The sequence below is a fragment of the Heterodontus francisci genome, chromosome 24 (assembly GCF_036365525.1).
Source record: "Heterodontus francisci isolate sHetFra1 chromosome 24, sHetFra1.hap1, whole genome shotgun sequence".
Taxonomy (NCBI): Eukaryota; Metazoa; Chordata; class Chondrichthyes; order Heterodontiformes; family Heterodontidae; genus Heterodontus; species Heterodontus francisci.
The window spans coordinates 65,217,520-65,488,805 of record NC_090394.1 but is presented as its reverse complement, the minus strand read 5'-3'; the positions used below and the strand labels follow the sequence as shown (position 1 = coordinate 65,488,805).

General features: G+C 41.7%; 8 protein-coding genes across 20 annotated transcripts; 5 read left to right on the top strand and 3 right to left on the bottom strand.

Moving 5' to 3' along the window:
- Window positions 1-409: 409 nt before the first annotated feature.
- Window positions 410-3,889, top strand: LOC137383697 (uncharacterized). The gene is made up of 2 exons (XM_068056871.1): window positions 410-450; window positions 1,853-3,889. Exons 1-2 carry the CDS (start codon window positions 446-448, stop codon window positions 2,619-2,621), a joined length of 774 nt encoding a protein of 257 aa, XP_067912972.1. The 5' UTR covers window positions 410-445; the 3' UTR covers window positions 2,622-3,889.
- A 10,344-nt stretch (window positions 3,890-14,233) lies between these two features.
- On the top strand, window positions 14,234-48,949 carry antkmt (adenine nucleotide translocase lysine methyltransferase). 3 transcript variants are annotated; one of them, XM_068056447.1, is made up of 6 exons: window positions 14,234-14,509; window positions 40,641-40,801; window positions 42,469-42,573; window positions 44,352-44,492; window positions 45,961-46,011; window positions 48,582-48,949. In XM_068056447.1, exons 2-6 carry the CDS (start codon window positions 40,643-40,645, stop codon window positions 48,774-48,776), a joined length of 651 nt encoding a protein of 216 aa, XP_067912548.1. In that variant the 5' UTR covers window positions 14,234-14,509; window positions 40,641-40,642; the 3' UTR covers window positions 48,777-48,949. The 3 variants fall into 3 exon arrangements, with proteins under 3 accessions (XP_067912548.1, XP_067912549.1, XP_067912547.1); XM_068056448.1 differs by lacking the exon at window positions 14,234-14,509 and adding an exon at window positions 16,985-17,005; XM_068056446.1 differs by lacking the exon at window positions 14,234-14,509 and adding an exon at window positions 36,602-36,681.
- Window positions 48,950-58,305: 9,356 nt separating this feature from the next.
- ccdc78 (coiled-coil domain containing 78) lies at window positions 58,306-110,851 on the bottom strand. Of its 6 annotated transcripts, none has more exons than XM_068056441.1 (22): window positions 110,763-110,851; window positions 108,333-108,463; window positions 105,718-105,920; window positions 104,248-104,411; window positions 102,021-102,164; window positions 100,454-100,650; window positions 99,615-99,789; window positions 91,068-91,199; window positions 87,174-87,305; window positions 85,907-85,993; window positions 81,467-81,646; window positions 76,210-76,383; window positions 73,454-73,504; window positions 72,191-72,279; window positions 71,410-71,488; window positions 70,180-70,305; window positions 69,822-70,033; window positions 67,587-67,761; window positions 67,006-67,049; window positions 66,114-66,195; window positions 62,503-62,603; window positions 58,306-58,780 (listed from the first exon to the last, which is right to left on the bottom strand). In XM_068056441.1, exons 2-22 carry the CDS (start codon window positions 108,452-108,454, stop codon window positions 58,696-58,698), a joined length of 2,754 nt encoding a protein of 917 aa, XP_067912542.1. In that variant the 5' UTR covers window positions 108,455-108,463; window positions 110,763-110,851; the 3' UTR covers window positions 58,306-58,695. The 6 variants fall into 6 exon arrangements, with proteins under 6 accessions (XP_067912542.1, XP_067912540.1, XP_067912539.1 ...); XM_068056439.1 differs by having other exon boundaries at window positions 110,684-110,771; XM_068056438.1 differs by lacking the exon at window positions 110,763-110,851 and adding an exon at window positions 110,154-110,256.
- LOC137383476 (WW domain-binding protein 2-like) lies at window positions 109,338-156,331 on the top strand. 2 transcript variants are annotated; one of them, XM_068056445.1, is made up of 10 exons: window positions 109,338-109,621; window positions 128,896-129,004; window positions 129,100-129,238; window positions 136,737-136,829; window positions 138,523-138,681; window positions 141,356-141,466; window positions 145,305-145,358; window positions 146,277-146,378; window positions 154,483-154,587; window positions 156,012-156,331. In XM_068056445.1, the coding sequence occupies exons 1-10, from the start codon at window positions 109,539-109,541 to the stop codon at window positions 156,032-156,034; spliced, it is 978 nt and encodes a 325-aa protein (XP_067912546.1). In that variant the 5' UTR covers window positions 109,338-109,538; the 3' UTR covers window positions 156,035-156,331. The 2 variants fall into 2 exon arrangements, with proteins under 2 accessions (XP_067912546.1, XP_067912545.1); XM_068056444.1 differs by having other exon boundaries at window positions 155,109-156,331.
- Window positions 156,332-170,907: 14,576 nt separating this feature from the next.
- igfals (insulin-like growth factor binding protein, acid labile subunit) lies at window positions 170,908-181,237 on the top strand. Its single transcript, XM_068056433.1, has 2 exons — window positions 170,908-171,150; window positions 173,071-181,237. The coding sequence occupies exons 1-2, from the start codon at window positions 171,135-171,137 to the stop codon at window positions 174,882-174,884; spliced, it is 1,830 nt and encodes a 609-aa protein (XP_067912534.1). The 5' UTR covers window positions 170,908-171,134; the 3' UTR covers window positions 174,885-181,237.
- On the bottom strand, window positions 180,875-205,595 carry nubp2 (nucleotide binding protein 2 (MinD homolog, E. coli)). Of its 3 annotated transcripts, XR_010977412.1 has the most exons (8): window positions 205,489-205,595; window positions 197,458-197,570; window positions 195,670-195,868; window positions 191,283-191,437; window positions 183,073-183,183; window positions 182,474-182,543; window positions 182,027-182,200; window positions 181,151-181,235 (listed from the first exon to the last, which is right to left on the bottom strand). XR_010977412.1 is itself a non-coding variant. In XM_068056436.1 (7 exons), the coding sequence occupies exons 1-7, from the start codon at window positions 205,502-205,504 to the stop codon at window positions 181,081-181,083; spliced, it is 819 nt and encodes a 272-aa protein (XP_067912537.1). In that variant the 5' UTR covers window positions 205,505-205,595; the 3' UTR covers window positions 180,875-181,080. The 3 variants fall into 3 exon arrangements, 2 of the variants coding, with proteins under 2 accessions (XP_067912537.1, XP_067912538.1); XM_068056436.1 differs by lacking the exon at window positions 182,027-182,200 and having other exon boundaries at window positions 180,875-181,235; XM_068056437.1 differs by lacking the exons at window positions 182,027-182,200; window positions 205,489-205,595 and adding an exon at window positions 205,355-205,480 and having other exon boundaries at window positions 180,875-181,235.
- Window positions 205,596-205,835: 240 nt separating this feature from the next.
- Window positions 205,836-226,107, top strand: LOC137383473 (SPRY domain-containing SOCS box protein 3-like). Its single transcript, XM_068056434.1, has 7 exons — window positions 205,836-205,928; window positions 214,881-215,026; window positions 220,339-220,513; window positions 221,525-221,712; window positions 223,342-223,444; window positions 224,200-224,325; window positions 225,412-226,107. Exons 2-7 carry the CDS (start codon window positions 214,895-214,897, stop codon window positions 225,759-225,761), a joined length of 1,074 nt encoding a protein of 357 aa, XP_067912535.1. The 5' UTR covers window positions 205,836-205,928; window positions 214,881-214,894; the 3' UTR covers window positions 225,762-226,107.
- An 11,728-nt stretch (window positions 226,108-237,835) lies between these two features.
- Window positions 237,836-268,074, bottom strand: LOC137383470 (probable crossover junction endonuclease EME2). 3 transcript variants are annotated; one of them, XM_068056430.1, is made up of 8 exons: window positions 267,205-268,074; window positions 266,471-266,619; window positions 261,233-261,325; window positions 258,695-258,819; window positions 255,218-255,335; window positions 252,975-253,090; window positions 246,996-247,185; window positions 237,836-241,031 (listed from the first exon to the last, which is right to left on the bottom strand). In XM_068056430.1, the coding sequence occupies exons 1-8, from the start codon at window positions 267,635-267,637 to the stop codon at window positions 240,861-240,863; spliced, it is 1,395 nt and encodes a 464-aa protein (XP_067912531.1). In that variant the 5' UTR covers window positions 267,638-268,074; the 3' UTR covers window positions 237,836-240,860. The 3 variants fall into 3 exon arrangements, with proteins under 3 accessions (XP_067912531.1, XP_067912532.1, XP_067912533.1); XM_068056431.1 differs by lacking the exon at window positions 246,996-247,185; XM_068056432.1 differs by lacking the exons at window positions 237,836-241,031; window positions 246,996-247,185 and adding an exon at window positions 248,036-248,810.
- Window positions 268,075-271,286: the final 3,212 nt, after the last annotated feature.

Here is a 271,286-nt window from a genome sequence, read left to right as displayed (position 1 = left end):
CGTTTGCGCAACGCCTAGCTGTTCTTTGTGCAGTACTTCTGGCTGCTTTAAGTGCTGCGGATGTTAAATCGCTGGGGGCTTTCTTGTAGTTCAACAGTGCAATGCGCTTTGCGGCTATGACAGGTTCCAGCTCTTCATTATGAGATTGAAACCAGTCTGCATTTCTCTTCGCACTTTTGCCATAGGTGGTCAAAGCTGACTCATAGATGGCGTCTCTGATGTGGGCCCACTTGGTCTCAGCATCCCCTGCGGGAGTGTTTTGAAGGGCTGTTACAAGTAAATTTAGAAATTTTTGTAACAGCTGTGGGTGAGAAATTCTGCTCGTGTTGATGCGCGGGTGGCCCTTCTGCTTGGAATGATGCAACTTCTTTGGTCTGAGTCTAACCTTGCTGCACACCAGGGAGTGGTCGGTGTCGCAGTCCGCAGTACTATTCACTCCAAGATAATGTGGTGAGTTGAAGGATTTGCTGTTTAGTGAATGCATGGACATTATAAAGTAGTGCATAGTGCATTATTCTGTTACTGGAATGGAGCGATGTGTAATCTGTCTATTCCTATAAAGCCACAAGGCACACCCTGAGATCATTAGAGGCTAATTTCCTGAGGTTAACCAAAGAATAGTTTAGTTGTTCCTCTGTAGATTAGCAGTTGCTTTGAAAACCCCTGGCTCTTTGTAGATTAGTAGTTGTTTCGTAATGCCTGGCCCATTGTCAATTAGCAGCCGCACTGAAACTCCTGGCTCTTCCCCAAGGTCAAACAAGCCCCGAAGAAAATGACAGACTTTCTTTCACTTTTAATACTAATTTTTTGTTAATAACCTTGTTTTGCATCTGTAACAAAATATGACACTGAAGTGTGGTGTGTTATGTGCATATTAGATGATTTGATGTGAGCTTTATATAGAAATATTTACACACACACATTAGTAAATCTCTTCCGTTGTTATTCAGAATGAATTGGAAGCCATAATGGTGTTGAGAAAGGAAGGAAGAGTGTTGGGCAATGAGAATGAAGAATACTTTTGCTTTGTTATTAATACAGGATATATAGATATTTGAAAAAATTATAGGAATATTCAGGAATTGTTTAGATTTACTCGTCTGTAATACTCATCACATTTTTAAAGAAAGTAGTCATCCCTCATGGTAATGCTTCCCATTGTAATGTCAGATCCTCAACTACTGCCAACAAAGTGGCTAAATGATTTAATGCATTTGTCTCTTTACACTGCTGCCCTTGATGTCCACCATCTGCTAACAGGCTATGAAAAGAAATATCAACATTTTCCCCTCTATATCACCAGTGAACCCATTGAGTGTCTTCTAAAAAAAAAGCATGAATTGTTTTATATAATACATTATGGTGCATCCTGGGAGCACGTCCATATCATTTTGTTAACTAAATCAACAGTTTTGGTACAAGTGCATTTGCTGCGAATTAGTAAATAAGCCCCCCAAAAATGCAAAGCTCTGGCACAGTTTCAGCTATCAGAGGGAGCTGGGCACACTGTAATCCTCAATACTCTGCTTAAAACCCAGGATTGTTAGATTTATAAAGAATATTTTCTTTGATCTCTAATGGAATTGTACACAGAGAGTCCAGTCTCCAGGATTTGAAAGCAGGTGACAATTAGGCCAGGGCACACACATGTAATTCAAGCGCCATTTTAAAGTCCAAAGAATCCTTTGCAACAACAAAGAAGACACTCAGGCCTTGGGTGACAAAATGAAGAGACTAATATCCTCCAGATTCCGAGATCATCCAGGTGCCATTTTGGAGGGTTTGTAGGATATTTGGGATTCCCTCTCCTAATGATTAAGAGATATTAATAATTTCATATGGTCTTTTTCAGGACCACCAATCACAACCTCTGCATCACCAACTCGTTATTTCATACTAAACCCTGTCACCAGGTTTCATGGAGGCACCCAAGGTCACGTCGTTGGCACCAGCTGGACCTCATCGTCGCAAGGCGAGCCTCTATAAGCAGTGTCCAAATCACACGCAGCTTCCACAGTGCGGACTGCGACACCGACCACTCCCTGGTGTGCAGCAAAGTTAGACTCAAACCAAAGAAGTTACATCACTCCAAGCAGAAGGGCCGCCCGCGCATCAACACTAACAGAATTTCTTATCCACAGCTGTTACATAAGTTTCTAAATTCACTTGAAAAAGCCCTTCAAAACACTCCTACAGGGGATGCAGAGACCAAGTGGGCCCACGTCAGAGACGCCATCTATGACTCAGCAATGACCACCTATGGCAAACGTGAGAAACAGAATGCAGACTGGTTTCAATCTCACTTTGAAGAGCTGGAAGCCGCTAAGCGCATTGCACTGTTGAACTACAAGAAAGCCTCTAGCGAGTTAACATCCGTAGCACTTAAAGTAGCCAGGCGAACAGAACAAAGAACAGCCAGGCGCTGTGCAAACGACTACTGGCAACACCTATGCAGTCGTAGTCAGCTGGCCTCAGACACCAGAGACATCAGAGGAATGTATGATGGCATTAAGAGAGCTTTTGGACCAACTGTCAAGAAGGTCGTCCCCCTCAAGTCTAAATCAGGGGACACAATCACTGACCAACGCAAGCAATGGACCGGTGGGTGGAGCACTAACTAGAACTGTACTCCAGGGAAAATGTTGTCACTGAGACCGCCCTCAATGCAGCCCAGTCTCTGCCAGTCATGGATGAGCTGGACGAACAGCCAACAAAATCAGAACTCAGTGATGCCATTGATTCTCTAGCCAGCGGAAAAGCCCCTGGGAAGGACGGCATTACCCCTGAAATAATCAAGAGTGCCAAGCCTGCTATACTCTCAGCACTACATGAACTGCTTTGCCAGTTCTGGGATGAGGGAGTAGTATCGCAGGACATGCATGATGCCAATATCATCACTCTCTATAAGAACAAGGGTGACCGCGGTGACTGCAACAACTACCGTGGAATCTCCTGCTCAGCATAGTGGGGAAAGTCTTCACTCGAGTCGTTTTAAACAGACTCCAGAAGCTGGCTGAGAGTGTCTACCCTGAGGCACAGTGCGGCTTTCGAGCAGAGATACACATCATTGACATGTTGTTCTCCCTTCGCCAGCTACAGGACAAATGTCGCGAACAACAGATGCCCCTCTATGTTAAATTCATAGATCTCACCAAAGCCTTTGACCTCGTCAGCAGACGTGGTCTCTTCAGACTACTAGCAAAGATCAGATGTCCACCAAAGCTGCGAAGTATCATCACCTCATTCCATGACAATATGAAAGGCACAATTCAGCATAGCGGTGCCTCATCAGACCCCTTTCCTATCCTGAGTGGTATGAAACAGGGCTTTCTCGCACCTACACTGTTTGGGATCTTCTTCTCACTGCTGCTCTCACATGCCTTCAAGTCTTCAGAAGAAGGAATTTTCCTCCACACATGATCAGGTGGCAGGTTGTTCAACTTTGCCCGTCTTAGAGCAAAGACCAAAATATGGAAAGTCCTCATCAGCGAACTCCTCTTTGCTGACGATGCTGCATTAACATCCCACACAGAAGAGTGTCTGCAGAGACTCATTGACAGGATTGCGGCAGCCTGCAATGAATTTGGCCTAACTATCAGCCTCAAGAAAACAAACATCATGGGCCAGGACGTCAGAAATGCTCCATCCATCAATATTGGTGACCACGCTCTGGAAGTGGTTCGAGAGTTCACCTACCTAGGCTCAACTAGCACCAGTAACCTGTCTCTAGATGCAGAAATCAACAAGCGCATGGGAAAGGCGTCCACTGCTATGTCCAGACTGGCCAAGAAAGTGTGGGAAAATGGCACACTGACAAGGAACACAAAAGTCCGAGTCTATCAAGCCTGTGTCCTCAGTACCTTGCTCTACGGCAGCAAGGCCTGGACAATGTATGTCAGCCAAGAGCGACGTCTCAATTCATTCCATCTTCACTGCCTCCGGAGAATCCTTGGCATCAGGTGGCAGGACCATATCTCCAAGGCAGAAGTCCTTGAGGTGGCCAACATCCCCAACATATACACCCTACTGAGCCAGCAGCGCTTGAGATAGCTTGGCCATGTGAGCCACATGGAAGATGGCAGGATCCCCAAGGACACATTATCCAGTGAGTGCGCCACTGGTATCAGACCCACTGTCCGTCCATGTCTCCGTTTTAAAGACGTCCGCAAACGCAACATGAAGTCCTGTGAAATTGACCACAAGTCATGGGAGTCAGTTGTCAGTGATCGCCAGAGCTGGCAGACTGCCATAAAGGCGGGGCTAAAGAGTGGCGAGTTGAAGAGACTTAGCTGTTGGCAGGCAAAAAGACAGAAGCGCAAGGAGAGAGCCAACTGTATAACAGCCCTGACAACCAATTTTATCTGCAGCACCTGTGGAAGAGTCTGTCACTCTAGAATTGGCCTTTATCGCCACTCCAGGTGCTGCTTCACAAACCACTGACCACCTCCAGACGCTTACCCATTGTCTCTCGAGACAAGGAGGTCAAAGAAAGAAAAAAAGAAAGAAATGATTTCATATGGTCTTTTTCAGGACTATTTATTTGTTGCACACTGAAAAGAACATAAGAACATAAGAAATAGGAGCAGGAGTAGGCCATTCGGCCCCTCAAGCCTGCCCCACCATTCAATAAGATCATGGCTGATCTGCCCCAGACCTCAACTCCTCTTTCGTGCCAGCTCCTCATAGCCCTCAACTCCCCGATATTTCAAAACTCTATCTACCTCCTCTTTAAATACTTCCAGTGATCTAGCCTCCACAACTCTCTGGGGTGGAGAATTCCAGACATTCATTACCCTCTGAGACAAGAAATTCCTTTGCATCTCAGTTTTAAATGAGTGTCCCCTTATTCTGTACCTATGTCCCCTAGTTCAAGATTCCCCTACTAGTGGAAACTTCTTCTCAACATCCACCCTGTAAAGCCCCCTCAGAATCTTGTACGTTTCAATAAGATCACCCGTCATTCTTCCAAACTCTAATGAATAAAGGACTAACCTGTTTAGTCATTCTTGATAAGTCAACCCCTTTATCCCAGGAATCAGCCTAGTGAATCTCTTTTGAACTGCCTCCAATGCCAGTATATCCTTTTTTAAAATATGGGGACCAAAACTGTACTCCAGGTGCGGCCTCACCAACACTCTTTACAGTTGTAACAAGACTTCCCTATTTTTAAACTCCAACCCCCCCGCAATAAATGCAAAAATTCCATTTGCCTCCTTAATTACTTGCTGCACCTGCAAGTTAACTTTTTGTGCTTCATGCACAAGAACACCCAGATCCCTCTGTGCTGCACTTTTTGGAGTCTCTCTCCATTTAAATAATAGTCTGCCTTTTGATTCGTCCTACCAAAGTGCATGACCTCACACTTTCCTTCATCAACTCCATTTGCCAAGTTTTGCCCACTCACTCAATCTATATCCCCTTGCAGATTCCTTATGTCCTCATCACAACATGCCCTCCCACCTATTTTTGTATCGTCAGCAAATTTGGATATATTACACTCTGCCCCCTCCTCCAAGCCAATAATATAGATAGTAAATAATTGAGGTCCAAGGACTGATCCTTGTGGCACTCCACTAAGTACGTCTTTCCAACCTGAAAAAGACCCATTAGTCCCGACTCTCCGTCTTCTGTGAATTAATCGATCCTCCATCCATGCTAATACATTACCCCCAATAGTTCCAATCATGTGCAATCATCTTTTATGTGGCACCTTACCGAATGCCTTCTGGAAATCCAAATACACGACATCTACCGGTTCCCCTTTATCAACTCTGCTTGTTATATCCTCAAAGAACTCTAGCGAATTTGTCAAACATAATTTCCCTTTCACAAAACCATGTTGACTCTGTTTGACTGCATTAAGCTTTTCTAAAAGCCCTGCTATTTCTTCCTTAATAACGGACCTGAGCATTTTCCCAACGACCGATGTTAGGCTGACTGGCCTATAGTTTTCTGCTTTTTGTCTCCCTCCCTTCTTGAACAGGGGCGTCACATTAGCGGTTTTCCAATCCGCTGGGACCCTCCCGGAATCCAGTGAGTTCTGGAATATTTCGAACAATGCTTCCACTATTGCTGCAGCCACTTCTTTTAAAATCCTTGGATGCAGGCCATCAGGTCCTGGTGACTTGTCTGCCTTTAGACCCATTAGTTTGTCAAATACTTTGTCCCTCATGATAAAGACTGTTACAAGATCTTTCCTCCCATTAGCTCCTTGCTTATCTGATATCTGTGGGATGTTTAGAGTGTCCTCCACCGTGAAGACCGATGCAAAATATTGGTTTAAATTATCTGCCATTTCCCTGTTCCCCATCATCAATTCTCCAGTCACATCCTCCAAGGGTTCCATGCTCACTTTACTCTCTTTTTATATATCCGTAGAAGCACTTGCTGTTTGTTTTTAAATTTCTTGCCAATTTACTTTCATAATCAATTTTCTCCCTCTTTAATAGCTTTTCAGTCACCCGCTGCTGGTTCCTAAAAAATTCCCAATTCTCTGGCCTACCACTAGTTCTTGCCACTTTGTATGCCTTATTTCTTGATTGAATACTATCCTTGACCGCCTTTGTTAACCACGGGTGGTTCATCCTTCTCATCGAATCCTTCTTTTTGACCGGGATACATTTTTGCTGAGCGTTATGAAGTATCTACTTAAATGTCTGCCACTGCTCATCCACTGACCTTCCCCTTAGTCTATTTTCTCAGCCCGCTTTAGACAACTCTTTCTTCATACCTCTGTAATTGCCCTTGTTTAAGTTGAGGACACTGGTTTGAGACCCCAGTTGCTCACCCTCAAACTGAATTTGAAATTCTACCAGGTTGTGATCGCTATCCCCTTCTTTTGGGCCTCCTTATCTCGAGAGACAATGGATACGCGCCTGGAGGTGGTCAGTGGTTTGTGAAGCAGCGCCTGGAGTGGCTATAAAGGCCAATTCTGGAGTGACAGGCTCTTCCACAGGTGCTGCAGAGAAATTTGTTTGTTGGGGCTGTTGCACAGTTGGCTCTCCCCTTGCGCCTCTGTCTTTTTTCCTGCCAACTACTAAGTCTCTTCGACTCGCCACAATTTAGCCCTGTCTTTATGGCTGCCCGCCAGCTCTGGCGAATGCTGGCAACTGACTCCCACGACTTGTGATCAATGTCACACGATTTCATGTCGCGTTTGCAGACGTCTTTATAACGGAGACATGGACGGCCGGTGGGTCTGATACCAGTGGCGAGCTCGCTGTACAATGTGTCTTTGGGGATCCTGCCATCTTCCATGCGGCTCACATGGCCAAGCCATCTCAAGCGCCGCTGACTCAGTAGTGTGTATAAGCTGGGGATGTTGGCCGCTTCAAGGACTTCTGTGTTGGAGATATAGTCCTGCCACCTGATGCCAAGTATTCTCCGAAGGCAGCGAAGATGGAATGAATTGAGACGTCGCTCTTGGCTGGCATACGCTATCCCCTAGAGGATCATTAACTACAATATCTATTATTAATTCTACTTCATTATACATTACTAAATCTAAAATAACCTGTTCCCAGGTAGGTTCTGCAATGTATTGTTCTAAATAACAATCCCTGATGCACTCTACAAATTCGTCTTCCATATTACCTCTGCCAATCTGATTTCTCCAGTCAATACGCAGATTAAAATCACCCATGATAATTGTAGCACCCTTCTTACACGCCTCCATTATTTCCCGATTTATACTTTGTCCTACAGTGAGGCAACTCTTCGGGGGCCCATAGATGATTCCCACCCGTGACTTCTTCCCCTTGCTATTCCTTATTTCCACACAAACTGATTCCACATCACGACCTGCTGCACCTATATCACTTCTCACCATCACACTGATACCTTCCTTTATTAACAAAGCTACCCCACCTCCTTTTCCTGTTTGCCTATTTTTCTGGAACGTCTAATACCCTTGAATATTGAGTTCCCAGTCTTGGTCACCCTACAACCATGTCTCTGTGATAGCTATCAAACCATATTCATTTATTTCTATTTGTGCCGTCAGCTCATCTATCTTGTTGCAAATGCTGCGTGCATTCAGATAAAGAGCCTTAAGCTTTGACTTTTTACCATTATTACTCATTCTGGTTCTAATTTCTGCTGCACTCTTCTGCTTATATTTTCTGCCCCTTCCTGTCACACTTTGATTACCGTTCACCTCTTCACTACCCTGCACCTCTAATCTCCCTCTTCTTTTTGATTTTTTAAACTTCCCTTCAATTGAACCCTCCCCCCCACTAATTAGTTTAAAGTCCTATCCACAACCCTAGTTATACAATTCACCAGGAATCGTGTATCTGGTTCCAGCATGGTTCAAATGAAGCCCGTCCCAATGGAACAGCTCTCTCCTTCCCTAGTACTGGTGCCAGTGCCACATGAATCGGAACCCATTTCTCCCACACCAATCTTTGAGCCATGTGTTTACCTCTCTAATCTTATTTACCCTACGCCAATTTGCACGTGGCTCAGGTAGTAATCTGGAGATTATTACCTTTGAGGTTCTGCTTTTTAATTTTTAAGCAGAAACTCTTCCCTAGTCGTTCCTATGTCATTGGTACCTGCGTGGACCACGACAACTGAATCCTTCCCCTCCCACTCCAAGTTCCTCTCCAGCCCAGAGCTATGTCCTTAACCTTGGCACCAGGTAGACAACGCAGCCTTCTTTGTCTTTGCTGCAGAAAACAGTATCTATTCCCCTAACTCTGCTATCCCCTATTACTACTACATTTCTCTTTTCTCCCCCCACTTGAAAGGCGTTCTGAATCACGGTGCTGTGGTTAGTTCACTCATCCTCCCTGCAGTCTGTGCCCTCGTCCACACCGGGAGCAAGAACCTCATACCTATCAGATAAGGGCACTGGCTGAGGTTCCTCCAAGGCTAAATTCTGGACCCCCATGCCTGCCTCACTCACAGTCAAACCCTCCTGTCCCTGACCATGGTCCAAATTTGATGTAATTAATCTAAGGGGTGTGACTATCTCCAGAAACAGTGTCCAGGTAACTCTCCCCCTCCCTGATGTGTCGCAGTGTCTGCAGCTCGGACTCCAACTCATCAACTCTGAGCCGAAGGTCCTCAAGCAGCCAACACTTGCTGCAGATGTGGCTGTGGATCGCACTGGCGTCCACCAGCTCCCCCATACTACAGCTGCAACACATTGCCTGCCCAGCCATCTCTATTCTATTTAATTAATTAATTTGGATGTTAAAATATTTGGATGTTTGATGCTATGTTTGATTTAAATTAAATTAAAAGTACCTGTTTAAACAATCAATTGTAATTAATACTTCTAGTCCTGCTCTGTGTTTGTACTCTTATTATAACACTGTTACACTACCACGATTGAAAATAATTTAATTACTCAGTTCCTAATTTGAACCAATACCCTCCCTGCTGGTCCCTCTCTCTCTCTCTCTCTATATATATGTGGGGCGGCACAGTGGCGCAGTGGTTAGCACCGCAGCCTCACAGCTCCAGCGACCCGGGTTCAATTCTGGGTACTGCCTGTGTGGAGTTTGCAAGTTCTCCCTGTGTCTGCGTGGGTTTCCTCCAGGTGCTCCGGTTTCCTCCCACATGCCAAAGACTTGCAGGTTGATAGGTTAATTGGCTATTATAAATTGCCCCTAGTATAGGTAGGTGGTAGGGAAATATAGGGACAGGTGGGGATGTGGTAGGAATATGGAATTAGTGTAGGATTAGTATAAATGGGTGGTTGATGGTCGGCACAGACTCGGTGGGCCGAAGGGCCTGTTTCAGTGCTGTATCTCTAAAAACTAAAATATATATATATATAAAATCCGCCTTAGTTTTTATACTACTGAATTGATCAAGTCTTATTTTATATTTGATTAACTTAGATTAAATTAAAAGCTCACCGGTATACTCACCCCCACCACCCCCCTCCCCCCGACCTGCTTTCTGTTTCCCCACGCTCTCTGTTGATTTCAGCTTTCAATTTTCAAGCTTCTTGCATGCAGAATGTTTCAGACATTTCTGAAATGGAATATTTTAATGATACAAAATCTCAAACTTAAAAAGTCATTGCAACCTTTGTTTTGGTGCAGACCTGTTATTTCAGTCCTCAAATAGTTGAAGAACTAAAACTGCTGAAATTGTTTTTTGGAAGCTTTGTCCACGTTTGGGCAAATCCATGACTCAAGGCAAAAAAAGCAAGACAGTTTTTATAATTACTGCCTTAAGGTGTCAAGAAGACCTTGAAAATTTCCATTTTAAGCGTCAAACATACTCTTTATTTTGATTTTAGTAAACAATCAATTAGATCGAAATGAAATATAATTTGCATTCTCAAAGAGTTTCAGGTTATACATTACAGAAGTAACTGAAGCATTGAGGGAGCAAGTCATGAAAGAGCATTTCATTTGTGTTGTCATATGTGAATAGAGCTCAAGCTAGCCCACTCCCTCTCTTCAATTATCTATCCATTACCAGGTTTTGGAAAAGAACATCTTTATTTCATCATATGTTAAAATTGCTGTACCTATTAAATATTGGCCAGGACACCAGGGATAACTCCTCTGCTCTTCTTCAAAATAGTGCAATGGGATTTTTAACATCATCCACCCGAGCAGGCGGATGGGGCCTCACCTGAAAGATGGTGCCACCACAGCACTGCACTGCACTGGAGTGTCCGGGTAGATTGTTCTGCTCCTGGGCATGTTGAATTATCTCAGTATTGTGTGATTGCCTTTAAGAGTGATGTCCCTTTAAGATCTTAGTATGCTAATGATCCAAGTGACAGGATGCAGGCATGTGACTGCATGCCAGATTCACTCTGTAACTGTAACTCCAAGAGGCATTCTGTAAATTGTTAGCTCTGTGCTGTATAGAGGAAAATGGGGCAGGGTGAATCACTTACCCTTAAGGAGCCCAGCCAACATTCGTTCTGTAATGGACTGATTAAAGGAAGACTTGCATTTATATAGCACCTTTCATAACCACCAGACCTCTCAAAGCGCTTTACAGCTGATGATGTGCTTTTGAAGTTAATCACTGTTGTCATGTAGGAAACACAGCAGCCAATTTGTACACAGCAAACTCCTACAAACAGCAATGTGATAATGATCAGATAATTTGTTTTTTGTGCTGTTGATTGAGGGATAAATATTGGCCTGGACACCAGTGATAACTCCCCTGCACTTCTTCAAAATACTGCAATGGGATCTTTAACATCATCCACCTGAGCAGGCGGATGGAGCCTCAGTTTAACGTCTCTCCCGAAAGGCGGCACCACCAACAGTACTGCACTGGAGTGTCAGCCTTGATTTTTGTGCTCAAGCCCTGGAGTAGGACTTGAACTTGGAACCTTGTGACATGCTCCCTGACAAGCAACATCCCTCCCCCACCATTTTCTCTCTGTGAATTGCACCCAGGCAACCAATAAGTGCAAAAACAAGAAAATCCATCCCATCCACTACATACCATCTTCAAGGTGCTTGTTGGCATTGCTCCTCCATGACTATTCTCCCCTTTGTTATGACCGAGGCGGGAGGAATGCATTGATTTTTCAGTTCCACTTCTTCACAGATCACAATATATAATTAAATGTTTACCTAGTTACCGATATAGTCAATCATATACTCTATTTTTTTAAGTCCAGAACAAAATACACCAACCAGGTTTCTTTCATAAACAACAAAATTATCAGTTTATAATAAAACAAGATTTAACCGGTAATGAAGCAAAGCATTGATACACTGATTATAAAGTATGAAAGTTCCCTTTTTAAAAATTCTCCAACTACGATCACACAAACACTGGAAAAATACCGAAATTCACCCTGCAGAGGTCTGTTACAAAAACATTTTTTTAAAAAACTACTTTGGCCAAATCCTTGCTAATTCTTGACAAAAAAAAAGAAGATATGGAAGGAAGTCAGTTGTCCCTTTTTTTGGTCTGGCATCCTGGTATATGGAGACGGGTCACTAGGATCGATTCAGAAGCAGTCCATTCTGGAGATGTTGAGAATTATTCTAGTAAGCTTTCTAGGAGAAATGTGGCATCAAGGTTTTTCCGCCAGCGCACACTTGAATCACAGGATTTTCTTTAGCTCCTCAGGAACTATACGGCACCAGGGATTTTTTTTTCCCACACTGGATCTTGGCAGGATTTCTTCAAAAAGGTGAAGAAGGAGGTGAGCTGGGTGATTTCTTTTTTCCTTGGCAGGAAAACACCAACTGTCTTCAAAAAGTTCACACCCCAACTAAACTGAAAACAATGTCCAAACCCCAAACAGTGAGTCGACCTCCTGACCTCCACAAATCTTGACATGTGGCTTCTCTGTAACCATTTTCCCCCAGCTCACCAAGGGGTCTGCTGTTTTCTAAGCCCAAATCACAGGTGACTTCCAGCACAGGTGGCTTTCAAACCACATCTCAAGTCCTGTCAGTGAACTTGGTAAAAAAAACACATCCATGACAAAATGACATCCATGGAATCTTTTCAGTTTTAACACAAGTCCTCAAAAAAAATAAAATATTAAAAAATGAAAGCTTTTGTAACACCTTTCCTTCTTCTGAAGTCATGGATTTGCACTGGTGTAAAGCACTTCAGGCAGCAGCCCGCTGGTACGCTCTGCCCAAATTGCCCTACTGCTGAAGGTCAATGATTATAAGAATTTGTGCAAGGTACCAGTAGGCCATTTACCACAAGTGATCACAGCAAAGCCTGGTCGTGTCCTCACTTAACATCCACCCTTCCTGCAAAGCTTAGTGATCAATAACTCTGATTTCTCTCTCCCCACAAACCACTGAAACAGCACAGTTCAGTCCAGGAATTGAATCAATAACCCTCTTGTTCTGTTGCTACGTTCAACTGGTAGAAAAAGTAATAGCGTCTGCATTTTAGTATCATTTTATGGTGACAACATTTTCTCATATTAAAACAGAAGGCTACAAGCATTCACATTTAGGAGGGGTACAAGCAATCAAGAAACTAAACTCTTAAACTATGCGTTGAGGATATCTAATGTACCTTGCTCTGCACTTTCTGAAAACCCTTAAAGCACTTGAACAGAATATGCTGTTTATTCAGCAGGATGAAGGTTAAAAGCAATTTAAGATGGATAGGGCATGAGAAAGTCACCTGGTTGATGATGTTCAGCTAAGAGTTTTCCTGCTGCTGTTGAGTCAGTATCAGTTGAAGTATTGGTTTCTGTAAAGTGTTCTGTAAGGGCAGTTGTAATCAGGATGAACAGTAAAACAAGTTTCATTCACAAAGTGACGTAAATTCCATCACTTTAGGTTAATTTGCTGAAATTAAACAGTAAATCTGTGTCACCCAAGGCTTAAATTCAAGCCAAATACAACTTATATTCAAAATCTTCCAGCCTTTCATACCATTTTCAATATAAATGCTAAAAAGCAGTGCTACAAATCGATAAGCGATCGTATTTCTTTGATGTTTTCCAATTCATAAATTTTGCTACAATTTTCTTGGAAGATTTTCAATAACAGAAAAGATGAGAATCACATTAGTAAAGGTTGGCAAAATTCTCAAGTTTACTGTGGAAGTAACAGTTACAGCCTTCAAGATACTTATAACATTGCACATAAGTACTATCCAATACATATACCTATATAAACACAAGATTTCAACGAAGAATGCAAATCGATTGTTCTCTAGACAAAATACACAAAGCTAAGTACTTATTGGGGGCTAATTTCCTCTACGTGTTAGAGCTCAGTAACTTTGGGGTTGGTCTTGACTTTATGCCACAGTGTAAACTGAGCTGCTGGCTCACTATCACTGTTATACACTATCGCACAAAGTCAAGATCTACCCTTCTGTGTGTTAGCATTAAGAAAGGTCACCAATTTTTGCCAACATTCCTAAAGTGCTCTTGGGTGTAAATGGGCTTAAAACACGAATGCACAGAGCTGATGTTAAAGGGAATTGTTTTTTCTATTGCTTGTTACACAGTTGTTGATGAACAGTTAATGGAAAATCTGTTCAGGAATTTCTTAATTCTTAATTCTTATGACAGATTAACTTTCCACAATGAAAGCTGACACCAAATGCTGAAAAAACCCACCAGTGTTTGACCAGTAAGCAGAGCAGAAAATAATCAGGGATCTTTCCATCAACTCAGCAGCTTGGTTGCTAGGCACACTGGAGGAGGAGCTGCAATGACAGCATATGACATGGACCACCAGGACTAATGCCTATTTAATGAAGCATGACTACCCTGTATGTGCCAGCTCGTTAGACTCTAGTGAGTTCCTGCGTGTACAGAGGCCGTGCCTCAGCAGTAACATAATTAATGGCCTGTGTCTTCCCTTTCTCGATCTTACTAACAGGAGACATCAAGAGCATCTACGACTTGGATTTTGTGATCAGCGATGAAGCAACAGCACTCACTACTGACCGCGAAGAAAGCTTCCTTCAAAGATCTAGCTTTCTGTGTGGCGTGGATTTCCCCTTTCTCAATGGCAGTTTAAATCTGATGCCAAGTCAAGGAGATGTCTTGCCGTGCAGCAGCAGTGATGCCAGCAAGCAGGTAAGCAGCCAATCACATTGAAGTATTCTCACAGGCAGCAAACCAGGACGTTAAAGGCACTTAATATCCTTCACTTTTAATTTAAATTTTCAGATGTCAAAATAAATTTTTATGATTGGATTAAATTTCTAAATTATGGATTTTTTAATCCTTTTTGAGAACATTGACATTCCCCAATGTTACAAGTGTTTCCATTTTTGTTGTGAAATGTTGAGGACTTGTGTTCTAAAACTGAAAAAAGGATTCCATAGATGCTGGACTTTGTGTTTTTTTAAGAAAAGAGATCATCGGGAGGTCTTTTGGAATTGTTTGCAAATAACAAGTACTGGAAGTCACCTATCTTCAGATAAATACCCAGAAGGGGCTTTTTACCTGGAGAAGATGTTTACAGAGAAGTGACAAGTCAAGATTTACAGGGATCAGGAGGCTTGATTCTTGAGATTGTTTTTGGTTTCACTTTGCACAGTCAGTTGGAGTTTAAAAAATCAGCCTGAAGGACAAAACCCCAACTCAGCCTTTCCCATCTCTTTGAAAAATCTGCCAGATTTTCCATCTCTTTGAGAAGCCCTTAGAAACAAGTGTAAGAAATACAGAAATTGATGATGCATTCCTCCCAAAAGGCCTGCTTGAAACCCCGGTTGCAGCATTTCTCTTGAAATGCTGGAAAAACCTGCTGGATAAATCTTCAATGCCGCCTGACCAAATTGGTCCAGAGAAGAATCCCAGTGACAGCTGTCTGTGCAAATTTGGGTCACCAAACTTAAAAAAAGGACAACTGACATGTTGATGTGATGTACATAGAATTCCAAAAAGTATTTGATAAAGTGCCACACAACAGATTTGTGAGCAACGTTATTGCTCATGGAATAAAAGGGACAGTAGCAACATGGGTATGAAATTGGCTGAGTGACAGGAAACAGAGAGTAGTGGTTAATGGATGTTTTTCAGACTGGAGGAAAGTCTGTAGTGGAGTTCCCCAATGGGTCAGTGTTAGGACCCTTGCTGTTCCTGATATATATTAACGACCTAGACCTTGGTGTACAGGGAACCATTTAAAAATTTGCAGATGACATGAAACTTGGAAACATTATGAACTGGATAGTGTAGAACTTCAAAAGGATATAGACAGGTTGGTGGAAAGGCGACAAGTGTCAGATGAAATTTAATGCAGAGAAGTATGAAATGATTCATTTTGGTAGGAAGAACCCGGAAATAAAATACAAAATAAAGGGTGAAATTCTAAAGGAGGTGCAGGAGCCTGGGTGTACATGTGCACAAATCATTGAAGGTGGCAGGACAGGTTGAGAGAGCAATTAATAGAGCATAAAACATCCTAGGCTTTATTAATAGGGCATAGAGTGCAAAAGCAAGGAAGTTATGTTAAACTTGGATAGAACACTGGTTCAGGCTCAACTGGAGTATTGCGTTCAGTTCTGTGTGCCATACTTTAGGAAAGATGTGAAGGCATTAGAGAGAGTACAGAAAAGATTCACAGGCATCATTTCAGGGATGAGGAACTTCAGTTACGTGGATAGATTGGAAAAGTTGGAGGTATTCAAAATCATGAGGGGTCTGGTCAGAGTAGATGGGGAAAAACTGTTCCCATTGGTGGAAGGATCGAGAATGAAAGGGCACAGATTTAAGTTAATTGGTAAAAGAAGCAATGGCAATGAGGAAAAACTTTTTCACACAGCGAATGGTTAGGATCTGGAATGCACTGCCTGAGAGTGTGGTGGAGGCAGGTTCAATCGAGGCATTCAAGAGGGAATTGGATTGTTATCTGAAAAGGAAGAATGTGCAGGGCTACAGGGAGAAGGTGGGGGAATGGCAATAGGTAAAATGCTGTTTCGGAGAGTCAGCGCAGAAACAATGGGCAGAATGGCCTCCTTCTGTGCTGTAACAATTCTGTGAAGGGAAGAAAATGTTGAAACACAAGGTACATATTGTCATGGTCCTGTAGTTTTTTTTTGGAATATGCGGTTTGCCTTTAAGGCTTGCAAGGGATCAGTATTGCTTTAAGAGCCGGCAAGCCTTAGGAGTTATAGGAAGGTGCATTTTCGTTGCCTTAGAAACAGCCATTTGGAGACTGCGAGTCAAAGGGTGCATTCTCGTTACCATAGATATAGCCACTGGGAGTGAGCCTGATGCGATACATTTGTTACAATTCAGTTTTGAACTGGCTTATGAGTTGAAGACAATTTGTTCTCACAGAAGACACAGACAGCTGTGGTATTTAGCACACCTGAAAAAGAGCTCTCAACCATTATTATCTCTCAAAATTCTAAAACATCAAGCCAAAACAGAGATCTCAGATAATTTAAATTGAAGAAAGGGAAGTTAGATTGTGACAATCTTTTATCCCTCAAAAACTCTAAAGTCAGATTGATTCTGTTGATGTTTGCAAGTCGTTAATTGTTGAAATTCACTGGAGAAGGAAAGGAACATTCTGTGAGGAGTTCGAGCAACATCCTGTGAGGACTTCAAGCAACATTGACGGTAAATTTGCAAGGACTCTAATTTTTTCTATTTTAAATGTTGTTTATATTTTCATAGTGTTTAAGAATTTAGCTCTTTTTATTTAGAGATACAGCACTGAAACAGGCCCTTCGGCCCACCGAGTCTGTGCCGACCAACAACCACCCATTTATACTAACCGTACAGTAATCCCATATTCCCTACCACCTACCTACACTAGGGGCAATTTACAATGGCCAATTTACCTATCACCTGCAAGTCTTTGGCTGTGGGAGGAAACCAAAGCACCCGGTGAAAACCCACGCGATCACAGGGAGAACTTGCAAACTCCGCACAGGCAGTACCCAGAATCAAACCCGGGTCCCTGGAGCTGTGAGGCTGCAGTGCTAACCACTGCACCACTGTGCCACCTCTAATTAATTCTTCTAATTAAAGAGTTAATTTGTTGATTTAAAGACACCTGGTTAGGTTAGCCTCATTCAGGGGTTAAAAGATAGTACAATTTGGCTGGGTGTTTCTTTAATTTGGGAAGTTTTAAATGATATGTTAGGCAATCTGTGGAGCGACGAGATTGAATTATCAGTGCGTCTCTCCCACCACAATCAGAATCGTATATTTTGATTGGGGGCTTTGACAGGAGCGGTCGGTCGTAATAATATTACTAGGCTACCATGTTATCTAAACTTAAAAGGTAGATGTATGCCTTTGTACGGTTAGTATCACCCTTGTGCTGACTGACTTACATTGGCTGCTGGTTGAGCAATGCCTCGATTTTAAAATTCGCAACCTTGTTTTCAAATCCCTCCATTGCTTCACCCCTTCCTATCTCTGTAATATCCTCCAGCCCCCCAAGCCTCCAAGATCTCTGCAGTTCTACAATCCTGGCCTCTAACTAACTACGGTTTTCATCACCATTGGCACCTGTGCCTTCAGCTGCCTATACCCTAAGTTTTAGAATTCCCTTCCTAAACCTCTCTGCCTCTCATTCCTCTTAAACCTACCTGTTTGTCATCTGCCCAAATATCTCCTTATGTAGCTCGGTGTAAAATTTTGTTTGATAATGCTCCTCTGAAACACCTTAGCTGTTTTACAAGGTTAAAGGCATTATATAAATTCAATGACATTCAATGGCATTATGATCACTGAATCCCCCAATATCAACATCCTTGGGGTTACCAATGACCAGAAACTGAACTGGAGTAGTCATATAAATACAGTGGCTAGAAGAGCAGGTCAGAGGCTAGGAATCCTGTGGCGAATAACTCACCTCCTGACTCCCCAAAGCCTGTCCACCATCTAAAAGGCACAAGTCAGGAGTGTGATGGAATACTCTCCACTTGCCTGGATGGGTGCAGTTCCAACAACACTCAAGAAGCTCAACACCATCCAGGACAAAGCAACCCGCTTGATTGGCACCCCATCCACAAACATTCACTCCCTCCACCACCGATGCACAGTGGCAGCAGTGTGTACCATCTACAAGATGCACTGCAGCAGTGCACCAAGGCTCCTTAGATAACATCTTCTAAACCTGCGACGTCTACTACCTAGAAGGACGAGGGCAGCAGATGCATGGGAACACCACCACCTGCAAGTTCCCCTCCAAGCCACACACCATCCTTACTTGGAACTATTTCACCGTTCCTTCACTGTTGCTGGGTCAAAAGCCTGGAACTCCCTTCCTAACAGCACTGAGGGTGTACCTACCCCACATGGACTGCAGTGGTACAAGAAGGCAGCTCACCACCACCTTCTTAAGGGCAATTAGGGATGGGCAATAAATGCTGCACTAGCCAGCGATGCCCACATCCCAGCTATTCACAATCTATATCAGTGATTTGGATGTGGAAACCAACTGTAACATTTCCAAGTTTGCTAATGACACAAAACTCGGTGGGAATGTGAGTTTTGAGGAGGATGCAAAGAGGCTTCAAGGGGATTTAGACAGGTTAAGTGAGTGTGCAACAACAAGACAGATGGAATATAATGTATAAGTTATCCACTTTGGGCGGAAAAACAGAAATGCAGAGTATTTCTTAAATGGTGCGAAATTGGGAAGTGCTGATGTCCAAAGTGACCTTGGTGTGCTTGTTCATAAGTCACTGAAAGCTAATATGCAGGTGCAGTAAGCAATCAGGAAGGCAAATGGTATGTTGGCCTTTATTGCAAGAGGATTTGAGTACAGGAGTAAAGAAATCTTGCTGCAATTGTACAGAGCCTTGGTGAGACCACACCCGGAGTATTGTGTACAGTTTTGGTCTTCTTACCTAAGGAACGATATACTAGCCATAGAGGGAATGCAACGAAGGTTCACCAGGCTGATTCCTGGGATGGCGGGATTATCCTATTAGGAGAGATTGAGGAGACTGGTCCTGTATTCACTAGAGTTTAGAAGGATGACAGATGATCTCATTGAAGCACACAAAATTCTTACAGGGCTCAACAGGGTTGATGCAGGAAGGATATTTCCCCTGGCTGGGGAGTAGCGGGGGCGGTGGGGGGCGGGTTCTAAAACCAGGGTCACAGTCTCAGAATAAGAGGTAGGCCATTTAGGACTGAGATGAAGAGGAATTTATTCATTCAGAAGGTAGTGAATCTTTGGAATTCTCTACCCCAGAGGGCTGTGGATGCTCAGTCATTGTGTATGTTCAAGACAAAGACCGATAGATTTCTAGATATTAAAGATATCAAGGGATATGGGGATAGTGCGGGAAAATGGCGTTGAGGTAGAAGATCAGCCATGATTTAATTGAATGGCAGAGCAGGCTCGAGGGGCCGAATGGTCTACTCCTGCTCCTATTTCCTATGTTCCTGTATCTCAATAAGACCACCTCTCATTCTTCTAAACTCCAACGGGTATAGGTGTTCTTTGAACACTTATTTGTTTATTCTTCATAGAAAAAATTGGAAATGGGGAAAAAGACCATTTGAGATTCAAGAATCATCCAATCAGATAATGATGCGTCTGTTCACTTCCCAATTATTGTGGGAAGGCGGGGCACCATGAGGATGGACATGTTGAGAAACCAATGGTGGGGTTGGGGCAGTTGGAGATGGGAGGCCATGTGATGAAACCTCCAGGAATATGTCCAAACAGAGTTGGCAACTCTACTTACAGGGAAACTGAGAAAAAGAATTCACAAGTGGAGAAAGGAATTCACATATGGAGGCACAGGTAGAAAATGTCCAATTAAGCTTGGAGCCATAGCCTGTGATAAACCTGTTGAGAAAAGAAATTGAAATCTAAGAGGCTAAATGATGGGTCAGTTATTTTTCCGCACTCAGTTATGGAGAAGCTTGTAAGAGCACATCAGAGATAATGGTGGTTTAGTTGGTGTCTAATTACAGGGAAAGCTGAAGGCATAAAATCAACCAACGGGAAAAAAAAACTGATCTTCATCAAGATGTTTGCAATGTAACAGTTACAGTTTAAGACACATGCAGTTAACTGGCACCTTGGCAAGGATCCCTGTGACAGAGATAGTCATCTTTGGCCTGGCAATTAAGACTTAGCCTCAGAAGGGAACTCGAGTTTATGTTATATAAAATCATGCTTTTCCCTTCTCAAAAAAAAAACAAAGTGAAAAACACGTGAGCAGAGAAGGGAAGAAAGGCAGAAGAAAGAAAGGAGCAGGGAGGGAAAGAGAAATGAGAAGACATATCGGAACTGAGAGAAAGGCAGAAAGATTAGGAAACAGCAAAAGTTTTAGAGAAGCTTTTTGAGTGAATTTGCAAGATTGTGAAATGCCAAAAGCTTAGATAGACAGAAATAAACTGGGACTGTGCATTACAGTGACATGTAATAGCTCATGTCTTTGCACAAAGTGTGAGAGTATATTGAGAGTATAACAATTCCAAGAATTATGTTTGTGCAAGGGTTGACTCTGCCAGAATGAGAACAAGACAACCAAAGAAAGAAAATGATGGCCACAGATGGTAACCCATTGCAGGCATTCTCAGTGGTGAAGCACTGCATGCCAAGGAGGCAAAACAGCTTGTGCCACAATGCTAATGTACCAGTGGGGACAAAATGTATGTTCATTTCACCCCACAATGAAAGGAAAGAAAGAAAGACTTGCATTTACATATAGCATTTTTCATGCCCTCAGGATGTCCTAAAGCACTTTACAGCTAATGAAGTACTTTTGAAGTGTTGTAATGCAGGAAACACAGCAGATAATTTCTATTAGTTTAGAGATACAGCATTGAAACAGGCCCTTCGGCCCACCGAGTCTGTGCCGACCATCAACCACCCATTTATACTAATCCTACACTAATTCCATATTCCTACCACATCCCGACTTGTCCCTATATTTCCCTACCACCTACCTATACTAGGGGCAATTGCTAACGGCCAATTTACCTATCAACCTGCAAGTCTTTGGCATGTGGGAGGAAACCGGAGCACCCGGAGGAAACCCACGCAGACACAGGGAGAACTTGCAAACTCCACACAGGCAGTACCCAGAATTGAACCTGGGTTGCTGGAGCTGTAAGGCTGCGGTGCTAACCACTGCGCCACTGTGCCACCCATAATTTACACAGAGAAAGCTCCCAGAAACAACAATCAGATAATGACCGGAGAATTTATTTTTTGTGGTGTTGGTTGAGCAATAAATATTGACCAAGACACCAGGAAGAACTACACTGCTCATCTTCGAAATAGTGCTATGGGATCTTTTAATTTCACCTGAGAGGGCAGAGGGGGCCTCAGTTGAATGTCTCATCTGAAAGACAGCACCTGCAATGGTGCAGCACTTGCTCACTGCTGCACTGGAATGTCAGCCTAGATTTTTGAGATAGGTTGCTTTTCAAAGTAAATAACGCATCAGTGACACACTGAATATGAACTTTAAACTCAGCATTGCTAAGCAGTACTGTCCACCCTAGGCATTGAACATTATTTTGTCATACCATAATCAGGAGAATCTAATTACAGCTAAAATGTATGCAACGATTTAAGCTGTCAGTTAAGAACCTCTATCTGAGTGCCTTTTGTAATTCTCAGTGTTTAACCTTATAATGGTAGTAGATGTGTTTGCTTAGTGATAGTGACTAAAGTAGTATTAGTTAATTCATCTCTGATGTGTGACTTTGTTTTTGATGCCTCTGTCAAGAAGGGGTTAACTCATTCCACTCAGGGTTGTACTCTAATTTCCTGGTGATTGGCTCAGGGCATCTTGTCTTATCTACCTGTCCTTTTATTGCCTCATATAAATAGGTTTGCCATTACACCATGTATGTGCTCATGATGCATTTCTTCTTCCTTTGCTTCTTGGTTGATAGATTCTCGAGAGCACTGGGATTTCTTTCCCTAGCTTGTGCTAAAAGCCATATTTTTCATAATTATGAAATGCCTTACTGAACCTTCCCGTCACTGTGTTATGCATTTTACTGTCATCATGTGTCAGGTTGAATGATGCAAGCATATTATCTGCTTTATCATCCGTGCAGTGAACCTTTGATGTCAACTTTCACTGCTTTCGTCTGGTATTAACTGGGCAATAATGACCACAAAAGGGTGGGGGGGGAGGTTGGAAGATTTAATTTAACACTTGGGAGACTGACTGGATTGGGTGCAATGCTGGCGTCACACCCTACATGATTTTATTCTCACTGAAGTCAGTGGAGAGTGATCTTGGGCGGGGTATAAAACTAGCATTCCAACTGATCTGTGGATTCCCAGCCCAGTTACATTACAATTACCCAACCCCTCCCCACCACCCCGCAGCACCTTGTAAAGTTTAGGGATCTATAGATACAAAGGTTTCCACTGACAAAAGCTGCCAGGGTTTACCATAGGAAAACTAGTAGATCAATAACAGGTAAAGCTTATGAATTATGAAGAACAGACTGAAGCACATTCAACGCACAGGTCTTAGAGAACAGTTTGACCATCACTTTGGGGAGGGTGGAGACCATGTGGGCAAGAGCTGGTGAGGAGCCCTCGACTGCAAAATAGCAGGGTATATGCCACACAGTATTCATCTTTCTATTACAGCAATTACTTGTTCGGAGAGCAATTGTGTCGGCGACTCTGAGCTCTTTTTCTTCATAACTTAATCTTTGCCACTATGCACAAGCAGGGGAATAAAAATCAGTGAACTCTTGTGGATCATTTGCATCCATTCAAGGGGAGATTGTTCTTCATAGAGCAGAGAAGGGGAGGCTTGATAGAAGTGTTCAAAATGATGAGGCGTTTTGTTAGAGTAGGTGGGGAGAAATTGTTTCCACTGATAGAAGGGTCAGTAAGCAGAAGGCACAGATTTAAGATAATTGGCAAAGAAAACCCAGAGGTGACCTGAGGTGAATTTTTGTTTGACGCAGCGAGTTGTTATGATCTGGAATGCACTGCCTAAAAAGGTGGTGGAAGCAGATTCAATGGTAAATTTCAAAAGATAATTGGACAAATGCTTTCAAGGGAAAGGTTTGCAAGGCTTTAGGGAAAGAGCAGGGGAGTGAGACTAATTGGAAATCTCTTTCAAAGAGTCAGCACAGACGGGATGAGCTGAATTTTATCAGCCCTCTAGGTGCGGGCAGGGAGGCGGAGGGAGCCCATAAATAATGAGGGAAGGCAAGGGGTGGCATGCCCATTGTCTTCCCAATGCCATTCAATTCAGTCAGAGGCAGGGAAGGCCCGAGGGCAGCCTTCCTGCCCTACCCTGCCTCACCGCCTTCAACAGCTACCCTTCTCCCACCCCTCGCCAGGGGCCTGCCTGACTGGCCCTGGCAAGTCCACCCCACTTACCTCCTCTCCTGGTCCTGGGCCTACTGCAGTTCCAGCAGTGGCCACTGCTCCCAATGGCACTGTTGGGATTGCTGAGCTGCCGGACCTCTGATTGGCCAGCAGCTCTTGGAGGTGGGAACCCCATTGCTAATTGCCACCACGATCCCGCCATCCACCCGCGTGGGCTTGGAACCTGCATTTGGTCCTGGCAGCTGGACCCATGGCATGCTGGTATTCCAGTCTATAACTCTAAAAATGTATTAATAAATGGATTTAGCAGTAGCTCCCCACCGCAGTCTGTGCTATGTGGCATTATCCTCTCACAGGATAGCCAACTGATAAACAAGGCACCTGTAAGTGATGTACTTCAATTCTTAGCAATGGTATCCTTGACTATATTTCCAAAAATGAACAAAATCAATTAAAGCACTTACGACCTTAACAATTAAAACGACAAAGCTTCCTTGAAGGGAATGAATGGATAATTAGTGAAGAAACAGGCTGTTTTATTTAAATTAACAATTCATTATGGTGCCCTGAAGAGCCAGAACCTACTCAAGAACTTTTCTTGCTGATACTAAACCCTGAATCTGAAATATTAATGTTGTTTAATTTATCGATGGGATGCATTGGGCCCCCTCATCTGACCTGCAAAACCAAATAAGGAACATCAAGTGATATTGGAAACATGTTAAATGAATACCATATCAAGAATGGTCCATGTCACTGCCTGTATTTATGTTGACATGGCCAAGCTTGAATACAGACCTCTTTAGAAGCACGGCTGTCAAGGTCTTACTTCACGAGGGCTGTGACCATTTTCAGCCGAGCCAATGACAACAAGCCAATGAGCAAAATATTGTTCTGTTGACCTTGGAGTAGGTGGAAATATAGCAGTAAGTGGGATAAAATTAAGGATTAAATCCGAATGTTTAAATAACAGATTTAAGGTTTTGCGCAAAAGATGCAGGGGGGCTGTGCGGAAGAGGTGGCGTAGTGGTAATGTCACTAGCCTAATAGAAACCATTGTCAATTGTTGTAAAAACCCATCTGGTTCACTAATGTCCTTTAGGGAAGGAAATCTGCTGTCTTTACCTGGTCTGGCTTACATGTGACTCCAGTCCCACAGCAACATGGTTGACTCTTAAATGCCCTCTGAAATGGCCCAGCAAGCCACTCGGTTGTATCAAATTGCTACAAAGCCTAAGAAAAGAAATAACTCCCTTCCTAACAGCACTGCTGGTGTACCTACATCCCAAGGACTGCAGTGGTTCAAAAAGGCAGCTCACCGCCACCTTCTCAAGGGCAATTAGGGGTGGGCAATAAATGCTGACCTAGCAAGCGATGCCCACATTCCACAAACAATAAAAAAAAACCTTTTTACTGAGAGAATGACCTGGAACTCGCTGACTATGAGAGTGGTGCAAATGGAGGCGATCAATGATTTTGAAAGGAAATTGGACGGGCACTTGAGGGAAATAAACTTGTAGGGCTATGAGGACGGAATGTGGGAATGGGACTGACTGGATTGCACGGCAGAGAGTCGATGGGCCTCCTTCTGTGCTGTGGCCTCTTTCTGTGCGGTACAGGAATGAGCTGTACTAGTCAAGCATCCATTAATATATACAGTGCTACATTCTGCCACCAGGCCAGGCAACACTGATTTTTGAAAGGCTCAGCAGCGCCATCAGCAGGAATGTGATGATTGTACAAACCTTGTTCCATTTTGTAGAATTACATACGGCTGCAAATTCACTTCAATTCTCAGTTTGAAATACAACGGATGCAAAATGTAAAAAGGAACAATGTGCGAAAGCACTTAATGGTGGGAACAGAAAAGCAGTCAGGAACTAAGGACATAGCTTTCTACAAATGATTTATCTCACCTTTTACTTTGTGTCCTTTTTCTTTATCGAATAGCAAGTCTGTTGTTGATACAGCTAGTGTAACTGAATACTAAGAACTGTAACATAAAACCATTGCAGATTAGTAAAGGAATCAACAACAGAGATTACTTGCAGAATCATTAGGGATTAGTTGCAAATATAATCAGTATATTATTACACAGAGACTCGTAGATGCCTGGGATGGATTACAAAGCATTAATCAGATCAAAGGGGTTCAAATATCATCAACTACCACCGCAATATTCAGAAGATTATATATTAGGTATCTCAAATTGTCTTGAAATACTGAAAGGATGTATGTTTGTGTTGTAAAAACAAGAAATGCTGGAACCACTCAGCAGGTCTGGCAGCATCTGTGGAAAGAGAAGCAGAGTTAACGTTTCGGGTCAGTGACCCTTCATCAGATGTTCCGATGAAGGGTCACTGACCCGAAACGTTAACTCTGCTTCTCTTTACACAGATGCTGCCAGACCTGCTGAGTGGTTCCAGCATTTCTTGTTTTTATTTCAGATTTCCAGCATCCGCAGTATTTTGTTTTTATTTTTATGTTTGTGTTGTGATGTCCAAGTGTGATATCATTCGCTTATTGAGTCTGTTTTTGCCAAATACTAATGTTATGATGTGTGTCGGACAGAGCACTTGGTATTCTTAATATCTCATGATCTCCTCACTGAAGGATTCGCACTATTATGTAATCACTTCAAGTCTACCGAAAGATACTAAACAGCTGATGGTTGGAAAATAACAGAGCTGGTTTTTATCAGAACTGGTGCAAAAATAACAGGTATATACTTGTGCTAAATGATAGAGAAACATAAGCAATAGACAGACAAAGCGACCCCACAGCCAACAGATCAGATCAAAGCTCTGCCATCCTGCCATATCCAGTGGTGAATGGTGGTGGATAATAAAACAACTGGAGGAGGAGGCTCCACAAACATCCCCATCCTCAATGATGGGGGAGCCCAGCACGTTAGTGCAAAAGTCAAGGCTGTAGCATTTTCAGCTATCTTCAGCCAGAAGTGCCGAGTGGATGATCCATCACAGTCTCCTCCTGTGGTCCCCAGCTTCACAGATGCCAACCTTCAGCCAATTCCATCCACTCCACGTGATATCCAGAAACGGCTGAAGGCACTGGATACAGCAAAGGCTCTGGGCCCTGAAAACATCCTGGCAGTAGTACTGAAGACTTGGGCTCTCATCTTTGTTTTCAATGGCCTCACCCCTCCCTATCTGTGTAGTCTCATCCAGCTCCACAACTCTCCAATTCTGGCCTCTTGAGGGTCCCCAATTTTAATTGCTCCACCATTGGTGGCCATGGCTTCAGCTCACTAGGCTCTAAGTTCTGAAATTCCCTCCCCAAACCTCTCTATCTCTCTTTCCTCCTTTAAGACACTCCTTAAAACCTACCTGGTTGACCATGCTTTTGGCCCCTAGTATCTCTTACATGGCTCAGTGTCAAATGTTGTTTTATAATGCTCTTATGAAGCATCTTGGGTTGTTTTATTACATAAATACAAGTTGTTATTGTGAATCATTGGTCTGTATAACTCAGTGTCACAATGAACAGTGCCTTTAAAAATTAGGCATCAGAGGAGCTCTTATTATTTTGTAAAATAAACAATAACTGTAGATCTCAGTAATATCCATTAGCTTAAGCTGAGCTGTATATTTCAATCTTTATATACATATAAATAAATATATATATATATATCGATCGGAATGATACTGCAGTGTCAATGTAGCAGTTACGTGCTGGTCTGTCTCAATGTACTATTTAATGGGCATCTGAGATTGGTTTGCTTTTTTCTCCCAATGTTGGTAACTGTCTAACCTTGATAGACAAGTTATTTTGTAAAGCAACAATGAGTGATGAGTTATGTGAAGTCTGGGGCTGGAGATGTGTGGGTTACTACTGCTGCTTTTGCACAAGCTATCCAGTACAGTAATGTTCCAATTAGTTTCAATACTGTCATTAGGTCACTCATATCATTCAATGATATGTAAGTAAAAATCAACAGAGGTTTTGACATTTTGTAAAATGTCTAAACCACAGGTGGGGCAGCAGGTTGGAGCTCAATTCTGAGCGCCCTTCCATCAAAAGATGAATAAAGCACCAGAAATAGATGTTACGACAGCGGCGGGAGCAATGCACTGTCAATTCAGTCCCGTCACTCCACAGGTCGCAGCATATTATTAAACTTTCACATGCAATCGGAAAACAGCCAAATTAAACTCTCTAGTAACCCCCAGAATGAAACAGACCAAACCAGGTATCTTTAGACAACAACAAATTAATTTTTTATTTAATAAACTAAATCTTAAACACTATCAAGATAAACCTATGTCTAAAGACCTTATAACTTCATAATTTAATCTAACTCCCCCATTCACACACATACATTCACAAATAACAGTAGTTAAACGGTTTTTTAAAGTGAAGTTTTTAAAATTAGCTGTCTCTTCAGAATAAAATAAAATAAATCTTTGTAGGTTACATTCCTGATGGATGAGGTCTTCTAATGTGAAAATAATTAAATGTTACTCGAAGTCTTCTTGTGAATTTGATGAAAATAGTCCTTCAGTAGATAGGCTTTCAACTATTTGGCTGCATTAGGTATTAAACAGTTCTTTGAATGATGAGCACAGCAATACAAAAGGATTCTTGAAAAAGAAAGCTTTTCTTCTTTACTCAGGGAATTAGCTTGGCTTGTAGCTCCTTGTAGAATTTTTGCTGAGAGGAAATAGACAGCTTTCTTCTCTTCAATACGCTTTGCTGGAAAGTCTCTCAAAATTAACTGGTTTCAGCTGGTTTCTACCAGTTTTACATGCAGCCAAGTGGAAACATTACCAAGTGACCTCTCTCTCCTGCTGTTGCCCAGGGTAACAAAAATGCCACTGTGGCATACTGTGTCTCCAGAACTTTCTCGCCCTTAAAGATATACAGTTTTTAACAGAGTCTTAAAGGCATACACACTGTTTTTAATCCGAGGAGAAAAAAAAGTCTATGACAGAAATCAGAGATAAGCAAATAGGACTGTTCTAGAATTAAATTCAGTTGAACACCAAGCACATCATTCATTTTGTTCTCATGGAAAGAAAGAAAGAATTGCATTTATATAGCACCTTTAAGAACTTCAGGACATCCCAAAGCACTTTACAGCCAATTTAGTACTTTTGAGGTGTAGCCACTGTTGTAATATAGGAAAACACAGCAGCCAAATTTCACACAGCAAGGTCCAATAAACAACAATGAGGTAATGACCAGATAATCTGTTCAGTGCTGTTGGTTGACTCCCCTAAACTACTTCAAAATAATGTCATTAGATCTTTTACATCTGCCTGTGAAGGCAGAAGAGACCTCGATTTAACGTCTCACCCAAAAGATGCCGTCTCTGACAGTGCGACATTCCCCTCGGTACTGCACTAAAGTAATTAAGATGGAGAGAGAAGGCATAATCCAAGACTTGAGAGTGCCAAAAACGTCAGATAATGTGAATGTAACCTATTTAATTTAATCTGATCACAGTAGAGAACAAACTGTGAAACTCAACCCAGTGCTAACATTTGACATTTCCCCTCTATTGACAAAAAATAAATAAAATATACAGGAAGAACAAATTTATTTGTATATCCATTTTGATTTGCTTTCTTTTTCACTAGAATTGAGCCTCGCTCCTTCGCACAGTGCCCTTTTCCTGGCAGAAAGGTGCTCACATCTGTCCCAGTCTCACTTAAACTGACCATTAGGAAGTTACAATCAAAATCTGTAGCTTCTTTCTCCAGTTTTTCTCCTCCCTGCCTGCAGGGCGACATCTGGCCGATACTCAATAGCTGTCTCACAAAGACACAGCAGGGGATGGTATCCCAGCAAGTGGAAGATGTAGGTGCGAACCCCATCTTATAATTCCACGGCAGCATGTGCTCGTGTTTCCCCAGTGTTAGTGATTTTTATTCCAAGGACTCATCATAGAACTCTAAAGGAACAATTAAAGGGATGATCCAGAGAAGGTTCAAAAAAATCAATTCTGTAAGCCTACCCTGTATAATTTGAGCTCATAAATGGTTGTCGTCTACACCAGGTCTTAGCTTGTTCCGAGTGTAGCAATTAAATATGACGCAGACATTGAGTGGCAGGTTCACACTCCCTTGACATCAGCCACGATCGGGATATGAAAAACCCTTAGCATCCTGCCTTCCCGACAATCATTGTTTTTCTTTTCATGAGAAGTAGAAAAAGTACAAGCCGCTGTATAATATTGTTATTTCAAGTCGGTGCTGAAGACGTTTGGGACTTTGTGCTCAGCATACAGAATATTCTTGTTTTGATGCAGCACTATTTCTGGCCTGGTTCTTCTCCCTCTGCCGCCAATGCAGTGTGTCATGCTGCAGCTTGGCTCCACAAGAACCACGCATCCTCAGTAAGTTGCCCAAGTGTCCATTGTTCTTGTGTCAGTTTTGGTGGGCTGACTGTTAGAGGCATGACAAGAGCTGGATGCCACCTTCACTCCACCTGTGTACAGGAATCTTCCAGCAGGATCACTCAATAGCAAGAACAAGAGCTTATCATTACATTTTTTTTTAGCTCACTAGACAAGGCAAAAACAGTCACAGTAAAGTTTCCCATTCCTTGTTTTGAAAGTGCCAAGTGAATAAAGTTTTTTTTTATTCATTCATGGGATGTGGGTGTCGCTGGCAAGGCAGCATTTATTGCCCGTCTCTAATTGTCCTTGAGAAGGTGATGGTGAGCTGCCTTCTTGAACTGCTGCAGTCTATGTAATCTTGGTACACTCACAGTTCTGTTAGGGAGGGAGTTCCAGCTTTTGACCCAGTGACAGTGAAGGAATGGCAATAAGATTCAAGTCAGGATGGTAAATTCGAACCAAACCAGCAAACAAAAAAGAGAAATGATTGAAGGTCAGGGAGGAGCTGTGGCAGTATATTCTGCTGACAGGACTGGGTGCTATTCCTTTCATCCTAGGCACAAACATAATGAAAATGGTTAATGATCCTTTATCTCGAGGGGGTTGGAATTCAAAAGTGAGAAAGTCATGCTTCAGTTGTACAGAGCCTTGGTCAGACTCCATCTGGAGTACTGCATTCAGTTTTGGGCACTCAGGAAGGGTGTGTTGGCTGAGGAGGGGTTACAGTGCTAATTCATCAGAATATTGGGGCTTAAAGGGTTAAGTAATGAGAATCGGTTGCATAAATTGATTTGTATTCCCTTGACTGTGGCAATCTAATGGAGGTGTTTATAAATGATTGAGGGACTCGATGGGGTAGATACAGGGAAATTATTTCCTCTGGTGGGGATACCCAGATCAAGAGGGCATAATCTTAAAATTAGAACCAGGTCATTTAGGGGTAAAATTAAGAAGCACTTTTTCACACAAAAGGGGAGTGGAAATCTAGAACATGCTCTCCAAAGGCTTGGATGCTGAGTCAAATGACACTTTCAATAATGAGATCAGTAGATTTTTGTTATGTAGGAGTATCAAGGGATATGGACCGAAGTGGAGAGGAGGTACGAACATATGAATTAGGAGCAGGAGTAGGCCACTCTGCCCCTCGAGCCTGCTCCGCCATTCAATAAGTTCATGGATGAACTGATTACTCCACATTTCCACCTACCCCCGATAATCTTCCACTCCCTTACTTATCAAGAATCTATCTATCTCTGCCTTAAAAATATTCAAAGACTCTGCTTCCACCGCCTTTTGAGGAAGAGAATTCCAAAGACACACGACCCTCTGAGAGAATTTTTTTCCCCTCATATCTTTCTTCAATTGACGACCCCTTATTTTTAAACAGTCATAGAGTCATAGAGTCATACAGTGACCCCTAATTCTAGATTCTCCCACAAGGGAAACATCCTTTCCACATCCACCCTGTCAAGACCCGTCAGGATCTTATATGTTTCAATCAAGTTGCCTCTTACTCTTCTAAATTCCAGCGGATACAAGTCCAGCCTGTCCAATCTTTCCTCGTAAGACAGCCCACCCATTCCGAGTAAACCTTCTCTGTACTGCCTCCAATGCATTTACATCCTTCATTAAATAAGGAGACCAGTACTGTACACAGTACTCCAGATGTGGTCTCACCAATGCCCTGTATACCTGAAGCATAACCTCCCTACCTTTGTATTCAATTCCCCTCGCGATAAATGATAACATTCTATTAGCTTTCCTAATTACGTGCTGTACCTGCACACTAACCTTTTGCGATTCATGCACTAGGATACCTGGATCCCTCTGCATCTCAGAGCTCTGTAATCTCTGACCATTTAGATAATATGCTTCTTTTTTATTCTTCATGCCAAAGTGGACAATTTCCCACTTTCCCACATTATACTCCATTTGCCAGGTCTTTGCCAATCACTTAACCTATCTATAACTCTTTGTAGCCCCCTTACGTCCTGTTCACAAGTTACTTTCCTATCTATCATTGTGTCATCAGCAAATTTAGAACCCAAATTTTCGATCCCTTCATCTAAGTCATTTATATAAATTGTAAAAAGTTGAGGCCCCAGCACAGATCCCTGTGGCACACCACTCGTTACATCTTGCCAACCAGAAAATGACCCATTTATGTCTTTTGTTATGCTTTCCTGGGATGTGGGTATCACTGGCCAGGCCAGCATTTGTTGCCCATCCCGAATTACCCTTGAACTGAGTGGCTTGGTAGGTCATTTCAGAGGGCAGTTAAGAGTCAACCACATTACTGTGGGTCTGGAGTCACATGTAGGCCAGACCAGGTAAGGATGGCAGATTTCTTTCCCTAAAGAACATTAGTAAACTAGATAGGTTTTTACAACAATGGTTTCATGGTCACCATTAGACTAGCTTTTAATTCCAGATTTATCACTGGAGTTCAAATTTCACCATCTGCCATGGTGGGATTTGAACCTATGTTCCAGAGCATTAGCCTGGAGGAGGGGGATTCTGGATTCCTAGTCCATTGACACTACCACTGCACCACAGCCTACTCTCTGTTTCCTGTTAGCTAGCCAATCTTCTATCCATGCCAATATGTTACCCCCTACGCCATGAGCTTTTATTTTCTGCAATAACCTTTGATGTGGCACCTTATCAAATGCCTTCTGGAAATCTAAGTACAATACATCCACCAGTTCCCCTTTATTCACAGCACATGTAACTCCCTCAAAGTACTCCAATAAATTGGTTAAACATGATTTCCCTCTCACAAAACCATGTTGACTCTGCCTGATTACCTTGAATTTTTCTAAATTCCCTGCTATAACGTCTTTAATAATAGCTCCTAACATTTTCCCTAAGACAGATGTTAAGCTAATTGGCCTGTAGTTTCCTGCTTTCTGTCTCCTTCCCTTTTCCATTCTAACGGATCCTTCCCCGAATCTAGGGAATTTTGGAAAATTAAAACTAACGCATCAACTATCTCACTAGCCACTTCTTTTCACACCCTAGGATGATGTCCGTCAGGACCCTGGGACTTGTCAGCCCGCAGCTCCAACAATTTGTTCAGTACCTCTTCCCTGGTGATTGTAATTTTCTTGAGTTCCTCCCTCCCTTCCATTTCCTGACTTACAGCTAATACTGGGATGTTACTTGTATTCTCAATAGTGAAGACCGATGCAAAATATCTGTTCAATTCATCTGCCATCTCCTTATTATCCATTATTAATTCCCCAGACTCACTTTTTATAGCATTCTCTCGTACTCTAATGTTACCATCCTTATCAATCTTTTAGTCATTCTTTGCTGTTTTTTATATTCTGTCCAATCTTTTGACCTGCCTCCCATCTTTGCACAATTATAAGCTTTTTCTTTAAGTTTGAGACTATCTTTAACTGTTTTAGTTAAGCATGGATGGCAGGTCCCACCCTTGAAATTTTTCTTTCTCGTTGAAATGTATCTATTCTGTGTATTCTGAAATATCCCCTTAAATGTCTGCCACTGCATCTCTATTAACCTATCCCTTAACCTGATTTGCCAGTTCACTTTAGCTAGCTCTGCTTTCATGCTCTCATAATTGCCCTTATTTAAGTTTAAAATACTAGTCTTGGACCCACTCTTCTCTCCCTCAAATGAATGTAAAATTCAATCATATTATGATCGTTGCTACCTAGGGGCACCTTAACTATGAGGTCATTAATTAATCCTATCTCGTTGCACAATACCAGGTCTAGTATAGCCTGCTCTCTGGTTGGCTCCAGAACGTATTGTTCCAAGAAATTATCCTGAAAACATTCTATGTACTCCTCATCTAGGCTACCTCTGCCCATCTGATTTTTCAGTCTATATGTCGGTTAAAATCCCCCATAATTATTGCTGTACCTTTCTGACAAGCTGCCATTATTTCTTTCTTTAAATCCTGTCCTACAGTGTGGTTAATGTTAGGTGACCTGTACACCACTCCCACAAGTGACTCCTTGCTTTTATGATTTCTCATCTCTACCCAAACTGCTTCTACATCCTGGTCTCCTGAGCTTAGGTCATCCCTCTCTATTGCGCTAATACCATCATTAATTAACAGAGCTACCCCTCCAGATACAGATCAACCACAATCTAATTAATCTAGGGACTGAATGGCCCACTCATGTTCCGATGATCCCACATCTCAATATCTCCTTCTCCATTGTGCTTATTAACCTCAGGTTTAGTTTTTAGCATGAGCATGTCAGAACACAATGTTTAAAATTACTAGAATATAATCTACCTTTACAATCTGCATCAGAAATAAAATTTTGTCTTGGTTTATGTAACTATATTGTAAATTGCTTTTCTTCAAAGTTTCACTTGTGCAATATTTTTATCACTCTGGGAGAACCAGTGTTTGTCTATTATATTTTAATATAAATATTACACAGAAACAGCAGTCCAGTCAGTTTGTGGTACCACTGGTCACAGGCTTCCAATCGCAATAACAACCCTCGACCATCAGCCTCTGCCTCCTGCCACTAAGCCAATTTTGGATCCAATTTGCCAAATTGCCCTGGTTGATGTAAAATCCAAGGTCTAAAATGCAATGAAACAATCTGATTCATCCTTCAGGAGTTAAGTTACTGTATATTGTAAATATCTTTAGCATTAGGGGAACTGTTGCCAAAACAGAAGTGCTGATATGTGGGTTAAGTTGCAGTTCTGCAGTGCTATCGGTGTTTCGTTGCAGACTATTGTAATACTAAAGCTCAGTTGAGCGTCCCAAAGCAACCTCCTACCTTTGTATATTTTGCTGTGAAATGTACATCTGCTTCCAAATATCAGCTGCTAGGGAAGGACTGTCACAATCAGAATTGAGTCAGCCATGACATGGTGATAACTTGTCTCTGTCTGTCTCTGAACCAGCAGGTTGTGAGTTCAAATCCCACTCGAGGGACATGAGCGGATTATCTTAGGCTGACACTTCAATGCAGTACAGAGGGAGTGCTATGTCAGAGGTGATGTCTGCCCTCTCAGATGGATATAAAAGATCCTATGGCATGATATGAATTTGTACAGTGCTTTCTTCCCAGTGTGTTGGCTAATATTTATCCAATATATAGTATATTCAAAAAACATCACAAAAAGATTATAGGTAGGAGAGGCAATAAGGAGTCTGCAAAGGGATATAGATAGGTTAGGTGACTGGCATAACATTTGGCAGATGGAGTATAATGTTGGAAAATGTGAATGTGTCCACTTTGGCAGGAATAGAGGAGTATATTATTTAAAAGGAGAGAGATTGCAGAATTCTGCAGTACAGAGGGATCGGGGTGTCCTGGTGCATGATTCATGAAAAGTTAGGATGCAGGTACTGCAAGTGAATAAATGGAACATTGTCATTTACTGCAAAGGGAATGGAATATAAAAGTAGGGAAGTTTTGCTACAGTTGTACAGGGCGTTGGTGAGACCACATCTGGAGTACTGTGTACAGTTTTGGTCTCCTTATTTAAGAAAGGATATCATTGTGTTAGAAGCAGTTCAGAGAAGGTTTACTCGACTGATTCCTGGGATGAAGGGGTTATCTTGTGAGGAAAGGTTGAACCGGTTGGGCCTGTATTCATTGAAGTTTAGAAGAATGAGAGTTGATCTTATTGAAACATATAAGATCCTGAGGGGACTTGACAGGGTGGATGTTTCCCCTTATGGGAAAGATTACAAGTAGGGGACACAGTTTAAAAATTAGGAGTTTCCCATTTAAGACGGAGATGAGATTTTTTTTATCTCAGTGGGTTGTTAGTCTGTGGAATTTTCTTTCCCAGAGAGCAGTGGCAGCAGGATCATTGAATATTTTCAAGGCTGGGTCAGATAGACTCTTGACTGACAGAGAGTCAAAGGTTATAGCAGGTAGACAGGAAAGTGGAGTTGAGGCCACAATCAGATCAGCCATGATCTTATCAAATGGCAGAACAGGCTTAAGGGGCCGAATGGCCTACTCCTGCTCCTAATTCATATGTCCGTATATTTGTTCATATCTGATCATTATCTGTTTGCCAGACCATGCTGTGGGTAAATTAGCTGCTGTGTTTCCTACATTATAACAGTGACTACTCTTCGTAAGTACTTCACAGGCTGTAAAACTGGGACATCCTGAGGTTGTGAAGGTGTTATGTAAATGCAAGTTCGTTTCTTTGAGGCATGTTTTGACAAGCAGATAAGCCTCGATGTAGAAAGGTAGATGTTCAATTTGGAAGAGTCTGCCCTCTTCGAACAAACCATCTCCACGGTTTGTTGTGATAGTTTGTGCCCAATCCACCAGCAGGGCCTTGTGTGTTGTCAGCAACCAAAAGCAAAGCGGGAGGGATGGCAACCGTCTGTCACTCGAACTGGTTTTGCGTTCATTTTAATTCTGAATCATTTCCCGAGCTCTTAGGGGAAGGAAATCAATGAGAGCCGGCAGCCGATCACTGAAAGCGGCCTCACCTCTCGGCCTGATGGTGCTCCCATACTCTCTCTGCCCGGAACCAAAAGCCCGGACCTGTGAGGGCCGGGGTGGGAGTGGTTTGAGGTGGTGCATTTCCGTTCCGCCGCCGTGAAGGGGAGGATCCGGTGTGGTCGGAGTCAGTGCTGGAGGCTGCGTTAGTCCCCGGGGCAGAGCCAGGGTTTGTACTGAGGCGATCCCGGGTTTGTACTGAGGCGATCCCGGGTGTGTCCGGGAACCGGCCCCAATCTTCCCTTCTTCCACAAGCCGCTTTAATCCAGGCTCCTGAGGCCGTTACTGGGCCTGGTTATCCAGAGCCCTTAAACCTGAATTAATAATCCAGCATTTAGTGAAATCTACTTCCAGTGTGGCCGCCTGAGAATTTAAGTTCGGTTTAAAGAAAAATCTGTTAATAAGATCGGTTAAAGTGACCCTGAAGGCGTTGAATTGGGATCAAAACCCAACTGATTCACTAATGCCCATTAGAAAAGAAAGGTTTGCATTGAAAGAGTTTTTCATGACCTCAGGAAGACCCAAAGTGAAGTACTTTTCGAAGTGTAGTCACTGTTGTAGGAAACGCAGCAGCCAATATGCACACAGCAAGCTCCAACAAACAGCAATGTGATAATGACCAGATAAATCTGTTTTAGTGATATTGATTGGGGGATAAATATTGGCCAGGAGATTGGGGAGAATTGCCCCACTCTTCAAAATATTGCTGGGGATCTTTCACGTCCACTTGAGAGGACTGACGGGGCCTCGAGCTCTCCCTTAGTATTGCACTGGAGTCTTGGTTTTTATTTTGTGCTCTAGTCCCATAACCTTCTGACTCCGAGGCAAGAGAGCTACCAGCTGACACATACCTAGAGCCCTGAAAGATGGAATAATAATCCAGCATTTGTTGAAATCAAATTCCACTAGGGCAGTCTGAAAGTTTAAATTTGGTTGAAAGAAAAATCTGGGAATAAGAAGCTGGGATCAGTTAAAAGTTACTATGAAGCTGTTGAATTGTCATCAAAATGTAACTGATTCACTAATGCCCTTCAGGGAAGGAAATCTGCTGCCTTTACCTTGTCTGGCAAGATGTGACTCCAGTCCCATCCCATTGTAATTCATCTCTGACATGACTAGCAAATCATTCAGTTATGGCATCACCTTCTAATGGGCAACTGTAAATCATCCCCAGTACCAATAACCCTGATATTGCTGCCATTCAAACCGTGAGTTTATCGCTGTTAAAAGGGTGACCGTCGGGCAACTGATTCGCATTGTTCACTTCTTCCTCGTCCACTTTAATTTGGGATGTCTCAGTTGTATCATTGCCTTTTCCAGGCAGTTGGGGCTCACTTGCCAGCGATGCCCACGTTCCCATGAATGGGAACAAAAGGCTCTAATTTTAAACTAAGCAAGTCAGGGGGAAGGAACTACTGCTTGTCGGACCAGTTGGTTATCTGCCCACCTGTAAATCCCTCACCGTTAGACGGATGGAGAGAGACAAAACGTGCAAATCAGAGAGTGCTTTGCAGATGCAACACTTCTGGGAGATTGAGATGATTTTAATAAACTGCTTTAGAGTGGTTATTGTACCCATGGTCGCTTCCTCTGTCCTAGCCGATACACTCTATATAATGGAGTTAGTGAGATGATACTGTTTGTTGACTGACGGATATGTGCACTCATGCCAAAAGTACACTTCAAAAGTATCTCGGAGTTTCTCCTTTTCCATTTACCTGCACTCATTTGGGGACATTGCTCATCATTTTTCCATCCAGCTGGAGACACAGAAACAGGAGGAAGCCATTTAGTGCCTCGAGCCTGTATTCCCATTCACTGAGAGCATAGCTGATCTGTGACCGAACTACATTTACCTGCTTTTGCCCCATAATCGCTTAATGCATTTGGTTAAGAAAAATCTAACAATCTCACATTTAAAATTAACAATTGATCAAACATTAATTGCGATCTGTGGAGAGAATTTCAAACTTTTACCACCCTTTGTGTGCAGAAATATTGCCTAATTTCACTCCTGAAAGGTCTGGCTCTAATTTTTAGATTATTCTCCATTGTCCTAGCCTCCCCAACCAGCAGAAATAGTTTCTCTCTATCTACCCTATCAGTTCCCCTTAATATCTTGAAACTTTGATCAAATCGCCCCTTAAGCTCTAAATTCCAAGGAATACAACCCTAGTTTGTGTAATCTCTCCTAATTTAACTCTTGCAGTCCATTCTGGTAAATCTACATTGCATTCCCTCCAAGGCCACTATATCCTTCCTAAAGTGTGGTGCCCAGAACTATACTCAATACTCCTGGTGTGGTCTAACCAGGGCTTAGTATAGCTGAAGCATGATATCTATCCCCTTGTATTCTAGTCCTCTGGATATAAAGGTCAGCATTCCATTAGTCTTTTTGATTATTTTCTGTGTCATGACATTTTAATAACCTGTATATCTGGACCCCCAAGTCTCTGAACCTCCACTGTTTCTAGATTTTCACCATTTAGAAAGTAACCTGTTCTATCCTTCTTAGGTTCAAAGTGGACAACCTCACATTTGCCTACATTGAAATCTATTTGTCACAGTTTTACCCATTCACTTCATCAATATCTCTTTGTAATATTACACTTCCATCTACACTGCTTACAATACCACCTATCATTGTGTCATTGGCAAATTTAGGTATGTGGCTTTCTATCCCTTCATCTAATTCATTAATAAATGCAGTGAATAGTTGAGGCCCCATCACAGATACTTGTGGAACACCACTAATAGCATTCTGCCAAGTAGAGTACCTGCCCATTATCCCTATTCTCTGTCTCCTGCCGCTCAGCCAATTTCCTAACAAGGTCAATAATTTGCCTTCAATTCCATTCCCACTATGCAGCACCATTGTGTCACCGTGTAAACCTTTAATGTCCATTAGGTCACATCTAAAACCTGTATTTAATCACACGTGGATGGTGCAGATTACGTTCTACTCCAGTGAGCACCAGGGAGTAACCTTTGATCCAAAAGATTTGCACATTTAATTTTCTCTTTACATGTTTACCCTGACTTCTCACATCTAAATTTGTACAGGTCCCTCACTTTACTACATGGGGATTGTATTTCACATAGAATGTATAACACTGTTTTCAGCCAGCAGTAAATGTTAACTTTCAATACTTTGGTATTAAACTTGACACGTAGAGACTTAAATTCCTTGTAATCTTGATGAGTTTTTAAAGGAAAAAGACTTGCATTTATATAGTGCCTTTCACAGCCTCCAGACGTCCCAAAGTGCTTTACAGCTAATGAAGTACTTTTGAAGCATAGTCACTGTCGTAATGTAAAAAAATGCAGCAACCATTTCGCACACAGCAAGGTCCCACAAACAGCAATGTGGCAATGACCAGATGATCTGTTTATGTGATGGTGACTGAGGGATAAATATTGGCCAGGACACCAGGGATAACTCCCCTGTTCTTCAAATAGCGCCATGGAGCATTTTACGTCCACCAGAGAGACCAGACGGGGCCTCGGTTTAATGTCTCATCTGAAAGACTTTTGTGTACAAGATGACCACAAGCCTTTGAACAATAACTTTGAGTTTGTTTTACAAATTTAGCAAGAATGAGAGTGTTGCTGAAAGTAATTTTAAAAATATGCCAGATTGAATAAAGAAATGCACTTACTTCTCTGATGGCTCAAAGGGTGAAGGCAATGGGTAGATTAGGTGTACAGACATGGAAGCTCCAGGTTTGACTTTGGTGTGTACAGCGTAAGCTGATCACTGGGTTAGGTAGCTAACTGATTACCATCGAAACATGACATGATATCAGTGTCTCCACAAGGGAGAGGGAAAATGGGCACCAACAGGAGGGAAAACTAATTGTCATTTCTGCATATGGTTAGGAGTTTCGTTTTTTCTGAAGCTCTCATGATAAAGAACCTTATAGGTGTGGAACTAAGCACGATTGCATGATCAAAGTGCCAGCATGGTCACAATGGGTCGAATGGCCTCTTGAGCTATAAGTTGCTTCGATTCTAACCTTGCCACTTGGTGCAATACAGTGACGCCTGATCCGTGATCTTCTGTTTGAGGCTTATATTCCCACATGCACACAACTATACATTTACAACCCATTTTTGTGTGTTTTTTAGGAATGGACCAGGATGACAGTGAAGAGGAAGCTGAGCTCAGGAAGCAGTCAATTGGCGGCTGGGGTTTACTGCAGATCGCTGGGTGCACAGGATTAACTGCATATATAATATGGGCAGGGCTGCTGATGCCTGGCTTCAGGAGGGTCCCTCTAAGGTTACAGGTGGGAGAAGCACAACTTACTACAAAGTGTTTTATCTGTATACCATGCCTTGCTTCATGTCAGACGGCCTTTCTTCAGGTGGCCATATGAAAGTGAATGTGCAGTAAATTTCTCTGGCTGTTAACAGAAAACTAGTATCAGCTTGAGGATAAAGTATATTCATGTCAAGTGCCTCAGTATCTCAAACACCTGTACTCCTGTTCTAAGTTCCTGTCATTGTGTAGATCACAACACCAGTGTTATCAGTCAAAAAGAGGTAACAAAGGCACCCCCTACAACAGGAGCACAAACGGTCTACACCCCAAATCATTTAAAAAAAGGAAACTTATCAAATTAAATAAATTATTATAAGGTGCTATTTTCAGAGGGAGAAGGAGGTTTTAGGTCTGACCTCATGTCTAAACATGGGGTCAGGAGCAACTAGCTTTCAGGAACCTCGGGGTCAGAGCCGACAATAAGGTGACTGGCAAAAGAACCAGATGTGACATGAGGAAAAACTCTTTTACGCAACGAGTGGTTAGGGTTTGGAATGCACTGCCTGATAGGGTGGTGGAAACAGATTCAAATAGTAGCCTTCAAAAGGAAATTGGATAAATACTTGAAGGAGATAAAGTTTGCAGGCATATGGGGAAAGAAGGAGGACTTGAGACTAAGTAGGTTGCCCTTTGAAAAAGCCGGCAAAGACTTGATGGGCAAAATGGCCTCCTGTATTTTATTAATCTTTGTCCCTTTCAATGATCATGAACTGAGAATGTTGTCCACAAATCTGACCGAATTTATGTCAGTAAACAGGAAATTTCTGATGACGCTGAAGGAGAATTCCGATTGCTCCCCAATCAGGTGACTACAGTGACCACAAACAACGAGTCACGCTTAACTTGGCAAGTGTTGGCTATCGTGCTGCACCCATTGAACCAGTGAATTTTTAACTCAATCAGAAAAACATGTCTGGTCTTTAGAATTGGTTTACATAGGTGAACTGCAGATTGTGTGCTTTTCAGTTCTGAGGAAAGCGGAAGCTTGGGCAGGATTTTGTGTTTTGGGTCGGGACCCCGACGTCAGGGTCAAATGGGGGTCCCAACGCCGCACTGTATTCAGAGCAGTCATCTGACATTAATTTTCCCTGAATTGGCCAATTAGAGGCCAGAGGCCGCACTCGCCATCCAATTAAGGATGGCCGACAGGCTCCCGAAGCTGGAGAGTCAATAGGAAGCCTTTCAGCACGGAAGGAGCTTCAGCCTGCCATTGCAGGTAAGGGAGAGAGAGGGGGCCTCTTGGGGCGTTCTCTCAACAACCTGACCTCAAAGATAACCTGGAGCCCTAACCTCCAGGTCTACCACCAGGGGGCGCCTACAGGCGCTGCCGATGCGGCAGGGGGCCCTCAGGTCGACCAGACTTGTCAAGTCGGCCTGTGATCATTGGCCTTCTAAAGACCTTAACTACTATCAGCTGTTTGCGAGTAGGTGGCCATTCTACCCCTGACCCAGCCTTCCCCAAATGGCTCGGGGGAGGGATGGTGCCGGTAAACTGGCACGCCGGCTGGTAGTACGCAATTACACGCCTGCCTGCCTCCGTTCCTGCCCCCGTATCCGGGCAAAAATCCTGCCCCTTGTCTTGGTAACAGGCCAAGTTAAGCACAATAAAGAGGTGTGATTATCTTTTACCAGGTACCGTACATACCCGCAAGCCGCAAGCAGGTGCAGAATGTGATGACCTTACTGGAAGGCCGGTCTGGCAAGGTGGTGGACTTGGGATCAGGTGATGGCAGAATTGTATGTAAACACTTGGACTAAAATCTAATGTACTTAATCCAGATTCTGCAGGCAGAACTATGAGCAACTGTTACGATTTAACTTGGATTTCAGTGCATACTTAACACCAACAGCACTATAAAGACTAATTTTTTAAAAAATTAATTACAGATCCCCAGAACTCAGTGGCAGAATTCCCCTCAATTTGTGAAATCTATTTAACTATCTTGTCTGTTTAATTTTTTTTTTAAATTGAGAGTTTTGCTATGCTTTCTTATGGTTTACCATTCCGAGTTGGTAAACAGCCTATCTTAGCTTCTGGCAATTTTGCTCTGAAACTTCCCCCCAAGGAGGTGCATGAGAGGGGAGTGGACTGATTTCCTTCCGCCCTGTCCTGTTTGAAAGCAGGTTTCTGAGCTGATTAAGAAGAGGCACCAAGAACATTCAAAGGCCGTCTGCAGCCTAATGCTCCCCCAAACCAGGCAAGCTTTGGTATTTATACTGTAATGACTATGTTAACTCCGCCTCGCTCCCTACTGACAATATTTTTAAAATACTAGAATAATTTGACACAGCGGTTGTATGTAGTTTTTCTGTGATATGGTGTGTTTTACCTCAGAGCCCTGAGTGTAGGCCCACACACTAATCCTCCCAGTGCCTTGCCACATTGGCACGGCTGAGTGGTTCACTGTGTGTCCATGCACCATTGCACCTGTTTAAATATCTCTTCCTGTCAGCTCCCCCATGTATACATGACATGCCCCTCATGCATGATTCTCCAGTTCAGAGAGGGGGAAGGAGATCTAACCTATTCCTAGGATATTACCATTACTCAGAACTCAAATTTCTGGGTAATTGCTGCATGATTGGTTGGCTGGCCGGAAATGCATACCAAGGGAGAACTAAATTGTTCTTTGATCTTTCTTTTCTCCTCTAAAGGAAGTGTCTGGGCCTCCCAAACAAGGGAGTGTTAAACCCATGTCCTACCACTCTGCAATTCTTGCTGAGCTGATTCCATAAGTTTGAAGGAAAAGTGGAGTCATTCTTGAGGACGTCCTAGCTACCAAACAGCACAGGCAGGGGTCTGGTATCTGGTCACCTGTCTAATATTTCAATCATGGAGTGATGCTGAGGGAGTTGTGGGAAGGGAATAGAATAACATATTGAGGTAGTTGGTAGTGTACCATCATCAGTAGTTATCACTATCACAACACTGCAACAGGCCTGTTCAAAAAAAATACTTGAAGAAAATACTGATGTTTGTAGAATAGGATAGAATTTAACAGCACAGAAAGAGGCCATTCAACCCATTGTGCCTGGGTGGCTCTTTGAAAGAGTTGTCTAATTCAGTACCACACCCATCTTTTTCCCTGTAAGCCAATAAATTAGTTCTCTTCAAGATATTGAAAAACCTACTGTCCAGTCACCTTGCTTGAAGTGGTAAATTATCGGTGAAAGTTACCATTCAGAGCAAGTTGTACCTGAGGCTTGGAAACAGCTCCACTAGGGTGATTCACTCCCTCTGTCCCTGTCCTCACTGAGAGGACAGACCAATGAACTGTAATACAACAGTTAAAAGTAGGGTGGGTAGAAGGTTCATGTGGAGCATAAACACTGGCATAGGCTGAATGGCCTGTTTCGGTGCTGTAACTTCTAAGTCATAAGTAAGAAAAATTGGTTTCATTTTCTTGTTGTCACATGACCACCATCCCATTGACGTTGTTTTCAACGTCACACAATCTGTTGTAACTAAGCTTTTCGTTGCAATATTAAGTACCAGGATCCGTGTTGCTTCACAGGTTTTAGAAGCCAGTAAGCGTGGCTTCAATCCAGCAGTTGGCTATGAACTGAACCCGTGGCTCATCAGGCTGTCAAAATTCTACGCATGGAGAGCAGGCTGTCATGGGAAGGTTTCTTACATGAAACAAGATCTGTGGAAGGTAGAAATACCTTAATTTTGAGTTAATGTACAAAGGAGGGGAGAGGGCTTCATCATTTGATATTAAAGGGTGTTGTTCACAAGCTTTCTCAGTCTTAAATATGTGCTTTTTGAAAAATTACATCTATTTAAATATTGATTTTTCTTCGCAGTCAAATTCCAATAAAATATAGACTTCTACAATCTATGTGATTGGTATCAACCAGTAACTAACCATTATTTTCTAGCCTTGTGAATGTGAATATAGCAATATCTGGTCCGTTTCTATTCAGTTTTCTGAACTACCTTCACATTTTTTTTTAGATTAGAGATACAGCACTGAAACAGGCCCTTCGGCCCACCGAGTCTGTGCCGAACATCAACCACCCATTTATACTAATCCTACACTAATCCCATATTCCTACCAATCATCCCCACCTGTCCCTATATTTCCCTACCACCTACCTATACTAGTGACAATTTATAATGGCCAATTTACCTATCAACCTGCAAGTCTTTTGGCTTGTGGGAGGAAACCGGGGAACCCAGAGAAAACCCACGCAGACACAGGGAGAACTTGCAAACTCCACACAGTCAGTACCCGGAATCGAACCCAGGTCCCTGGAGCTGTGAGGCTGCGGTGCTAACCACTGCGCCGCCCTAAGAAGTGAACAGATTTGTTTAAGAAGTGAACAGATTTCATAGGGAGAGATGAATTTAAGGGATTGCCTTCTCTATAAAAGGGCAACAGTTGATAAGTAGCCTAGTTGATCTGATTGTATCACACAAGAGGAGGTAATAACATAGTACAAGTGCTTTCCCAGGATATAATGTTGAAACTTTCCATTAAGAACAGTTCTGATCTGAAACTATGTAAAGTGTACAGACCAAATTAAAATTGTTGATTCAAAGCTGTTGTCTAGAATTTTAACAAAGATGACCCATTACAGGTAAAGCAAGGAGCAGCTCAGTGGCATGATGGATTGATGTGTCAGTGCAGAGTTTAACATAGATTCCTCAACTTTCACAATTCCTGCAAAGTGTCAATCTCAGATAAGCAGTCAGGAGAAGCAGCAGTGCATTGTGTGGAGCAAAAATCATGTTACTACAACAAATTGCATTTATATATCGCCTTTAATGTAGTAAAACGTCCCAGGTTGCTTCACCGGAGTGCCAAAGGCCAGTGTTGCGCATATGCTAGTGTCCAATCTCTGAGCAACATTGGCAAGGGCCTGGAACAGAACTTTTCCATCATCTTAGCTGGGGGAATGTTGCTGGGGAGAGCGGTCTTGAGAGATGGGAAAATTCCAGACAAAACACAGACTATCAGAAACCAAGGCCTCATGTTCAGAATTGCTGTATATGCTCTTATACAGTGATTTAAAATCTGTGCATACCTACTGTGTAAATTACGGTCTATACAAATGTAATACACAGAAGCAGGCTGTTGAAATGTTGATAAATGGATTTCCTTTTTATCATTATTTTAGGTTGATTTGAGAGACTGTTCCAATGTCACAGTTTTCCTGGCTCCCAGTGTGGTAAGTGATAGGTGATCCTTTTCACTCTCTCTCCCTCACATGCACACACACATCTGTCTCATACATATATATACCTATCTTATCTATGTGTTCTCAGTATTTCTACAGTCATTGCTGTCTGGTTCCTTCCAGTCTCCAAATATACCTGTGATATTTGGGTTTAAAAGCTAGATATTTCTTCGGGCTCAGTGTCACTGGTGACTCCCTAAGCAGCCCTCATGTCCCCTTTGATTCAATGTATAACATGTCCAATATCTAGGTAAATGTAGTGAGACCCAAGGTTTGAATAGAGAACCCTCGTCACTGCACTCTGGCTTACTGGAGTATGTCACATGCCACATAACTGCTTGTCTTTGGTAGGCAGAACAATAACCCTCCATCAGATTCTATAAACCATTAAGACAACTTTATTGGACATTACACAGGTTAATAAACAGTATTGAACACAGTAAGAGTTACAGTAAATACAAGCCTGTGGTATTCCCTTCAGAATCAAAGTAGGAAAAGCACTTCCCTTGCGCTCTCAAAATAAGACTGATCTTTGAAACTTTTTACAAAGCTAATCACTACCATGGAGATCTTGTCTCCTAATCACATTAGACTGATTGATCAAATCGAATCCCACAATCAGAAGCCACTGGTTACAGAGCTGCCTGTTAACAGGACTACAACAAATAATGGCTCTGCCTGTCCTACAGAGTTGACTCCTGTCTTCACCTCAGATATGGCTGCTAATACTTAAAAAAAAAGATTTTTTTGTTCGTTCATGGGATGTGAGCATCGCTGGCACTGCCAGAATTTGTTGTCCATCCCTAATTGCCCTTGAGAAGGTGATGGTGAGCCACCTTCTTGAACTGCTGCAGTCCACGTGCTGTAGGTACACCCACAGTGCTGTTAGGGAGGGAGTTCTAGGATTTTGACACAGCGACAGTGAGGCAATGGCGATATAGTTCTAAATCAGGATGGTGTGTGATTAGGAGGGGGATTTGCAGGTGGTGGTGTTCCCATGCGTTTGCTGCCCTTGTTCTTCTGGGTCAGGGTTGTGCAACCTTTTCGCATGGGGGAGGGCCACATTCCAATTCTTGTCTTACATAGGGAGCCAGTGAGACAATTTTGGAAAGATAAAGGCATAAAAAATATATCTTACTAATAATCAAAACAGCAACAAATGTACATTTTTGTGAAGAAGCTTTAAATGAGAAGACTAATTTATTGATTTACTTTCTCTTCACTATGTTGGACACAGATACCTGGCATTGTTTTGCATGCACAAGTCGTCAATGTTTCCCCTTCTCTCTGTCTCTGTCCCCCCCCCCTCTCTGTCTCTGTCCCCCTCCTCCCTCTCTGTCCCCCTCCCTCTCCTCCCTCTCTGTCCCCCTCCCTCTGCCCCCCTCTCTCTCTCTCTGTCCCCATCCCTGTCCCCCCTTTCTGTCTCCCCTCCTCTCTCTGTCTCGCTCCCTCTTTGTCTCCCCCCCCCCCCCCGTCCTCAACCCCCGTCACCCCCTCTCTGTTCCCCCTCCCTCTCTCTCTCCTTCTGTCCCCCCCTTTCTCTCTCGTGGTAGAGGTCACATGTTTGGAAGGTGCTGTTGAAGGAGCCTTGGCAAGTTGCTGCAGTGCATCTTGTAGTTGGTACACACTGCTGCCACTGTGTGTTGGTGGTCCATTACACAGAATGTTTGAATTGAATGGAATAGCTTAACTCATTGATCTGTGCCAATGACCTGTTAGAAGGATCCCATCCAAGTACAAGGGGAGCAGTTGAACCACAGCAGCCTGCAGCCACCATGCATGCCTTTGTTTTTGTCTTGTCTTGAGATGTGACTATCATCTAGACATTCATTCTGTGCACCTTGAAAAATCAGCTCATAGTTGTTACCCTAAACTCTCAGTCCACTGTGGCCAGCAGGAAAGAATTAAATAAATATTACAGAGACAATACAGAGAGCTTGTATTGAAATTGAGCCCCATTCCACACTGTTTCCTACTCTTAATCATTCCTTCCCAGGACTTCAAAACAGTGGAATTCCATCCTCCTTCAGTCCTCCCTTCTGTTCAGTACTTTGTGAACTGACTCATCTTCTATGCTTCTTCTATGGCTTCCTGGATTGTGGGATTTGGCCCTTCACCATAATACAATTAGTTAACTGTGAAAGAGCTACACAGCAAGGCTTGGTAAAGGTAAAATTAAACTCGTAGTGCTATTTACAGCTGTTCGTACAAGCAAATCATTTGTCAGTCAGTCAGTCACAAGTGAATTGTAATAATTGTAGATTCATAATTTGTTGCTAAAATGTTTGTGTTCCCAAAGTAGCCTTTCATGGGATAAAGATTCTCAATATTCCCTCCCATTGTTATCTGATTAATTTTGTAAATTGAGTAGTTTTGGGGAGATGTACAATATAAGTGATGTAATTTAGGATGTCGAATGGTCCCTGTATTTCCTACCACTTGCCTTCCCCTTCCTTGTAGTTTTGCAAGCATAATGGATGCAAGAAATATAATAGTGAGTTAAATGATGTTACAATAGATTAGTCGACAAAAGACATTAAAACACAGCTCTTTCTGTGCAGCTTTCTTTACTACAAGTCAAGTTGTTAGCTGAACTTCCAGAAGATGCCTGGATTGTTGCTGGTCGATTCCCTTTTCCGAGCTGGAAGCCGTGCTGCATTGTTGGGGATGGGGTGGATAGAGCCTGGCGTTACAGTGCCAAAAGACTACGACAAGAAAATGAATCCCAAATCACACAGGAAGGAACAGCAGTATAACATCAGTTGCCAAAATTTAATTGCAGATATATAACTTTCAAGAGGAGATGGCGAAATTATTTGTTTTTTTTAAAGCTGCAAACCACAAATTGAAGATGTTTTTAACAACTAAGGAGGTTTTTTTTAAGGATAAAGATTCCTCTTACAAATTAAACAAGGAATTATCTCTTTTTCTCTTTGTAATTAACACTTCAGCTTCAAATGTGCAATTTCCTAGAGCTGACAATCTCCTATTTTTCATTGAAAGAGGGATTTCACACTTTAACGCAGCATAACAAATTTTAGATACCAGGCAGGTTGAACTTTCAAAAGTTCTCAAACCCAAAGATCTTCTACCTGCATGTAAATAGTAAGCAAGTAGTAGGAGGAGGAGTGGGGCCTATTAGGGACAGAGAGGGTAATATATGCTTAGAGGCGTAGGGCAAGGCTGAAATACTTAATGAGCACTTTGCTTCAGTGTTCACTAAGGAAATGGAGGCTGACAAAATATCAGTAGAAGCAGAGAGAGTAGAGGCAATGGATAGGATAAAAATTGAGAGGGGAGGAGGTACTAAATGGGTTGGCTATGCTCAGGGTTGATAAGTCACCTGGGCTTGCATCCCAGGTTGCTAAAGGAAGTGGGGATGGAGATAGCGGAAGGGCTTGCCATAATCTTCCAATCTTGCCTGGTTATGTGGGAGGTGCCAGAGGATTGGAGTGTGGCAAATGTGACACCCTTATTCAAGAAGGGTGTAAGGACAGTCTAGCAACTATAAGCCAGTTAGTTTAACATCAGTGGTGGGTAAGGTTTTGGAAACAATAATCAGGGAAAATATTAACAGACACTTAGATTGGTTCGAGTTAATTAAGGATAGCCAGCATGGATTTGTAAAAGCAGATCATGCTTTACTAATCTAATTGAATTCTATGATGAAGTAACAGAGAAGGGCGGCGCAATGATTAGCACCGCAGCCTCACAGCTCCAGCAACCCGGGTTCAGTTCTGGGTACTGCCTGTGTGGAGTTTGCAAGTTCTCCCTGTTTCCGCCGGGTGCTCCGGTTTCCTCCCACAGCCAAAGACTTGCATGTTGATAGGTAAATTGGCCATTGTAAATTGCCCCTAGTGTAGGTAGGTGGTGGGGATGTAGTAGGGAATATGGGATTAATGTAGGATTAGTATAAATGGGTGGTTGTTGGTCAGCACCGATTCGGTGGGCCGAAGGGCCTGTTTCAGTGCTGTATCTCTACATAAATAAAATAAAGGTTGATGAAGGGAGTACGATGGATGTTGTTTATATGGATTTTAAGAAAGCATTTGATAAGGTACCACATAAAAGGCTGGTTAACAAAATTGAGGCTCATGGAATAGGAGGGTCAGTGTCCAATTGCCTAAATAATTGACTTAAGGACAGAATACAGAAGTCGTGATAAATGGTTGCTTTTCAGACGAGGATGGTGGACAGTGGTGTTTCCCACTGAAACCACTGCTTTTGTTTTACCTCCTTATAAATAACTTGGATCTTGGAATATAGAGTAGATTCTCAGAATTTGCTGACAACACCAAACTTGGAGGGAAGGCAAACAGTGAGGATGATATAAACCACCTGCAACAGGACATAGATAGGATAGCAGAATGGGCAGAGAGGTGGTAGATGGAATATAATACTGACAAGTGTGAGGTGATGAATTTTGTCAGAAGGAATAGGGAGAGGCAATATATACTTAATGGCACAGTGCTAAAGAGTGTGCAGGAACAGGGACCTGGGGGTGCATGTGCATCGATCTTTGAAGGTGGTGGGAAATATTGAGAGAGTGGTTAGTAAAGCATATGGGATCTGGGGCTTTATAAATAGAGGCATTGAGTACAAAAGGAGGGAAGTTATGCTGAACCTTTATAAAGCTCTTGTTAGGCCCCAACTGGAGTATTGCGTCCAGTTCTGGTCACACACTTTAGGAAGGATGTAAGGTCCCTTGAGAGAGTGCAGAAGAGATTAACCAGAATGGTTCCAGGGCTGTGAGTACAGAGGAACATAGGAGCAGGAATAGGCTATTGAGCCTGCTCCGTCATTCAATACGATCATGGCTGATCATCTACTTCAATGCCTTTTTCCCACGCTATCCCCATATCCCTTTATGTCATTTGTATTTAGAAATCTGTCAATCTCTGCTTTAAACATACTCAATGACTGAACTTCCACAGCCTCTGGGGTAGAGAATTCCAAAGATTCACAACCCTCTGAGTAAAGAAATTTCTCCTCATCTCGATCCTGAGTGGCTTCTCCCTTATTTTGAAATTGTGTCCCCTGGTTCTAGACTCCCCAACCAGAAACATCTTACCTGCATCTACCCTGTCTATCGCTTTAAGTATTTTGTAGGTTTCAATGAGATCACCTCTCATTATTCAAAACTCTAGCCAATACAGGCCCAGTTTCTCCAATCTCTCTTCATAAGACCTCTATGGCAATAATATCCTTCCAAAGTAAGGGGACCAAAATTGCACACACTATCCCAGGTGCGGTCTAACCTAAGTTCTGTACAATTGAAGCAAGACTTCACTACTCCTGTACTTAAATCCTCTTGCAATAAAGGCTAACATACCGTTATCCTTCCTAATTGTTTGCTGCACCTGCATGTTAGTTTTCAGTGACTTATTGATGAGGACACCCAGGTCCCTTTGTACATCTCCACTTTCTAATCTCTTACCATATAAGAAGTACTCTGCACGTCTATTCCTCCTACCAGAATGGATAACCTTGCATTTTTCCACATTATATTCCATCTGCCACATCCTTGCCCATTCACCAAGTCTGTCTAAATCCCCTTGAAGCCGCTTTGCATCTTCCTCACAACACACATTCCCACCTAGTTTTGTGTCATTCGCAAACTTGGAAATATTGCATTTGGTCTCCACATCCAAATCATTTATATATGTTGTGAACAGCTGGGACCCAAGAACTGATCCTTTTGGTACCCCACTAGTTGGAGCCTGCCAACGCAAGAATGACCCGTTTATTCCTACTCTCTGTTTTCTGCCTGTTAACCAATCCTTAATTCATGCCAGTATATTACCTCCTATCCCATGTGCTTTAATTTTGCTAACCAACCTCCTGTGGAGGACTTTATCAAAAGCCTTCTGAAAATCCAAGTGTACCACGTCCACCAACTCTCCTTTATCAATTCTGTTAGTGACATCCTCAAAAAGCTTCAAGAGGTTCGTCAAACATGGTTTCCCATTCATAAATTCATGTTGACTATGCCCAAGCAGATCATTATTATCCAAGTGTCCATTTATCACATCCTTTCAAATAAATTCTAGCATTTTCCCTATGACTGATGTAAGGCTAACAGGTCTGTAGTTCCCTGTTTTCTCTTTCCCTCCCTTAAATAGTGGGGTGACATTTGCTACCTTCCACTCTTCAGGAACTGTTCCAGAATCTATAGAATTTTGCAAGATGATCACCAATGCATCCACTATCTCCATAGCTACCTCTTTCAACACTCTAGGATGTAGAATATCAGGTTCCAGGCACTTATCAACTTTAAGCCCCATTAATGTCTCCAATACAACCTTCTTACTAATACTAATTTCTTTCAATTCCTCATTCTCCCCAGTCCCTTGGATCTCTAATTTTGGGAGATTTCTTGTATATTCCTCAGTGAAGACAGGCACAAAGTAATCGTTTAGCTGCTCTGCCATTTCTCTATTCCCCATTATAAATTCTCCTGACTCTGCCTGTAATAGACCCACATTTGTCTTAGCCAAACGTACCTATAGAAGCATTTACAATCTGTTTATGCTTTTTGCTAGTTTACATTTATATTTTATTCTCCCTTTATCAGTTTCTTGGTCCTCCTTTGCTGTATTCTAAAATCCTCCCAATCCTCAGGTTTACTACTATTTCTGGCAACTTTTTATGCCTTTTCCTTTAATCTTATACAATCCTTAACTTCCGTTGTTAGCCACGGTTGACTGCCTTTACATTTGGGGTTTTTGTGCCTTGAAAGAATGTATAGTTGCTGTAAACTATGTAATATTTATTTAAAGACTATCCATTGTCTATGTACTGTCATACCTTTTAATGTATTTTCCCAATCCACCTCAGCCAATTTGCCCCTCATACCTTCATAATTTCCTTTGTTCAAATTTAACACCCTGGCTTCAGATTGAACTACCTCACTTTCAAACATAATGTAAAATTCTATCATATTATGGTCACTCTTCCCTCAAGGTTCTTTTTCAACAAGATTATTAATTAGCCCTTTCTCATTACATAATACTAGATCTTAAATAGCCTGTTCTCTAGTTGGTTTCTCGACATACTGCTCTAGAAAACCATCCCTCACACACTCCAGAAACTTGTCCTCCACAGTATTAGTGCTCATTAGGTATACCCAGTCTATGTGAAGATTGTCGTCACCCATGATTACTGTATTACCCATGTTACATGCTTCTCTCATCTCCTGACTAATACCATGCCCCACGCTACCACTACTATTTGGCGGCCTAAAAAGAACTACAAATGTTTGCTGCCCCTTGCTGTTTCTCAGCTCCACCCAAATATATTCCACATTTTGTTCTTCTGATCTGAGACCCTCCCTTACAGTTACAGATCCCATCCCTTATTATCAGCGCAACACCACCTCCTTTTCCTTTTTGCTTGTCCTTTCTAAATGTCGAATATCCTCGAATAGTCAGTTCCCAATCTTGGTCACTCTGTAGCCACATTTCCGTAATGGCAATTAGATCATACCTATTTACCTCTATTTGTGCCTTTAAATCATCTACCTTGTTGCGAATGCTGCATGCATTCAAGTAGAGTGCCCTTAACCTTGTCTTCTTGACATTATTCTGCATTCTAAACCTAGTTGATGCTTGCCTTTGTTTCGACTGCCTTCTAATGTCGCTTGCTACTTTTCTACCTCCTGTTACCAGCTTCACTTCCTTCCAATTTGAGCTACCCCTAAGCTTCCCATCCCCCTGACAAGCTATTTTAACCCTCTCCGACAGCACTAGCAAGTCCCCCTATGAGCAGATTGGTTCCGGTCCTGTTAGGGTGTAGCCCATCCATCTTGTACAGGTCCCACTTGCCTCAGAACCAGTTCCAATGCCTCAGAAATCTGAAGCCCTCCCTCCTGCACTAATTCTTCAGCCACGTATTCAATCAATCAATCCTCCTATTCCTATGCTCACTAGCATATGGCACTGGGAGTAACACTGAGATTACTGCTCGAGGTCCTGCTTTTTCATTTCCTTCCTAACTCCCTAAAATCTGCTTTTAGGACCTCATCCCTCGTCCTACCTATGTCATTGATACCAATGTGGACGACGATCTCTGGCTGTTCACCCTCCCCCAGAAGGATGGTCCTGCAGCTGCTCCATGAGATCCTTGACCCTGGCACCAGGGAGGCAACACACCATCCTGGAATCACACTTACTGCCGCAAAAACGCCTGTCTGATCCCCTGACTATCGAATCTCCCATCACTATTACTCTTCTACTTTTCTTCCTCCCCTCCTGTGCAGCTGAGCCACTCTTGGCGCCACAGAATTTGTTCTGGCTGCACTCCCCATCGCCCTCACCAGTATCCAAAATGGAAAAACGATTAGCAAGCAAGATAGACTCAGGGCACAGCTGCTTGGTTCTCTTAGACTGCCTGGCGATCACCCATTCCCTCTCTGCCTGCATGCTCCTAACCTGCAGTGTGACCACCTCCCTAAACGTGCTATCCACATAGTCCTCTGGATGCACAACAATGACTCCAGCCACCGCTCGAGTTCTGAAACCCGGAACAGTTCGTCTAGGACACGTGCATCCATGACTTCCCACATACCGCAGGATGTACACTCCACTTATCCGAGCTGACCTGCCATACCGTAACTTTAAAAATTATTTATTACAATTAGAAGTAGAATAACTTACCAGTTACTCACCAATCAGATTCTTCCCTTTTACTGAAGAGAGAGGCAGCTACTGAAGGCTGAAAAAAGGGAGAAAAAAGAAAGGAGCCCCTCCTTCACTGAACTCCCTCACGCACCAAACTCCCACTTTATACTCTGTGCCCTCAAAGTAGCTCTCAGTGCAGACAAATTTTTTCTTAACTAATTTTCAGTTCCCCTCCTTACCGAACTCCCTCACTTACCAAACTCCCTTCTTTACACTCTGCGCTCTCCAGCAGTACTCAATGTAGATAGGCAGCACTGAGTCCTCTGAATTTATACTCTTTGAAAACAATACTGTGTCAGCTCTGCTAGAGCTCAGAAACCAGTTTAAGCTAGCTACCTAATTAACTGGCTACAACTACTCTGAGAGCTTGTATATCTCTGCTTAGAACTGTAAGAAACCTAACTTACCTCTTAACTTAAATAATAACTTCAATTAATTGCTAAATGTGAACGAAAAAACTAGACTTTAAAGCGATTAACCCTTAAAATCCACTCACTTACCAAACTCCCTTCTTCACACTCTGTGCTCTCCAGCAGCACTCAGTGGGATTTTAGTTACAAGGTTAGGTTGAAAAAGCTGGTATTGTTCTCCTTAGAACAAAGGAGATTGAGGGGAGATTTAATAGCAATGTAGGAGATTATGAAATATATAGATAAGTTAGACAAGGAAAACTGTTCCCATTAACATATGGTACAAAGGCGAGGGACACAGATTGAAAGTTTTGGGCAAAAGATGCAGGGGGAATATGAGGAAACACTTTTTTTTAATGCAGCGGGTAATGACCTGGAACTCACTGCCCACAAAGGTGGTGGAAACGGAGACGATCAATGACTTCAATAGGAAATAGGATGGCCACCTGAGAGAAATAGATTTGCAGGGCAACGGGGATCGAGACGGGGAGTGGGACTGACGGCATAGCTCCGTGGAGAGCTGGCATGGGCTCGAAGTATCACTTGTACCATCAATGGGTTATTTGAAATTTATCAACGATAGCAGACTTCATGACTGTCCTGTGGAAGTTTCAGGGGTAATAGTAAAAGAAGACTAAGTTAGGATAACCTGACAGAAGCAGAAAGCATCGTGGGATCACTAGTATGGAGGGTACAGCATGTGGCTAAAACATCTCTTTGGAATAAGCAGCCTGAACCGAATAAGACAGCTGGTGTAGGAATTAACTGTTTTCCTGCAGACAGTAGACCTTTCGGTCAGAATTGTATCACATGTCTTTAGGAGTGTATGAATTTAAAATAGTTAAATACATATACATACGTATAATGGAGGAAGTACTGGACAGAGAAACCTTGATGCGATAAGGCTTGAGGCTTACTGTCTGTATTTGCAGAACTGGACAAAACAGTTTCTACCATTTTTCAGAAGGATGAGAATAGCACATTGTGCTATGGTTACATCACATCCCGTAACAAAAGGTACATGTGATGTGGAATGGGTATGAAAGTTGGTGGGGTGTAGGCAGGACTGAGCTCACCATAGATCACTCTCATGGTGTCTGAGGTTCCATCCAGTGGGATGACCTGATATAAGTAATGTTGACACATGGGATTTGCCTGTTTACTATGATTGATGTATTAGTATGAGAAGACAGAAGATACATCTTGTATTTCTAAATATAGTATTAAAGTTGATGATGCTAGACTCTCAGGCCTATTAATAAAATGATCCAGTGTGGCTATAATCTGGCATCCTGTGTCAATTCCCTTCCACTTTAGTGGACACAGAACAAAATGTATATTTTAAAATTTTTACAAAAAATTACATATAATTACACAGAATATACAGCACAGAAACAGGCCATTTAGCCAACCAGTCTATGCCAGTGTTTATGCTCCATTCGAGCCTCCTCCCTGTTAGATACCAAAAGTACCAATATTTGTCAGAATTTTCGCAAAATAATGTTTTACGCCAAACATTTTTAGCTTCTCAAAACGAGGAAGTAGGAAATCATTTTTTTTTTATACAAGGAAGAAGCTCTTGCTTTATGTTAGTGTTACTGCTGTGGTTAGATCGCATTTATGAGGGGAGAAGGATGAAGGAAGATGAGAAAGATTCTACATCAAATGGGAGCTCTGAGGGGGGGGGACAGTAAATCATTGAGCATCTTTGAGTAGAAGATGTACTGCCAGTCTGCTGCAGTACATAATATTTTTGAGGGTGGGAATGACAGATTATTTACTAGTAAAGTGCAAAGGATAAATCATGTCACAAATCAAGTCTTGCTTGCGATTTTTCTGAAAGGTCTTATAAATTTCAACAGAGCAGTTAAAATGTACATGAAAGTGCAAGATTGTAAGTATTGCAAAGATGGTGATGATCTAACTGAACAATGTCCAGTTAGTGATTGAATTGACTGAGAATATAAGCAGCTTCCCAATACGGGTAGAAGATGCTCCCTGGCTATCTCTAGTCTGATTTAAAGGAAGAGGTAACAGCCGTGACTTAAACCCCATGGCTGCACAGCTCATGGCACAATTAACAAAGCTGCATGGACACTTGAAGCCTACGTGAAACTCAATGACTACAAAAGACAAGAAAAGACACAAATACTAAGCTGGAAGACAGCAAGAGAATTTTCTAAATTGACTCATTAAACGCTTTCAATTATATAATTAAATACTGTTACAAATTGGATATACACAAACTAATTTTCCCAATGTGTAAAATTTTCAGTGATTGAATTTTATCAGGGGTTCCAATGCAATCAGCTAAGCATATTTCCTGTTCATTATCAGCAGCCTTATAACCTACAAGTGTTTAGAAAGTAATCACCGCAGGCCTGGGCAATTCGTCTGGAAGTAGGAAACAAGGGATGAAAATGATTGGCTTTAATGTTTCTGGAGAAAAACTCAGTGTGTTGTCTGATATAATTGCATTTACTAGATATTAATTGTTACATGATATATGCTATGATATTTCCCTATGGTCAATTGTGGCATTACTTTAAGAATTCATAATCACATCACAATCCAAACTGAAGGATGAGCGTTTATACTGAATGTCACTGTCCATTTTACCACCTGTCACTGGCAAAATAAATGAAGCAAAATGGTACAAAATTGCCCCAATAATTCCATAGGATATATGACAAAGGAAAATGGCTACCTAGGCTGATTTCAAGGCTAATTTCATCCCGGGTCAGATATTAGTTACCCTTGTAATTTACGATGTTATGAGAACCACTCAATCTGATTGCTGGCTTGTAATCAGATTTAGCGATCCATTATTCTAAATATAAACTGGTTTGTAAACAGTAAAAGGGAGAGTGAGACAGGAAATGCATTGTGCTTCAACAAAAACTTAATTTGATAATGTGCTTCACTAGGAAAAGGTTTAATGATGAAAATGTAAAAAAACATATACATATATAATAATCCTGAAGATAGCAAAGTTGAGAACAGATGCTGATTATAGTTTTTAAATAGCTTAAGAAGTTTATAAATAACGAATATTCACAAATGGGATTGAATGCAAGCCCCCGATGAATATGTTGAGTATGATTCAAGGATACAGAGCTAATTAGAGCTAGGCCATTCACGACTGATGTTAAGAAGGGTAGTGGAAATCTGGAACTCTCCCCCCCCACCCCCCCCCCCCAAAAGCTGTTAAGAATTTCAAAACTGAGATTGGTAGATTTTTGTTAGGCAAGGGTATTAAGAGTTACAGAACCAAGGTAGTATATTAAGATACAGATCAGCCATGATCTTATTGAATGGACATGAGGGGCTGAATGGCCCAATCCTGTTCCTTTGTACAGTCTAGTTTGTGAACAAATTTACTTGCACGTGGTAACGTCTTCCCCCAGGGCAGACCATAAGCAGAATGGATGAGTACCTTTTATTTCTGTAGCATAGAGTGTCAGTAAAAATGCTACTACGCTAATCGCAATGTTCACTTTCCAATCACTTAAAATAACTGCTCAGAAAATTCCTGATGACATCGGGGGTTAGATTACTATATTTCAGAGTTGAGATTCCTGTGGAAGTTAGTGATGGAGAACATCAGCACTGGCTGCTTTTGGTACTTCAGTCCCAACGAGTTTTCGGAGGCGTGTAATTTCTTGCTTGTACCTGCAATATTTTACAAAATGGTCAAATGGTAATGTAATTTCAAAACAGATATGACTTTACAACCTATATATTGTACAAACAACTAGGAGTATATTACATCATACAATACAGCCAAGATGTATTTTGAAGTGGAGTCACAATTATAATGTAGGCAATGCAGAAGCCAATTTACACACAGCAAGCTCCCACAAGCAGCAATGTGATAATGACCAAATAATCTTTTCTTAGTGATGTTGATAAACATGGATAACTCCCTTGCTCTTCCCTGAATCAGTGGCATGGAATCTTTTAAACCCACCTGACAGATCCTTAGTTTAACATCTCATCTGAAAGACGGCACCTCCAACAGTGCGGCACCTCCTCAGTACTGCATGGGAGGATCAGCCTAGATTTTTGTGCTTATGTCTCTGCTTGAACTCACAATCTTCTGACTCAAAGGCGAGCATGCTACCAACTGAACCATAGGTGACAGAACAGACAACTTATATAATTCTTAAGTAGGTTTCTGCTTTAATTAAATGATGAGGAGACAATGGGTGGGGGGAAATAGCAAAAAAATGCGTCGGGATGGCTCCCCAATGTGTTCCCACCCTCTCACTTTTACCAGAGATGGCTTCAGAGCAGTAACAGCAACCTGCCCGGCAATGGGAGGAAGCCAATTAAGGTATTTATGGAGGCAATTAGCGGACGTTTTTGGAAGTCGATGGAATTTTGCTGACAGTGCAAGGGCCCCCCGCTGTGTCTTGCAGTTCATCTACACAAAGGAAGCGAGAGCTCGCTGGAGGCTGGAGTACCATGCGATTCATATGCAGTGGTCACTTTAAAGGACAAAATTGGCAATCCTCAAGAGATTCAGAGGGAAATGCTTGCAGCAGAGGCACCTTTCTGTTCTGTGCCATCTTCCTCTGGTTCCACTTCCTCCTACTCTTGCACCTCCTGCTCCTGCTCTTTCCCTGATGAGCTATCTCCTTCCAGGGCCTCACCATCCTCAAGGTCCACACCTCTCTGGAGGGCCACGTTATGGAGAGCGCAGCAGACCACCACAATGACCATGACCCTTGCAGGAGGGTTTGGAGGGCACCGACCAACCAGTCCAGGCACCAGAATCACATCTTCAGAAGCCTGATGGCCTGCTCAATGGTTGACTTAGTGAGCAGGTGGTATTGGTTGTTTCGACTCTGTCTGGAGCTCCATAGAGGAGTCAGTAGACATCTCTTCAAGGGATATCCCTTGACCCTTCAGATCCATCCACACACTTTGGGCTTTGGAGTGAAGATCTGAGGCAGCCTTAACTGTCAGAGGATGAAGGAGTCATGGCAGCTGCCAGGAAAGTGAGCGAATACAAGGAGGAAGCTCTTGTGGTTGCAGACCAGTTGAACGTTGAGGGAGTGGAATCCTTTCCTGTTGATGAATCTCACTGGGCGCCTTCATGACTACATGGGTGCAATCAATGATGCCCTACACCTGGGGAAATCCAATGATGGTGGCAAAACCCAATGCCCTCTGTCACTGCAACACTGTCTATATGGAATTGAAAGTATTGTTCAGCTCTGGCAAAGAGGGCATCAGTGACCTGTGAGATGCAGTGGTGTACTTCCGCTTTGAGATACCACTAAGATATGCAGCAGATCCTCGGAAGGAGCCAGAAGTGAAGTTCAATGCCACAGTGACTTTGACGGCTACTGGCTGCGAGGCGTGAAGTCTTCGGCAACAAGGTCACAGATCTCAGTGATCATCTGCTTGGAGAGTCGCAGTCTTCTGCAGCACTGGGTCTCAGTCATCTCCAGGTAGCTCAGTTCTCAGTGATAGATCCTGTGCTGAGAGTATGGCCTCCATATCCTTCCTGTCCCTCTTTCCTCTTCCATGCCCTCCTGCTGCTCGGTGTTCCATCTTTCCTGCAGGCAGTGTTGGCCCTCATCACCACTGGGCCAAAAATCTGAGAGTTGTACCCCCATTGCCAGATGCAGCCTTCCTTCTAGCCAGGTGGCTACCCAAATGTCCTTGGCAGTGTTGCCCCCTACTCTTCTGCCCCCCCCCCCCCCCCCAATGCCTGGGGGTGCCAACCCTGTTCAGTGCCTGGGTGCTGAGTGTCCACTCTCCCCGATACCTGTGCAACGCCAAGGGCACCCCCTTACCAACTGCCCAGTCCCCCTATGCCCCACTGACCAGAGTAATGCCCTGGGGCAGCCACAACTGGCTCTCCGCTCTGTACCTCCATCCCCTCAGCTGATATGTTCAGAAGGCGCATGTTACCCATGCGCCCCTTTAAAAATTTGAACTTCTCGCCTGACAAATTCTTAACAAGCTTTTCAACAATCTTAATTGGCCTCAGTTGGGAGGAGAGCAGGATTCCTGTCCCGCCCTCCCATGTCCTGATGATTATAGCCAGCACTGGAATTGTCACCTTGAAATTGACACGCAGCCTACTGCCAATATTTTCAGACTCTCCCTCCCCCCGCACCCCCCCCCCCTCCATCACCTCCGTTCCCAACTTCAAGGAACCCCAAAAATTCAGCCCCATATGTCTGCTGCAATCGGAATATTTGCAATAGAGTTGTCCCGTTTTTAACATGTTAAAAAAAGAGAAAATAAACTAATTGCAGCAGTGTTGAAGGATGACACTAACGTAATTATCTTCAATTGAGTGAGTTCACCCTCCCTTGCACAGAAATTTTAGTAGAGTGTTGCAACAGACATAATGCCACCCACTTAATACTATGCCTAGAATATGTGTTCACATGCATACGTCGAGTGTTGAGGGAATGTCACGACTTGTCACTGGGAACAATATTACTGAAAAGGGTCCCTGTCCGCAGCCATTATGATCATTTCTATAGTAACCACTGCTCATTCATGTTAACTACCTCTTTCTTTACAGTGTAAATAATACTCATTGTTCATCTAGCTTTTTTGATCGCTGTGATCTATATGTTAAAGTATTCCAAGCCAATACCTTTCCCCATGAGCAATACCATGAAAGATTAACGGTGAATGCATAAAACCACTGATAATCTACCATGCATCACAGATTAGAACTTTTGAGTTTCTGTTTTTATGAAAGATAAAAGTGAAAAGTTACACATAAATTACAATTTTTACAATTATCTGAAGTGGAAACTCATGGCAGTAAAACTGTTATTGTGTAAATTCCAAAATGATTTATGCCTCTTAATATAGGCATGAGCCACACATTTAACAAGCAGATACCTGCAACTCCTTTCACAGGTGTTGCCAAATCAAAGTAACTCCTCAAACACAATTACTAATAGTAAACATTACATTCTGATAATTTATTTAAGTTAAAATATTTTAAATCTTCATTTCATAAATGCTCATTTTCCAACATTGAACCAATGACGATTGATGTTCTCTGGTAATCTAATAGTTATCTGTGCAATTTTAACATAATTATTAGTCCACTTGAAACAACAGCTGTGTCAATGGCACATAACAGGAATTTTAGGCCAATGAATTAATTGGTAGGACGGAGAATAATTTGTGTTTATATAGTGCCTTTCACAACCTTAGGACAAATACACGTATCTGACCTGATGAGAGTCACTGCTAGTTGATGAATGGGCAGAAGGCAGCTACATGGAAAAAGTCTTTGCTGGAGAAAGGTGAGTTGGCATCAGTCTGAGGCGTGGTATAAAAAAAATCAATGTAGGTTTGCAATCTCTTTCAATTGCAACTCCTCTAAGCATTGTGTAACCTGACTTTACCTGCCCAGGTGTTTATCTACATATTCCTGAAGTTCAGCCAACTGCTCCTCTGCAACTGTAACTCGTGAGATCAATTGAGCACGCTCACGTTCCAATTCCTCCTGTGGATAAAAGCCAGTGTTAATACATCTGCATTCTCAAACTCTCTGCTGGATACCAGCACACCATACCTATTCACAGTCTAGAATTTCTAAGCCTGAAATTACAGTGAGCCATGTTATTGAGCTCACATCAAATTGCTCTCTTTGCTACTTAATGCCTTTGGGAAGTATACAAACTATACTGTAGGGCTTTCCATAGTTCATTCCCTTCCTCATAGAAGTCAAGGAGGTTGGCCAGGTAGGATCTTCCCCTTATGAATCCAAGTTGACTACTGTTTACTCAGTTATAATTGTAAAATACTTCTCAGGTTTTCTCCTTATAATTGATTCCATTATTTTTCATGGGATGGAAGTGAGACTGATGGTTCTATAATTACCATTCATTCATTGGTGTCACCTTCTTCCCAGAAGATTGACTGCCATGGATCTCCACCTCTTGTCTGTCCTGTGCTGTCCTTACATATTCTGCATAAGTCAACTGCATCTAGTCCATTATATCCGTCATCCATTTTCTGCTGAGCTTCCCTGTCCCACTTCTGTCGATCTTTCCTTCCAATAATTGTCTCTGTCTACCTTCTGCTCTAGTGATGTGACCGAAATATTGTATCTTTCTCTTTTTGATATTAGGCACTAATTTCCTCTTTTCTCCAGCCATTTCCAGAACTTCCTTATTAGTCTTTCTGTCTGCGTAAGATGAGCAGAACATCCTCCTATAGTTACTAGGGTCTGTATTATCCCTTTTTGAATACAGGCTATAAATTTGCCTAAATTATAATCAACTGGTCCTCCTGCAGTTTCCAGTGACTTCTTCATAATGGTTGTCAGTGCCTCAGAAATCTCCTCTCTTGTTTCTTGCATCACTGAGATAAATACAATCTATCTCCTATTTGTGTTAAGCCCTTTTGGTCTGTCCAGGACCCCTATCTCATTTATACCTGCTGTTGATTTTATTATATCTCTGTCTGGGAAGGACATGTTGCTCATGTCTCTTCCATTATGAACACATGTAGCAAATAATCATTCAGATTACACAAAGATAGGTAGGAAGGTAAGTTGTCAAGAGGGCATAAAGAGTCTACAAAGGGATATAGCTGGTTAAGTGAGCAGGCAAAAATTTAGCAAATGAGTATAATGTGGGAAAATGTGAACTTGTCAACTTTGGCAGGAAGAATAGAAAAGCAGAATATTATTTAAATGGAGAGAGACTGCAGAAATCTATGGCACAGAGGGATCTGGATGTCCTGGTACATGAATCACAAAAGGTTAGTATGCAGGTACAGCAAGTGATTAGGAAGGCAAATGGAATGTTGTCATTTATTGCGAGGGGAATATAAAAGTAGCTGTACAGGGTCTTAGTGAGACCACATCTGGAGTACTGTGTACAGTTTTGGTCTCCTTACTTAAGAAAGGATAAAATTGCATTAGAAACAGTTCAGAGAAGATTCACTCAACTGATTCCTGGGATGAAGGGGTTATCTTATGAGGAAAGGTTGAACAGGTTGGGCCTATACCCACTGGAGTTTAGAAGAATGAGTGGTGATCTTATTGAAACATATAAGATTCTGAGGGGACTTGACAGGGTGGATACTGAAAGAATGTTTCCACTTGTGGGCGAGACTCGAACTAAAGGACACAGTTTAAAAATAAGGGGTCTTCCATTTAAGACGGAGATGAGGAGAATTTTTTTCTCTCAGAGGGTTATTAGTCTGTGGAATTCAGTTCCTCAGAGAGCAGTAGAGGCTGGGTCATTGAATATATTTAAGGCTGAGTTAGATAGATTCTTGATGGACAAGGGAGTCAAGTGTCATGGGGGGCAGACAGGAAAGTGGAGTTGAGACCACATTCAGATCAGCCATGATCTTTTCATTGGCGGAGCAGGCTCAAGGGGTTGAAAAGCCTACTGCTGCTCCTAATTCCTATGTATGTAGAATATTAGCTATCTTGTGCTCATCTTCCATTTTCATTTCTTTTGTACCTTGGTTTATAGCTCTGTTTTGACTGTCCTATTATTATAGTACTGGAAGATGCCATCATGTCTAGCCCTTGATTCTTTTGTTCTGAGACTATCTTTGCCCCTCTGATCACCCTTTTAACATCTTTCTGTTTTTTTCTCATATACATTCCAGTGAACCCCCTTATTTTTCTCTCTGCCGGATTTGTAGGGGTCATGATTCCCCTTTATATCACTTATGATTTGTTTGTTTGTTAATTCCTTTATATTTGCTTATTCTGAGCTTGATCATTTTCAATATGTAGGTACCCTGCATGCTCAGCACTATACCTTTAGAAGTGTTACATTCAGCCTCAACTAAAGGATTATTGAACAATCGATTTCCTTTGGTTGTTCCCCGAATTCATTAACTTTGTCACTTTAAAATCATGTGACAGGCCTTAGATTTCTCAAACTCCCAGATGATGTTAAATTTGATGAGGATACATTCACTCTCCTCCAGTAGTTCTACAATTTCTATTCTTGTGCATTATCTGCATCTTCTACAAATTCCGGATCAAAGTGTGAACTATGGCTCCTTCCATTGCTCCTTTAAAATTAAGTCATGGAATAAACGTAACAATCTAAAAATTCTGATGAAGGGTCACTGACCTGAAACGTTAACTCTGCTTCTCTCTCCACAGATGCTGCCAGACCTGCTGAGTATTTCCAGCATTTCTTGTTTTTATTAAAATCTAAAATACTTGGTTCTCCCAGTTTTCCCATTAGAATAACTTTCCAATTCTCACATACTCTTCCCATCTCTTCATAGAGGAATTTGTCCTCCTTTTTATACTGACCTAGAGCTCTAGGATACGAGGTATTCTCCTAGTATCTTGCAGTACAAATGTCTAAGCTAACCACTTCCATAGCTTCTCCCCTTCCACAGAATCAGCAGTTTACTTCGCATATGTCCCTGACATAGACAGCTGCATCATCTCCTTTGTTCCCAGTCTTCTCTGAACACTCTGTACACCTGAATTTGTTTTCATCTTCATAAAAAGGTATATCACTGGAAGATTAGTACAAGTCTTAATGTGACTCTAGCCCCACAGCATTGTCATTGACTCTTAACTGCCCTCTGAAATGGACTAGCAAGCCACTCAGTTGTCAAGGGAAATTAGGGATGGAGAACAAATGCTGGCCTTGCCAGTGATGCCCACATCCCATGAAAGAAAAATAAAATCATCCCTGATCTTTTGGATTTTTTTCAATAGTTCCATAAATACCTTGCATGATGTTAATCTTGAGATTAAATTACATGACCCCTTTTCAACCCTGAATGCTATTAGAACCATACTGGACATGTCTGTGTTCTTAGAGTTGAGGAGGATTAAAATGAGTAGATTGGATTTGCACATCAGATCATTTTACATGAAGAGCATTTATAGAAACTAGCAACTACAACTTTAGTCACCACAAACTATCAGACAATTGCAGTTTCATTCCGGGAGGCAACCATTGCATAATGTAATATAACATGGGTTCTATCAAATTCTATAATCTGTATCATTACAGACCTGTGTAGTAAATGTAAACTCTCTCAGCTGTTTCCTCAGTTCACTCCAGCTTTCATTAGCAACTTTCCCACCCGTCTCTAGGCTGAAAATACAGTGATTAAAAATAGTAAATTAGTAATTTCTGATTTTATTATTAGTAGAATCACAGAAGGTTACAGCAGAGAGGGGACCATTCCTGGCTAGAACAACCTAAAACCAATCCTAATGCTCTGCATTCACCCCATAGCCCTGTATCTTCCTCTGCTTGAAGTGTGTATCTAATCCTCCCTTCGAAAAGATACAATGGTGGCGGCCTCAATTGCTCCTGTAACAAAGCATTCCATGCTCTAAAAAATCCTCTGAAAGAATTTTCTAAACTCCGTCCTCACTTTCTGGTGACAACTTTACTTTGAGGACACTTTGTCATTGATCGCCCACCAGAGGAAATAGCCTTCCACCAATCACCTTCTTAAAACCCTTCATACTTGGAAAAAAAAGCTCTATTAATTTCCTCTTGAACTTCTCTGATCCAACTGAAAAAATCCAGTAGCTCAAATTTCTCCTGTTCCGTAGTTTCTCATTCCCAGTGTCATCTTTGGCTCGATGCAGTTAGCATGCAGTATGCTAAATGTGGCCTTCAGTACACATTTGTAGATGGTCCAAGTGAAGACTAGGCATTTCACCACCCCCGCCCTCCCTTGTCCTCTCTGTGATGATGAGGAGAAGAAACAGTGGGCAAGTATCCTGTGCCACTCTAATCTACCTCCAAACAGCAATGTGCAGGGTGGTATCACCCGAGGCTATTGCCTGTTTGCTTTCTTAGATGGGGAGCAGTGCGCGACAACAAGAGGAGAAACGATAAGAATAAAATAAAGCTGTGTTGACAAACAGTAAGAATTAGAGCAATACTCACAGCGAGGAAGATATGGTTGGTGCAGAGTTCCCACCCAGTCTTACCTGAAAAAGAAATGCAAATTAAACAAATGAGACGCACTTACAATGAAATATATTTTACAGGGATACACTCTGAGCTCGATATTCAAACAAGTAAAGCAGCACCCAACTGTGAAGGTCATGCACCTGCCAGTGTCCATCAATGAACCAGTCACTTTGTGACATCCCCCATTTGTTTATCATGTTTACTGTCATTCAGATCGCCTTGGCTGAAACATCCCATTCATAATGGCTGCTGAATGACACAGCACTGCCTTTGCAAACACTTTTTATGCTGTTGACATATCACTCAGTAACCATTTTGACTGATTATTCCAAGCAACGTACATTTACTGGTGCTGCCTATTATAGGCCTGATTTACAGCTGATGCATGGCACAAGGTGAATAATAACACCTGAGTGACCAATACACCTGAATAGTTGCATTTGAATAGGCAGCATTCCTGTAGTCATTACTCATCATTTAGCTGAGTGGCAAAAATATACCGCTCTTAATTTAAACAACAGTCTGATTTCCCTTTTTCTCTCCAGAGCTCTCACCTTCTCCTGAAGGTGTTGGAGTTGTGCTTCAAGATGGGCTTTATCCTCACGTAGTCGGTTGAGCTCCTGGCTCTGGCTGGATAGCAGTTCACTGTCAGTGATTGCAAAGGTTATTTCTGAAGGACCAGGGTCCATATCCTTGTTGTCCAATGATATAATCTGTTCCCGCTGCATCCTGTACCAAGCAGAAACATGCACGCAGTCACAAACACGTTACTCCACAGATACATCTACACTCGTACCAAACATCATGAAATGTGATTTCTTCCACTTCAGTCCATCTCCCCATCCACTGCCACCCCATGTTCAACATGGAGGAGTACTGAGTCATCAGCTGAGGGAGGGCAGTAGGTGCTAATCAGTAGGAGGTTACCTTGCCCATGTTTGACCTGATGCTATGAGACTTCATGGGGTCCAGAGTTGATGTTGAGGACTCCCAGGGCAACTCCCTCCCTACTATATACCACTGTGCCACCACCTCCAGTGACTCTAGATCTGCCGGTGGGACAGGACATACCCGGGGATGGTGATGGCAGTGTCTGGGACATTGTCTGTAAGGTATGATTCCATGAGTATGACTATGTCAGGCTGTTGCTTGACTAGTCTGTGGGACAGCTCTCCCAACTTTGGCACAAGCCCCTAGATGTTAGTAGAGAGAACTTTGCAGGGTCGACAGGGCTGGGTTTGCCCTTGTTGTTTCCGATGCCTAGGTCGATGCCAGGTGATCCGTCTGGTTTCATTCCTTTTTATTGACTTCGTAGCGGTTAGATACAACTGAGTGGTTTGCTAGGCCATTTCAGAGGGCATGTACGAGTTAACCACACTGCTGTGGGTCTGGAGTCACATGTAGGCCAGACCAGGTAAGGACAGCAGATTTCCTTCCCTAAAGGACATTATTGAACCAGATGGGTTTTTACAACAATCGACAATGGTTTCATGGCCATCATTAGACTAGCTTTTAATTCCAGATTTATTAATCAAATTCAAATTCCACCTGGATCTCTGGCTTACTGGTCCAGTGATAATACCACTACGCCACCACCTACCCGGTCACAATACTCAGGCAACAGTCTGAGATGTAGGACAGGATTTTTAAGTCCCGATGGCAGTAGGAACGGAAGTGGGGAGGAGCTAAAAATTGGGACACCTACTGGTGTGTTGGTTTCCCATTGCTGTTCCTACCGCCAGTGAGTTTCTTGAGGATGGGGGAAGGCGCCCTGTGGAAACATGCCCCATTCAGGGTTGAGTCCAATGAATCCAGTTAACGAGCTCACTGTCAGCTCATAGAGGGCCAGTTTGGGATTGGGTGGGGCGCACGGGTTGCACACTGCATCTGGGACAGACCAGGTGCAATACAGTGGGCAGCCTGTCATGGCCACACCATCAGTGCCCATAAAAGGGAGCAGGGCTGAGAGGACCACACAGCCATTGGCACACAGGTGCCAGCGGATGTGTTGAGATTGTGGGGAGAGTGGTCTGTTCCCATTTGGGCAGTGCAGGGGGTCATGACCCTTCTGACATCGTGGGGCATAAGAGGAGGGGATTAGGTTCCAGACATTATTCGGAGTCCAGCTGAGCACAAGGAAGTCAGCAGCTGATCTTGGGTATAGTGGTGATGAGGATCAACATCCTCAGGAGCAGAGGCAGAGCCCCGGGGCATGAGGAGGGCAGAAGAGAGGCACAAGGGACAGGAAGGCAATGATGGCCGTACCCTCAGCATAGGATCTACCACCAAAGGCGGAGCTACCTGGAGAACCCGTGCCAGAGAAGGAATGTGACATGCACTCTGTGCGTCAGTGGCACTATTCCTGCATTCACTCTGGGAGATGCCTCATATGCCTTTCCATGAGGTTGGCCACTCTCTCAATGGAGGAACTCATGTGTTCAAAGCCCTGAGCCATGGTGGTGCATATGAGCTGAATGGACAAGATCAGCATTGGCTTCAATGATCTACACAGCTGAATAATCTGCTAATAGTCCAGGCTTGTGCACAATGGATGATCACAAGATGTTGGGGCTGGGCCATTCCTATGTCTATTATCATTTCAACCTGGCCTAACAGAAGGAAGTGGGCTGAGCAGGACAACATCACGCAGCAGAATTAACCATTTGAGCAACTGGTTACAGCGCTTTATTGCTACAAATTTTCTCATGTTATCAAGCATTAGGCCGCGGCTCAGAAGGAAATACTGCATGACCATGACTAGAATGTCCCAATTATTATTTTTTTTTTACCTGTATGCGATCAAAAGATGTTCATGTTTCTTGACGACATTCTGCATCCTTTTTTTGTAGTTTCTGGCTGCTGTCGCCAGTTGTTCTTCCCGTGATCTGTATGCAGATCGAATATCCTTGAGCATGCTGTCTACAAATCTCTTCAGGTAAGGATGGTCAGCTGAGGGTTTTGTGTTGTCACTGCCAGATTTCACTGTGTTACCCACATAGTCCTTACACGAAACAATGAGAAGTGACACACCATTAGCGTAGCTTTCAACTAATTTTTCTGACTCTTGCGTACAGGTGAGCTCAAACATGCCATTTACTATATTCTGAATTTTTTGAAGTTGCCTTTAATTATTAACTATTTACTTACAGTAACATCTTCAATGTAGCGGACAAGACGCATGCGATATTCTTCATTCAGTTCTTTCAGATGCAGCTGTAACTGAGAGTTCTCGGTTTCAATCTCCTTTAGTTGACTCTGTGAACCTAGCAGTGCCTATTAGGGATTGCAAAATGGAAACATATTCGTAAGTGTTCTAGATTTTAAAGAAATTATTTTGTACAAAGAAAACACCAGGTATAACCAATTTAAAAACTAAGGACTATTTGGGTTATGCAGTTGGATGGGTAGAGATTCCACTGGAATGATTTAATATTTAATATATAAATGTAGAAGCATAGAATAAGAGGGAAATTACTTATGAACTGATAGACACAGCAAGGAAATCCTACTTAGCTATAATGTTAAAGCGATAACCTTCTGAATAGGACCTGGTCACAACTGACATTTGGAGTTGGGCTTCATTTGAGAGAAACTTTCTCCATCAATAGCTGGGTTGTTTATGAGCAGGAGGGAATAGAATTGCATGGACTTTTACAGCAAAGAATTAGGCCATTCAGCCCAACAAGGCTATGCTGGTGTTTATGCTCCACACACCAGCCTTCTCCCACTGTATCAACTTATCCTGCTTCCTTTCTCCCTCATTTACTTATTAAGCTTCCCCTTAAAGGCTATTCGCCTCAACTACACCCTGTGATGGGGAGTTCCCCATTCTCACCACTCTCTAAGTAAAGAAGTTTCTCCTGAATTCCTTGTTGGATTTATTACTGACTATCTCATATTTAAAGGCTCCCAGGTTTGGACTCCACAAGTGGAAACATCTTTGCTACGAGTACTGTACAATACAAGAGCAATTAGGGATGGTCAGCAATGCCCACATCCCATGAATTAATTTTTTTAAAAATCCTTTTTAACCTGTACAAGATCAGTATTTATTGGAATGGCATTCATGTCAGTCATGGGGATGTCCATGGGCTAGATAGTTTTCCATCACAGCTAATAACACAATATAAACCACAAGAAGTAGAAATTTGGCATGATTGGCAGCAACTTAGTCTCAGCTTAGAATGCATGATAGATCAGAGTTCTACTGGTTTTCTATGTACACCTGAATCTGACACTGCTTAATGCAGCACCCAAAAATGGACAGACATTTCCAAAAATGTAACTGGACAGGTGATGGTCCTACCCCACTCCACCTATATATGTCCAGAAAAGTCACATTTAACTACAGTGTCTTCAGCTAATCTTACTTCTTACCACTGTCTGCTGCGCTAGTTTGTGCTGGGTGTTTCGAATAGCTCTTTTGGCCTCTTGAAGTTCTTTGCCCATCTTTACTCTAAAGCAAAGGTTTCAGTCAGTAGTTAAAATCAACTTACAGTTAATGAGTGGAAATATCATTTGCAGTTATGAAGCAGTGAGCTATCAAAATCATGCATTCAGTGTCTCAATGTTTGAGTGGATTAATACCAAACTTAAGGACAACCATAGCCTAAGATAATAAAGGGAGGACATTATAGAAGGATGATGCAATAGCAGTTACAGGAACGTATTAATGACTCAGGCATCAAACTATAATAACCCGCTCGACCTCCACAATGGTTCAATCTATAGCTGCACTGCTTAGCGTGGCACTGTGCCACATAGAGCAGAAAAGTCAAAGGTTCATTCCCTGATCTGTGCTTAGTTAGCTGACCTCAGTCAGGGCACCAGTAGGGGTGCTAAGAAGTAGCGTCTTCGGTTAAGGAGGTGGAAAGAAATCCCACACCTTTTTGCTCTTAAATGATCTGCATACATCTTGAGGATGTCTTGATCAAACAAGTGGCACAAACTTTGTCATGTAACAAAATGGTCACCTGTTGTCTTATAATGGTTATGAAACAGAAGCTGTTAGGAGCTTTGACAGGTCAAATAAAGCCGTAAATAACCCCAAACTAATATTAGTGTGCAATGTAAATAGGCTGATCTAATCAAATCATAAATGGATATAACAAAGTATCCCTGCCGGTCTGAATGTGAGACCATCATGGTGTGCACTTACATTCGTTCTTCCATTGCATTTTGTTGTTTTTCATGGTTTTGTTTCATTATTTCTATTTGTTCTTTGATCTGATCCTGGTTACCTAGCAACTAAGATAAAAGCATCAATCTTCAATGATGGGGCCCCAATTTCCATGCCAAAACCTCAACAAATATTTTTTTGTCATTTTTTGACAAGAAAAATGCCCTTTGTTTAACAGTCCCAGCAAAAATCTGGCATCATAGTCTGAAGCAGCTTTAAATGTTGAGAATGTATCAGTCAATAAAACAGAGAAATGTTGTTCAACAAGTTTGAAAAAGCTAATAAACAAGGCACTATTAAGCATCAAAATATATTGAAACGTGCTATTCTTTGTAAGTTGCTCTTCCCTTCACTTTATCCCCGCTCCCCCATTGTGTCCCATGTCAAACACCTGTCCTCTCCTCAGAGGCTGATCTCACAAGACACTGTGATTTCCATGACCAACTGAATATGTACACGATCATTACAAGTTGCCTTCCAAGTTTTCCTTTACTTCTACGCAGCTCAACTGAGACGCATAACGCATCATGTGGGTAATGATTAAAATACCTCTGGATATATTTTTCTCCCTCAATTTATCTCCCCTTTCGGACTATTTGTCACTGCTGAGGAGGGAATATCACGGACCTCTCCATGACCACGAGCAGTATTGTTCCATAATCTATTGACACAGGGTGCGATGTGGAGTGGGGGGGGGGGGGGGGGGGGGGGGGCGGGCGGGGGAGGGGGGGGGGGTGATGTGATACAATGCCAGCTTTCTATCAGTCCAAGATGGAATCCATGGTTCTGCATGGCACTCCCTGTCACCTGTGATGTCTGCATGTCTTATTTTATATAGGCTGCTGGCAATTTTGAAGGAAATAGACTTTTAGGAACAATCCATTAGAACTTTAAGGATGCTGCAGAATTCTTCAGTATACTTCGTCCATTGCTTAAGATTTCAAATTTTAAGAGTTTCTCAGACTTTCAAGGATCGATTGCTCCAGGCCTAATATGAACTTGAGTTGGACTCTATAATCATCATCCAAGTGGTTCATTGTCATTTGAATTTACTACACTGCTAATTGAAACTATTTTGAAACTAGTCTACCGTCAGATATTTCTACTGGCATCGTAAGAGAGCTTGTGAAACAATTCAATCCTAAAGTGCAATTGCCACATTTTAAATCAGGAATTCATGCAAAACAGACAAATAAGAATTCAGAAAAATTCCACACAGAACACCTTTTGATTAACACTTACATTTCTCTCCAGTGTGCCACGCTCAGATTCAGAAGCAAACACCTCTTCAGACTTGATGCACCACAAATATAAAGGCAAAATGATTAATGTGACTACAAATTTATTTCTTAAAAGCCCACTGATTGGCCTTGAAGAATAGTGCTTAGGCATAATTGCACAAACTTCAAAGGCTTCTGACAGAATCTCTCTCTTGGAACAGGGAACCCCCACCCAACATGTAATTTTTGTAATCAAGGCAAAAAAATGCTGGAAATACTCAGCAGGTCTGGCAGCATCTGTGCAGAGAGAAGCAGAGTTAACGTTTCAGGTCAGTGACCTGATCAAACGTTAACTCTGCTTCTCTTGCCACAGCTGCTGCCAGACCTGCTTAGTATTTCCAGCATTTTTTGTTTTTATTTCAGATTTCCAGTATCTGCAATATTTTGCTTTTATTTTTATACTTTTTGTAATACTGTAAAGTTACCACTTGCTGACAATAGCTGATCAACATCACAAATGTGAACAGTTCGGTTCTCCATATTTAAAAAAAAGGACTTAAAGGCCGTGGATAAGGTGCAAATACAATTTACTAAAATGATACCAGAAGTGGGAGGCTATACCTATTAGGAAAGACTGAACAAGCTGGGGCTCTTTTCTCTACAAAAGGGAAGACTGAGAGGTGATCTGATCAAGAGCTTTAAGATTATGAAAGGCTACCAAAAGCAGTAGTAATGAATAGCATTTACGGGGAAGCTGAATAAGCACATGAGGGAGAAAGGAATAGAATGATAAATGAAGAAGGATCGGAGGATGCTCGTGTGAAGCATAAACACCAGCATGGACCTGTTGGGCTGAATGGCCTGTTTCTGTGCTGAAAATACTACGTAATATTAGCTATCATACAATGAGTGCAGGAAGATTTAAACTTGCAAAAAGCCTGGGCCATTAGTACAGTGCAATTGGCGTTAAACTAAGAACTGTTTTGCAGTTGGGAAATAAAATGATAAGACATCCATAGTACAGGAAAGCAGCTTACAGCCAGAGAACGTGAGAGCAGCCCAAGACAGGAGCAGTGCAGCCTGAGTCTAGGAGTGGGTTCTGGAATGGCTGGGGATGGCAGCTTGTGACGGAGGGTTAGGTGGAGGCCAATCCAATCAATCTGAAGGATCATGGTATAATAAAAGCAAAATACTGCAGATGCTGGAAATCTGAAATAAAAACATAAAGTGCTGGAAATACTCAGCAGGCCAGGCAGCATCTGTGCAGAGAGAAGCAGAGTTAACGTTTCAGGTTTGTGACCTTTCATCAGAACTGATTATTACCACAAAATAATCAGATTGCAAATAATGGACTTTCACTATTGACTTCAGCTAATGTACCAATCAGATTCCAGAAAAAATAGCTGCAGCATTGACTTTTAACAACAGGTTGTTTCGTTTTATTAATACTATGTGATCTCCCACGATACTGCTCGTGTGGAGGCGAGACTGTGGAATGCCTCTGATACTGACAACATTAGTCTGTGACAGTCAGGCTTCAGATATGCAGAGGGGTCAAAGGTTGCATGGGTATAGAGGCCACAAAGGCAGATCATATAAGCAATACTGAGGATGCAGAGTTAATGTGGCAGAGAAGGGCAAGAGAAAAATACCTCTGGCAATAGAGCAGAAAGAGCAGCCAAATCTGTTGCAAACGGGGACACCTATGGAGCCAGTAATGGTGAATGTGCAGTATGATGTAATGGGTAACTGTACTGGTAAGTTTTGTACATGTTTCTTTCAAATTCTTGAATTATGTGTTGTTGCACTGATATACAGGAGAGTGGGTGACAAAGCAAATGGCTGCTAGAAGCTTTCCCCACATACGTTTGAGCACATCACATGGTTATTTGACCCAATCAGAAACATATGGCATATTTTTGTTGTTACTTTAACACTTAAAGTATAAAGCTCACTTTATGTAAGGAGTTTACTAGAGATAGAAAAAAAAAATTCAACGGACCTAATTAAGCTTTTATGTATTAGTGTATTGCAATTAAATGCACAGACATCCAACCAGCACATTCCACACCATGGCCTGGTAGATCCAAATTGCAAGCAGGCCACAATTTTATTCCTATCCAGTCTTATTATTTCAGATTGGAGTCAACCTTTATGCATTTCTTGATCTATAGCATAGAACGAATTCAATAGGCCTTGGCTGATACTGCATTTATATTGCAGCTACCAATAACTGCAGGCAGACAGTATCCTGTTTGGACAATCTGGCTGGACCTCCTGTCCAGGAGAGAGCTTCACACATGCAAAGATACATGAGCAGCTCCTCTCCCAGCAGGTAAAATGTAATAAAGAAAAAAAATGAGAGGCGAATGTTTAACCCCTATGCCACGGCTGATATCTAAGTCTTGAATGTTTAGACAGTACAGGTGGAAGTCTCTACATTGTCCAAACATTTAAATTAACTCTAGGTAGGTTTAAAAAGCACCACAAAGACCTAAGGTACTCCCTAAAACCTTTGTAAATCAGGGTTAACACTGCTCTGGAGATACAGGCTACTCTTTCTTGGAACCCATGCATCTTTCTTCTCAGAGTCAGATGGGCCCCAACTTCGGATTCCTCCCACAAGGTCAGTGTTGTTGTGAAACCACTTGCAGCATCTCTTACGTACTTGCGTTAAACGCAGCCCGCAGCAATTTGCTTCTAAATGTGTGAGGCTGCGTGGACCCCGTGCGCCCCAGTGAGGGAAATGTAATTGAGTGGTGTCAGTGAAAAGATTACCTTCATCTTCTGGCTACTGAGCCTGGCAACAAGATCCTTTACTCTGGTTAATTCGGCTGCAGCTTCATCATAAATAGCTCGGGATTTCGCATACGCCTCCTGCTTTCTGATCAGCGAATTCCTAGAATTGGCCAAGTTCAAGAGCTCCAGGCTCAGCTCATCGTTTTTTGCAACCTGTCACAAAGTATATATATTTAATGGGGGCCTGGTTGGCTAGACAGCTCGGGGCTCGATTTTACCAAGCCCTCAGAGTCGGGCTCCGTGGCGGGGGGAGCCTGAAGATGGGTCCAGAAGAGGCCCGCCATGGCCTCGACGCCGGGAGGGTCCACCCAATCCTCCGGGCGGCGGCGAGGCTCCATGGCGGTCCCGCCCCCCGCCACTGGGCGACGGGACCTCAATTACAATATTCAAATGAATACATTTACATAGACTTACCTGCAATCTTGAGGGCCCGCCGCGATCTTTGGCGCAGCAGCCAGCACTCCTGCGCCTTCAATTCCCCGTCTGGGGAAAGGCGGCATGAGACTGGTGGAGAGGGGGGAGGGGGTAAGATTTTAAGTGCGGATGGGGTGGGGTCAAATAAATGTAATGGGTGTAGGGGGTGGTGGGAAGGGTTGAACTTCAAACTTTATGCAGTTTTGGGGGGGTGGGGGATGAAGGCCACATCAAAAATGTAAGTATTTTTTGAGGGAAAAGGGCAAATAGTCAATGTAATTGTTATTGTGGGGGTGGGAAAGGATGTTAGAAATTTATTTATTTAATTTTGGGGTATGTCTTTAAAATTTTATATTGGGCAGCAGGGCTGGCTGCCCTTTAAAAGTGGCACCAACTGTGCACAGACAGCTGACGCCATTGCTGAGAGTGGGCAGCCCACCACTTCCACGTGATTCACGGCTATTTAAATGAGCTGCTGCACTTGAGATCGCAGTAGCTCTTTGGCGTGTGCTCGCGGGCCACCGTTTATTGAGCTTGAGCACGGCGGGCTCTTAAAATCCAGCCCATAGTGTGTGATACAGAGACACCAACGGTGTGGGTTCAATCCCCATACCAGCTGTGGTAGTTTCTGGAGGCCTGCCTCTCTCACCTTGTCCCATGCTTGCATTGTGGTGCCCCACAAGCTATACATTACCAACTCTCTCTCTCAAATGGGGGGAGATGCCAATGGGGTCCTTTGAGACTATGGCTAGAACAAATATATATTTAATAATTAGCTGCATCCACAAAAGCATAATGGGTGAAAAAGTCACAATTCATAGGCTATAGTATATTCAAAACTTGCTGTTTTAACCTGTGGTAAATCTTAAAATGCACTTCAAAGCCAAAGACAATTAAAGTTTTAAATCAATCTATTTTTGGTCTTGTCTCGTGTTTAATATTTAGCCTATTTTTTTAAAGTTTAATTGCCCTTTTTTGGACTTTTGCTCATGTTTAATATTTAAATATTTTTAACACTGCAACTGGGTTATTGCTGGGCTTTCCCCCGTGCTTGATATTTAAATAATGGTTTGTCTGTTCCATATTTTCATGCTTTTATATTTCCATTTCACGGGTTTGTTTCAGGTTTCCGAGCCCTCAGTCAGGGACCCGACCTTGAACTGGGACGTCTGGTCGCCCCAGTGTCGCTGATAGCAGGAGTTGCGCTCGCTTCGCTTCATCCTCTGGGTCACCCAGTCCGCCATGTGGTCTCCGAAGGCACATCCAGCCAAATTCCGCAATCGACTGGCGCAAATGAGGCGGAAAGTGCAGCCCAGCCGCGCAATCCAGAGCAGCAGTTATCCAGCGGCCCCACTTACCAAACAAGGAAATGACTTAACAATGAACAGCAACAGAAAGCAATATTGCCTCAATTGTAGTATATTAGACATGCCTGGGATTTTATATCTGTAAACAGCTAGTTGGGAATGTATTATCAATTTTAATGTATAGATTTAATCAATAGTGTGAAGAGAAATACTTAATATTAACCCTGGGAAAGTCTTAACAGGCAATTTTATTTAGTTTAATAAAGGTAAAAAGGATCACTGTCTTGTATAAAACAAACATGATGTATTCTTCCATGGTAACAGGATGCAGATTGATTCAATTACTCTATTGCATCATTTAACTGGATATGGAATTCTATAGGTATCCTGATTAGAATCTTACAGCACAGACGAGGCTATTTGGCCCATTGTGTCTCTGCTGGCTCTTTGACAATTAGTCCCAACTCCCCTGTTCTTTCCCCATAGCTATTGTGATTAAACTACTCACAGTGATATTGTATCCTGTAAAAAGATGGCAGTTCACAAGCATTATGATGACAGTGTTTGGTGATATTAATCAAGTGTGAGGATAGAGAATGATAAAAGTATTGTCATCAAAGTGCTCACACTGATACATCATCTAAAAAGAAGGGTGTTACCCTGTCTCAGTTCATCTGCTGTCGAAACCCTCCTCTATGCCTTTGATGCCTCTAGACTTGACTGTTATAACGCACTCCTGACCAGACTCCCATCTTCCACCCTCCGTAAACTTGAGCTCATCTAAAATGACACCGCCTGTACCCTAACTTGCACCAAGTCCTGTTCAAACACCACATTGGCTCCCGATTGACCAACACTTCAGTTTTAAAATTTTCATCCTTGTTTTCAAATTCTCGCCCTTCCCTATCTCTGTAACCTCCTCCAGCCCTACAGTCCTCTGAGATCGTTGCGCCCCACCAATTCTAGACTCTTGAGCACCCCCGTTGCAATCACTGCATCATTGGCAGCTGTACCTTCAGCTGCCTAGGCCCTAAACTGTGGAATTTCCTCCCTAAATCTTCCACCTCTTTACCTCTCTCTTCTCCTTTAAGACACTCCTTCAAAGCTACCTCTTTGACAAAGCTTTTGGCCACCTGTCATTATATCTCCCTATGTAGCTGAGTGTCAATCTTTGTTTGATAATGCTCCTGTGAAGCACCTTGGGACATCTTCCTTGGTTAAAGGTGCTATATAAATACAAGTGGGCGGCACAGTGGGGCAGTGGTTAGCACCGCAGCTTCACAGCTCCAGCAACCCGGGTTCAATTCTGGGTACTGCCTGTGTGGAGTTTGCAAGTTCTCCCTGTGTCTACGTGGGTTTTTTGCCGGGTGCTCCGGTTTCCTCCCACGGCCAAAGACTTGCAGGTTGATTGGTAAATTGGCCATTATAAATTGCCCCTAGTATAGGTAGGTGGTAGGGGAATATAGGGACAGGTGGGGATGTGGTAGGAATATGGGATTACTGTAGGATTAGTATAAATGGGTGGTTGATGGTCGGCACAGACTCGGTGGGCCGAAGGGCCTGTTTCAGTGCTGTATCTCTAAATAAAAATAAATAAATAAAAGTTGTTGTTTGTAGGTTTAAATATCTTGTGTAATAAGACATCAAATTGTTGTAAAATTTGTGAATAAGCCACTTCCTGCTCACGTACAAGGGTCTACATTTCTGATTGTCTGTGAAAACCTTTGAAGTACAGTTCCAACTCCAACATCTCTAATACTTGCAAAGTCCTTGCTACTATGGAAGGATTTCCCACACAAGAACCCACGTTGCCTTTAGCTCTCCTCTGAATCCTCTTATTCCTTGCCGATATAGAAAATCTTTGATATAAAAACAAGAAATGCTGGAACTACTCAGCAGGTCTGGCAGCATCTGTGGAAAGAGAAGCAGAGTTAACGTTTCCGGTCAGTGACCCTTCTTCAGGTCACTGACCCGAAACGTTAACTCTGCTTCTCTTTCCACAGATTCTGCCAGACCTGCTGAGTGGTTCCAGCATTTCTTGTTTTTATTTCAGATTTCCAGCATGCGCAGTATTTTGCTTTTAGAAAATCTTTGAGCTTGGAGTCCATTTGGTCACTGACATCCATTACTATGCCTTCACGAATCCACTTAGCTTTTGCCCATAGTCACTCTCCCCAAACCCGGATCCCCCTATTTACAACTCAATCCTTTCATTATTTCTATTTCTAATTCCGTTTTTCTGGGCATACCTCCACAATTTGAGTAAAACCACCCACCTTCTACCTCCTGGTCAAGATTGGCATCATAGAATCATAGAATGGTTACAGAAGGAGGCCATTCGACAAGTCATGTCTGTTCTGCAAGAGCAACTCACCTAGTTCCACTCCCCTACCTTTTCCCTATAGCCCTGCAATTTTATTCTCCTTCAGATAATTATCCAATTCTCTTTTGAAGGCTTCGATTAAATCTCTCTCCACCATGCTCTCAGGCGTTTCAGATCCTAACCATTCGCTGCGTACAAGAAGATTTTCCTCATGTCACTGTTGCTTCTTTATCCCATTACTTTAAATCAATGTCCTCTGGTTCTCGATCCTTTCACCAATGGGAACAGTTTCTCCCTTTCCACTCCGTCCTCATGATTTTGAAGTAGATATGTGGCTACCGTTTTACATGGCCAACAGTTTTGGGGGCAGGGTAGCAGTGGTTATGTAGTACTCCTTGTAATCCAGAAGCCTGGAATAATGACCTGGAGGCTTAAGTTCAAATTCCACCATGGAAGCCAGGGAATATAAATTCAATTAATTAAACAAAGCTGGAATAAAAAGTGAGTATAAGTAATGGTGACCATGAAACTACTGGATTGTCATCTGAAAAAAAATCTGGTTCACTAATGTCCTTTTGTGAAGGGAATCTGCCACCCTAACCCAGTCTAGCCTGCGTGTGACTCCAAACCCATTGCAATGTGGTTGACTCTTAATTGCCCTCTGAAATGGCTTAGTAAGCCACTCAGTTGTATTCAAGAATGTGGCTCACTACAGCCTGCTCAAGGGCAATTAAGGATGTAGAAGCCTGATGTTTTCTCACATATAAACGCACGTCAACCCGGTTAATTAAACTGCAGTGCACACGATTACAGATGAAGAATGATTTAGCAACTTGACTTCACAAAAGTTGATGCAACACACATCATCTGCCACAAGTTAACTTTACAACTGACAGTTTACCAAGGTACAGCATTCATAAAATGAGCTAGTAGCACCTAGCTGCAGTGAAGTTCCACAACAGTTCATTTGCCTTTTATTATGACACTAAACAAAAGAAAGATTGGTTCAGATCAAAGCTGACTTAAGATCAGAATATTTTCTGGTAAATGAGAATTAACTTGAAGAATGCTTCACTATGTTTACAAAAAGCTGCCCGAGTTGGGTAAAATTTATAATGACCACACTTGAGGTACTTGGCAGATTATCAGAGGGGTTTTCAACATCTTTGAGCCCCATTAGCTATGCACCCACCTCATTTTCATGCTGTTTACTCAGGGCCATATAATTGCTCTTCAGGACAATGTATTCATCTGCCAGCTCCTTACGATTTTTCTCCACTGCCCTCAGACGATCCTTAGCCATCTGATACTCGTGTGTGCTTTTGTCCTTCTGCAATTCAAGCTCCACTGTTCTGTTTTCTAGGATTAAAATCTGCAAAAATAAAAACATCAGCGTGATTGATACTGAAAAAGAATGAACACATCCTCCAAAAATCTTTTCAAAGTTGGTGAAATTTGTAAATAGTTGTAATGGCCGAGTGTTGCCCAATGTTAATCTTCGACTCCCATATTTGTGTCAGAAATAGAGGTGGATATCAGCGCAATCTGAGTGGGATCCACTGAAGTAGAACAAAGGATTGTGGAATTTAAAATACAAGTGAGTTTGGATGGGTGCGGCTCCAACAACACTCAAGAAGCTCGACACCATCCAGGACAAAGCAACACACTTGATTGGCACCCCATCTACAAACATTCACTCCCTCCACCACCAACCCACAGTGACGGCAGTGTGCACCATCTACAAGATGCACTGCAGCAACGCACCAAGGCTCCTTAGACAGCACCTTCCAAACCCGCGACCTCTACCACCTAGAAGAACAAGGGCAGAAAATGCATGGGAACATCACCACCTGCAAGTTCCCATCCACGTCACACACCATCCTGACTTGGAACTATATTGGCGTTCCTTCACTGTTGCTGGGTCAAAATCCTGGAACTCCCTTCCTAACAGCACTGTGGGTGTACCTACCTCACATGGACTGCAGCGGTTCAAGAAGGCAGCTCACCACCACCTTCTCAAGGGCAATTAGGGATGGGCAATAAATGCTGGCCTAGCCAGCGACGCCCACATCCCATGAATGAATATAAGAAAAAAACCTCTTACACTCAAGTTTCCACAATCTTTTAAACTGGTTCAAAGGTCAGTTCACCTGAGGAAGTCCCTGCCCACAAGACAGTTCAATCTGTTCATTATGTCTGTGAGCTTTCTTCAGTCCTTTCTTAAAGGGAAGGAGAGCGAGAGAAAGGAGAAGAAAGAAACAAAATAAATTTATAGAGTGCTTTATTACAGCTCCCAAAAACATCCCCAAACTCTTTATACACAATGAATTGCTTTGAAGTGCAGTCATTGTTGATATGTAGGTGAAAGTCTTTCTGCTTCTGTACTAATATGCCAGAAAGTTAAGGTCATCTGGATAACACTTATTGAGCTTTATTGAGCCTTAATTTACAAAAATGCAAATCTTCTTTCAGCATTCAATAATCCTGTATAACAATTTCAAATAGGTAAAGGACCAAAAAGAAAAGCAGATAATTGAAAAAAGATGAGGAAGAAACAGGTGTGAAATTTAATAAAGTAAAAGAGACTGAAACATAATTAAAGGAAAACAGTTGCAAATGAAAAATAAAGAGCTAGACATTCCTCCATTTTTCTAATTTTAGTCAAAAAGTAGATGCGAACATAAAACGCACTTTCTACTTGCACCTACATTTGAGTTAAACTTGGGGGAAAAAGAAAAAAATATTCCCCTGAATAGGAATACAAGATGATTTTTATAAAGTGGATGGATAACCGAATAATTACCCCAGACGGTAACTACAGTACTGCCCATTCATTACTGGAACATAGGTATGGACCTTGATAGATGGATTAATTGTTCCAATTCTATATGGTTTCTAAGTGACAGACAATCGAAGCAGTCTGTTCCTGGTTAGGATTATATGTGGACATAGTCTTTCACTCATTTTTCATCTGCCTCAGTTACATTCATTGCTTTACATCCATATTGCAATTTTCCAGGACAGTTACTCAGCTCGGTGTTTACCATTGGAACAAATGAATGTTCTTTTCTATTTCCAGATATTCTCCAGTTGGCTGAGCACTCTCCGTATCCAGAAGTCCAATTCTTTTGATATATTATCCCTTTCACTGGCCACATGCACAAGGTAAATGAACTCTAACATTGTGAATGCTTCTTCTGTCAACTGGGGAGAAATCAAGAGACTATTTCGAGACATACTAGTGGCCATGCCAGGTGCTGAAAGATGTAGGCCTCAAACCACAGAGATGCAAATCAACTCTTATCAAGAGAAGAAATTCAAAGTCTCCGTGTCAGCGGCTGCACATCTTGTTGCTAAGCAACATACTAACGTCATGGAGAATTTATTTCTTTCCACAGACTGTATGCAAGGACCTAGAAAAAGGTGCTCAAAATCTTTTATGTGTCAGTGCAGAGGTATTAAAAGAAATCTGGCTTGAGATTTGTAAAGTTTATAATGTCTGTGTGAGTCAGATTTCTCAGCATTAAGGTTCTACTTCCTTAGAAAAAAGAAACAAAGAAAGACTTGCATTTATATAGCGCCTTTCACATCCTCAGGCCATCTCAAAGCACTTTGCAAGCAATGAAGTAGTTTTGAAGTGTTATGTGGCAGCCAATTTGCGCACAGCAAGCTCCCACAAACAGCAATGAAATAATGGCCAGATAATCTGTTGGTAGTGAACTAATTCACCTGCTATAAAACTGATGGCTCACAGTGCTATAGTGTGAAATAAATTCTCAAGGCTGAGACAATCCCTGCAAAAAGACTATGAGCTTCCTGGGGTAGCACCATTCTCCCCATGATCATCCTAGACTTGTTTTTTGGTGGCAATACCAAGACGGCTGTAATGAAAAGGCTCGATTATGTTATATATCCCATGGTTTGTACTACCTTGCATCCGGCCATCTATGTTTCAATTGGTTAGCTCTGACTTTGATCACATTGTATTTTATTCTTTGTTTAAATTAAGAATAAAACAGTTCACCCATTCATTTGGTTCCATATTTGATTTCTCACCCAATTTTCTTGCTTTCCCCTTACCTCCTGAACTTGCTGGAGTATGATTTCATCCAAGTGGTCAATATTCACATGTGAGCCTCAACAATAAGGTACAGCTGGCTATTTGACTACAGGTGGCATCACAGCTCAGCCAATCCTGTGCTGCAAACTTGATGGTTAGAAACTTATGTTACCAGCCTTTTTTTCTCTTTTTCATTTCTTCTTCTCAGTCAACTTAACATTGGCTGTTATCAATGCCTTAAACACATTCTTCCTATCAACATCATTCTCAACACATGGTTGTTTAGGCCTTAGTTAATCTTTAACATGGTCTCCCTCTGTTGCCCACTACTTTATAAAAATGCTTTTGAAAATATTGCAGATAGCTTCTATAAAATATATTGATCTCTGCCCAATACTGCAATTTCTATTTCCTACCCCAGCAGGTATGATTTTTATCAGTAATAAATAATCTTCAGTTTGCTTTTCTGATTTTCATTAGATGTTTTTGAATGGTTATTTATTTTTCTCTTTGCAAATATTTTATCCAATTGTTTCTTCTCCTCCTTCATTTGCCTGAGCAAATTACCAAGTCTTGCTGTTTTTAATTAAGGAGCATACAAAAACATCAGACTGGAAAAGAAAATCTGGTCCATCAAAGCTCTCCTATCCTGTCACAGTGCAAAGTGTGTACAACATCATGCCCATCTTCCCCTCTTCCCCATCACCTCCCCCCACAAACTAGGCAAGCACGTAATATCGTGGGAGAGGAATATAAAACAAAACAGAGAAACAAAATCCTCGCCAGCTCTGGGAAATTCCTCTCTGACCCCTGAAGGCGATCTGCCAAGTTCCAGGAGATCATAGTGACGGCAAAGCTGTCAAATTTGATGTCAGAGGCTGAGTTATAGAATCATAGAATGGTTACAGCATTAAGAAGGCCATTCAGCCCATCAAGCTCATGCTGGCTCTTTGCAAAAGCAATTTCGCTGGTCCCACTCTCCTGCCATTTCCCTGCAGCCCTGCAAATTTTTCTCTTCAGGAACTTATCCAATTCCCTTCTGAAAGCCATGACTGAATCTGCCTCCACCACACTCTCAGGCAGTGCATTCCAGATTCTAACCACTCGTTGCGTAAAAAAGTTTTTCCTCATGTTGCCTTTTGTTCTTTTGCCAATCACTTTAAATCTGTGTCCTCCAGTTGTCGACCCTTCTGCCAGTGGGAACAATTCCTTTCTATCTACTCTATCCAGACCCCCTTCTCTTTTCTAAGGAAAACCACCTCAGCTTCTCTGCATAACATAAATCCCTCATCCCTGGAACCATTCTGGTAAATCTTTTCTGCTTCCTCTCCAATGTGTTTACATCCTTCCTAAAGTGCAGTAACCAACACTCAAGTTGAGGCTGAACTAGTGTTTTATAAAGGTTCATCATAACTTCTTTGCTTTTGTACTCTATGCCTCTATTTATCAAGCTCAGCAGTGCGTTCACAGTTTTGGTTTTCTTTATTGTCTTTTGATACAGTAATAATTACAATTGTTAAAATAATAGTCACATAGGTTGTGTTAAATACCATAATAATAAAGAATGAGTACCTTATTCTTAAGCTCAAAGTTCTCAGCTTCATATTGTTCTTGAATCTTGTTTGTTTGAATTTGTAGATCAATCAGATCCTTGGAAATCTAAGTACATAAAAGGAATCTCTGAGGATGAATCAGCAAATTAATCTAAAGTGACGGAATCCCACAATAAAAAAAGATGCATCTTGTGTTTGGAACAAAATTAGGATTGTTCTTAGAAACTGCAATGAAATTATTGCCTCTGCAGACTCCACCAATTACTTAATGATTTGTCAGCTATGGTATTGAATCAGAGAGACCATGAAGGTTCCATGTTCAGTGTCTTGGGCTGTGCTAAGGTCGCTCATTTCAGCCAGGGAAGTGGTAGGGGGACTACAACTGTGGGACGGTGGTGTGGAGAGGGGTGGTGGGTTGGAATCATTCAAAGTTTCTGCTCCTCATCACTATGCAATGACCCTTGCTATAAAGCGCATGTGTCTGAACATCAATTTCATACAGGATTGGGCTTGAATATTATAATACCCAAAGTTGACTACACTGCTTCTTATTATTCGCTCATAGGATGTGGGTGTCACTGGCTAAGCCAGCATTTATTGCTCATCCCTAATTGCCCTTGAACTGAGTGGCTTGTTAAGCCATTTCAGAGGGCATTTAAGAGTCATCCACATTGCTGTGGGTTTGGAGTCACATGTAGGCCAGACTAGGTAAGGACGACAGATTTTCTTCCCTAAAGGACATTTGTGAACCAGATGGGTTTTTACAAAAATCGACGACGGTTTTGTGGTCACCATTAGACTAGCTTTGAATTCCAGATTTTTATCAATTGAATTCAAATTTCACCATCTGCCATGGTGGGATTCGAACCCGTGTCCCCAGACCATTAACCTGAGCCTCTAAATTACTTGTCCAGTGACATTACCGCTACGCCACCACCTCCCCCTGGTAAAACCTTGCAGGAGAAATCAGACGTCTCTGTACCTAAATTGGTTATCCTCCAGCCAGTAAGAGCTCCTCTGAACACCCAATTGGCATCCATAGCCCACTGGAGATACACCAATGAGGTCCGAGGCTCAATTGGAGATGAGCCTTGGGCATTCAGCTTCTGCTGCAGGCTCCAATACATCGCCTATTTCAGGCCTGAAACCAAAAAAATCCCCAAGCCACTCAACGATACCCATTTTATCGTTTACAGTTATGCATTTTACCCGTTACTTTCCCTCTCTTCCAAGGACAGGCATTAGACTGGGTGGACAGGACTTGAGATGTTTGTGGGGAATCTCACCTTCAGTTTTTCTTCCTCACTGAACACCAGTTTTGAGGAAAGATCAGTTTTCGATCCAGCCATCTGTCCCATCTTTCCCTGAAGCTCTCCCAGTTTGGTATACAAGCGTTCGTTCTTATCACGCAGCTGCACCTATAAGAATAGTGTAAATATCAAACTGCAATGGTGATTTACAATTCCTGGTAAAGTACTGAATAACCATCCGCATGTTAATAAGTTAATATAAAAGCAAAATACTGCGGATGCTGGAAATCTGAAACAAAAACAAGAAATGCTGGAATCACTCAGCAGGTCTGGCAGCATCTGTGGAAAGAGAAGCAGAGTTAACGTTTCGGGTCAGTGACCCTTCTTCGGAACTTTAATAAGTTAAAGTGTGTAGCACAGCCCTGAAATAAACATGAATGCTTCTATGGCCTACTGTTAATTCAGACCTTTTGCAGTTGTTAAAGCAGCATAGCAGCAATTTTGGCGAGTTCTCAAGTAGGCCAAATGTTGTGAAATCCTCTGTGCAAAATGTCACCTTGTTGGCTGCCAGAGATAGATCACATTGCAGCAAGAACCCCACGTACTGGAGTGAAAGCTATTCCACCAAAGGATTTTATGGTTTTACTTTAGAGTTGGCTTAAACCCCTAAAACATAACAAATCTATAATTGCAGACCCAGTCAGTGATTTGATGTCCTTGTGCTGTGTATTGTGGGCAGAGAGAGGCCCTGTAAACCTAGCACGACTGTCACCATGGCAACCTGACCATTCACTGTTCTTTAAAGAAATAATAACATGAATTAATAAATATTTTCTCGCTCTTCTGCTAATTTCATCTCAGAAACATGGAGAAAAGCAAGTTTTATTTTGCAAGTTGTATGAAAGAGGAAAGGTGCATGTTTTAAAAATTGATTTAAAAGCTTTTGTTAAAGCACTCCTGAAAATGACAGTGTTTATTACACAATCCTGTAAAAATGCCATGAGGTTCTTAGCAATGGGGTGACTTGATGGAGCACTTTCAGTCTATGCTTATTACTTTGAAATCACTTAGTTCAAATTAGCTGACAATCCATCTTTTTTGGAACTGAATTCCAACTTGACTGAATTATTTTTCTTGCTTAATTCAAATTACTGGGTAATTCCAATTTTCATTGCACAAAAGCAACTTTGAATTAACAAGAGCAGACGCACCAAGATACGCTATTGAATCTGGCAGGGCCCTTGGAAAAACAATTAATTGGAGCTTACAAAGCAGTGAGAATATCAGTTATTGTCCAGCCTATAGATTAGATTAGAGATACAGCACTGAAACAGGCCCTTCGGCCCACCGAGTCTGTGCCGAACATCAACCACCCATTTATACTAATCCTACACTAATCCCATATTCCTACCAAACATCCCCACCTGTCCCTATATTTCCCTACCACCTACCTACACTAGTGACAATTTATAATGGCCAATTTACCTATCAACCTGCAAGTCTTTTGGCTTGTGGGAGGAAACCGGAGCACCCGGAGAAAACCCACGCAGACACAGGGAGAACTTGCAAACTCCACACAGGCAGTACCCGGAATCGAACCCGGGTCCCTGGAGCTGTGAGGCTGCGGTGCTAACCACTGCGCCACTGTGCCGCCCAAAGATGGGCTTTGCAACCCGTAAAAGCTTGATTCAAAGACATTAAGAGGCAAGCAGCCAAATTCTTTCAACGTGAATTCTTTGAGACCATATTACTAATTGGTTTTAAGGTAGGTACAAGGCTCAAAGCTGCACGAATGGTGGATCTAGCTGCACATTCCAAATCTCAGCACCTTTCTCCTTTCAGGCCTCCAAACATTTAGAACGCCAACATTTGCCAGTCTTCATTTCGCACTTCATATTTACTCACATTCTGTTAGCTTCACCTAACCTCAAACATAAACCTCCTGATTCAGGCGTAGTGCGCTATCACAGAGCCAAACTAACACCTAATGAATCCCTAAGCATGATACAATGATGAACTAGCAATGGACCACATTAACTGGAACAGTACAACATATTTCCCAGGGCTTGAGGCAGTGTAAAATAATAAGAATATAAGAAATTGCAGTAGGAGTAGGCCATTTGGCACTCCATCTTCCTGCACTATCCCCATATCCCTTAACTTCCTTAGTATCTAAAAATATATCAATTTGTCTTGAATCTGGTGAACAACTGAGCATCCAGAGCTCTCTGGGATAGAGAATTCCAAAGATCCACAACTCTTTGAATGAAGAAATTTGAGTGAAAATGTTTGGAATTAAGCAAATTAATGAATTATTTGGATATTAAATCCTCTGACGGCTTATATGAGAGGAATAGCATCCCAGGTCAACCATTTGTTTTCCGCTGTTTCTCAACACAGGTTAGAGTAAAGAGTTAGACCGTTGGAAGGGTTTTTTAAAAGAAAGAAATTGCATTTATATAGCACCTTTCACAATCTCAAGACACCCCAAAAAGCTTTTTAAACAACTAAGTGCTTTTGAACTGTAGACACTACTGTAATGTAGGAAGCACGGCAGCCAATTTGCACAAAGCAAGCTCCCAAAGCAGCATTGTGATAATGACCAGATCAGTTTGAGTGGTGTTGGTTGAGGGATAAAATATTAGTTCAAGGAAAATACAGTTAGCTGAGATTTTCCAATCAGCGATGTTTTAATACTGTATTATCACATTTGCATTAACATCTGATGACATCGATTGGTAATTCTAGGACTGTAAGACTAACAGTGCTCACACCTCACTTGAAGGGTGGGTTCAAGGAATATTCCAGCAAAACAATTGCCCTATTTTGTATTATTTCTTCAAAAAAGATGCACCAATTTAAAAATAAATATTTTAAAGTTACACATTTTGGTGATCGCTTTCAATTGCCATTTTCCAAGCCTTGACTGACAACAGATGGGCATTTCACCAAACAGACTCATCTTTCAGTGCTCTATTATGCCACTGAGAGTAATGGTGCATCTCGCAGCCATACTGACACTGACAAAAACACCCACTTTATATATTCAACACTGCCAAAGACAGCTCCTGGCAATGCTAAAGCACAAAAATCATTGTTGCATGAGTACTTTTTGCTTCTATATAAAAACTACATTAGCAGCTAAATGATATTGGTATAATGTGGCTGGAAAAGATTTAGTTATATAAAATTTCCACATTAAAAGGAAGATTTGCATTTATAAAGGACTTTCAGGTCCTCAGGACATCCCAAAGCCCTTCACAGTTAAAGATGTTCTTTTTGAAGTGCAGTCAGTTGTAACATAGGAAACTCAGCAGCCAATCTGTACACAGCAAGCACCCACAAACAGCATATGATGATGACCAGATCATTTGTATTTGTGATATTGGCTGAGGGATAAATATTGGTCGGGACACCGGGGTGAACTCCCCTGATGTTCTTCAAAATAATGCTGTGGAATATTTTACATCTGAGAGGATAGACAGGGATAATTAACTTTGGATTTAGATTCACAGTATCTACACCTCAGGAGTCAAGTGTGCATCAAGTTCTATCTGATATCACAGTAATATAAATATACATTACAACCGGTCAGGGGAAATTAAACACAGGACCACATCTCACTCATCACGATTCTGAAAGGCCTGAATATAGTTTCAAAATAAAAGCGATTCAATGCTGACATTTCATTTGCTGAAACAAAACCCTTTTTTGCATTTAAAAAAAATCCTCAAATACAGCCCTGGTTGCATTTTTTAAAAATATGCAGAAGTACTTTTAATATTAATTTGGATAAGTTTCAAGTTATTAATTATTCAGCTGGTCAACAATGATGTGCAGTAGAGTTTGATGCAGACCTTCTTGTACTACTTAGAAACATAAGAAACTTAGAAACCAGACTCATGTTCATTATACAGGTTAGCTGCTTACGTTTTCATTGTTCAGTCGATGAATCTGATCCTTGAGCGTGTTGACTTTCTCACCCCTGCCTTTGGTTCCCATTTCCTCAGATGACTGGTGCTGCAACGCCAAGATTCGTGCCCGGTACTGGGTCACTAGTGACTGCAGTCAATTGGAAAACAAGAGTCAAAGCATGCCCACAGCCCACAGCATTGTTCAGCCATGGTAAAGTCAGCATGACTGAGTGCACAGTGGCTGTGTTGCTATAAACAGTTTGTTGCTATTACTTCTCTTGTTACTCTATCTGACTGAAGACAATCCCCCACCCCGCCAACATCCCTATTCAACCTGATACAAACAGGGAGGTGGAGCAGAATGAATGGATGTGAACTCTCGGTTACCCATCAGACTGCAGAGCTGCTGCCAGAAGGATTGTGCGACAGAAACTGGATGTGGTTTCATATTTTTAATAAAAGATTAAGGAATTAAACAGGGATTAACAGTCTGTTGGAGTCTGTTGCAAGGTTGTAACATTATTGAAAGTCACATCCCCACCTGAAACAGTTTGATCTGCATATTTAAAACGGGTTCCAAAAATACTCCCTAATCACATCGTATTTACAGCGCTCAGTCAGGCTATGCAGTCCAACAGATCCATGATGCTGTTTATGCTGCACATAAGCCATTTCCCACCCTATTTAATCTAACCCTATCCATATATACTTCTATTCCTTTCTCCCTCATGTACTTATCTAGCTTCCCTTTAAATGCATCTATGCTTTGCACCTCAGGTACTTGTAGCAGCAAGTTCCACATTCGACCAACTCTCTAAGTAAAAAAACATTTTCCTGAATTCCTTAATAGAATTATTAGTAACTATCTTATATTTCTGATCCCTAGTTTTGATCTCCCCGCAAGTATAAACAGCTTCTCAACACCCACCCTAACAAATCCCTTTATAATTTTAAAGATCCCTGTTAGATTGCCCCTCAGCTTTCTCGTGAAAAGAGCTTCAGTCTTTTCTGATAGTTATAACCACTCAGTTCTGGTATCATCCTTGTAAATCTTTTTTGCACCTTCTCTAGTGCTGCTAAATCCTTTTTGAAGAGCAGAATTGTGCACAGTACTCTTTAATTGTGGGTTTGAGCTTTGCTACAGGAGTTTGTAACTTTAATTCCAAGACCGCAGGCAAGCTGAACTGAATTTACTGCGTGAGGAACAATAAAATCAATGTTTACACTCTTAGTGAACACAACCACAATTGAAGGAGAAAAGTACTCAATACTAATTTCATTCTCAAACATAAGTACATCAAAAAGCGTTAAAAATATTAAAAAGTAGCTGAGGGTGCTAAGCTTAACACAGAACATTGTTGTATATAGTGAAGCCTCTATACATAGGAACACCTCTACACTTTATACATGCTGCATTGTCCAACTTGTCATTATTTTTCTTGGTAAATAGGCGCAGTGGCTCAGTAACTCATTGCATTACATCGTGTGTTGCTGAGCCACACACAGGTCCTGTTGTTCAAAGGCTAGTCTGAGCTGATTTAGCTGCTCTCAGTTGGGTTGTCAGTGAACATATTGAATTAGTGTGCTCGCGAACCTACATTGACTCCTGGTTGATCAACACCTCCATTTTAAAATTAACAACCTTGTTTTCAAATCCCTCCATGGTTTCCGCCCTCCTTATTTCCCTAACCTCCTCCACCCTCTAACCCTCCAGGATATCAGCACTCCTTCAATTCTAGCCTCTCAAGTATCCCCAATTTTAATCGCTCCACCATTGGTGACTGTGTCTTCAAGTGCTGAGACCCTAAGCTCTGGAATTTCCCTCCTAACCCTCTCTGTCTCCTTTAAGACACTCTGTAAAACATAACTCTTTGACCAATATTTCAGTCACCTGTCCTATTATCTCCTTATATGGCTCAGTGTCAAATTATATTTGATAACACTCCTATGAAACATCTTGGGACATTTTATTACATTAAAGGTGCTATATAAATGCAAGTTATTCTTGATGGTGATGCTGATGATGGTGAGACTAGCACTGGAAAGAGAGCGGTCAGTTCCCAGCTGGATAGAGAGCGGTCAGTTCCCAGCTGGATAGGGAGGAGACGGTTCCCAGCTGGATAGGGAGGGGTTGGTTCCCAGTAATCTGTGCTGGAAAGAGCTTTGAGTGCAGACATTGAGTAAGGACAGAATCAGATTCAGCTGTGCTGCTTTACACAGTGGAATAGCCCATCAATACCCATAGTCAATGATCCTATACAAAGGTAAGCTATTGACAGGCCAATAGAATGATACGTGAGCAAGAGTCACCAGCTTTAGCAGGGATCGGGAAAAAAGGAAGGGTAAAAGGTGTTAATCTGTTAATTGTGTATCAATTATTTAATTATATGCAGGTGGAGGGTGTTAATTGGGGTCTTACTTGAGCACTTATAAGCAGAAACTTACTGAGACTGGTGGAGGGTTTTGAGTGAGGAGCTACATGTTTGTAATCCTTTTTCTCTAACAATAAATGTGAAACTGAGTAAAGATAGGCTCCAGCATCATCCTTCCACAAAAAACTTTCTGAAATTTAAAGGAGAAGGTGGGGGGGGGGGGCAAGAATGTATCATTTCATCACTAGTAGCTCATTAAAATAGATTGGAGTGCGCTCTACTTAGAGCAGGCATTGTCAGTTCCAGCATTTATTTCATCAGAATCAGCCCAAGTACAAAGGGTAAAGGCACCCTTCTGGGGCAAATATAATGAATTAATCCTCTTCTGATTATTATTCTTACATTGTCGTATACGAATGGAAGACGGTGGCATAGTGGTAATGTCACTGAACTAGTAATCCATAGGCCCAGACTAATGCTCTGGGGACATGAGTTCAAATCCTACCAGGGCAGCTGGTGGAATTTAAATTCAATTAATTAATAAATTCAATCAATTATTTTTTTAAAAATCTGGAATTTAAAGGTATTCTCATCAGTAATGGTGCCATGAAATTATCATCGATTGTCGGAAAAGTGAAAGCCGAACTGGTTCACTAATGTCCTTCAGGGAAGGAAATCTGCTGTCCTGACCTGGTCTGGCCTACATGTGACTCCAGACCCACAGCACTGCCGTTGTCTCTCAACTGCCCTCTGAAATGGCCTAGCAAGCCACTCAGTTGTCAAGGGCAATTAGGGATGGGCAACAATTGCTGGCTTTGCCAGCGACGCCCTCATCCCATGAAAGAGGTAAAAAAAAATTGGGATGGTAATGGTACTCGCGAAAGGACAAAATAAATAATAATAATCTCACCCACTAAGGGAGCCAGAGCCTGCAGTGTGTCAAGCTCAATGCTGACAGTTTCTATCAGCTTCCCAGGACTCACTGTCAGAGACAAGGGCATGGGTTAGGGAACAAACTGGCCAGCAGCCCAGCTAGCAGCGGAGGCTGCTGGGTCCCGTCACCTACAGACGTGGGATACTTTACAAATAAAAATGTTAGGGAAACAAGCATAGTTGCAACAAAAAAAACTAAGCTCTTATGTTGCAGACATACTAAATGAGCTGGTCTCCTTATACAGTATTGCAAGGTGGGACTGGCAAGTTCTTAGCTGGTGATTTATGATTAAAGGGACAATCAGAATAAGGGCTAAAACCCCAAAACTTAGCTTTGAGGAGATGACACTTTTTATCTAAGGCGAACTCAGAAATTAGAATAATCACCAGATGGAATGATGGACAGAATACAGTAAATAGCAGTAATTTGGACTTTATTCAATGAAGTAAAATGGATGATAACAAATCGACAGGTTGTGGTGACTGGGCTTGTATTATTCCTGTTATTATAGAAGATTAAAGGGTGATCTATTTGAGGTGTTTAAGACAATTAAAGTAATTGATAGGGTAGATAGAGAGAATCTAATTCCTCACCTGGAGGAGTCCAGAACAAGGTAGCATAGCCTTAAAATTAGAGACAGGCCACTCAGGGGTGATGTTGGGAAGGACATCTTCTCACAAAGGGTAATAGAAATCTGGAACACTCTCCCTCAAAAAGCTGTTGAAGCTGGAGTTCAGTTGAAAATTTCAGAATTGAAATTGATAGATTTTCCCAAGTCAAGGTTATTTAAAGGTTATGGAAGCAAGGCTGGCAGATGGAGTGAAGATATAGATCATTCATGATCTAATTGAATGACGGAACAGGCTTGAGGGGCTGAATAGCCTACTCCTGTTCCTGTGTTTAACACATCTCCTGATTTTTCTTGACTATGACTTCATAGAATCAGCACAGAAGGAGGCCATTCGGCCCATCGCGTCCATGCCAGCTCTTTGCCAGAGCAACTCTGCTGGTCCCATTCCCAACCCTTTCCCTGTAGCTCTGCAATTTTTTTCCTTTCAGGAGCTTATCCAATCCCCTTTTGAAAGCTATGATTGAATCTGCCTCCACCACACTCTCAGGCAGTGATTTCCAGATTCTAACCAATCGCTGTGTAAAAACATTTTGTTCATGCTGCCTTTAGTTCTTTTTCCCTTCACCGTATATTGGTGTCGTTTAGTTCTCGACCCTTCAACCAATGGGAACAATTTCTCTCCGCCTGCTCTGTCTAGACCCCTCGTGATTTTGAACACCTCTATCAAATCTCCTCTCAACCTTCTCCTCCAAGGAAAGCAGGCCCAGCTTCTCCAATCTATCCACGTAACTGAAGTCCCTCATTCCTGGAACCATTCTCGTAAATCTTTTCTGCACTCTCTCTAATGCCTTCACATCTTTCCTATGGTGTGGTGCCCAGAATCGGACACAATACTTCAGTTGAGGCCAAACCAGTGTTTTATGAAGGTTCATCATAACTTCCTTGTTTTTGTACTTTATGCCTTTATTTATAAAACCCAGGATCTCGTATGCCTTTTATACATCTTTCACAATCTGCCCTGCCACCTTCAATGATTTGTGCACATATACCCCCAGGTCTCTCTGCTCTTGAACCCTTTATTTTATATTGCCTCTCCTTGTTCCTCCAAAATGTATTACTTCACACTTCTCTGCATTAAATTTCACCTGCCATGTGTCCGCACACTCCACTAGCCTGTCTATGTCCTCTTGAAGTCTATCACTATCCTCCTCACAGTTCACAATACTTCTAAGATTTGTGTCTTCTGCAAATTTTGAAATGTGTCACCTGCACACTCAAGTCTACATCATTAATGTATATCAAGAAAAGCAGTGGTCCTAGTGCAGGCCCCTGGGGAAACCTGCTGTATACCTTCCTTCAGTCTGAAAAACAAGCGTTCACCACAACTCTCTGTTTCCTGTCATCAGCCAACGTCATATCCATGCTGCCACTGTCCATTTTATTCCATGAGCTCTAACTTTACTGACAAGCCCATTGTGTAGCACCTTATCAAAATGCCTTTTGGAAGTCCATGTACACCACATCAACCACATTATCCTCATCAACCCTCTCTGTTACCTCATCAAAAAATTCAACCAAGTTAGTTAAACATAATTTGCTTTTAACAAATCCATGGTGTCCTTAATTCATTCACACTTGTCCAAATGACTATGAATTTGGGTCCCAGATTATCGTTTCTAAAAGCTTTCCCACCACCAAGGTTAAACTGACTGGCTTGTAGTTACTGGGCTTATCCTTACATTCTTTGTAAGGGTTAATTACAATTCTGCAGTTCTGTATCTATCTAAGGGGGATTGGAAGATTATGGCCAGTGCCTCCACAACTTCCTCCCTGACATCACTCAGTATCCACGGATGCATCCGGTCCTGGTGACATATCAATTTTAAGTACAGTCACCCTTTCTAATAGCTCCTCTTTATCAATTTTTAGCCCACCCAGTGGGCTGAATTTTATGGGCTCCCTAAGATTGTGTGGAAAGGTAGGGGGTGGAGTGCCTGCCGCCTTCCTGAAACCTTCCAATTTAGTCAGGGGCAGGGAAGGCTGAGAATGGCCTTCCCACCCCCAAGCCAATTGTGGACCTTAAGTAGCTAATTAATGGCTACTTAAAGGTCTCTTCATGCCTCCACCTCAATTTAACGGAAGGTGGAGAGGCCCGCCACCGCAGTGAGACACCACCAGGTAAAGCCTACCGGCCTCCTAATGGGGTCAGGAGGGTCCCTCCTTTGGGGGCAATCCAGGGCTCCTAGAGGCCCCCCCCCCCCCCCACCGCTCCCCTCACCCCCGGCAGCGATGACCATCCCCACTGGGAAGACCCTCCCGCAACCTCACTGACACCATCTCCCACCCCATTGCTGGGGCTATCCTGGCTAGCCCTGGCAACCCCAATCCCACTCACCTGTCCCGGGGTCTTCATCATTCTACTCCTCTGCAGGGCCTCCTGCAGTGGCCGCCACTCCCAGTAGCGCTGCTGGTACTGCAGCGTTGCCAGCCCTCCGATTGGCCAGCGGCTCTGGAGCTGGAAGCTCATTCCTTAAAAGGACGGTGTCGCCAATGATGGGCAGTTAATTGACAGCCACCGTTAAATAGCTATGGAGGTCCGACAGAGAGCCAACATGGGGTTTCCCTCCCAATTCCGGCTCACCAGCGGGACCCCCGTTGCCGGAATGAAATTTGGCCCAGTGTCTCAACTACCTCCTTTTTCACTATGACAAGGGCAGTGTCTTCTTCCTTGGTAAAGACCGTTGCAAAGTACTCATTTAGTACCTCAGCCATGCCCTCTGCCTCCATGCATAGAACCCCTTTTTAGTCCCTAATCAGCCCACCGCTCCTCTTGCTGCCCTGTTACTATTTATATGGTACAGAAGACTTTTGAATTTGTTTTTATGTTAGCTGCCAGTCTCTTCTCACACTCTCTCTTTGCACCTCATTTTTTTCTTCAGTGCCCATCTGAACTTTCTACCTACAGCCTTGTTCTCAGTTGTATTATCAATCTGTTATCTGTCATAAGCATCGTTTTTCTGCTTCATCTTACCTTCTATCTCTTTTGTCATCCAGGGAGCTTTGGCTTTGTTTTCCCTACCTTTCCCCCTCCTGGCACAAATCTCAATAACTCCTCCTCTCTATCACACCCTTCAGCGTACAATCATGGTGCACTGCAACATTTCTCTTTCTCATTACAAGCACTTCAACTCATCTTGCTCTCTTCAGGCCACACATTAACACCATTCACCATTCACCTTTCACATCTGACCACTTGCCTATTCCACCTTCAGAGGAAATAAAGATCAGGAGAGATTTAAAACGTGCTGCCACGTACCGCTCATTTTATGCTATTGAACAAAGTCAAGTCGACCCCAATATCATTCTAAAGCTTTCTGTGCTAAACAGCAGTTCACAGAGAAAAGGAAAATGGCAATAAAGAAACGTCCAATAAAAGAGCTGAGATTTTTACTACAGTACATGGTCAAATGCTGCCATCATCTGGGTATTACCTGGGTATTACATGATACAAAATGAGCAGTTCGACAATTAGTTAATTGTCTTTCGAGGAGTTTGAGTGTCTCAAACCCCCCCACTTTCCTGCTGTATCCCTGGAGGTCCTAGTGTGGGAAGTCAAGGCAAGGAGGGAGGTACTGATTCCCAGCAGGTGTATCCACAAGCAGACCCGCAGAGAGGTGGCTGATGGGGTGAATGTCACCAATCCCAGGACCCAGAGAGGTTCAATGACCTCACAAGAGCAGCAATGGTGAGTACAGATCTTCACCTGTCCAGTTATCTCAACAGCACCTGGCCACACTCCTTCCCTGCACTACTCCCACAAACCTCAGTAACTCCCTCCCTCTCTATTACATCCTTCAGCATACAATCACCTCAGCCTACAATACCTCTCTTTCACATTCCAAGCACTTCACCTCATCCTTTGCTCCCTTCATGCTGCACACTAGTACCATGCCCCGCTCACTTCTGAGCACATGCACAACCAGCAACTCCCCCCATTACTCCTCCCTCACTTCCCATTCCACATTCATCACCTCCCCATCCTCATTCCATCCTGCTTCTTCCCCACCTCTCAACAGATGCACTATTTGAACAAGCTTTATACATCTACACTTACCTTTCAAACAGCCATTGACAAACACAGACCCTTTCATTCTGCTGGACAAGCCTGCATGTAATGTGAGGGAGAGGAACAAGACCGGTAGATGTGTCGCCAACACGCAGGCACAGCAAGATAGCCTGGAGATCAGTGACCCAGGTAGAGCCATGAACATTGTGGAAGGTGTGACTCACTTGAGCAGGTTGTCTATCCATTACCTGCAACCCTTCCTTTACCGTAATATATATGCAGCTGGCTGCACAATTTCAAACAGCAATCTCAAGACTGACACCTATAAATGCCCAGCTTCTATCTGACGGTTTTAATAGGGTGTCAGTCTCACCAGCTTTTGCAGCTTTTTGTGGAAGCACAAATCATAGAAAGAGGCACAGAAAGAGGCCATCAAGGCTGTGCCGGCTCTTTTGAAGAGCAATCCAGTTAGTCCCACTCCCCCTGCTCATTCCCAAAATCCCTGCAATTTTTTCCAAATGACGGTTCAAGAGAGAAGGCAGCAGGAGCTGGACAGCAGAGCACTTAGTGTTGTAACGGGTGCTTCTGCAGAATGCTGGTAGATGTTTCCCATTGCATACCTCAACAAAGTAGTCATTTAACACAGGGAAATTTTTCACTTGAGCGAGGGTGGAGCATGTTCTTAAGATGGCAGCAAGGCGCTGGGCTTCTGATTTCGGGGCTAGACAACAAATAACCCGAGTTTTACAGTTTCCTCCAAAAGCATCTTGTGTCAGCTGAGTTAATTTGGATTCGCTACAATATAAAAACACAGAATTAATGTCAAGATCTTAAAGAGTCATTTTTAATCTCACAACTTGGGTCCAATTTGCGACAACATGAACATTGACATTACTATAATGCAGTACAACATAAACTTAGCTGCTCCCCAAAAGTCATACCATCTAAGATTCTAGATAATAAAGCTTTGTACTATGAGCCTCTATGTCACACTCCAATGTGATATCCAATGTCGTCTTAGTCAGTGTTTTCATTATATACGTCAGAAAAAAAGGACTTGCATTTATATCATGTCATGACACTCAGAAATGTCTGTTTCTCAGACAATGAATTATTATTCGAGTGTTGTTTGCAGTTGTTTTGTAGGCAGACATAGCAGCTATTTTGCACTCTGTATGTATATGGTTTGTGTGTCTAGGAGAAATGAGAAACTTCTGGTAGTTAAAGTAAAAAGTAGGTGCAATTTTAGTCGAATACAATAATGCTATTGTCAACATTTTTTGTTGTCTGTTAAGTTTAATCTTCTGATCAAACATTAAGCAGCTGTTTTATGTTATATGAAGACATGTCAGCAACGCTATCCCTCATTTCACAGCCATTTTACATGTCGATCAAAACATATCTTTATGCATCTCAATATGTGTGCCACCAATACTCAATGACATTGCCCTGTTCTTACCTGTAGTTAATAACTCTGTCTGGATAGGGGGAGCTAGCCAGATTATTCACTACTTGAGACAACGCAAGAAGTGCCTTGTTGAGCAAGGAGCCTTCTTGAAAATGTAAAGTATTCTTGTCTTCTGCGAGCTTCTCTGCTCCTGGTAGATCGATTATCTGCAGGGTCGACTTAGTGGGATGAAGCTCATTACGGTCCTGCTGCAGTATTTATATTCAAATATACAATAAAAGTGTCAGTCAAAAGAGCGGCAACATGAATTTTGTGATTAGGTGATGCCTATAAAGGGCTTACAGACAATTGACTTTTAAAGGGAGGGAGAGGAAATGCTCCAATTTCACAGAGAATTGGGTACGGAATGGTTAAGAAAGAACAGAGGCTTCCAAGTATACACTATCCCACACGATTGCTCAAAAGAGCAGGTTAAGATCGGGAGATGGTGAGAAGGTAGCATGATCAGAGGGTGTTAAGTGACTGACTTCATTTTAACTGCATGGCCCCACCACCTCCTCCTCGTTTCTTGAACTCCTTAAACTTCTTGTTGGAGCTTACGTGGAAAGGGCAAATGAGATGGAGTTTCAGGAGATGATTGCTCGCTGAAAAAAGAAGCTGGGATTATCTCTGCTCTGCAAGATTATCCTGAAACAATGGGCCGCTTTGGTAGAGGAGACTGAGACCTGATAGTGCTTGATGTGTTCCAGCCAGATCTGGTGATGGATGGCTAAACCGATTTTGTGCTAGATACACCGAAGCCTGTGCCTTTTGGCCTCGCAGAAATGAAGATGGGATCAGAGCAGAGGGATAGGAGAATAACATTTCTGCTGGTGACAAGGGCATCGATGAGGGGAAATGTTGGCATAGTGGTAATATCACTGGACTAGTAATCCAACGGCCCAGGATAATGCCCTGGGGACATGGGTTCAAATCCCACCAGGGCAGCTGGTGGAATTTAAATTCAATTAATTAATTCAAAATCTGGAATTGAAAGGTATTCTCATCAGTAATAATGGCCATGAAACTATCATCAATTATTGTAAAAACCAATCTGGTTGACTAATGTCCTTTAGGGAAGGAAATCTGCTGTCCTTACCTGGTCTGGCCTACATGTGACTGCAGACCCACAGCAATGTGGTTGACTCTTAACTGCCTTTTAAAATGGCCTAGAAAACCACTCAGTTGTCAAGGGCAATTATGGATGGGCAACAAATGCTGGCCCAGCCAACGACGCCCACATCCCATCAAAGAATTTTTTAAAAATCAAGGATAAGCATAAAGGAATGGTTGAGCCTTGAGTTATATTCATTGCAACAGTTGTTTAGGTGACATTTCCTCTTGCTTTTAATCATGGGCTGGCCTTGTTTTGAAAGGAAGATTTCCTCGAAGAACTGAAGATGAGTGGAGCAATTTTTTTCATCATTTTACCAGAGGCAAATGGACAATTGACCTTTTCCCAATGACCCATCTGTGGAATGGGAATATCATTGCTCTACCTAACATTAGAGAGCTTCTACAGCTGCAAAGTACCGTACTTGATGCAATCTTATTGAAGGCAAAAATTCTGGAATCTCACCACCAGCAGGTTGAGTTGAGTGACAACAGTAGCATAGCTCTCCGCTGGCCCAAAGTCCGTCTTCGCCCCTGTGCGTCGCGCCCAACCTTGGCGAAAAATAGAAGTCGCGTCAGCTACTGAGGAGACGATGACACGGTTTAATCCCTGAAAACCGACATATGGCAACATTCAGTAGCATGTCCCCGGCTTAATCACAATTGAATCCATACCCGGGCATTTACAGAGAGAAAAAAAACGGGGGCCAAAGTTTCAGTGGTCTTACCCTCCAAAAGCCACTTTAACATGGATCCAACAAGTACAGTTCCACTACCTTTGTGCTTTATGTGCTGAATCCATTCATTTTAAAAGGCTATGAGCTGCTCAGAGGAGTTTTCTGATATATATTTTACACTGAGTTTGGATACCATCGATAGAGAAACTGTAACCTTTAAATACATTCATGCCACTGAATTTTAATTTTTATTATGATATTGACTGCTGCTAAAATCACCAATGTTGGCTTATTAAACATTTGAAAAAAAATCTGGAAGATCCGTTTATGAGTATTTTAAGCCATTTTTGGATTTGCAGATCTATGTTAACGATCCTCAGATCTACGTCAGGCATGCCTATGGTCTACCAGCATCTACAACCCTGAAGTTCCTTGGTGCTACTGCTCTCCTAGCGTAACTTGGACCGAAGACTGGTGGACCCTCCAGTAAAACATGTAAATGGCCTCTGGGCTTTCTACCCGGCCCAACACCACCAAAGTTAAAGAGAATAACCAGTGGTAAACCCGTGGAAGTTTAGTCTTCCCGACAAAATTTACACCGAGAGACCACTGGTAGCACCAAGGAAATTCAGCGCCATGGATACTACTAGACTGTAAGTGTGCCTAATGTAGACCTTAACATCCATCTGCAAATCCCAACATGGCTTATATTTCACATACACAGATCTTCCAGATTTTCTTTTAAATATTTAATAAGCCAACATGGTTTAGAAATAATGTTGATTTTATCAGCAGTTGGTCAACATGACATTAATAGAAAAATTCAGTGGCACAAATATATTCAATGATTGCAATTGCAGGTTCTCGGTACTGACCAGTTTCAAATTAACACTATTCGAATGCAAAAAGTACAATATGCATCCAAAAGCTCCTTGAACCAGTTCATAGCTGTATAAAATTATTAGATTCAACACATAACTTCAGCACTAGAAATTAGTGTTGCTTATATTAACACTTTCATAGGATATGCCTTTATTATTTAAGATGAGCCAATACCTTAGTTAAAACAACAAAGAAATGTTACAAATATGTTAAACATACACCTGCTAATATCACAAACAGTTAATGTCTAGACTATTAATGAGTATTAAACATGGTATGTTATGGTATAGTGGAATATGGATTAATGAGGATTAAACATAGTAAATGTAACGGGGATGGGGAAAGACTATTATTGGGGATTAAGCATAGACTGTAGTATATTAAGGTATGTGGGCTGTATCATTAATACAGGCACTGCAACAGCACATGGGCAGGAAATGCGCCCTCTGCAGTTGTAACATCACCAAACGTAGTCTAGGTTTAAAGCCAGTACAGATGCAGGGAAAGGGGGAGGGGAGGAAAAGAACAAAAGGGAAGGTCTGTGATATGGTGAAAGACAGAAGAGATTAAACAACAAAAGCATTGATGATACAAGGCAAAAGAGAGTGGTGATGGGACAAGTACAGAAATGAAAGATGTGTCTGGAGGAGGTGTAAAGGGGAAAATGTGAACTCAATATTGAGTTCAACAATTTTGGATTATAACCTCTGCCCCGATTTTTTTGTTTGTTTGTGGATGCCATTTGTTGGTAATGATTCTGCAAATGTTAACCCTGTTTCTCTCGCCACAGATGCTGCCAGACCTGCTGAGGGTTTCCAGCACTTTCTGTTTTATTTCCGATTTCCAGCATCCGCAGTATTCTGCATTTCTACATGCATAACTTCAATAGGCACCACATGCCGGTTATTACAACACTTGAACGACAGTCCAGATAATGAGACTATTGAGGTAATTGAGCAATCCAAGAGGAAAAACTGCATTCAAAGAGAGTCAGAGCATTGTGTATTATAGCTCTGGTTCTCTCTGTGTGCACAGCTCCTTGCTGGGACCGTGGGATGTCGTAATTACCTCTTAAAGGTAATTCTTGGTAAATCTCTGCCTTCCAGTTATTGCTGTGCACCATAGTGACTGTACCTTTATGAATGTACCATCCTGTGCATTACATGCAATCTTTAAAGTGGCAGGATCCAGTCCACTGGAGTCTAACAAATCCTTCAGCACCTCAGCATAAATCTCATACATAGATATCGAAAGGGACCACATAGCAGTGGCCTGTAAATTCTGCAGGTATGGTGCACCTAGTATCACAATACAGAAATGTGAATAAGACACATTGATTTAATTAAAATTTGCAACAAATTAAAGAAATGTGTGGGGCATAATCAAGCATTTGTTTGGGCAGGGATGATTGACAATTTTCTTTCTTAATGAAAACACCAATTTCATATCAACAACCTCAACTGGCAAAAGATCCCTTTTACATTTAGAATATTAAATTAGACAATTGGATTTTTAGTGGCCTCACCACTCCCATTCTCTGTAGTCTCCTCCAACTGTACATTGATCTCTGCACTTCACCAGTTCTGGCATCTTACGCGTCCACCAATTTTAATCACTCCACCATTTGTGTCCGTCCCTTCAGCTGCCGAGGCCCTATGCTCTGGAATTCACTCCCTAGATCTCTCTGCCTTCCTACCTATCTTTTCTCCTTTAAGCTCCTTAAAACCTACCTTTTGGACGAAGCTTTTGGTCATCTGCTCTAATATCTATTTATGTGGCTCAGTGTCAAATTTCATTTGTTAACATTCCTGTGAAAGCACCTTGTGATGTTTACTACATTAAAGGTGCTGAATAAATGCAAGTTGTTGTGGCTGTTTTAACTAGTGGATTAGTTAGTGTTTCTTTCTTTTGGGCCTCCTTATCTCGAGAGACAATGGATACGTGCCTGGAGGTGGTCAGTGGTTTGTGAAGCAGCGCCTGGAGTGGCTATAAAGGCCAATTCTGGACTGACAGGCTCTTCCACAGGTGCTGCAGAGAAATTTGTTTGTCAGGGCTGTTGCACAGTTGGCTCTCCCCAGCCTTTTCCCCTAAACTCTGTAAATATTTTCTCTTCAGATAATTATCCAATTCTCATTTGAACGCCTCGATTGAATCAGCCTCCACCACACTCTCAGGCAGTGCATTCCGGATCCTAACCACTCACTGCGTAGAAAGGTTTTTCCTCCCGTCGCCTCTGGTTCTTTTGCCAATCACTTTAACATGGTGTCCTCTAGTTCTGGACCCATCCGCCAATGGGGACAGTTTCTCCCTTTCTACTCTGCCCAGACCCCTCATGATTTTAAACACCTCCATCAAACCTTCTCTCAACCTTCTCTTCCCTAAGGAGAACAACCCCAGCTTCTCCAATCTATCCTCGTAACTGAAGTACCTCATCCCCAGAACTATTCCCATAAATCTTTTCTGCACCCTGTCCAATGCCTTCACATCCTTCCTAAAGTGTGGGGCCAGAATTGGACACAGTATTCCAGTTATATGTCCAATTCAGTGACCTGATTCTCACAAAGTGACTGTCCCACTATATTTGTTCAGTGCTGAGCAACCTACCAAAGATATAATCAATGGTCAGGGGTATGATTGCCGATCGATCATTCTTTTCTCCAATCAACGTGTATGACTTGCCAGAGTTGGTTTCACCAAATACCACAACACAGGTATTCATTCCTTCTGTGAAGACATTGAGCAGGGGCTCCACGGTCCTGGTGAATATTTCCTGTGTGGAAGTATTCTGGTCAAAGACCTCCTGAAATCTGGAAAAAAAGATATGGTAAGGTTTAGAATGACTAGAAGACTCTCACATGGCATTTCTCACAGATAATCTGGGGCCACTGGCTGCAGAGTGGAATGTGAGGTGGTGGGGGAGTAGAACCATCAGATGGAGAGTGTAACCCGGGGCTGAACAACAGAGCAGTTCAGCAGATTGGGAGTTCACTAACCCCCAAGCTGAAGCAGAGATAATAATAGGGTCACTTTTCTCGTAATTGGCAACTGATAGTGGCAAAGTCAAAGGCAGAACTTGGGGCTGATATCAGGATGAGGGCTGGTGAGAATGAGAAGGTCAATTCTGTACAAAAAAAAAGCCTTGTTTGTAGTATTTTTTATTATATATCTATAACATATTAAAAGTCTTCTGCACTTCCTGTACACATCATTTTTACTTCCTGTGTCACGATTTTTTAATAATACATTATATGTTAAAATTTAAATCAGAATCAAAGTGGTTGGGAATGTACAAATCAAATGCAAGGTATGGAGCCTGATAACTGCCAATGAGAAACTACTAAGAACATAAAAATAACCAATGCCAAATGACTAGTTAAGAAAATGCTCCAATAATAACACAAAAAAGGGAAAAATCAAATCACTCAAAAAAGCTTTTAGAAGGGATTTTGTTTGCCATTTTTTCTCAGTATCTGAAATTTCTATTGTCCAAATAAGGTTTTAAACAAAAATTTTTAAAATATATACATACTTCACAATAACATTAAATGTACCAACCAAATTGATATTTTTTGTCTTTTAATTGTAACCCCAGACCCCCTGTGAACTGAATTCGATGTTAGGTCTCTTGCACTGATATACTCTTCTCCACCTTTTATGTTGGTAGACTTTAGTGAGACAAGGCCGGATACAAATCATCAAACTACTATATGGTACAGAGAGCAAATGAACATGCGGATATAATAAAATCTCACCTGAATTCAACTGCGAGTTGTGACATTCTGCAAAATGGCTTGTCTGGCTTTAACACGCATCTTCAATGCCTGAAGCCTGTGTTCTTTTAAAACCTTTCTGCAGTTATTTTGTTTTAAAACAAAATGCTTTGTCTTAAACATGGCTCATTCCCAAATCATTTCCATGAAGAAAATAATGAAAGAAAAAAAAATCCCAAAACATGACACCGGAAAGCAATGGGGGTTCCTGAAGCTACACAAGAGGCCAGGGCCAGTTTGGGTCCAACTTCTTCACAAGACTTCAAGATCCTGCTGCACCCGCAAATAATATCATTTCCCAGCAACCTGCAAAGTGTCAAATACTACACCCAACCTCTTAAAACCAATCTCCAGCCTTGCTGGGGTTCATCACTCCACTAACTAGGTCTTTCATCCACACCCCTAGATTCCAAGACTTGTGTCTCAGTGCTTGCAAACCCCTTAAATCCCAGTTCTTCCCGATCCTAAATATGCCATCATGTTTCCAGAGTCTGTGACTTCCTTCCTCAATTCTCATGGGTCCTGAAACCCCTCTCCCACCTGATCCCAGAATCCTACCCCAATAGTGGCAAGAATCCTAGACCCCTCTTCCATTACATTCAGACCATGAGATTGCTACCCACCCCCGACCATAAAAAAAGTGATGTATCTTAAGACCCTATCCCAGAAATGCCAGACATAGTTCCCCTTTTCTTGTTCTCTTAGATCCCTAATACTGAGAAATGAGTGTCGCTGATAAATACTACCTGCATAATGTCAATATTCATATAAAACCTTCAACTTACCGTGGGCAACGCCACGGAAGGTCTGCTAGTTCGATCTATAAGTAATTTTAAAAATCTTGCATAGCATGTGGTGAATTGCAAGCATTTCCAAAGGGAATTAAAATGCTAAACCCTGTGCCATTTAGCTGAAACTATTACTATTAACATCATTAGGTGGTGCCCTAGTGGGAATTGTAATGTTAAGTGACAGCATTAACTTGTCATTATCACTTGTTATGTAACTAGGAGATACAGTAATATAGTTTTCCTACAAATTACTCAAAATAATTAATGAAAAAATATCATCTGCTGTTTCTTTCTCAGCACTTGAAATTTCTAATATCCAAACTAAAGCCTTTTTAAAAAATTGTATATTCCACAAAAGCACGATTAAATTTGCCCACTGAATTGCCCTTTGTGTCTTTTAACTACTTAAGCTTTTATTTCAAAGATCTCAGCCTGCCTCAAATGCCTGAACACAATATTTTTTATTTCACAACACGTTGGAGAGAGGGTTCAACCACGTCAGTGTATTATGAGCATATGGAACTTTGCAGAATTCAGGCATGAGCAGGGAAGTTGCTGTGCATTACTTGCCAGGCTGCCAAGGTGCAATATTGTTCATTCTTATGTCTAAAGTCACACTTGGGGCAAAAGCTGCACTTTCTTGGTTCCCAGGGCATACCTGCAGGAGGCTCCTCCACCTAGGGCCGTGTAGATGGTCTTTCCTTCCACCGAGGTCTGTAAACTGTGGCCCTGTTCCGGCCTCTGAGCTGGTCGGATCCGTCCCACCACATCGATGTTCATTCTCGCAGCCTAGGAGCATTTATAGATTGCTGGTTGTGGCCTACTTTTCATTGAATAAATAGATGCACATTGTGGAAATCAACCTCCTTCATTACTATAGGGAATAGTTTACTCAATTCTTTGAATGTACCATCTAGGAACATAGGAACAGCAGTCGGCCATTCAGCCTCTCAAACTGTTCACCATTCATTTAGATCATGGTTGATTTAAGCTCAGCATATGTTTTAGATATAAAGGGCTAGAAATTGGTCTGCACTGTTTTTTGGGGCATGGGGGTCCAGATTTACAATCTACTCATGCCCGTAGCTACGGAGATAGGCAGCATTCACATTTTGTGTTGCCACCTTATTTAAATGATTGTAGCTTTAGTCGAAGCAGGGCCCGTACTGCTGGCTTCCTGAGCACTCAGCAGGAGCTGCACAGCATTCACAGCGGGCACTTGGTGCAGCCAGACTGCTCCTCTTAAAGGCAGTCTGTTCCTCTGAAAGGGAAGCTGCACTGAATGACAGGAACAGCTGCTGAATGCTATTGAATGCAATTGTAAGCAAGGAAAATGGAACACCAGGAAAGAGAGAGGCCTCTTAGGTTCATAGATGTAGTTCTGGAGGTCTTGGTGGTAGAGGTGGACAGGAGGAGAGACTTGGGGAACTAGGAGGCCCTGTAGGATCACCTTCAGTAAGCAGTGGGAGCAGGTAGCCAAGGAGGTCAATTCCTGGACTCTGGCCCCGAGGGCCTGGCAGCTGGGCCAAAGGAAGTGTAATGACCTCATGCACATAGTCGTCAGTGAATGCGTTTTCACAGGACATCTCCTACCCACTACAACACCAGCCTCTCACACTGCTCAATGTACCACATCCCCATTACTCACCCAGCAACAGTCTCTGGCACTCAGGACTCACGCCTAACATCCAGTTACTCCACCACACACACAAGCATATTCCAATGATGCCACATAACTCCAGCTATTCAGCTGTGGCAGGCACATCACACCAACACAGCACAACACAATCACTGACATTCACTCCTCTATCTTGCGGGACAAGGCAGGCCATAACAGCAGGGGGGTGAGGGCAGAGCAGAACTGATGGAAGACAAAGAGCCATTCGCCTCAATCCAGCAACACTCCAGATCCAAATTTCGTGCCCGCAGTATTACAATGATGTCATGGCAAGTACCATTTTTCACTTTTACAATTCTTTTGTTTCACCTCATATTTTGAAAACCGTTTCTTCCCTCTGTTTGGTCATTCTCCTTTGCCAAGTTACTCACATTTCTGCAGGGCAGGCAGCAGTGAGCAAGCACACCACCATCCTGTTCTGTAACCAGCCTCTAGCAGGTGCAGGAGTGAGGTGTAGAGTGAAGCTGTTTGTCACTGAATGGGCCAGTACTTCAGTACAGCTGACCATCAGATTGCAGCACTGCCTCTCTCTGAATGGATCTGTGCAACAAGCAGCGTCAGTGGGTAATCAATCGCAGGTAGAAACCCACAGGCTTAACACAGTCCTTCCTGTAGTGCCCACACGACATTGAATCCAGGCTCATAGTGACAGGACTTTGCTATCTAATACCTATTTAATTCTATATATGTTACACTTCCATAAATATCCCCACACATCAGATACATATTGTATTATTATGTTGAAAATAGCCTCCTGGTTTAAATTCATTTCCACATATCGTCACACTAATTGCTACTTACATTAATTCACTTGAATTTGACTGTGTCCTGGCTAGAAAGTTAGAAACACCACGCCATGAGTTAATGTGTCAGCAGATCTGAGTTTTTCAGGAACTCAATTGGAAGTTGAACTCACGCAGTTTCAGCAACATCTCGAGGAGGGTGGGGGCGGCGGGGCAGATATGATGCAAGCAATTCCAGAGATTTCATCTCGACCTAATCACATACCAGTGACCCAGCAGCTAACAGTTAACCCTATATTTGAATGTCTGTGTAGCAGGGAGGGAGTTCCACAAGAGGATTCACCCTGGCATTGTGTGCAGACTTTGTGAAGTGAAAGCTGTCTTGAAGTCACCAGTATAGAGAGGTTTTTGTACAGTGCCTCAGATAAAATTAGCCCAAACCAGACTTAGAAACATATTTGGAGACCACCAGTCCATACAAAGACACTCCAAAGTAATTCCCAAACTGTCAGAGCTTACTGTATCCTAGAGTAAACATTTCCATTACTTAAGGAATACAGACATATATCAACACTGGAGATTTCCTACCTTTTTCAATGGTCAGATATTATAGAGAACAATGTAAAGCTCCTGGACTGGAATTTTATGCAAATATATCCAGCTTTACCTTTGAGCGCTAAGCTCTCGGTTGTCTGTCAAGGCTTTAATCTTTATGCTTTTATTTCCTGACTTCCTGAGTCTCTGCAAGGTATAATATGTGTTCTGCTGTTACCCTGGTAACACTGTGGAGCAAAGTGAGCTCCACCTCCTAACTTCAAAGCAAACAGACAGTGCAGCTGATGTAAACTCTATCTGCTCTCTGGGGCCCTCTAGGAGAGCTGATCCACAATCCCAGCTGTAAGTGAGAGCTCAATGGAATTTATGTTGCGAGAAAAAAAAAGCATCTTTGTGAGAAGAGTTAGACCCTGAACCCTCGTTCTTGCCAACCTGTGCCGAAACTCTCTGGCCTTGGTTAAGTGTGTGCCTGTTGAGGGACAGTGTGCACTCTGTATTGGGTAAACAGAAACTAGCTATGTGGATTTCTCAATAGCTTGATTTGGGGACCTTAAACATGGCAGTGCTAAATTTATACGTCTTAGATACTAGACTGACAACGTAGAAACAGGAGGAAGCCATTTAGCTCCCCGATCATATTTAGCCCCTCGATCCTGTTCCGTCATTCAATGAGATCATGGTTGGTCTGCAACTTAATTCCATATACCCACCTTTGCCCCATATCCCTTAATACTTTCGGTTAACATAAATCCATCAATCTCAGATTTAAAATTAACTATTGACCTAGCATCAGTTGCTGTTTGTGGAAGAGAGTTCCAAAATTCTACCACCCTTTGTGTGTAGATGTGTTTCCTAATTTAACTCCTGAAAGGTCTGGCTCTAATTGTTAGACTATACTCCTTAGTCCTAGACTCTCCAACCAGTGGAAATAGTTTCCCCCAATCTACCCTATCTGTGCCCCTTAATATTTTAAAAACATGGTTCAAATCACCACCTAACCTTCTAAATTTCAGGGAATACAAGCCTAGTTTGTTTAATCTCTCCTTGTAGCTTAACCCTAAATATTATAATGAAGAATACACAAATATTAAATTCTGTTAGGTTTGAACAGTTCATATCGAAGTGCTGCAAATACTTATTAACATAATACATTTTAATTAGACTCAAGTTAGTTCAATGATGCATTTTGGCCAGGTTGGGCTCCATTCAGTTGTGAATATTTGCTATGTCACTGCCCAGCTGATCACTGGGTGCAGCATAAGTTTCAACAATTACTGCATCCCAATTCTTCTCGCCAGTTTACTGAGGTTTTCCGTCAGAGATATAGCATGTTTATAAACCGCCCATGACATATGGAAAACAATTTCTTGTAAGATGCTGAACGGGCACACCTCACATGAAGTGATTTGTGACTTTAACCCCTTATAGGGACGAAACCAAATTAGGAGTACATCCCTATGAATCTCTCTTAATCAAGTTCAAACCAGACAATTCTCATAGACACTTATTTGGGTCCAAAGAATTGTACTAGCTTTCCCTCAAAGAAAGAAAACCAACAGAGAATATTACCATCTTTCGGATAGCCTATTTTTAATAATTATGGCTAAATCATAAGTATCCCAGATATTATAAGGGTCTGGGAACTCTCTTCAATACATATCTCTCCATTTAAAGAGACACAGAGAGGGGGTTCTTTGTAGTTGTATACAGAATGCTACATGAGACGATTTATTAACTTTTATAGATTTATTAAAGAATTTAACAAGCAATACGCTTCTAAGTGGATAAGTATATCACAATATCAAATATTATGTGGTATTATGTAACACATAATCTTATTTCTAACATAGAATCCAAAAGTTTAATCTTGCTAATGTTACAGCGAAATATCTTAGAATAGCCATCAAAACTTAAAGTAAACATTTTACCTTAAATTCCCCATAGTTGAGAAGCATTGTTGAGGATTCAACAGTTCTAATCTTTGCTTCAAAACCTCTCATGTATATACTATTTTGAAAATCCATATCTTTAACTACCACTTAATGTTTTACTGGAATTTTCCTGCTCTTGAAGTTGTGAGCATTTATCTGGTCAAAATGTTTATAATTGTGTTTACTTGACCTCTTGTTCCTGTAAGTCCATTCCATTTATTGTTTTATTATCTATAATTTCCCTTTCCATGGCACCCCAAAGCAACTTCCGGAGCCAACCTGTCTGCATCAACAACCCCACAAACCAGTTATGTTTATTGCTACCTCTTACTGATGTCACACAGGATATTTCAATGTGTGTGTTTATCTTCCATGCCCTTGACAACAGAGACGCAAATGGATTTCCCAACTTGTTTCCGGTTCATAACAGGGACCTTGAAATTTTTTAACTCTACCTTCTTAAAGGGGAATGTCAGTGAGTCTTGAAAACCTGATCATTTATTCAATCTTTAATTCTAAATTGTACCTAATTAAGTCTATTATACCTATATTCCATCACACACAAACAATACATCAACAATCAAGGGAACCATTGTTATTACTAGATTTACCAATGGGTTATTTAAGTATACATATAATACAATACTCCACGTCAAAGCAAGCAACTTCTGAGTATTTATTTAATCCCTGGGAGGGGAATGAAATTTGGGAGCGCCGGCCTATCTGGGAGCAGGGCTTGATCCCAGCCCGAATGGGTGGGCTCGAGGTACACTCAATATTGGATCAAAGGCCTCATTTAAATGATACAGGTGAGCTGTAGATGCCTGTCGTGTGATCCCAGCTTCCTCTCCGGTGAAATAGATTTAAATCTCGGGTCACTGCATCGCCAGTAACGACCCTCAGGTAGACCCTGTGAGGCAGGGGTGGCGGGGTAGGCAGAGCAACAACTGGGAGAACATTGAACGGGAGCCAACAACAGTCTTCAGGAATGCTGCAGAGCCGGAGAAAGAGCAGCTGGGGAGTAGAACGTGTGCTTGCGCGCCACCCGTCATATTGGACACTCAGGTTTCCATTTAAAATGAGTACAATGTCAACAAAATTTCTAGGCCTGGGTATCCAGTTTTATCTCACTTAGCGCAGATTTATAATACAACTGTAGTAATGGTGCAAAGCAGTTTAGTTTGGTGCTCCCATTGCATCAAATGCATTAATACAGCCTGAATTGGGAATCAGGACCCAGCCTGATACCAGAATGAGACTGCCTGGAGGAAGGAGCCTTGTTTCATTATGTGGTTAGTTTGGGTCTTCACTTCCAAATTATACTCCATGCATTTAGCATTAGTGTAAAACCAAATCCACCTTGCACTGACGCTAAATTGAAGCTTAAATGTACATTCAGAGACAATAATAAAGGATAATTTCTGCCAGGAACATGTTTTCAGCTGTCTTTTATTTATTTATAAAGGATGAAGCTGAACTTGGCACTTTTATTTTACTTTGAACACTTTTCAATTGCGGTCTTGTCTTCGTCTTTTTAAACGTTGCATATAAACCTGTGACTGGTGACATACCAGTTTGTAGTTGATTGTGACATACTGGTTACATGGGGAGAGAGGGAGAGAAAAAGAAGAGTGAGAGAGACTGAGAGATGGGGTAAAAGGGATAGGGGAGAAGAGGAGAAAGAGAGTGAGAAGAGAGAGAGAAAAGCAGGGGAGAGGGAGAGAGAAAAATAGAGGGGCAAGGGGAAAGGCAGAGAGATAGATAATTGAAGAGGTGGAGAGAAGACGGGAGAAAAAGAAAGAGGCAGAAAACAGCGAGACATGCACACTGGCAGACATGTGAGGAGTTTAACGATGAACTGAGAGAGTATGGCACTGAATACTGTTCAGTCGCAGAATGGAGTGCCAACACTGCAAGGCCCAGAAAGGTAGAGACAAAACAGTTTGACTGAGCTGTTGAAAAAGAAGTTACTAATATTTACAATTGTGTTAATGTACAGTAAATTAAATGCTTCACTCTTAATATTATTTCAAGTTTCATTACTATATCAACATGCATTTGAAACAGAGGAATATAATTTAAATAGATGCACGAAATGCAAATAGTATCAAGGGTAAGAGTTAGAACTTACCCCAAGTTTCTAGGAAAAAAATATTAGAATTATTTGCTTTGTATAACAATTGGGAGAAATATAAAGTACTTGACTGTTTATTAGACAGAAACTCAGTCCAACTTCCTTAGGCTTTCCTTGCAATTTAAATTCCTAATGGCCAGAATTGACTTGCCCTTCCACCCCAAAGGGGGCAATAATACGATTCAGTAGTTACACATCTATATCTCTTTTCACTAAGTAATGAAAAAAAAATTATTTGTGAACGCTAAGAATGTTTTAGCATTTAGTTTTTCCAGTTGTACTTTCCTAAAACTTCGATTACATTGCTTTTCATCAAATTTGTAATGGAGGACAAATAGAGGATGGTGCAGTATCAAGGTTCCAGCTACCCCTTTTCTTTTAACTTGGCATTTTTTTCGGGCTCTCATAAAATGACGTCCCACACGGCCAAAAAAACGTGTAATGTCCATCTTCTTCCTTGCAATAAAACTAGGCGAATACGTAGATTTCAAATGTGCAAGAGCTGAGAATGCAATTCAATGAGCAGGTCACTAATCACTGTGAAAAACAAGCATTCACTACAAGAAGCCTGTGGTTCTTCCTCAGCCAGGCAACTGAACATCTTCTCGATCTCTGAATGTCATCCTGGAGCTTGCTACTGAGGAGACTGCTGCCTGCCAGAGTCAGCTCAGTTTCTGATTATCCTTCCTTCAATATTCTGCTTTTCATTCAATACTTTCACATCTTCCACCTATACATCAATAGAACATCATAAATGGATCTTGTGATGAATCACAGACATAAACATATGGAATATTAAAAGATTAGTATTGTCTGTGAATATTTCCATTCTGTCTGTGATGCCTTTTCCCCTGTAACTAATTTGTTTTTAACATTCGTGAAATTTGTCATTATATTGGCTGTATTTTAACATTAAGAATAAAGCTCGTGTGGAAATTTAGAATTGGGTATTCCTCAACAAACAATGACAGATCTAATGCTTTGTGAGGTTTGATGGCAAATTGATACTGCGTCCTTCAAAATATCAATTAACGTTTAGCCCAAAACAAAACTTTTGCCTGTCTTTCCAGTCCTTTGAGACATTTCCCAGGTTATACAGATACTAGGTTAACCTCCCCATACAGTTATAGACTCATAGAGTCATTTACAGCATAGAAGGAGGCTATTAGGCCCATCGAGTCCATACCAGCTCTCTGTGGAGCTATCCAGTCAGTCCTACTCACCTGCTTGATGCCCATAACCCTGCAAGGTTATTTCCTTCAAGTGCCCATCCCATGTCCTTTTGAAATCATTGATTGTGTCTGCTTCCACCACCCTCGTGGACAGCGAGTTACAGAACATTACCACTCGCTGCGTAAAAAAAGATGTTCCTCACATTCCCCCAGCATCTCTCACCCAAACCCTTCAATCTGTATCCCCTAGTCCTTGTACCATCAGTTAATGGGAACAGCTTTTCCTTGTTTAACGTAGCTAAACCCGTCATAATTTTGTAAATCTCTATCAAATCTCCCCTCAATGTCCTTTGCTCCAGGGAGAACAACCCCAGCTTTTCCAACCTAACCTCGTAACTAAAATCCCCCATCCCTGGAACCATTCTGGTAAATCTCAGCTGCACCCTCTCAAGGACCCTCACATCTTTCCTAAAGTGTGGTGACCAGAACTGGATGCAATACTCTAGTTGGGGCCTAACCAGAGCTTTGTAAAGGTTCAGCATAACTTCCCTGCTTTTGTACACAATACCTCTATTTATGAAGCCCAAGATCCCATATGCTTTACTAACCAATCTCTCAATATGTCTTGCCATCTTCCCAGATCAATGCATATGCACCCCCGTCAGGTCCCTCTGTTCCGGCACACTCTTTAGAACTGCACCATTAAGTCTCTATTACCTCATGCTATCCCTTCTTCAAAAATGCATCACCTCACACTTATCTGTATTAAATTCCATCTGCTACCTGTCTGCTCATTCTGCTGGCCTATCTATGTCCAGTTGCAGGCAGTTTGTATCATCCTCACTGTTTGCCACTCCCCCGAGTTTGGTATCATTGGCAAATTTTGAAATTCTACTCTGTATTCCACAATCCAAGTCATTTATATATAGCAAAAAATGCAGTGAGCCTAGCACAGATCCTTGGGGAACACCACTGTCTACCATCCTCCAATCTAATATACAACCATTTACCATGACTTGCTGTTTTCTGCCCTTAAGCCAATTTTTTATGTAACTGGACACTGACCCTCCTATTCCATGAGCCTCAAATTGGTTAACCAGACTTTTATGTGGTACTTTATCAAACGCTATCTTAAAATCCATATAGACAACATCCACCACATTCCCTTCAACAACCTTCTCTGTTACTTCATCAAAAAATTCAAATAGATTAGTCAAGCATGATCTGCCTTTCACAAATCTGTGCTGGCTCTCACTTCCTTTAACAACCTGGGATGCAAACCATCTGGACCATGTGGCTTATCTACCCTAAACATAGCCAGCCTTTCCAGTACCTCCCCCCTCTCAATTCTTCCCCTATCCATTGCATCTACTCTCTCCACTTCTATCAATATTTTGCCAGATTCCTCTTCCTTAGTAAACACCAATTAAGTATTCTAGCTGTTCTACCTTATATCGTTCCTTGCTTTTCTACATTACGAGTCTAAACCATATGACACGATGATCACTCTGACCCAAGTGCTGCCCCACTGACACTTGGTCCACTTGGTCACCTCATTTTCCAGCATCAGATCCAGCAATACCTCCTTTCTAAGTTGGCTGAGAACATACTGATCAAGGAAGTTCTCCAGAATGCATTTTGAAATTCCTCCCCCTCCTTTCCCTTTACTCTAACAAGATCCCAATCAATTTTTAATATTTGTGTCATGGGATGTGGGCATCGCTGGCAAGGCCAACATTTGTTGCCCATCCCTAATTGCCCTTGACAACTGAGTGGCTTGCTAGGCCATTTCAGAGGGCAGTTAAGAGTCAACCACATTGCTGTCGCTCTGAAGTCACATGTAGGCCAGACCAGGTAAGGACAGCAGATTTTGTTCCCCAAAGGACATTAGTGAACCAGATATGTTTTTAATACAATCGATGATAGTTTCATGCCACCATTACTGAGACTAGCTTTCAATTGCAAATGTTTTAATTAATTAATTGTATTTAAATTCCACTAGCTGCTGTGGTGGGATTTGAACCCATGTCCCCAGGGCATTAGCCCAGGCCTCAGGATTACTAGTTCAGTGACATTACCACTATGCCACCAACTCCCCTTAAATTGATATTTGGGTAAATAAAGTCCCCCAATATCACCACTTTGTAGATCTTGCACCTATGCAGCCATATTCAGCTGGCCTCAGACACCGGAAACATCAGAGGAATATATGATGGCATTAAGAGAGCTTTTGGGCCAACCATCAAGAAGATCGCCCCCCTCAAATCTAAATTAGGGGACACAATCACTGACCAACGCAAGCAAATGGACCGCTGGGTGGAACACTACCTAGAACTGTACTCCAGGGAAAATGTTGTCACTGAGACCGCCCTCAATGCAGCCCAGTCTCTGCCAGTCATGGATGAGCTGGACATACAGCCAACAAAATTGGAACTCAGTGATGCCATTGATTCTCTAGCCAGCGGAAAAGCCCCTGGGAAGGACGGCATTACCCCTGAAATAATCAAGAGTGCTAAGCCTGCTATACTCTCAGCACTACATGAACTGCTTTGCCTGTGCTGGGATGAGGGAGCAGTACCTCAGGACATGCGCGATGCCAATATCATCACCCTCTATAAGAACAAGGGTGACCGCGGTGACTGCAACAACTACCGTGGAATCTCCCTGCTCAGCATAGTGGGGAAAGTCTTCACTTGAGTCGCTTTAAACAGGCTCCAGAAGCTGGCCGAGCGTGTCTATCCTGAGGCACAGTGTGGCTTTCGAGCAGAGAGATCGACCATTGACATGCTGTTCTCCCTTCGTCAGCTACAGGAGAAATACCACGAACAACAGATGCCCCTCTACGTTACTTTCATTGATCTCACCAAAGCCTTTGACCTCTTCAGACTACTAGAAAAGATCGGATGTCCACCAAAGCTGCTAAGTATCATCACCTCGTTCCACGACAATATGAAAGGCACAATTCAGCATAGCGGCGCCTCATCAGACCCCTTTCCTATCCTGAGTAGTGTGAAACAGGGCTGCGTTCTCGCACCTACACTGTTTGGGATCTTCTTCTCCCTGCTGCTCTCACATGTGTTCAAGTCTTCAGAAGAAGGAATTTTCCTCCACACACGATCAGGTGGCAGGTTGTTCAACCTTGCCCGTCTAAGAGCGAAGACCAAAGTATGGAAAGTCCTCATCAGGGAACTTCTCTTTGCTGACGATGCTGCATTAACATCTCATACTGAAGAGTGTCTGCAGAGTCTCATCGACAGGTTTGTGGCTGCCTGCAACGAATTTGGCCTAATCATCAGCCTCAAGAAAACGAACATCATGGGACAGGACGTCAGAAATGCTCCATCCATCAATATCGGCGACCACACTGTGGAAGTGGTTCAAGAGTTCACCTACCTAGGCTCAACTATCACCAGTAACCTGTCTTCATGCAGAAATCAACAAACGCATGGGAAAGGCTTCCACTGCTATGTCCAGACTGGCCAAGAGAGTGTGGGAAAATAGCGCACTGACACGGAACACAAAAGTCCGAGTGTATCAAGCCTGTGTCCTCAGTACCTTGCTCTACGGCAGTGAGGCCTGGACAACGTATGCCAGCCAAGAGCGACGTCTCAATCATCCCATCTTCGCTGTCTCCGGAGAATACTTGGCATCAGGTGGCAGGACCGTATCTCCAACACAGAAGTCCTCAAGGCTGCCAACATCCTCAGCTTATACACACTACTAAGCCAGCGGCGCTTGAGATGGCTTGGCCATGTGAGTCGCATGGAAGATGGCAGGATCCCCAAGGACACATTCTACAGCGAGCTCGCCACTGGTATCAGACACACTGGCCGTCCATGCCTCCGCTTTAAAGACGTCTGCAAACGCGACATGAAGTCCTGTGACATTGATCACAAGTCGTGGGAGTCAGTTGCCAGTGATCGCCAGAGCTGGCGGGCAGCCATAAAGGCGGGGCTAAAGTGTGGCGAGTCGAAGAGACTTAGCAGTTGGCAGGAAAAAAGACAGAAGCGCAAGGGGAGAGCCAACTGTGTAACAGCCCCGACAACCAATTTTATCTGCAGTGCCTGTGGAAGAGTCTGTCACTCTAGAATTGGTCTTCATAGCCACTCCAGGCGCTGCTCCACAAACCACTGACCACCTCCAGGCGCTTACCCATTGTCTCTCGAGACAAGGAGTCCAAAGAAGAAAAAGAAGAGAAGATAGATCTTGCACATCTCTGTGATTTCCCTGCAGATTTGCTCCTCAACCTTTTTCTTACTATTTGGAGGCCTGTAGAATACTCCTAACAGCGTGATCATACTCCTTTTGTTTCTCAACTCTAACCTTGCCCCCTCAAGGACATCTCCTCTTTCCAATACTGCAATGCCTAATCAGTACCGCCACGCCACCTCCATTTTTTCCTTCTCTGTCTTTTCTGAGCACTTTATATTCTTGAATATTAAGTTAAGTCACAACAGCAGATAAAACTTTATATGTTATTCTTTATTGACTATATAGGAAATATCTGAGATTATTTTCTTATAATACCCCCCACTCCAACCATATAATGTATGATCCCGTAACACAAACAATACCGAAGCGCACTAGAATGGTCAATAACTGGTTACATTAAGTATATATCAAACTATTCATCTCGGTTATATTTTGAAAATACAAAGGCAAAACACTACAGATGCTGGAAATACTCAGCTGGTCTGGCAGTTTCTATGGAGAGAGAAACAGAGTTCATGTTTCAGCTCTGTGACCTTTCATCAGAACTGAAACGTTGGGCTGGATTTTGTGCAGGAGGTGGGGGTCCCTGCGCTAGGCCATAAAGTGGGGGGGAGCACCCCTGCTGTACTTTTTCAGGCCCTCGGAAAAATCCTCTGGTCTTTGGCCATCAAAGCTGAAGGAGGTGGGACTCCCATCCCTTTAAACACTTTATAGGGCCAGGGATCCTGCCCCTCAAGAGCTGCCAGCCAATCACATGGCCGGGACCTCAACAGTATCGTCAGTGCCACCAGGAGCGGTGGCCACTGCCAGTACTGCAGAGGCCTCGGACCCAAGCCCATCATTGGAACCCCAAACCCGAGGTAGGTGAGGCGGTGTCGCCGGGGCCAGTCCAGAATGCCCCGACGAGGGGATTGGGGGGTGGGCGTCGGTCCAGGAGGTTGGGGCCCAGTAAGTACAGTGGTTCCAGGGGTGGGTCCTTTGTGGGCCAGAAATTGCCCATGAAAGAGGGACACCCCGCCCCCCCAAAACCCACAAGGAGGGTGTCTCATCTTCCAAGGTGTCCTCCCGGCATGGCGGAGGCCCCCACCCGCCACTGGTAAGATTGCAGCGATGGCGGGAAAAGGCCTTTAATTGGCCATCAATATGTCACCTCAATTTGCCTCTGGGCGGGGAGGCCTTTGTTGGCCTATTCTGCCCCTGGGAAGATCGGGTCCGGCAATCCCGGTGTTGGGTTCCGTGGCAGCTGCTGCCGCACCAATCCTCCCCACCATGGAACCTGACATTGGGAGGACAACAAGGTCCAGCCCATTAACTCTGTTTCTCTCCCCCAGGTGCTGTCTGACCTGCAGAGTATTTCCAGCATTTTCTATTTTTATATCGTGAAAATCCTGTGAAATAACTTCCTACTAGATACCTAAATGGATTCAATATACCCTTAGCACTGAATAACCCAGTAAAAGACTGAAAGATAAAATCTTTACCGCAATAAGAGTTGCATGCCTTTCTATCTCAGCTACCACCTTCACTTATATTTGATTGGGGTTGGTGAATTCAATTTTTAACACTGCAAACTAATAGATCTGGTATACAAAAATATAATCATCGTGCTTCTCGTCACCCTACTGAATATAATTGTGACAGCACCATTGCAAGGACTGCAGTGGTTTTTAATAGAAAGCTCACCATCACCTCCACCTCAGGACAGCTTTGCTTACATCCCCTGAACAAATAAAACCATCACTTCCATTCTTACGAACCTTCAACCAATGAAGTTCCGGTATAAGGAACTGCAGAATCATAGGAACATCCTCACATCTGCATTTCCTGGGACAAGATCTCATATGACCTGATCCAAGTACTTAAGCCTTCTCCGTTAGCCTATATTTTAGGGATGTTTCTCATTTAAAAGTTTGGTGATTGAGTTTGGGTACTTTCTACAGAAGAAGTGGAGTGAAACATCCAGACATGTGGTCAGATTTGTGTTTATGACTCACCGCTTTGTTGTACTGATGTGTTTCAAATGGCTGCAAACATCATATCACCATGGGCATGTCGCCATTCACTCTAGGGATGAACAGATTTCACACTGAATGTGAGGTCGCTTCTTAGAGATGAGCAGACAGCCTTTTACAGCTCTCAACATTTGTTTAAGGGCCCTAATGGTTATCCATATTCACGAAACCAAAGCCCAGACATCAGAGAACACAAACACATCATCTACCCAGAGAACCTAACTTGTCTTCCGACTCCTCAGATCACCAAATAGAACTACAAATGACTAATTGTTTTAATGGAAATGTTGTCCTGCTCATATATGCCACTTTCTTTTGGTAAAAGGAGACAAATAGTCAAATCCAATGTGTCTGAATTTGCCTACAACACGGTAGGTTTGTTTAAACATGTCACAATTGGGTCACTTTCAGGTCCAAATCCAACCAGTGCCCTACTATCACATAACATAGAATCATAGAATGGTTATAGCACAGAAGGAGGCCATTCGACCCATAGAGCCTGTGGTGGCTCTCTGCAAGAGCAATTTAGCTGGTCCCTCTCTCCCACCCTTTCCCCATTGGCCTGCAATTTTTTCCATTCAGGGTACTTATTCGATCCCCTTTTGAAAGCCACGACTGAATGTACCTCCACCACCCTTTCAGGCAATGCATTCCAGATCGTATCCACTCGCTGCATAAAAATGTTTTTTTCCCATGTCGCCTTTGATTCTTTTGCCAATCACTTTAAATCAATGTGCTCTAGTTCTCAACTCTTCCACCAATAGGAACAGTTTCTCTGTGTCTGCTCTGTCTAGACCCCTCATGATTTTGAACACCTCAATCCAATTTCCTCTCAACCTTCTTTTCTCCATCATATCATCACAATGATATTTTATCCAATGTATTGGGTAGGCCTCAGCATCACAAATACCCCAATCACTGAATATTTTTTATTTTTATTTTTATTTTTTAGAGATACAGCTCTGAAACAGGCCCTTCGGCCCACCGAGTCTGTACCGACCAATAACCACCCATTTATACTAACCCTGCAGCAATCCCATATTCCCTACCACCTACCTACACTAGGGGCAATTTACAATGGCCAATTTACCTATCACCTGCAAGTCTTTGGCTGTGGGAGGAAACCGGAGCACCCGGCGAAAACCCACACGGTCACAGGGGGAACTTGCAAACTCCTCACAGGCAGTACCCAGAATTGAACCCGGGTCCCTGGAGTTGTGAGGCTGCGGTGCTAAATTCGGACAATATATTAAGGAACAGAGTGGAGATCTAAGCTTTTACAATGGTATCACTGCAAGCTGAAACTAAAACAACTTCAGACAATCTCACTCTCAAAAATCACCCGAGATGGTACTTAAAAGGACCACACTGTGTTTAGTTACTTTTTCAACATACCATGCACTTGTTTAATAGAAAATGCCAACTCTTCGAAAGATCTTTAATTAGTCTCTGGCTTCTGAACCAAATAAAGGTAACTGACTCTATTGAAATCGCTTAACCATTGTTCATCTCATTCACTCTCGTAAGACAAGATGGTCCACATTTTGCATTCCCATAATGACATCACCAAGATAGCTACTGTGTATATCTTTACAGATGATGTCAGAACTCTATCACTATGGTTTCAGTTATTGTTTCATTTGACTTCAGTGGTGATCTCACAACCTTCTATCACAATGGGAGCAATAATTAAATTCTCCAATGAGCAGCCATTTTCCCCAAAATGGGATTGAGAAGAGATAAATATATGGGTTCACCTCAGTCAAGCTTATTCCTGAAAGAATAATTGACTGTTGAAACCTTGTTTATTCTCCAAATGGCAATACATTATACATTCTACAGTTTGGGAGAAAGCACTGTTAGTGGTGTTAGTCAGTGTAAATGAATTGCATAGTTAATTATCTGCAACATTCCCATTAAAAGGTTTTCCCTGATAACTGAAAAGCTCACTGAGCTAACAGCTAAACTACACAGACTATGAAGGTCCCAAGTTTGATCCTTGATTATGTGGAGTTAGCTAATCTTAATTGGGCCAGCATTAAGAGTGGAACAATTAGTTTCAGCACTATTGGATTAAGGAAGGTTAAAAATGTAGTGGCTATTGACAACACAATGGACCTGCACCACTGGGGACATCACAATGAATGTTGACACTACAGCTAGCTATGGATCACATGATTGACACTGCCAATTTAGAATTTAGGTTTAGCTTTAGAGTTAGGGCCAGGCATTGGTGTTACTGAATTTGGGGTTAGTGGGTTATAGTTGGTCTAAAGCTTTGGGTTAGAGTTATCATTAAGATTGGGGGGTTAGTGATTATTGTTAGGGTTAGAAACCACTTAGGACAATCCCATTATCCAAAAGAATTGGTTCATGTTTCCACTCCAGCTGGCTATGTAGTGATCCTTGCTGATGATACATTCCAAGAATGGAATTGGATTGGAATGGAATCTGGTACCTATGCACAACGATTTTCTGTGCCTTTTAAAACTAGTAATAGATGCCAGATTTCAATTAAGAACTCAAGATTTGCGGATCTCAGAGATATATAAGCCTAAGTATCACAACAACAGCTCTTGACAGATTCCTGGGATTTAATCCATTAAGAAAAATATAAAATAACGGATAATATCATGGAGTCTTTTACAATATAAAAGGAGGTCATTCGGCCATCGAGTCTATTCCGTATCTCTGTCGAGTTATGTAGTCAGTCCGACTGTTTAAACTTGCCCTGCAAGTTTATTTCCTTCAAGTGCCCATCCAATTTCCTTTTGAAATCATTTATTGTCTCCCCTTCCACTACCCTCGTGGGCAGCAAGTTCCAGGTCATTACCACTCGCTGCATAAAAAATTTCTTCCTCACATTCCCCCTGCATCTCTTGCCCAAAAGCCTTCAATCTTTGTGACCTAGTCCTTGTACCAACAGTTAATGGGAACAGTTTTTCCTTGTCTAATTTATCTAAGCCTGTCAATTTTGTACTCCTCCATCAAATCTACCCTAACCTTCCTTTGCTCCTGGGAGAACAACCCCAGCTTTTCCAACCTAACCTTGTAACTAAAATACCCCATCCCTGGAACCATTCTGGTAAATCTCCGCTGCACCCTCTCAAGACTGTCACATCCTTCTTAAAGTGTGATGACCAGAATTGGATGCAATACTCTAGTTGGGGCCTAACCAGAGCTTTGTAAAGGCTCAGCATAACTTCCCTACTTTTGTACACAATACCTCTTTTTATGAAGCCCAAGATCCCATATGCTTTGCTAACCACTCTCTCAACATGTCCTGCCATATTCACAGATCAATGCATATGCAGCCCTGTCCCTCTGTTCCTGAACACTCTTTAGACCTGCGCCATTAAATCTATATTGCCTCACCCTACCCCTTCTGCCAAAATGCATCACCTCACACTTGTCTGTATTAAATTCCATCTTCCATTTATCTGCCCACTGTAATAGCCTATCTATAGCCAGTTGCAGTTTGTATCATCCTCATTGTTTGCCACTCCTCCGAGTTTTGTATCATTGGAAAATTTTGAGATTCTACTCTGTATTCCACGATCTAAGTCATTTATATATAGCAAAAAAGCAGTGGTCCCAGTACTGACCCTTGGGGAACCACCAATGTCTATCATCCTCCAGTCCGAAAAACAACCATTTACCATGACTTGCTGTTTTCTGTCCTTAAGCCAATTTTTTATGCAATTGGACACTGACCCTCCTGTTCCATGAGCCTCAATTTTGTTAACCAGCCTTTTATGTAGTACTTTATCAAATGCTTTCTTAAAATCCATATAGACAATACCTACTGTATTTCCTTCATCAAAAAATTCAATTAGATTAGTCAAGCATGATCTGGCTTTTACAAATCTTACTGGCTATCCTTAATTAACTTAACGCTCTTCTAGTGCCTGTTGATTTTTTTCTGATTGTGTTTCTAAAACCTTACCCCCCATTGATGTTAAACTAGCTGGCCTATAGTTGCTAGGACTGTCTTTACACCCTTTCTTGAATAAGAGTGTCACATTTGTCACTCTCCAATCCTCTGGCACGTCCCTGCTATTTAGGAAAGATTGGAAGATTATAGCAAGCCCTTCCGCCCCCACATCCTATAGCAACCTGGGATGCAAGCCATCCAGACCGGGTGACTTATCTACCTTAAGCAGAGCAATCCTTTCCAGTACCTCCTCCTTCTCAATTTTTACTTTATCCATTGCCTCTACTCTTTCCGCTTCTACCAATATTTTGTCAGATTCCTCTTCCTTAGTAAACATCGATTCAAAATACTCAATAAGCATTCTATCCTTGCCCTGTGCCTGTAAGCATATTTCACCCTCTTTGTCCCTAATAGGCCCAACTCCACCTCTTACTATCTGCTTACTATTTACATGTTGGTTGAAGATTTTTGGGTCCCCTTTTATGTTGACTGCCATTCTATTTTCATATTCTCTCTTTGCCAGTCTTATTTTCCTCGTCTCCTCCCCTCTCAACTTATTTTATTTGGCCTGTTGAACAATTCACATGACATGCATCACACACCCTTTTTTTTGTTTCACCATAATCTCTACCTCTTGTTATCCAACGAGCTCTGTTTTTGGTTCCCCTACCTTTTGCCCTTGTTGCCATGTACCTGAAGCATCTCTTCCTTAAAGATAACCCATGGTATTTCCTGTCAGTTTTTGGTTCCATTTCATCCTGGCTAGATCCCTTTTCATCACATTGAAATTAGCCCTCTTCCAATCCAGCTGTTCTACCTTATATCATTCCTTGCTTTTCTGCATTATGGTCTAAACCATATGATGATCACTCTTACCCAAGTGCTCCCCCACAGACACTTGGTCCACTTGGCCCACCTCACTTCCCAGCATCAGATCCAGCAATGCCTCCTTTCTAATTGGGCCGAGAACATACTGATCCAGGAAGTTCTCCTGAACACAATCCAGAAATTCCTCCCCCTCCTTTCCCTTTACTCTAACATTATCCCAATCGATATTTGGGTAATTATAGTCCCTCAATATCACCACTCTATCGTTCTTGCACATCTCTGTGATTTCCCTGCAGCTTTGTTCCTCTATCTCTCTCACTGTTTGGATGCCTACAGAATACATCGAGTAGTGTGATCATGCCCTTTTTGTTTCTCAACTCTAACCAAACAGATTCTGTCCTTGCCCCCTGAAGGACATCCCCTCTTTCCAACACTATATAATGTCTTTCCTAATCAGTACTGCCACCCCACCTCCCTTTTTCCCTACTCTATCTTTTCTGGACACTTTATATCGTTGTAAATTAAGCACCCAATCCTCATCATTTTTAAGCCATATTTCCATTATTGCCACTACATCATATTCCCATACTGCTATTTGTGCTTGTAGCTCACCAACCTTATTCAGCATTTCATTAATATTCCCTTTTCAAATCACTAAGCATCTGATCCTCATTCCTTGTCGACATGTAACTACAACAATAATAGGCACTTATATAGCATCTTTAACATATCAAAAATGTTCCAATTCTCTGAAAGAAGTCTATTCCATCTTGGTGAATGACCATTAGCCTAGACCAAAAATGTCCCTAACTTATCCCAATCTGTTATATGTTAAGAGAGACACCACTTTTGGATACAAAGCAAAATAGAGGGGTAACCAGAATTCACTTGATCCTTATGGAAACAATTCCACTAACGTACAAGGCTTTTGAAATGTCTATACTTTCTGCCAAGGAGGTTAGATCTGTTTGGAAGTAATTTTCTTACTGATGGAACTGACTTGATTGTAAAAGCATAATTAAATTTTAGAACTAAATAAAAAATGTATTCAAATTGAGCAGCGAGACTCTGGCAACAACAACAACATGAGTTCATGTAAGCTTTTAATGGGGATCAAAATCCCAAGATGCTTCAAAAAAAGTAATTAAAAATGAAATTGCATTGGCAGTGATATGAAATGGTGCAATTCTCTGGTGGGAATACTATTATAAAAATACACAGAAAAAGCTATACTAGTTCCTTATCAGTGTAACTTCATTAACAGTAAATCTGTACTTTTACAAGTAATCAAGATCAGATTTCACAAGTTTCTAGCTCCACTGTTGTGTGAAGTCATTAAAAGCAAATACATTTCCAAAGATCTAGTTGTCAAATATCCTATTTTTATTATGATCAAATGGGTTGAAACTCAACCACGTTCTCTAAAGCATATAATGAAATAATATTGTTGCACTAAAATTCAAGTAGCAGCTTTTAGAATTTGTTTGAACAGGGGGTTTAATAAGAGGAGCATCAACCTGACAGAATCTCAGAATTCTGGTATAAGATTTACTTTAATATGTTGTGAGATTTAATTATTTTGGAAATGTCATCAACCAGTGATCTATATGCAGCAGACAGTGTAATATATAACTAGCTATACTTTGTAGACAGACAGACTTCCATTTATACAGCCCTTTTCATTACCTGAGGAACTCCCAATGCGGATTACAGCCAATGAAATACTTTTGCAGTGTAGTCACTGTTGTAATGTAGGAAACACAGCAGCCAATTTGCACACTTTATTTTATTTTGAATTGATAAACTGGAACCATAGTGGATATTAAAAAAGCATAATCGAAATAGAGATACGTCCATGGAGTTTTATTTAGATTCATATGCGTCGTGGTCTGTAAGAACATGTGTATTTTCTTTTGCTTATTTATACTTTTATCTTTTAACATCTAATATAATAGTATTGAATCTATTTAAAAATGGATTATATAGTATTTTAATGTAACCAAATGCCTTAATCATTATCAGCGTGCTGCTGAGCTTCAACAATGTCCAGTTGACATTCCAAGATATGAAGACAACCCCCGAAGCCTTTAAAGGCAAGAAGAAAGGAAAGGTTTGCCTCACACAAGAGAGGGTGGGTGTTTTAAAGCACAGTTTTTGACAAAACTCAACCAAAGAAATTGATGGATTTGAAGTTGCACACTCTCAAAATTGTTGCTTATTCATCAGGTGATATTCATACCAAAAGATCAGTCCAAACCAATGAAATCTTTCTCAATGCCATTTCGTTTCATGGAAAATTGTTCTGTTGAGCAGGGCATCTTCACTGCCAATTACATCAAGTGTAAAATTAATGCTCAGCCTGCAGGTAAGTGACAAAGTAATCACCCTGCTTGAAAAATAAAACGTTAAAATGTTTGATGTACAAATAGATCATTCTTAGTGAATCAGGAAGCATTGAACATTTTTGTAAAATTATGTTTGATCAACATTTGAAAGGGTATTATCACCAGATAAAGAGAAACTTTAGCATAGGGGTAAATTCAATAACTTGCATTTCAATCCTTCAGTACCAGGGTAATTGCAAGTAATTGTGTATTTACCTTTACAAATATCTGTAATATAGTGATCGGTCAAGAGCAGAACCAAGTTAAATGTACGTGCAAAAGATAGGCAAAGTCAGAAGTATTAGTAAAATATCACCATTTTATTAAGTTCTAGCACCAGAGTCACATTTTTTGTACATCTGCATTTTACAATGACACACTGATAAATTCTTCTCCAATATCTCATTATGTCTCTTGTAGAATATCCGGTGATGTATCATAGAATCATAGAATGGTTAAAGCACAGAAGGAGGCCATTCAGCCTGTCGTGTCTGTGCTGGCTCTCTGTAAGAGCAACTCAGCCAGCACCATTCCCCTGCCTTTTCTTAAATCTTAAATTTGTTTTAAGTTACTGTCTTGCAAGTGCTGTGAATCCTTCTTTCCATTGTGATAATAAAGTTACCAACACTGCTGGAGAAAAATAAGTTTTTTGCCTTCCTTCAAAAATCTTGGTTTCCTCTTTTGCATCAAGCATTTCTTATTTTCCCTCTTACCACTCCTAAAAGCTCATGTCTGCCCAAGTTCTAAATGGTACTCCCAAACTTGGGGAGGTTCCTGGGAGCACCACTCTCTTACTCCAGGGTAAGATACAAGAAGAATACTTATGTAAGTGTTTCCTCTTTCATCTCAAACCTCCAACTTGTCTCTATTCCCCCCATCATAACTTTATTTGCCTCTTAGTTTAACAATACAACTATGGTTGATGGACATCTGGATATTCCCTTCTTATTAGTCCTAAGCTGTAAATGTGCCGGCCTATCTGCTATTCCATGTCCTACATCCTCACTCTATTGAAATCCAGACTTTTTACAGTCACCTAATGTAAATCATGTCCTGGTGTGATTCCTTAGCTTTGTCAGTCTGTCCTTCTTCCTACAATCTTAAGACTTTAAAATCCTGCCTCTTGCTTTAACTTGTCACACAGGATGTCATTTATGACTTGGATAATAGCTGTTTCAGTACTGCGGCAGGAATTGGTTGAAGGGATTCAAGTATGGAGTTCTGAGAAAGATGCACACAGCCTTTGGAGGTGAAATCACATTCAAGAGCCTTGGAGAGGAAAAGGAGGTTGGAGATGGGGTGGTAATTTGCAAGGACTGAGGTCAAAGGGCTGTTTTTTTGAGAGGGGTGGTGACGGCAATTTTAACAAAGAGAGGAACAACACCTGAAGAGAGAGAGCCGTTAACAGTATCGACTAACATAGGGACCGTTAACAGTATCGACTAACATAGGGAGAGGAAGTTGGGTGGTCAGCAGTTTTGTGGGAATCGGGTCAAGGGAGCAGGAGGTGGGTCTCATGGACAGTATATGAGCAGAGGGGGCGTGAGGGGAGATAGGAGAGAAGCTAGAGAAAGATGCGAGTTCAGGGTTAAGGCCGGGGAGCTTTAGAGGAAGTTGGGCCCAATGGGCTTGTGGAAAGGAGGGATGCAGCAGAGCTAGCTGATGAGATGCCGATAAAGAAGTCCATGAGCTCCTTGCACATTGTTGGAGGTGAGGGTCGGGGAGATAGGGGAGAGGAGTTTAAGTTTGCAGTAGAGAAAAGAAGCCAGGGTTATCTTTGCATTCCATGAAGAGCCTGGAATAGTGAACAGTTTGAGCAGATTAGAACAGGACCCAATAAATGTTTTAAGTGGTCCAGCCAGATCTGGTGGTGGATGGCTAAACCAGTTTTCCACCATATCCTTTCCAAGTCTGTGTCCCTTGGACTTTAGGGAGAGGAGATGAGGCCTGTACCAGGGGAAATGGCCAGGGTGAGATAGAGAAATGGTTTTACTGTGGACTAGGGCATCAAATCAGTAGCTACAGAAATGTTGTGGCAAACGGAGGGCCAAAGGCTAAGCAATTGAGATTCTGAAAGTGCAGTTGTAAGTGAATTGGAAAATAGATTTTTCCAGGGATAGATACAGAAGGAGGTAGGGTTGGGACCTGGAAGGGGGATGTGGATGGAGAGTGATACAAGGAAGTGATCAGTGATGGCCTTATCTGTAATTGATACAATGGGACTAGCAAGACCATGTGAGATGGGAAGTTCAACAGGGTGGCTGTGAATATAGATCGGGGATCTTACATGGAGGGAAAGATTTAGGGAGAATAAGAGGGCAGTGAACTCGGAGGAGAGAGAACATGATGAGTTGAGTTGGAGGTTGAAATTAGCAAGGATGAGAAGTTTGATGCAAAGGCTGAGGAGGAAAGCAGTGAAGGTATCTCGGTGAAACAATTTTTATCGTACTTGGGTGAACAGTAGAGAAACAGCAATGTAACTGAGAGGTGAGAGGGGTGGAACAAGGTGAGGTGCTCAAAGAGGAGAAAGTGCCAGAAGAGTTTAGGATCAAGACAAGATGTGATCTGATGATAAGTGCCACATTGCTATCGCAACGGAATGAGGCATATTCATTTTGTCACATGAACATCAATTTTAACCTGTTGCTGGTGTGAAGAGATGACTTGTTTAAAGAGATCAGCAGTGGCTGGAAGAACATTTGGATACTAAGAGACAGTGCTTGGAGTGACAAAAGAATTGCTCACTGATCCAATTAACAGAGATTGGTCCGGGCCGATAGTGATCCACATCTTGTCGGTGTAAGAGACAGCACTACACCCCCCTTCCCCCACGCTACTGAGAGCTTTGGAATACACAAAAGATGCAGAAGACTTTGTTGAAAAAACTTAGCCACCTGACTAACCTGCTGGCCAAATTGGAGGTTTGAATTGTGCTCACAGGACAGTTTGAAGTCAGACTGCAGAGTGCAAGTGAACCTGGAACCAGACAGCCTCTCTCCTGGCTAGCTCTCTCTCGCTTTCTCACAAGCCTCTGGACCCATTGAAGTCGCTTAAACCTCAAGAGAGAAAAGACTCCTATATCGAAACAAGTTAAAGCATGCACTGGGCCCCAACGAACAGCAAGACTTACCAGCAACCAAAAACTCCACATTGAACTCAAAGGACCATAAATAGCTTCCAGATATTGCCTCAAACTTTTCCCCTTTATTCATTCTATTTTTTCTGTCTCTATCTGTATGTGTGTTTATCGTGTATGCATGCTAGCGTGGTTGCGTCACATACTTGTCGTCATTAACTGAATTAGAGTTTAGGATTAATAAACTTCCACCTTTCTTGTTTAAATCTAAGAAAATCGGTCTGATTTCTTTGCCTTACAATTGTAAAGCAGTGAACAAGGATTCACTGAGCGGGGAGATAAAACATGGTGTTTTTAAAATTAAACCTTGTTACGGTAAAACCAGGCAAAGACTGAGAGGGAACCCCCTAGACCCCTGTCTCACCTGGTCTAACACTCTTTTGTCACCCAGGGAGCTCTGGATTTGTTTGCCCTACTTTTCCCCTTCGAGGGAACATACCTTGACTGTGCCCAAACTATCTCTTCTTTGAAGGTAGCCCATTGTTCATCTATCAGTTTTCCTGCCAGCTTTTGACTCCAATTTATTCGCCCCAGCTCCATTCTTACCCCATTGAAATTGGCCTTCCCCCAGTTAATTATTCTGACCCTGGATTGCTCTTTGTCCTTTTCCATAGTCAGCCTAAACCTTATGATACAATGATCACTATCCCCTAAATGCTCTCCTACAGATACTTGATCCAAGTGGCCCACCTCATTCCTAAGAACCAGGTCTAGCAGTGCCTCCTTTCTCGTTGGACTCGCAACATACTGTTGTCGAAAATTTTCCTGAACACACTCTAGGAACTCTTGCCCCTCACTGCCTTTTACACTACTATTATCCCAGTCTATGTTTGGATAATTAAAGTCCCCCATTATAACTACCCTATATTTTTTGCACCTCTCTGTAATTTCCTTGCAAATTTGTTCCTCCACGTCCTTCCCTCTAGCTGGTGGCCTATAGACAACACCGAGGAATGTAACCAAACCTTTTTTTGTTCCTTAGCTCTAGCCAAATTGATTCTGTCCTTGACCCCTCTAGGGCGTCCTTTTTCTCCAGCACTGCACTGCTCTCCTTAATCAATACCACCACCCCTCCCCCTTTATTCTCTTTCCTATCTTTCCTGGACACCTTGTATCCAGGAATATTTAACACCCAGTCCTGCCCTTCTTTGAGCCAGGTCTTTGTGAAAGCCACAACATCATATTTCCACATGGCAATCTGTGCCTGTACCTCACCAGTCTTATTAACCATACTTGGTGCATTCACATACATGAACATTAACCCTGATTCAGACTTTATTACTTTCTCCCTTACTCTGACCCCACCTAATAACTTGCTATTTCCTACTTTCATGCTATCTATCTCCCCGAGTATTCTGTGCACCTTGGTATTCCTCTCTGATACTTGCGCCTGGCTCTCACACCCCTGACAACTTACCAGTTTTGCTTCCCTCCAATCTGAGCTCCCTCTCAGGTTCCCATCCCACTGACAATTTTGTTTAAACCCTCCCCAACAGCACCAGCAAATCTCTATGCGAGGATATTCATCCCAGTCCTGTTAAGACGCAACCCGTCCATCTTGACAAGGTCCCACCTGCCCCAGAACCAGCCCCAAAGTCTCAGAAATCTGAAGCTCTCCCTCCTACACCAGTTCTCCAGCCACGTGTTCAATTGCTCTATTCTCCAATTTCTTTGCACACTTGCATGTGGGACTGGGAGTAATCCTGAGATTACTGCATTTGAGGTCCTACTTTTTAATCTCATTCCTAGCTCCCTATAATCTGCATTCAGGACTCCATTTCCCCTTCTTACCTATGTCATTGGTACCAATGTGGACCACGGCCTCTGGCTGTTCACCCTCCCCCAGAAGAATGTCCTGCATACGCTCCGTGATAGGGAGGCAATACACCATTGTAGAATTACGTTTACTGCCGCAGAAACGCCTATCTGTTCCCCTAACTAATGAATCTCCTATCACTACTGCTTTTCCACTTTTCTTCCTCCCCTCCTGGGCAGCTGAGCCACCTGTGGTGCCACAAACTTGAGCCTGACTGCACTGAGGAACTATCACCCTCACCAGTATCCAAAATGGAAAACAGATTAGCGAGTGAGATCATATCAGGGAACTCCTACACTACCTGTCTGGTTCTCTTAGACTGCCTGGCTGTCACCTATTCCCTATCTACCTGCATGCTCCTAACCTGTGGCGTGACCACCTCCCTAAATGTGCTATCCACATAGTCCTCCACCTCGTGGATGTATAACAGTGATTCCAGCCACCGCTCGAGTTCCGAAACCTGGAGTTCAAGCTTCTGCAGCCAGTGACACTTCTGCAAATGTGTCTCTCTAGGACACATGGTGCATCCATGACTTCCCACATGCCACAGGCTGTACATTCTACTCAGCAGAGCTGCCCTGCCATACCTTAACTTTACAGACTATTTATTATAAGTAGAATAGCTTACCAGGTACTCACCAAACAGCTCCTTCCACTGCACCGAGGCAAGAACCAAATACTGGATGGTTAAAGAAGTATTAAAAAAAGTAGAAAATGGAGCACCTCCTCCCCCCTTCACCAAACTCGCTACTCACCAAAATCGAATCTCCACACTCAGCTTGCAATCTGCACTCTGTCAGAAAGAGGATGGTGAAGTTGGAGGGCACCATAAAATCCAGAAGCAGCAGAAGTTTGTGACAAAGGGAAATTTTTCCTCCTCATCCTTCTTGACACAGTTGTCCAAACCATCCTCCTCTCTGCTATCATCCAACCGGATGGGATTGCTCTCACTTAGTTTCATTCTTATCTAGCTGATCATATCCAGAGTATCACTTGCACTGGCTTCTCTTCCTGCTCCTGCACCGTTACCTCTGGTGTCCCCCAAGGATCTGTCCTTGGCCCTCTCCTATTTCTCATCTACATGCTGCATCCCACCCCCACCAGCGTCATCATCCAAATGCACAGCATTAGTTTTCACATGTATACAGACGATACCCCGCTCTACCTCAGCACCACCTCTTTCAACTCCTCCGCTGTTGTGAAATTATCAGACTGCTTATCCAACATCCAGTACTGGATGAGGTGAAATAAATATTAGGAAGACTGAAGTCACTGTTTTTGGTCTCCTCTCCAAGCTCTATTCCATAGCTACCAACCTCGACCCTCTCCCTGACTTCAGTCTATTCGCAACTTTGGTATCATAGTTGACCCCAAGATGAGCTTCTGACCACATATTCGCATCATCTCTGCAACTTCGCCCCTGCCTCAGCTCATCTGTTGCTGAAATTCATGCCTTAGTTACCTCTAGATTTGACTATTCCAATGTGCTCTTGGCTGGTCTCCCATATTCTACCCTCTGTAAACTTGAGGTCATCCAAATCTCTGCTGCCCATGTCTTAACTCGCACCAAGTCCCATTCCCCTTTCACCCCAGTGCTCACTGACCTACATTGGCTCCCAATCAAGCAATATCCTGATTTTAAAATTCTCATACTTGGTTTCAAATCCCTCCATGGCCTCACCCCCTCCCTTTCTCTGTACTGTCCTCCTGCCCCACAACTGTCTGTGATATCTGTGTTCCTCTAACTCTGGCCTCTTGAGCATCCCCGCTTTCAATCTTTCCGCCATTGGTGGCTGTGCCTTCAGCTGTCATGGCCCTAAGCTCTGGAATTCCCTCCCTAAACCTCTCTACCTCTTTAACTCTTTCCCCCTTTAAGACACTCCTTAAAAACTACCTCTTTGGCTGGGCTTTTGGTCATCTGACCTAATATCTCCTTATGTGGCCCGGTTTCATATTTTGCTTTATAACGCTCCTGTGAAGCGCCTTGGGAAGTTTTGTTATACTAAAGGCGCTATATAAATATGTTGTTGTTGTTTTCTTCTCTTTCATTCTTTTGAACCTTGATGGTGCCCTGCCTGTCATCATGTTATGCCAATTAATTTTTTTTTCAAAAACTATCTCTTTCATTTGTAAAGCTCAACCAAACACAACATTATATTTTTGTTGCATTACCCAGAGCAAAAAAAAGAGTACTTTGTACTGGTAAATATTTACAAGTACTATGTAAGAGACCTGCAGTGGCTTGCACAGAATAGGTTATTCATGGGGTGTGGGTTATCTCAGGACATGGTGTTGTAAGGCACAGGCTGCTGAGTTTCCAGAACATCCAAGAGCCAGATATTTAAAAATATTCTGTTATTTAACTACCTGATTTTTTTTGTGAAATGCAAACAGATTAAGCAAGGCACCAAGGTCTGAAAACATTGTCACCTCAGATTAAGAACAACCACCAGCGATTTACGTATTTGAAAGGAATGTTTACAAGACAAACCATTTGCATTTTTCACAACTCTTGTCTTCTATCCAGGTGGCTGGGAAGGAACAGCATCTTTCAAATTGACATTTTATTCTGGAGGAGCAATTGACTTTGGAAAGGCAATGATACAAATAGCAACTCATGGTAGGCAATGAAAAAGTTAATAAGGACATTTAAGGGTACTGTATGGAATGTGTTTGTGTCTGACTGTGGTTACAAATCTTTAGAATTACCTACATCTCAAGATCCATAGTTATCTGTGGCTGAATTACCTCTTTTTGTTGACTTGGAATTTTGACATTGATTGTTACAACTGCACCATTCATAAGAACATAAGAAATAGGAACAGGAGTAGGCCCTTCCGCCCCTTGAGCCTGCCCCGCCATTCAACTGGATCATGACTGATTATGGCCTTAACTCCACTTTCCTACCCCCCCCCCCCCACCCCCACCCCCACCCCCATCCCCCCATAACCCTTGAGTCCTTTATAGATCAAAAATCTGTTGAACTCAGCTTTGAATATATTCAATGGCCCAGCCTCCACTGCTCTCTGGGGAGGAGAATTCCAAATGTTTATGTTCATGTTCGCTCCTTTATACATTGTACCTTTTCTGTAATAGCTCCCACTCCCACACAGCAGCTTCATGGTACCTACCTTGTCCATTATACAGATAACATGTGGAGAAAAGTCAGAGCTTCAAAACATTTTTGAAATAATATGGGGTGTGTGGGGGGCAGTGGTGCTGGGTGTGTTGGTAATCAGCAACAGCAGAAAGGAACAATGAGGAGAATTATGGCCAAATTAATAAATATAGGGGTAACTATCCTGGAATTCAGTCTTTTAGCTTTAACTACGTTCTCTTTTATTAACACTTTTGATATGCTGTTCCCAGTTTCATTGCCACAAAGGAGTTCTTGCCACTGAGCTTTTTAAATATTACTAAATTGAAAGCACATTTGACAGAAGAAAAAATCCGCTTCTTGTTATCCCAGAGTTTATTAAATATGGACATTAAATAGTGTGATGCAGAAACTACTGGAGAAACCAGCTGACAGTTGTACCACACCTGATGTTAACAGAGGTTAGCGGTAAGAAACTGGTCACTGACAGAACTGGTCACAAGGCACTCTCCAAAATGCAGTACAGCTACAAATGACACTATGGTTTCCGGATTACTGTTATGAAAGGGGCATTTATCTCCATTTTAATACTGACTAAATAATTTGGTTACACTTTTTTAAAAGTATTAATTCCAGTTTGGTTATTGTTTTGGTGAAGTACAGTCAGTGTTAGAATCAAAGTCATTATATGAAAGAGTTTGAATCGTTCATGAAAAGGTTGAGGCCGACTGTTAAATGTGGCTGAATGGAAAGCTGCTGTTGTGTTGGTTTCAAGCTGGCATTCGGCAATGTTCCACCAACTCCTGATACTCAGCTCTCGAGCAGAAAACCAGAGTTATTAATCTCTGAATAGTGAGCTAACATCCAGTGAGGTTTGCGTGTCAGATAGGAGTAGAGTGTTGACTGCCCCCCTTCCCCATCACGGCTAGCTTGTCGCCCTGAGTTGCAAGTCAGGCTAACAACTTGACCACATTAAAAAAAAGAGCTTTGTTGCACAAGCCACCCAGAGTATGATCTGCTGGATAGGTGGAATTGGGTTTCCTCAAGTGCCACTACACACAGAAGATGAAGAGGAAGAAGAAATAGTTGCTTTATAAAAGAAAAAACATCAATCTCATAGGACAACAAGGGTTGGTCACAAGTTGTATTACAGGGGATTTTATAATATGTGGTACTTAGCCATGCTCCTGATTGCCATTTTAACATTTGCTTCCAGCATCAAGAGGTCCATCAGCTTACAGTCCTGTGATATATGTCGAAACAATTAGCATTGTACCAACAAGAAGGGCTAATTATTATAGGTCATCTGCTCCATATATAGAACAGAGTCAACCAACTCAATTTGCTTACATTCCTGGACCACCACCTCCAGCAGGTAGTATTAACCATTTAAACGTATCTTTCCACAATCAGAATGTAAAATAATAACATTTAAATTGCTTTTTCTCAGTCTTCTTCAATAAAGTATGTATAACAAGGTTTTGAAAGTACAAATACTGTTCCCACAAGAAGTAACTCCACAATTTTCTTTTACTAACTACTGTACAGTTTGAGTGTTTAATTTTTCAAAAAGCATTCCCATTTTACAGGGGGTCTCCTCTTCCCAAGTCTGGCAGGAGTATGTATGTGCTCAATTACAATAATTACCATCTGTCTCATTGTTTGCTGATAATAAGTGCCTGCAGAGTTCAAAGAAACAAAGACACACAGGGAGGGTCTTCCCTGCAGCCGTCAGGACCCCGACATCAGGGTCAAATGAGGGTCCGAAGCCCAGGAAACAGTCATCTGGCTGTGATTTTCCCCAAGTTGGCCAGTTGTTGGCCAGAGGGCCGGCTTTCGAAGCTGGAGGGTTAACAGGAGGTCCTCCAGCACTGAAGAAGCAGCAGGGCTGCCTTTCAGGTAAGTGCGTGAGAGGACGTCCAATGACGGAGGTGGCCTCTCTCCAACATTCTTAACTTTAAAATAAAAATTGCCTTTCACAGCGAGACACCATTGCGGAGGGGGAAAACCCCTCCACAGGGCGGCCTGTGGCTGCAGCTGAGACCAGGCAGGTAGGGAGGGTCTCAAAGCCTGCCTGGAGTGCTAGCCTCCCAGTCAATCGCCAGAAGGCCACCTCCAGGCAGCTGGGCTGCTCCAGGGCTCTGCAGCCTCTGACATTAGGCGACTAGGCCTTCAAACAGCCTCAATTTACTACCCGCTGCTTGTGGACGGGTAGCCCTGCTGTGCCTCACCTTCAGGGGATAGTGTTGGGCAACCAACACGCTGACCAGAGGTGTGAAATTCCTGGCCCACCTGCCTCTGTGCTCACCCCCATCAGGGTCTAAACATTCAGACCAAAGAGTCAACCCATAAATGCCACCGATAAACATGAATACCAACCTACAGAGAATAACCGGAATCAAAGAACCCTGTAGATGTAGATCCATTAAAAAATTCAGCAATGGTTAAAAAAAAATTGGGGTGCTCTGTTTGCAGTTAACAGAACATTTACCATCTCCTTTGAGGTACAAGACGGATTGAAGTTTATTAAAGCACAAAAGCTGCAAAAGGTGCTAATTTCAAAAAGAAGGGCATAAATGGTACAAGCCACAACCCAGTTAAAACTGTGGCAACTCCTGTCATTATATTAGGCATGGTAGAGCACAAGAAGTCCTAAAGTAGATGGAGGCGGGAATAACAATATAAAATACACGACTCTAATAAGGTAAATAAATAACATAAACAGGAAAAGATACCTTGGGGTAAATTTTAACCCCTGGGCCTCATTAAATGGCCGACTTCCTGTCAAGTTATGGCAGGCTGCCACCAGGAACCTTGGGGAATGGTGCCCCAGCTCTGAAGTCAGTGGTCAAGTGGTCAAGGGGGAAGGCAGAGTGGGGACACTTGGGGATTATAGTAGGGAGAGGGGGAATGAAGTCCAGAGTCGGGAAGGCCCAAAAGTTTCCTTTGGAGGCTTGGAAGAGCACGTCACAGTGACTTTCCCACTCAGGTCTTAGTTTAATTTCTGTCAGGCTGCAACAACAGGAGAACAGGAGAGGACCTGTAAAGTTTCATGGGCACTATATCCACTGTTGCTTCTGGCAGCACAGTGGCGCAGTGGTTAGCACTGCAGCCTCATAGCACTAGCGACCTGGGTTCGGTTCTGGGTACTGCCTGTGCGGAGTTTGCAAGCTCTCCTTGTGACCGCATGGGTTTCTGCTGGGTGCTCCAGTTTCCTCCCACAGCCAAAGACTGTAGTGGTGATAGGAGAATTGTGGGGATGTGGTAGGGAATATGGGATTAATGTAGGGTTAGTACAAATGGTTGATGGTCAGCACAGACCCGGTGGGCCAAAGGGCCTGTTTCAGTGCTGTATCTCTCTATGGAATCATAGAATCATCAAATAGTCCGACACAGAAGGAGGCCATTCAGCCCATCTAGTCTCTGATGGCTCATTCCAAGAGCAATCCAGTTAATCCTGCTCTTCCCCCTTATCCCTGCATTTTTTTCTCCTTCAAGTATTTATCCAATTCCCTTTTGAAGGCTACTATTGAATCTGTTTCCACCACCCTATCAGGCAGTGCATTCCAAATCCTAACCACTCGTTGTGTAAGAAGGTTTATCCTCATGTCATCTCTGCTTTTGCCAATTACCTTAAATCTTGCCATCTGGTTATCGGCCCCTCAGCCATTGGAAGCCGTTTCTCTTTATTTACTCTAAACCCTTCATGATTTTAAACACCTCTATCAAAATTTCTCTTAGCCTTCACTTCAACACTAGCTTCTCCAGTCTATTCACATAACTGTGATCCTTCATAACTGGAACCATTCCAGTAATTCTCTTCTGTGCCCAAAACAATCACATCCTTCCCAAAGTGTGATGCCCAGAATTAGACATAATACTGCAGCTGAGGTTGAACTAGTACAGAACTATACAGGTCTGGCATACTCAATGTACTCAATGCCTATGTTTATGAAGCCCAGGATTCCATATGCATTATTAGCTGTTTTGTTAACCAGTACTGTCACTTTCAAAGATTTCTGTCAATTAAAATAATTTTTTCGCCCTAGGTGGTTACTATGCACCAGTTCCTCCTATGTATTCTCCTTATGGATCTCCACCTCCATCGTACTTTGGCTCCACGCAGCCCCCTCTTAATTTTGCAGCCGCTGGAACACCAGGTAAGAAAATCCCTCATGTGTTGATTTACAATGAGCGTAGGCTGGGCTTGAGGATATGGTTATTGCTCTCACAAAGACAACTTGCGAAATGACTCTTTCAGGATGCAGTAACATTGAGGGCAAAACAAAAGATGGACTACAAAGTTATCAAAAAGTTATTCTTCTATTGCATCAGGTGAGACCTTAAACCAAGGACCCATCTGTCCTGTCAAGTGGATGTAAAAAATCCCATGGCACTATTTGAAGAAGAATAGGGGAGTTCGCTGAACCACCATCACTGAAACAAATAGTCTAGTCATTACCACTTCACTGTCTGCGGAATCTTGCTGTGTGAAAATTGGCTGCTGCATAGAATCATATAGCACAAAAGCAGGCCATTCAGCCCGTCGTGTTTGTGCTGGTTCTCTGCAAGAGCAAATCACCTAGACCCACTCCCCTGCTTTTTCCCCGTATATCTGCAAATTTTTTCTCTTCAGACAATTATCCAATTAATTTTTAAAGGCCACAATTGAATCTGCCTCCACCGCTCTTTCAGGCACTTTTTTTATTTATTAATTCATGGGATGTGGGCGTTACTGGCTAGGCTGCTATTTATTGCCCATCCCTAATTGCCCTTGAGAAGGTGGTGCTGAGTTCCCTTCTTGAACCGCTGCGTTCGTGTGTTGAAGGTACTGCCACAGTGCTGTTAGGAAAGGTGTTCCAGGATTTTGACCCAGTGACAATGAAGGAACAGAGATATAATTTCAAGTAGGAAGACTTGGAGGAGAACTTGCAAGCGTGGTATTCCCATGGGCCTGCTGCCTTTGTCCTTCTTGGTGGCAGAGGTTTGGAAGGTTCTGTCAAAGAACCCTTGGCAAGCTGCTGCAGTGCATCTTGTAGATGGTACACACTGCTGCCATGGTGCATCGGTGATGGAGGGAGTCAACTTTTAAGGTGATAGGTGGGGTGCCAATCAAGTGGCTGCTCTGTCCTGGTTAGTGTTGAACTTCTTGAGTGCTGTTGGAGACACACTCATCCAGGCAAGTGGATCACATTCCTGACTTGTGCCTTGTAGGTTGTGGAAGGGCTTTAGGGAGTCAGGAGGTGAGTTGCTCGCCATAGAATACACAGCTTCTGTCCTGTTTCTGTAGCCACAGTATTTATATGGCTGGTCCAGTTAAGTTTCTGGTCAATGGTAACCTCAGAATATTTGGCAGTGGAGGATTCGACATTGGTAATGCCATTGAATGTCAAGTGGAGGTGGCTAGACACCTGTTGTTGGAGATGATCATTGTCTGTCATTTGTGTGGTGTGAATGTTACTTGCCAGTCATCAGCCCAAGCCTGAATGTTATCCATGTCTCGTTGCATGTGAGTAAGGACTGCTTCACAAATGAGGAGTAACGAATCTTACTGAACACTGTGAAAACACTGGTGAACATCTGACCTTATGATGTAGGGAAGGTCATTGATGAAGCAGCTGAAGATGGTTGGGCCTAGGACACTGTCCTGAGGAACTCCTACAGGGATATTTTGAGTTTGAGATGATTGGCCTCCAACAACCACAACCATCTTCCTTTGTGCTAGGCCTGACTTTTGTACATGAAAAGCTGTTGACTTGTTTCCGCCCTTGCTTAACATCGGCACATGGAGGTGAATTATATTCAACTTAGGCAAAACAGGAAGCAGTTCAACCATCTGTTATACACCCTGTTCGAGTGACATCAGTAGAAAGGGCGGCTGTGTCAGTTGCCACCTGTTTTGTGTCCATGGGAAAGTTGAATTTTAGCAGGAATCACTAAGTAGTGATCAAAAGTTGGGAATTCTGACTCATTTCTTCCCCCATCGATCCACCAGCCCAGGGCTCCAGAGATTAACTGTAGTGTTCCCATCTTTGTGTTGAATGAGATCACCTAAGATTGGGCACAATGCAGTCCCACAAATAGCAATAAGAGAATGACTAGATGATCCGGTCTTTAGGTGATAATTGAGAGATAAATATTGGCCAAGGCACACACTGGGAAAACTACCGTGCTCTTCTTCGAATAGTGCCACAGGATATTTTACGTCCACATGAGAAGGCAGACCAGGCCTTGGTTTAAGGTCTAGTGCAAAGGACAGAGCAGCACTCCCTCAGTACTGCAGCAGAGTGGCAGCTTGGATTAAGTGCTCAAATTGTTGTAGTGTGACTATGAATCCACACCCTTCTAACTCAGAGGTGACAGTGCTACCACTGAACCACAACTGACTTTGAGCAACATAACCCCTTAAAGCAGCATCTAGCAGCAAGTTAGAACAATGTTCTTTTGGCATATTTCTTCCCTTGCCTGGGAAGTGGGCAATCCATTAATCACTGGCTTTATTAAATTTGTTAAAAATATTAGCATCTCACCGCTGTATATTAGATGTCTTAGATTTCAATTTTTATTCCGTATTTCTTGCTAGGAGGAGGAAGGTGCTAATTTTATATTAAAACTGAGGGTAGAATATTATCTGAATGTCTGAAAAAGTGAATTTATTTTTCTCAGCATGTTCAGTGGAATTGCTGCACCTATACCAATATTTAGCAGTAAAATGCAAGTGATTTATTAAATGCACTTGTCAAAAGTTGTTCAACCTTATCATGAATACGTCTGCTAAAATTAGGAAAAGCAATGATCAGGTATTTACCCAGTGCTGATAGAACAGGGAGCGTCCATTTAAGAGGCTTCCCAGGGTTGAAAAACATTGACACTTCAGTCTACGAGAAGCAAGAGGGTGCCCAGCATTGAACAGTCATTCTTCACCTCAGAGCGGAGGGGAAACCAATACAGTCCGCTTTCATAGAATTATACAGCATAGAAGGAGGCCATTCAGCCTGTTAAGCATATGCTGGCTCTTTGAAAGAGCTATCCAATTAGTCCCACTGCCCAGCTTTTTCCCCATAGCCCGAAAAAAAGATTTTACTCTTCAAGTATTTATCCAATTTCCTTTTGAAAGTTTTACTATTGAATCTGCTTCCATCGCCCTTTCAGGTAATCCATTCCGGATCCCCTTTGGTTCTTTTGCCAATTATCTTAAATCTGTGTCCTCTGGTTATCGACCCTTCTGCCAGTATAAACAGCTTCTCCTTATTTACTCAACAACAGCTTGTATTTATATCGCACCTTTAACGTCATAAAATGTTCCAAGGTGCTTCACAGGAGTGTTACCAAATAAAATATGATGCTGAGCCACATATGGCGATAAGGGCTATTAGGGATGGACAATAAATGCTGGCCTAGCCAGTGACACCAAATCCCATGAACGAATAAAAAAAACAATGATGAGAAGCTTGGTCAAAAAGTAGGTTTTGAGGTGCATCTTAAAGGAGGAACGAGAATTAGAGAGGCAGCGAAGTTTAGAGAGGGAATTCCAGAGTTTAGGGCCTCGGCAGCTGAAGGCATGACCACCAATGGTGGAGCAACTAGAATCGGGGATGTTCTGGAGTCCAGAATTAAATGAGTGCAGATATCTTGGAGGGTTGTGGGGCCGGAGGCGATTACAGAGATAAGGAAGGGCGAGGCAATGGAGGGATTTGAAAACGAGGTTGAGAATTGTAAATTCGAGGCATTGCTTAACTAAGAGCCAATGTAGGTCAGCGAGCACAAGTGTGTTGGGTGAATGGGATTTTGTACAAGGTAGGACACAGGCAATAGCGATGTGGATGATCTCAAATTTACAGAGGAGGGAAGATGGGAGACTTTATCAAAACCCCTCATAATTTTGAACAGGAACTGTTTGTGCACAGTGTGTATTATTGCTTATTTCAAATAAAATTATGAATTATTTTGGTTTCTACCTCAGCATGTCTCCTATGAATACTTATTTTGCACCCCCAGCTTACTTTGGCAATGCACAGCCTCCTCCCATGATATCTGCAGCTGGAATGCCAGGTAGGAAAGCCTCTTTCTGTCTACTTAAGGCACAGACAAGGTAGGAAGAGTAAAGGCCTAAAACAGGTAAAAGAGAGAGGGAAACAAGAAGGAAAAGTGTCCAACAAAAGATGTAAATTTATATCGCACTTTTCAAGACCGCAGTATGTTCCAAAGCTCTTCACAGCCAATGAAATACTTTTGAAGTATAAGATATGAAACCCAGCAACCAATTAGTGCACAGCAAGCTCCCATAAGCAGAAATGTGATACTGATCAAATAATCTGTTCTACTGATAAAAACAAGAAATGCTGGAAATACTCAGCAGGTCTGGCAGCATCTGTGGAGAGAGAAGCAGAGTTAACGTTTCAGGTCATCAGAAGGGTCACTGACCTGAAACGTTAACTCTGCTTCTCTCTCCACAGATGTCGCCAGACCTGCTGAGTATTTCTAGCATTTCTTGGTTTTATTTCAGATTTCCAGCATCTGCAGTATTTTGCTTTTATTAATCTGTTCTAGTGATGTTGGCTGAGGGATAAAGGTTGGCCAGAGCAGTAATGGGATTTCTCCCTCCTAAAAGGAGATCAATAGGCCTTCCACTGTGAATCCTGTGTCTACCAGCACCCCTCTCCTGCCAGTCTCTGGGGCCAGCGATAGCAGCGGCAAAATCATGTGGGTCATGGGCCCACCTCTCCATCAGTACTTGCATGTGTTGGGGCAGTCTGGGATCAGACAGCTTACATTGCTGTAGCAGAGGGAGAGAAATTAAGGTCGACAATAGTAGGGCCAAATATGCAGCTGTAGGCCCCTTCACCACACTTTTCTTCATTTTCCGTCGATATGCTGCCTGAAGCTGGGAGTAAATCCATCCCATAGTCTACTTTATTGGCACTGTGTGCTCACTACTTGTTTGATTTGAATGCTATTTTTCTTTTCCAGCTGGTTTCCATCCTTCAGCTCCTCCAATGTCTAATAACTTCTCATCTCCATTGACCAGCCCTGAACAGCCAATTCCTAGTACTGCTGCAGCAGGAGCACCATGTAAGAAAGCCTCTCATGTTTTACTTTATTGAGTCACTGTACATTATGGGGTTTTTACCGCTAACTATATCCTTGGTTTAAGCGTCAATGGCCACCACCTTCCCCCTACCCCGCCACCCCCCCCGCCCCCTACCCCCACAATCTCCCTCAAACAGACTTCATATTGCAATAGAGTTCTGTGTGCTTTTACCTGTCAGATATCTGGACAAATGTGGTAAAACACTTGTTATAGCTCATGGAATAAAAGGGACAGTAGCAACATGGATACAAAATTGACTGAGTGACAGGAAAAAGAGAGTAGTGGTTAATGGATGTTTTTCAGACTGGAGGAAGGTTTGTAGTGGAGTTCCGCACGGTCGGTGATGGGACCCTTGCTGTCCCTGATATATATTAATGACCTAGACCTTGGTGTGCGGGTCACAAGCGCAATTTCAAAATTTGAGGATGATACAAAACTTGGAAACATTGTGAACTGTGAGAAGGATAGTGTAGAACTTCAAAAAGACATAGATAGGTTGGTGGAATGGGTGGGCAAGTGGCAGATGAAATTTAATTCAGAGAAGTGTGAAATGATTCATTTTAGTAGGAAGAACGCAGAGAGACAATATAAAGAATGCAATTCTAAAAGGGGTGCAAGAGCAGAGGGATGTGGATGTATGTGTGCATAAATCATTGAAGGTGGCTGGACAGATTGAGATAGTGGTTAGTAGAGTGTCACGACCAGGTGAGGAAGCGGTCTCAGGCTCTCCTTTCGCCCCTTCCCTGGTTTGACCGCGACAGGGTTTATCTTTTTTAACAGTGATTTAACTTACCACCTCAGTGATCACTTGCTCCAGTTCTTCTCATATAATTGCAAATGAACCAATCAGATAGGTTTTCTTGAGTTTAAACAAGAAAAATGTAAGTTTATTATCCTTATCACTCTAAACCGGTTAAAATTACTAAAATATGCTATGCATCCACGTCCCCCATTTACACAAGAGCCACACACACACAAATAGAATACAGAGGGAAAAACTGAGTTAGGAGGTTGGAGTAGAGTCTGTAATAAATGGAATTGAAATACATTTCAGTATTCTCAGTGTCTTTACTTGAAATTCTAGTCCTGAAGTCCTTGCTGGGCCATGTGCATGGTTGCAGACTTGCTTGTATCCTAGTTGTTGGTTGTAAGGATCTGTAGACTTGGCTTCACCAGCGACAGCTTGAGACTTCTTTGGATCGCTACTGGAGAGAGGAGAGAGAGAGCTGTTCCCTTGCTTGCTTCCAGTTACAGTCTGCCTTCTGAGTCACCACTCACAATCTCCAGAGTGGCACAAGCAGTCATGTGATATGATCACCTCTTTGTGTTTTAATGGGAATCTTCTGGAATTTGCTCTGAAGTTCAAGGCTCTCCCGTCAGGCTGTCCAGACATACTCAGGGGGGGTTGGCTCTTTCAAAGTCAATAGATGTCGGTGGCTTTTGATGACCACATTTATAAGGCTATCTCAGATAATTGGAATCAGAGAGCACCCCATTATTCTGACTAAGCTGAGTCAATAATTTCTGTCTCCAGTCTAATCCTTTTGTTTTTTCACATGCAAATGTGCGTGGCCATCTTGGCTGCTTGTTGTCCTTTTTTAGGAAAAGGTGTTTGTAACAATTTCCAGTAAAAGTCTCAGGCAAATGTCCACTCGATGAAATTAATATTTTCCATTTGGCATGTGGGGTTTTCATAAGAAGAGCATACAGCATTCATTAATAGAGGTATAGAGTACAAAAGCAAGGAAGTTATGTTAAACTTGTACAGAACACCAGTTCAGCCTCAACTGGAGTATTGTGTCCAGTTCTGGGCACCACAGTTTAGGAAAGATTTGGAGGCATTGGAGAGAGTGCAGCAAAGGTTCACAAGAATGATTCCAGGCATGAGGAACTTCAGTTACGTAGATAGATTGGAGAAGTTGGGACTATTTTCTTTGGAGAAGAGAAGGTTGAGAGGAGATTTGATAGAGGTGTTAAAATTCATGAAGGGTCTGGGCAGGGCAGATAGGGAAAAACTTTTCCCATTGGTGGAAAGGTCAAGAATACGAGGGCACAGATTTAAGGTAATTGGCAAAAGAAGCAATGGCAACATGAGGAAAACCTTTTCATGTAGTGAGTGGTTAGGATCTAGAATGCACTGCTTGAGAGTGTGATGGTGGCAGATTCGATTGAGGCATTCAAGAGGGAATTGGATTGTTATCTGAAAGGAAGAATGTGCAGGGCTACGGGAAAAAGTCCGGGGCACGGCACAAGGTATACTGCTCTTTCGGAGAGCCAGTGCAGACATGATGGGCCAAATAGCCTTCTGTGCTGTAACAATTCTGTGATTCTGTGACTAAACTTGGCTTACAGGGATATATCATGCACTGCCATGTGATCTCTTCACCCTTGGTGAACACAATATATATCCCATCTCAGTGCAGAATATAAAGTGCTGTGGGAGTTTATTAAACATTAAGTAAGTAGCCGCCCTGAGGATGAGCTCTAGTGTCTGAAGTCGATTCTTCCCCCAATGCCACCACCACCACCCACCATCACAACCCGCCCCCCCCCCCCCCACCCCACGTCAGGATGCTCTCCCTCTTCATGTAGCAATCTATCTATGTCACCTGACTCTTCTTTGTCTTCTGGCCTGCTTCTGGTAAGAACTGAGCACAAGACAGTTGGAACCATTCTGATCTGTGATTTACAAGAACACATTTCTTGGCACCTCGTAGTATTCAGCTGCTTTCCTTCAGTAATTTTCTCATTATCTTTAGACTAACTTGCCTACCATTAATGATTTTATTTTCTATAGTTTCACAATCACAGGCATAAGCACTCTACATTATAACCTAATCTATTCTAACGCTCATTCTGCTGCAGCTTATATTATGATTCATGACAGACAAAGCCTTATTCTTCCTTCTTATCTCATTCCATTCTGTCTAGCTGATTGTGAGGAAAGCCTCATCAGTGTTGCCCTGGCAACCTGTCTGCATGAAGTGCTTGCCTGTGTTTCTAAAAAGATAACTCATTCTCCTATAATACATATTATATTAGCCATTTTATGTCAATGTATTAGCTACTTTATGTCAAGTTACAATGAAAAAAGCCATTGTTGTGAATGACAACATTTGCACCAAATAACAGAATGAGTAACATCAGTTAATGCAACACAGTTGGCCTATTCTATATTTTTACACCAACATACAGCAACACTAGACAAGACTGAGCGTCTATAATATTTAAGATAATTCCTTCTACACAGAACTGACAATATCTCCCCAACCTGCAAAACCCTGTTGAAATGCTTCTCCAATAGAACAGCTGACTGTTGACGAATTCTGGTCTTCCATAGATTCAGTGGTGTCAGTCACCTCTGTAATTAGTCTGAACATCTTATTTTTGTGGGAGCTGGCTCACATTATGTTAGAACTATTTCCATGATAATTATGATAGCAGTAACACCTTGATTTGAACTGAGTAATTATGTCTTTCACAATGTACTTATTCAACCTCTTCAAAAGCATACTGAGTTAGTCAATGTGGGTCAATGTGCAAGACAAATTGCTAGCTGCTTTATTTCACAATAAGTAAACATACTGTACTTGCCCAAGTACCCAAAAACGCCCTGAGAGTCAGATGTCTTGTCCAAACAAGTGATCTTTATTCCGAGCATGCAAGAAGTCCTACTCTCACGAATGATCATAGGGATTCTACTAGTCCAATGTTTGAGCAGTCAATTTATACAGTTACAGGAGGTTTACCTCACAAGCTGTTTCTTTACTTACATCATCTTCCCATCTTACTCTCTTCCCTGATCTCATCTTTCCTTGTTCATCGCTCCTTGATCATATTATTCACCTCGTCAACCTCTTGATTCAGTTATTCGTGTGATTCCCTGTGTCTTCCCCCTGACCTCGTCTACCTCTAGATTAGATTATTCATGTGGTTCACTGGGTCTCACAGACAAGTCTTCCTCAAGTTTCAGGGGCCTAAGTATTATGCCAAGTATCCCATGATCCCCCTACGCCAGTCTCCCCTTACAGACCCCCCTTTTGGCCCTTGGCCAGTGCCTGGCCCAATGTAGCCATTACCCTAGAATCCTCTGCCCTTCAAATAATCCAGGGATCCTACCAGTTTCGATGAGCTTTGGATCCTTCCCTAGCATCCTCTTACGACCTCACCTGTGTCCTAGTGACCAGGCTTAGTCTGGGATTGATGCTTTGTATTACGCTACATAAATTTCAGCAATTATAGTCAAGCCCGCAGTACTTCCAGGGTACACCAGTTCAGTCCCCACTTTTGGCCCTTGGCTACTAGCAAGATGGCCAACTAAGGCTAAGTTCTCCTTGCTCCATCACTGTTGGCCAGACAGGTGGTTAGATTTGCCGGTTACATTTTCTAAATTATGTCCAACATCTCAATTTAGGTGCAAGGGTACAACATTCAACCATAAGTCCAACAGCAATTAGCAACTGCACCACCACCAGTATATGGCAAGCAATTCTAATCCGTGGGTGAACGTCCAGCCTAATTCCCCAGTCCCAAATCGTCTCCCACCACGATGCGTTCTCCAGTTCGGCTTCCACATCCTCTCCCAGTTGTTTGACCTCCTGTTAGATTCAGTTATACAGCTTCGTTGTTTCCCGGGCCTATTCCCTCACCTTCAGTAGATGTTCCAGCAAGTTTAGGGATTCGCTTCCCCTTGGAAAGCAGGTATCTCAACAAGTCCTCCATTAGATTGTCGGATATGTTCTTCCACTCCGTACAGGGAGGCCGGATGTGAGTTATCACCGAATGCCCGATTGTCGTTGGGGCCCGGGAGTGGAAGCAGAAACTCGAGTTGATCACTGGGCAGTGGAAGTTACTGTACTGGTATTGAGGCTCGCGGTGGTCATGCCGTATTCCTCTTCTCTACGATATGCCACCTGCGTCGGTTCATGGCAGGCGCTGGAAATTTCAAAGGTACAGTTTAGGGTGGTATTAAAACCATGCGTGGCTCTCATCCCTATCCCTATGGGATGTGGACAGACAACATTATTCCCTACACCCAGCCAGCGAGATCCCGTAAGAAGAGAATCTCTCCAGGTTGTGTTTTTGGGTGTGAGGTATTACTTTGGCCAATTGCTATCTCCCATGATCCCTGTATTCTCTACCCCGAGAAGGATTTGAATGCCCCGGTTCTTTAGTGTTTTGCTAGCATGTTGGTTAAATTCAAATCTAACTTAAAATTCCGTTGCTCAATATGATTTAGAAGTCAGCAAGCTCATTCTAGCTAACAGCTGTAATTCATTAATAAATATTGACTGGCTCTACACAATTATTCTAGCAGTTCAATTTTTTTTTAAATTAAGAGTTGTAATTGAATCAGTGAATCTGGCTGTGCCGTTCAGCCACGAAGCTAGCCAATATGCTCATGTACACTTAATGGTGTCTAACAACCTCTCCTGTTTAGGATACAGATGATGAGGAGATTACCCAAAATGGGAGCCTGCAGTCAACATTCACGTTGTTAGACAATTTAATAACAAATAACTCGAATAGGACATAATCCGACAAGTAACTGCATACAAATGTAATCGGGGTTATAAAGTTAGAACTATAGTGGATGATACTGACGCTAGATTAAAGCATGACTGCTTTAAGTATAAAGGGAACCTTCATTGCCACACTTTGCAACTTCAGGCACTGCTGTTCACTACTCCCAACTGTTCTGAGCTACTCCTTAGGCATACTAGTTTGTTAACCATGTCATTTAACGTTCCATGTGCCCGATTGTAATTGGCATCATTCGAGTTCTTATAGAACAGGCCTTGTTGGGCTCCCAGTCAACTGACTTGGTTCCTTTCACGATTGTGGTTGCCAGACATATCAGCAGTACTGCGGTTTTTATGATCCTGTAAAGAGAGAACATAGTGGACGCCGGTCGTCACTGGTTAGTCCTTATTATTCTTTGCATTTCCATACTCCTTGATCTGTGTCCAGTGTTTCCACCGGCCTTCCCCTTCCACATCCACACGTACAAGTGTTGCTGGTCATCGGGACCTCATAAGGCCCTTGCCAGTGAGGTGCTAAGCCTAATTTTGCAAGTAGGACCCTAACAATCACTTGATCCCCTACTCCTGGCAACTTTTCCCTGTCCTTTAGAATAACTTCCAAGTTCTGATGTTCCCGACTTAACCACATTTGAATTGTGTCTTCTTTAACTTGCTGAAAAAGTTTGAAAGGTTTAAACTGTTGTTTCTGCTGGACTTTTACAAGGCTCCGGACTTATCTTTATATTTGGAAAACAAACTGGAGCTTCATCCCCAGTAGCCAGTAGTTTGTGCCAGTACGTCTTAGTTTCAAAATCTCACTGAAAATCACAAATTCAAGCACACAAACATCATGCACCCAAATAAAATAAATAAATCCACACACACCCACAGACAGAAAAGAGTAGCACGTGCGTTTAAAGGAAGGGAAACAGAAATAAATCAATTACGTCAACAATCCCAATTCTCCTTTCTTCAAATATCTTGCAACAACTATAATTAAAACCCAAAGGAAAACGATAAACTCTCACAAAGCAGACAGACTCCAAGAGGTTATGCAGCAGCCTTTCACAGTCATTCTTTGATGAGTATTCTGAACTAGCTGCTATGCGTCCCCTTTTCTCAGGCCCATAGCCCTAGCTACCCAAGTCTTCATTTGTTCCAGGTGCCTCGAGCCATTCCTCTGGTAGGGCTGAATAGTTCCCTGAGCTTAATGCATGGTCTATCCTGGTCATGCACTTGGACTGCAAAACCCAGTAGGTGACCTTAACATCGTCTTGCTCCTGCTCAGCTTCACTACACCTCTGTTTCAACAATCTCTCGTCCATCTCCCTCTTTTCCCTTTCCCTTGATACATTGTGATACATCTGCGCAATATGCCTTCAGGAACTCCACTTTCCCAGCCCACCGACCTGTCTCTTCTATATGTCTGGGTCGTTCCTCCTCTCGTTTATCCCTTTCTTTTTGTAATTGACTCTTTATTACGCCAAATATAAGGGGTGAGGGCTTGCCCCGATACCCAAAAACACCTTGAGAGTCGAATGACTTGTCCAAATGAGTGATCTTTATTACGAGCATGCAAGGAGAAGTCCTACTCTCACGAATGATCATAGGGATTCTACTAGTACAATGTTTGAGCAGTCAATTTATACAGTTACAAGAGGTTTACCTGACAAGCTGTTTCTTTAATTACATCATCTTCCCATCTTACTGTCTTCCATGATCTCATCCTTCCTTAATCATATTATTCACCTCGTCAACTTCTTGATTCGGTTATTCATGTGATTCCTTGTTTCTTCCCCCTGACCTCGTCTACCTCTTGATTAGATTATTCATGTGGTTCTCTGGGTCTCACAGACAAGCTTTTCTCAAGTTTCAGGGGCCTAAGTTTTATGGCAAGTATCCCATGATCCCAATAGGCCAGTCTCCCCTAACAGAACAATTCTCAAATTCACTTAACTATCAATAGAATCTACCTTCATATACTGATACAAAAAAAGCAACATGCCACATTTCCTCATGTCAGTGGGTTATCTTTCTTGACTTAAAGAAGAGGTCTTTTAACTGTTCTGTCAGCATTTTCTGACTTTCAGAGCCTGCTGACAGCTTTTGCAGCTTTTGCTTTAAAAGTCTAGCTGACCTTACAACCTTTCAGTTTCAAAAAGCCTCTGTCTATTTCTCTATTCACAAGTAGACAAGGGTGAAAAGACCTTTCCAACACAATGGATGTGAGATGTTGTTCAATTATCTAGATTAGCTAATGAGTAATTTCTTGTTTTGTCCATAGGAAAACAAATTCCATTTAGTATAATAATCATTTTTTTATCTAGGTGCTTTTTCCTAAAACGTGATAATACTTAATGCTTAAAAACATTAAAAATAACCTTATTTCAAATCCTTGCTGTGAAAAAAAAATCCTGAAATATAACACCGGGTGTGACACTCTCCCGATTTTACAAAATGTTAAAAACAGGGTTTTGAGATGCTTTATTTTGGCAGAAAGGGAAACATAGTTTAGTTTACCTGTGTACTTAATTGTTTATTTCAACTGGATTTTCTTTTCTAGCTTATTTCAACCCATCCATTTCTTCAATGCCTAATTATTATACATCTCCTTTGAGCTCTAATCTGGAGTGGGCCAGTCAAAGTACTATTGCACCTAAAACACCAGGTAAGTAAACACTTTGGTTTCACTTTAAGTACAGGAACAAACTGAGGTTAAGGTTGAGTCAGCATAGAACCTGCATTGAAGCTCTCAGATAAGCAGGACGCGTACACTCCATATGAGCCAAAAAGAAACTTGATAGAGTAAATTCCTCAATATCTTGAATTGGAGCTCTTAAACATGACATTGGGCTTCCACACATCAGACACCCTGCCTATATAAAACAGAAGTTAGTTCATGGTCTGCAGCATATTGTGATTTTTTTTTAATTTCCAATTGTGTTTCTGTCTAAATATCCAATAAATGAAGATAATTTTCTTTTGTTCTCTTTTACAATAAAAACACACACACATTAGTTTAGCGATCCACATGCAGCAGGTGACTGTTATTTTCTGATTGCTGTGAGCTGCAAATTGGAAGTTTCAGAATATACTTTTCGGTAGATAAAATATAAGATTAGAATGATTAACAAAGGGAACTTGTGACTGCAAATAAACTACTTCCTAACTGCTTTCTGTCATTTGCAGGGAAGTCTACACCCAAATCATAGGCAGAAGTTACCAGAGCCTGCGTACAGTGTAACTTAATGATCTTTGACAAGCTTGAACAGTGATATTTGTAGCTCAGTAACTACACCATTACTTTCAAAGCAAATTGCAAATGAAAGGACAGACTGCAAATTACGAGGCACAGACACCGATTGCAGTCCTGGACATGCCCGTCTAAAGCTGCAACAACCAATAAAAGTTGGCACTTGTTAGGATATCCTTGAACTGGTTGCTAATTCCTTTAACTTACTGAGTACATATGCACAGACGATAATGATGGAGGGAAAAAGACCAGCTGGTCCACTGAATCTGTCTCATATGGCCAGGGTGCAACTGAGCATCATGTTCCTCAATGCTACCAGTAACCATGAAACCCTCTGTGAAAGGCAAAAACAATAGATAAGAACTCCCAGTCAACTCAAGAAAAGAAATCTGGGAAATTATTTTCTAACCCACAAAGGCAATCAAAATAAGGCACATCATCCAACATCCCAACTACCTATTATACGCTGTATGATCAATCAGAGCCAGGAACATGTTCCGCTCCCTTTTGAACACTTGCAGCAGATCTCAATCACTGAGTGACCCAGTAGCGTATTCCAAAAGTCCTTCCAAAAAGGAAAAAATTCCTTTTGACATCTAACCTAAGATTCATGTTTATGTAACTTCTACACATGTCCCTTGGTTCTTCGTATCCTAACCAATTCAAATAGTCTATCCATATGGACACTGTCTACTCACTTCATTATTTTGGATTACTCAATCAAATATCCCTAAAAAAAACTTTTCTTTAGTTAAAGGACTCAACTCTATAAATCTATGATGGTAACTAAGGGCCTTTAAAACTCACCATCAATCTAGTATCCCTCCTCTCTTTTTCAGGTTCTCTACATCACCCACTCTAGAGGGGACCAACTCTGTACACAGTATTCCACATGAAGTCCAACCAAGGTCTTATACAAGGATGGCATAATGCTTTTTGTTTTATATTGGATAGTCCTAGCAAGGCCTCCTAATATTTTATTTGTTCTTAGATATAGTTTTGGAGCACTAGATATGAATCTTTAACAGTTCATGTACTATAATACCAAGTCTCTTACTCAGTCAGCCGTCTTTAGTTCAAATCCTGCATGGTATACAAATGCTTGACATTTGCCGGACCCACATGCATAACACTGCATTTATCTGTATTGAATAAAGTCTGCCGAATATGAACCCATTCTCCCATTGCATCCACATTTGATTGTAGCTGTTTTTCTCATCCAAGATTCTAACATTTTGCACAACCTATGAAGAGCTTCCCAATGCCTTCACCCAAATCATTAACGAAGATTATGAAGAGCAACGGTCCCACAATTTCCTGTGGGACTCCCCTAGCAACTGGTCTCCACACACAACCACTCCCATTAATGACAAACCTCTGATTATGAGTGTGAAATCAAAAAGCCTTATGCAGTTCAAGATCAGCCCTATAATTCCAGAATACGCCCTTCCCTTCATCACTTTGGCTGATAATGTAACATTGGCAAATCACCAGCCCATTTTACCTCTTTCCCAATTTCCATTGAAGTCAATGGAAATAAAATTCAGGCAAGATGTAAAATGGGCTGACAATTATTACCTATTTCACAGTATCACACAAAGTCAAAATTACCCCGAATTTGTGCTCAAACTGAAAATTGCCTTCATAATATCCAATATCTACGTCAAGGGGATTGCATTTTCTCTTCCTTGGGTTACACTGTTGTATAGGTTGATGTTTGGCAGTGCGGGAAGAGGTGTTCCAGTGGAAGCCACTTGTGCCATGTGGGGAGGGGGCCCTCCGTGGGGCGCAGGATGCCCAGTCAGGAGGGGATCTCCCAGCCTGCAAGGAGACTGCCAGATTCAACTGGGCAGCCTCCCCCAGGTTGCAAAGTGGCCAATCACCTCTGGTAATATTCCAGCAGCAGCGGGAGGAGGCCTTTAAGTGGCAATTAATTGGCCACTTAAGGGCATTAATTGGCCTGGGGTGGGCAGGCCATTTGCCAGCTCCCCTGTCGCTGGTAAAATTGCAGTGGGGGCAGGTAGGTGATGGAAACCGTGTCCCCACCCACCCCCCTGCCTCCCACTCAATTTTACACCCCCGCCCTCCCCGGACTCCAGCCCACTCCCATGGGGAGTGCGGGAGGGGCGGTGGGGAGGGGGACATAAAAATCCGGCCACTGAGGCAGGCTAATGAGTTGTTTGTTGTTTTCCATCCTTGGGGAAACAACATCAATGTATAGCTCGTTAATAGTTTAACAATCTTTCATTTCAGTGTAAGGGTACATTTTACTTTAAAAAGGCAAACATTTATATGCAAGTGTTTGGCAAATTCACTTGTGGAAAAATGTCCCAAAAATATCCTGAAACATGCCAGCCACCATATTGGTCCTCTGATAGATCCATCACAAACTATTCCAATGGAATGGCTACAGTTTTGTAACCTACCTACTTTATTTAAAGATTCTCAGAACAATTTTATCAACCTTGGCTCAGTGGCAGCACTCTTGAGTCAGAAGGTTGTGGGTTCAAGACCCACTCCATAGACTTCAGCATACAATCTAGTCTGGCAATTCAGTGCATACTGAGGGAGTGCTGCACTGCAGTAGGTGCAGTCTTTCAGATAAGATGTTAAACTGAAGCCCTGCTGCCCTCTCGGGTTGATATAGCCCATGGTATAATTTGATGAAGAGCAGGGGAATCCTCCTGGTGTCCAAGCCAACACTTAACCCCTCAACCAAAAGATGATCTCGGCATTTATTTCATTGCAGCTTGTGGGAACTTCCTATGCACAAATTGGCTGCTGCATTTCTCTACATTACAATGGTGACTGTATCTGTACTTCCTGCTATGACTGTGATTTGAGGCATCCTTGAGGTTGTGAATATATATGCAAGCTCCTTTTCTTTATTAGAATGCATAAATTTGAAGCCATAAGCCATAAGAAAAGGACGACCAGGATAAACAATTCCCAAATGGTGACAGACAAAGAAAGGAGTACAAAATCATCCTGTGTTAACAGGACCAAAATCTACAGATCACTTTGCATCAGAAGGTTATGAAGGAAAGAGCCAACATATTGGGCTAAGGCAGAAATGTCCAATTGCCCTGGACCAAAATACAAAAGCCAAATGACAGACTGCAAGTAATCCTCAAAAGCATTTATCTATTCATGAACAGTAAGTGCATGCTCTACTTTTCCACAAAATCCAGAGGAGGACATCAGGGCAATGATCACTAGGGCTCATTTCCCAAGGAAGCCAGAGTTCAGACATTACCCAAGGGTTGAAACCAGCGGGACAAATTTCACATGGCATTCATAAGATAGGGAAGTGAAGAGACTTTCACTCTCTTGGTCTTGGATGGATTTAAGCCATGGTCCCTGGAGTGAAGTAGTATGCTTACTCTGGGCAACCTTCAATACCCAGAACACAAGTTATCTAAAATGAATGAATAATTAAACTTTACAAGAACTTTGTCTTCAAAAAATTACAATTTTCGCCAATTAAAAATAACAATATTTGAAAAAATTCTCTTCTCAATTTCAAAGTTTTAAAACATCAGGGAGGCAAAATTTGTTAAGGCACGAAAATTGGCTCAGGGATCACGATGCGTGATTAACCCACGCCTGTTGCTTCTGAAGCAGATAGCTTACAGAATTTGTGCTGCCTGCTCATTTAAATGACTGCAGCGTGCAGTCAGTGCAAAGCATGCCGTTGAGTGACTGCATGCCTGAGCAGGGGGGTACAAAATCAGAAGGGGCTGGCACAAGCTCAAGCTGGACTGCACCCCTTAAGGGGGAGGGACATTTTGGTTGGAGCAGGTGCTGGAAGTCATTCTAGAAGTCAGTTTGACGTGGGAAAGTGACAGCAATGACACCACATGGCTGGGAGCAGGCTCCAAGGATCTCTGGCATGCAGAACTGGAGGTCTAGATGCAGGAAGTGGACAGGAGGTGAGAGGTACTCCATCTGTGCAGGGAACCAGGAGATCCTCGACAAACTCTGAGAAGGCAATGGAAACAGATAGCTGTGCAAGTCAATACCAGCTGTGTCACCTTGAGGACCTGCATGCAGAGCTGCCGCAATGGCTGTGGATATTTGAGGGTGACACAACAGTCCAGCAATTAGTCCTCCAACATATGATTAGGATTGCTGTGTTGTCACCCCAGGGGAGTGGCAGTGGCTCTGTGGAGCACAAACCTGCTGTCATCTCTCAAGATGACAGTATGGGCTGGATTTTACCTTAGGCGGATGGGAATTCGCCATTGATGTAAAAGTCAGTGGCGAACCCCCTTCCGCCTAGCCTGGGGATCCGGGCCAGCAGCTCTTAGTCCCAGCAGCGCCACAGGGAGCGGTGGCCACTGCTGGGACTGCAGCCCAGCCAACAACATGGAGCCAGGACCTCAGGTACATTGAGCATGCGTTACCAGTGATGATCAGTCATGCCCTGGTGAGGCTAGAGTGGTCGTTTGTGGGGAGGGGGTGCATCTTGGGTCCTGGGAGTGAGTTGGGAGGCAGTGGTGGCCCTCAATTGGGCACTCTGTGCCCGACTGCCATGGCCCCCGGCCCCAGCACACAGAAAGGCCGGCAGCTATTGCCGGGCAGCCCTTCATGTCCCCAGCACACCCGCTTTCCACAGGTAGTTGGGTAGTTTGGGGAGTCGAGGGTTATGCGGAGCAGGCCCGAATGAGGAGTTGAGGCCTGGGACAGATCAGCCATGATCTTATTGAATGGTGGAGCAGGATTGAGGGGCTGAATGGCCTACTTTTGCTCCTATTTCTTATGTTATGTTCTTATGTAAAATACACATGGAGGCAGGCAAAGGCCCTTAAGTGGCTACTTAAGGGCCTTGATTGGTCTTGGGCGGGTGGACCGTTTCCCCCCTCCCCTGCCAGACCGCCGTAAAGTTGACTGGAGGTGAGAGTGGGACGGGTAGGCCTTCTGGAGCCTCCCACTCAATTTTACGCCACCCCCATCCTCCCCCACACCACCATCCAACCCACTGGGGCAGCATAAAATTCAGCCCTATTTGTCCCCCCACCACTGCCACTCCACCAGTGTCCTTGCTATTAACTGTCAGCCAGCCATTCCAGTTTAATGTCACCCATATCAAGCTGGTGCAGTCCAAACCTGGGTCTTCTTGGCCCAGAGTTGCTTGAGGTCATCCCACAAGGCTTCCTGCAGTCTCCCCCCCAGTGATAGTCAGCAGCCTTCCACCAGCCATGCTGCAGCCACTGGGCTTGGCCAGGCAAAGGCACACAGAAGACAGGCACTAAGGGAACACACAAGGATGATTATTTGACTTTTTTATGGAATATTGGATGATTTGCTTGATAAAGTTGATATGGACTTTTTTTTGTGGTGGTCTTTATTTCAGTATTGTGGCGAAAAGGACACTGTGATGGTCAGCAAGAGAGGCAAAGCAAGGTGTGGGACTGTTGGTAAATATGGAATTGGAGTTGTGTTCACTGTCAGGAAAACACAATATGCCAAATGAGAAATATTAATTCATCGGTTAGAAACTTACATTAGATTTGTAATGGAAAAATCCTACAGTTAACTTTTTAAAAACTGGCAGCCACGAATGGCCACTGCAATTTGCATCTGAAAAACCTTTGCACATTACAAGGCCCCAACCGGAAACAGAAGTCGATCAAGAAGCCCAGCCAGAACAATGCTTTGGCTAACTGAGTAGATTATCCAGATCTTCCTTGTTAGCGGGACATTCAAAGTCATCCTGAGGCATTCATAAGTGGAGATGTCCCTCCAGGGTGCAAACACTGACAACACCACTTGAGAGAGGTTTTGTGTTTTAGACTTTGGACCACATTAAAAACAAAGGGCATTGAGAGAACCATGTGCTTTTCTTTGTAATAATGCTGAGGGGTCTGTGCTGTGTGCAACTGAGAGGGCAAACAGGGCCTCAATTTAATGTCACATCCGAAAGACAGCATCTCCAAAAGTGCTCAGGTCCTGGAGTGGGATTTGAAGACAGAACTTTCTGACTTGGAGATATTAGTGCTGTCAACTGAGCTACTGACATGATCTAGCAATGCTATATTTTCAGAAGTCAAGAAACAAAAACAAATACAAGTCTCATAGTCATATTGTACATAAAATTGAGAAACAATAACTGACCCCCAGGGGCTGAATTTTCAAAACGGGGTCCGGAACCCAATGCCCAGATGATTTCCAGGTCCCACCCAGCATCTGAGCTGCATCCCTAATAGGACGCAATCTTAAATGTTAATGCCCTAATTGGGCAGGAGGCGAGCTCGGCATCCAATTAGTGGTGCTGAGCATCTGGAGGAGGTGGGAGCTGCCTGCGGAGTGCGAGCGGCAAAGGCAGACAGCAGCCATGATGGAGCCTGCTGCTGCCTTGCCAAAGAGAGCAGGCAGCTCCATGAAGGGCTAGTGGAATAAAGAGGTGAGGCAGCACTTCCAAAATAAAATGTCCTGTGATTGGCCCGCAGCAAGGTCCCCCTGGGCCCAAAACATTCCATCTTCCAACAATAAAGTTTGCCCTCTGCCCACTGTGAGCCTGACGGCTGCGCATTATTGCGCACCAGACTGGTCGGGCTCATCGGAATCAGCATGGGAAATATCAGTGCAGACCACACCCCATTCCTATAATTAGCTCTTCCATGAGCTTAATGGGCCCTTAATTGGAGGTGAGTGCATTCCCCATTCCCTCCCACCACCGCCCTCACGTTGAAAATTGCAGACTGTCCCAGGAGCGTCAAGGTTCCGAGACGACCTCCGGGACAGCAATTTTCAAATAGCGACCACACCAAGTCCCGACCTCACGGCCCTTTGAAAATACAGCCCCAGAGCAAGATTTTATTGTTCGACAGGAGTCCTGGGCTACTCTGTCACATGATTTTTTTTTGTACCCATTATATTTAATGAAGGAAACAACTACACTCCTAGATTTTCAGAAACTCATTGTTCCTTTGTTTGCCATCTGAAGTTTGTTTTGGCAATCGTCTTCAGCTGGAATTACTGCCAGTGCCCTGAATGTACACTGACTAACATGCTCTATATTGACTTTGTAACTGTTTAATCAACCCTTGGTCAGCCTTGCTGGCTTTTTCTGGTGCGTTCAAATGATTCGCAGGATTGTTTTATTACTGGTGTGTTCATTTGTGCTTCTGTATTGTATTTGGCTTCTGAATTTCTGTGCAAAGACATCAGGTTATAGATAAGATTAACACAATGTTTAATGACTTGTACATTCGATTTATCCACAGGGAAATTAATTAATAACATTTTACGCACTATTTTGCAATTGTGTCATTTTCCCATTACAATTGTCTCCCATTTATCTAATTTTATTGTTGTTGATTTTTGTGGTGTCTCTTTTGCTTAATAACTTTGTAGTTTAGGAAACAAAAAAAAAAATCACTACATTTAGGGGCAAAACAATAAAGACCAAATGACTATTTTCCATTGTTGATTTATCTTAATGGTCACACACACTGTCATGAAGACCCAACCTGCCAAGAATGAGGCATATTAATTTTGTCATATGAACATTAATTTTAAACTGTTGCTGGAATGAAGAAATTACTTGTTTAAAGAGATCAGCAGTCACTGGAAAACATTTGCATACTAAGAGACAGTGCCTGGAGACAATAGAACGGCTCCCTGATCCAATTAACCTAAATGGATTTTGATCACCAGATGTTGCATGTGTAAGAAAGCCAGCATTCCATGGTATCTGCTAAGCTGGAGAATCCACAAATGCAGGAGTTTGTTAAAACAGCTAGTCACATGACTAACCTGCTGGTCCAGGTTTTGTTTGAACACTCACAACAGTTTTGGGTCAGATTGCAACTGGAGTTGGCAGAATCAAGCCTCTCTCCTGGCTAGCTCTCTCTCTCTCACATGAATCTCTGGATCTACTGAAGTCACTTAAACCGCAAGAGCGAAAGGACTCCCACATCAAAATAAGTTTGAAAGCGTCCACTGGTCCCTTACAAAACGGGAAGATTTACCTGCAATCAAAGACTTTACATCGAACTCAAAGGACAGTAAATAAACCCCAGCTATTGCTTCAAACATTTCCCCTTTATTCTTTCTACTTTTCTGTCTCTATCTGCGTGTGTGTTTATTGCGTATGCATGCTAGCGTGGTCGCGTCATGTATTCATAGTCGTTTTAACCAAATTAGAGTTTTAAGGTTAATAAACTTCCATCTTTCTTGTTTAAATCTAAGAAAACCTGTCTGGTTGATTTCTTTGCCTTACAATTGGAGAGCAGTGAACAAGAATTCACTGAGGGGGAGCTAAAAACATGGTGTTTTAAAAATTAAACCCTGTTACGGTTAAACCAGGCAAAGGCGGAGAGGGAAGCCCTAGACCCCTTTCTCACCTGGTTGTAACAACACACACACTCTTTCATACATGTACTAAAACAAAAAAAAAATCTGCAATTCAACCCTTTTATCATTATTTTGTGATGCAAAATAATTACAACCAGTAGTTTTGATAAAGATGGCAGGGATGAGCTATGCCTGCTTTGGGCTAATCTATTCAAACCTTTCAGCTCCTCCTCTCTAGAAAGCAACACCCTTTCCTTTGAATAATCACTTGCTCTGTTTCAATATGCAGACCTTTGGTTTACTTAAATGTTTTGTATCAAATAGAATAAGGGAGAGTTTGAGCAAACAGTATATTCCAGAGGCCAAAACCACCAGCCATTTTGGGTATACTTCTCACCTTTGGCCTTTGACTGAATTTTGACCCATCAAATCTTGTTCCACTGTTGGAACTTTTTTCCACTTCAGATTATTTCACTACGTCTCAATTTCATACCCCCTACGCCCCTCCCCACCCCCCCACCCCCCCCTTCCCCCCCCCCCCCCCCCTCACCAACCTACTACATATTTCTGCTGCCTTCAAATGACATCCCAAACTGTAGCAGTCAGGCTGGTTTTTGGTGACCCATTTTTCAGAGCCAGAACCTTTCATTATTTTTCAGCATTTCTCCCATGAAAATAACTGATTCCTGAAACACTTTTCATTTTCATTGCTACTGCTGTCAGACATCTTGCCACCATGTGATATTATGAAAAATAGGAGCAGGAGTAGGCCATACTGCCCCATGAGCCTGCTCCGTCATTCAGTAAGGTCATGGCTGATTATCTACCATCACTCCACTTTCCTGCCCTGTCCCCTTATCCCTTGATTCCTGTAGCGCCCAAAAATCTGTCAATCTCTGCTTTAAACATACTCAATGACTGAGCATCCACAGCCCTCTGGGGTAGAGAATTCCAAAGATTCACAGCCCTCTGAGTGAAGCAATGTCTCCACATCTCAGTTCTAAATATGCCCTCTAGACACTTCTGCCAGGTAAAACAGCCACTCAGCAGCTACCCCATCAATCCACTAAGACGCTATGTTTCAATGACACCACCTCGCATTCCTTTAAACTTCAGAGCATATAGGCCCATTCTACTCAATCTCTTCTCATAGGACAGCTTTCTCATTCCAGGAATCTATCTGGAAAATGTTACATCTAATGCAAGCATATCTTTCCTTAGGTACGGAGATAAGAAGAATAACCAAGGTTTCCCCAAAGCTATTTGAAAGGATGGTTGGGAACCAATCAAAAAGCACAAGTGTATTAACAATACTTCCACATTTGTATATTATTTTTGAGATGAAGTGGCAGTGAACGTGTATATGTATTGTTGCTGCAAGGAAAAATATCCCATCATTCAGGGCTGAGTTCGGTCTGTTTTATGTTTGAAAGCTGTTAGAATCAACAATTCAAAAGAACAGCAATGCAGAAACAAATTTTAAATATTTACCTTTGCTGCTGATTGGATCCAAAGTCTTGTTAAAGGTAAATCCATGGGTACTTTCACGAGCTGCCTGTCACAGTCAGCACTTTCATGGTTCAGTAAGTTTAAGCTGTTAAAAGTATTCATTGTGCCATATTTTGCAGTAGGAGTGAATTTAGGAGCGTCGGCTGTTAGTTAGACTTGCCCGTGCCCCTTTAATCGACAATATTTTCCGTTGCAAGTTGCTGGACCTGTGAGCTGACAATGGCGCAGCAAGGGAAACAAGGCATCTGGGACCTGAGTGAACAGAGCAAGCAACTGTGTATCTCCTTAACCAATCAGATTGAAGGATTGTGGAATTGACTGCACAAGGAATGATAAGGAAGTATAAATTCGAGTGAATGAACTCAATGTGCATCTCAGACAGCAACTTTTGGATTTCTACATTTAATCATGCATCTGCCCTCACTTAAATTTGCTGCAGTGTTTGCACTATTAGCCTTGCCATTATTTTGACAGCAAATTATTATATTCCCCACTACCAGCTCAGTAAAACTGCCATTCTGGTCAAAGTTAATATATGAGTGACGTTTAACCTTTTTGAGACTGCAGTAACATTCCTGCACTGAAAATAGGACAGGTTTTGAAATTCAAATAATACTATGAAATGAGAAATGCTCTTGCTTTGATCATGTTAAGCATTGAAGGTAAAGCATTGCTAAAAACCTGCCATGCCACAGAGTAAATAAATACAGACTCAGTCATTCACTTCATCATAGTTTGGATCTCAAACATTCTGCGTGGGGATGTGCTGAGCAGCAGCTTACTGTGCAGATTGTGAAAGGGCTGCTCACTAGTTTTCTGCCCCTATTCACACTACATGGCCACCTGAACAAAAGTTAACAAGGAAGAAAGTAGTGCTAAAACAAAATGTTGTACGGCTGAAAGCTACACTGATCTTTAGTCACACTTCTATTGATTATCTTTTTCCTCAGGGAACTGATTTGTGGTTTGAGCAATATCTAAGTTTTGTATTTTAAAGCAAAGCAGCTGAGAAATAGGTTTCGCAACAGGTAACAATTCAACGTGGGCAACATGTCTGGAACACATACCTAAAGACGAAGGCACAAGATTTCCTGCAACTTGGGCCTCAGGCTTCATTTCAGTGAGATGTGATCACTAGGTCTGAGCGTCATGATGCAGCTTGCTGGTCAACAGAGGGTGGGAATAGTAAGGGGTGAGTTCAGGTCACACTGTGGCCCACACTCCTACTCTTCCCTGCTCCACATTATTTTAGATAAAAAGATCCAAAACTTCCCTGCTCTTTGGAATCCTCGAGAGGTTCCTTAAGGAATTAGTTAATTAATTCAATAAGATCATAGCTGATCTGGTTGTGGTCTCAACTCCACTTTCCTGTCTGCCCCCCATAACCCTTGACTCCCTTGTCTATCAAAAATCTATCTAACTCAGCCTTGAGTAAGTTCAATGACCCAGCTTCCACTGCTTTCTGGGGAAGACAATTCCACAGACTAATGACACTTTGAGAAAAAAAAAATTCTCCTCATCTTCATCCCAAAAGGGAGACCTGTTATTCTTAAACTGTGTCCCCTAGTTTTAGTCTCCCCCACAAGAGGAAACATCCTCCTGGTAAATCTAATGTAAGTGGTTTCTCTACTCAGTTCAATTGAGCAGTTCTAAAGTCCATGAGAAACTGTGTTAGGTTCCTTGCCCAGGAGAAACTCAGGATCCCCAGAGCTTTACCTTCTTCAGGAGTCCCAGGGTATTGGTTCTGTGAGTTTTTATTAAGTGCAGTATGTCTATTTTTGATAGGACAGGCTCTTTGAACTGCTCAAGCCAGCACCAAAGAAGTCCGCTGAGGATAATGGGTTCTTCCTCAGCCAGAAGCCACTCCCAGGTTTTTTCAGAGGAATTTAGATCTTTCTGAATTTTATTGGGAAAAGAACAAAATTTTTTTAAAATTGCTTACAGCAACACCTTACCTATTAGCCATAATTCTAAGATTCTGTAAAGTCCAGTAGCTCTTGTATGGGCCCAGCCATGTCTATGTGCTCATCCTTTGAGCAAATCTCTGATACCCTGGGCATGCATTTTTACTCTATCTCCCACTCCATGGGCTTATAGAAGATGGTGAGCTTAGTAAGGGGTTAGTTGCTTGCACAAGCACTGCCCCTTTTTTGTGGTGCTTCTGTACTGTGTCTCACAGTAAATATTTAAATTTAAAAAAATAAGGAAGGAAACAGATAACCAGTAAATATTATTTCCTCACAATGGTGCATAAAGATAATTAACGATGAATATACAATGGATGGTAGGACCATAGGAAGTACGGAAGGTCAGAGGGACCTTGGTGTACTTGTCCATAGATCACTGATGGCAGAAGCACAGGTAAATAAGGTGGTTAGGAAGGCATAAGGGATACTTGCCTTTATTGACCGAGGCATGGAATATAGGAGCAGGGAGGTTATGCTGGAGTTGTATAAAATGTTAGTTAGGCCACAGCTGGAGTACTGTGTACAGTTCTGGTCGCCATGCTATTGGAGTGATGTGATTGCACTGGAGAGGGTGCAGAGGAGATTCACCAGGATGTTGCCTGGGCTGGAGCATTTCAGCTATGAAGAGAGACTGAAAAGGCTAGGGTTTTTTTCCCTGGAGCAGAGAAGGCTGAAGGGGGACCTGACTGAGGTATATGAAATTATGAGGGGCATAGATAGGGTAGATAGGAAGAAACTTTTTCCCTTAGTGGAGGTGTCAATAACCAGGGGGCATAGATTTGAGGTAAGGGGCAGGAGGTTCAGAGGGGATTTGAGGAAAAGAATTTTCACCCAGAGGGTGGTTGGAGTCTGGAACACACTGCCTGAAGGGGTGGTAGAGGCAGCAACCCTCACAACATCTAGGAAGTATTTAGATGAGCACTTGAAACGCCATAGCATACAAGGCTACGGGCCAAGTGCTGGAAAATGGGATTAGAATAGATAGGCTTGATGGCCGGCGTGGACATGATGGGCAGAAGGGCCTGTTTCTGTGCTGTATCACTCTATGACTCTAAGGACTGGTTAGACTGTTGTAGACCTGGAGAACTGAACAGAGCATGCGCAGCACATTCTGCGTTCAGCTTTTGCTGAATTTGACATGGGTCCTAAAACAAGCAACACTCCCCTAATTAGCATATTCAAGGAGCCTAGTGCCTGTTTTAGTTGGTTACCTTGTGCACTTAGAAGTTGCCAGCTGCCAATTTAACAGCAGATGTCCTTTTGAGGAGGTGCCTGGGGGAATTGGGCCAACAAGAAGAGTTGGGGCGTTCTCCCCAGTGTCCTGACCAATATATATCCATCAACCAACGTCATTCAAATAGATCACATTGCTGTTTGTGGGATCTTGCTGTTCACAAATTGGCTTCCAAGTTTCTTACGTTACACTACACTTCAAAATGACTTAATTGGCAGTAAAATGCTTGGGACATCCTGAGGTTGTGTAAGGCACTATATAAATGCAAGTCATTGCTCTTCTTTCTGTCTGCCTTCATCAAAACTGGAAAAAGTTATAAATTTAACAGTTTATGAGCAATACAGAGCCAAGGTTAAAAGGGGGATGGGAACAGGGGGACCAAAAGGGAAGGTCTGTGATAGAGTGGAAGGCAAGATTGATTAAATGACCAAAGTGATGGTGGAGCAAGGCAAAAGAGGGGGTGGTCATGGGACAATATTGTAAATGACCACAGCAGAATATTACCATCACCTGCTATCCAAGAAAATGCAAGCAGTGATCCTGATCAGAAATTGTTAAACCCAATGGTGAGACCAGAAGCCTGTAAAACGCCAAATCAAAAGATGAGGTGATGTTCCTCGAGCATTTGACTGAGTTAGCTGATCTTGGCTGGAGCAGCAGTCGGAGCACATTTGGCCTTTAGCAGTCTTGGTCATGAGAAGGGAAAGTTCAGCTTGGGATCCCGATGCTGATCACTATCAGACGGTCACTGCTGAACATGCTTGCGTGTGGATACTGGGTAGTAACAGGCTTAAGCTCATTTGTACCCCATTTGTACAGGCTGTCAACCCTTATCATATTGATTCATACTTAAAGAATAGACACTTACATAAGGTTTCCTCAAGCATGAATCACTACTGTCAAGAGAGGAGGGAAGAAAGACTGGTAAAATTGGGGGAAAAACTTCTATATTTAACAAAGCAATTCTTTCAATGCTACCCTCATGTGCTGTGTTATCACTATGATCTTTGCAGCATTTTTTGACATGAGTAGCCTTGACCGTTAGAGAGGTGCTTTCCTAACAGTAACTAAATGTTATCACCAGAACATTATCAGGGCTGGAGCTCCTGCTAATGTAGACTCTTAACTTCAATCACGTATGCAAGCTCAGATTGATATGGTCTGAATAAGTAAATTGGCTGCAACGAATAGGTGTTGCTTGAAGGAATTGGAGTAGTATAGGAATCAAGTGCTTAAATTGGTTCATTTTCAGGATCTACTTATTTTGATGCTTACTGCAAATTTTAACAAAGTGATTGAAATGACCTAAAGTTTTAATTGATTTTAAGGCAAAGCCTTTATTCCGATTCTCCTCCCAATCCTGGAGTGTTGTGGAGCTGGAAAATGATGAATGATCACATGGAGTGCTTAACAATAAAGTCCTCCTCCCATTACTTCAGCATTGAAGCACATGCTGACGTGGAATGAAATTTTATTACAGTAACATATTGCTATCCCTTGACACTTTTCATGAGGTAAATGCATGATGGCTGCAACCATCTTAGTACATCTGAGTCACTCTGTAGACTATAAAGTAAAATACAAAACACATGTATGATTTACCGTCGTTTCTTACCTGACGAGCTGGGTGATATTCGAAAAAGGATTACAACAACTTAATGATGACACCCTTTTCTGAAGTATTCCTTCAATTATTGTAGATGTTAAGAAGTTACTCTTCTAATTGGAATGATTCTGTTCATTGATTAAGGTGATTATTCAAATCCAGGGATGACTAATTTGCTAAAAAAAAATTTATCCACTAGTTATCATTTCAACATGAATATATGTGATAAGGAAAGTCACTTTGCATACCCAAAAAATAGGTTAAGTTCGAATTTACACAAAAATAGCTTGATAAAGACTAATGGAACTCCTGGGGACATTGCTTGTAGAATGTCAGTGGGTGCAATGTTTTCTAAGGATAGGAATATAGCACAGAAGGTATTGTTCTGCTGCTAAGCTGCAGCTGTGAGTAATGTGGCCTTTCCCTTTAAGGCCGGATGGTCTAGCTAAGATCTAGAGGTCAATTAAAGCCCAATTCCTCCTTGCTCCTGTGGGTTGAATATAATGACAGTAAATTAAAATGCTGAAATGGCAATAAAGGTGAGCGCATTATAATATATTTCCAATATGTATAATTCCAAACAGGTTGACCTGGGATGGGCTACGATGGGTTGAGTTGAGTGAGGCATAATTTCAGTCCTTTCCACCATTACACTAAGCTACATCTCCCACTGGGTATTCTCCTCACCTTCTGGTACAAGAACTCTGATGTGAAAACTGCTACAGAAATGCAAATTGTTGCTATAATCACAATATTATGTGTATAGTAAATACCCGCTAAGATCCCATCAGTTAATATCATAAAGACTGTTACTACACATTGTAACAGTATCATTCGCTTTGGTGCTAAATGGAGACAAAACTGACAAGATTGTGTAATGCTTTAAATAACTATTTCACCCTGGCCAGATAGGGTGATCGTATCAGATGTATTAATGAATGTACCTGGTGTCCAGAGGGACATTGCATTGGTAGCATGCTTTGTGGCTGCAAAGTAGCTAAATATTGCCTCATGTGGATGCACTAAGTAAACACTATTGATTCTTTCCTTACCATGTGTCAGGTGTTTATTTTTCTGCTGACCCCATTTTGGCTTACTGCCATTTGGTCATTAACACAGTCCACTGGTCAGTGGGGGAGTCAAAAAATTTCCGTAATAAGAAAAGAAAGAATGAGATGTTAGGAATGTTGTGCTGGTTAACTGGTAGAAAGAGGTTATCCCATGATCCTGAAGTTTTGTAAAAGAAGGCAATAATTCTGTACAGTTTGTTACCGGCATCAATTTGAGCTAGACAGAAGACAACTGGCAAATTACTTTCTGTAAAAAAAAAAGGCTTCGTAACAAAATGCACAAATCTGTGGGTAAGATATTTTTCTTCATGGGGGCAAGGATGGGATTTATTAAGGATTTATTAATAACTATTACTTGTTTTTTACACCAGAGCATATGATGGATTTTTACATTATGCATGAGTTGTGTATGATTTTCTTTTTATCCTTCCCACAATTTTGTTATATTTGCCTAAGATAAAGATCCCTCAGTGACGCTGGCTTGTGAAGATTCCATTTGAAATGAGAAAAAAAATTCCAGAAACACAACATTGTACTAATAGTGGTTAAGAATCTCTTCAAAGATACAGAATTTTTTTTTGTTTGAAACTTGGACCCAATTTGAATGAATGATTTTGTAAGAGTTCCACCCATTTGCTTCCCATGGTGGAAGAATTCATTTCAGACAAGTGTTAAAACAAGCCTTCTTTGTAGCATCTGCTATAGAAAAAGAAATGTTTTTACAAATGCATTTATACACAGCTGTAAACATTCTTGAAATGTTTCAAAGTGTTTCACGCACTTTTGCTTTGCAGCGGCCCCATAAAAAAAGTTCAATTTGGGGCCCCTACATTAATAAAGTTAGGATTGTTAAACGTATCATTGGATCCGCTTGAGACCACTGTGTACAATGGCACATGTTGCACGACCCTACTGCCACTTCATGTATACGTAAACACAGCGGTCATTCTGCACCATCACTGCCTCACAAACAGCAATGAGATGTTAATCTGGTCTCCTTCTGGTGGTATTGGTTAGTTTTAGTTTTAGAGATACAGCACTGAAACAGGCCCTTCGGCCCACCGAGTCTGTACCGACCATCAACCACCCATTTATACTAATCCTACACTAATTCCATATTCCTACCACATCCCCACCTGTCCCTATATTTCCCTACCACCTACCTATACTAGGGGCAATTTATAATGGCCAATTAACCTATCAACCTGCAAGTCTTTTGGCATGTAGGAGGAAACCGGAGCACCCGGAAGAAACCCACGCAGACACAGGGAGAACTTGCAAACTCCACACAGGCAGTACCCAGAATTGAACCCAGGTCGCTGGAGCTGTGAGGCTGCGGTGCTAACCACTGCGCCACTGTGCCGCCCCACTGTTGCTCAAGTCATAGGATCTTTAACATCCACCCAAACTCTCTCAGTAGGACCTCAGTGGTTGCGTGTTTCTATATAATCTTGTCTTTTCTTTTTAATTAATTTTAAGCATAACCCAAGCTGTTAAAATTGATCACAATGGCTCTGTGTGGTACAAAATAGGAAGTCACTTATTGTTAATATTAGATTTCATGTAATGACGAAATCTAGGAAGACTTGCTTCTAGAAAACACTGAATTCCCAATTATCTGTTAATGGGAACAGAGAAATCCTCAGTATAACAAAGCCCTAAATATAAGTGGTATTATGGGAGTTAACCTTATTGTTACATTTCCCAATAAGTTATTTTCCTTTACTATAGACAACATAATGCAGAGATAATAATGCAGAGATTGGATATCACAACTACATAACATCTCTCTATTACATTCAATATACTTCACATTTCAGACATAACAGATTCAATGCGATCTTTTTAAAAATACTATTAGAAAAGAATCTCCAAATTTCTAACTTACTTCAGTGCCTATCTGAGAGCAATTAGACTCTAATTGCTCTCAGCAAGCATCATCAGAGCTTATGTTCTTAAAGGGATAGGCTAAATTGCACTCAGGTGTACCTTCACAGCAGAATAATACATTGTGTGTTAGATGGTAATAGTGGTAATAATTTTAGACCCTAATAAACATCCTCTGACTTACTATGAACAATGCCATGGAAATCGTTAATTTATTTCAATGATCTTTTTCTCTTTTTTGTCTGTGATGATTATCTTATAAAAATTATCCAAACCCTGAATGTTTTATATTCTCTGATTGCATGTTGTGTTTATTTTTTTTAGAATTTTGCCTTGTTTTGGTTATTGTTTGTCTGAGGTTCATCCCAGTGTTGGGAACAGAATCACAGTTACCATCAGGGGAAGAGTCAGATGATGAAAATTTGGAATGCCCCCAAGTATGCACCTGCATTTTTGATGACTACAGTGAAGAACTGAATGTCTACTGCAGCTCTTGTAATCTTACCAGCATTCCGAAAGATGTACCAGTTAATGCTAAAGCAGTTTGGTTTGACTCTAATAACTTCACAGTTCTTCCATCCCACGCTTTCAGGAACATGTCTAATCTGGACTTTGTGAACCTAGAGAATAGCCACATAATTAGTGTTGATCAACATGCCTTCTACGGTTTGAAACAATTGGTCCACCTGCATTTGGAAAGGAACAAATTGAAATACCTGGTACTAAATGCATTTCTCCACACTCCGTCTCTTGGCTCACTTAGTCTGAACAATAACAACTTTAGTAAAATTGAAGATGTGTTGTTTTCTGGCCTCTCCCACCTCTGGTACCTCAATCTGGGATGGAATAATCTGGCAGTTTTGCCCGCTACAGGCTTTCATGACTTAACAAACTTAAAGGAGCTTATTTTGGCAGGAAATAGGTTAACATATCTGCAGTCCCAACTGTTTATCAGTTTGACAGAGCTGAAGGAACTTGATTTGTCAGGAAATCTGTTGCGAGTGATAAAGGCGAACATCTTTGTGAAGCTGCAAAAGCTCCAAAAGCTTTATATGAGCTGTAACCAGATCAGCACCATTGTACCTAGGGCTTTTATGGGAATGAAATCTCTCAGATGGTTAGACTTGTCCCACAATCGCATTACTATATTATATGAAGAAACATTCTCTGGACTCCTAAATCTTCATGTGCTTCGGTTGCTCAACAACTCCATCACAGGGTTAAGGCACAGGACATTCAGAGAACTTCAGTTTCTGGAAGAACTCCAATTTGGGTACAACAAAATCAAAAGCCTTTCTGAAAACATATTTGATGGCTTAGTACAATTGGAAGTTCTCACTCTGAACAATAACCAGATTCAGGAGATCAAACCAGGGGCATTTGTTGGCCTTCATGAGGTAGCCGTACTGAATCTATCCAGTAACTCTTTAAAGAATTTATCAGACCATACATTTAATGGTCTTCCTAATCTTCATAGCCTGCATTTACAAAACAATGCAGTCACCAGAATTCAACCAAACACATTTTCCGGATTGATCTGCCTTCGAAGACTCTTCCTGCAAGACAATTACATTTCAGTTATTGACAATCAGAGCCTCAGTGACTTGCAAGAGCTTTTGGAGCTGGATTTCAGCTACAACAAACTAGTACAGCTATCTCCTCAGGCCTTCACAAGTGTACCAAATCTGGAGTATCTTCTACTAAAGTGCAATAAACTTGCATACATTTCTGATACTACCTTTCAGCCTCTTCACCGTCTCTCTTGGCTTGATTTATCAGAGAACTTTATTGAGTTTTTCTATAATTATACTCTTACACCATTGATCAAGTTAAGGTATCTGAACCTTAAGAGCAACTATTTAAGACATTTCCCAGAACAGTTTTTGGAGCAGTCATCACAACTGGAGCAACTATTGTTGGAAGATAACAAGTGGCACTGTGACTGCTTGCTGAAGTCACTCAGGGATTACTGTCTGAAGAATCCCCATGTAGTTCCTCGTTATTTCGAATCGGTGGTAGAAGGAGATGAAACTCATACAACCATGTACACATACAACAACATCACGTGTGCAAGCCCACAAACCATTGCTAGTACAGATCTGAGAGACATCAGTGAGGATTATTTTGGTCATTGCTAACATCAAGTACATGAGTTGCATGTTTTCTCATTGCATGCATATTGTTCAAGTAGCAATGCCATGGTATTTAGCTTTGACACCCTGATGTAATTTGAATATGCAGTTATGACTATAATAATGGAAATCAAACCTTGACGTGCCTATCTGGTTTGGAACACAATATTCCCAATCTAATTTGCTAATAATAGTCTGATTCTTTCTGGCTTAGCGAACATATACAAATAAACTTACAATAGTTTCTGCAAATAAAGCTTGGTTGATCATGTTAAAATCACAGCAACTGCACTGACCGAAGCGTTAGGCTGTGTAAACTTAGTAAAGGCTCTACACTTCGCTCCAAAGTTGTCACAGAAATCAAAAATTGCTTCGGCCAAGACCGGTGCAAATTCCTTATTATTTTGCTTGTTTCTGATTCACCTAACACAATGGGAGCTGGTGGTGTTGGTGCAGAGGGTAGCTTTCATAGGAATATGAGGAACAAAATTGCTAATTATACTAAAAAGTATATGAGGAAAAAGTGATATCCCAAGCTAGGGGCAATTATGAACCAATTTATTTTGGAAAATTGGCTCACACAATATTTTTATTCAAGTCTACACTAAAATTAACAAAAACAGGAATTTTGACCCCCATTACTAATTCAGATAACTAAATTACCTCTTACTTCATGTCCTAAAGAAACAAAGTGTCATCTGTTATCCAAGGTATATAAAATGTTTTTTGAATATAACTTAGTTATTACATGTTGCTAATAAGTATTGTAGAGGTAATAGATCTCTGCTTTTCTGACAAGGTAAGTTCATGATCCAATTAGTTTGCCATTAGCCTTTTAATTGACAGTGTACATGGAGGTTAGTTTTGAAACAAATGCAAGCTCAAAAATTACTTCTATAATATTTTTCTAAGTCGAAATACCTCTTCCACTATTTTTTTCCTTGCTTTTTCACGTTGTCTGCTGAGAGCTCTACTCCCAGGCCTCCCAAATCCCATTCTGAACAAGGAGGTCTGGGAGAGTAGTACAGTAATGCTCTTGATTTTCCCAGTTTTTAATGTGGTTCCTCAGGATGTTGCAGCTGAAAACAGAAAGTAGGAGCATAGGAACCAGGTTTCTTTTTTATTAATTAGCACACTGTCCTTTTCTGTTGTTTGAATTTGGTCCAGACTAAACAGGGGAAACATTCCTGTGCAGTCAGTAAAGTTCCCGTGCAAAAGATGTCCCACAGCTCAATATTGTCCACAATTCACCACAACTTATAAGTCTCATACTTGAAAGATGACTGCAATCGGAATGAAAAAATGAAAATAATATGGATCAACCACATTATTGAATGGCAGAGCAGCCTTGAAGGTCCATGTAGCCTACTACTGCTTTTATTTCTTATATTCTTAAGAATTACTGATGTAGAAAATGGAAGTTCACGAGAGCAATATAGTGAGGTTAGGGTAAAGGCACATTGCTGTGGAAGAATAGCAGGGATGCATTATGTTGCACCAGACTCTGATATACTTAATTGGTGACTTCTTACCCGGATCTACATTCCTTACTTTGAAGATAAGAAAACACTTCCTCCAAAATATCCAGCTCAGGGGAAGAGAATCACCAATTTGTATGGCTCCTAATATGAATACTCTGTCCTTAGATAGAAAGGTCATGAGAGAATGTAGGCCATCCAACAACTTATATCTATATAGAAGCTTTAACATAATAAAATGTCCCAAGGCACTTTACAGGAGCATTATAAAATGAAGCATGGCACCAAGCCGCCAAGATGATATTAAGTTAGGTGATCAAAAGCTTGGTCAAACAGACAGGTTTTAAGGAGTGTCGTAAAGAAGAAAAGCGAGGTGGAGAGGTGTAGGAAGGGTATTCCAAAGCTTGGTGCCTAGGCAGCTAAAGGCACGGCCACCAATAGTGGAACGATTTAAATCAAGGATGCACAAGAGGCTAGAATTAGAGGAGCGTAGATATCATGGAGGGTTGTGGGGCTGGATGAGATTACAGAGATAGGGATGGGCAAGGCCATGGAGGGATTTGAAAACAAGGATGAGAATTTTAAAATCAAGATGTTGCTTGACCGGGAGCCAATGTAGGTCAGCGAGCACGGGGGTGATAGGGAACAGGACTTGGTGCAAGTTAAGACACAGGCAGCAGAGGTTTGGATGTCCTCAAGTTTACAGAGACCTAGAATGTGGAAAGCCAGCCAGGAGTCCATTGGAATAGTCAAGTGTAGATGGAAACAAAGGCACGAAGGAGGGTATCAGCAGATGAGCTGAGGGGCGGAATCGGGCAATGTTGTGGAGGTGGAAATAGGCAGTCTTAGTGATGGCATCCAAAACCGATGCTCTTCAGAACACTGGTAACAGATCGTTCTGGCATTTTAGCTCACAGTCCAGCTTTGATGGAAATTTACATCTCCAGGCAGCAGTTAAAAATGCTTACATATTCATGCTCGATTCATTATTCATTAATCTCACCAGTAATTCCTTTATTTTCATCATTTCATATTGCTCCTTCATCCACTCAAGCACAAGAGTGGAACAAATCCTGCTTCTTGATCTATGAATCCTAATCCTGAGTTAAGCCCCTCCTCACCACGTCACCAGAGGACTGTATGAGTGTCAGCCAGCGGGAGGTAGAGGAGCAGATATGAAGACAGATTTTGGAAAGATGTAGAGGTAACAGGGTTGTAGTGGTGAGTGATTTTAACTTCCCCTATATTGACTGGGACTCACTTAGTGCTAGGGGCTTGGATGGGGAAGAATTTGTAAGGAGCATCCAGGAGGGCTTCTTGAAACAATATGTAGATAGTCCAACTAGGGATGGGGCCGTACTGGACCTGGCATTGGGGAGTGAGCCCGGACAGGTGGTCGAAGTTTCAGTAGGGGAGCATTTCTGGAACAGTGATCATAATTCCATAAGTTTTAAGGTACTTGTGAATAAGGATAAGAGTAGTCCTCTGGTGAGGGTGCTAAATTGGGGGAAGACTAATTATAACAATATTAGGCAGGAACTGAAGAATTTAGATTGGGGGCGGCTGTTTGAGGGTAAATCAACATCTGACATGTGGGAGTCTTTCAAACGTCAGTTGATTAGAATCCAGGACCAGCATGTTCCTGTGAGGAAGAAGGATAAGTTTGGCAAGTTTCGGGAACCTTGGATAACAAGGGATATTGTGAGCCTCGTCAAAAAGAAAAAGGAAGCATTCGTAAGGGCTGGAAGGCTGGGAACAGACGAAGCCCTTGAGGAATATAAAGACAGTAGGAAGGAACTTAAGCAAGGAGTCAAGAGGACTAAAAGGGGTCATGAAAAGTCATTGGCAAACAGGATTAAGGAGAATCCCAAGGCTTTTTATATGTATATAAAGAGCAAGAGGGTAACCAGGGAAAGGTTTGGCCCACTCAAGGACAGAGGAGGGAATCTATGCGTGGAGCCAGAGGAAATGGGCAAGGTACTAAATGAGTACTTTGCATCAGTATTCACCAAGGAGAAGGACTTGGTGGATGATGAATCTAGGGAAGGGAGTGTAGATAGTCTCAGTCATGTCGTTATCAAAAAGGAAGAGGTGTCGGGCGTCTTGCAAAGCTTTAAGGTAGATACGTCCCCAGGGCCTGATGGGATCTACCCCAGAATACTGAGGGAGGCAAGGGAAGAAATTGCTGGGGCCTTGACAGAAATCTTTGTATCCTCATTGGCTACAGGTGAGGTCACAGAGGACTGGAGAATAGCCAATGTTGTTCCTTTAAGGGTAGCAAGGATAATCCAGGAAATTATAGGCTGGTGAGCCTTACGTCAGTGGTAGGGAAATTATTCGAGAGGATTCTTCGGGACAGGATTTACTCCCATTTGGAAACAAATGAACTTATTAGCGAGAGGCAGCATGGTTTTGTGAAGGGGAGATCGTGTCTCACTAACTTGATTGAGTTTTTTGAGGAAGTGACAAAGATGATTGATGAAGGAAGGGCAGTGGATGTTGTCTATATGGACTTCAGTAAAGCCTTTGTCAAGGTCCCTCATAGCAGACTGGTACAAAAGGTGAAGTCACATCGGATCAGAGGTGAGCTGGCAAGATGGATACAGAACTGGCTTGGTCATAGAAGGCAGAGGGTAGCAGCGAAGGGTGCTTTTCTGAATAGAGGGCTGTGACTAGTGGTGTTCCGCAGGGATCAGTGCTGGGACCTTTGCTGTTTGTAGAATATATAAATGATTTGGAGGAAAGTGTAGCTGGTCTGATTAGTAAGTTTGCGGACAACACAAAGGTTGGTGGAGTTGCGGATAGTGATGAGGATTGTCAGAGGATACAGCAGGATATAGATCGGTTGGAGACTTGGGCGGAGAAATGGCAGATGGAGTTTAATCCAGACAAATGTGAGGTAATGCATTTTGGAAGATCTAATATAGGTGGGAAGTATACAGTAAATGGCAGAACCCTTAGGAGTATTGACAGGCAGAGAGATCTGGGCGTACAGGTCCACAGGTCACTGAAAGTGGCAACGCAGGTGGATAAGGTAGTCAAGAAGGCATACGGCATGCTTGCCTTTATCGGTTGGGGCATAGAGTATAAAAATTATCAAGTCATGCTGCAGCTGTACAGAACCTTAGTTCGGCCACACTTAGAATATTGCGTGCAATTCTGGTCGCCACACTACCAGGACGTGGAGGCTTTGGAGAGGGTACAGAAGAGGTTTACCAGGATGTTGCCTGGTCTGGAGGGCATTAGCTATGAGGAGAGGTTGGATAAACCCAGATTGTTTCACTGGAACGACAGAGGTGGAGGGGCGACATGATAGAGGTTTACAAAGTTATGAGTGGCATGGACAGAGTGGATGGTCAGAAGATTTTTCCCAGGGTGGAAGAGTCAGTTACTAGGGGACATAGGTTTAAGGTACGAGGGGCAAAGTTTAGAGGGGATGTGCGAGGCAAGTTCTTACCACCCTCTGTGGAGAGTGCCTGGAACTTGCTGCCGGGGAAGGTGGTGGAAGCAGGTACGATAACGACAAATACATGAATAGGATGGGAATAGAGGGATATGGTCCCCGGAAGTGCAGAAGGTTTTAGTTTAGACAGGCACCAAGATCGGCGCAGGCTTGGAGGGCCGAATGGCCTGTTTCTGTGCTGTACTGTTCTTTGTTCGTTCTTGCTTTTCCTCGCTTGCAGTTAACACAGCAAATACAGCAAAACTTGCCTCCAAATGAAATCCCAAATATGTGTGTCATAGCTGAAACTCAAGACTGCAAATCAGTAGTTCAGCACTAATTTTTGTGTTACTGGGCTAACTAATGACACCATTTACCTATCACAAAACTAACTGTGATAATTTATTAAGCAATCTTATTTAAGTCAGCAAGTAATGTAATCAAATTAGCATAACTATCTGCAGTATAGCATTGATGGCACTACACACTTGAATCATTCTCGTTCGTGCATGATTCAGTTAGGTTGTTTCTTGTGAATAAAAATTTTTCAGGAACCCTCATTTCAAAGCACTTTAATATTCATTACTATAATCAGAAAAAATCCAAAATTTATTTAACACAATCCTTACCAAAAGTGAATATCCCGGTTGCAGATGACATTCTTAATAAGCAGATAGACACAGGGAGGTCAACCAGACTATGTACTATTGCTAAATAGGTTTGCGTAAGAGCATGGTTTCAGTTTGTGAAAGTAATTATTACAATATTAAATGTAATTTCATATCTCTGGCTGATCCCTAACCAGTAGGCTGTTTTCAATTCCCAAAGTTTATAGTCAGTCATTTAAACTCTCTGTATTGGATCAGCTCAGTTAGGCTCTAAATGGAGCAGTGTTCTGTAACATATTCCACCTCAAGGAGTTATAAATAGCAAGATCAGATGACCTAAATCAGCCGCTCTTAGTGCACTATGCACTGGTTCACGCGCACTAACACCTGGAATAGAATGCCTGGTACTGTAAATATTCTTCACTACAATACACAAGTTGTGGTGTTGAAGCACATTCACAAAAATAACTGGGTACAAAATCTTTTATTTATAATTTCACATTTCAGTAGGTACAACAAAAGGCATTATCGGTCCAATATTTATAAACAGAGTTTCCATTTCTGGAAGAAACGTTGATTATCGTATCCCTGCATTTCAACAGTGCGAGTCCTTTGTGCTTCTATTCTGCAATCCCCTACCCCAGCAGTTCAATACAAATACACAAGGAATAATCTCATGTACAAAGTGCAGAGGATTCACTGCCATTACTTAAAATCTTCTCCACTATGTTATTAATGGCATCAAAGGTTGCACTCTTTGGAAAGGCTTGGATGAAATTTCTACCTTCTTCCAGACTATGAGACAGCTGAGGATCGAGAGGAACTCGCCCTGGGTAAGAAAAAATGTAAACAATGATGCTTCAAGAGCAAAATTGAAAACTACTGGCAAATCAATTCATTCTATGCTTCAGTGAAGCATGAACTAAAGCAAGCCACTACAAATAGCTGCTGTAAATGAGGGGGAAAAGATCCCACGGCCTTGAAATTACTATGTGAAATAATAGGTTTGAAGTTGTCTTTGCCCGAGCCTGATATTTATTCCTTTCTCCATTGGAAGAAAAAAAAAATTCAGACAATTATATCAACTCATACTCATCATTACTTCAAGACCAAAGTAAAGCTTTAGCATTGGAGTAAAACACTCAAATTGAATTATTTCTAAAAGAAAACAAGTTTACATAAATATCAAACGTAAACATTACAAAATGGAACAACTCTACACACCCCAGCTTTTCTTTTCACTTCATCTGAATATCACCACCCAAAGGTAGAAATATCAAAATGAAAAGTTTGATGAGGCACATAAAGGGGCTTTAAAAAATGTGTACTTCTTGATACTGCCAAGGAGGAATGTTCTTCCATGGAGCTGCACACAGAATAAAAACTGTCTTTCTCTTCATGCAGCAATGTGCTCATTTCCCACATTACAATTTTGTTTATGTGCCTGTTTCTGTTAAATGCTTTTCATGGCTGAACAAGTGGGCACAGGTTAGCATATTTAGGACCAATACCAAAATGGTTGGCACATCAAAATAAAAGTGACTAACACTCAGAATGGACTTCCAGTAGTATAGCGATGCTTGGGAGTTGGAAAACCTTGCAATAATTCAAAAGACATACCTGAAAGCTGTAATTTAGAGGGGGCAGGGAAATTGTAGGTTTTTATTCAAATGGGTCAAATAGGCTCCCTTATCTGTGACCCTGTGCTGAATGACTCAAATTTCATGTGCACATTCACTAAAACGCAACTATCAGCATGCTCTATGTTCCACAGATACGCCATGTATACAAGATCTGGAGAAGATTTAGGACTCTTAGAACAAGTATGACATTACATACTCAAACAGAAATATTGCCACAAATTATAAATTAATTTTACTCAATGCTGTTCCCCAAAATGAACACAAATCATGTCATGCATTTATCACACAAAGGTATTTAACTAATTATATTTTGTAGAGAAATCCGTTTATTCCATAAATGTTGTCAAGATAGTTGACCAAGATCAGTCAAAGTCAAACACTCACCAGTGATTTACAAATCTAAAGTTCACTTTAGGATGCTCACCTAAAAATGGAACCCGAAACTGCTCAGCAAGTGCTTCTCCCCCTCCTCTGGAAAATACATTAGTGCATTCCTAAAAAGCAATCATTTATTCAAGTCAAAACCTGAAAACAGCATCATTTTATTCCTTTACAAGTCATTAGAGTCTTGAGACATGTATCAAATTACATTGTCAAACATATTTACCATTATTCAGAGATACGCTCTTTGTAACATAAATTACTATTGTATCCTCTCATGCTTCAAGTGGAAATCCACAGATACATTGTTTTTTGGTTTTAGATCACTCATGGTCTGTCTTGCATTAATATATTGAAAGATCACAGTTCAACTCTAAAATGTTAAGAAAGTTGTGAAGCTGGAAGCATATTTCAACTCCAGTCGAAATTAACAGGATGAAAGACCTCACTTTTAAATTCTATAACAGTAAAAACCCATCAAACCTTTCAAATGTTGAACCGACACTTGTAAAATATATCTATTAATATTGGCAATATCAGCAACTAGGCCAGGTTTTTAAAACCTGCAAAAGTTTCTTCACTTGATCACAGTGGTCGAATAAATCCACAGTTAGAATAATTCAAAAAGCTTTCAATACTCACTGAACAGTTAGGGCAAACAAAGCCACTCATGTTTTCAATTATTCCCACCACTGGTAACCCAGTTTTCTTGCAGAATGTCAATTCCCTTCTTACATCTCCTATAGACACTGCCTGTTAAGAAAACAAAAACCTTTAGAAACTATATTCATCCAAAAGGCTGAGAACAGTAATAATCAGTTATTTCAAAATAAAACTGATCAACATTCACGGTCAAGGATCATATCTGAATAATGATCCCTTAGGCAAGGTTGTGTAGATTGATCATTGCTCATAGAATCATAGTCCAGGAGCTTTCACAAGAGATGGAGAAAATGTTTTTGAGAAGTGAAAGAGATATATAAAAAACAAAACAAAACAGTGAGCAGGCAATGCCAAGCTTGAACTTATAAAATTCTCAAGATTGTCGGAGGACCGAAAGACTGAGGGAGGTCAGCAGTTTGATACAGTTGAGGCTCAGTGAAGGAATGAATTACAGTATGAAGTTGTAACTTGATTTAAACTCAGTGAGGATGTTGGAAGAGGTACCTGTAAGATGGCATATTTAAAACTGAGAAACAGAAAATTGCAGAGCACCACTGACTAGACCAGGATCAGTGATATAATGAAAAACAAGGAAGTTTGCAACAAAGTAACAGGCACTGATGGGTGGTGAGAAATGAGAGGAAATGTCCATCAGATGAAGATCCACTGAAACTAAAGGGTAAGGAAATATATATTTATTTATATTAAGGTGTATTTAGCATCTCCAATACTGGATTTATAGAAGTTATGAGCAGAAATAAAGTTGACTTGGCAGGCCTGAACCCGATCTCAAAGCCATGCGCAGAATTTTGAGACGCAGAACACAACCATGTTTAAATGATGCTGCAGTACAAGGTCCAAAAGAAGGGGAACAGGGAGGCATGCAACTTTCAATGCCAGGTAGGATATCATTTACTACAGAAGAGTAAACAGCAGCAGTTAGAGTGAGGAAAAAAGCAATTCTTAAATACCATCACAGTTGGCTGAATTATGATGTCAAACAAGAATGGAACTGGTTTACAAACTGAAAGTTTGTCAATGCTACCATATTAATTTTAACAGGATCAACAAATCAACTCAGTAGTCTTTGCAATGTCCATTGCGGACACTAGAGGGCAATCCCAACAAAAACTGGGAAGAGAGACGACAACAGAACTGGGGCTATTTACCATCCACCCATGGGGACTACTGTAGCATCATGTAAACAAAAATATCTTTTTAAAGCAGAATCTAAATAAAATCCAACTTTTTAATATGATAACTCAAAAAGATGAGAAATTCCTCTTACATTATGAAATGGAACAAGGCAAGACTGTATTGAAAACCCAAGGATTATGGATATTTCAGAACCAAAAATTGTAAATTTAAACCAGGGAACTGCTTCACTGGTAAATAATTTTCACCTTCGAATCAGTCTCAGGCATAGTATAATAATGTCCTATATTAAAAAGTCTCCTTATTTTGTCAAAATGATACTGGGCAAAGACCCACAAAGTTTTTGGTGCATCCTTGATCCTATCAGAACAGTCAGGAATTCCAACCCATATGGGGGCAGTTGCATAATACACCCATTCACAAATGGATGGGCACATGCAGGAATGTAATTTGAAGGGATGCCCATATTAGTGTCCTTATAACACTGGCTGCAAAGGGCCATGTCCCTGCCAACACATCCATTTAAATTCATCGTTATGCTGCTGACTGAGCAAAGCCATGGTTCCTCTTCTCCTCCCACCCCCCCCCCCCACATAGCCCCAGTGCCCCTGTTGTACTGATAGTGATAGATGTCCGTTGAATCTCTACAAATAAGCCTGCTTCAGAATTTAGGATGAGTCAAGGATACTAGTGGGCATGAGAGATTCTGCCATGCCTCACATTTGACTATAAAAGACCAGAGACAGAGTCAGAACAAGAGAGAGGAGCATGGCGGGAACAGAGTTTTACACAGCGCACCAAAAGCCCAGAGTCGGAGACGAGAGAGAGAATATAGGGAGACGAGCACGGCTAGAGAGAGCGAGAGACACACAGCGGGAGCGAAGAGAGAGAGAGGAGCACGGTGGGAGCGGAGAGAGAGAGGGGCATGGTGGGAGCGGAGAGGGGAGCAGGGAGAAAAATTGAAAAGTGACATCAGAGTGACATCACAATCAATAGTGAGAGCAGGAAACAGAGATCCGCCGGGGTGAGTATACAGGTAAGCTTTTAATTTAATTTAAATCAAATATAGTATCAAACATGCGCGATGCCAATATAATCACCCTCTATAAAAACAAAGGTGACCGCGGTGACTGCAACAACTACCGTGGAATCTCCCTGCTCAGCATAGTGGGGAAAGTCTTTGCTCGAGTCGCTCTAAACAGGCTCCAGAAGCTGGCCGAGCGCATCTACCCTGAGGCACAGTGTGACTTTCGTGCAGAGAGATCGACCGTTGACATGCGGTTCTCCCTTCGTCAGATACAGGAGAAATGCCGCGTACAACAGATGCCCCTCTACATTGCTTTCATTGATCTCACCAAAGCCTTTGACCTCGTCAGCAGACGTGGTCTCTGCAGACTACTAGAAAAGATTGGATGTCCACCAAAGCTACTAAGTATCACCTCATTCCATGACAATATGAAAGGCACAATTCAACATGGTGGCTCATCAGATCACTTTCACTTTCACATAGGCTTCCACTATGTCCAGACTGGCCAAGAGTGTGTGGGAAAATGGCACACTGACACAGAACACAAAAGTCCGAGTGTATCAAGCCTGTGTCCTCAGTACCTTGCTCTACGGCAGCGAGGCCTGGACAGCGTATGTCAGCCAAGAGCGATGTCTCAATTCATTCCATCTTCGCTGCCTCCGGAGAATCCTTGGCATCAGGTGGCAGGACCGCATCTCCAACACAGAAGTCCTCGAGGCAGCCAACATCCCCAGCTTATACACACTACTGAGTCAGCGGTGCCTGAGATGGCTTGGCCATGTGAGCCGCATGGAAGATGGCAGGATCCCCAAAGACACATTGTGCAGCGAGCTCGCCACTGGTATCAGACCCACCGGCCGTCCATGTCTCCGCTTTAAAGACGTCTGCAAACGCGACATGAAGTCCTGTGACATTGATCACAAGTCGTGGGAGTCAGTTGTCAGCATTCGCCAGAGCTGGCGGGCAGCCATAAAGGCGGGGCTAAAGTGTGGCGAGTCGAAGAGACTTAGCAGTTGGCAGGAAAAAAGACAGAGGCACAAGGGGAGAACCAACTGTGTAACAGCCCCGACAAACAAATTTTTCTGCAGCACCTGTGGAAGAGCCTGTCACTCTAGAATTGGCCTTTATAGCCACTCCAGGCGCTGCTCCACAAACCACTGACCAACTCCAGGCGCTTACTCATTGTCTCTCAAGATAAGGAGGCCAAAGAAGAAATCAAATATATATCAAACATCACAGGCAAGCGAGTAGGTGATTGGTTTGGGAAGAAGCTACCTGTTGGTGAGTATCTGGTAAGTGATTAAGGTCCATTCTAATCCTAACATTTAAAATAGTAAATGAACTTGTGGTAAACTTAATAAAATATATTTAAAAAGATAAAATAAATAATTGAATAAAATAATTAAGTAGTTAATTAAAACACATCAAAGATGGCAGGACAGGTGCTGGGTGATGGCCGCAGCATGTGGGCGCTCCTGGATGCCACTCTGATCCAGGGCAAACATGTCTGCAATAAGCGTTTGCAGCTCAAAGAGCTTCGGCTCAGAGTCACTGAACTGGAGTCTGAGCTGCAGACACTGCGACACATCAGGAAGGGGGAAAATTACCTGGATATTTTGTATCAGGAGGCTGTCACACCCCTTAGGATAGGGTCTTCTGATTCGGTCAGTGGTCAGGGACAGGAGAGTGTGGCTGCAGCTGAGGCAGGTAAGGGGATCCGGAGTGCAGAAGCCTCAGCCTTTTCAATTGTCCAACAGGTATGAGGTTCTTTCAGCTTGTTTGGATGAGAGCGGGGGCTGCAGAGTGGATGAGCAACCTGAAAATGGCACCATAGTACAGGAAGCCAATCAAATGCAGTGAGAAAAAAGGAATGTAGTGGTAGTAGGGGACAGTATAGTTAGGGGGATTGACTGTTACCTGCAGCAAAGAGCAAGAGTCCAGACTGCTGTGTTGCTTGCCTGGTGCTAGGGTTCGGGACATCTGCTCAGGGCTGGAGAGGAACTTAAAGTGGGAGGGGGAGGATCCAGTCTTCGTGGTCCATGTAGGTACCAACGACATAGGCAGGACAAGGAAAGAGGTTCTGCATAGTCAGTATGAGGAACTAGGCGCCAAATTAAGCAGAATCTCAAAGGTAATAATCTCTAGATTATTACCTGAGCCACGTGCAAATTGGCATAGGGCAAATAAGATTAGAGAAATTAATGCATGGCTAAAAGACTGGTGTTAAGTGGATTCGGGTTTGTGGGGCACTGGCACCAGTACTGGGGAAAGTGGTGGCCGTACCGTTGGGACGTCTACACCTGAACTGTGCTGGGGCCGGTATTCTCGCGAGCTGCATAACTGGGGAAGTAGAGAGGGTATTAAACTGAATAGTGGGGGCAAGGGATCAAATCTGGAAAGATATGGTTAATCAAGGAGTAGAGGCAAGAAAGCTATTAATATGGGAAATTATAGACTGTGACAGGAAGGGACAGAACGAACAAATCTAAGAGTAAATCAACATATAAGGCTAGAGGTTACAAAAATAATAAAAGGATAAGAGTAAACGCTCTGTATCTGAATACACGTAGCATTCAAAACAAAACAGATGAACTGAGAGCGCAAATAGAAATAAATAAGTATGATCTCATAGCCATTACAGAAACATGGCTGCAGAACGACATAGACTGGGACCTGAATATTGAAGGGTACATGGCATTTAGGAAGGACAGGAACCTAGGAAAAGGTGGAGGGGTAGCTCTGTTAATTAATGATGGTATTAGCGCAATAGATAGGGAAGACCTAAATTCAGCAGACCAGGATGTAGAAGCAGTTGGGTAGAGATGAGAAATCATAAAGGCAAGAAGTCACTTGTGGGAGTGGTGTATGGGCCACCTAACATTAACCACACTGTAGTACGGGATATAAAGGAAGAAATAATGACAGCTTGTCAGAAAGGTACAGCGATAATTATGGGGGATTTTAACCTACATATAGACTGGAAAAATCAGATGGGCTGAGGTAGCCTAGAGGATGAGTACATAGAATGTTTTCGGGATAATTTCTTGGAACAATACATTCTGGAGCCAACCAGACAGCAGGCTATACTAGACCTGGTATTGTGCAACGAGATAGGATTAATTAATGACCTTATAGTTAAGGTGTCCCGAGGCAGCAGCAATCATAATATGATTGAATTTTACATTTAACATTCAGTTTGAGGGAGAGAAGAGTGCGTCCAAGACTAGTATTTTAAAATTAAGGGCAATTATGAGGGCATGAAAGCAGAGCTAGCTAAAGTGAACTGGCAAATCAGTTTAAGGGATAGGTCAATAGAGATGCAGTGACAGACATTTAAAAGGGATGTTTCAGAATACACAGAATAGATACATTTCAACGAGAAAGATAAAACTCAAAGGGTGGGACCGCCATCCGTGGTTAACTAAAACAGTTAAAGATAGTATCAAACTTAAAGAAAAGGCCTATAATTGCGCAAAGATGGGAGGCAGGTCAGAAGATTGGACAGAATATAAAAAACAGCAAAGAATGACTAAAAGATTGAAAAGGAAGGTAATATTAGAGTACAAGAGAAAACTAGCTAGAAATATAAAGGCAGGTAGTAAGAGTTTCTATAGATATTTAAAAAAGAAAAGTTAACAAAGTGAGTGTTGGTCTTATAGAAAGTGAGTCTGGGGAATAAATAATGGATAATAAGGAGATGACAGATGAATTGAACGGATATTTTGCATTGGTCTTCACTATTGAGGATACAAGTAAAATCCCAGTATTAGCTGTAAGTCAGGAAATGGAAGGGAGGGAGGAACTCAAGAAAATTAATCACCAGGGAAATAGTACTGAACAAACTGTTAGAGCTGCAGGCTGACAAGTCCCTGGGTCCTGATGGACTTCATCCTCAGGTGTTAAAAGAAGTGGCTAGTGAGATAGTTCATGCATTAGTTTTAATTTTCCAAAATTAGACTCGGGGAAGGTTCCATTAGATTGGAAAATAGTGGATCTAACTCCTTTATTCAAAAAGGGAGGGAGGGAGGGAGACAGAAAGCAGAAAATGACAGACCAGTTGGCTTAACATCTGTCTTAGGGAAAATGTTAGAAGCTATTATTAAAGACGTTTTCGCAGGGCATTTAGAAAAATTCAAGGTAATCAGGCAGAGTCAACATGGTTTTATGAAAGGGAAATCATGTTTAACCAATTTATTGGAGTGCTTTGAGGGAGTTACATGTGCTGTGGATGAAGGGGAACCGGTGGATGTATTGTACTTAGATTTCCAGAAGGCATTTGATAAGATGCCACATCAAAGGTTATTGCAGAAAATAAAAGCTCATGGTGTAGGGGTTAACATATTGGCATGGATAGAAGATTGGCTGGCTAACAGGAAACAGAGAATAGGCATAAATGGGTCATTTTCTGGTTGGCAAGATGGAACGAGTGGTATGCCACAGGGATCTGTGCTGGGGCCTCAACTTTTTACAATTGATATAAATGACTTAGCTGAAGGGACCAAAGGTATGGTTGCTAAATTTGCTGATGACACAAAGATAGGTAGGAAAGTAACTTGTGAAGAGGACATAAGGGGGCTACAAAGGCATATAGATAGGTTAAGTGTGTGGGCAAAGACCTGGCAAATGGAGTATAATGTCAGAAAGTGTGAAATTGTCCACTTTGGCAGGAAGAATAAAAAAGAAACGTATTATCTAAATGGTGAGAGATTGCAGAGCTCTGAGATGCAGAGGGATCTGCGTGTCCTCATGCATGAATTGCAAAAGGCTAGTATGCAGGTACAGCACGTAATTAGGAAAGCTAATAGAATGCTATCATTTATTGCGAGGGGAATTGAATACAAAGGTAGGGAGGTTATGCTTCAGGTATACAGGGCATTGCTGAGTCTACATGTGGAGTACTGTGTACAGTACTGGTCTCCTTATTTAAGGAAGGATGTAAATACATTGGAGGCAGTACAGAGAATATTTACTAGACTTATCCCTGGAATGGGCGGGCTGTCTTATGAGGAAAGATTAAACAGGCTCGGCTTGTATCCGCTGGAATTTTTAGAACAGCAAGAGGAGACTTGATTGAAATATAAAAGATCCTGAAGGGTCTTGGCAGGGTGGATGTGGAAAAGATGTTTCCCCTTGTGGGAGAATCTAGAAGAAAGGGTCACTGTTTAAAAATAAGGGGTCGCCCAAGTAAGACAGAGATGAGGAGAATTTTTCTCTCTCAAAGGATCATGAATCTTTGTAATTCTCTTCCTCAAAAGGCGGTGGAAGCAGAGTCTTTGAATATGTTTCAGGCAGAGGTAGATAGATTCTTGGTAAGCAAGGAGGTGGAAGGTTATCAGGGGCAGGTGGAAACGTGGAGCAATCAGTTCAGCCATAAACATTGAATGGCGGAGCAGGCTTGAAGGGCTGAGTGGCCTACTACTGCTCCTAATTCGTATGTACATATGTTCCTAAAATGGCCTCCTGTGGAATCTCATGCCCAAATTAACAGAAGACTTCTAACAGTGGTATCACACCCAAACCTGAAAAATCTGTTTGTTGTCGAAGACTCAAATTATGTTAATTGGAAAGAAAATGTATTTTCTGCACAAATGTTTTAAACGTTTTAAAGAAAAAATTCAAGTGCCTTCTTTATTGCTCCACTTTGTTCTTGTTGAAATGGTCAATCGGGAGATGCAAGTGCTCCATAGCTACATAACTTAATCAGAATTGCCCTGCCAACATTTGGTTCTGTTCAGTCTGTCACTCAAAAGTTCGAGCTGAAACCAGAACTGAAAGTACAGAACCCAGACGCCATAGCTTCATGACAAATATCAACAATCTCAGTCATCAGGGATCCTATTCAAACATTTTCTACAATTTGGCTGCGTTTGCTTGGGATGTAAACCACACATTTTTCCAGGACAGAATACAGCGTGCCACAATTTAAAACATTCAAATATCTAATTACAGAAACAATTAATGTAAGCAATATTTAACTACAAACAGTTATTGGCCTCATTAAACGCACCTGAGGTGTTGTAACCAGCAGAGCTCCATCAGGTTTATGCTGGCGAAGGCACTCCACCACTGAGATGTGTTCATCAGAGGTCCCAGGCGGAGTGTCTACAATAAGATAGTCGAGCTCTCCCCAGGCCACGTCAGAAATAAATTGCTTGATAAGAGCTAAGTGAGGAGGGGAAAAAACATTTTTAAAAGTCTAAAGCAAACACAAGAATATTTAGTTATTTTATAAATTCAGAAGATAATTAAAGTCTCTCAGTTCACCTTGTGCTAAGTTAAAAAGACACTGCCATCACCATCCCCGGGTATGTCCTGTCCCACCGGCAGGACAGACCCACTAGAGGTGGTGGCACAGTGGTATACAGTAGGGAGGGAGCTGCCCTGGGAGTCCTCAACATCAACTCTGGACCTCATGAAGTCTCATGGCATCAGGTCAAACATGGGCAAGGAAACCTACTGCCCTCCCTCAGCTGATGAGTCAGTACTCCTCCATGTTGAACCCCACTTGCAGGAAGCACTGAGGGTGGCAAGGGCACAGAATGTACTCTGGGCGGGGGACTCAATGTCCATCACCAAGAGTTGGCTCGGAGGCACCACTACTGACCGAGCTGGTCGAGTCCTAAAGGACATATCTGCTAGACTGGGTATGCGGCAGGTGGTGAGGGAACCGACAAGAGGGGAAAACATACTTGACCTTGTCCTCACCAATCTGCCTGCCGCAGATGCATCTGTCATGACAGTATTGGTAGGAGTGACCACCGCACAGTCCTTGTGGAGACAAAGTCCCGCCTTCACAATGAGGATACCCTCCTTCGTGTTGTGTGGTACTACCACCGTACTAAATGGGATAGATTTCGAACAGATCTAGCAATGCAAAACTGGGCATCCATGAGGCACTGTGGGCCATCAGCAGCAGCAGAATTGTACTCAACCACAATCTGTAACCTCATGGCACAGCATATCCCCCGCTCTACCATTACCATCAAGCCAGGAGACCAACCCTGGTTCAATGAAGAGTGCAGGAGGGCATGCCAGGAGCAGCACCAGGCATAGCTCAAAATGAGGCGCCAACCTGGTGAAGCGACAACACAGGACTATCTGCATGCCAAACTGCGTTAGCAGCATGCGATAGACAGAGCCAAGCGATCCCATAACCAACGGATCAGATCAAAGCTCTGCAGTCCTGTCACATCCGGCCGTGAATGGTGGTGGACAATTAAACAACTAACTGGAGGAGGTGGCTGCACAAATATCCCCATCCTCAATGATGGGGAGCCCAGCACATCAGTGCGAAAGATAAGGCAGAAGCATTTGCAACAATCTTCAGCCAGATGTGCCGAGTTGATGATCCATCTAGGCCTTCTCCTTAAGTCCCCAGCATCACAGATGCAAGACTTCAGCCAATTCGATTCACTCCGCGTAATATCAAGAAACGATTGAAGGCACTGGATACTGCAAAGGCTATGGGCCCAGACAATATTCCGGCAATAGTACTGAAGACCTGTGCTCCAGAACTTGCCGTGCCCCTAGCCAAGCTGTTGCAGTACAGCTACAACACTGGCATCTACCTTGCAACGTGGAAAATTGCCCAGGTATGTCCTGTACACAAACAGCAGGACAAGTCCAACCCGGCCAATTACCGCCCCATCAGTCTACTCTCAATCATCAGTAAAGTGATGTAAGATGTCATCAACAGTGCCATCAAGCAGCACTTGCTTAGCAATAACCTGCTCAGTGACGCTCAGTTTGGGTTCCGCCAGGGCCACTCAGCTCCTGACCTCATTACAGCCTTGGTTCAAACATGGACAAAAGAGCTGAACTCAAGAGGTTAGGTGAGAGTGACTGCCCTTGACATCAAGGCAGCATTTGACCGAGCAAAACTGAGGTCAATGGGAATCGGGGGGAAACCCTCCGCTGGCTGGAGTCAAACCTAGCACAAAGGAAGATGGTTGTGGTTTTTGCAGGTCAATCATCTGAGCTCCAGGACATCACTGCAGGAGTTCCTCAGGGTAGTGTCCTCGGCCCAATCATCTTCAGCTGCTTCATCAATGACCTTCCTTCAATCATAAGGTCAGAAGTGGGGATGTTCATTGATGATTGCACAGTGTTCAGCACCATTCGTGACTCCTCAGATACTGAAGCAGTCCGTGTAGAAATGCAGAAAGACTTGGACAGTATCCAGGCTTGGGCAATAAGTGGCAAGTAACATTCGCGCCACACAAGTGCCAGGCAATGACCATCTCCAACGGGAGAACCTAGCCATCTCCCCTTGACGTTCAATGGCATTACCATCGCTGAATCCCCCACTATCAACATCCTAGGGGCTACCATTGACCAGAAACTGAACTGGAGCAGCCATATAAATACCGTGGTTACAAGAGCAGGTCAGAGGCTAGGAATCCTGCGGCGAGTAACGCACCTCCTGACTCCCCAAAGCCTGTCCACCATCTACAAGGCACAGGTCAGGAGTGTGATGGAATACTCTCCACTTGCCTGGATGGGTGCAACTCCAACACCACTCAAGAAGCTCGACACCATCCAGGACAAAGCAGCCCACTTGATTGGCACCCCATCTACAAACATTCACTCCCTCCACCATCAACGCACAGTGGCAGCTGTGTGTACCATCTACAAGATGCACTGTAGCAACGCACCAAGGCTCCTTAGACAGCACCTTCCAAACCCACGACCTCTACCAACTAGAAGGACAAGGGCAGCAAATGCATGGGAACACCACCAGCTGCAAGTTCCCCTCCAAGTCACACACCATCCTGACTTGGAACTATATCGGCGTTCCTTCACTGTGGCTGGGTCAAAATCCTGGAACTCCCTTCCTAACAGCACTGTGGGTGTATCTACCCCACATGGACTGTAGTGGTTCAAGAGGGCAGCTCACCCCCACCTTCTCAAGGGAAATTAGGAATGGGCAATAAATGCTGGCCTGGCCAGCGACGCCCACATCCCATGCATGAAAAAAAAACTATTGCCTCCACCATCAGATTGCAAGTTAATTTTCCAGGGTTACAGTCACTCAACTGCACCTATTTCCGTTAGATAAGATCTACTTTATACAACTCTAAAAAAAACACAGCCTCACCTTCTGGGTTTTTTTTTTTAAGGACTGAACTGAAATCTGTTCTTTAAATGGCCCATTTAAAAAAAACAACCTGTCATCAGAGACCAAATTTCCTACTAACTGAAGAAAGAAAATTCTAAGTCACAAATGTATTTTTCAAATACATTCATCAATCCCCCTGCCACTACATACAAATATTTAAGTCCAAGTATAGCCTCCAGATGAAATAGGGTTAGAGGGCGGCGTGGTTTTCTTGCCTCTCCCAGGAGATTGCATGGCTGCTGGGGGACGGGAATAGGACGTGTCTAGTCATGGTGCTCCAGGTATCATGAGTATGGGACCGGCTTGATGGATGACTTGGTCCTTTCCTGCCAGTCAAGGACAGGGGTGCAGACATAATTTAGTCCCCATTTTAGTCATACATTCTATTTTTTTTTCCCATTTCCATGCTATTATCTTTATATTTCCATGTCCACATTTATAATGGAAACCGCCAATGTAACCTTGTGTTAAACTGCAATTACACCCTCCTGCCACTGGAAGAAATGAAAAGGCAGTACACACAGACACAAGGGCCCTGAAATTTCATGGGGGTTCCACTGATAATTCACAAGATAATGTAAGTCGCTGTTTTCACCCACAACGCCATTTCCCTGGGGGGCTACACCAATCTCCCACTTGAGTTACATCAGGGAGATGGGTAGAATGCCTGTGAAATTTAACTGCCTGAATCAAATCTTCTGCGGTATTGCTCATAAGTTGGAGCATATGCCATTTTTGCAACAGAAGCAGTACACCACGTAATACAGAGTGTACCTTTCTGCTGCCAAGTTGCAGTTGTGTTGAATTGGGCCTAAGCCTTTAAAGTCTAATTTCTGTCTGCACAGGATAGGAAATCAGTTAGGGGTTAATTGCTGTTCAAAATTTGCAAATTGGCAAGCATTTGTAAACTGTTGGCTGCAAGTCAGAAAAAAAATTATGAAGTGACTGCCTTTCTCTCATTCTTATTTTTATAAAGGACTGGATACTAAATGCAATGTTTGAAGTGCAAAATTCTGAAGATCCATTTTTATGACCAGCTATTCTAGTACCAAGAATTCAGATCCTTTTCTTGAACTTTATTCCAAATTAATCATTTCCTATTTAACTCTACACAAAACAAAACAAAAATTCTCAGCAAAATGGTTTGCTGTAACCTGTGCATTGTTTGGAAACGTGAAGGAATGTTCCGGACAGTAACAAATTACTTTTAATTAATTATTGATGAACTACAACACAAGATTCTTTTGTTGTGTGCATTGAAGTATTATGACCTCACCTGTTTTCTTTGGCCCTCTCCATATCACAGCTTCATCCGGAGTCTCCAAGAGAAAGCCTATTGACATCAAGCACATTGTTTTATCTTTGTCTACATAAACTGGTACCCAACCAGCATCGCATTGGTGTACAGCACTATTCAGAACATTCAGCATCCGAGGGATGCTGGGACCACACAGATCAATGTCCAGAATTCCAACCTAGAATAAAACAATTCAGCAATAAATTAAACAAATAACTGAAAGGGCTTGACAGCAGAGATTGACTAGAATTATAGAAAAACTAGAGGTTATAGTTATGAAAAACCTTAGTTTCTTACAGGAAGAAGTTAAATAAGGTGGAAAAAGATCAAATGGAGGTTTTCAAAATTATAAAAGGATTTCAGAGAACATTCAGTGAAAAACTATTACCAATTCAAATCGGACTCAAAATTAGCAGGAAAACAGGAAGCTAGAATTTTTTTTCCACAGCACATGATCAGAACATGGAATGTTTTAGCACAAGCGGCTACTGAGAAAGAAACTAAATGTGAAAGTGAATTGGATATACATTTGGAAAGAACACAAAAGGATTTGAACATTTGCAATCTTTTCTTTTTGAATTTACATTTTCTTTAAATAAGTGTTATTAAACCATTCGATTTTTTTTTCTTAGTTATGCCTCACTTTCTTTTCCCTCTGATGAGATTTAAAGAAAATTTAACAGAAACAAAATTTTAGACTGCTTCTGCCAGCAATTTAGAAATGATCTAGTGACAGTGATGTGGAAGTATTTCAAGCTGACAAACTATCCAGTTTCAGTTAGTTTGCACTAGGATTTTCAGGTGCAAATTATAGCCAGCGCAAATTGAGTTTCTGCGATCTTTTGACGCCGGTCCTGCCCACAAAACTGGCTACACCCCCAGATCGAATTAATCACTATGGTGAGTTTCCACTAAATGCACCTGTATGTAGCCCTTTGAGGATGCTCTTAAAATTGAGCTGTTTTTCTTTTTATGTGCAAGGACACTAATTGTCACCTTTTAAAAGCTTTTAAATATTAAAAAATATTTAACTTACTATAAACTGACTACTATACACCAATGAAACTAGTAAATGGTTCTGTACAGTTTTAAGTCATTTTCAGTGGTTTAAAATCAGGTGGTGCACTAGATACTTATTAAGGTTCTTACTGTTCATGATAAAACATATTTTCAGCTGTATTAATAAAACTGTTCTAGGTTACCGCTCTTAGATATAGCAAGGATTATTTTTAATGTAAGAAGACAAAAATAAAACAATTATGTTCTAAAACACTGCCCAACTGCATTGGTTCATGGAATATTTTTGTTTGGTGATATATGCAAATGAGTGAGCAGACACTTGAGCAAAAAATTCATTTCAGGAAACCAGCGTAATTCTGAGCGCATTTTGCGCCTGGATTGTCAACTGCACCTAAAAAGGAATCTGTACCAAGTTATATTTCAGAAAGGGCTAAAATTAGACTAGAGTTGATAGCTCTGGTGCAGAGCCACAGTTGCACAGGCAAGAGAAGCAGAAATAGGTTCCTTCTGTAGTTAAACTTCTATAATTTGTGTTTGTTTCTTTTGCTACCATCAGCAGGTTTTGCATAGCCTTTTCCTTTCTGCTGTCATATTGTGTCCTTATGGACTCATCACTGAGGTAGCATCATGTGACAGAAAAGGAACAATTTTATTTAAACCAATACCCTTCACACATAAAGATACATGATACATTTTGTTAAGCATTAGCAGAATATTCGCACCTTGTCTACACTTATTTCATCTTACCTTTTTCCCCACATTCCTCAGTGCAAGTGCTAACTCCGTTGTTATGGTACTTTTCCCAACTCCTCCTTTGCCAGAAAGAACCAGCAGGATGTGGTCAACAGCAGCTAGGTTATCTTTGTTTTAAAAGGGTTACATTATTAAAATCAAGTACATTTCAGCAACTTAAACATATCAAGGCACAGCCTAACTTTGAGTCAGCCCCGCCTCAGTACTCTGACAGCACTCTCCCGAGTCACAAGATTCCAGGTTCAAGTCCTACTCCAGAACTTGAGCACAAAAATCAAGGCTGGTGCTCCAGTGCAGTACTGAGGGAGTGCTGTACTGTCGGAGGTCCTGTCTTTCAGCTGAGACGTTAAGCTGAGGCCTCACCTGTCTGCTCTGTAAAAGATCCCATGGCACTAAATTGAAGATCAGGGGAGTTTATCCCCATATCTCCAATGTCCTGGCCAATAGTTATCCCTCAAATCAACATTACCCAAAAAACAGATTATCTGGCCATTATCACATTGCTGTTTGTGGGAGTTTGCTGTGTGCAAATTGGCTGCTGTGTTTTCTATGTTACAACAGTAACGACACTTCAAAAATACTTTATTGCCTATAAAGCGCTTGGAGATGTCCAATGGTTGTGAAAAGCGTATATAAATGCAAGTCTTCCTTATTTCCTAAATTAGGGGACAAATATGTGTCGGCTAATTCCAATGTCTTCAAAACATTCAGGTCCTTAGATATTTGACAACTGCTGTACTACCAGGTTTCTACTGTTGGCTGAACAAGTTCAACCAAGAGACATCCCTCCCCTGGCAGAGGACTTGCACTTATGTCACTTTACTCCATACATCCTAAGGATTTAATACAAATATTTTGTGTACAGCGTAATGTCTCTCTTCGCACCCAGTTTATTTTCAAACAGCCCTACAGAGACTGAAAAAGACAACAGAGGAGACCGTTGGTATAAAGGTAGCACTACTCAAAAAGTTCACATACTAGATCCTTTACAAGTTCAGTTTTTTATTTTTCCACCTCAATCTTATCCCATCCTCTACTGAAGATGGCAGCTCATACTGCGGTATTGGCAAATTTGTGGTACCTCGTTCAAGTGGGGATTCTCATAAGCCACAGAATATGGAGTGCTATTTGACTTTGGGTGGTATCACAGCCTAACTTGATATTCATGTTCAGATACTTGCACCCAGAGTTTTTAGATAGCAGATCAGAAGCTGGTATCTTGGCTGACTTTAGCCCAAGGGTCACAGAAATTAACTGTAGCACTCTGCCCCCTGTACAGATCAGTGACTGAACCTGCAACCTTCCTGTACAATACAGCTCAGTACCATACAACACATTTGCACACTAAACAATTAGGATTGCCAGTTTGCTTAATCGTAATCTAAAACACACAGTAAACTACTAAAACAGTACACATTTAACTGGATTGGTGTTCAAATGAGAATTTTCAGATGCAGAACACTTGCAGAATCCTACCTCTCATATTAGAATATGATCACTAAATTTAATATAAAGCATATTATGAAGTAATATGGAATAGGACTCAACCTGAGTTCATAGCAAGATTAGTAAATTGCTGCACATTTAAGCAGCATTATCTTCATGGGTTTAGCAAATGTCTTGCCATTTGATAACAAGCAATACAATTAGTTAAAACTGCATTGATTACTTCCAATGCACTGTTTCTGCAAGATAGTAACAGGTCCAAAATGTATTTTTTCTCCCTTTCCAAACAGGATTAAAGATCTATCACTTTTGTTTTTACAAAGACAGTGCTCCTTTGAATTGTAAAAAAAGTATATTCATTTACAATTATCCTTTTTCACCCATTTTTTAAAAATCCACTCCTCCCCTGAAGGTGGCAATTCTTGAATGGGTACACTACACAGGTGCTGGTTCCATATTCCCTTTGGTACCTCAGTTAAATGATAATTTTTCCACATGTGAGTCCAGTCAGTATCAGCAAGCTTTTCAACTCTCTCCTGTTCTCATTCAATATTCACATAGGTGTAATTCCAGCAAAAGTGACTAGATAGCAATCAGAAGTCAGGAAGCTAGCCAATTTATCCCTTCCTAACTCAAGAGTGCCGAAGATAACTGAAGAGTCACAACCGCTTGTCCCAGCAAGGATCAGCATGAATCAATGCTGGAATCAAGGGCTTCCCTAATCTGAAACAGAAACAGGAAATGTTGGGAATATACATCAGGTCTGTCAGTATCTGTGAAAAGAAAAGACAAGCTACTTTTCAGGTGCACACCCTTCCTTGGACCTTAAAACTAAAAGACAAGTAAGCCCCTTACCAGGGGAGGAAAAAAAGGGTGAGAAAGGAAAAAAGACAAATAGTTCAATCACAAGAGGAAATTAATGGGTTAAATGACCTGTAAACTTAATAGAAAAGCAGGAACACATGAGTTAATACAAAAAAATCTGAAGCAGTGAAAAGGCATTAGAACAAAATAAGCTTACAAATAGCAGCAATAGTGAAAAGCATGGGGAAAACCACAAGAAGAAAGCCAAAAAGGGGTAAAATATGCAGGAAGTCTGAAACAAAACCAGGAAATGTTGGTCCTAGACAAGAGGCTAGCAGTCTCCAATAGGAGGGAAAAAAGCCAACAACCTGAGTACAGAACCTCCATCAGAGCTAATTTCTAATGGTAGCTTTATAATTAAAGTGACAACCTCCTCTTGCGAAAAAGAAAATGAGAAGTCTGAAATTACTAAAGTTAACGTCCATATCAAAAGGTTTCAGTTTGCCAAGGAGAAAAGAAACCGTTCCTGAAGGTCGCACTGAGTTTGGCTGGAGTAATGCAAAAGGAATCAGAGTTGAAATGGGATGGGGGAAATTAAAAGTTGTATTGTGCTTATGGCATAACCTACACCCAAAATTCCTTGATCAGGATGCGTATTTGATTCACGCATCTCTAAGTGCAAATACAGTGGAAATTCCAATTCTGGGGGAGATGGGACCCATACAGTCCAGCCAGATTGCACCTCAGAGCCAGGATCAAGGTCCTCGTGGGGCGATTTGCTAGTTCTATTGGGGAGGGTTTAAACTAACTTGGCAGGGGCGGGGGAACTAGGAGGTATGTTAGAAAGGAAAACCAAGGTGCACAGATAATTGGGAGAGATAGATAGTGCTAGAGGGATCAGAGTAAGAGGGGATGAAATAAGGTCTATGTTAGGTATACTGTGCATGTATATGATTGTGTGGTGAATAAGATGGTGAGCTGCAGGTGCAGATAGCCACAAGGAAATATGATGTTGTGGCGATAACGGAGACCTGGCTCAAGAAAGGGCAAAACTGGGTACTACATATTCCTGAATACTAAATATTCCTGGATACAAGGTGTTCAGGAAAGATAGGGAAGGGAGATGAGGGATAGCAGTATTGATTAAGGAGATTATTGTTAGTACTGGAGAGAACGGACGTCCTAGAGGGATCAAGGACAGAATCTATTTAGTTAGAGCTAAGAAACAGAGGTACCATTACACTACTGGGTCTATTTTATAGGCCACCAACTAATGGGAAAGGTATAGAGGAACAAATTTGTAAGGAAATTACAGAGAGGTGCAAGAATTATAAAGTAGTTGCAATGGGGACTGATACGATCCAGATACGGACTGGGATAGTCAGTGTAAATGGCAAAGAGGGACAAGAGTTTCTACAGTGTGTTCAGGAGAATTTTTTTACATCAGTATGCTTCCAGTCCAACAAGGAAGGAGGCATTGCTGGATCTGGTTCTGAGGAATGAGGTGGGTCAAGTGAATCAAGTACCAGTAGGGGAAAATTTAGGGGACAGTGACAATAACTAACCTAAACCTTATGCTGCTATGGAAAAGGACACAGAGCAATTCAGAGTAAAGATAATTAATTGGGGGAGGGCCAACTTGAATGGAGTGAGAACGGATCTGGTCCGAGTAAAATGGAATCAAAGATTGGCAGGTAAAACTGTAACTGAACAATGGGTTGCATTTAAAAAGGAGATAGCTCGGGTACAACCAAGGTACATTCCCACGAGGAGGAAAGATAGGGAAAACAGATCCAGAGCTTCCTGGATGACAGAAGAGATAGAGAGTAATATGAAGCAGAAAAAGGATGCACACGACAGATGTCAGGCAGATAATATAATTGAGAACCAGGATGAATATAGAAGGTTCAGAGGGGAAGTGAAAAAACAAAGAGAGGCACAGAGAGTCTATGAGAAGAAACTGCAGCTAACACAAAAGGGAATCTAAAAGTCTTCTATAGGCATATAAATAGTAAAGGGGAGGGCGGGTAAAAGGAGGAGTGGAACCGATTAGGCACCTAAAAGGGGATTTACCCATGGAGGCAGGGGGCATCACTGTGGTACTAAATGAGTATTTTGCATCTGTCTTTACCAAGGAGGAAGATGTTGCCCAAGTCATAGTGAAGGAGGAGGCAGTTGGGATACTGGATGGGCTATAAATTGATGAAGAGGTGGTATTAGATATGCTGGCTGTACTTAAAGTTAATAAATCACCGCATGAGATGCATCAAGAATGCTCAGAGAAAGATGGAAATTGTGGAGGTACTGCCCATAATCTTCCAATCCTCTTTAGATACAGGGTTGGTGCCAGAGGACTACAGAATTGCAAATGTTACATTCTTGTTCAAAAAAGAGGGAGCGGGGATAAGCCCAGCAACTACATGTCAGTCAGTTTAACCCCAGTGGTGGGAAAACTTTTAGAAACGATCATTTGGTACAAAATTAATAGTCACTTGGACAAATATGGATTAATTAAGGAAAGCCAGCACGGATTTGAAAGCAAATCAGGTTTAACTAACTTGCTGGAGTTTTTTTTAATAAGATAACAAAGAGGGTTGATGAGGGTAATGTAGTTGATGTGATGTACATGGACTTCCAAAAGGCATTTGATAAAGTGCCACATAACAGGCTTACCAGCAAAGGTAGGGCCCATGGAATAAAAGGGACAATGCCAGCACAGATATGAAATTGGCTGAGTGACAGGAAACAGAGTAATTGTGAACGACTGTTTTACAGACTGGAGGAAGATATATAAGTGGGATTCTCCTGGCGTCAGTGTTAGGACCCCTACGTTTCTTGATATATATTAATGACCTAGACTTGGGTGTACAGGGCACAATTTTAAAATTTGCAGATGACAAAAACTTGGAAGTATTGTGAACTGTAAGGAGGATAGTGACAAACATCAAGAGGACATAGACAGGCTGGTGGAATGGGCGGACAAGTGGCAGATGAAATTTAATGCAAAAAAAGTGTGAAGTGATTCATTCTAGTAGGAAAAACAAGGAGAGGCAATATAAATTAAAGGGCTCAAAACTAAAGGGGGTGTAGGAGCAGAATGATCTGGGGGTATATGTGCACAAATAATTGAAGGTGGCAGGGCAGGTTAAGAAAGCAGTTAATAAACCGTGCAGGATCCTGGGCTTTATAAATATGGGAAAAGCAAGAAAGCTATGATAAACATGTATAAAACATTGGTTTGGCCTCAACCAGAATATTGCATCCAAATCTGGGCACTGCACTTTAGGAAGGATGTTAGGGCATTAAAGAAGGTGCAGAAAAAGATTCATGAGAATGGTTCAAGGGATGAGGAACTTCAGTTACATAAATAGATTGAAGATGGCGCTGTTCTCCTTAGAGAAGAGAAGATTAAGAGGAATTTTGATAGAGATGTTCAAAATCATAAGGGGTCTGGACAAAATAGATAGAGAGAAACTGTTCCCATTGGCAGAAGGGTCAAGAACCAGAGGACATTGATTTAAGGTGACTGGCAAAAGAAGCAATGGTAACATGGGGGAAAATTTTATGCGGTGAGTAGTTAGGATCTGGAATGCACTGCCTGAGTGTCTGATGGAGGCATATTCAATTAAGGCCTTCAAAAGAAAACTGGATAACTATCTAAAGAGAAAAACTTTCAGGGCTACAGGCAAAAGGAAGTGGGCCGAGGTGTGTTGATCTTACAGAGGGTCAGCACCGTCATATAAATAAAAGCAAAATACTGCGGATGCTGGAAATCTGAAATAAAAAGAAGAAATGCTGGAAATACTCAGCAGGTCTGGCAGCATCTGTGGAGAGAGAAGCAGAGTTAACGTTTCAGGTGAACATTAACTCTGTTTTTCTCTCCAAAGATGCTGCCAGACCTGCTGAGTATTTCCAGCATTTCTTGTTTTTAATGTCAGCACAGTCATGATGGGCTTAATGGCCTCCTTCTGTGCTGTAACAAAATTTTGATCAACCAAGGGTTATATGGGCAAGCAGGAAAGTGGAGTTAAGGCCACAATCAGATCAGCCATTATCTTATCGAATGTTGGAGCAGGCTCGAGGGGCCGAATCACAGAATGTTTACGGCACAGAAAGAGGCCACTTGGCCCATTGTGTCTGTGCAGGCTGAAAAATGATCCACCTATTCTATTTCCACCTTCCAGCATTTGGCCCGTAGCCCTGCAGATTACAGCACTTGAGGTGCATATCCAGACTCCTTTTGAATGAGTTGAGAGTTTCTGCCTCAACTACCCTTTCAGGCAGTGAGTTCCAGACCCCCACCACCCTCTGGGTGAAAAAGTTTTCCCTCATCTCCCCTCTAATTTTTCTACCAATCACTTTAAATCTATGCCCCCTCGTCACTGATCTCTCTGCTAAGGTGAATAGACCCTTCAACTCCACTCCATCCAGGCCCCTGAAAATTTTGTACATTTCCAAGAACAACCCCAGCGTATTCAATTTTTCCTCATAGCTGCATTTTTCCAGTCCTGGCAACATCCTCGTAAATCTCCTCTGTACCCTCTCTAATGCAATTACATCCTTTCTGTAATGAGGTGACTAGAACTGCACACAGTATTAGGCTGTGGCTTAACCAATGAGTTATACAGTACCAGCATAGCCTCCCTGATCTTATATTCTATACCTCAACTGATAAATGAAAAGATTCCATAAGCCTTCTTAACCACCTGATCAACCTGTCCTGCTACCTTCAGGGATCTGTGGACATTCACTCCAAGGTCTTCACTTTCCCTACACTTCTCAGTATTTTCCAATGACCTCCCCAAATGCATCACCTCACACTTCTCCAGGTCGAATTCCATTTGCCAGTTTTCTGCCCATCTGACCAGACCATCAATGTCTTCCTGCAGCTATCCTCCTTGCTATCTACCACACAGCCAATCTTTGTGTCGTCTGCAAACGTCATCATGCCCCCTACATTTACGTCCAAATCATTAATATATACCACAAAAAGCAGGGGACCCAATACTGAGCACTGCGGAACGCCACTGGAAACAGCCCTCCAGTCGCTAAAACACCCATCAACAATTACCCAATTACCCTTTGTTGCCTGCTACTGAACCAATTTTGTATCCACCTTGCTGCATTTCCCTGGATCTCATGGGATTTTATTTTTGTAACCAGTCTGCCATGTGGGACCTTGTCAAAAATTTTGCCAAAATCCATGTAGACCACATCAATTGCACTGCCCTGATCTATCTTCCTTGTTACTTCAAAAAATTCAATCAAGTTGGTCAAACATGACCTTCCCTTAACAAATCTATGCTGACTATTCTTAATTAACCTGTACCTTTCTAAGTGACAGTTTATCCTGTCTCTCAGAATAGATTCCAATAATTTGTCCACTACTGAGGGTAGACTGACTATAATTATTCGGCCTACTGTTCCTATTTCTTATGTTCTCACTACTCTGACTCATGCCGTTACGTTCGGCACTTTCCTCGGGCTGCTTATTTACACTGATTTATGTCTTTCATTACTTAGAGCGCTAATAACTTCACATATAAAACTAGATAACAATTAAAATGCCATATTGGGAAAAAAACATTGTTAACTGAGAACAGCGAGCTGGCCTCGGCATTGGTACATGACTGACACTAACCCCTTAAAACTCAGACTAAACTAGCTCGACAGACGGATGAAAGGGCCGCTTCGAGTCGGTGGCCTGTCCTTCCCTTCCAAGCGCACCTCACTTTTCCAACACGGCGCTTCTAACCCCAACTCCTTAGGCGTTACCTTCCGCGGCCGCCATGTTGTTCAGTTCCGCGCAGCCGGTCACGTGGCTACACGCGCGCGCGACCACATGTACGTCACGTGGCTGTCCCCACGCACGCGCACCTTCACCAACACCTCCCCTCCAAAAGCTCGCGTTCTGCACTTGCGCTGATCGACCTCCAGTTGAAGGGCGGGGGGGTTGGTGGGCGGGGCAGACAGGGGCTGTATGATTGACGTGCAAGCTAACCACTCATTGGACGGATTTCTATGACGTTAGTCCCATAGACGTATTGGAAACGGGCTGCAGTGACGAAGGGAGGGGCGGGGATTCAAGTTTGGTTGAGAAGCAGCCTATGTAGAAAAAAAACAATCGCGTTAGGTTGAGCGAGTAGCGATAGGGTGGAAGCTTTGTCGTTGTCACGGCAGGAAGCGAGAGAGGGGCAGTTAGGGTGTTAATCAAGGTGGGTAACTTGGATACAAACAGCCTTTTAGAAGGTGCTGCTGAGGAGTAGTTTTTGCAGATGGAGGTGCTTTCTGTGGTGTTTTTAATTAATGTGTGAGGTTTGAGGCCTGAGGATCCAGGGGCTAGATTCGCAGGCTTCCCTGGTTTGTGTCGCGCTCTCGGGGTCGCGTTTGAGGTTTCTTCTCCTGTTGTGTAAAACTGAGCTATTGTGTGGAAAATCCTCAACAAGCTGGTATAATTCATTGTAATGGGTTTATCTTCCACTATAAACTTCCACGCTCCTGTATTATAAAACTTGGAGAGGGAGGGAAACGGCTGAATGCAATGCAAAGCACAAAAGATTTTTTTTGTGGCTGGTTTTCGTTATAGATCAAGAGCGAGCAATTGCACATTGTTTAACTACACAACAGTCGTACAATGTACGATGTTATCAAGTCACATTTCTTATGTGGTGCAAATGCCTGAACTCCCGATATTTCTTTCCCCTCCCTTGCAGCTTAGTTTCTGTATATTAAACTAAATGTTCACGATTCATACCTGAGCAGCTTTTTATACGTTGATTTATGCGGTGAGTGCGTAACCCGGCTATTTCTATGTGACTAGGTTATTTATGTTGAAGATGAGCTGTCAGTTTTATTTTGTTCTTGGTTTGGGTGCGCAATTATGTGCTATCTTCACTTTTTTTTCTCTGGTGATGAGTCTGTGAAATTGAGTAGTTCCGATAATACTTCCAACAAAATGTAGATCTATTTCTCAGAGAGGGGTAGTGTAATTTCCTTTAGAATTTACTCGGTTGCATTTCATTTTACTCCAGTTATTAAGTCAGTCCTACAAGCTTTTTAACAATCATATTTCTGGGTTGTTTTAGATCCAAACTTATCTGTTGTCCACTTGAACAAGAAATTGTGGTATTGTAGAATAAAATTAATGTGCCCATGAGACCAGAGACTTGAGGTATGATGATGGTACTGTGATGTCCTTGGACTTAAATTTCTGAATTGTAATTTAGTAGAGTTGTTAGTGCTTTATTTTTTTGAAATTTTATCCTGATAATGTTGCAGAGCTGCTTTTGAAAGTTTTTCTGGTTTATCATTATTCTATTGGTGTGGGACCAAACAATTGGCATCTTCAGAAATTTGAAACATATGACCCAATATGTCATGTTTCTCCTTTTTGGATGTGTACAAATTGATCCTGGGGAATCAAAAAGTGGTAGTTTCCATGTAATAAATGCTGACTAGTTGACATTTCTTTAAAGGTTTGGGAATATTTCTTTTCTAATGGAGTGGAATTTCTGTATCAAAATTGCAATGTAATGCTGTTATTAACTCTTCCATCTATTTCTGTGCTGTGCACATTAAAGTAAGTTTCTTTTTTAATGGAATCAGTCCATCTAGATATGATTACTAGAGACTGTCAGAACTTAGTTTCATCTGACCCTGACAGTTTGCCCAAAGATGGGATATTGGAAGAGTTTTGCTCTTCACTGTAATGAAATCATAAATGTATTTATATATTTTTGTTATTGATAAATAGTGTGACCTTTCTCATGGTGGGAACTTCCCTTGTGCAAGCTTTGACATGGTAATAAATAAACAAAATTTTGCATAGATTCACATTTAAAAAGTACATGCAAGATGTAATGGTTGCTGATGAGTATTGAATTGTGATGCAGGCTCGACGGGCTATATGGTCTACTCCTGCTTCTACTACTTGTGTTCCTATGAGCAAATTCTAAATGTTTACAGCTGAAAAAGAGTGTGTTCTCAGTATCTACTTTTGCCAAAGCAGTCTAGAGTTAATTCTGCCCTGTCTTGTACTTCCCCTAACCTCGTAACTTTTGTTTTAAATATTTATCCACCTTTACCTTTTAAAAGATGCAGAGATTTCTGCCTCAACTACTTATAGCAAAGCAGTCTGTGCTCCAACTCTAAAGAATTTTCTTAACTTTTCTCCTCATTTGATGGCCCCTGGATGTTGCTTAACAAGAGAAAATTATCTTCCTCTATTTCCTCCGCCACCCCTTTCATCAAAACTTTTTAAAATAAATCTCTCCTCTTGGCCTCCGCTACTCCAATAGAAATAACCTCTGTACCTGAAATCTCTCTCTAACTTTAGTTTCCCATCTCTGGAATGATCCTGGTGAATCTAATGCTGTTTGGCTTTTAAAAGGGCATTAAATCTTAGGGGTGGAGCAAGGCAAGCTAAATTAAGGAACCTGTTTTGGATTTATTGCCTTCTCTCACGCAAATCTACCCAGACAATGAGATTATATGGGCTGATTGTTATTCTGTCTGATTTCTGCTGTAGCCTCAACTCTATCTTCAAACTTCCACCACACCCAGCTCTTGTGTCTAGGAAGAACCTGTCACCTGAGAAGCCCCACTCATGTACATATCTTCAGTTTGTTTACACTTGTCCTCCTCCTGTGTGGACTCTTCCACCACCTTGGCTAAGGTTTTCAAGCTGTTGAGCTCTTGCAGTCTGGAAAATACTAAACACAAATAACTTCCCAGTTGACTTATGAAAAAGATTTCTCCCTGAATTAGATCATCATTTTTTTGCTTGGTGTTATCAAGACATTGCTTGGAGAGGTGCTTCTGTCTCTCGAAGAGCAGGAATCATCTGATCTGTACCTCCTTACAGACTGATGTTGAATTGTGAAAGTAAGCTATTTGTCACCATACTGTGAACGAGTCTGAACAATAATTGATAAAGTGATCAATCCAGCTCAGTGGGTGTTCATTTGTGGGAGGAACATTAATTGACTGACCAGCATCATCTTGAAATAGTTCATAAAGTTCTTAATCTGGTTACAAGTCCCCCCCCCCCCCAGTCATTAGTTGTCGTCAAATAATTCTTTCCATTTATTCAACGGTGTTTTGAGAAATGTTAGGGATGTCCATTCATTACTTCTCACCTTGTGAGAGGCTCCTGGCTGCTTTTATGTGAACTGAGATGTTCAATGGTGGGCCATGAATACAAAGTTTCATGACACAAAAAGGAGGGTCATTGCATACCGTTTAGTTTTTCTCCTGTCTATCAAAGTTTAAAATCAAGTGTGCCACGATGTTAGTTACTTTTGCCTTTCTCCGGTCACGCCACTTTCTTGCCACTAGGCCAGTTTTGGTATTTGGGGATGTAAGTCATTCCTGAATTGCTGGAATGCCAGTTCCCCTCTCTGTTGCCCTCTTGGTCTTTATGGCTGGCTTTGTTTTCAAATTTAATCTGTTACCTAGGCTTCTTTAGATATATTGGTAGGGGAAATTAACCAGGACTATATATAATGAGGACTGAGTAAGACCATATAATACTTCTAAATCTGGACCTAAGCTCAGTCCAGACTGGCAGAATAAACTTCCCAGTGAAATGAGGGGTTATTCCAAGGCTAGGAGATTGCTGTATAGTTTAATGGTAAGCATATAAAATTAGGGATTCAAATTTTACGTATGACTAGATTTCCATTCTGAGAACCTGACACCTGGACTGTTGGTTAATGGCTTGTTGTGGCACTCCTGCGCTATCAAGATTTCTATCGGGTATCTGGTCAAGGGCTACAATATTTTTATTTTGGCATACCTAGAGATTTACTGGTTAAGCTGCAGGGAATCAACCAAAGTTAATGAATGCAAACAAATAGCTACTTGATTCTGCTGTAATGAAAAATTTGAATAAAGATTGGAGCTTTTGTTAATTTTGCTGTGGTTTGAAGCTGAAAATTCAGCAAACTGGAAAAAACAGCCCAGTAGAACAGATCAGGCCTCGAGGCTTTGAGGCATGATGGCTGCCTGACAATAGTTAATATAGAAACATGGTAATATAGGGAATAAAATCTGATTTGCAAGGTTTTTTTGCATTAAAATGTCCCCTCATTAAACTGATTTTAATTAGTAAATTTAGGATGCTTAAGCAGCGTGACTGCTGACTGGCATTTCCTTGTTGTCCCTCACAAATTAACCCTTTTCCCTACCTTTTCTGATCTGCATCCAATTAACATTTCTCTTGTTGGTTTCCTTGTTCTAAGAATTTCTTCTTTCAGTCTTAATACTTGTATGTAATCATAGTTTTCTTTCCTGAGCTTAAATTGTTTACTTTAGCCACATTTTTCTCAATTGACATGCAAGATGAATTTAAAAAGATTCTGACTTCATTTCAGTCACGATGGTTTAAAGCAATCTGTTGAAGAAACTTTGGACCATCAAGTCTGCTATGGTGTTTTTCCTTACAAGCTATCTAATCTTGTTGTGCTACTTACTCTTTATCAATCAGCCATCCAGTTCTCTTTAAAAGTAGTTTGGGAACTTTGCAATAATTATAGAATTTCACATTCTAATCACTGTCCAAATAAGTTTTTTAACCTTAAATTTTTGTGATCTTATTTTCACTGGTTAGACAGTAACAATATCAATCAATTGTAATTTACCCTAATATGTCCTTTGTAATCTTGAAGGTCTTCAAGTCACCACCCCCCTCACTCTTCTAAGCTACGGAGGAAAAAAATCCAAAACTTAAATGTTGCTCCACAATTAACATTTCATGCTTGATGATATCCTAAGTGGAAAGTAACATTTGCGCCACACAAGTGTCAAGCAATGTCTATCTCAAACAAGAGAGAATCTAACCATCTCCCTTTGACATTCAATGGCATTACGATTGCTAAATCCCCCACTATCAAAATCCTGGGGGTTACCATTGACCAGAAACTGAACTGGAGCAGCCATCTATATTGGCTACAGGTCAGGAGTGTGATGGAATACTCTCCACTTGCCTGCATGGGTGCAGCTCTAACAACACTCAAAGCTCGACACCATCCAGGACAAAGCAGCCCACTTGATTGGCACCCCATTCACAAACATTGACTCCCTCCACCGCCAATGCATAGTGGCAGCAGTATGTACCATCTACAAGATGCACTGCAGCAACGCACCAAGGCTCCTTCGACAGCACCTTCCAAACCCGCAACCTCTACCACCGGGAAGGACAAGGATAGCAAATGCATGGGAACACCACCACCTTCAAGTTCCCCTCCAAGCCCCACACTATCCTGAATTGGAACTATATCGCCGTTCCTTCACTATCGCTGGGTCAAAATCCTGGAACTCCCTTCCTAACAGCACTGTGGGTGTACCTATCTCACATGAACTGCAGCGGTTCAAGAAGGCTGCTCACCACCACATTCTCAAGGGCAATTAGGGATGGGTAATAAATGCTGGCCTAGCTAGCGACGTCCACATCCCATGAATAATCTTTTTTTAAACTGTAGCATAACTGAGGTTTTGTGTTCAACATTGTTTCCTTGCTTTTCTTTTGAGTTTCTTGACATTTTTCTGCATTGAGCTTCTTAACTCATCCTGCTAGTTTATCTGTATTAGAATCATGGAACAATTACAGCACAGAAGGAGGTCATTCAGCCTATCGTGTCCATGTCAGCTGAAAAAACTAGCCACCCAATTTAATCCCACCTTCCAGTACCTGGTCCATAGCCTTACAGGTTACATCACGTCAGGTACATGTCTAGGTACCTTTTTAAAAGAATTGAGGGTTTCTGCCTCCACCACCGTTCCTGGTGGTGAGTTCTAGACACCCACCACCCTCTGGGAGAAAACATTTTTCCTCATGTCCCCTCCTAATCCTTCTACCAATCACCTTAAATCTGTGTCCCCTGGTAACTGACCTCCCCGCCAGGGGAAATGGGTCCTTCCTGTCTACTCTATCTAGGCCCCTCATAATTTTGTACCCCTCAGTCTCCTCAATTCCAGGGAAAACAATCCTAGCCTATCCAATCTTTCCTCATAGATGCAACTTTCAAGCCCTGGCAACATTCTTGTAAATCTGTACTGTATTACTAAATCTGTAAATCTCCAGAGCAGTTATGTCCTTTCTGTAATGTGGTGACCAGAACTGTACACAATACTCCAACTGTGGCCTACCCAGTGTTGTATACAGTTCCAGCATTACATCCCTGCTTTTGTATTCTATACCTCGGACAATAAAGGAAAGCAATCCATATGCTGTCTTCACTCTATCTACCTGTCCTGCCACCTTTAGGATCTGTGCACATGCACTCCAAGGTCTCTCACATCTTCTACCCCTCACAATATCCTCCCTTTTATTGTGTATTCCCTCGCTTTATTTGCCCTCCCCAAATGCATTACCTCACACTTCTCTGGATTGAATTCCATTTTCTGTATTGTCCTGCAGTATTTCATTCCTGATCATAATTTGTCTTGCTCCCTCACCCCCTCCAAAATTTGGTGATATTGGCAACTTTCAGTAATTGTTCTTGGTTACTAAGGCAAGTTCATGTGTGTAAATGGCTAAAACATCACTACCAGTCCAACAAAGTTTCCTTTACACTGTCTGTCAACCATGGCTGATTTGGTAGCACACTCTCCTCTGAGTCAGAAGGTCCTACTTCAGGACTCAAGCCCAAAAGGACTGATGCAGTGCAGTACTGAAAGAGTGATGCGTCTTTCGAATGAGAGGTAAAACCGAGGGCCTTGTCTGCCCACTCAAGTGGATGTAAAACAAGAGCAGGGGAGTTATCCCTCGTGTCCTGGCCAATATTTATCCCTCAATCAGTCGCAAAAACAACGATCATTATGCGCTGATGTTTGTGGGAACTTGCTGTGTGCAAATTGGCTATTGTTTCCAACATTAGAACAGTGACTACACTTCAGAAAGTACTTCATTGGTGGTAAAGTGCTTCAGGATGTCAGGTGGTCATGAATGCAAGTCATTTTATCCCTATCCTGCATTTTCTGCCCTCCAACCATCTCTGTTGCTGCATCATTATCTTAATCTGTAATTCCATGTGTCGTTCTCTCTGCCATAAATCTCTTGTACTGTGTGAAATGCATTTTGAAAACCTATATTTACTGCATTTTTTTATCCTTTTTGTTTTGTTCAAATATTAGTACAATTGTTTAAGCACCATCTCATTAGAAATTTGCACTGACTGGCCTTGATAACTCCAACTGCTTAGTATTTTCATTCCATATCTCAGTCTGCCAACAACTAAAGTAAGACTAGCTAGCATATAACTTTCTGACCTATCCTTCATTTTTTCCCCAAGAGGGGTGTCCCATAAAGCACCTTTCAGTTCTTGGGGTTTATTGGGGATTTAAATATCCAAGAACATGATGTAACTGTCAGCTTTAATACCAGGATATATTTGGTAGATGTGACTGGTAATATGGATTTCTTCTTTCGGATAGGTTATAAATTCTTGGTACTATAGAGTACAGCTTTGTGATCTGGTTTTTCTGGAGTTGGTTTGTGTTGGATGCCTAAGCATTTAAACTTCTGTGCTTGTTGCATGGCAATTTGCTTTTGGCTTTCTTCGTTGGGATGTGCAGAGCCCTCCACATTCCTCCATTTTTAGCAGATTAGATTTTCTTTGGTCATTATGCAGCTCTGATTTATATTTGCTGATCTCAATATATTTATACACTATATATATTTGCTGATATGCTGACAGTCAGGGGTGCCTTTGACTTTGCATGGTTCACCAGCAGAATTGCTTTTTGTGGTATGATTTGGTGGGATCATATGTCGGACCTACTCAAACTTTGAGGAAGGAAACCTGTATAATAAATATCCATCTTTTAAGATGGATCCAAGTGCATTTTCTTTCCTATTCAGTATATTTGTTTTGGAACAAAACAATAGTGATCGCTTTGGTCTGCTGTATATCAGCTTGCCTTCACATTCAGCATTGTTGCTCAATCTGAGTCACCAATCAAATGTGCAGTCATTCATTCTTCATTTCATTCCACTTCCACAATTCACAATGACTTTGCACCCAATAAACAAACCACAACCAGTGTTTCAACATTTTAAGTCTGTCAGGGAATCCTAAATCAACAATGCATATCTCGATCAGTAATATTGCCAGCAAGCAAAACAGCCCTCATATCAATCAGGCAAACTATATAAAAGAAGATCCAATCATCATTTCAATAACCATAACTGTCTATGGCTTTTCATTTTCAGCACTTGGAAAAGCTCTTCTGAATACAAAGTTTTAGAATCAAAATGAGAATGCAGTCTTGCACACTCAGCCACTGAAAATGCACCATCAGCCGCTACAGAAGTCTATATCATGGATCAGTGATAATTAGGCAATTTCTGTGAAGAGAATCTATATTTGCTTGATGCACAAAGGAATACCTTTTCACTTCACTATTGTCAGATTGCAAATGTTAAGCACCACAAAGGCAGCTGACCTTTAAAACAATCAGATTCTCATGCAAACCACAACTGATGGTTGTATTGGACTCGTGAGCCTCTAACACTCTTCCTCTTCTCCTTTTCCCTCCCTGCCACCACCCCCCCCCCCCCCCCCCCCCCACAACTCAACCAAAATGGGCAGAAGAGGGCCAGGATAAAAAATGGAAAAGCAGGGAATGTGACCCCCAGGATGCTGCATATACATCTATTGCCATTTTTTTTTACAATGCTAATTTCGTGATATCTGGATTTGTTTAAATATTTAATTTGCATAATATCTTGTGTATCTTGAACTAAAGGCCGGTTTGGGTCTGCAAATGAAACCCGACCCGACCACTGGAATATAATCAACTTTATTGAAGAGGTTGTGCTCTACCTTGGATGGAATTACTCACTGCAGACTAGTGTGGAGTGTTTCCCACCTTGGCGTCCTGGCTGTCACTGTGTCCAACCCAACGCGAACCTGGCATGTGTCGTTGGGTCCCGTCGGGTTCGGGTCGGGTAGCCATGCTCTATCTTGAACTAATTTTTGAACTTTTTTAATGCGTCTCCTGCAAAATCAGATTCTAAGAGTATCCCATCAAAATGATTTAATTGGGAGATTGTTTTCTTGGGCTTTTAATAAAACCTGGCTAATAATTTTTAGTTTTTTTTTCTTAAAGACCAGAGCTGTCCAATACTTTGGCTAATTTATTGTACAAATGTAACTGTGTTGCAGGTTTTAGGAGCGCCATGTCTCGTCGTACCAGGAATAACCGTGCCTGGCGGTATGTGTACAGTGGCATTCGAGATGCTGATGCTGTGGCTGTGGTATTGCCTGATGGGTCAGTAGGTGCTGGCCCTGGCTATGACTCAGATGGTCAGGTAGGTAATATAACCCAGTTTTTAATTACTAACCTATTTACAGACTGGGTAGTGTACAAAGGAGTAAGATCTTCCAATCTCTAATATCCTAATAGCTAAAGCCAGTTGTAGTGCTAACCGTATGGACAGGAATCAGACTTTGATCTGCTAGTCTCTGACCTAATGCTCGAACATTAGGTGATCAGAGTTGCTTCGTATACAATTCCCTGTGCTTTTCCTCTTTTAGATATAGACTTGGATTACGTAGAAGGGCAAGCACATATTAGAGATACCGTGGTACACTGTGTGTGTGTGTGTCTTTATTCTGAATTCAGAATTGTTTTAAGATAGCATTGCACACACAGGGGAAAAAAGTGCACTGCTTTCAACAGTTGAGTAACTTTTTATTATAGTTTGAAATTGTTTTAACAATTTTTCAAATCTTTCCTGATAAACCTAGTAAACAATTTCTATGACATCAGCTTCCTATAAATGCAAATTTTGATTAAAATTATAGAATGATCCACTTCAAGTGCATTTGACTTGAATCAAGAGGTTTTATTTTTGTACTAAATCTTAGAATTCTGTGTTTTTAAAAAATCTGAAAAAAGGATTTTCAGTGGACATGGACATCTGTCAATAGCTGAAATTTTTGTATGTTGACTTTGTATATAAGAATAGGAAAAGCAAGCAGTTTCAAGGAAGCCAGCCAAGGGTTTTTGACCACCTCAGAGCAACACTTTGACAGGGGAGACACTGAGATTGACATCAGCTTAGGAAGGTCTACTTTTGTTTTGGACCCTTTTTTAAAAAAACAGTGAGTTGGACAAAGAGCAGACATTTGAAATTTTGAAACTTAGACATGACCTGCCTGGAGACTAGAGAAAAAGACCTCTCTCATAAAAGAAACTTGCATCTCTTGAAAAGAAATCCTGTATTTGAAAGGTGGCAGATTTATATTGCCTCCTGTCTCTTAAGAATTCCTGAATCCAGTGTGCTTCCTGTTCCATCCTGTGTTTTGGGAAATCCTGGAACCTGAAGAAGGCTTCTACTGCTGTACTGCTGCTGTAAGTCCTAAGCACACCTGTTGCTACATCACTGCTGAAAGACCTATGTGACACCTGCTGTAGTCGAATTGCCTTGAACACCTACCCATCACAGACTGTTTATCAACCTCGCCTGGAGAGACTTGGAGTGGCATCCGACTATTTGACTCTGGGACACCTCACCCAACCAAAGCATTTCATACCTGAATGTGACCAACTGATATTTTATTATTCCTTCTATTCCTAAAACAACTGTAAACCAAAACCCTTTTTTCCCAGTTAACTTTTTGTGTGTGTGTATGTGCATAAGGACTAGGGAAATAAAGAGCTTTCATATATATGTAGATTTATCTCATTAGTGGTTAAGACTAATTATTCTAAAATAGATAATGTTTTTTTAAAGAAACCTGGATAGTGTGCTTTGTTTTGGGGGACAAATAGTGTTTAATTGGCTATTCTTGGGTAGTTGGGAAAATTCATATGCTATGACCTGTGGAGAAGTGGGACTGAATTAACAGTGCATTTCTTTTTTTATTTATTATGGGATGTGGGCGTCGCTGGCCAGGACAGGATTTATTGCCCATCCCTAATTACCTTTTGGTCGTAACAATATCTAATTATAGGGCAGCATCTAGCTTTAACTTATACTGTAAACTGTAACTTTAGTCTCTTGATTCAGTAGAAGCTAGTATGACAGATTTGTTTTGACTAGAAATGGAATGATGAACAATTTTATATGATTTTGGTATTCTGGATTAATCAAATTTTTTTCTGTAGTAAATTTGAATATTTAACAAAATATTTCGAAGTTCTTGGAAATCCACCGCTAAAACAATTTATTGCTAAATAATTTGTGGAACGTAACTTCTGTGTTCTTGACAAGTTTCTGATTGTCCAATACATTATTGAAAGCAGAAGAGACATAATTCAGAAATATAGCAATTATCCACTGTGACAATGGTGTTAACCAGTGAAGTTAGCATAGTTTATACAAGACATGCTGCTTTTTTGAAAATGTGATTTTTATGTTTTAGTTTAGTTTAGAGATACAGCACTGAAACAGGCCCTTCAGCCCACCGAGTCTGTGCCGACCATCAACCACCCATTTATACTAATCCTACACTAATCCCATATTCCTACCACATCCCCACCTGTCCCTATATTTCCCTACCACCTACCTATATTAGGGGCGATTTATAATGGCCAATTAACCTATCAACCTGCAAGTCTTTGGCATGTAGGAGGAAACCGGAGCACCCGGAGGAAACCCACGCAGACACAGGGAGAACTTGCAAACTCCACACAGGCAGTACCCAGAATTGAACCTGGGTCGCTGGAGCTGTGAGGCTGCAGTGCTAACCACTGCACCACTGTGCCGGTCTAGACCAATATATTTATTTGCAGCTGATGCAGGTGAGCTGCTGTCATAGTTATACAGCAAAAACAGGCCCTTTGGCCCATCATATCCGTGCTGGCCATCAAGCACTATCTATTCTAATCCCATTTTTCAGCACTAGGCCCGTAGACTTGTATGCAATGGCGTTTCGAATGCTCATCTAAATACTTAAATGTTGTGAGGGTTCCTGCCTCTACCACCCCTTCAAGCAGTGTACTTCCAGATTCCAACCACCCTCTGGGTGAAAATTTTTTTCCTCTAATCCCCTCTAAACCTCCTGCTCCTTACCTTAAATCTAATCCCTCTGGTTATTGACACCTCCACTAAGGGAAAAAGTTTCTTCCTATCTATGCCCCTCCATAATTTTGTATACCTCAATCAGATTTCCCCCCTCAGCCTTCTCTGCTTTAAGGAAAGCAACCCTAGCCTATCCAGTCTCTCTTCATAGCTGAAATGCTCCAGTCCAGGCAGCATCCTGGTGAATCTCCTCTGCACCCTCTCCAGTGCAATCACATCCTTCCTTCCTATAGTGTGGCGAACAGAACTGGACACAGTACTCCAGCTATGGCCTAACTAGCATTTTATACAGCTCCATCATAACCTCCCTGCTTTTATATTATATGCCTCAGCTAATAAAGGCAAGTATCCCATGTGCCTTCTTAACCACCTTATCTACCTGTGCTGCTGCCTTCGGTGATCTATGGACAAGTACACCAAGGTCCCTCTTTCCTTCTGTAATTCCTATGGTCCTACCATCCATTGTATATTCCGTTGCCTTGTTAGTCCTCCCAAACTGCATCACCTCACACTTCTCAGGATTAAATTCCATTTGCCACTGCTCTGCCCATCTGTATCGTCCTGTAATCTAAGGCTATTTATGATACCACCAATTTTCGTGTCATCTGCGAACTTACTGATCCTACCTCCTATATTCACATCTAAATCATTAATGTACACTACAAACAGCAAGGGTTTCAGCACCGATCCCTGTGGTACACCACTGGTCACAGGCTTCCAATTGCAAAAACAACCTTCAACCATCACCCTCTGCCTCCTGCCACTAAGCCAATTTTGGATCCAGTTTGCCAAATTGCCCTGGATCCCATGGACCAATCTCCCATGCGGGATCTTATCAAAAGCCTTATTGAAGTCCACGTAGACTACATCAACTGCTTTACCCTCATCTACACATCTTGTCACCTCCTCTCAAAATTCAATCAAATTTGTTAAACATGATCTCTCCCTGACAAAGCCATTCTGACTATCCTTGATTAATCCCTGCCTCTCCGGTGGAGATTAATCCTCTGTCTCAGAACTTTTTCCGATAGTTTCCCTACCATTGATGTTAGACTCACAGGCCTGTAATTACCTGGTTTATCCCTACTACCCTTCTTGAATAATGGTACCACGTTTGCTGTCCTCCAGTCCTCTGGCACCTCTCCTGTGGCCAGAGAGGATTTGAAAATTTGTGTCAGAGCCCCTGCAATCTCCTCCCTTGCCTCACACAACAGCCTGGGAAACATCTCATCTGGGCCTGGGGATTTATCTACTTTTAAGCTCGCTAAAACTGTTAAATTAGCATTGAAAGGGAAGAGGTATTGTTGAATTATATCACAATCCCCCTCCCTGATCTCTACACCTACATCATCCTTCTCCATAGTGAACACAGATGAAAAGTAATCATTTAAAACCTCACCCAAGTCCTCTGGCTCCACACACACATTGCCACTTTGGTCCCTAATGGGCCCTACACTTTTTCCCTGGTTATCCTCTTGCCAGTTTTTTATACTTATAAAACGCCTTGAGATTTTCCATTATCTTGCCTGCCAATATTTCTTCGCTCTCCTATTTTTTTTTAAAGTGCCTCTCCCCCCCTCTCCCCCTGACACACACTTTCTATACTCCTCTAGGGCCTCTGCTGTTTTCAGCCCTCTGAATCTGCCATAAGCCTCTTTTTTTTTTTCTTTATCCAATTCTGTATATATCCCTTGATATCCAGGGTTTCCTGGACTTGTTGGTCCTACCCTTCACCTTTTACGGGAACATGTTGGCCCTGAACTCAGGTATTTCCTTGTTGAATGACTCCCACTGGTCTGATGTAGACTTTCCTACAAGTAGCTGCTCCCAGTCCACTTTGGCCAGATCCTGTTCTGGTATATTGAAATCGGCCTTCTTTCCACCCCCCTCCCAATTCAGTACCTTTTTATTTATGGTCCATCTTTGTCCTTTTCCATAACTACTTTAGAGTTATGGTCACTATCCAGAAATGCTCCCCCACTGACACTTCTACCACTTGTCCGGCTTCATTCCCTAAGATTAGGTCCAGTACCGCCCCTTCTCTTGTAGGACTTTCTACGTGCTGTCTCAAAAAGTGCTCCTGGATGCACTTTTAGAATCCTGCCCCTTTAAGCTTTTTGCACTGAGACTATCCCAGTTAATATTGGGAAAGTTGAAATCCCCTACTATTATTACCTTTTTTCTTACACCTCTCCTGCAACAAGGTGAAAATTGTTGCTCCTTTTGTAGCCATACTTGAAGTGTAGTTTTTAGGATGAGAAATGCTGAGAAGCCTTGTCTGGCATCTTCCTGGGCAAAAAATGATTTTCACTGACCTCTTCTTATTTAGAAACCTCACCATTCATTCTTTTCATTCCACCCAATCAAATAATGGGTCGGTTTTCAGTTCATATCTAATTGTTATGCAGATTTTAGGAAATCTTAGTCAGTGATAGAGCTATAAAGGTTAAAATTTGCTGTTGCAAAATAAGGAATGCTTGTTGGAAAAGCTGTTCAAGGTTCTGTAACAATTAATTAATTTGTGCAAAAATTTGGTGTTGGTGAGGTCATTCCATGAACACATTTTTATGTGGATTCTATTTCATATCTTAAAGCACAGCGACTCCGATTCTGAACCAGAATTCCATTTGCCGCCATCGATCCCAACAGCATTACCTGTGACAGGGGAATCTTACTGTGACTGTGTAAGCCAAAGTGACACCCGATATTGTGGTGGTATGCGCAGTTTCCATCGCATGAAGGATTGTCACTGTGGAGAGGAAGATGAATGTAAGAGTAAAAATTGTCTTTTTTTTTAGGGATTTGGTAGCACCGTAAGATTATAGCAGTTTATAAGTGCATAGGGAATGTAAACTGATCATGTGGATGCTTAATCCTCCTACTTTATCACTGAAGTTCTTTCAGAGTTACAGCATCAGAATTCATCACACTATTGATCAGGACTTTTAAGAAATGAGTCAACAGATCTGTGACAATTAGTAAATTTGCAGTATTTGTTTCTGAAATAAGTTGTATTAACTTTAGTAAAGTGTGGTTCCTACTGACCCAAATTGAGGTGCAGCAGTCAACTTAGTCAAAACGTGGTTGTGATATGTTGTAACGTAGCTGGTTTTCAGTATGGTTTACACCTTTTAACGATTTTAAGGGAATCCCTGGTGTCATTTTGAACAGTACTTCAATTTTAACTATAACTGCTGGATCTGCCCTCAAATGGACAAATTGGAGAATATTAGATATGAGTTTCAAGATGAAATTTAATCTGAGTTCTAATAGCAATTATAGCATAAATCTGAGCTGTATAAGTCTGCAGCCAACAAATCACTCCATTATCTGTTTGATCCATATTCTAGTGTAGATGAGCCTAGACTTATTGACATTTTAAAAAATGTGTTGACTTTGGTTGTCATGGAATATACAGATAAAGTCGATGTGTTCTATGTGTTTGGCTTTACAGCTTTGACACTGAGTAACTTTCACTTGCTGAAGGACAAGTAGTTGGAATGGAACCACTACAGGTTTTCCAAATTGTTCAAACAGTTGATTCATGGAAAATATTCTGATAACTATGTGGTGATTTGAGAATTTTTTTAAAAGTACTCTTTCCTGCTCCTCCACCCTAAACTTGTAAATGTGTGTCCTTTTTAAATTTGCATGGAAAGAGCTTCGGTTCATCACAAATAATGTCAACTCCTTTTGATCCTGTTAAAATGAGTAAACATGATAGTGGTAATGGTAACTAAGACTTTTTAAAAACAAAAAAAATAAAATGCCTCCCTGCAGATTTTGAATGGATGTGGGATGATTCGACCAAGTCCTCTGCTACCCTGCTGAGCTGTGAGAACAGAGAAGTGAATTTCCACATGGATTACAGTTGCGGAACAGCAGCCATTCGTGGGGACAAGGAAATGAGTGAAGGTCAACACTTCTGGGAAATAAAGATGACTTCCCCTGTATATGGTACAGACATGGTAGGTGCAGTAAAACTTAGTAGAAGAATATGGGTGTGATATTACATTACTATTATCTGGTAACTGATTTAATTTACACATGGTTCCTTTCAGGAAAGATGGTGACTTCTTACTGAAGGGAATTGTGTACAGTAATGAAAGATACTGCTATGTTGTGCAGCACTAAAAGTCTTTCTGTATTTGATAAAAGCTGGGATCTGGGGTTTGGTAACCAGTTTTGCACGTGTTCAGTTTCCTTTCTTGTGAATGCTTATCTTCACTTTATTGCTAATGTTAAGTTGATATTTCTATCATGCTGTATCTTTTTTTTCGAAAAAAAAGTAAATTGTCTTTTTAAGCAGTTCCTGAAACTATTCTGTGTCACTGTTTATCAATCCTTTAACTCTGTTCCTACTGGAACATTTTTTTCCCTATATAAATTTATTGATTACGGTCTTCTGTGTCATGAATGTCCTGTTCTCCACTCATCCCTATCTGGCCAGAATGGGATGATCTTTAAAAGCTCTAATTGCACTCTGGCAAAACAATGCGTTCACTCACTCATGTGGCTTGCTCAAGTGAATGAAATAAAAATAAATATACAGTCCCCACCACTTAGTGTTGGCTAGTTTAAAGGATATTGACTTCTATTGAACAAGTCTAGCAAATCACAATTGGAGCTGTAACCCCAAAGCACATGGATGGGATTAAGTACACATGGGTAATTGGACCATAAGGAAATGCTGTTTATTACTTGAACATGTTAATGCAGTCATTGAGTGGTGTAAGCTGTAACTGGCTACCTGTTAGAGGATTAATGTATACAAGGAAATTCTTGCACTTTAAGGTGCAAACTGCTCACTGGATGACTGCTTCTGCCTGAAATACACAATGCTTAACACTCTAAGTGGCAACTGTATAATTGATATAATAGAAATTGGTGCTTTTTGGCCGATTTGATATCATTGCATGGTTTTAAACATAGCTGATTTTTAACTGGTGGAGACTGTTGTACAGCAGATCTGTTGGCGTCTGAAAGAGACCAGGTGGGTTATAGGTTAACATGTCAGAGACCTGTCAGGGCTGAAGTGGAGACTGAAAGACTTTTGAACTGAGTTCAAAAGTCTTTTCGGCGACACAGCAATACAGATTTGGTCAAACGAAACAATCCAACCATTTGGTACCAAAGTTGAAGATCCATCAAATTAATATTTAAAATTATTCTAAACGGTGACTGTTACTCAAGTTGAGCTGACTCTGTTCAGTGTTAACTTTCACATTACAGAAAGCTGGCCATTGGGTTCAATTTACATTTTGTAATGAATGGCTAGACTTGAAACTTTGAGATTAAGTAAAGTTTTCATGACTGAGGTGATACAACCTTGTGTTGATGATCTGATCTCTTGATCTAATAGCTTCTTGAACATTATTTAATCTATCCATTGTGACATTAATTTGTTTCGTTTAGTGTAGTTAATATTTATGTTGAGAAAACGTGCAGGAGAAAGAATTGCTGTGGTCACCGATAAGCAGCATTATTTACAAGAACATTCTTTTTGAATATGTTCATGGCATCTCTAACCATTGAGACTATTTACTTTGCGTAAGTTGATGCATTTGACTTGTCTTTTATTTTTGTGCACTATTTAGATGGTAGGAATAGGAACAACTGATGTCAAACTGGACAAATTCCGTCATACTTTTTGCAGCTTACTGGGAAAGGATGAAAACAGTTGGGGTCTCTCCTATACAGGTACTACTCTTCTGGAATATTTAGAAATAGGGTACTTTTTGCTTGTTTTTGGTCATTTTTCAAAGCGAATACCAGTTCTCAATTTAACTTGAATGTGATTTGTATGGTGTTTTGACCATCAAGAGTATAAACCGTGCTTGAGGATGTAATTGCACGTTTTCTTGAACCTGTGCCAGTTTCTGTATTCTACTTCCAGCCAAGGACAAAGTTTCAGCTGTGGAAGGAGCTGCTTTTCCCCTACTGATCGAGCTGTTTCACCAATGCTTTGGATGATGTGTATAAATCTTGAGATTCAGATGCCCATAAGGAAAGATAAATAAGATGATGCCTGGAAATGGAGAAATAAAAATTGTGGCCACAAAGCTGGGAACAAATTGGGAAAAGGAAGTGAAATTGTTCTTAGTGTCCATACTGGAATTTTGTGCAAACAGGATTGACTCAGTGCAAAATGTTTTGCATGTACCCTGTTTTTCTTTCTTGGTGCAATTTTTGAAGTTTGAGACAAGGATCCAATTTCCACATGCAAACGTCAGACTAAAGGCAATCTTGAAACTCAATACGCTTTGGACTCGACCAAGATCTTTGAAACCATCCTAAGTTTTTAAACCTCTAATGTCCATCAGAGTTTGTTGCATTCAAATGCTTTCTAAAAGCTACTTTATTTGAATATCCTGTATATGTGACAGATCATTTTGAATGAATAGATTTGTCTTCATGTATTATAAATGTGTAAATCTATAATTTGTTTATTGTAGGTGTACTACATCACAAAGGTGCCAAGATTCACTTCTCAACCAGATTTGGGCAAGGCTCCATCATAGGTGTTCATTTGGATACCTGGCATGGTACCCTGACATTCTTCAAAAATAGAAAATGTATAGGTATGATTTAGTTTTATACTGTGGGAATTTTATCTTGCCTAGTGTTCATGAATTGAAATGTTTAATATATTTGAAGTTAATTTGGATGATTGGATGCTGACCTATTGTTGCAAACTGTGACCTAATACGAAAACACCTGTTTAAAAATAGGTGGTTTATTTAAAATATAGTGTGCAATGATCTAGATTATGTTACAAGACATTAAGGTGTTTTGGGGGGGTTACTTTTTTTTAAAATTAAATCTGCAAACGCACTCCAGTAGTAATTGTAAATGTTAAATGGGTAGGATTCCGCAAATGGTAATTTCATGCTGCAGCGCTCTTGGATTTTATACTGGAAGTCAGAGATCAAAGTGGTGTGCATTCCAAATTACCACCAGGCCTTTCTAATGATTTGGCATTTCGTAGAAAATGCTTTATATATTAAAAAAAACTCTTGCTCTTAGCTTGCTATATCACCATAGACCTGAAATCAACCAAAAGAACAGCTTTGAAATTCATTTAAAAGTTAAATAAATATATCACAGTGGAAAATTGCATGAAGTACCAATTTTCAATCTCACTGCCAATATAAGCCACTTGCACCGGCCCAAATTTGAGACTTATACACGGGGTACTGCTTAATTCTTTATTTTCTGTAGAAATTATTTTCTCCAAATTATATTATACAGATAGCAATTTTAAGGTCTTAGCAGTAAATGTTTGCCCTTGCTTCTTGTTCTTTTGTAATTTACAAGGTTTGACAGGGAAATGTTTTTCCAACTTATTTTTTGATTGTTATGTTAAATGTTGAGACATAATCTCTATTCTCAAAGCATCCTATTGTATGGTTACTGGCCAATAACATGATGCTTTTCGATTCTAAAATCAGCCATATTTACCCTGAATTTTTAAAAAGGGATTTTTTTTTCCTTTTCTGGCCGCTAGATCTGGCCAAACCAAATTACACCATGGTGATATTTGAGCAGCAGTTTGAATTTGGCATGAGTTTTCAATAGTTTAAAATATTGCTGTATTGTGAAATGATGAATAGCAGTAATGGAGTTTGCCTGGCTGGCATTAACAAGTGTTTTTTCCCTTTATAAAGGAGTTGCAGCTACGAAGCTGCAAAACAAGAAGTTCTTCCCAATGGTTTGCTCAACTGCAGCGAGGAGCAGTATGAAAGTGATTCGATCTTGTTTTTCCCCAACCTCTCTCCAGTACCTCTGCTGTCTGCGGCTCCGACAACTATTGCCTGATCACAATGACAAATTGGAGGTTCTTCCCCTGCCCCCAGGTCTGAAACGCATGTTACGCAATCGATTGGGTTGGGTCCTCGCTATGAATCATGAAGGCAGTGGCAAAGAGGCCACGTGCAGCTCATCAGGCAGCGATTCCGATAGTTCTTCCTCAGTAGATGCTGAAGCATGCCAACGAAAAAGATGTCGGCGGACTTAACACTCGTACTGGTTAATTTCTCTTTTTAAATCATGACTACAATTTTAACTGCCACAGCTGCAATACTTAGTATGGACATGGACCAGTACTACTACATGATGAGCCAAATGCAAGATGATCAAAGCTCCCAATTTCATTTTTAATGCTTCTAGCTCCTCGCACCAAACTATTGGGGATTGTGTTACCTGTGAACTGGGATTGGCAGAAGTGCTAGATGATGGCCGAAGACATTCTTCTGAATAAAGTACCTGTGTTCTTCAAGATTTTTTCAATCTAATTTTTGGCTTTTTGTAGGTCATTTAGTGCTATCACCTAAAACTATTAAATATTCAGCTTGTCTAAAATATTTTATTGCATGTTTCTTTTTCTTCCCCCACCCCCAAAGTAAATTTCAAAATCTACTTTTGATGGTTGAGCCACCTAGACCAGGAAGGTCGTCTTTTTTTTTTTGATTTCTTGTCTATGCTCTGTGAGCTGGGGCAAAGGTAGGGTGCTAAATTTGGCTGCGCTGGCTTTGAGTTAATAGGGAAAAACGAACCAAGATTCCTATTCCTAATAACTATCTAGTGAGCCCTGCTTTAAGTGTATATGTGACTTCAAGTGAGGACAAGATTGGTTGTGATATCTTTCTGTGTCATAGCTTGCGATAATGATGACCAAGGCTTATAATTGCATTTATGTTTTTTGGATGAACTATAGGAAGGCATGTACTCTCTGTGTGGAGTCCTAGCCAAGCAAGAAAGTAACTTCCTTCACTGGTTGGAGGGAAACTTTGGTAAAGTTTGGATGAAGTGCAACAAATAATTAAAATCAGTACCAAGGTCAACTTTAATGTTAAGTGACTTTTTTTTAAATGAAATTCGAATCTGGGTTTAACCCTAATAGTGTGGTGTACAGATGTACTGAAATATGTGAGCAGAATCTGGCTGCCAATGGCTATGATGGAAAACTATATATTCCTATTTTAAGCTGCATTTGATAACACGTTCTGAATGAGCAAATATATTGATGTATTTCATTTGAGATTACTTGGACCCTTTCCTATTATGAGAAATAGGACAGAGTTGCAGGAATTCTAGGTATTTCTGCCAAAGCTGTCTGGCATGGTCATCAGCTGTTTGAGATTTTTGATAATGGTCACAAGCTACTCTTGGCATACACTATTTGTCTTTGCTCAGGTCAGTGAGTCATTGTCCAGTAGACACTGTGTATTGTATAATTGCTGCTACACAACTTGAATCTCTCCATTAGAGAACACCAGAACTCCAGATTATCCAACTGAAGGAACAGTAAAAGTCTAACATTAGATTTCCCCAGTTTTACCAATTTGGGAATAGTTTTATAGCTGCAAGAGTGATGCTTGAACATTAACTTCTTGAGTCTTACAATCTGTATCCCATTATGTTCAAATTGAATAATTCAAATACTTTTTGTCTTAATAGTGCTGAAATTACACCCCTCCCTCAGCTAGTTTTATAATTTCTTTTGTGTATATTGTAAGTTACACAGCAACTATTTGGCAACTTCAATTTCCATTAGGCATATGTTATTTAAAGAGATGTTATTAAAAACATAGTATAAAGCTACCTGTCTCCATAACCATTCAGGCTCCCAAGCCTCGAAGTGTTTTTGTTTTTTTTAAATGTTTGAAAAGTACTATAGAAATGCAGGTTTCTGTTGACAACTTGCAGCTTCTGACAGGGCTGACTAGTCACAGCCCCTCATGTATTGCTTTGGTTCAAATCCCAGCTTCAGCAGATTTGGCTTCAGTGGGTCATTTGTTTTTAGTCTGGTACATGGGTAATTTTGCCTTTTTCTGGCATGGAAATTAACATCTGTTTTGCAGACTGCATTTTCTACCCATTAGAATTTTAAAAATCAGGCAGAATGCAGACTTGACCAATTTTATTCCAGCATGCACTCCCAGTGTGAAGCTCTGCACCAGAAGCACAAACCAGTAACATTACCTCCAATTGGCGGCAGCCCATTCTTCCTTCCTGGCAGAAAGTGGTTTGTCGAGAGGAGTAGCAGCTGTAAAAGTACACTATAATGGAAACTGCTAGTAACTTTTAGTTTTCAGTTGCACTGGCATTTATGTGCAACATTCTTCAACACTTCAATCTGTTTTTGAGTGTAATTTGCATTTCTGGTTCCAAATCTGTTTTGTAAAGTTTAAACTCCAATCTTGGATTTTTTTTGTCCAGTTTTCAAATGCTGTTGTAATGTAGCCCTTGCTGTACCCTGTGTTCCCTTGGAGTTATGTTTCTTCAACTCTTAAAGATTTTCAAAATGGACAGCAAGGCAATATAACAAATGCATCCATCTTTGGTAAATATTGCACACTGCAAGGATGGTAGATTCAGGATGTGAAAAAAAAATCCAAGAACAACTGAACTGAATGCTCCTAAAAGACATGTTCAGTACAATGTTCTAGGGAGGAGAAAAATAACCAAACATGAAGGCAGCTACAAAGCAGTGTGTGCTAGAAATATTTGAAAGCTTTGTTACACTTGCATGTGTATATTCCATTATAATTTGTGTATCAGCAGAGCAATATTCTACACTCGGGAATTTTAGACTGAAATTGAATCATCTAGATAACGAATAAAAAAAAGTACCACTGCACTCCTTAGCTACATCAACTAATTTTACAGACTATATAAATATCTAATCATTAAGTGTGCCACATCCCTGTTGTTTAAACTGTTTACGCTTATTTAATGACTTTTTTTAAAAACCAAAATATTCCATATGGGTTTCAGTTAGTCCTCATTGAATCATTCCTAACTTACATCAGTCGTCTCAATTGTTTTCTATAGAAGGCACGATTATACTATTATGGAGTAATGATCCAAGTACTATAATGGCAAGCTTCTCTGTCAAACATACAATTGTACTGGATACTAGTTAATAGAAACATAGAAAATAGGAGCAGAAGTAGGCCATTCGGCCCTTCGAGCCTGCTGCGCCATTCATTATGATCATGGCTGATCATCCAACTCAGTAACCTGTTCCCGCTTTTGCCCCATATCCTTTGATCGCTTTAAACCCAAGAGCTATATCTAACTCCTTCTTGAAAACATATAATGTTTTGGCCTCAACTGCTTTCTGTGGTAGCGAATTCCACACGTTCACCACTCTCTGGGTGAAGAAATTTCTCCTCACCTCAGTCCTGAATGGTTTACCCCATATCCTTAGACTATGACCCCTGGTTCTGGACTCCCCCACCATTGGGAACATCCTTCCTGCATCTACCCTGTCAAGTCCTGTTAGAATTTTATAGGTTTCTGAGATTTCCCCCCCCCCCACCCCCTTCACTCTTCTGAACTCCAGCATATAATCCTAACCGACTCAATCCTCATACGTCCGTCCTGCCATCCCAGGAATCAGTCTGGTAAGCCTTCGCTGCACTCCCTCTATAGCAAGAACATCCTTCCTCAGATAAGGAGACCAAAACTGCACACAATATTCCAGGTGTGGCCTCACCAAGGCCCTGTATAATTGCAGCAAGACATCCTTGCTCCTGTACTCAAATCCTCTCGCTATGAAGGCCAGCATTTGCCTTTTTTACCACCTGTCGCACCTGCATGCTTACCTTCAGCGACTGGTGTACGAGAACACCCAAGTCTCGTCGCATTTTCCCCTCTCTGTTTATAGCCATTCAGATAATCTGCCTTCCTGTTTTTGCTACCAAAGTGGATAACCTCACATTTATCCACATTATACTGCATTTACCCATTCACTCAACTTGTCCAAATCACCCTGAAGCCTCTCTGCATCCTCCTCACAACTCACCCACCCACCCAGTTTTGTGTCCTCTGCAAATTTGGAGATATTGCATTTAGTTCCCTCATCTAAATCATTAATATATATTGTGAATAGCTGGGGCCGTAGCACCGATCCCTGCAGTACCCCACTAGTCACTGCCTGCCATTCGGGAAAAAAACCCATTTATCCCTACTCTTTGTTTCCTGTCTGCCAACCAATTTTCTATCCATTGCAATACACTACCTTCAATCCCATGCGTTTTAATTTTACATGCTAATCTCTTATGTGGGACTTTGTTGAAAGCCTTCTGAAAGTCTAAATAAACCACATCCATTGGCTCCCCCTCATCAACTCTGCTAGTTATATCCTTGAAGAATTCTAGTAGATTTGTCAAGCATCCATGCTGACTCTGTCCGATTCGACCACTGTTCTCCGAGTGCTCTGCTATAAAATCTTTGATGGACTCTAGAATTATCCTCACTACTGACGTCAGGCTGACTGGTCTATAATTCCCTGCTTTCTCTCTACCTCCCTTTTTAAATAGTGGGGTTACATTAGCTACCCTCCAATCTGTAGGAACTGTTCCAGAGTCTCTAGAATCTTGGAAGATGACCACCAATGCATCCACTATTTCTAGGGCCACTTCCTTAAGTACTCTGGGATGTAGACCATCAAGCCCTGGGGATTTATCGAACTTCAATCCCATCAATTTCCCCAACACCATTTCTCTACTAATACTGATTTCGTTCAGTTCTTCTCTCTCACTAAACCCTGTGTTCCCTAACATTTCTGGTATGATATTTTTGTCCTCCTTTGTGAAGACAGAACCAAAGTATGCATTTAGTTGGTCAGCTATTTCTTTGTTATCTCACTTTCTCCTATTCAATGACCTCTATAGAAACTAAGAGCTTTATTGCTAGGGGTTTGGAGTTTAAAAATAGGGAAGTCTTGTTACAACGGTACAGGGTGTTGGCGAGGCCACACCTGGAGTACTGTGTACAGTTTTGGTCCCTGTATTTAAGAAAGGATATACTGGCATTGGAGGCAGTTCAAAAGAGATTCACTAGGCTGATTCCTGGGATGAAGGGGTTGACTTATCAAGAACGGCTAAACAAGTTAGGCCTTTATTCATTGGAGTTTAGAAGAATGAGGGGTGATCTTATTGAAACGTACAAAATTCTGAGGGGGCTTGACAGGATAGTTGAGATGTTTCCACTAGTGGGGGAATCTCGAACTAGAGGACATAATTACAGAATAAGGGGACACTCATTTAAAACTGAGATGGGAAGGAATTTCTCCTGAGGGTAGTGAATGGCTGGAATTCTCTACCACAGAGTTGTGGAAGCTAACTCACAAAGTATTTAAAGGAGATATAGATTTTTGAAATCTGAGTTGAGGGCCATGAGCTGACATGAAAGAGGAGTTGAGGTCTGGGGCAGATCAGCAATAATCTTATTGAATGACTGGGCAGGCTTGAGGGGCCGAATGGCCTGCTCCTGTTTCTTGTGTTCTTATGTTCTTTCCGCCTTTTTTTTTTTACTGCTCTTTCTAAAGACCAGTGTGTACGTTTGACATTTGGGCACTGACCCAAAAGGCTAATCTGAACTCTTATATGGAAGCTGGACAAAGATATCCTTGTCATGTCATGTTTTAACTCTTGAACACTGAATAATATTAATGTCCAAAATGTCAATTTATTGCCTTTTTGACATTCCATTGAATGGAAATATTTGGAACTATAGGGTTTTAATAAAAATTCACAGCATTGAATGAATTGTTTTGTTAGCAAGTGTCTTGCACACTACAAAGTATTCTGTTCCATCATTTTCAATAAATATATTCAAACGTGTAAATGGTATTTGGACCCTCGGTCACTTGCTGAATTGTGATTTTATTGGTTATTTCAATAATCATTGTGCTATAGTTCCAGTAAAGGACAAGTTATTTTGACTTGTTTGTCAGGACTATCTTTTTTGATTCTTGGAAGAGGTCGGACTTGTAACTACTACTTGTATTTATATAGCACCTTAACATAATGTCCTAACATGCTTCGCAGGAGCATTATAAAATTACTGAGCCACATAAGGAGTTATTGGGGCAAATGCCCAAAAGCTTGATCAGAGGTAGGTTTTAAGGAGCACCTTTTTAAAGGATAGAGGGATTTAGGGAGGGAATTCCAGAACTTAGAGCCTTGACAACCGAAGACATGGCCACCAATGGTGCAGCAGTTAAAATCAGGGACACTTAAGGCCAGAATTAGGAGAGCAGAGATCTAGGAGGGTTATGGGGCTGGAGGAGTTTAGAGATAGTGAGAGGTGAGGCCATGGAGGGATTTTAAAATTGGCATTGCTTAACCAGGAGCCAGTGTAGGTCAGCCAGCATAGGCGGTGATGTGTGAGTAGGAATTGGTGCAAGTTAGGACGGGCAGCAGAGTTTTGGATGACCTACAAGTTTACAAAGGGTAGAATGTGGGAGGCTGACCTGGAGTGCATTGGAATAATCAAGTCTAGAGGTAACAAAGGCATGGATGAGGGTTTCAGCAGCCGATAAGCTAAGGTGGGGCAAAGTCGGGCTGTGTTAGAGGTGGAAATGGCCATCTTAATGGTGCTCATATGTGGTCAGATGCTCATCTGTCAAATGTTTGACACTCAAGATTCTGAACAGACAACTGGCAAGGACAAGGATGGAGTCGGTGTCAGGGACCAATAAAGGTTCGAATGGAAATTTCTGCTGATCCAGTACTGGACAAGCAGTGTGATAAATAAAGCATTGGAGGGGTCAAGAGGTGGTGAGGCAGAACTGGGTGTCATCGGCGTACGTATGGAAACTGACGCCTTGTTTCTGGATGATGAGGAGTGAGATCCTTGGAGTACACCAGAGGTAATGGTGCAGGAGCAGGAAGAGAAGCCATTTCAGGTAATTTGCTGGCTATAATTTTATTGATAAGAATGGAACCGGGCAAGTGCAGTTCCCTCAGGCTAGACAATGGAGAGGCATTGGAGGAGAATGGTGTGGTCAACTGTGTCAAAGGATGCAGAGGGATAGATATGTCACAGTCACATATGTCATCTGTGACTTTGAGTGCTGTTTTGTTACTATGGCAGGGGCAGAAACCTGATTGGTTTCAAACATGCAGTTCTGGGAACAGATTTGGGATATGGCAGCATGTTTAAGGACTTTGAAGGTGATGGGAGATGGGGCAGTAGTTTGCAAGGACTGTGATCATTATTCAAGAAGGAGATGGATATATTAATGCCAAAGGGATATGGGGAGAAAGCGGGAACAGGGTACTGAATTAGACGATCAGCCATGATCTTTTTTGAATGGCGGAGCAGGCCCAAAGGGCCGAATGGCCGCCACCTCTTTTCTATATTTCTAGATCAAGGGTTAGTTCTTTTGAAGAGAACTGCAGATTTGAAGTGGAGGGGGGGACAGTCCCTGAGCAGTTAGCATCGGCTAACATGGGGCCCAGGAAGAGAAGTTAGTATAACTATGCCCCCCTTTAAACAGCGGAATACTTGGTTCGTAAGCCTCCTATAGATAACCCTTTTAGAGACCAGAAGCAGCATGTTGTCTTATGTACCAGTAAGAATTTGATCTTATGTAAAAGGAATGGTGGCAAAATGTAATTCTGCCTCACAGAAGAGACCTATGCCACTTTTTAAAACACAAGTTCTGAAAACGTTTGATATAAAATTCCCTCTCCGCCTCCAATGATTTAGTAAGCACACTGCCCATTTGCATTTTGCTGTAATGATCCATGTGAGCCTCCAAGAAATTTTAAAGCAATACTTTGTCAGTATTCCTCATAGAATTCCCCATTCAGAAATAAAATAAATTGGCCACTAGTAGGATGTGAAGTTGAACCATGTGATTGCCCAGCAGCATTTTCAGTCAATGTCTGAGCACCAATTTTAATTGAATTAATAAATTTCAAAGTTGAAAATTTGAAAAATTCTGCAATATTTAACATATTTAGTGTTGAACTACAGCACCTATTGTAATTCAGAAGTCCTCCCCATGTAACAATGAGCCAGCAGTAGTATCATGTGGCAGTGAAAACTGTTACTATTATACTCTACTTCCTTAAGATTTGAATTGATGCAACACTTTACATACTAACTTTTTTATTTGACCACATCCATTAATACAAAGATACAATTGTTAATTTATCTATTACACATCTTACTTTTCAGGATTACAGTGATACTGTACAAGCTTTGTAGTTAATACAGCAAGGTAACCATCATCTGCTTTCAGAAGGATTTTGTATTGGTGTAGATAACCATATAAAGACATTTTGATTGTGAAACTTTTAACAGATTTTGAGATTCAGGCTCCTCGAGCATATTTGTAGCAATTTGCTATACCTTCTGTTTGCTTGCAGTGGTGTGTCACACTCAACTCCCCTTATTTGTGCTAGCTTTAAATTTTTACTTTCTTTAACTTGCAGCCTAATGTGTAACTTTTAAATACTTTACTACTGCAAAATCAGGAGCCAATGATGGCGAAACTGTCGGTGTTTGCTGTTGTTCCTCTGAAACTGACAGCGACCTCGAGTGCCCACACGTGCAGTTAACACAAAAATCCAGAAGTTGCTGTCAGTGATTCTGTACTTCCCCATGGTATGCTGTCCAACTCCCCTCAGACTCCAATCCAAAATCACTGAAGTGACAAACTTTTTAAGCTATTTAGTCTTGCTGTAAAAACCCTTGAAAAAGCTACACATTGAGGTGTAACTGGGTTTTTAACTAAGTTCATAATTACTGCTGAACAGCCTCACTACCTGGAAAAACTAGTTTTCTGTCTTGAGAATTCAATGTGATTGGCTGCTTGATGACATCTATTACTGGACACCTGGCGATCCTGACTTGCTGCCAGATACAAACTGATGCTGGGACAGGGGAAATTCCACACCAAAGATTGCTGGATCTTTTGTGGGCTGCTTTCTTTGAGGTCAGCGGCGAGTGCTATGGCTTTGCCACTGACTACAAAATCTGGGCCAATATCACAACTGATTCTTTATTCAATCTGAAGTCTTCCTTCATCAAAGTTAGAATACCAATTAAAAGTACACAAGCATGTCCTTAAGCTTGAATCAGACAATTATAATTTATCACTATAACATTGTCCCCATCTTCAACTAAAAGGTTGAAAGTGCAAGTTCTTGTTTGTCTCAATTTAAGTGCTGTATGTAGTTTGTTTGACCATGAGGCTAGCAGGAAAATAATTACCCCTTTTGATTTGTATCACTCCATTATCACTATCTCAGACTCTAAAACTACCAACTTCTCCTGGTACTAATGTATAATATTTGCTATCACTTTCCTACGAATTTCCTTTTTCAGTGGAAAGAAAGCTATTGTTTCTGTGTGCCAAAATGGCACAGGCAGGGTACATTGCAGCATGGCTATTCTAAATTGGGTTGTATTTAGTCATAAAACACACTCTTGTTATGCATACAAATAGTGTTAAAGGCTATTAACGAAATCAAATAACTGATACATATGGTAATAATAATCATACAACATTGCAAATACAGTATCATGTAAATAACTTAATGTACTCAACCTTATGACCTACAATGATTTTAACAAGTTGAGCATTATGTGCCATTTCCTCTTTTGGTAAGGGCAGCAATAGTTTTAATCTTTAGACAATTGCACATTTTCAGTTCCTGTTTAGTTCAGAGTTAATTGTGTTGAATACAAAATGTAATTCCAAAGGACCTCTGGCTGGAGAAAGTCAGGAAACTTAACCGACTCATAAGTAAACGGACTTTTTTTTCTTAAAATCAACTGTTCCTCCAAATTTTCTTAATCTTTCTTTCACTATATGTTCGGTGGAATCTAAAAATAAATGGCCATTGATCTGAATTAAATGGCTGACTGCTATCTGCTTACTTGGGGGTAACCTTTTATAGATGGAATCTCCACTATTGTATTTTATGCAGGAAGCAAGACTCTTTGATTTTTCACTCGTACTGATTTGTTGTTGTAGGTAACTGCATACATAAGTTTTCCTGTCATGGGCAGCTTCCCCCAGTAGCATTTATTGATCATCTTTGAATTGCTGGCAGTTTCCCTTTTTCATTTTTTTTTTTCTTCTTCTTCTTCCATGTTTGAAATCACTAGTTACAGCACAGAGAGTCTGTCAGCTCTCTACAAGAGCAATTTAGCTAGTCCTTTCCCTGTTGCCCTGAAAAGTTTTTCTCTTCAGGAGCTTATCCAATTCCCTTTTGAAAGCCACGATTGAATCTGCTTCCAGCACACTCTCTGGCATTACATTCCAGGTCATGGAACTGGGTTCTTCACTTGAATTTTACTAAAGGCTTTCTCACTGAATTGGTATCGAAGATTTTTATTTTTTTTGCCTTCGAGTACAAGTTTTGTGAATGAGAACAAATGCAGTTCTTGTTGATTGTATTGTAAGTTTCCTCAAAACTTAGATTTTAAGATCACTATTCGCAGCTTTTAATTAAGCGCCTTCATATAATCTCTTTCCTTTTTATGTTAATGTTTCACTAACATTCTGTGTGGAAATCCTTATCTCGGTCAAGTGTAATATTTGGAATTCCAAAGTAATTAGAGAACCAATACCAACTGTTTGCTCATCTTCAGTTATATCCTGGGAAAGCCTTGAATAGCTCCCAAATGACTGCATCATTCCTATTGGTTTGAACTGCTCTTCGCTGATAAAGGTGGAATGAAAACGTTTTTTAAGAATGAAAGGGGTATTGTGGTAATTTGACACGTTTCTCCATGTTCCATTTTAATCTGCTATCATCGGATTTAAACACCTTTTTCAGTTACTTGGCAGTTTGGCTTAAGATTTTCTCACAGATCTGATTTGAAATATTTTTGGTCCTTCTCATTTTTGTGGATTGTGTTAGTTTCACTTTCTATTGCACACTATTTTTGCAATTTCTCTTAATTGTAGTGCTCAATGTGTCTTCTTTGCTTATAGCTCCTTTTTTATGTTCTTCTGTTTTCAGACTAACGGTCTATTCCATGTTTTTCCTCCTTTTAACCTCATCACTGGTTTTTCTCAACCTGGCAAATACAACCTGTAACGTTTTTGACGCCTGATATTAACTTTTATTTTTCTTCATATTTACCTCATCACATTCTGGTTCTCTTAGATTCAGTTAAATTTACTTTTAACACTTTTTTTTGCTTCCATGTCTTCTCATTTCAGGTTTTTTTATTTAATTTTACCTTTTTTTAAATTTTCTGTTGATGTAAATTGCTTAGTTTGTAAATCTAGCAGCAGTGGAGAACACGGCAGCTAATTTGGACCATCCAGTCTCTTTCAAATTTTCCAAGAGTATAATTTGTCCATGTTATGAATTTCCTGTTGCCTCAACTCCAGGTAACTCCATAAAATAGTCTACCTTTATATGGATGATCCTGTTGTGATTTCGAAAAAAATCACTCGCTAGTTGGAGTAGTGATGTCTTTGTGACAAATTTACATTTACCATTTTTATTGCTTTATGGCCTCATTGTGATTGGTTATGCTGCTTATGCTGCATTTAAGTCACAAGTCAAAAGGGATTTAGTTATGGTATTTGTATTCATGTATGCATCTGTTTTTCATTTTAGCCAGTTTAAAAAAAGCAAGGTAATATTTCTGCTGAGATGAAGGCAAAGCTCAGTATCTGACCAAATTATTGAGTGAGAACCTCAATATGACCCCCAACTTATGTCTAAATTGGGGTTAATTTTGTGTCACTTATTGTGGCTGAGCCACTCCAACTCTTTCCATATCGCTCTTGTACTTGCCTCTTGCACACTAATCTTTCATACTCTTTAAAACTTAATGTGCAAACTTAAACACTTCACATTATCAACTGAAATACTTTATTCTATCTGACCAGTTAGTCTGTCTTCAAGATTAGAATTCTAATTAAAACTGCACAAATGTTTTTAATTGTTTGCCCAATTTATCTTCCAAGGTTTCTCAAATGTTAAGTTGAAAGTAGTTTTCATACAATCTTAACAATTTGCATGAAGGATTTAAGTGCTCGATCTTTTTGACTGAGGGGGTAAAAGAGAACTTGCCTCTTTTAACACTGGTACTTGAACCCTTGAGATAGTAGGCTATTTGCTCTATTGGGCTAATTCATAAAGGTTAGTTGGTAAATCTTTGGCAGCCTTTTGCTACCTGACAGGGATATCACTGATATTCACAGCTTGTTGGTTCTCTTTCCCACCCCCCCACCCCCAACCCCACCCAATAGCAATTTGCAGGATGGCAACACAGCAAATTCATATTGTGTTTAATAACTTGCAAAAACTGAGGGAAAATATGATCCAACGGCTTCCTACACATTTAGCACCACAAGCAGAACTGAGATATTCTGAAAAGTCATTCTTGGGCTTTTATTAGTTAACAGAAAACTTTATTACTTTACGCAATAGTAAGACGAGGCTTTATGCTTGCAGTTCCTCACATATCAATAGAATCTTGGCCACTTCAGAGAAGGCTCCAAATTAATAGGATTTACTAAGCTGTCTGCCCCCACCCCCAGTGGCAAAAGCTTGTAACTTTTTTTTTGGCCCAAATGCTAGTGTAATATGGAAGATTGTACTGAATCCTGATGTGTGTAAACTTAAGGTTTTTTTCTTGAAGATTTAGGCTGGCTACTCTAGCAGTAGGGCATTTAGCTTTCCTTTTATTTTTTGAGCAATAGAATGCTTCCAGCTCCTGAGAGAGAAGTGATTTGAGCAAATGTATGGGATTGCTGAAGATTTCTGAATAATAAAAGTGCTCCAAAATCTCAGACTTTACCAGAATTGATTTAAACAGAAATAGTTAAATCAACTGAGGCTTCTGGCTGGGATGAGTTTCCAGCAAGAGGGTGTGGAGTGTTCAATCAGTGCTGGTATGGTATTGCCTAGATAGATTTTAAAAATAGCGAGCACCAATCAAACATCAGAGTAACTTAAATTGCACCCACAAAGTTTTGTTTTCTATATGTAGCTAATATTGATCTGTTGGGGATGAGGTGGTATAGTTCATTGAAAAGAACAAGTGCAATTTAAATGAAATCAATATTCAATATTGATTTCTCTCCTCCCCTAAGCCATCCTTGCCTGAGAAGGCAGGCAAGACTGAGGCCATCTGTTTCATTGCCTCTGCCTCATCCCTCCCTTTTTTTTTCCCCTACCCCACCCAACCATGAAGTTGCATCGTATTCTAGTATTTCTCCTACCTGCCCTGCATGTCCTCTCCAAGCTCACCTTATCCATGAGATTTACCTCCTCCTCTCAACCCAATTCCCACTGAACTTCCCTTCCTGGCCCCCATGCTAGTTAATACTGTAAACAGTGCCGCCTTTTCAAATCTGCCATCATCCAGTTCAAAACATCCACACTTGACCCCTTTGTCCTTGCAAACTACCACCCACTTCCCTTTCCTCAAGTCCTTGAACATGTTGCCTCTCAAATCTGTGCCCACCTTTTCCACAACTCCATGTTTGTCCCCCTCCAATTGGGTTTCCACCCTTACCACAGCAGTGACATGGGCCTTATCCAAGTCACACCTGGGACAGATCCCTAATCCACTCACTGAAATTAGTCCTCATCTCGTTGAGTATCTTCAAATTTTTTGTTTAGTTCCTTGTTCCATAACTACCCTAAACCTAATAGTGGTCGCTATTTCCCAAATGCACTCTCACTTCAATTCCCCAGAATTAGATCCTCATTTGGGCTGGAAACACACTGATCAAGAGGTGCAGAGGAGATTTACCAGAATGGTTCCAGGGATGGGGGATTTTAGTTACAAGGTTAGGTTCAAAAAGCTGGGATTGTTCTCCCTGGAGCAAAGGAGATCGAGGGAAGATTTGATAGAGGTGTACAAGGTTATGGCAAGTTTAGATAAGTGAGACAAGGAAAAGCTGGTCACATAAACTAATCATACATGGACTAGGGGACACAGATTGAAGGTTCTGAGCAAGAGATATAGGGAGAATGTAAGGAAGAGCTTTTCTATGCAGCAAGTGGTAATGATCTGGAACTCGCTGCTCATGAGGATGGTGAAAGCGGAGACGATCAATGATTTCAAAAGGAAATTGGATGGGCACTTGAAGGAAATAAACTTGCAGGGCTATGGGGATCGAGTGGAACTGACTGGATTGCTCCACGGAGAGCCGGCAGGGGCTTGATGGGTCGAATGGCCTCCTATGCCATAAATGACTCAAAGTTCACTTGTACACACAGAATTCCTCCTCCCTCCTTGCCCTTCACTTATTCTGTCTGTACTGGGATCATTACTGCTACTTTTAAGGAACTTTGAAAGGAAAAGGCTTTTAAGAGAGCAGGTCAGTTAAAGGGGAGGGGGAGGCAGGTGGAGTGAGTGAAGGGAATGAAGCTGCCTACGCTATGCCTCATCGTCAGCCCAGTCTTCAGTCCTATTGTAGTGGAATCTTTGTCACCCATGCCCGCTTTGTACTCCAGTGTATCTGAGAGCAAGGCCCTGGTTACCTGGTGCCTACTTTGTGGTTCCTGTGGTGCAGACGTTGAGCCCAGCAGCAAGGAAGGTGCTCAATGCATGGGTCATTGGAATGGTAATTTTTAACCTAACCTGTTTGGTAAGTTAGGTTAAAATTACTCCCACTGTTTCCCTTCAATTGGAATGTGGCCCTGGACTGATCAAACCTGCACTGCTTTACTGTGTGCATCACTGAGCGCTGCTCCACCTCACTTGCTCCATACTGTGGACTTGTATGTCAATCACAGGCTTAGTGTGGTAAATTCAGCAATAGTTTTGTGATGCTTCTGGTGATTTTTTTTTTTTATGACCATTAATTGGCAGCCCGAATAAATGCAAGTTCACTCTTCCTTTCCATGTCTTGTTCATACAGGGTCATTACTATAAATTTCAAAAAATATTGTGCTTTGAGCAGATCGTAACTCCATTCTATGTGTGCTACTTCAGTGTTATGTTATATTAATTGTGTATAGCTATAGTGATGAGCAGATTAGTGCAGTCATGCTGTATTTTGTACATATTGAATGTGTGGAAAGGAAATTTTAAAACTTGCTTGTGTTGACATCCTGCTCACGTGAAAACATTTGTTTATCCATTATTAGAAACGGTAAGTTAAAGGTAGTATTGGGTTAATAAAATAAACTAAAGTTCCCATACAGTACAAAACATCTCCAGTGCCACCAACAGTCTGTCTAACTCTAAACTGAGTACCATAGTTAGCTGTATCACATAACACACGTTTTGTAATCCGATGTGGCCAACCTTTGTTTTTTTTTTAAAAGTGTGTTGCTCATAAAGGCAGATGGTAAAATGAATTAAGTTCATACATTTAATGCATCTATCCACTTTTGTCCAAAACTATGTCAGAATTTTCTGAAGTCATGAAAATATACAACCTGCGTGATATGTCTGGTCCAACTCGTCGATCCATACGTTTTCCTGCAGCATACACTTTAACCTCTGATAGAAGATTCTGTTTCTCCCACTCTGTGGTGCACTGTCTATAAGCCTTTAAATGCATAATGTCAAGGCACAATTGTGAATGAATCTTTTTAAAAAGTATCATTTTTGCCTGTATAAAACTGCAAACATTTTCCACAACTTTGAGTTACAGATTGGAATTGACGGAACAGAAATGGAAAAGGGGATGGTAGAAAATCTGAAGTTGAGGAATAAGGGAACTCTTGCTGTGATGGGAACAATGGAAAAGGGATACAAGAGTTGGGCAAATTTAGAAAAATGCAGGATCAAGGCCTAAAAAATGGGTAATTGACTATCCAAAGAGAAACTGGGGTAAGATTAAGTGCTAAGTGATGAGGTTTCTGCAATATGTCCAGAACTGTCCTCTGGGTCAGTATGCTTTTAGTCTAACAAGGCAGTGCCAAATCTAGTTCCAGGAATTAAAATGGGGCAAGTGTGTAATGCAAAAGGAGAGGAACATCAAAGAAATAGTGACAACAGAAAATTTAGATTTGATAACAATTGGCAATGAGTAAGAATGGACAATATAAAAGTACATGAGTTGCGAAAATAGTATCAATAGGCAGATAAAACTGTGGGAAATCTTCAATAATGTTCAGGGTACAAATTAAACATATTCCCAAACTGCAGAGTGCCAAAATGCTGGTGTTACTTGAGAAATACAAATTAAAAGATGCATGACAATATTAGGACCAATAACAGAAGAAAATGAAACCAAGTATAGAAAGTAAGCAGAAACACAAAGGCTGAGGGCATGAATAAAAACAAACTGGCAGTAACCATAATGTAAAGGATAGTAAAAGAATAGTTAAAGAATAGGTAGAATTGATTGAAGATGATAAAGGAAGCCTTATTGAAGACAAAATATCAAAGATACTGAATGAGTACTTTGCCTTAGTCTTCTCAGAAAAGTGGTGCAAGTAAGATGAAGCAATTGGGTAGAATAACCATAGGTCAGGAAATAGTACTGAAAAAAATTGTGGAACTCCAATAGAAAGTGCACTAGGCCCTGGTACATTCTAATATGCTGAGGGAAGTTAGAGATCAAATAGGAAAAAGTGTGACCACAAACTTTTAAACCTGTAGGTGCTGGAGAATTGAAGGGATGCTTCAGAAAGTAAGAAAAAGGATAAATCAATAACTTGACTGGTCAATAAAGGTAGGTATAACATGAGATAAAATGTAATAACTAACACAGAATAACATGGCCTAATTAAGGTGAGTTAGCACAGGTTTGAAAAAGTTAATCTGTGGGTGACAAATATAATGGCTCTTTGAAGAATTTAAAATCTTTTGATAGATGCTGTGGACATGGCACATGTGCATTTTCAAAAGGTGTTTGATATGCTGTAGAAGAGACTCCTTGACCTTTTATTTAAAAAAAAAATTAAGGTGCAGGATGTTAAAGGGAATATGGCAAACTGGATAGGAAGTTGGTTAAAGGACAGAGCAGTGATTGCAGTCTGAACACATCTGTTTGCCCTGGGGGTCCCTTCTTTTGTCTCTAATTATATATGTTAAAGATCTGGACTCATCTAATGGGCACAGTGTCAAAATAGAGTGTGGCTAGCTATGACTAATGCAAGAATACATAATTTTTACACAGCATTGGTTAGGCCATGGCATTGTCCTTTTGGCCATCCTATTGTAGAAATATTAAAAGCATACAGTGCAGATTCACCAGTGATGCCAGGGATGGGAAATTATAGTTGAGACTTGAGATGCTAGAATTCTTTCCATTAGAGGAGAGAGGCTGAGGAAGCTTTTGAAATTATGATTGGTTTTAACAGTGAAGTATCACAGTAATTGGTATCAAGACACTTGCTTTTTACAGTTTTTAATCTGGATAAAGATATTGGAGGAACTGTCTGCAACTTCATGGGTAATGCAAAAATGTGTGCAAGTGTAAGGACCTTTTGAGAAGAAACAAACTACAATCTGATGTAGAGGGCAATAGCCCACATCTGGTATATGACCATTGTCATGCAGACCCCCCACCTGCCAAGAATGAGGTATATTAATTTTGTTATATGAACACTGATTTTAAACTTGCTGGAGTGAAAAAAGGACTTTTTTTTTAAATCATCAGACACTTGGCTGGAAGGATATTTACATATTGACAGTGCTGTGGAGACAAAGGACTATTCCCTGGTCCACTTAACTCACAATGGACTTTGATCACCAGACATTGAAGGTGAGGCAGCTCACATTCCAGGATGACTGCTAAGATGACAGAATCCACAAACTGAGGTGGTCAAACCAGCTAGTCACATGGCTAACCTGGGTAACCAGGGTTTTTTTTTTTAATCGTGCCACAGAGACTTGGAAGGTTAGATGAAACTGAAGTTGGAACAAGGAAGGCCCCCACGCCTCCACCTCTCTCTCTCTCTTGCTTTCTCCCAAGCCACCGGTCCCACAGAGGACCTGTAAACCTCAGGAGAGAAAAGACTCTGACCTCAAAACAAGTTGAAGCGTGCACTAGACCACAACGAATTGCAAGTCTGACCAGCAACCAAAGAGTTCACAGCAAACTCAAAGGTCAGTAAAATAGAAACCCATCTATTGCCTCAAACTTTTCCCCTTTTATTCTTTTCTAGTTTTCTGTATCTGCATGTGTTTATCGCATATGCATGCTAGCGTGGTCACGTCACATATTCCCAGTCAGTAACCGGATTAGAGTTTAAGATTAATAAACTTCCACCTTTCTTGTTTAAAATCTAACAGAACCTGTCTGAATTGATTTCTTTGACTTACAATTGGAAAACAATGAACAAGGACTCACCTAAGGGGGAGCTAAAAGTTTTTAAAAATTAAACCCTGTTACGGTTAACCCAGGCAAAGGTGGAGAGGGAACCCATAGACCCCTCACCTGATCGTAACACAATGTAGATAAATGTAATGCTGTGTACAACCCTGGGTAGGCTAACACCCAGTATGTGTATCATGTAGGATTCCAAACTAAAGTCTGTTGAAAGGAGAAGGACCTAGGTGTTACAGGCTTTGGGAAAATGTGATTTCAGGTCTGTTTTTTTAAAAAAAAGTGTTTAGACTCTCTTCATGTGGATAAAGTACTTAAGTTAGATATGTTAAGAACCACCAGATAATATGCATGTAAGTTACTTAAGTATAGAACTTGGGTGGATGTCAGGAGTTTACTCTCAAGTCATTCATTGATCTTGTAGCACAAACTATCAACCTGTTCTGTAAGTGCAGATTCACTGCATTCAAAAATGAGATGGATGAGTTCCCAGCTGTGGCTGGTATCACTGCATGGAAAATGTAGGTGGGGTATTGGGCAATGTGCCTCGTGATTGCTTGTGATGATCTGGAACTTTTTTTCTTTGATCGTCTTTGGGTTTGGAGAGGAATTTCCCAGATTTCTATCCCTGAATTGGCATAGAATGTTTTCTACACCAGAAAGCTGTGGATGGTCAGTTGATTTGTACATTCAAGACTGAGCGATTAGATTTTTGGCCACTAAGGGAATCGAGGGATAGGGTGGGAAAGTGAAGCTGTTTATAGAAGATCTTGTTGAATGGCAGAGTCGGTTCGAGGGTCCATATGGCTTACTCTTGCTCTTATTTCATATGTTGTGCTGGTGGGTGTGGAGCATTGGGGTCACGATGATGCTCAGTAGCACCATGAATGTCAGGTTTGATGGGTCCAGCTGGTCTTTTCCTGTCTTTTTTTTAATGTTTATGAATGAGATGCCATTTCCTCTAGTTGCGGAGTCGGTGACTAGGGTTCATTAATTTAAAATCCTCACCTAAGTGAGCAGAGTTTAAAACAAATTTTCGTTCATGCAAAATGTTGTATAGAATGCTTTGCTGCATCAGATGGTTGAAGCAGAGTTCATTGAATCTTTTAATAAAATTAGATACATATTTGAAGTGGAGGGGACAGGACAATTGGGAGAGAGCAGGGCAGTGGGATATAGTTTTGGATTGCTCGAGTAAAGAGCTGGTAAGACATTGAGCTTAATAGTCTCCTTTTCTGTAAACCTCTTCTATAAGACTGTTAATGATTTCAAGAATGCAAGTTAGCAAATTACACTAACAGATGTCCAATGAATTTATGTAGAAAAGTGAGCAGGTGTATTGTTAAAGAATAGGGAAACAAAATATACATCAAATCGTAGAACTTTAAAATGAATCAAGGTGTAGAGATTTGAGGGTTCAGATACATAAATCGTTACAAGTGGATGGATAGGTGGGAATGTTTTAAAAAGAAAACTGATCCCATGTTTTATAAATGGAACCATAAAAGCAGAGCCAAATCTAAACCTACATGGATCATAGTCTGCATTTGTAATATTGTCAGTTTTAGGTTTCAAACTTTTAGGAAGGATATCACTGCCGTAGAGAGGGTACAGATTGCATTTACTTAAAACAATACTAGGAATGAATGGCTTTGGTTCATAAGGAGAGACTGCAGAAAGCTAGATGTCTTTTTGTTGAAACAAAATTATGAAGGATTTTGATCATGTAAAGAAGGGAAAAACTATTGCTGCCGAGCATAAATTTATGGTCACCAGGAAAACAAAGGGCAAGGTTTGAAGACTTTATTTTTTAATGCAGTAAATTGTTGGACACAGTATGCCCTACCAGAAATGCTAAGGGAAGCACAATTCAATAATAGCATTTAAAAGGGAAACCGATAAATATTTGAAAAAGTAAGAAAAATTTTAGGTCTGGTGAATGGGGTTCTGTCATCTCTTGAGTTCACACAGGCTCAATGGGCTGAATGTCTGTCTATCTCTTGTGCTGCAAAATTCCACGTTCCTGCTTGCCACATGGCCTTGCAGTGAAATGGCTATTTCCTCTGCTAATGATTCAGTTCTTGTCATTACTTGACAGCTTGATGTAGAGATGTGTAATAAATTGTTTATTTTTTTAAAAATTAAACCCCATTTTAGAGGTAATTTTATTAGTATGTACTTGTTTGCAATGAAAATACAGTAGAACCTTGATTATCCCCAAAATGGAGAGGAGTCACAGGAACATGGGAATTTCTAGATGGAGAAAGATCAAGTTCCATCTAGTTTGCCTTCTGTCATTCTGGTAGTTGCATGTTGCAACAATAACGGAGTTGTTAACTAATCATGGCAATTAGTTGCTATCAATTGGCGCAGTGGTTAGCACCGCAGCCTCACAGCTCCAGCGACCCGGGTTCAATTCTGGGTACTGCCTGTGTGGAGTTTGCAAGTTCTCCCTGTGTCTGCGTGGGTTTTTCTCCGGGTGCTCCGGTTTCCTCCCACAAGCCAAAAGACTTGCAGGTTGGTAGGTAAATTGGCCATTATAAATTGCCCCTAGTATAGGTAGGTGGTAGGGAAATATAGGGACAGGTGGGGATGTGGTAGGAATATGGGATTAGTGTAGGATTAGTATAAATGGGTGGTTGATGGTCGGCACAGACTCGGTGGGCCGAAGGGCCTGTTTCAGTGCTGTATCTCTAATACTAAAATGAAGATAATTGAGTCTCCTCACCTCCCATGCTTGGTTTCTAACTTCTGATTGATAGATCAGCTATGATTATATTGAATGGCAGACGAGGCTTGAACTGAAATGGCTTACTCCTTTTCTGTTCTATTTATTTATTTAATCCATTTTCCAGCACCTGTAGATAAGACCAATATTTTCCTTTTATTTTTAAATGATTTGTCCTTTGGGAAATTGCTTGTACTTTAATTCCTGGTTTCTTGGCCTAAAACTAAATATCAGAGCAGTGTGGATAGTTATCAGATACTTACCTGGCTGGATCAAGAACCTAGATTTTGAGGGAGAAACTGATTTCAAAACAATAACTTATATTTAGTTCCAATTCCTAATGGTATTGCAGATAATAAAGTGGATAATCGTGGTTTCACTGTAAATAACTTGGCAGGATGAAAAATGTAAAATATTAGCATAGATGGGAAGAAAGAGGAAAATATTAGCAAAGATATGAACAATGAGAAGAAGAAATGGCAGATATTCTATACAGCTGCCATTACCCGTAAGAGCAGCTGTGGTGTAGGATAGGCTTGTGCTATAGCCATTGCCACTGGTTGGGTGATCCTGTTGAGCTGCTGAAGTTGTTTTTTCCATAATTTCAGGAGGCCCTTTCCATCCTTATCCACTTTCACACCAGTGGACCACGTCCCATCAGGGCAGAAGGAGAAGGTCATTTTCTCTGTCTGCTTTCTAAACAAAATTATTTTCACAAGAGTGTCTTGTCAAAAGGAGTTAGTTTTTTTTTCAAAAGTTTTTCTTTTTGAAAACACATTAGTTTAATTACTGTCTTACACATTAAATGGTCAATTCCAAATGCAATGCAGTATGGAATGAATTTGAAGCTGTAATTCCATAAACTCTTATGAGAGCAGAAGGATTGATAGAACTGAAATATTTTTTGAGGATTCATATTTTAGAATTATGGACTTTGTTTTTTTTTGGGAAAACTGAAAAGACTCCATGGATGTGTGTTTTTTTTTTTACAAGGGTCACTGAGGTCTTGTCTGAAATCAAACCTTTTACTGGCTGTCACATGCCTTAAGCTCAATAAACAATAGAAACCTTGGTGACTTAGGGGAGATGTTTACAGAGAAGTGACATGTCAAGATTTATGAGATATTGTTTTGACTTTTTGGTTGGGGTGTGGACTGTGTTGAAAAGCAGTTGGAGATCTCCCTGCCAAGGGAAAAAAAACGCAGTTCATCTTTTCTGCACGTCTGAGACCTGGAGAATTCCAGTGTGCCAGCTCCTCTTTCTCTACCTCTTTGGAAAAACCTGCAAATCCAGAGCGGGATAACTGAAACCCCTGATGCCACATTTTTTCCTGGAAAGCCCGCCAGACTACTCGACCTCCAGAATGAACTGCTCCAGAAAAGATCCCAGTGATCTGTCTCCGTATACCCGGACGCCAAACCAAAATGGACAACTGACTTACTTCATATATTTATTTTTCTTCAAGAATTAAGTATTTGGCCAAAGTGTGTTTTATTTTGTAAAAGAGCTCTGCAGCGAAAGTCTCTATTCTCTAGTTAGCCTGTGTATGTGTGTGTGGTGTGTGTATGTTGGAGGGGGTGGCATTTAAAAAGGGAATTTTCATTTCAATCTGTGATGCTTTGCTTCATTACTGGATAAGTCTTATTTTATAATCAGATAATTTTGTTTATTGAAGAAACATGGTTGGTGTATTTTATTCTGGGATAAAGAGTAGTGTATATGGTCGAGTGTATCAGTAACTGGGTAAACATTTAAATATATGTTGTGACTTGTGGAGAAATGGATCTAGAAAAAACAGCGCACTCCTCCCGCCTCAGTCATAACCCTGTAAATAAGCCACGTATGCCACAAGCATTGTGATCATCTGATGTATGTGGTCAGAAGGTTGGTGTTGGGTACAAGATAAAAGACCAGGAATTCTGATTAGATACTAGATGTCATGACTAGTGGATTAATTGAATTGGTATATTGTTTGATCAGCTGTTTGGCTAATGGCTAAATATTTCTCCCAAATCAAGTGATGAACGTTATGGAAATAAGCTAGGGTTTACTTGAGGAAATTAACAAAGCAGGGTTTTGGGTTGTTTAAGAATGAGTATAAGTTACCTTCCTCAAAGTAATGCTATCTGACTGAGATTTCCTGCTAAATACCGGTGTTGTACAAACAATTTTTTTTAAAAGCATTGGCGTCAACCCTTCAGAAGTGATTTGATTGTAATGTATTGACATCGGTCCTGTGTGCTTATGGCATTCATCAAAATTCTGCAGCAGTATCAACACAATGGACCTCATGACCCCAGATGAGCTGTATCAGTCATTTTCTGAAAAATGAAAGTTAGGCTTTAATTTGTACCCACCAGAAAGAAATTGATATTCTTCCAAATTGAGACTCTTCTTGATAAGGTAAGCTTTTTATTTAAAAAGTTCTGTCCGTCGGATTGCTAAGCTAACAAGTTTTGACTTTTTTTTTTGGTTTTTCAGTAGATTTGTTGGGAATTTAGAATAGTGGGAATGGAGGTTAAGGCAGTTGAATGTTCCTCCTGCAGAATGTGGGAGGTAAGGGTCGCCAAGAGTGTCCCTGCTGACTGCATCTGTGGGAAGTGCACCCAACTCCAGCTCCTCGAGAACCGCGTTAGGGAACTGGAGCTGGATGAACTTCGGATCATTCGGGAGGCGGAGGGGGTTATTGAGAGGAGTTATGGGGAGGTAGTCACACCTCAGGTAAAAGAAGTAGGTAGATGGGTTACGGTCAGGGGAAGGAGAGGGAACCAGCAGGCAGTGCAGGGATCCCCTGTGGCCGTTTCCCTCAACAACAGGTATACCGTTTTGGATACTGTTGCGGGGGACGACTTACCAGGGGTAAGCAATGGGGTACGGGTCTCTGGCACAGAGTCTGTCCCTGTTGCTCAGAAGGGAAGGGGGAAGAGGAGCAGAGCATTAGTCATTGGGGGCTCCATAGTTAGGGGAACAGATAGGAGGTTCTGTGGGAACGAGAGAGACTCACGGTTGGTGTGTTGCCTCCCAGGTGCCAGGGTTCGTGATGTCTCGGATCGTGTTTTTGGGATCCTTAAGGGGGAGGGGGAGCAGCCCCAAGTCGTGGTCCACATAGGCACCAATGACATAGGTAGGAAGAGAGATGGGGATTTAAGGCAGAAATTCAGGGAGCTAGGGTGGAAGCTTCGAGCGAGAACAAACAGAGTTGTTATCTCTGGGTTGTTGCCCGTGCCACGTGCTAGCGAAGCGAGGAATAGGGAGAGAGAGGAGTTGAACACGTGGCTACAGGGATGGTGTAGGAGGGAGGGTTTTGGTTTCCTGGATAATTGGGGCTCTTTCTGGGGTAGGTGGGACCTCTACAAACAGGATGGTCTTCACCTGAACCAGAGGGGTACCAATATCCTGGGGGGGAGATTTGCTAGTGCTCTTCGGGGGGGGTTTAAACTAATTCAGCAGGGGAATGGGAACCTAAATTGTAGTTCCAGTGTGCAGGATGTTGAGAGTAGTGAGGTCAGGGATAAGGTTACAAGGACTCAAGAGGGCACTGGCAAGCAAGAACTTGGTTTAAAGTGTGTCTACTTCAACGCCAGGAGCATCCGGAATAAGGTGGGTGAGCTTGCAGCATGGGTTGGTACCTGGGATCTCGATGTTGTGGCCATTTCGGAGACATGGGTAGAGCAGGAACAGCAATGGATGTTGCAGGTTCCGGGATTTAGATGTTTCAGTAAGAACAGAGAAGATGGTAAAAGAGGGGGGGGGTGTGGCATTGTTAATCAAGGAGAGTATTACAGCGGCAGAAAGGACGTTTGAGGACTCGTCTACTGAGGTAGTATGGGCCGAGGTTAGAAACAGGAGAGGAGAGGTCACCCTGTTGGGAGTTTTCTATAGACCTCCGAATAGTTCCAGAGATGTACAGGAAAGGATAGCGAAGATGATTCTCGACAGGAGCGAGAGTAACAGGGTAGTTGTTATGGGGGACTTTAACTTTCCAAATATTGACTGGAAATACTATAGTTCGAGTACTTTAGATGGGTCAGTTTTTGTCCAGTGTGTGTAGGAGGGTTTTCTGACACAGTATATAGACAGGCCAACCAGGGGCGATGCCACATTGGATTTGGTACTGGGTAATGAACCCGGCCAGGTGTTAGATTTAGATGTAGGTGAGCACTTTGGTGATAGTGATCACAATTCGGTTAGGTTTACCTTAGCGATGGGCAGGGACAGGTATATACCGCAGGGCAAGAATTATAGCTGGGGGAAAGGAAATTATGATGCGATTAGGCAAGATTTAGGATGTGTAGGATGGGGAAGGAAACTGCAGGGGATGGGCACAATCGAAATGTGGAGCTGATTCAAGGAGCAGCTACTGCGTGTCCTTGATGAGTATGTACCTGTCAGGCAGGGAGGAAGTTGTCGAGCGAGGGAGCCGTGGTTTACTAAAGAAGTTGAAGCGCTTGTCAAGAGGAAGAAGAAGGCTTATGTTAGGATGAGACGTGAAGGCTCAGTTAGGGCGCTTGAGAGTTACAAGCTAGCCAGGAAGGATCTAAAGGGAGAGCTAAGAAGAGCAAGGAGAGGACACGAGAAGTCATTGGCGGATAGGATCAAGGAAAACCCTAAGGCTTTCTATAAGTATATCAGGAATAAAAGAATGACTAGAGTTAGATTAGGGCCAATCAAGGATAGTAGTGGGAAGTTGTGTGTGGAATCAGAGGAGATAGGGGAAGCGTTAAATGAATATTTTTCGTCAGTATTTACAGTAGAGAAAGAAAATGTTGTCGAGGAGAATACTGAGATTCAGACTACTAGGCTAGATGGGATTGAGGTTCACAAGGAGGAGGTGTTAGCAATTTTGGAAAGTGTGAAAATAGATAAGTCCCCTGGGCCAGATGGGATTTATCCTAGGGTTCTCTGGGAAGCCAGGGAGGAGATTGCAGAGTCTTTGTCCTTGATCTTTATGTCGTCATTGTCGACGGGAATAGTGCCGGAAGACTGGAGGATAGCAAATGTTGTCCCCTTGTTCAAGAAGGGGAGTAGAGACAGCCCTGGTAATTATAGACCTGTGAGCCTTACTTCGGTTGTGGGTAAAATGTTGGAAAAGGTTATAAGAGACAGGATTTATAATCATCTTGAAAAGAATAAGTTCATTAGCGATAGTCAGCACGGTTTTGTGAAGGGTAGGTCGTGCCTCACAAACCTTATTGAGTTTTTCGAGAAGGTGACCAAACAGGTGGATGAGGGTAAAGCAGTGGATGTGGTGTATATGGATTTCAGTAAGGCGTTTGATAAGGTTCCCCACGGTAGGCTATTGCAGAAAATACGGACGTATGGGGTTGAAGGTGATTTAGAGCTTTGGATCAGAAATTGGCTAGCTGAAAGAAGACAGAGGGTGGTGGTTGATGGCAAATGTTCATCCTGGAGTTTAGTTACTAGTGGTGTACCGCAAGGATCTGTTTTGGGGCCACTGCTGTTTGTCATTTTTATAAATGACCTGGAAGAGGGTGTAGAAGGGTGGGTTAGGAAATTTGCGGATGACACGAAGGTCGGTAGAGTTGTGGATAGTGCCGAAGGATGTTGTAGGGTACAGAGGGACATAGATAGGCTGCAGAGCTGGGCTGAGAGATGGCAAATGGAGTTTAATGCGGAAAAGCGCGAGGTGATTCACTTTGGAAGGAGTAACAGGAATGCAGAGTACTGGGCTAATGGGAAGATTCTTGGTAGTGTAGATGAGCAGAGAGATCTTGGTGTCCAGGTACATAAATCCCTGAAAGTTGCTACCCAGGTTAATAGGGTTGTTAAGAAGGCATATGGTGTGTTAGCTTTTATTAGTAGGGGGATCGAGTTTCGGAGCCACGAGGTCATGCTGCGGCTGTACAAAACTCTGGTGAGGCCGCACCTGGAGTATTGCGTGCAGTTCTGGTCACCGCATTATAGGAAGGATGTGGAAGCTTTGGAAAGGGTGCAGAGGAGATTTACTAGGATGCTGCCTGGTATGGAGGGAAGGTCTTACGAGGAAAGGCTGAGGGACTTGAGGTTGTTTTCGTTGGAGAGAAGGAGGAGGAGAGGTGACTTAATAGAGACATATAAGATAATCAGAGGGTTAGATAGGGTGGATAGTGAGAGTCTTTTTCCTCGGATGGTGATGGCAAACACGAGGGGACATAGCTTTAAGTTGAGGGGTGATAGATATAGGACAGATGTCAGAGGTAGTTTATTTACTCAGAAAGTAGTAGGGGCGTGGAACGCCCTGCCTGCAGCAGTAGTAGACTCGCCAACTTTAAGGGCATTTAAGTGGTCATTGGATAGACATATGGATGAAAATGGAATAGTGTAGGTCAGATGGTTTCACAGGTCGGCGCAACATCGAGGGCCGAAAGGCCTGTACTGCGCTGTAATGTTCTAATTCTAATTGCTCTTTTAAGAAAGATGGCATCTTGGTTTCTCTGCGCAGATATTCACTGACAGCTGTACTTAAAAAGTGAAGTTTAACTTACTTGAAAGGGCATCGAGCTATTGCCTTTGTAAGTGTTGCGACATGATCAGCAAACTGTTGCCAGTTCTCTAAAAACCAAATTGTTGTGTGTGTTTGTAGCTGTAGGGCCACCTGCACCTGAACACAAAACAGAAAAAAAAAGGACAAGCTGGACAAGGGCCAGACCAAATAAATATGGATGGGAGGTTGCTGTCATTTCTCACTTCCATCTAAAGCACTTGAAAATTACACCTGACTTACAATTTATTTATTTCAATAGACTAACTAAAGACAATTGTCATGAAAAATACTTCTGATTTATTGGCTGCTTGATGTGCTCATCGCTGGCTACCAGCAATCTGAGCTGATTCTAAACAGGGCGATGGTTATACAAAATTAAAGCAACTGGTTGCTATGAATACTCATCAACTCGTGCATCATTTGGGCTTTTTGTTACAGATTAAATAGTCATAAACATTTCTACCTGGTTCAAAATGAATACATGGACATTATCTGTGACAAATTATGGTAATCTAAAGAATACTGGGTAAAGTCACTGATTCCATGCTCCAAGTGGGAAGCCATGGATTATTAACACTGGCACCAATTCTTTAGCCCAAGACCTCTTCAAGCCTGGGGCCCTGCTGGGAATGTGTTTTTTTTAATCCTCAGGGTATGGGTACCGCCAGCAATTGTCCATCCCTTGTTGCCCTGAGAAGGTGATCGGCATTCTTGAACTGCTTGAGTAGTTAACCACATTGCTTTTTCTCATTGTAAAATGGTTGGTGGGCTTGCAAATTGATATTGTGATGTAGATACTTGTTTTTAACTACTTAGCTGCACAGGAGATGCTTCTATCTTGTAATTAGATTACAAAAGGTGGAATTGCAACCATTTCAGTTATTTACATTTACCATGTTAAATCCGTTATCATTACAGGTCAGCAGATTATAATATGCAGGCAGGAAGTATATTGAGTTGCAATGGAACTTTTTTTCTGAATTGAGAAATATGTACAAAAGACTACGATCTATGGTGCAAGTCATCACCTTTTCTTTCAAACAAGAGATGATGGAATAAATTGAGTGTGTGAGGCCACACTTCAGTGTTCAACGCCTGTACAAGAAATGAAAGTCGGGGGAAGGGAAATAGTTACATTTGTTGAGGTCTTGAATCAATAGAGGATTACTGCTGGGGGGGGGGGGAGGAGGAATCTGATTTTATTCAAGTGAAGACTCTGACGCTATTCCGCAAATAATTTGTTGTCTTGAATGCATTATGCACGCACTTCACAACAAAATGGACTAAGTCACAGCTCTGACAAACCATCTAATGTAACATAGAAACATTAAAAATTTATGGCATGCAAGAAAGCCATTTGGCCCATGTCTGCGCTGGCCAAAAAAAAGCTATTCAGCCTAATTCCACTTTCTAGCTCATGGTCAGTAGCTGTGTAGATTACGGCACTTTAAGTGCGTATCCATTTTTTTTTTAAATGCAGAAGTTTTCTGCCTCCACCATCCTTTTCAGCTAATGAGTTTCCAACCCCGCCCCCCACCCCCCCCCCCCCCCCCCACTCCCTCTGAGTGAAAGCATTACTCCTCAACTTCCCTCTAATTCTTCCAATTACCTTTAAATCGAGATCCCCTAGTTATTGACCTCTGCTAAGGGAAATCAGGTCCTTCTTATCCAGTCTATCCAGGTCCTTTAATTTTATACACCTCAATTAAATCTCCCTTCAGCCTCCTGTGTTTCAAAGAAAACAATTCAACCTATCCAATTTTTCATCATAGCTAAAATTCTCCATTCCTGACAACATCCACCTAAATCTCCTTTGTGTCCTCTAATGTGATCTTATCCTTCCTGTAATGTGACTAGAACACATTTTTTTAATACAGTTCTAGCATAATGTCCCTGCTCATACTCTGCCTTGACCAACAAAGGAAAGTATCCCATGTACCTTAACCACTTTATCTACCTGTCCTGCCACTTCCAAGTATCTGTGGACATGCATTCCAAGGTCCCTCTTTTCAGCATCCTATCTTATTCCCTTGCCTTGTTTGCCCTCTCCAAATGCATTACCTCCCACTTCTCCAGACTGAACTCCATTTGCCACTTTTCTGCCTATCTGAGTAGTCCATTGATATGTTCCTGCCATCTGCAGCTTTCTTCCTCAGTTTGGGAGGTCATGTAGCTATTTAGCATGGAAGAATCTCATTTGTTGTTGGAAGAACGCTTATCAGATGTAGAAATGCAAATACAGACCTCATCCAAATCTGCACCAGTCAACCCGAGCTCTCTGCTGACCCAAGACTCCGAGTCTTCAACCCTGTCACTTTCTGAATTCTTCAGTCGTTTCACAGGACTATAAAGCCCTTTTTCCCTAAATAATTTAAGAAAAGTTATTCTCGGGTGGCATTGGAATGGTGCTTGTACACAAACCTAAGTGAATAACTACCACTTGTAGTTCCAGCAACACATCATTCCAAAGATTTTCAAAATAAAATATGTCTTTAAAATATGGCAGAAAGGGATTTCCTCCAAGGTGACTGCCTTGGTTCTGAGTAAGTTGAGGGCTGATATCTGTTCAAGCTTGTACTTTTCAAAGCAGAAGACTCCACTTACTGAGTTGAGTATACTTGCGCCTGAAATCAACTTGCCCTCCCTCACCAATTCTCTCATCAAAATGACTTTTGTCTGGTTTCCTAGACGGTATGGACAGACTATTTAATCACAGAGGTTGTCACAACAGCACCTGAGCTATCTTCACCTGGACATGTACGCTTTTCAACTTCGATTGTTGGCTAGCAATCAGGAGCTGGCACCCTAATTCGTCCCCCTACCATGGTCTGAAGATACGGAACGCAAATGTGTTGCCTTCACTCGGCACAAGGTATGAAACAAATCCTGGACCTTCCTGATCTGTATAACTTACTTTGCTTTTACATCCTAAGATATTGGGGAGTATGAAGGGTGGGAAAGAGTGGGGCTGTACTGCATGATCATTGCAATATACAAAAATCATCTTTGTGTCTAAGTACATTTTCATAGTTTCAAGGAAGTGTTGTGCAGACTTAAGCTGATCTGTCACCTTTCATGAGTGGAAGGTGCTCATTTAGCAATAGAATGTAAAATTGCATACAATATTAAATATCTACTTAAAATTTCCTGGCTTTATGTACAAAATATTGGAAGCTCAACAGACCACTCGTAACAAGGAAAACCCTAATGTATGAAGCAAGCTGGCATTAGGCTAATGGAGCTCTGATGCCAACACTGATTTGATTAAATTGAATTTGAGATTCCATGGGGAGAAATGTTCGAGACATTGAAGTTATTAAATAACAGTTGTGTTTAAAAACTGTAGAACTTACTGTTTTGTTAACTTGCCCATTGTGAGTTCTACTTCCTTATACTAATAGAATATTTCCTATTGTTACCTTTTCATTCGTACCTTTCTGATGATCAGTTTTATTCAGTTCCAGTTGTGCAAAATCATCCTGATTCTCGGCAGCTGCTTTAAGTATACTGGCTCTTAACTCCATGAAAAAGCTTGCTCAGGCTTGTTAATGAATTTGTTGTAGTGCATATTTTTTCTTGCACAGAAGGAACTACCTAATCCAACAAAAATAAGAGACAGCAGGGTCTTCCCCTTTATGGTTGAATTGGGAATTGTACCAAGTGATATAATACTGCACTAGAAAGACCAGGAAAGTCCTAGTTTCAGCAGTATGATTGTCTGAATAGCCATTCCACTAATGGTCTGTGTGCATTTATAGAGCTCTGCTCTCATACTTTGGTAAATCATCTGTGATTGCCTTGGACATCTCATCTTTCGAGAGATTCTGACATTGCACACAATCGGGTTAGCTCTCCAATGGGTCAATTTCATGTCTGTTTCCTCTCCAATCATCCTATCTGTACTGTAGTCAATGGCTCAACCTGGCTCCTTTCTCATTACCTCCGAGACCACCCCCACCCCCACCGCAAGATTCTTCTTCTCCCACTGTATTCCTCTTATGATCCATTATCCACCTTTTTTCTCATTTGACTCTACATTCGCCAATTTCCTTTAGACAGCATGTACTCTGCCTCAAGTCTCTCATAATGCCAATCACCATTTCTACATTTTGATGTCTTCAGTAAGCTTCAATACTAAAGCCAAATCTTTCTTCTTTCAATTATTCAAAAACGGTCTTTTAGTCTTTTGCAAGTCTAAGCAGCAGCTGTCATCTCTTGTCTTTGGTTCTACCCTTCATCTTTCATTTTAATCAGCACACATAACTCCTGACCTCAACTGGCATCCTACTTTTCCTCTTCTATTGCTAAATCTGCCTCCAAGAAGCTTGGTTTCATCTTTCATGATACTTTTTTCTTTTCCTCAGCAACTTCAACTTCTGCATATGCCCCAAAATCTTCCAAGGCTTGAATATTGGTCCCATAGCTCTTTCACTTCTCTTACATTCCTGGACAGGGTACAGGTAAAACTACTCGGCTGGAAGGTGAAGCCTCTCAGTCATAAACTTTAAATAGATCTCTCTCTTTTACCACCCCCACCCCGACCCTCCAAAACCACTAGAACTACTTGCTTGACTTTATCAATACTAGTTAATGCCCCTTGGGACTGACTGTTTCTCCTAAGCTCTAAATGCAGTCACCTATATGTTCTAATTTTTTTTGACATCCCCACTCTTGAAAACTAGACTCAACCTAAGTCACTTAATCTACCATTTTACCCAAGAGCTCAAAACTGTGGAACTCCTTAACTTCTTCAGTCTTTCTTTCCAGCTACTATTTTCAGGCTTTTAAGATCCAAGTCTGACGGTGACTATTTGCTGCTTTCTGATTGAAAGAGTAAAGATGAGGCAATCGTGGTGACATCCTGCATTTTGGGCTTTTTTTTTCCCCCTTCATGTTGATTTCTCAATTTAAAAAGAAAAGTTTAATCTCTGGGATGTGAACACCATGTTTCAGATGGGATAGCGGGAGTATAATGAGCCTATCGGCTATGATATCCACTTTATCAACATCGAGTCTTCCTCTTTGGCCTCCTTATCTCGAGAGACAATGGGTAAGCACCAGGAGGTGGTCAGTGGTGTGTGGAGCAGCGCCTGGAGTGGCTATAAAGGCCAATTCTAGAGTGACAGGCTCTTCCACAGGTGCTGCAGAAAAATTTGTTTGTCGGGGCTTTTGTCTCTCTTTTTTTTTGTCTTTTTCAACATTGAGTAAACAGTTGGAAAGTGTATGTACATGAATATTTGGCAAAAACAGAATTTTGTTCCATGATTGATTAGTCTGCTAATCCCCATCTAGTCTTGCATATGAAAAATTGCCATCTGGGTAAAGTAACCAAGGGCTGCCCATAACTAGGGCCACAAAAGGAGAAAACCGTGCAGGGGATGGGGTATAAAAGATGTCTATCATTCCTCATTTTGTCATAAAATTATTATAGAAAGAAAACAGAAAATCTCCACTGTACATAGAGCCCAAATGGGTACATGCAAAGATCAATGGGGTATGGAAAATATCCTCGGCCACTTGAGTGCAAAATGGAGCTCGAGTCAAACTTTAGCTCAAAAATCATGAAACTGGAAGATGTACCAGTTACAACAAAAGTTATCAAAATTTCTGAAATAAATGTTTATTCTGTTTCAGTTATAAGCTTGGAACGGGTAAAGTCTTCTGTAGGCTATAATTTGGCAATGAGTCACCAATAAAGCCACAAGTTTAGTTCACATTTACCTTGTGTATGTATCCAGTCCAATGACAGCTAATGTGGCTGCTCTATGAAGTTGCTTGTCCAGAACTCTCATTATAAAGCTATCAAATGTTTCACAAATGTTTTCTGTGAAAATGCCCTTCATTTTCTGACAAAGGAAGAAGAAATTGCTTTAAACAGATGCAATAAAAAAAATTCAAAATCATTGCGGTGGTAATTGTTTTATTTAAACCCTTAATTTACCAAAGGAGTAGAATACTGGAAAATAATGTACCAACTTTTAAAGGTTTTTTAAACTGTTTTTGAGTCCTGAAGCCCCTCCATGATACATCAAGCAGATTTTTGTGTCTCTTACCTGTTTATAAATTCATAGATCCATGTTGATAATGAAAACACCTATATAAACTTGTCACTGTGCAATCTGGCCACTTGATTCCCATAATTCTCAAAATTTCTTTCTGAAAATTTCTTTAATCCAACCTTTTTCCTCAAGAACTGAAATTTCTAATGTCCAAAATGAGGGTTTAACCATAATGGTTGAATTTTGAAGACAGCTAGTTGCTTTTACTGTTTTGTTGATTGAGGCCAATGCCAATGGCTTACACTAGCGATTATAATTTATAGCACCCATGAAGCAGAGATAGAGAGAAGTACAGAGAGGAAGGCAGATAGCCAGTTCTTTTTATTCCCCACTTTAATTTGATTTTTTTTGAAGAAACACAAGTTGAACTCTGAAGCCTCTGAGGCAAGCCAATAGGAAGGACAAGTAAAGGAGTGAAACTGGCTGAGAGGCCTTCTAGCCTTTTGTCATCTACCCGTGGATATGTGAGATACCCAAGTGCCTGAGGGTCAGGTTGGCTTTAAAATGCTAACATTTATTAATATAAAAGCAAAATACTGCAGATGCTGGAAATCTGAAACAAAAACAAGAAATGCTGGAATCACTCAGCAGGTCTGGCAGCATCTGTGGAAAGAGAAGCAGAGTTAACGTTTCGGGTCAGTGACCCTTCTTCGGAACTCTGACATTTATTAATGTCAGATTAACACTTTAATTTCACTGTTTATGACTTCACGACCCTCTGTTTTCAAATGATTTTCAGGACACAGTATTGAAAAACGAGGAGCAAGAGAGCGAACTGAGATTGTAAGATCATAAGCTGTGAGTAGCTAAGTGAAAGTTGGACATTATCTCATGTTCTTGCTAGTGGTTAGAACAGGGCCAGCAGTGCATGGGAACCAAGGTCAGCCACAACCTTATCAGTATGTTGTGAAAAGAAAGGGAGGACCAGCCCGGGATAACGAATGTTTCACAGGGACCATTAGCTGTCATTAATGCCATATATCTCCATGTAAAAACTGTGTCCCTCTGTGTCTCCACAGTTATAACTGTTAACAGCCCCAACAATCAAAATAAGCGATGGCGGGATCAGAAGATTGAAACCTGAGCAAACGGGGATATTGTGTGCAAGGCATTTTTTTAAATTGGAGAATAAGATGGGTCTAAGTCAATGCTTGATCTATACTCTGGTCTTGAATTCTAGAAAGGGGTGTAAGAAGGAGGTCTGAACAGACAGAAGGTGTAGAAAACTTCCAAGAGAAAGAGACACTCCGAGAATGAACAGTGCAGGTGCTTGTCACTGCAACTTTTACCCGAGGCATAATGCAGTAATATAACTCTTAATTATACTTTGTAAACTGCTCAAGTACTGTAATGTATCACGTTTTGCTTGTGCTAAATGAAGTTTAATTACGGCCATCAACTTGGATCAAATCATAGGTTTCTGATTAACCCCGAGAGTCAAATAGTGGGAGCAAGTGGGAATGGGAGAGTAGATGGAGATTCAAATATGAGGTGAATGACATCAGAGCAAGAGGGAATAAATCAGTTGAGCAAGTATTTCAAAGGTAGGAGGTAGAGAGGGTGGTCGGAAGGGAACAAGTAATGGGAAGTTGAGGGTGTAGGGGACAAGAAGGGGAGTAGGAGGAAGTGTATGATTGGGGAGGGGATTGAAAAGGACCCACTGCTGCTCCAAATGCAAACCTACAGTCATTGGTGGTTCCTTTTCCCAGCACAATATGTCATATCATATCACCACTTCCTACTTGAAAGAAAATAGAGGGCAACAGAAAAGAAAAATGAAAAGCAGAAACAAGTCAAGTAGAGAAGACGACAGACAAACAGCAATGCGAAAACAGCGGAGATGGACCATATTCTCTGACAGAGTGGAATGCTACAGGAGATTGAGTAGTAATTTACTAAAAGACCTATCTGTGCACTTCCTGCTGGCTTTTTCCAATAGACATTTTACTATCAGAACAATAGCACAATGTTGATTTGCTTTTTAAAGATTTTTGTATAGATTGTAGCACTTAGCTTGGACTTGTTTAGTAGAGGCTGTTTTTGCACATTTGATAAAGTAGATGAAAATGCTGTCAATGATCACAGTATAAGGCAAATCATAGTTTACTGTATCTTCGTCAGAAAATCTTTGTTCTATAGACAAAGCAAAACTCCATGTAGTTAACTACATGAGCTTAAACATCTGAACTTTGATCTTTACCTGTTTATGTGACCACACCATCTTGAGAAAGTAATCTGGTGAAAGCAGCACCAAAACCTGATTTTCTTCCTTGGATTTGTACATATTTTTGGTCTGAAAGCAGAAATCACTTGTTACCAAATATGAACCAATTCAAATTGGTTGAAAAGTGATTGGCTGATTATAGGGCAGCCCCTCGAGAAATATTTTAAAACCATCGTCCGTGTCTCATCAGCTGCAGTGGAGCATTCTTCAAACTCCAAGCTGCATAAACCTGGGCAACAACGTCTGAAAATTGAAGAAGGCCAGTTCAGTCTGTGGTCAAATAGTAATAATGTACTGGAACTGCACTAACTGTGAATTGAAGACAGCCCAAATGAAGGACTTCAAAAGGCATTCATTCTTTCATCAAGCTGCCTATTGTACTGTTTCTGGTACAGTTCTGCCAGATATCTATTATTCAAACATAATAGTTCAGAGGGAAGTCTTCCAAGATCTCTCCATAATTAAACTGAGCGACATTCAGAATAGCGTGTTATATGTGGAAGATATCTGCTTACTGCCTCAAACATGGATAAAGTCAGTACCCAGGACAGCAGCCGGGGGCTAACATTTGCCCGAATATATTTGGACCACAAAAGAAAATAAAAAGCAGCGGCATTCTTGATCGTAATAGCTAACGAATGATCGCTGCTGGAAAGTGCTTCAGTGTGGATGATAATGAAGACACGTTTGGCCATGCTATGTACTCTCTCTGGTTAAATAACCCAGACAGCTGGCTGAGCCCATGGAACAGAACACCAGCAAGAGTTAGGGGAGAGATGGGAGCACTGGATCGGAAAAAAAACATAACTTTTGCACTTTTATTTATTAAAAAGGGGGCTGTGATAGACATCCTCAAAAAAACTAGAACATAAAACTGGAATAGCACCAGTGCAGTAAATATTCTCTTTGCTGTGTTCGAGACAAGCAGACAAATTGTAAAGTAACCTTTTGTTTAGTGCGGATTAGTAGCCCCCTTGGAGCCTTGAGGTAAGATTCTCACTTTAGAGAGAAATGAAAATATTGCATGTTGGGGAGGAAGAAGGAAGCAACTTAACTATAAAATGATGGGTGTTCCTATCATCCCTAGCATCCTGACCACCCCAAATCACCCATTCAGGTGACTAGAGAAGGTCCTGTCTTAAGGGCCATGATAAACAATGAGAAAGGAATAAAAATGGGAGTCGAGGGTTAAGTAGAGCAGGCCCGAAAGAGGAGTTGAGGCCTGGGACAGATCAGCCATGATCTTATTGAATGGCGGGGCAGGCTTGAGATGTTGAATGGCCTACTCCTGCTCCTATTTCTTATGTTCTTGTGTTATGTTCTTATATTGACTCACTTATCCTAAAGTGCTTCACAGCCAATAATATATTTTTAAATTGCAGTCACTATTGTAAGCAAATGCAGCAGCCAGTTTGTACACAGCAATGCCTCATAAACAGCAATGAGATACATTACCAGGTAATCTGTTTTATTGGTTTTGTTTGAGGGATAACCGTTGGCATGGACAACCTCCCAGCTCTCTTCGAATAGTGCTATATGGGATCTTTTACATCCACCGAAGAGGCCAAACAAGACTTTAACACTTCACCCAAAAGATGACACCACTGACACTACTCCTGCAGTACTGCACTGAAGTGTCAGCCTAGGTTTTGTGCTGAAGCCTCCGGTTGTGGGACTGGAGCGCAGAATTATAAAATTCAGAAGGTAGAATATTACCACTGAGCGAAAGCAACCTAATGACAGTAAAATAAAAGATATGCAAATAGAAGGAACAACTTCACTTTAAATCAAAACAATTTAAGAGTAAGCTGTAATTAATTATGGGGATTCATTGCAAAGAATAGCCACCTTCAGACATACAGGACACCAGAATGGAGATATGAAATCCCACAACATTTTTATTTGGCAAAGTTAGATTATTTGGTTGGATGTGTTATCCTGTAAAGTCCTTGCACCTACTGCCAAATTATCAAATTATTTTTCTTTTAACAGTGCAATTTTTTTTTAAGTTCTTGTCTCTATTGCAGATATAATAGTGAACTACCGCCCCTTTTCTGGTTATTATCCAGGTACCCTATAACATTACAAGTGTCTTTGTTATCCTCATGTCTAGATATCCTTTTGTTACAACTTGGAAGAATGTTTCCTATTTTAGTAGATTCCATTATTTTCCTGTGTCCTCTGTAGAGAAAAGCCCCACATAACATGAGTAAATCTGTGCAAGATGTTGAGATGGGGTGGCAGAGAGTCAGTGCAAAGGTTCCCAACATGTTTTGCAACCATAGAAAGATTTACTGAATACTCTTCACAATGGTAGTACTGTTCAAGGCTGTAGTTACACTGCACTACCAAGCAGAGACCAATAGCTATAGTGAGTGGCAGCATCCATTTATGCTATGGGATGCGAATCCGCATTTCCACTGTTCTGAGTGAACTCTGCAGATACCTGCTTGCACACTTACACAGGGCTCTGTTGTCAGCTGGTAAATATTAAATGCTTTGAGACACAGGTAAGAGACATTCGCTTCCTCAATTTTTTTAAACTCTACTTCAGTTTACAAGTGTTCAGGACATCCAATGACTCCGGGTATTTTTAAAATATTATTTGACTCCACATACTGCAACTAACATCACTAAAAACAGATTATTTATTTGGTCATTATCATACTGCTATTTGTGGGAGCTTGCTGTGCACAAACATTTCCTACAATACAACAGTGACTAGACTTCAAAAAGTACCTCATTGGCTATAAAGCACTTTGCGATGTCCTGAGGTCATGAAAGTTGCTATATAAATGAAATGCTCTTTGTCTTTCTTTATACAGTGTCATGTACATAGCAGGGTAAGACAGCCTCCCCTAAGGTCTTGCAATGTTGAGTCAGATCAGGACCTGACTCCGGAGTTATACTGTCACGACCATGCAGTGAAGGCTTTCAAATGCCTTAGGGTGGCCTACATCCGAGGGTCTTAAAGGAAGTGGCAGTGGAGATAGTGGATCCATTGATTATAATATTCCAAAATTCCCTGGATGCTGGAAAGGTTCCAGTGGATTGGAAAAAAGCTAATATATTGCCCTTATTCAAAAAGGGAGGGAGGCAGAAAGTAGGAAACTATAGGTCAGTTAGTTTAACATCTGTCATTGGGAAATTGTTAGAATCCATTATTAAGGAAGTAATAACAGGACATTTAGAAAGTCAAAACGCAATCCATCAGAGTCAGCATGGTTTTATGAAGGGTAAATCGTGTTTGACTAATTTGCTAGAGTTCTTCAAAGCTGAAACAAGCAAAGTGGATAATGGGGATCCTGTAGATGTAGTATATCTGGACTTCCAGAAGGCATTTGATAAGATCCTGCACAAAAGGTTAATACACAAGGTAAGATCACATGGGGTTAGGGGCAATTTATTAGCTTGTATAAAGGATTGGCTAACCAACAGAAAACAGAAAGTCGGGGTAAATGGGTCTTTTTCTGGTTGGCAAGATCTAACTAGTGGGGTGCCACAGGGTTCGGTCCTCGGGCCCCAACTATTTACAATCTATATTAATGACTTGGATGCAGAGATAGAAGGTACTATTGCCAAATTTGCAGATGGCGCTAAAATAGGTGGGATAGTAAGCTGCAATAAAGAAATAAGAAATTTACAAATGGAAATGGATAGGTTAGGTGAATGGGCCAAAATTTGGCAGATGGAGTTTAACGTGGATAAATGTGAGGTTATCCATTTTGGTCGGAAGAATAGAAAGGCAGATTATTATCTAAATGGAGAGAAATGTCAATGTGCTTCGGTACAGAGGGATCTGGGTGTCCTCGTGCATGAATTGCAGAAAACTATTATGCAGGTACAGCAGGTAATAAGGTAAATGGAATTTTGGCATTTATTGCTAAAGGAATAGAATATAAAAGTAGGGAAGTGTTGCTGCAACTGTACAAGGCATTAGTGAGACTGCACCTGGAGTATTGCGTACAGTTTTGGTCCCCTTACTTGAGGAGGGATGTAGTTGCATTGGAGGCAGTTCAGAGGAGGTTCACTAGATTGATTCCAGAGATGAGGGGTTTGTCTTATGAAGAGAGATTGAGCAGTTTAAGCCTTTACTCTCTAGAGTTTAGAAGAATGAGAGGAGATCTAATTGCGGTATATAAGATGATTAAGGGGATTGACAAAGTAGACGTAGAGAGGATGTTTCCTCTTGTGGGGCAATCTAGAACGAGAGGTCATAGTTTTAGAATAAGGGGTAGAAGATTTAAAACAGAGGTGAGGGGAAATTACTTCTCTCAAAGGGTCGTGAGTCTGTGGAATTCACTACCCCAGAGCGCGGTGGATGCCGGGACATTGAGTAAATTTAAGGAGGAGATAGACAGATTTTTAATTAGTAAAGGGTTGGAGGGTTATGGAGAACAGGCAGGAAAGTGAAGTGGCGGCCGAGAGGAGATCAGCCATGATCGTATTGAATGGCGGAGCATGCTTGAGGGGTTGAATTGCCTACTCCTGCTCTTAGCATAAATATCATAAGAACATAAGAACTAAGACACTTTTTGAAAGATAGGTGTCCTGGCATGCACATCCTTCCTGCACTGCCGGAATCTCACCGCCTCCGCATGCTGCCCACGAGGCAGCTGCAGTGTGGAAGAGACTGTCGTCCACCTCCTTCTGGAATGTGCCTTTGCAAAGCAGGTGTGGAAAGAGATGCAGTGGTTTTTGTCGAGGTTCATCCCAAGTAGCTCTGTAACACAGTAGCTCAGTGCTGTATGGGCTGTTCCCAGTGACGGGCTAAACATCAACTGTTGCTGGAGGACCATCAACTCTGTGAAAGACACTCTTTGGTCTGCCTGAAACTTGCTGGTCTTCCAGTGCAAAGAGTTGTCCATGACCGAGTGTTGCAGACTGGCACATTCCAAGGTCCGGACGCACTAAAGCTTGGGCCAGAAGCTGCAAAGGCTCAATGGCGAAAGATCAATGTGTAAGGTCCTCCCACCATAGTGAACTGGAACCCATGTAACCCATGTATGCAACTGAGAATGTTTTTGCTATGTAATGCAAATGTAGATTATATATAAAATGGAATGGCAAGTGTTGTGAGTCACCTCATGTTCTGCAACAAAATAAACTGATCATTGCATTTTCTGAAATGTCCAATTTGAACTGTTTTGTAAGTTTTTTTTTTAACAAATTTTATGAACTAAGTATATTTTTTGGAAAAAGAAATCTACTCACCTCATCAGACAAGTCCCCCAATATGCCTTGGGGAAATTCTCTTCTCCATGTAATAGTGGAAGGGACTGATTGAGGTTCTATACTATATTCAGATTCTAACGAGTTCAAAACATCAAGCAGAATGTATCCACCTGTATCTTCCAGAATAGCTGGGTGGGGAGCAACATAAAAGCAGTTAACATTTAAATGCAAACATGATTCACCAATTCAGATTTGAGGTAAACTACATGAACTTTCTCAAAGAAGTCTCACTTATTAAAAATCAGTCTCGAGAATGAACCGCAACTTTTTTTTGGTCTCCTATTTCTATTAATTCTTACAAATGTAAACGATTACTCGCAACAACATCCTCCGAGACTGACCAGAGTGCTTAAGGAGCCGGAGAGTGAATGATGCTGGACAATTTCACACATCTGAATACAAATCTGGTGGGACAAGTTACCAAGCTGCAGCCTAACCCTAAAACAATGATGGATCGATACTGGTTAATACAAACCCCCCGGGTTGCATGCACTAAAATATGTTTTTGCTGTGTAATGCATATTGTGTACATATAAAATGTTATGAGGCACCTCATATTCTGTATGGAAGGAATCTGATCTCTATTGTACTTTCCGAAATGTGAACTGTTTTGTAACGTTTTTATGGTGCAAATTTTTACGAATAAAGTATATTTTTGGAAAAATAACATAATGCAAAGCACAGGATGTTAAAGGTTGCTGCTCCTCCCTCACCTGGGTCCACACACACCCTCATGTACTTCAAACATTCATCCGGTCGAATATATTTAAGGGCGACATCAGCTGCTTTCCGATCGTCTGTCTCCAGCATCTCGCTGTCTTTTGCAGCCTTCCGTTGCCGCTGGAGTATCTCTGATCCCCATTTGGCCGCCTGGATCTCCTCTGGGCTGCAGTCCTTTCTCTTCCTGGGGCCAGCATTGGGGGCGACAGGCTCTGACCGCAGCAGGGCTCCGCTGTCGATGCAGCAGCCAGCAGCTGGAGCCCCCTCCCCTGTCCTCCCCTCTGGAGGTGCCTGTCTGCCGGCCACCAGCGGCTGCGGGGCTGCTATTGGCCTTATGCCGGCCTCGGAGCAGTAAAGCTCCCACTCAGTCAGGGGCCTCCTCACAGCAAAAGGCCCCCAGTAGAAAGAGCCGACCGCCGGATACATGTCTAAGCAGCGGCCGCCGATCGGCCGCTCCGGGTCCGCTTAGCGGAGAATTCAAGCCCTCGGTCCCAGCGCAGTTCAGCAGCCACCGGGAAGGAGACGCTTGCAAGATGCGGAGCCCAATGTTTCAGAGCAATAACACAGCCGAGAAAGCAAAACAAATGTCTTCATTATCCAAACACCAAAGCTCTTCAAACACAACAGCTTCGTTCCTAACCTGCCCCAATGCTAATCATGGCTCGTACCGTTTTACCGTCTGGTTTCTTTTTCTTTGCGCGGCTGTGAAATGAACAATGAAATTTCAAGACATTTCCAAAATGCTGTAACCCCCACAAAGGGGTCCCGCTCCGTCTGCAATCCGACCAGGTAACCAAGCTCACGCCGAACAATCCCCTTTCACTGGGGGAAACAAAATAGGCAGTGACTGTCTCTCATTGTAATCTCCCCCTCCCAGATTGCATGTTCGTTGTACTAAGTTAACATTGTCATAAAAGGACGCTCGATTTCCGTGGAAACTAAGAGTTTTTTGCGAATTTCAATTATATACTGTACAATAAAACTATTTTCTCACTTGCAGAATTTGTGTGTTTGATTCGATCACTTTCTGCAGATATTATTTAAATTGAGTATTAAGAGTGAATTCTCTAGTAAAGTATTTTCCACGACCCACACATTCATGCTACTATGAATTGAAGCTCAATAACTATTTTTTTTGTCGAAAGCGGTTAAGAATTTCATGTAGATCCCTATTCAGACGTGGGGAATATTTTGGGTACCATTTCGTTACCCAGAGAGTGGTAAAGAGAAGACTGGGTAAAGAAGTGGAACTGGCAATCACAGGGAGTTCTTGAGGTGAATAGCATTGATTTTAAGGGGAAGCTAACTAAGTACACGAGAGAAAAAGGAATAGAAGGTTATGTTATTAGGGTTAGATGAAGGTGAGAGGAAGCTCCCATGGAGTATAAGGACTGGTATAGACCAGTTTGACCCATTGACCTGTTATTGTGTTGGAAATACTACGTAATTCTTTGTAATATGTGCCAGTAAATGATCTGAAACCTTGTTTATATTAATAAAAGCAAAATACTGCGGATGCTGGAAATCTGAAATAAAAGCAAGAAATGCTGGAACCACTCAGCAGGTCTGGCAGCATCTGTGGAAAGAGAAGAAGAGTTAACGTTTCGGGTCAGTGACCCTTCTTCGGAATTCCAACTGGAATTCTGCCATCCGAGAGAGAGAGCATTCAACATCTGGGCCAGCCGAGCTCTGCTAACAGTCCTTTACACCTCAAATGTTTTGAAAGCATGGGCAGCAAAGCCTGCACTCTAAAAAAAATTAACTCTGTGTTAGTCTTTTTAAAAGTTGTTCTCAGGATGAAGGCAATGCTGGCCACATTCATTGCTCATCGCAAGTTGCCCTGAGAAGGTACTGATGAATCTTCTTGAACCACTGCAGCTCTTGCTCTCACAATAGTCTTAGATATTGACCTAGTCAAGGAACGACAATAGTTATCCAAGTTCCAGTAAGTTTAAGCACAGTAAATTCCCACCAACAATAATGACCAGATAATCTGCTTTTTGTGATGTTGGTCGAGGGATAAATATTAGCCAGAACACCAGAGAGAACTTTCCTGCTCTTAACTTCCCATAGTGTCATTGGATTCTTCACAACCATCCAAGAGGGCAGGCAGGGCCTTGGTTTAATATCTCATCCAAACGAATGCACCTCTGACCGTGCAGCACCCACTCAGTATTGCACTGAAGTGTCAGCCTAGATTATGTGCTTAAGTCTTTCGAGTGGGACTTGAACCCACAACCTTCTGACTCAGGGTCTGAACACCTTGGGAAATGTTTAAGGATCAGTATAATCTGGGTCTCAAACTTACTAAGTTTTTAATAATTAAGTTACTGGATTGCTTTAGATAGGTGTGACTATTTAAACTGTGAACTACTGAATGAGTGAGTGGAAGTCAAGCAAGTTACATACAACTGCTTTTATAATATATTCATTTCATTCATATAGTATGTTACTATCTGTTTAGAGAGTAGAGTACGTTGTCAGAGTACAGCAAAACATTCCTGTAAGAGATTATCTATAAAGCCATCAGTATCATTCAACATGTTGAAACTACCTTAAAAAAGAATGTAACACCATTTCAGATATAGTCTCCAATAATGGCATTATGCAATTTGATTAAACAGGCTGGGGCTCTTTTCTCTGAAAAAGAGACTGATGGGTGACCTGATAGACATCTTCAAAATTCTGAAAGGTAAACGTAGAGATGTTTCCACTTGCATGACCAGAACTAGGGGCCATAAATATTAGATAGTCACTAATAAATCCAATAAGAAATTTAGGAGAGTGTTTAGAATGTGGAACTTGATACCACAGGGAGTAATTGAGGTGGTGCTAGGGAAGCTGCATAAGCACATGAGGGAGAAAGGAATAGGATATGTTGATGGGTTTAGATGAAGAAGGGTTCGGAGGAAGCTGGTGTGGAGCATAAATGCCAGCATGGACCCTGTTGGGCCAAATGGCCTGTTTCTGTGCTGCAAATACTTTATAACTGTTGTGATAAAATAAAACTAAGTGTAGAAAGGCCCTGGAGTCATGATTCTCTTTCCATTAATAGATTCAAAATAAGAAAATAACATTAAAAAATTACTAATTTTCTCACTGATGGCCCAGTAAATAAAGCCATCTTTGGTGGGGTACCAAGTCAGAAGGTCCAGTGTTCAAATCTCGATTCATGCTTAGTTAGTTGAACATAGCCAGGACAAGAACAAAAACAACTTGCATTTATATAGCACCTCTAAGGTAATATAACGTCCAAGGCACTTTACAAGCATTATCAAACAAAAGTTTACATCGAGCCACATAATGAGGTGTTAGCGCAATGACCAAAAGCTTGGTCAAAGAGGTAGATTTTAACAAACATCTTAAAGAGGAGAGAGGTGGAGAGGTTCAGGAAGGGAATTCCAGTTCATAAAGCCTTGACAACTGAAGGCACAGACACCACTCGTGGAGCGACTAAAATCTGGAATGCTTAAGTGCCAGAACTAGCACAGCAGAAACATCTCAGGGAGCTGCAAGTTTGGAGGAGATCACAGAGTTAGGGAGGGGTGAGGACTTGGAGGGATTTGAAAACAAGGATGAGAATTTCAAAATCAAGGCATTGCTTGACCAGGGGCCAATGCAGGTCAGTGAGCACAGGGGAGATAGGTGAGTGGGACTTGGTTCAAGTTAGGACAGGGGCAGCAGAATTTTGAATGGCCTCAAGTTTGCAGAGGGTAGAACTAGCGAGACCAGCCAGGATTGTGTTTCAATAGTCAAAGGCATGGAAGAGGGTTTCGGTAGAAAATAAGGTCAGCAGTTGGGTAGCCACAACCGACCCTGGGATAGTAAATGGGCAAAAAAAAAATCAAGCAATATTCCCCTCTTACCACTATCTAGTGATCCCTGTTGGAACATGAAAGTGTGTCAATGTGAGATGAGAAGATTCAACTAAACAGCGATCCCCTTAATGATCCAAATAGTCTGCCAATACTGACTGCCTAGACTCACACGTGACCAGTTATGTCAGGCAAGGTCCTGCGATGGCTGCTACCTTGCAAAGTTCAGCTAACTAAGCATAAGGATCTTCTGACTTAGT

What these genes read in the sequence shown, in the direction of transcription:
- LOC137383476 (XM_068056445.1), top strand. Translation starts at nt 109,539, where the DNA reads ATGGAAGACAAAGAGCCATTCGCCTCAATCCAGCAACACTCCAGATCC. An exon ending in AGTATTACAATGATGTCATG is followed by an intron (nt 109,622 to 128,895) that starts GCAAGTACCATT and finishes AATCATTATCAG; the next exon opens with CGTGCTGCTGAGCTTCAACA. An exon ending in TGGACCACCACCTCCAGCAG is followed by an intron (nt 138,682 to 141,355) that starts GTAGTATTAACC and finishes TTTTCGCCCTAG; the next exon opens with GTGGTTACTATGCACCAGTT.
- LOC137383473 (XM_068056434.1), top strand. Translation starts at nt 214,895, where the DNA reads ATGTCTCGTCGTACCAGGAATAACCGTGCCTGGCGGTATGTGTACAGT. An exon ending in GCTATGACTCAGATGGTCAG is followed by an intron (nt 215,027 to 220,338) that starts GTAGGTAATATA and finishes CATATCTTAAAG; the next exon opens with CACAGCGACTCCGATTCTGA. An exon ending in CTGTATATGGTACAGACATG is followed by an intron (nt 221,713 to 223,341) that starts GTAGGTGCAGTA and finishes TGCACTATTTAG; the next exon opens with ATGGTAGGAATAGGAACAAC.
- nubp2 (XM_068056436.1), bottom strand. An exon ending in TGCTGGTTACAACACCTCAG is followed by an intron (nt 183,184 to 191,282) that starts GTGCGTTTAATG and finishes TTTTCTTAACAG; the next exon opens with GCAGTGTCTATAGGAGATGT. An exon ending in GTTTCGGGTTCCATTTTTAG is followed by an intron (nt 181,236 to 182,473) that starts GTGAGCATCCTA and finishes TTTCTTACCCAG; the next exon opens with GGCGAGTTCCTCTCGATCCT.
- LOC137383470 (XM_068056430.1), bottom strand. Translation starts at nt 267,637, where the DNA reads ATGTATCCGGCGGTCGGCTCTTTCTACTGGGGGCCTTTTGCTGTGAGG. An exon ending in TGGTGTGGTCACATAAACAG is followed by an intron (nt 258,820 to 261,232) that starts GTAAAGATCAAA and finishes TTCCTTTGTCAG; the next exon opens with AAAATGAAGGGCATTTTCAC. An exon ending in GGACTGGATACATACACAAG is followed by an intron (nt 255,336 to 258,694) that starts GTAAATGTGAAC and finishes TAAATTATTTAG; the next exon opens with GGAAAAAGGGCTTTATAGTC.
- antkmt (XM_068056447.1), top strand. Translation starts at nt 40,643, where the DNA reads ATGGACCAGGATGACAGTGAAGAGGAAGCTGAGCTCAGGAAGCAGTCA. An exon ending in TGAAACAAGATCTGTGGAAG is followed by an intron (nt 44,493 to 45,960) that starts GTAGAAATACCT and finishes TCATTATTTTAG; the next exon opens with GTTGATTTGAGAGACTGTTC. An exon ending in TTTTCCTGGCTCCCAGTGTG is followed by an intron (nt 46,012 to 48,581) that starts GTAAGTGATAGG and finishes CTTTCTGTGCAG; the next exon opens with CTTTCTTTACTACAAGTCAA.
- ccdc78 (XM_068056441.1), bottom strand. Translation starts at nt 108,454, where the DNA reads ATGAACATCGATGTGGTGGGACGGATCCGACCAGCTCAGAGGCCGGAA. An exon ending in ATCGACTGAACAATGAAAAC is followed by an intron (nt 87,306 to 91,067) that starts GTAAGCAGCTAA and finishes CTATTCTTATAG; the next exon opens with GTGCAGCTGCGTGATAAGAA. An exon ending in GTAGATAAACACCTGGGCAG is followed by an intron (nt 58,781 to 62,502) that starts GTAAAGTCAGGT and finishes AAAATATTGCAG; the next exon opens with GTACAAGCAAGAAATTACAC.